Raw genomic sequence first — 237,797 nt, 5'->3', positions numbered from 1 at the left:
TCTTAAGCAAAGAAGGTCTGAGTTAGACATTTTTAATCAATATTATCTGTACACCCTACCAGTCAAACATATTACTTTTTCGTATAGGTGCCTCCTAAGTGTATTTTTTTTTTTTTTAATTTTGTACAAGACAGTAAATTACCATTAACCTTTTGTTCTACTTTTTTCTGCTCCAGCCCCTTATGAAACTGTACTCTATTTCTGTTCCCATAACCTCCCCTCTCTGAGTTAAAGCTTGAATTAGGGTTAAAGCTTTACCTTTTGTAAGCAATGAAATCAAGCTTATAAAGCGCGATGCTGACCTTTATGCGTAGCGTCATAGTCATAAATGAGATAACTGTCGTGCTGTTTCCTTACATGTCACATGGCTGTCCTTGGGGCCACACACCATCATACTATGAGTCAGCAAGACCAAGGGGAATGTGGTGTAACCACACATGTAATGATTAACCCTACAACAGACAGATAATATGTTTAATGTCTATCATAACAAGAAAAGCAGTGTCTAAAAACATCCTGTAACGCATATAACATTGTGTTGTTATCAGTATAAATTAGTCTGTGTTGTATGTTCTATAATCAGTCTATTGGAATTCATGTTTCTGCTGCATAATCTTTGTACAGTGGCTTTACAAAGAACATATTTTTCAGTCTTGCAGTTCTTATAATCTCTAATATATATGGTTTGAAAATGAATGGATAGTTCTATGTTTACACTTGACTTGACATTTTTATGGGAGATATGAGAGACTTCATGGCGCACAATTAATCATCACTGTAATAAATCAATGATCTGCTTGATTCGGTATCATGTTTGTTTCATTTACCATGTAGACACTCCTTTATACACCAAAAAGCAGTACTTTTTTGTTAAATATGGCTGGTAAAATTGACTTTTGAATAATTTTGCAAAAAGTATATAACTGTGTACGACACACATTGTTTAAAAAAAAAAAAAGAGCAGAACTTCTGCGCAGTAGCACAAAAAATAAAACCTCAAGCACACAAGGGAAGTTCATTGTCTTTTAGTCTCACTTTGATTTTAAGCTTTTTTTGGTTATGCTTGGCACACCTCCTGTTTAGAATAGGAAATGGAGAGAAAAGAGGGAAAGCGCACCCTTCCCCCCTTGTTTTTTTTTCCCTTTTTCTTTTTTTTCTTTTTTTTTTTGCTCTTTCAAGTAGAAGTTCAGTTGTTTGGTTCCACAGCTTTTTGTGAATGCATGGCTGCCTGACATGATTCTGATTTGATGTCAGTTGGTAAATGAGGGTCAGAGAGAACGAAGGCATGCAGAGTGAAAAGTGGAAACATAACAGGAAGAGGGGACTAATGATCTCCTCCTCCCCCTCCCTAAACCCATTCCCTTTTTTAGTGAGCTTTGCCTCTCTCACCATGTTGAGGAATACACGCGCTTGCCTTTTCTCTTTCTTTTTTTTTTTTTTCTCTCACTTGCAGTCGTCTGCCTGAGAGGTTGAACTTTAAACACATCTTAGTGTAAGGAGTGTCTGTCGAACAGCTGCAACACTGTATTTTCTCGATGATTTTGACTGCAACTGAAGAGCACTCCGGCGTGTATGTATATGCTTCCAATAAAATTCAGGGGGTGGATAAACAGTAGAGCATAAGTTCTGACTGAAAAGAATGAGATCAGTGCTCAAGTTTAGCATTAACCCATCAGCTTGTCATTAACCCACTGTAGACTTGTGTCTGTATAAAGAGGTGGCAAGTTTTGTTTTTTGCCTCAAAGCCTCATGGCTCAAAGTCCCTGTAGAGTCACATCCTGCAATTGTCTCTGGAGGGTGGGTGGATAGAGGAGAGCGTAAAAACGTCAAGAGCAACAGGACTGAGGGCGAGACTTTTTAGGTTTTTCAAGTCATCTGAGGTCGACAGAAGCCACCACTGAGAACCATGTCTGCTGCAGCTCTGGAGGAGTACTGTGGATCTGTGTTCTGGGTGAGTTCAACATTCAAGTTTCATATCATCAAAGACAGCCACAGTGGAATTAAAAAATCATTGTGGCGTCCTGTGAAATCAACAAGTTCTTAAAATCAAAATATTAAAAAGCTGTGAATTTGACTTAAACACTACAAATTATTTTAAATCTCTTGAAACGTCTTTTTAAACGGAAAAAAAAGTATATATGTTATTATTAGTGTCTTATTAAGCATTCGTGACTACAGTACCTAGTAATGTACAGCTCATTTTTCTGTTTAGACTGTGTAGATGATTTCATAATTATAACATGCCAACACAAAATATGCACTTAGTGATTCTTGTGTAATTATTTATAACAGACTCAAGGAAAAGTGAAACCTAAAAGCATATTCACATGAGCAGAAATCCACTTTATTTGACCTTTTATCACAGTTTTTCTTCTTGCTGTGTCAACCATAAAGACATGAGAATAAAAAACACTATAATTAATACTACAAAAAGACATGCAGTCTAGGGATGTGTAAAGTGATTCTGTTAAAATGTTGTGGGTTGTGCCTTTATGTGAAGGCAGTCACCATGTTTTTACCCCTGTACACAGTGAGCACCGTCAACGTGACTGGACAATAATGACATGACTCGACATGTTGGAAAACTGCAGCGTATGTTTATGAGCAGCGTCTTTGCTCCCATTTGAAAGAATTTATTACCTGATAAAGCATCAACATAATTACATAGAGGAATTTTTTTTTTTTTTTATCAATAATTAAGATAAGACCTTTCGATTTGACTTTTTCTGAGGTTTGTATTGTTAGAGAAAAATGTGAAATTGGGGTGAAATGGATGTTATCTCACAGACAACAAAAAACCTGAACTAATTACAACATTAATACAGTAAATTCTTTTAAGCTTTAAAGAAACAAAAAAAAAACAAACTTGAAGGTGTAACATTTTCTGTATAGTACCAGCATTGTTTCATAAAACCCTTCAGAGTTGCTTTCATCCCACATACATTTCTGCCCTTTAACACCCATCTCTTTGCTGCTTCCTTCTGAACTGGCTTTATGTCATGTGTTGCTTCGTTGACACAAGTGTACAGGGATTTAGGATTTAATCACATGTGAGTCTCTGTTGATTAAATTTCTAATCATGGAGCTATTGGTTGTCTGTGAGATGTAACACACTTCAGAGTACAACAAAAGTGTGTTTATGTGCCTTTTTAGGAGGCCAGCAACAATTTGTAAATATAGATGTTACCAGTACGTGATGTTTACATATGTGTACACATTGGGCTTTGTTGTAGAATGACTCATACCTCGACAGAGAGGACCCAGACCTCCCAGTATGTGTGGAGCAGACGGTGCTGGTCTGGATCCCCCTGACTCTTCTGTGGCTTTGCGCCCCGTGGCACCTGGTGACTCTCTGCAGAAGAACACAAGTGAACACCAAACACCTGTCCAAGCTTTACCTCTGCAAACAGGTAATGTACATAGCAACAACAATAAAGAATCCAGTGGTGACACAACATTTAATTATAATTTTAAATGGCTGTTTATGGTCCCTGTATACTCAAAAACAGAGTGCGCTTTAATCTTTTATATTCATGTGTAATGATGAGTGTGCCACGTCTCCTCCTTTTCACAGAAAATGTTTATTTGTGAAACTAAATGCTTTGAAGCGTAGAGAAGAGCTTTGGTTCCAATTTTCCATAATTACAGATCAAGGAGGATGTCGTTTTAATCATTTTAATTAAGTAATTGATTATGATGATGATTATGATTATTATTATGATTATTATTATCATTATTATTGTTATGATTTTAATTTTAATTTTGTGTAATACATACAAATCAAACAATTACCCGATTTTAGAATACCTTTTACATGACTCAAGGGTCTCTTTAATGAATAATCAAAGCCATCAAGGAAACAATTGAATTAAATTATGTTAAGTAATGATTAGTCACACAGTGTAATTTTCTGGCACAATAAAACACTTTGAGGGACTGTATCTCTTGGCTGGCCTAGGGGTGTCTAGATGCCCCCCACCCCCCACCCCGGAGGAGCTAGAGGGAAGGAAATCATGGATGGATGGATGGAAGGAATAAAGTATTTTGAATTTGATGCAGTATTATTTGTTTGTGTTTCTGTTCTTTCAGCTTGTGGTATCTCTGCTGTTCCTGACGGCCATAGCAGCCCTAGCCGTCACATTAGGAGAGGATTTTGGTCCGAACAATGACCAGCCTTCAACACAAAAGAACCCTGGGGTGTACTACGCAAACCCCGTCCTGTACGCTGTCTCATGGGTAAATACACCAAATTTGTGTCCACTCATTTGCTGTGGCTGGTGGATAATATGTATTGGAAGTTCTGCTGTGTCTCCTTCATTAGGTCCTGGTATTGCTGTGTCAGGAGGGGGTGAGGCGGACGGAAGGAGCGGTTGATTCTGCCACTCTCTTCACCTTTTGGATGCTTCAGGTTTTGTGTGATATCTTCCCTTTCCAGACCCTCCTAAGAGAGGCACTCAGGCAGGTATGAGCATCTTAATTAAAACTGGATGCAAACAGCTACAATCGAGAAAAAATTGCTATCATTAATTTGCTACTGCATTTTTGACCATAAGGGAGAGATCAGTGATGTCCCTCGTTTCTGCCTCTTCTACATCAAATTTGCACTGGAACTGTCTGCATGGATACTCTCCGCCATTGCTGACATATCACCAGACATAGAGGAGCGGGCGAAAAAGGTAATATAGTATCCAGACGAAAGGAATATGTGTTTCTAATTCTGCAACACATACACGTTAAGTTGGAATAATTTTGTTTTCAGACACATTCCTGTTTCGAATCCTTTTTATACACATCAGTAATCAGCAGTGATTACATACTGAGTCCCAGTTACACCCTATTCTATCAAGAATAAATCACATTGTCACAATCATTTCATGAGAAGAGGTAAAAATATTTCATTCCGCCTTCATGGGCAACAGTGTAATAGACACTTTCTTCAGAAAAACAACACATGCACAGTGCTAAGTTTATCCAAGTGTAGTGATGGTACTCTTATGTTAAGGACTCAAAGAAATGAAATGCAGAACACTTTTTTGAGATGAATGTGATCAAGCCTATATTCAGGACTGCTCCATACTGAGATTAGAACAGAGGTACAATTGATGCTTGTGCAAATATGAATAGAAATTGGTTATATCCCATCCACAGCAGCACAAAACTGCTTCCTTCAGGCTTGGAAGATTACACTCTAATGCACTCGCTACCTTGTGTTCCCCATTCTTAAAGGTGCGGAAGACTTTCATGACCAATTTTTCATCAAATCTGTAAAACCTCAGTCATAGCCTAAGTATCATGAATCTGTAAGGAAGCGAAGGCTCGCGCCGCCACCTGATAGCGGCAGCAGCAGCACAACCATATGATATTATATGGATGAAACAAACATGACGCAGAAATGGCTGAAACGTGGAAACGGCTGGAGGAATATGCATAGAGGGGAGGGAGCTCCTGCCGTTTCCTCTTCCTGTCTGTAGCAGCTGCTGCTGCAGACAGCGGCGCGAACCGACGTTTCCCACAATGCACGTTGCGACAAAAGTCCGAAGACGCCCGAGTTACCTCCCGGCTCTGTTTGTAAACAAATGGTTTGTTTATTGTGGCTGGTACTTCAAAATTGTTCACCATAATGCAAGAGATTCAGGTGAGTAATCACAGAAAGACTTACAGATTTGTGATACTTAGGCTATGACTGAGGTTTTACAGATTTGATGAAAAATTGGTCACAAAAGTCTCCCGCACCTTTAACCTTTAATATCCTAGATGAACTTATTTCATCAATAACATGTGCCCTGATTGTTCTTTTTTCATTTTGTCTACACAGAATCCTGAAGCAGGTGCAGCCTTTTTGAGTCGAATCACTTTCAACTGGATCAACAGGTTAATTAATATCTACATGCCAGTGGTGTAGTGGTCCCTGGAGAAGTGGGTATACTCTAAATTTTTGCCCCACCCCCCACCCCACCCCCGTTTTAGAAACAGTGACATGGAAGACTACTCTATTTAGTTTACTCAAAAATCCATCAGTAGTATTTGTTCACTATTATAAAATTATCATGACTTGATGACTTGACAGTTTGTAGGTGTTCTCTGAATGTGCGGTCATATTGCCAGTACCATACTTTCTGGACTATTGGCCACACCTGACTACAGGCCGCACCCACCCCGTCTCCATCGTCTCACCATTGATGCCAAGCTTATGTGCAGCAGCTCTATTTCCTTCTTCGACAACCAGATCGATCATTAGCCCGGGAAAACATAAATGAGCCGCATCATTTTTGAGCTGCGAGTCCACAGCGAGTGGAAAAAAGTAGCGGCTTACAGACCGGAAATTACGGTAGTTTAAAATAGTGACACATTCTGAAACCACCTTAAAACTTACCTCAGAATTATGTATTCCATGAAAGTAGGTTCTCTCAATGTGTCACTCATTTGACAGACGTTTATTCTGCCTTTCTTGTTCGCATTTACAATAATCACGCATCTTTCAACAAGACATCCAGTGACCTGTCAATCAACTGGGGTGGCACCGGTTCCAGAGGTGTCCCGTCAGGTTACAGAGGTGGCCAGCGCTAAGCAGAGCCCTGGCTCTGGCGCTAAGTTAGCCATATTTTCCTCTGCCTCTGACTGACTCATCATTCCTCATACCTAAAGTTAACCAATCTAATCAGTGAAGACATGGGCAATTTGACTCACATACTACTGAATGGTACACATCAGGGGGATTTAGAAGTGGGTATACCCAACGCTGACTGAAAAATAAGTGGGTATACTCTGTATACCACCGTATACCCTGGGCTACACCACTGCTACACGCACTGTATAAAGTATGATCAAGTTTTACGCTATGCTAACTTGCTAACATTTCATTTATTTATTTTCTTACACTTTTCAGTATGGTGTTTAATGGCTACAAACGCCCCCTGGTTCAGGACGACATGTGGGAGCTGAATGAGGTGGACAGCACAGCCTACCTAAACAACAACTTCCAATTTTTCATGCAGTCAGAATTGGCAGCAGCTCGAGTTCATCTCCAAAACTGGTTAAAGAAGAAAGAGGACAGGGACAGACAGAAAGCCCAGGAAGAGGCCCTTCAAAATGGCCTGTCCAATGGTTTGGGCAAAGGTGTCAGTCAGGATGTGCTGATGATGGTGGGTCTGCAAAAAAAGACACAAATACACATACACTTTGTCCTTCACCCCTTGCATTAATGATTGTCTCAGGGGTTTCCAATTCAGACTCAGTGTTGTTTGTGGTCTGTCAATGTGTTCTTACTGAACAATGTTTTCTTTAGGAGGAAAAGGGGAAGGATGAGGAACATAAAGACGAGAAGAAAAAGAAGAAGAAGAAGAAGGAAGAAAAAAAGAAGGAAGACGAAGACTATCCCAATTCATGGCTGATTTCTACCATTTATAAGACCTTTAAGGGCATTCTGCTTGAATCTGCCTTCTTCAAACTTCTGCAGGATTTATTAGCTTTTGTTAGTCCTCAACTATTGAAGTGAGTCAAATTCCCCATCAGGTGTTTCTTGCCCCTGGATAGAGAGCATAACCTGTTTGAAGCTTTATTTGATGATGCATGCTCATGAAGAAGAATTTAATATGAAAGGAAATAATAAGCGTGATGACACGTGTAATGACTTTTTCATCTTTTTTCAGATTGATGATTGCCTTTACTCAGGATAAAACCAGTTATTCCTGGGTAGGGTATCTATATGCTGTGCTTCTGCTAGTGGTGGCTCTTCTGCAGTCTCTCTTCCTGCAGCAGTACTTCCAGCGCTGCTTTGTCCTAGGGATGAAGGTTCGCACTGCCATTATGGCCGCTGTATACAAAAAGGTAAAGGCAAAAGGAACTATTTTTTCTCAAAAGACTGTACAAAAGAGGAACTTCAGTTACTGCTATACACGTCATGAGGCATAAATTGTCACTTTGTCAGGAAAAAATTATGTTCAATAGAACATACAGACACCTCCATAAGTATTGGACAATTACATAAGTTTTGCAATGTTGCTTCTGTACACCACCACGGGATTAATAATGACGCAATAAAAATGTGATTTAAGTGTAGATTTTCAGCTGGAATTCAAGGGGTTTAACAAAAAAAGAAATACAACCATTTTTTATATAATGTTCCTTCATTGCCTGAAGCTCCAAATACCTGTGGAAATGATTGTATGCAGATCTGTCATAACAGTATAAACACTATAGCAGGTAGAATATGCAGCACTAACAAAGACGATAAAATGCCAAGGACTGGAAGTCAATTTATTTTTGTCCTGAAATATAAGAAAACAGGAAAAGAGCCACTTTTCCAACACTGAAAGCAGAACTCAAAAAGCGCTAGTTTCATTTATGTTACTACTGTTTACATCTGTAAAAGAACTTACATTGGCAAGAGGTGAAACTTCATCTTGTACGATGGTAAAATTAGTGCCATGTAGGAGAGCTGTGGTCAAAATAGCACTGACGTCTTTGCTTTAAATTGCCCCCTGGGGGATGAATAAAGTGAATTGAATTGCATTGAATTGAAAAAGCTCTTTGACATTTGGTAACAATCGAACATTTAGTCCTCATAGTTCAAGTGTTGGAAGCAGGTACATTCTTCTTCAGACCACTTTCAATAGAGCACTAACTGCTGGAGACTGGGAACACCCACTACCCATAGTAGTTTAGCCCTTGTAAAGTTGCTCAAACACTAAGAACCTAATTATTCAAACACTAAGACCCTAACTCAGAAGGTCTGCGCATTTTGCTTGCTTCAACCAAATGTTGCTTCTAGCATAATATATTCTATCCACCTTTCAGTAGATATTTGGAAAGTCAGTTCATTGTAATGAGATAATAATAATAATAATAATAATAATAATAATAATAATAATAATAATAATAATAATAATAATAATAATGGATTAGATTTATATAGTGCTTTTCTATGAACACATACTCAAAGCACGTCCAGTGGATCCATTATCCCTTCACTCACACATTCACACTCACACTAGTGGTACGGCCCCTCCGACCACCACCAACCATTCATACACCAGTGTGAGTAGCAGCACTGGAGGCAAGGAGGGTGAAGTGTCTTGCCCTTGGACACAACAGCACATGACTAAGACAGAGTGGGATTCCAACCGCCAACCCTTTGGTTATTGGACGACCCGCTCTGCCTCCTGAGCCACAGCCAATCAACATTTTAACCACTTCACCTATCACTGATCATAAAGCTATGGCTGTGCAGTTTATATTTGGAGACAAGAATAAGAGCATGTTTGATAGTTTCTTAGTGTTTCATGGATCAAGTTATTTTTTCTTCTGATCGATAGCCATCTCCAGGAGCTCCCCGCTGCTCTTTTCATGAACAGGGTTTATGTTGTGGTTTCTGTCTCTACATCGTTTCTTTTCCTTTGCTTTATAATCTTCTCTTTAGGCCTTGGTGGTATCAAATGACACCCGTAAAGAGGCAACAGTTGGAGAAACAGTCAACCTGATGTCAGCAGATGCCCAGCGTTTCAATGACGTGACCAACTTCATCCACCTGCTCTGGTCCTGCCCTCTGCAGATTATCTTGTCCATAGTTTTCCTGTGGCTGGAGCTTGGTCCCTCTGTGCTGGCAGGACTGGTAGTCATGGTGTTAATGGTACCAATTAATGGACTGCTCGCGACGAAGGCTAGAAAGATTCAGGTCAGATGAAATACATACAGAATCATTTTTACAACTGGAGAACTTTTTGCAAGTTGCTCTCTGATTTTTTTTTTTTTTTTTTCAATCCAGAAATACTGTGTCTTTATGAAATGTAATATAGGTAATAAGTGATAATGGCACCTGTGATGTTAGAAGCTAAAAATAACAAATTTTAAATACATATTTAGATTCAGCAACAAGGAGTTAAACTGTTTCAGTGCTTAGGTCTTTATTTAAAACTTTTTTTCCCAAAAAAAACACACAAAACACAAAGAAAAGAAACATAGTATGGTGTTTCCTACCTAACCCTATGAGGTCAAAAAAAAAAAAAAAAAAAAAACACACAGTCATCAATGAACTGGTCTTCACATCACTTCAGCAACAATCGTATAATTACTATCCTCAATAGACTAACTTTTGATTTGTACTCTGATTATTCCTCTTTGCTCACTGATAATAAAAAAAAACAAAACAAAACAAAACAAAACAAAAAACACAAGAAATGCACATGACATTTATACCAGGCACAATACACAAAAATCCAAGAGTCAACCAAAAGAGCCCACTTCCTTTTCTCTTAATTAACCACTTCATGAGAAAATGGTGACATGCTAGGTTGTGTAACAGCTTTTTACAGAAAATGTCACTCCTTTATGAAAAGTACAGATAGACTTGCTGTGAGAAAAGTAATAGGCAACCTCCAGTAGCTGTAGAACCTGCATGCTGTTTTTAATCATGCACAAGGTAACTCATCAGTGGTCACTCCAAATCTTCACTTTTCTTTAACTCTACCTTCTCTGCTATCTGAACAAGAACATAACCACATATAAGAAGATATTGTAAATATTGGTATTATTGCTGATGAAGGATAATTAAATGTTGAGGCTGACAAGATAAAAAAAAAAAAAGGTTTTCTAAAGCACTGTTTCAGCATCCATACACTGCTAGTGCTAGTTTCAGGAATAAATAACAAGGTTGTGTAGCTGTGAGAACATGTAATTTAATTATAGTTATTCTCAGTTTCTTCGTTTTACTCCACATGTATTATATGTTTAATTTTAGCTCAAGAGTGACTTTATTTTCCTCTCTGTATTATTTCTTTTCAGATAGAAAATATGAAGTTCAAGGACAAGAGAATGAAAATCATGAATGAAGTGCTCAATGGAATCAAGGTGAGCTTTCTTATATCAGTCATAGCTAAGAATATTGACCATGTCTGATTCTTTTGGGGAAAAATAGTGCAGCTGGATCATTGTAGGTGGAGGCTCTCAGCTGATGAAAGGCTTGCAATCCTGTGGAAAAAGAGGAAACGCTAACCCACAGAGCTATTCTTCTGCATCCACCACCTGTGTTTTTCTTAAGTGTTGACTGGTGTGGATTTTTTCCCTCTTTTCTTTTATGTATTCTCTTCCCTTCTCCCCCCCCAACCTCCCTTTTTTTCTGCCTCTACCTATTTCAAATGATCAGATCCTCAAACTGTATGCATGGGAGCCCTCCTTTCAAGCTCAGGTAGAGGGAATTAGGGGACAAGAACTGACGGTCATGAAGAAGTTCGCCTACCTTACATCCGTCTCCACTTTTATATTCAGCTGTGCACCAGCTGTGGTGAGTTCCAAGAGTTGAGGTCTCAGGATAATAACAAGTAGGTCAAAAGCCGGAGAGCCTACTCAAATCTTTTTACTCTCTTTTTTCCAGGTTTCTTTGGCTACATTTGCAGTGTTCGTAGCAGTTAGTGAGGAGAACCTGTTGACAGCTGAGAAGGCTTTCACTTCCATCTCTCTCTTCAATATTCTCCGATTTCCGCTTGCGATGCTGCCCATGCTTATTGCCGCCATTGTGCAAGTAAGATAACACATGCACAGTATGATAAACATAGATTAAAATACCCCACCTAACATAGTGTTTGACTGTTTAGACGTCAGTGTCAAAGAAGCGCCTTGAGAAGTTTCTTGGAGGTGAAGAACTTGAAAGTGACATTGTGCAACATGACCCCACCTTTGGTATGTTTATGATTTTTTTTCTTTTTTTTTGTTCTGTATCTATATGGAGAAATAAACCGTTTTTTGCTGCAAGATCCATGGTTTATTGGTTCATTGGTCCACTCTCTTCACCTGTTACCATTGTTGTGTTTTTATCTGACAGACTCCGCTATTAGTATTCGTGACGGTTCCTTTGCTTGGGAAAAAGAAGCTGAGCCACTGCTGAATAAGTAAGAATGATGTGTTTAAAACAATACCACACATGTGCATGTTATGTCATACAGCTACAAAATACTTTCATCTGTTGTGTTTCACCGTACTTGTTTGTCAGCGTGTCCTTGGACATTAAACCTGGTCGGTTGGTTGCAGTAGTGGGAGCTGTTGGGTCAGGGAAATCTTCTCTCATATCAGCGCTCCTCGGAGAGATGCACAGAAAGAAAGGCTTCATCAACATTAAGGTGAGAGGCTTCATTCTGTCTGTATTTGGTCTATGTGTAACAATAATGTTTCACCCCTAAGTATTTTTTGAGTTTCCACTACAACACAAGTCAAACCAAGAGCCATTGTTCATTCAAACCTCAAAAGTGTTTCTTTTCTTTTCTTTTCTTTTCTTTTCTAGTCTTTTCTTTTCTACTCTTGTCTTATCCTGTTTTGTCTTTTCCTTTTCTTGATGCAGAATGCTTCATAAAATCCTTCCATAAGTTGAATAAATGCCCTCCTTGTTGTCTTTTTTCTTCAGGGTTCACTTGCCTTTGTGCCACAACAAGCCTGGATCCAAAATGCAACTTTGAGGGACAATATACTGTTTGGTTGTCCACATGAGACAGAGAGATTCCAGAAGACCATAGAGGCCTGTGCCCTAGTGCCTGACCTTGAGCTGCTGCCTGGAGGAGACCAAACAGAGATCGGAGAGAAAGCAAGTATTTTACTGAATTGTACTGAATGTACTGAATTATTTGCTATCGATAGTCGTGGAATATCTGTAGTTTGGGTATTCCATGTCAGCACATTATGAATGAGTATATTTTAAGTTATATTTCTTTTTGACCTGTCATTGAAATTATGAAACAGTCTATTCCTGAGGATGTTTTAATATTGGGCTCCTTTCCTTTCCTTTCCTTTCCTTTCTTTCATCCTCAGGGTATCAACCTCTCAGGAGGACAGAAACAGCGAGTGAGTTTGGCCCGGGCAGCCTATAGCGAGGCTGATATTTATTTATTGGATGATCCCTTGTCTGCTGTGGACTCTCATGTAGGAAAACATCTCTTTGATAAAGTGATTGGACCAAATGGAATACTCAAAGACAAGGTTTGTGAAAGCTTTACATTGGTGTGGACAATCAAAAACAAATGCTTCACCTTAACCAGATTTGAAAGGGGTCATATTTTGCTAAACCCACTTTTATTAGTCTTTGGTACATTTATTTGTGGATTTGGACCCTAATAGTTCAAAAAGTTTGAATTTGAACCCTCTAGGTGCTGCAATGCTATCTTTATATTTATTCCGGCAAAAATCAAGTGGACTTCTACAACCCGTTTAATTCCTGCTTAATTTGTTACATTTTATAGCTAGCTACGTCATGACATTTGCATGTATAAGGTCAAGACTTCCAACGAACATTTCTCCGAGTATGACTTCATTTTTTTTGTCAGCAGCAGTGGTTGTAGTAAAAACTGAAAATATATCCAAACTTCGAGCCGATTACCTAAAATGTTCACTTGTTGGGTGTATTAACAAACACAAGTGGCTGAACAGGACAGAGAGCACGGTCAAAACAACCTGGAGGGGGTGGGGCTTGAAGTGGCTCATTTGCATTTAAAGGGCCAGCGCTCAAATTGACCTTTCTCGCATCATTACTCAGAAAAAGGGTTGAAGATGGACCTGTGGAATTGAATTAATGAAGAATTCAGACCCAAGCATAGCATTTACAGTTTATGTAGACCACAGGGAAATGCATAATTCCATTTATAAAAGCAAAATATCACTCCTTTAAATATGATATAGTTTTCAATAGTATGTTCCCCAATTGCTGTCTGACATGCGTAGCTTTTGACATTTTCAACAAACCATATTCATTTCTATGTAAGTGATATAAATGGAAAAACTACCATGGATTTATAATCACTGTAGGCAGTGTGGGTGGCTGTTAAAGATGGAGTATACCAGGGGTGCCCAATCCTGGTGACGGTCATTATCAGGCTTCTGCAGAGCTTGATGATAGGCTTATCATATGAATCAGATGTGTTGCAAGAGGGATACATCTAAAACATGCAGGATAGTAGCTCTCAAGGACCAGGATTGGGCACCCCTGGAGTGTACTATAATATACAGTCGAGAGAAAAAGAAAGTAGAAAATAAAATTATTTTGACCCATGTTGTGCGTTAGAAGGGTGGCGTGTGAAAGGGTTTTTATTCAAGTAGTGTAAGTATGATTGGAAAAAATAAAATAAGGATGTATGATGAACAAAAACAAGTTACTTGAGGAATACTGAATGGTGAAATCAATTTATTGCAAAGATATAGAAAATAAAATCTCAGCTGGATCACTTTTGGCCCATGTGTTCCATCCAAGGGTTAACAGGTGGTATGAGGCTCATGTGCTGTGTTTGTTTTTTGGCACTGTGTATTATGGCTGAACATCTCCACTTTGGTCTCATTGTTGCATAAGTTTTTTGTTCAGATGCAATTTTGCAAACCTATGTTCTTTTTAGAGAAGAAAGATGCAATTTTCTGCAAGCAACCCTTCCAAAGAAATCAGAATAAGCTATAGATTATAAATTTTCTGTAATTGTAGTTATAAACATTAAAAGTTAACATACTAACTGGGGCTTGCAGAGTCTGGGAGAGTTTTTGCAATTTGTCTGAGCATTGCACAGTCTGATGTTGAGGAGAATATGCAGGGACATCCACTCCTGGGAAAATTGACAGCTGTGGAGAGAACAAGAACATGGCAAGAATCAGATGATTTTTTTATTATTATGTCCTGATATGCAAGACATAAAATTCAAAGAAGGGATAATTTCTGTTTCTCATGACTGTTGTGTCCAATTCCTCATTTAGAAGTTAACAATGATCTGATTTCAGATGAAGTTCATTGTTTCATTTTTTGCAGACTCGCGTTCTGGTGACCCATGGAGTGAGCTTCTTACCTTTTGTGGATGAAATAATAGTCTTGGTAGATGGAAAGGTTTCAGAAATTGGATCCTATAACAGCCTTCGTGCCAGCAGAGGAGCTTTTTCTGAGTTTCTTGACACATATGCCAAAGAACAAAGTAATCAGGACCAGTCAAAGAAAGGTAGCCATTTTATTTTTCATACTGCGTAATGGACCCATCAAGTAAAGCACTTCTGTAGCTGCAGTAGAAATCTTTTTGGCTCTCTTTTAATATTTACTATGCAATGTTTTGAACTTTCTCAAGCACAGTAAATAAGTTTTTTTCCATATTGTAAAATATAACCATCTTTTTGAAGATTATTCCCAGGACACTGAAGATGTAGAGCTGATCCCTGAGAGTCAGGACGCTCAGCCTGATTCCCCTCTTGAAGACACAGTGTCTGTTACTTTAAAAAGAGAAAACAGCATCCGACGCAGCCAGCGTGGCGGCAGGTAATACATTGCATAGCATATCATAACATAACATGATGTAGCACAACATAGCATAACATAACATAACATAAAATAACAGAACAGAACATGAGCGCTGAGAAGTGACAGAGGTATGTATATTAGTCTGAGAATAACTAAGGATACAAAATGTATTTTCCAAAAACCACAAGCTTTTTTCTCAAAAAAGCAAAATCATTTTGACAGTTTTCATTTTAAGAAAAAAATCATTGTTTTAAAAACATAATCCAGCTAATATTGAACTGCGGACTGAACTAGTAACAAGCTAAAACACTGGGTTGAATAATATCTGAGAAGAGGAATAAGCTTGTGTTTCTTTTTTTAAGAGTGAAGCCACTTGACCATCTTCTGAATATATTAAAATGTTTTTGCATAACATTTTTCTATTCTTTGTTGGTTGTTCCAGCGTGAGACTAAGAAAAAATAATTCTATAAAAAAGTCAGAAGATGCTGGTGAAACTAAAAAGGGCCAGAAGTTAATAGAAAAGGAGGCCATGGAAACAGGACAGGTAAATTTTTGTGTCTGCCTCATTACTTTTTAAATAGTACAAACACAAAAAACCTTTTCCTGAGTGGTCTTCTGTTCTCTGCATTGTCCAGGTCAAGTTCTCAGTCTACCTCCAGTACCTACGTGCCATGGGCTGGGGATACGCAGTCATAGTCTTCGTGATTTACTTCATCCAGAACATCGCTTTCATTGGTCAGAATCTGTGGCTGAGTGACTGGACCAATGATGCAGAGACGTACTTCAACGTGACTTACCCTGCCTGGAAACGTGATACCAGAGTCGGAGTCTTCGGAGCTCTAGGAGTAGCTCAGGGTAACTTTATCTCTCTCTCTCTCTCTGTCTCTCTCTCCTCTCTCTCTCCTCTCTCTCTCTTTCTTTACATTTTTGATCCACTCGTTCTCACATTCACATACTGGCGGTGGAAGCGTGGCTGCCAAATCACACCAAATGACCATCATCAAACATTCATACACCCATGTGAGTGACACTGGAAGCAAGGTGGGTGACCTCTGTTGCCTAAGGACACAATGGCACATGACTAGGACAGAGCTCTACCTCCTGAGCCGCAGCTGCCCTGTATACTATGTCATGAGTTTGTTTATCCATCCATCCATCCATCCTCTTTTGCTTATCCAGGTCCAGGTTGCGGGAGCATCAGCTTGAATAAAGAAACCCAGACTTCCTTCTCCCTGACCACCTCTTCTAGCTCCTCTAGGGGTGATTCCATGGCGCTCCCAGGCCACCCGACAGATATAATCTCTCCAGCTTGTCCTGGGTCTGACTCAGGGTATTCTCCTGGTTGGACATGCCCAGAACACCTCACCAGGGAGACATCCTGACCAGATGTCCAAACCACCTCAGCTGGCTGGAGGAGTATCAGCTCTACTCTAAGCCAAACTCCTCACTCTATCTCTAAGGGAGAACCCAGTCACCCTGCAGAGAAAACCCATTTCCACTGCTCGTGTCAGTGATCTTATCCTTTCGGTCACTACCCACAACTCATGACCATAAGTGACAGTTGGAACATAGATCGACCAGTAACTCGAGACACTTTTTGGCTTAGCTCTTTCTTCACCACAACAGACTGGTACAGCATCCGCATTATTGCAGATGCTGCCCTGATCTACCTGTCGATCTCATGTTCCATCCTTCCCTCAATCATGAACAAGACCCCAAGATACTTAAACTTCTCCACTTGGAGCAGCAACTCTTCTCCAACCCAGAGAGGGCACTCCATCCTTTTCTGACCGAGGACCATGGCCTCGGACTTGGAGGTGCTAATTTTCATCCCAGATGCTTCACATTTTGCAGTGAACTTTTCCAGTGCAAGCTGGAGGTCACAGCTTGATGAAACCAACAAGACCACATCATCTGCAAAAAGCAGAGATGCAACCCCAAGGTCACCAAACTGGACTCCCTCTTCCCCCTGGCTGCACCTAGAAATTCTGTCCATAAAGATTATGAACAGAATCTGTGACAAAGGCCAGTCCTAGCAGAGTCCAAACCACGATGGGAATGAATCCGACTTACTACCAGCAATGTGGACCAAGCTCTGGCTCCGGTCATGCAAGGACCTCATGGTCTGTAGCAGCAGGCCACAAACCCCATGCTCCTGCAACACCTCCCCACCCCCATCCCTACAGGAGACTCAGAGGGACATGGTTGAATGCCTTCTCCAAATCCATACAACACATGTGGATTGGATGGGCAAACTCCCATGTACCCTCTAGGAGCCTGTAGAGCAGTGGTTCCCAACCTTGATTGGCTAGTGACCCCATTTTAACATCACAAATTTTTGGCGACCCCAAACATTCAAAACTGAGACTTTTTTTTTTTGCTAAAATTAATTTGTTTTTGTTCATGTAATAGTTTGCTATACTATGTTGCAAATAAATGTTAATTTTAGATGACATTTAGTCTATATAATGTATATTATTATGGACGGAGGCAGAAAAGCCGGGTGTAGATTACTGCACAAAATGAGAATTTTATTTTCCTTGGTCAGGATATGTACAGTCAGTCCAGCTTGGATTTACAAGGCTGACAATTAATACTAAACAAACAATAACTCCAACTATGAATTATGAAAGAGCTGCAGCATCTGAAACCGACCACAATGAATATTTGACAGATAAACAGTACCACAGTGCTTCAGTTTTAGCTTCACAGTTTGTCATATCTTTTATGTGTTGTGATTGTCTCTGTCAACTCAGCATATATATTTTTATCAGTAAGTTGTTTATTTATTTATTTATTTTTAGCAATAACTAGAAATTTCAGGCGATCCCATTATAATTCCAGGCGACCCCATGTGGGGTCCCGACCCCAAGGTTGAAAAACACTGCTGTAGAGGGTAGAGCTGGTCCAATGTTCCACAACCAGGTCGAAAACCTCATTGTTCTCCCTGAATCCGAGGTTCTACTATCGGTCAGACTCTCCCCTTCAGTACTCTGGCACAGGCCCTCCCAGGGAGGCTGAGGAGTGTGATCCCCCAATCGTTGGAACACACCCTCTGGTCCCCCTTGTTGAAAAGGGGAACCACCACCGTTATGGACAATCTGTAACTCAGAAGTCCATTAACAGAACACAACTCGGGTTCAGATTGGGCAGGCTGTTCCTCCCAATCACATCCTTCCAAGTCTCACCGTCATTACCCACATGAGTGTTGAAGTTCCCCAGTACAACAATGGAGTCCCCGCAAGTTTGTTTGTATGGAATTAAGTAAGGGTCATTTCACTAACAGCAGTACTACATCATTTCCATATCATGTGGTTGCCAGGCAACAGATCATCTAGCCTCTAGACATGTAGAGCCGGTCTGTGAATGTCAGGTCAGACCTAGACATTTCTGAAATTCCCTAGGTTCCATTAACTTTTAGATTTCTCTTAGGAAGCAAATTAGCTGCCGTGCAGTCTCATCTTACCTTTCTTTTCCCTTTTCCAGGGTCATTATGAGTCCAGGTGATTCTGTTTCATTCAGCCATTCATTCTTTCAACCTTTTTTTCACTCACATCTACACCTACAGGTGATTTACTGTAGATTGGCCAAATAACCTATTGTGGTACATATCTTTGGAAAGTGGTTTTGATTCTGTTTTAAAATCCAAAATAATATATAATATAGTCTACTTAATGGGTAGTTTCCACTTAAATGTTTTAATTCCCAGTTATGTTTAGATGGTTTTTTGCATGTCAGTGCTTTTTCGCCTTCGATCTGTACATTTCCATTTTTAACACTCTCTGGAACATATTTGCTCTTCAACTTTCTATGATGTGATAACGTAAACACAGCCTTTCATCCTTCAGTCAGAATTACACTTTTTTCACACACATCTGTCAAAATAAAAGGTTGATTTCAAATAGCTAAGAATTAGAATAGATGGGATTTTCGATCCATTCAGAACAAATTCATGACCCACCAGTTTAGAACCTCGATATTAGGTTAACATTTTAGTCCTATTTTTAATATGTTCTTGAATGTCTCATTTTCTTCATCAGTTTTATCGTCTAATCTTTCTATACCAATATAGAAATGACCATATAGAATTATTTCTCTTATTAAAATCAAAATGTGCTCAGGGACACAAGTATTTTATCTAGAAGGCAAGAAAACTTAAAACTGTGTTATTGAAATGTAGAGGATTTTGTATATTAATTGGTGAACAGGAGATTCACTATTACCTCAGACATCAGAATAGAAACCTTGTGCTATAGATGTTCTGCTGAAACACAAGCTATTACCTTGCTAGTTTCAGAAAAATCTAAGTTAGTTCAGGTGAAGAGCTTCTTATCTAAAACTGTTTGCTGCTTTGACGTTTCAGTGTTGACTCGTTTGGTGAGCTGTGTTAGCGTCATTTCCCCAGTGATTCTAGGTTCATGTTGAACTCTTGATGCAGTTCATTCTCTGACTAGACATGTACGCATTTCCTGAAGGAAATATAATCTGTGTGCTTGCATCTTGTTGAATTTGTGGACTTGTGGCTAGGTACAATGGAAAAGCAAGAAACAGTACCAAAGAGGGACTGGGGTATAAGTAAAGTACTGTATATATTTGGATGAAAGTTATGTTGCTCTACATTGCATTTGTGTGTACTAGTTATTTATTACAAAAAATGTTTGCTATAACAGTGTAACAGCACAACAGGAAAGAGAGAAAATAAGGACCAGCCTAATTATTGACACTGTTTTTTAAAACCTAAATTTACAAATCACATAAGATTAACAGCAGAATTTATGATTTGCATGAACAATATTGAAAAGGTTTTTGTAATGTGTTACATTTCTCCCAAACACATACACAAGAAAATACAACTCATGGACAGAGGTCACAAATTGGGAAAGCAACAAAACAAACTGCACAAAAACCATGAAAAGGGGTCAAACCAAGAAAGGGCCCTTTTAGGTGTGGGTCTAATGTACACGGGTACAGGTGGGCAGGGTGAATATTATTTTCTCTTATTTTATCCTGTCACTTTTCTACGTTACTCTGAGTTTGCCAGTAGTGTGTGAACAGCGGGGTAGAGTTGGGATGGCAGATGTCATGTGAAGTGTCAGATCTTCACTTTTTTAGATCGGTGTTTAAAACTCTGTAGTCTCGTTTTCCTCGCTTAAAGTGAATAGGGTGGCGTGAATGTTTGGTTGCCAGGATGCGTGCACAGCTTTTAATGATGTTTACAGTAAAAGGGTCTTGCAAATACACTCTTTAGTAGACCATTTCTAAAGCAGAGATAATCAATTTTTCATTACTCTCACTAACTGGATTCAACAGCTCTTTTCCATCAGGTCCAACAATTCTTTTTATTCATTCATTCATTCAAGCTTTATTAAGGACACAAAAACTAGGTCCATAGAATAAAATAAAAAATATGCACAATAAAAAGAAATTGCATTAATCCATATATTACTGACACATAAAGGCTCGATCGCCAGTGAGACCACATTTTAGATGTAAACCTGGTAGAACTAATCCTGGGACCGACCAGGGCTTTTGATAAAGATGAGATTTGTTCCACTCTTGTCCTCTGATGTTAGATGACAAAAAAAAAGAAAAAAAAAAAAAAGCATGACATGGAATACCTGAAGGTTACAAAACCATTAGAAGCTGACCTTTAAGCCATCCTCTGATGATAAAAATAGCAAAACACCTGTGCTCTGATAGAGGTTTCTTTGCCAGAGAGTTCATTTTGCACAAAGCATTTGTTGTTTGTTTGTTTTTTGTCATTTCTTCTCACTGATGTTTTCTATTGTTTGTTGCAAATCTGCTATAAGTGTTAATCCTCTGCTTCTGCAATGAACAGTCAAGGAATATTTCTTTGGTGAATGAAGCCCCCAATATAACTGTAATACTACACAATCCTGTTTATGTATTCATGCTAAACATTCAGTAAATAAGCAGCAGAAATTAGTAAATTACTACAATGGTAAACAAAAACTTGCCTTGGTGTCAGTGGCCTTTAAATACTATAACAGATCACAGTTATGCAATTTATTTAAATGTCAGACTTTCCTTTTTAAAATATTGTGTGCCTCAGTCAGATCAATATGGATTACTTGGTGTTAATGATTTCACTTTGAGATTTATGGCAGTCATTTTGTAAAACTCCCTCTTTTTGTTTTCAGGTTTCTTTGTCTTCCTGGGTACATTCCTCTTAGCCAATGCTTCAGTTGCTGCATCTCGTATCCTACACTCAAGACTGCTTAATAACATACTGCGATCTCCCATGGTATTTTTTGACACAACACCCACTGGAAGAATAGTCAACCGTTTTGCAAAGGTAATATTTATCCCCTTGTCTCTGTCAATGTTAGATCAAGCCATGACCTCATGTAAATATCAATATTAGTTAAAATGTGAAGTATTAAAAGAAGGATAGGACAGACTTCAAGTGCGATAGATATTAATTTAATATAGAATTTGGTCCTGATAATCCCAGTGATAACCTCAGTCAGATATGTTAATTACAACAGTCTGCTGGACTGTGAACTTTAATTAATTTCACTGATCAAATGGAATGGTGTCATCTGTTCTGGCTACTGCATGTATTACGTGCATATTTCACGTCTAATGAAATATAAGGAGAGAACTGAGGACATCTGAGGACCAACTGCTATGACATCCAGCCCCCAAAATCTAATGTCCATAAATATACCTCAGCCAAGGAAGTTATGGGATCCTTCCTTGTCTGCCTACCTGCCTATCTCTCTGTGAGAAGGATTATGCAAAAATCTACAGCTGTGATTTTTACGAAATTTAGCAGAGGATTAGAACATGTGCCAAGAACAAACCCCATAAATGTTTGAATAGATCCGTAAAAAGCAGGAGCAGTTACAGTACATATTAGGACTGTAATAGTCAGTCTTATTAAAGTAAAATAAAGAAACCAGTGGCACAGTGGTTCTTCCTCTGACTCATGTTTCCAGTGTACATCCTTTTATTCATTGTTGATAATAATGTTGAACACAAAGAACAGTAGACTGTGGTGTTTACACTGTGAGCTCACAGGTACAAGTCATTCTGTGCCGAGCATGTAATAAGCAATGTGTTTAAAAGTAGGGGGATCTAATTACAGAAATGATGTAAAATTATTTATTCATGGAATTTTCATTAGCGTATAATCACCTGAAAATTAGAATCATGTTTTTGTTGCCTCACAGTGAATTATTTCTACCTACACATGGTCCCTTCAACAGATCTACTGTGCTCTACTGCCATGTTTCAACAGTAGCTCAGACCAAATTTCCTCTTCTCTCCTTTTATTCATTTGCTTTATGTGAGGCAGCTTTTAGCATTAAGGAGTGTTACATCTATTCTACTATTAGTTCTATATTTGAATGTAGAACAGAGTTATCTGTCTCTCAAAAAGTCCAAAATAGACAAACCAAACACTGGCTCTAACTAAAGCCTTTCACATTTATATGTTGCTGCTGCTGTAGGGGAGGGTGAGTCCAGGGCTATTCTGGTCCTTTCAGTTTGTAACTTCACTGCTACATGGTAGTAAATTTTACACATTGAACTTTTAAGTTTAGACTTCCTTTACTCTGGTTTCATAGGATATATTCACAGTGGATGAAGCCATTCCACAGTCCTTCCGCTCCTGGCTGCTTTGTCTGCTGGGTGTCCTGGGGACGCTGTTTGTCATCTGTCTGGCCACTCCTTTCTTCGCCATTATCATTATTCCTCTGGCTTTTATCTACTGGTTCGTACAGGTAAGTGGAGGAAGAATGTGCAGGAAAAATTTCAAAAAAAGAAGAGAAAAGTAACTGAATCCAATTGACTGTTCTGTATCGATCTCTCTCTACCTCTTTTTACAACTAGCGTTTCTATGTTGCCACTTCAAGGCAGCTGCGCCGGCTGGACTCGGTGTCTCGCTCTCCTATATACTCTCATTTCGGTGAGACGGTATCAGGACTGTCAGTGATAAGAGCATACGGTCATCAAGATAGGTTTCTCAAGCACAATGAAATAACCATTGATGAAAACCTCAAGACTGTCTACCCGTGGATCGTGTCCAACAGGTTATATACTAACTACCACTACATCTGGAATCACATAAGTCATCAGTAAATTTGACGACATCACAATGACAATCACATTTCGGTGTATTTTTGTGTGTTTTCACATTACAGATGGCTGGCCATTCGTCTGGAGTTTGTGGGAAACCTAGTGGTGTTTTTTGCGGCTCTGTTTGCCGTTATTTCCAGAGACAGTCTGAGCAGTGGCCTGGTTGGCCTTTCTATATCCTATGCCCTAAATGTCAGTGAATGACACTCTTCTACTCTCATTATACTTTCTGCTCAAAAGGGTGTTCTTATTGGCTGCAGTAAACACTCCCCTATCTCACTGATTTTTACAGGTAACCCAGACACTTAACTGGCTTGTAAGAATGACCTCAGAGCTGGAAACCAATATTGTTGCTGTGGAGAGAGTGAACGAATACACAGAGATTGAAAATGAGGTAAACTGAAGTAGCAGCTCATCTGTGCTTCCATAAATAACTTCGTCAGCATGGGGTCATTTATAACTGTAGCAGCAGAGCAAAGATTTCTCTCACATTTTTTTTTTGCCAATTGGATATGCTCAGTTACTGGCATTTACAGTAGTTGTTGAGGCATGACACACCATTTCTAATTCTCATTACATTAATGACTTTTTAGGTTTACCACTTTGGATTTAGTTGTACCTAAAGTACTGACACATTTTTTGTCCCGCATTAAATATGTTAAGAGTAAATTTTTTTCCAAGATCTGTGGTAAATTAGCATCTCAGAATCAGGTTGTTTTTTCAAGAAACAAAGTGAAACAAATGTGAAAATTCAGCACAGTTTACCGCCAAAATTCTACTAGGGGCAGCAACCATTTCAGTCCTTTTTCAGCTAGGTTCCATGTTTCTGTTGTTGTCTTTATGGAGCATATTGATGCTCTGCAACTTGGGTCAGTCATTTTTGTCGACCTTGATGCAGATAGGCACACATACCCTCTAAGATTGACATGTGCACCTTATAAAACCAAAATGTATTGACCAAAAACTCTCATTTGCAATTAGCTCAGTGTGCTAAGAGGTTGAAAATTGTGACAGATGGGCATGGATGCTTAACTATGGGGCCACAGCCAATAAATCTGCATCTGGACACAGACTATCCACATGCTGACTCAAACTGATTGCTTGATTGACTGACATCTTTATTTCGATCATGTAAATGACAATTTAAAAACAGAAATGCAAATAAATGATAATCAAGAGAATGAGAACAAAACAAAACAGTAACTTAACACTGCAACGTCTTACGCCTCAAAATTTACATGAGCGAAAAGGAGTAGGAAGAAGTATAAACTTATCTAATCCTACCCCTTCAAACCTTTCCATGCTTACTGAAAACAACACTCCCAAATTTATCAGCAGTTTTGAAACATGTACATTTAGTTGCTCATCCATATTACAACACATTTACCAACACATTGCAAAACTGATATCCAAATAACAAACAAGTACCTTATGGAGTTTATTTATTAATGTACCTCTGGAAAATCATTTCTTTATTTCTCTTTTTAAATACAGTCATACTGGCAATATGCTTTAGTTCTGCACTCAATCTATTCCACAGTTTAACTCCCCTAACAGTGATACAGAAGCTGTTCAATGCTGTACACACGCTTCTGACCTTTAGATTTAAATTTACAAGCATCATCATAGAACTTCTAATTCTAAAACCTCTTAGAAAGCCGTACTTACTCGTGCTGTTAAATAATTGGCAACAGTGTATGAATATGTAAATCATCTTTTCTTTTCCAGATCATAAATGTATAGATGATATGTTTTGGTTTTTTGTGTGTTGTGATTCTCGTGATATCTGCTCACACCATTTCTTTTTTTTTTTTTTTGTTTTGTTGATACAGGCTAAGTGGATAACTGACAAACGGCCACCGGAGAAGTGGCCTGAGGAAGGAAGGCTACAGTTTGATGATTACAAGGTTCGATACAGGCCTGAATTAGAGCTGGTGCTGCATGGAATCACCTGTGACATTAACAGCACTGAAAAGGTTTGTTTGTTTCCTGTATATATAACTGATGGGCACAACAAGCCTAGAAGATTTACTGAGAGTACAAAAAGACTGCACTCTTGAAATGATGTGTTTGGGGACTGACTGTGATCATCTCTGCTTATTTTAATAATTTTATGTTATCATAAATCCTTATACAGGGTAGGGAAGCAAAATTTACAATATTTTGAGGCAGGGATTGAAAGACAGTGTATGACCAATTAGTTTATTGAAAGTCATGAGAATTTATTTGCCACGAGAAAATTTACATCATAGAAAATGTTTTTATTCTATGTGTCCTCCTTCTTTCTCAATAACTTCCTTCACACGCTTCCTGAAACTTGCGCAAGTGTTCCTCAAATATTCGGGTGACAACTTCACCCATTCTTCTTTAATAGTATCTTCCAGACTTTCTCGTAATAGTTTTGCTCATAGTCATTCTCTTCTTTACATTATAAACAGTCTTTATGGACACTCCAACTCTTTTTGAAATCTCCTTTGGTGTGACGAGTGCATTCAGCAAATCACACACTCTTTGACATTTGCTTTCCTGATTACTCATATGGGCAAAAGTTTCTGAAAAGGTATGGATAATAGTGTTAGGTATGATTATGACATCAATATATGTTTGGTTTCAAAACAATTGATGTAGTGCCTGCTGAGAAAAAACAACTAAATGTTCATTGTAAATTTTGCTTCCCCACCCCGTACAATATGTATTTTCTATGTGTAGAGCATCCAGAGAAAGTAGAGCACAAAGGATACATAGAAAATAAAAGTGTTAGACATAATAATAATAATAATAATAATAATAATAATAATAATAATAATAATAATAATAATAATAATTCCTTATATGGTGTGTCAAGTACCTTTATTTATTTTATTGATTTGTATGTTTGTAAAAAATCAAAAGACGACACAGAACAAACACCATTTCTGCTGTTATTTGTGATATGTGTTATGACAGTTTCTAGTGGATGTAATATACAGGGTGTCCCATAAGTCTCCATACATAGGAGACATAATACATATGCTTCTAACATGTATTTCTTTATATTTCTTCTTTATAGTTCTTCAGCAGTGGAGGACACGCATTGAAATGTGTTTCCGACAAAATGGCAGTCATATAGAGCATATTATATAAATAAAAATGGTTTATGTCAAGAAACGTTTATTTTTCCTATGTATGGAGACTTATGGGACACCCTGTATAAGTCTACTGCAAGACATGCTTTTACAAGTGCAAAACTGAATATTATTAGTCATATTTTACATTTTTAAGCATTAAAATCTGAGTGAAGTTGAGGGACAATGATTGTAGGTGGTTACATCTACAGTCATGGAAAAAATTATTAGACCATCAAAAGTCATCAAAAACAATGGTTATACCAGGGGTCAGAAACCCTGGTCCTAGAGAGCCACTATCCTGCATGTTGTAGATGTTTCCCTCTTCCATCACACCTGATAGTCATTATCAGGCTTCTGCAGAGCTTGATGATAGGCTTATCATTTGAATCAGGTGTGTTGGAGGAGGGATACATCTAAAACATGCAGGATAGTGGCTCTCTAGGACCAGGGTTACTGACCCCTGGGTTATACAATCAAGTACTAACTCCTGTGTGTATCATGTGACTAAAACAGACAGAAAAGAAAACATGGAATGCCTAAAAGCACTGTTTTTGGCAGTACAATGCCATAGCTATTGATGTAAGAATTTAAGTGATTTTGGTTATTATCAAGAAAACCATGGAAAATGGATAGATATCAGCTTTAAAATTAAACTCTTACGAGCTGTTTTTGTTGTTATCATTATATTTGTTCAAACAAATGTATCCTTAGCTGTACCAGGCATTAAAATGAACAAGAAATTGAAGAAAACAAGGGTGGTTTCATAATTTTCTTCTGCGACTGTATATGAAAGACATGTCAGTCATTATGTCTCTGTCTCACCTCATCCAGATTGGTATAGTGGGTCGCACAGGAGCTGGAAAATCGAGCCTAACCAACTGCTTGTTTAGAATAATTGAAGCTGCTGAGGGTCGGATCATCATCGATGATATTGACATTTCCACAATAGGCCTGCATGATCTCAGAAACAGGCTCACAATCATACCACAGGTGTGCACAAAAACATTCAATGTTAACACTTTATTTCTATTGGTTTTTAATCATATGCTGACTTATCCAACCTTTGGGTGTAGGATCCTGTGTTGTTTTCTGGAACTCTGAGAATGAACCTGGATCCATTTGACAAATTCAGTGATGAGGAGATTTGGAGAGTACTGGAGCTCTCCCATCTGAAGGATTATGTATCTGGGCTGCAGGAGAAATTACAGCATGAAGTTGCAGAAGGAGGAGAGAACCTTAGGTGAGTCAGGCAAAAACACTGATACAGTGTTTATAATGGCCCCTCGAATACTTACCCCTTTTATTTCTTTGATCTTCTATCCACTTTTTCCTACTTATCCATGTGGCATAAGAACTAAATTCTATGAAACTCTGGGCTTTCGTAGCTCTACTACTTGAAATCCTGTTAAAAAAAAAAAACAAAAAAAAAAAAAACAACATCACAGATGTTTTCTGGGCCCAAGCCATTTAGAGATTTGTGCTACAGGCTTTCTGTTCTTCTCTGTAATTAACTGGAAGCCAGTGTAAAGCTTTTTAAACTGGAATAATGGGTTAGCCATGTACCCATCAAATGTTGGCCTCTATCCCAAAACCACCATTACAGAACTTTTAACATCATTATTGTGTAGATAATATTCTATAAATTCTGAACACAAACACTGAACAGACACTCATGTCCATAATACATGAACAGTAATACATTTTGTTATGTTTCCTCTGTACATCACCACAATGGACTTGAAATGAAGTGATTAAGATGTAATTGACATGTAGACTGCTACCTTCAACTCAACGAGTTTAACAAAAATATTAGATTAACTGTTAAGGAATTACAAACCTTTTAAACATGGTGCCTCTATTTCAAAGCTTTAAAATAATTGGACAACTGTCTCACAGGCAGCAACATGTCCAGATATGTCCTGTTCTTTAGTTATTCTATGACAAAATGATAGGTCTGGAGTTGATTCCACATGTTTAATTTACATTTTATAGCTTTTCACTCGAATTGTCAATATGAAGTCCAAAAAGGTGACAATGCAAGTGGAGGACAGACAGATGCTAAAAAATTAATTGTACGGTGCAAAGTAAACGGTAATGGTCATTATGATGAAGGTGCAAAATACATTTAAGTGCATAGCAGAAATAGATTTAAAAAAAACTGAATAAATCTATCAGTGACATAATGAAAACTTTAGGAGTGGTCAAATTAACAATTAAAAGGAAAGGCTCCTGGAAGAATATGTGGATGATTGCAGAAGTATTAGAAAACCTTTTTGCATGTTCCAGCCAAATTGAGAACACACTTGAGGAGGAAGACATGTCATTATTAAGGTGTACAATCAAGAGATTGACAGATGTAAACACAGAGGGTCAACAACAATGTGCCAACCACTAGTAACACTCAACAACAGGCAACAGGCAACGGGCCTGCGCAGTTCTGAAAAAAGATTGTGTGGACAGATGAAACCAAGATTAACTTATACTATTAATTTACGCTAGAATGCTGGTAAGATGAAAAGAACAGCTCATGGTCCAAAGCAGACCTCATCATGTGTCCAGCATGGTGGATCAGTATTATGACATGGACATGTTCAGCTGCCAGTAGAGCTGTCTCACTGCTGTTTATTGATGATGTAATGCTGATAAAAGGAACAGGATGAATTCTGAAGTATACAGTTTTTTTTCATGTCAGGCATCTGCTACAGCAGGGGTGCCCAAACCCTGGTCCTCGAGAGCTACTATCCTGAATGTTTTAGATGTATCCCTCTTCCAACATACCTGATTCAAATGATAAGCCTATCATCAAGCTCTGCAGAAGCCTGACAATGACCATCAGATGTGCTGTAAGAGGGAAATATCAAAATCATGCAGAATACAGGCCCTTGAGGACCGGAGATGGACATCCCTGATATAACATGCAGGATAGTAGCTCGCTAGGACCAGGGTTGGGCAGTGTCAGTTTGAGCTACAGTATATTTTTCTGTTTTGCGCCCGTTTGTGATATAAACTCATCACACTCTCTTCTCAGTGTTGGACAGAGGCAGCTTCTGTGTCTGGCACGTGCACTGCTGAGACAGTCTCGTATTTTAATTCTGGATGAAGCCACAGCCGCTGTAGACCTGGAGACGGATAATCTGATTCAGAATACCATCCGTAAAGAGTTTTCCCACTGCACAGTCCTCACCATTGCACATCGCCTGCACAGCATCATGGACAGCTCAAGGTGAGTCATGATTTTTTAATTAAGTGTCTCGCCTTACCCTTAACAATTGCAAATACATCTTCCCTCTTTTTTCCCACTTTTCTCTGCTTTGCGCCTGGCACAAACCAACAAAAGGCCTCCATATAGTATGATGTGAAAAGTTGTAACATTTACACAAAAACAAAAAGCAGAGATATGGAAATGATAAAAGGACTGCATTTGCAAAGCTGTTTTGTGTCTTAATGGTTCCCACAACATTTTAATAAAAGAACTGCATTTGCAAAGCTGTTTTCTATCTCAATGGCTCCTAGAACACTTTGTGAGTCACATTCATCCATTCAAACTCCTCCAACAGCAGCTGCCTAGAGCAAGACTGGTTTCAGCATCTTAAATAACACATTTAATTGTCTTTTTTTCCCCCATTTTATTGGTAAACTTATTTTGCCTGGCTCAAAAAGTCTCTACCTGGATGTCAGTCAGCAACAACTTATTTAAACACCCTAACTGATACAATGAGTAACCTCTTCTTTCTTAGACGGTCATGACAGATAGTCTTTGGAGTCATGGAAAAGATAGAGTACTGTATAGAGAAAAGAAAACTACTACAGAGAATGCAGAAATTACAAAAAAAAATTGGTGAATGACTGTCCAACATATCATTCAAATTTTAGTGGTGAACTGCGAGCTTTGAGGAAGAAACATGATTGAAAAAAACACTTGAGAGGTTAAATTAATTGAGTCAATGTTTGGCAGAAGAAAAAAAACTGTGTAGCCTTAAGAAAATCTCTTATCGGTGAAAAAAAAAAAGGCTTCAGATTACTAGGGGAAATAAAAACTGGACAGGGTTTCAATGGAAAAAGGCCATGTGGTCTAATTAGTCCAGTTTAATCCTGTTCCATAGCTCATCAGGGTGAGATGAGTGGTGGATGAAGTGATTACCCATCATGCCTAGTGCCTACAGTACAAGCCTGTGGGTGCAGTGTTATGATCTGGGATTTTTCAGTTGGTTAAGTCAAGGTTCATCAACATTATGCATCCAGAAAATCTGATCAACTGACTACCTCCTACGTCCTGCAATAACAATGCAATATTTATTCAGTATTTGTCAAAAATAAATGCACTATTTTTACATAGACCTGGTTCATAGGGATACATACTGTTTTTATAGGAAATACATACTGTAATAGATACGTTTTGTTTCATAAATATACATACTGTTATTCACAGTAATACTACACAGTAATAGTGCTAATATTGTTCATAGATGCACATACTGTTAATACTGTCAACTGCACCTATTCATATTTTATCCAGTTTTAATTTTTTTGTTTTTATCCTAATAAGCTCCATTCTTATGTCACTTTGTTAAATTTGTAAAAAAACAAAAAAAAAAAAAAAAAAACAACAAAACAAACAAACAATAATAATATTTTCTTATCTTAATTTTTAACTTTTGTAATGTTATATTTGCTCTATTTTTATGTCTGCAGCACTGGTGTTTGTAAATATTGCTGCACTGACTGGAGTTGTATTCCTAATAATAATAATAATAATAATAATGATAAAAATAAATAAATAAATGAAATAATAATAATAATAATAATAATAATAATAATAATAATAATAATAATACATTTTATTTGTATAGCGCTTTTCATATAACTAAAAGACACTTTACATACAGCAGATAAAAACAGAAACAGACTTATTAAAAACAGATTAAAAGCAGGTGCAAAAGGCAGGTATATGAATATAAAACACTTAAACAATAGATATTAAGATTAAACATTAAAACCAATCTTAAATAAATGAGTTTTTGAAAGGGATTTAAAGGTGTTGGGGTCGGAGCAGTGTCAGATTGAAGGTGGGAGGGAGTCCCAGAGGGTTGGAGCTGTGATGGAGAAAGCTCTGTCCCCCCAGATTCCTAATTTGGTTATACATACAATGACAATAAAGACTATTCCTTTCCTTTCCTTTCCATACCATACCTGAATATACTGAATGACCAGGTTATTGCATCTGTGGATCTGACAAGAAATGTCAGGATTCCTCAGGTTCAGATTATGACAGAGTGGTTCAGGGAGTGTGAGAAGTCATTTTCACTACTTGGGTTGGACACCACAGAGTCCACACCTTAACCCCACTGGGATGAGATGGAGATTTGACACAGTGGTCTGACTCTGCTATGGGCAATACAAGATACTGGCAAAAAGAAAAAAAAAATACAAAAACACTGCATCTCTGAATGGACATAAATGACACGCATTGAAATGACACAATGGTAAATTTGTGACATAATCACAGCTAAAAGTGGTTTGGGCAGTGTACATCCATTAGTCCCAAGTCGTTATGTGTTTACATGGTTTTGCTAATACTGTATTTCAGTGATTTTGTAATCTGCCATGAAATTGTTACCCACTTTAGGGAAAAAAAAAAAAGGAGGTCCTGTTGAAAGGTGTTTTGTGCCTCTTCTTTTATGAATCTCATAGCATTGACTGATTGTGCCTTTCTACATGATCCAAAATAGCCGCCTTCTCCTCTCCTCCTCTTTTCCCTTGGTTGAGTCATAAATTCCTTTGGATTGTATTATTACCTCCACCAAGGAACGGCGGAGGTTATGTTTTCATCGGGATTTGTCTATTTGTTTGTGTGTTAGCAAGATAACTGAAAAAGTTATGGAAGGATTTTGATGAAATTTTCAGGAAATGTTGATACTGGCACCAGGAACAAATGATTAAATTTTGGTGGTGATTGGGGGGGGGGGACTGATCTGCCTTGGCGGAGGTCTGCGCTCTCCAAGTGGTTTTTTAGTGTTATGTATGTTATTTTTGGCAATCTACTGGGAAATGCGCAAATTTTACCAATTCAATTTGAAAGTTGTTGTACACAGCAATTGCAATAAATGTGTAATAATTATTTCCAATGTTGCATCTATATGAGATATAACTTTTTCTATATGTTGCTTCCTCACAGGGTAATGGTGCTCGATGCTGGTAAAATAGTGGAATTTGACTCTCCAAGCAACCTGCTCATCAAACAAGGCCATTTCTATTCCATGGCAAAAGATGCTGGGATAACACAAGTGGAGGACACAGTTCTCTGATTTGCCAAATTTTGTTTTTGCTTGTTTTTTCCATTTGTTTTATTTCATTAATTTCTTCTATGGTTAGACTGTGAAAATTATATTTTCTTCTACATAAATAAGTATTGTAACGTTTGTATTTATAGGAAGAGATTTAAAGAAATGATATTCTTTGTACATAATTTTTTTGTATCTGAACAATGTGTACCTTGATTTTTAATGAATTGTTAAAATGTTGCATCCCCTGTGTTGAAACTTGTTTATGTCAGACCTATATGGGTGCGTCTATGAAACTGGGTTCATTTTGGTACCTGGCACTTTGCCAGCTTTTTTAGACCCAATAATAAAAAAGAAATTTAAACATATTTCCCCCCAGGATGTACCTAATGATGACCTCAGATAAATGCCAAAAAATTATACTCTTGCTCTGAGCCATCCCAAAATAAATGAATTTTTAATAAAATATTGGGGCCAAAAATAGGACCAAAATTGAGACAGGAAAAGCTCCCTAGGTGTCAGTGCATTTGATCTGGAAAACATGGCTTGAAATTGTCTTATATACCGCTATAAATAAAGACACTGTGTTAAATTTGATGATCCTAGTGGTTTTTCTAATTCAGACATGCATATTTTTCATGAGTCAACAATCTCACTCCAGGTTTCGTGTGTAACCCATTTTGTCCATTGGTGTTACATGTGGAACCTGCCTATTTAAACACATACTGTATAAATTGCGAGTAATTTTGCAGCAGCGGTCATTTTCTGCCTTGCATAATTAGTTCAATTCCCATAATGTACCTGTGAGAGAATAAAAAGATATTCGAAAAAATAGTAGTGCGTAATGTTCGTGTCCTTTTTGCCGTGTTGAATGCAGATTTTTGTATTTTAAAATATATATATATATATATATGTAAAAATGTATTAATCTCAAAAATACTTTCTCTTTTATCTCAGTATTTATTTTTAAAATAGACCCAAAGTTCTTCCAAACTTGCTTCATAACATTAGTCTACATCTTGTTTGAATGCTTAGCCCCTCTGTCCTGTTTTTACCAGTTTCATAGAAATACCCATGTGCAGTGTTAAGTCTAATGCTGAATGGGTTTTTCCCAAATGTTTTTGGTAAAGTAAGGAATATGTGTATAAATGCTAGTATTGCACTCATATCTGATTAACTGGGGGCAAAAAACCGAGTTTTATCCTTGCAGGATACAACCTTATTTACAGGGTTGGGTACAGTTGTAGCTGTAGCTCTCTCTGCTCAGTCTCATTGAAATTTACAGGTGTACAGGCTGATATTGCAATGGCAATTTGAATCATTGTCCAGCTATAGTTCAAAGTGACCAGGAAAAAAAATCTAGTTAAGGAATATGAAAAAAAAAAAAATCCAAGCAGTCATATTGCTTCTGTATTAGGACATAATTCAGCCACAGCACTTCAAGATGCTCCTTGTCAGACTTCTAAGATAAACCCTGACAATAAGCCCTACATATGAGCTATATTGGTGTGCAGGTTTTGTTTTGTTTTTTTATTTGTCTCCCAACAAGATTTTCTACGACGAGGTGTATTTGTTAAACCATGTAAAAATCAAGTTGCTCCGTGCCAGATTAGATTCAAAGATTAATCTGAAAATAATATTCTAAGGTTAAGCAGTTAGGGCTCAACAAATCAAGTCAATATCTGTCAAAATGTATGTACAGATCACTCCTTATCCACAATTCTGGAATAGCTTTGCTTCTGAAATAAGACCCACCAAAGCGCATTGTGTTCTTATTAGATTTCCCCAACGTGTTGAACACTTAAATCATTTTCAAATTAATTTTGGAATATAATTGGCTCTAATGAAAGGCTCAACACGTTGCAGTATGGAACTGAAATGATCTCTTACTGACAGGAGAAGCTCCTCCGTCAAAAATGTTTCAGTAATAATAAACCCTTTTATTTTAAGACACAACTAAAATGTTGAGGAAAATAAAGGTAAATACAAGTCTATGCATTTTCTTTCTGAGAAAAAGAAACAGAAATATACATGTACCAGTAATTGAAATGTTTACAGCATTTTTATGAGTAATTCAGCTGCGATCCGCTTTTTCGACACAGTGGAGGAGCTGTTTTGATTTATTGGGGGGGGGTGTCCATTCATGCTTGTCTCTGTGCATGCAGTGTGTGTGTGTGTGTGTGTGTGTGTGTGGGGGGGGGGGGGGGGGGGGGGGGGGGGGGGGGCAAGAGGGTGAATATCAGAGGGAGAGAGAGGAATGGAAAAGGAGAGAGCACAAAGCAGAAGCCAATGGTAAAACCAACAGCGGTGATTGTTGCTTGGGAGGAGAGCTGCAGGGTTGCATCTTTTATTTTATACTCCAGAGGGTAAGTCCATACATTAAAAATCTTCTTTTAATCTTTGCATTTTGGATTTTTGCTTCATTAATAGTTTAACAGGCTGCACAGCGTTTACATGATTCTACTTAGCCTTTAAGAAATATGTTGAATATAGTGAATGAATTGATGTGATTTCTGATTAGTCCATTTCTGGAGTAGCCTTTACATACTGTGCATGTGTTTTATTTGCATCTGTTTTGCTGCAGAAGCTTGAAAAATGAGCTTTATAGTGTGTGCAATAAGAATGCAACAGGTTTCTTCATTTGTATGTCCAGAGACCCTTTACTGGAACTGAAAAATGTATTTAAACCTTTCACTGTAACTGAGACTGACAGTCTATACATAAATTGTTCTACGTGTGAGTGTGAATGCATTTAAGTGCAACCTTTTTCAATTTAAATTAATACCTCTTGAGACCCAGCAATGCATTTTTGTCCTCTGTAGGTGGCAAGATTTCACAGATTTACTTCAATAAAAACACGGTCCTCTGTGAATGACATTCCATGAAAAAAATGTATCTGAAAAAAACTGTTGCATTATGCTGTTTCCAATCAATTATTTCATGTAAAAAAGACAAAACTTTTACTTTCCTGGGTCTTAGGAGGTTAAAGAATGTGTTTAGCAGTATGCAGTGCAATATTTTAATACTATTTTATGTCTCTGTGTAGTTTTCATCATGAACCTGTCAGAGCAGTTTTCATTCCTCTTCAGCTGTAACGTCAGCCCAAGTGAGACGCCACAGCTCGACATTAGTGTGACCAAAAGTGAACCGTTGACAATTGCTGTCCCTGTGACTATCTTCTACAGCATCATCTTCTTGTTTGGAGTAGGAACTGAAAAAATTTAACTGAAATTCATTTGAATTGAGAATAGAATCATTAGCCTATTTTCTCTCTGTAGTGAGTCACAGTACAGTTTGCTCTCTGCTGTAATTCCTCACAGGTCATGTTTAATGGTGTGAGTATGTTAACTCTCCTCTTGGATGCCCATATGAGAGTCAGCGCCATTCGATTCTACCTCCTCAGTCTGGTTACATCAGGTACACACACACCTTATGGATTGTTAAGATAAGATATGCCTTTATTAGTCCCACAAGGGGAAATTTCAGTTTTGTTTTGTTTTTTTTTTTTAAGATGAGATATGATATGTTAGTGATTGTTAGCAATGAATTTCAATAATTCCGTCAAAACAAAACCTTATAAATTAACTGTAAACATACAGTAGTCGCCATAATTGCAATCACAGAGATAAGATTAAATCTATATGCCTGCTTTTTCATTTTAATTTTCGTTCTGGCTTGTTTTCCAATGCTTTTGTACATATAAAAGCCAGATTAAGAGTAACATGTTACATTTTGCATAAATACTGTACATCACCACCATAGAAACTACTGATGACCTTTCACACTGACTTAATTAAAAGGACTTAAATGTCATCATTTACCTATACACTCATTAAACCATCAATTACGAGCCACTGTGCTTACCAAAAAAAAAAATGCTATTGCTCTAATTTCTATAGACAGCTACTTCATTTACATCAATTAAAATTAGCACATACTATATGGCCAATGAAATTCCAACCCTTAGTGTCAAACCTTTTTTCAGATATTCTGCAGCTGCTTACCATCCCAATTACACTGTACCGGTATTACTGGGAGAGTTATCCATGGCGTCTTGGCCAAGGAGTCTGCAAGGTCTACTTCATGATCCGCCAACTGTATTGTGCTACCACAAGCTGGGTCATCATGACTTTCACTGCTGAACGATACGCAGCTATTTGCCACACCATGTGGTCTGTGTCCAGCTTAAAGGTTAAGTGTTTGCTCTACATGAATACCATTTTCTTACACAGTACTGATTTTTTTGTGTTTCATGCACCAATGAAAAACGAAAGTGAAAACAAGCAATCATCAGTCACTCATAAGACTGAGGTGTTGTAGAGTCTAATGGCAGTGGGCATGAATGTTCTGTTATACCTGTCAGTCCTGGATGTCTGCATGGTCTGTATTTTAAACGTTACGTAAGTAAAAGCATGTACTCTCAGAAAAATGCACTTAAATCTGAAAACCAAACAGTAAAACAGCCCCTATAAATGTTTTATATAATAGGCCTATATGATGTCTTTAGATTAATTTACTACTATATTAATATATACTTAGCGCCATTAAAAAATGCACGGTCCAAACATGTGGTGTAATTACCAGAAAAAATGATTTGCTCAGGTGCCTATTTTGTATATGTTGCTCACGAGATCTACACCAAATAAGCGTATTAAGTTGATAACAGTTTGTCCACATTTCATCCTCTAATGACCAATGTTTCCCTTTTTAATATGAAGGTATCCCCAAACCAATTAATTTAATATATCTCCAAATATACATGTTATTCTGACCCATGCATTTTTATTAGCACTAAGTATATATTAAACTGCTGCAGATGTTTAATATTGAGGTTAATTTATTTCATTTACTGTTGGTAGTTTAATTTACATCTGTGCATCTTAAGATCATCATATGTTTGTTGCGTCACTGAAAGAAACTTGTGTCTCTTTTGTGTCAACTTTTCATGAGCTCATGTTGCATTTTCCAGTGAATTTCAGAGGCTTTTATATTAGATCTTATATTAGATTTGACTGTATGCTTAATACAGTGTCTACTTATAGTGATGGAAATCTTTTGATTGGTTTTAATATTGACTAAAATGTTGTGGCTTCTGCTCTCTCTCCTTTCCAACAGAAGTCTCGGCTGCCGTGCCTTGGATTAGTGTGGATCATTTCCTTGGTCTCTGCAGTACCTTTTGCTCTGGTTTATGACCATGCACGGGCCTGCATCCTTGACTACACTGCCGCCACTTATGAAGACGCTTTCCATGTCTCAACCATGTGTGAAATGGTGGAGCCAGACCCTGCACACATCTACAAAGGGGCCCTACTCTTGAGAGCTGGATTATTTTTCTTGGTAATGCCTCGGCCACAAATGCCCTACAGCTACGAACACCATGCAAACAATTTATGGATTATTTCGTATGACCTTCTCAAGGCAGCCTTATAAGAATGGAAAGTTCATAGACTGTTCCTAAATTTGTACCCAGGTGGATGATCATGTTGAAGATTTTCTACGAGTGCACTACGAAATCCCCTTTTGCAGGTAGCCCTAACGAATGCCTTAGGAACAACCTAAGAACAACACATGATGTTCATGGATTTTTTAAGATCAGGAGGCCATTCCAGAACCCCATGTTGCTACGGTGGCACAAGTAGATCACAAGAACAAATTACATTCTCTTTAGGGGCCCGTTATGGCATTCACGAGAACAGACGTGCAGAGATTTGCACAGCGTTCTTATAGTGGACGTAAGGTGTTTGTAATAGGTAGTAGTACGTCATTCGTGGAATTCTTAGAGGGGGTTATTTCTTCATTTGATGTCTTATTATGACTCCTAATTTTTATTATGTTTAACAGTGCAGGTCAGTGTTTTCCCTGCATATAATCTACAGGAATGTGTAATTCAGCACCATGGACAGCGCATGATCCTAAACACATAAAACACATACTGGTCTTTTAATCATTTGATTTGACATCACATTACTTCATATATCAATGTTCCTCAGACTTCTACCTCATTACTTTATTCTGTTACCTACGTAAAAATCACAGGAGGGTAGTAATGAGTCAGGTTTTAGGCTTGCAGAGTCTCGTACTGTCCGTAGAGGTGCCGCCTCTGTATCCATGGCTGCACCCACCAACGTCTCTGTCTTCTCTGCATCATCTTTTGCTGCTGCCTGATCAAAACAGCAGCCACAACAGCTTGATCTTCCTCTTCTTCATCTTGCAGCTGTAGCTGTGGAAGTGCCTAATCTAAATATTCTGAAAAAGCGTAAGATCTTCCTACCAAAGACTTGAGAGTGCTGTGAGTTGCACAGTGGTGCCATATGGCCACCTTATGATAAAAAAAATTGTGCAGTGGTTGTAGGTATGACATAGGAAGGTCCTAAGGCACCCTTACAAAGAACATGAGAACTCTGCATCATCGTACAACAGCAAACCATGTCATTTTCTCACAAAGGCCTCAAGTTGCTGTTGCGATTTGAACGGCAGCTGCACCAACTTTGTAAGATGGCTATAAGAAACTAATGCCCCCCCCCCCATGAATGCCTATGAACTCCAGATTTCGTAGGAACTGGGAGATTTGTGTGAACCCATCGTTCGTAAGGGCATTTGTGACCGAGGCATAAAACAAGTGGCACTCAATAGACGACCTGCATCAAATATTGTTACTAAGTCATTGTCTCCCCGATCAGGTTCCACTGGTCTCCATCTTTACACTCTACCTGCTCATTCTGCTCTATCTGAAGAGGAATGGGCATCAAAGAAGAAATATGGGTCTCACACGTCCTGTTCAAGGGGAAGGACGAGATGTCCAGTGCCATCAAAATGGAAAGTTACTTTTAAGTGAAAGGAGAGCCCTTAAACTTATGGGTGAGTTGGATAATTATTGTTATGTCCCGAAATCATGGCAGTGTAAATGTCATTGGTTTTTCTCTAATGAGGTCAAAGTATATGTTCACTTAAAACACAATGTGATTAGAATGCAACAATAGCTATGATGAGTTAAAATGTATTTCATTACCCCTGCTTTTGTCAGGACCTTGTCACAGTGTTTAGCAGATTTGGACTGATAAAGCAACATAATTACAAATTAGGTCCTATTGTTCCTTCAAAGGTCTGCACAGTCACAGCATTTTTATTATCTTAGCAGTACAAACATGCAAGTTGGATTCTATTCAGATGCACAAGAATCCATTCTGTAAGTATGCTATATGAACTTAAGAGGAACTCCATCTGATTTGATTTGAGAACAAAATTACATTAATGAGCAGATATAAAGTGATTAGTACATGTAATACTTAGTGGCATGTTGTGACATGCATAACCGATCCTTTCAGACATTAATAATAAAACCTTCCACCTGAGTCCTATGGTCTTGTCTGACACTCTTGCAGAGTGGTAGACAGGTGCCACATCAGTTCCAGGTTAAACCAGAAGAGCTCATTCTCCTGTCCAATTGACCACAAGTTGTCAATTTTTAATACTGGTAAATATATGGACAATAAATGGACAAGACAAACAGTATCTGACTCACATCCAAGTTATAAATGTTGACCCTCAAAGACCTAAACAAAAGTATCTACTTATTTTTAATTACCTCTGAACCACTAATCCTATCAATGCTGGTCAGCTTTTCATTAGCATCAGATGTGACCTATTTGGATATTCATAACGTCTGTAGTGAACATGGAAACACTCTCACCCTCCTCAACATTGATTCTCAAATAAAATCAATGTAGTTTGACAATAATAGTGGTTTTAGATGCTTATATGTTATATTCAGTTAATGGTACATTTTGTTGAAAAAGTCACTTTTGCCTCAGTTTTCTCAGTTATGGCATAATAACCTTCAAATTTACTTTTATGAACATGTACATGATCAGTTGATTAAATATGGAGGGGGGAAAAAAATACTTTTCTGCTGAACAATGCAGAGGTTAAAGTAAAAAAAATTGTGATACATCACTGAGAAAGGTTAATTGCAGAGAAAGGGTAAAAGGTTAAGTGTGAAGTTCAGTCTAATATGATAAGAAAAGTTGTCAAACATAAACTATCTCATGTGAATAAGCGTCTTTGAGTACTTAGAAAAGCGCTATATAAAACCAATGTATTATTATTATTATTATTATTATTATTATTATTATTATTATTATTATTAAGTTACAAGAGGTTTATTTTATTTTATCAGGAAAAAAGTTGTCAAGAATCAAAATCTCTTTTGCAAGAGACAGCAGCAGCAAAAGTTGCAGAAAATAGAAATCACAACCATACATCCACACTATAAATATACATAAAACACATAATAAAACCCAGTTATAAAACCATACATAAATCACTAAATTAAGAATATACCTATAAAACACCATCAATAATTCAAAAGATACTAAAAGTATACAACAATGTTCCTTAAAAGCATCTCAAAGCAGAATCTGATTCACTCAATTAGAAAAACAACTACTTCTAGACCAGTGGTTCTTAACCTTGTTGGAGGTACTGAACCCCACCACTTTCATATGCGCATTCACCGAACACTTCTTTATTAAAAAATAAAATATTATTTTTTTCAAATTCAAGACGCAGGTATATGTTTTACTGGTGCACAAAATGAACCGTGCATTAACATCACTGTGTTCAAAGAACAAAACCAATACAGTGCATGAACTCACAACAAATTACATACCTTTTCACAAAGACATGACCTTTTTTAATACTACCACACTGAAATGGTTTTAATTTTTAACCTTGTGATCACCTGCAGCCAGTGATGGCCAAGTGAGGCGTGTCATCACGAATCATATGTAGGCCGTCAGGTCAACCCGGTTTTCGTTTCATCTCACTCCGAACTTTCCGAACCATGCAATTTTGACATAAAAAAAAAAGATAATTGCATGTAGTGTATCAAAAAAAAGTTCTCGTTATACTCCTTCAGTATTTTTGTGATCATTGTTTTATTACGGCGCTAGCTTGGCTTTAGCGTAATACGATTTCTCCATCCGCAACGGTGCGTCAGTCGTCACATGATTGTAACTGACCAGTGCGGTGACCGAAAAATGTAAACAAACGCTACACATGGCTGCCTCCGTGGTTAACAGGAAGTAGCAAAAGTCATAACAACGATGTGGAAAATACTCAATTCATCGTCAGACGAGTGGAAGAGATTATAAACACTTCCGGATGTGTTGTAGTGCTATAAGCAACAACAATACACCGCGTATATTGGATGTCAATCAGAGAAAGTGTCCGAAGCCGTTTGTTTACATACACGGACCTAGCCTGACACACACACCCGACTAATGAGTCGAGTGTGTGTCTTGACCTCCGCCGAACCCCTGAGACTGACTCACCGAACCCCTAGGGTTCGATCGAACCCAGGTTAAGAACCACTGTTCTAGACGTATCCTTTTCTCATTAATTCAGAATAACTTTGAACTTTTATAATATTTACAGACTAGGTTGTTCCAGGCAGTGGGAGCAGAAAATATAAAAGCTTTCTTCCCCGGTTCTGTTCTGACTTTTGGAACATGTAGAGATAACAGTACCTGGGACCACGGTGTGATTTGTTGAGGGGGTTCAACCTCCTCTCTGGTTTTTACATCCCTACTTCTGCTCAATGAATTTCATCATCGGGGGGACAACCAACCAACTGAAATAACAGGCAGGTTGTGACTGAGTTTTCTTACACCTATACCGCTGACCTTACACAAAATTTTTACAACTTCTAACCTGTATCCACTAAAGACTTTAACTTGAGTAGCTTTTCAGTTGGTGACTTGAACTTCTACCCAAGTAATTTTTTTGGTAGGGTACCTGTACTTCTACTCAAGTGTGACTTTCCAGTACTTTATACAACACTACCAGAGACTGTAATATTAAAGTCATTCCAACAGATGTAGACCAGTAAGTATGATGGAAGCAGATCTAAAATACATTTACAAATAAAAGAATATCGGTGTTTCAGTCTACAAGTAAAAAGATCTGTCCATCCAACTCTAACGTATAAAAGACAATAATGGGTGTGAGCTTTGAGGCCTGTAATAAACTTCAGAGCACCGTGAAAAATTGTGATCTTGTTTCTCTGTGATCATTGTCAGGTGTGATTGTAGTTAGTGTACAAGGCCTGTATTAACCCATAAAGACCCACTGTTATTTTTAAAAATGAAATTTTCTCTATATTCAACCTTTCATAAGTGATTTATCACCATTTATTATAACATGAGGGCAGGTATTTTTTTTTACATTTTTCAGTGTAAATCATGTATTTTCCTATATTTAATTTACTAATCATGCAGATATTCATAAAAGCTCAGATTAAAGTTGAAGGTTATTTTATCAGAAACAGAAAACTGAAAAATGATTAATTGAACATAAACCAAGTATGTCCATCCACTGTCATTTATCAAACTCCAATCAATGTTGTAGAAGATGATAGTGTTTCCACGGTAACTACGGAGCCTCTGAACGTCTGAATGGGTCATATCTGATGACTATGAAATGATGAAAAACTGCCTTTTACACCAGTTATTTGCATGGATTGATAGGATAAGTGGATCAACAGGTATTAAACATTTTACGTCAGTAGATGGTTTTGGATGATGGTTGCTGTTTGGGTCTTTATGGGTTAAAATTATAAGTGGATAAAAACAGCAGGGTCACTTCATCGCATATTTGTTGTGCTCAGAATATCATCTGCATATTTTATGAACATTATGGTGTGAAATCATGTTTTGGAGGCTAAAGGGGTCAATATTTTCAGATCTGTCTGGTTTTCTAATAATTCTGGCCATCGCTGTATACATCTGCATCTCCGAAAGACAAAATAGCAGCTTTATCCTCTGTATCTTGCCTTTTAGGTGCAGTTGTGGTGGCCTTTTTTGTTTGCAATTTCCCAGACATTGCCTCGTCGCTGATGCAGGTCTATGTGATCGTGTGGTCCGACACCGTCCATTCCGTCTATACAGTCCTGAAGTCCTACCTGGCTCTTCCACTGTGGTACATCAACGGTGCTCTGGACCCTCTGCTCTTCTGTATCTCCTCCCATACGTTCCGTAGAGCGTGTTGGAGAACTCTGAGTAGGCTCAAGCCCCGCTGCTACTGGAAGCATGAGAGAATGTCTTGGATGCAGCGGAAGAGGTCTGGTGAAGAAGGGAGTACAACAGCTAGAGAGAGAGAACTGACGTTAAATGCCACAGAGAGAAAATGAGGGAAGAAAAGAAAAACATAGTCATCAACGAAATATATCAGAGATGGGGACAGTAATAATAGCACATTTCAACGGAGATGGAGCAACAATTACACTGAGAAATCCTGAAATACCCTTATGTTTCTAGGCCATTCCATCATTTTATTCTTACAGTGATGTGAATTCTGTAGAGTTTAAACATTAGTGGTTAAACATAGTTATCATCAAAACTATATTTACATACCATCTGTAGTTTTGCTATTGTTGAATACATTCATTTTGTCCTTTTTGAGACTCATTAACTATCTTGTAGTATTGTGATAGATTTGGAGAATTAATTCATGTCTTTATTCATATACTTTTTACTGTTTGATGTAATGTCTTTAAGGCTGTCTTTTTTAAATGTACTGGAAGCAAACTTGGACAGTGTGGTACAGTTGTGTGATACTATCTATGAAGTGATTTTAATATTAGTGTTGTTGGGGGAAAAAAAAAAAAAAAAAAAAGATTTAGGTGCTTTACTACACGGTCATGTGTCAATACTATTTTATTAACTTTTTTGAAATCTAAAACTAACATAGATGTCAGATATTTTTTATTATTACACTAAATTAGTCAGAAATCTAGTTTTTTGACAATTTGCACAAATGTGTGATGTACATTTTGGATTCTTGTTGTTTAATAACATATATGTCTATGTCTCATGATGCCTGAACATGCTTTATTTGTTCAATGAAAAAATGAGTTGCTGTTTATTAAAAAAATATATATCTATAACAATCATGTATTTTGTGGGTTATATAAATTAAGTACCCCCCATGACCCTAGAATGAATGAATGAATGTAAATTAAGTTTAGCAAGGAGAAAGATCTATGTTTTCAGAAACATTTTTGTGTTCTCGGTACGGCCCATAAGACACAGTACAATGAGTCAGCTCAGACTCACATTTATGCACTAAATATATATGTGATGATTCTCACCCTGCATCAGCTGGTTACCCATAGGTCTGAGTCAGTGTAATATTCTGATAGATAAAGTAGATATCCCATCCATTAAAAACAGTCTGAAATCAATTTTATTACTGCTATGTCTATCTATCCATCTAGCCAGTTTTGTAAGACATGCAGAATTGAATTGGGAACAGTATGTGGTATTTTCCATCTTTCAGTGCAGACAATAATTACCTCCGCCAAGGAACGGCAGAGGTTATGTTTTCATCTGGGTTTGTCTGTTAGCAAGATAACTCAAAAAGTTATGGATGGATTTTGATGAAATTTTCAGGAAATGTTGATACTGGCACGAGGAACAAGTGATTCAATTTTGGAGGTGATCGGGGGAGGGCGACTGATCTGCCTTGGCGGAGGTCTGCGCTCTCCGAGTACTTTTCTAGTTTTAAATGCAAAGCTCTCAGAGACTTGTGTTGTCATGATACTAAAATTTCTAACAGATAAATATTAATATTTAGTCCAATTTTGATACATTTCGAACATTAATGAGCACTAAAGCTATGAATGACTTTTGTCACCAATTTTTCATCAAACCTGTAAAACCCGAGTCATACTTGGGCATTTTTGGAAATTTGTCGCAACATGCACTGTGGGAAGCGGAGCTCCACGCAGCCACATTATGGCCACTGCGGCAACAAACACAGCAACAGCTTCATTGCCTCTTGCTACTGCAGCTGCGTGGAGCTCCACTTCCCACAATACATGGTGCAACAAATTTCCAAAAATCCATGACCAACTGGCTCTGTTTGTAAACAAATGGATTGTTTATGGTGGAGTACACTTGGAAATTGTTCACTGTGAGGGAAGAGATTCAGGTGCATAATCAGGGAAAGGCTTACAGATTCGTGATACTTAGGCTATGACTGTTTTACAGATTTGATGAAAAATTGGTGATGAAAGTCATATGCAGCTTTAATTACTGATCTTTAAGGGCTGTAAAAATAACTAAATTATCAAATTAACTAATCTTAGAAATTAAATAAATACTGTAGACAATGTGTATTTACAGTTCCAAATTCAGAGTTGATATTTATTGAAAAATCCAACCTTGTTGTTCCAGTCTAGTACCAACACACATGATCAATAAATCATGGGTCTTTTAAGGCTGCATAGGTGAAAGGCAGCGGATGGCTCTGTGTCTCAATTTAGATCAGCTGATATAATAATTGTTTGTAGTGTTTTTCTCATCTTTTGTTATGCCTGGTCATTAGCCCATTTTACCAGACATCTCTATGGGCCATAATGATCTATTTAACACATTAGATGGTTGCTAGGTGACTATTAAGCGATATTTCCTTTGTGCAACACATCATAATAGATAAGATGGATGCAGTGAAGATAAGATAGGCATATATGCCTATTTTTGTCTATGAGGGTAAGTACCTGTGTCATAAGGGAAAAACATGTTCCGTTACAAAGAGAATTATATATTACAGTCATAACAACCCTGTAAAAACAACAAGAAAAGCACTCAGACCTCCGCCAAGGAAGATCAGTGGGCCCCCGTGCCCCCCCCCATCCCCGATCACCACCAAAATTTAATCATTTCTTCCTTGTGCCAGTATCAACATTTCCTGAAAATTTCATGGAAATCCGTCCATAACTTTTTGAGTTATCTTGCTAACAAACAAACACACGCACGCACACAAAGCAAAGCGATCACAATACCTCCTGGTGGAGGCAATAAAGCTAAAAAAAAAAGGTGGTCGGGGACTTTTGCATGTACTGTATGTTTCACCAAACCTCGGAAATGGATGCTGGTGTGCAAATATGTTTGTCTATAGTTTGTACGCAAAATAAAAAGATGTTGCCAAAAAAAAACACTTTCAGTTTCCTTCAGTTGTGATGATGATTTCATGTATTTTTATGTTACATTGTAACAAAGAAACAGGATATTAAATATATGTGCTCATTACATCCATTTATAAACAACAAAGCTACAGGTGGTCACAAAAACTTGACAATGAATATTGGTAAATTAATGTGTTTTTGTCTGCAGCAATTATGAAAAAAAAAAAAAAAAAAAAACATTGCTAAAGAAAAATTCCCAGCTTTCTTCAGTTGTGGGGCACATATTATCTGTAATTTCATGATGAATATTAACAAAGCGCATTAGAATATAACACCACTGCGAAAAAAAAAAAAAAAAGGCAAAGTTGAAGGTGGCCCAACAGTTTTTCACAATACTGTATGCTTTGTAAAAACTTGTAAACGGATGTTGGCGAGTAAAATTGTTTTCAAATGCAGTGACAAGGGAAAAAAATAACTTCCTGCTTCTACCAGAGTCTTTGACATATATCAGAGTTGCAACACTTCCATAGACTCCTGCTGTAAAAAATGGCGGACAAAATATGAACCTACTTCCGGGTTCTGGAGGGGCCGATAGTTCCTACACTGAGTGTAATGCCGTTGAAACACATTAATTTCTATTGCAGCTGATCAAGTTAATAAGATATCATCATTTTTCAAATTATGGAGTGTATTTCCTGTATTAGCAGACATTTATGTTGTAAATTCTGTTTTCTTTAGTATGTGTTAGCATTTGTATAAATTTGTATCTTAAACAACTGTTATGTTAGATTTTCAGCTGTAGCCCTATAGTTAGTGAGCTTGATTTGGCCAGCTGTTGAGATTTAACCATAAATTATGGAGCTTTTAAGACAAGGTAACGTTATTAAAAATGTTGTTTTCAGTGGATTTTATTTTAGTTGTTCTGCTGAACCTGGTGGTGTTTGGTTAGAGAAGTAACAGATTAGAGAAGTAACAGAAAAGTGTCAAAATTATTTTTGTCATTCAACCGGCCCAAAATCCAGATTAACATGAGCCGGCCCATTGGGAATCCTCCTGACTCTCCTGATTAGCCACTCCACCAAGGTTATAATAGTTTGGGATTTTTCATTATAGTTTAGTTTTATTTAGTTTTGACTTTTTTTTTCTTTAATTCAGTTACTTTTAATTAGTTTTAGAGCAGGTTTGCTAGTTTTTATTAGTTTTTATTTTTCTCCTAAATGCTTAGTTTTAATTTAGTTTTAGTTTTTTAATTCTTTATCTTCTTCACCATCATATTCAGATAAATCCCATACAGGACTTTGCTGCTTTCTCCCAGCTTTAGTCTCCATGTTTCCAGGTAGAGTGGGGACCAGAAGACGACTCTAAACCACAAGTGACGACAACTGATGCACCGTTAAGATATCATATGGTGCTGCTAGCTAAAATTGCTAGAGCGAAATAAATCTATTTCATATCAATCCCACATTTACAGAGACGAAAACCAAGGGAATTTTATCCATAATTTTTATACGTTTTAGTTAGTTTTGTAAGCACACAATATAGTTTCAGTTAGTTATCGTTTTTTTTTCTTTTAATTATAGTTTTTATTTATTTCAGTTAACGAAAATGTTTTTTCAATTCTAGTTGTCATTTTGTTAGTTTTTGTTAACGATAATAACCTTGCACTCCACCATTGAAAACCACTCATGTAAGTAGCCTAACCAAGCTAACACTAACCTTACCCCCCCAAATTTAAGTTTTCGAAGCGATAAATGCACTCCGTTCAGTGTCAACCCCACAACTCAAATGTATAGCACACAAAACAGTACATACAGTAGTGACACAACGGTTGTGTGTGGTTTAGTTTCAGATTTACCATGTTCACGGCTGTTTCTTCCATTGAGTAACATGAGAACGCCTAGTTTGTTTGGACCTATTCAGGCTTACATGAACCACGTGATCACCGGAGCGGCGACATCAAAGCCCAAAGTAACTCTCTTTATAGGGTTCCGCTTCTACCAGTTAAGAGGGACGTATATTCTGGCCAATCAGACTGCGGGGGGCGGGACTAAAGGGAAAACAGCGGAAGATTCAAAACGAAGATGGCGGCTGAAAAAGATCCTCAAAACAATCACAAACTGGACAGACGGTACAGAATGTATTAATTCTGTAGTTAAATTGTCAAATTACCGATGCCATAGTGTATACGATTCTCGGTAGACTTTATAAATAACTCATCTTCATAATTCAGTCTTCACTTGTATCATATTTTCAGGCTGATTAGCGTTAGCGAAAGTTGCTAACTTAATTTAGCAATAGCTTGACATCTTAAATCCAGCTAACTTTAGATATTACAGTTTTTTTGCTTTTGCGTTGAAGTCAAACCATCTCCAGCGCCCTCAAAAGTGTTTTCTTTCTTTTGTAACAGGTCTACAAAATGCAGCGTTTTTAACTGTCAGGAAAAGTCAGACTCGAGCCAGCCAGTTATCTTCAACCCAGATTTCTTCGTGGAAAGGCTGAGACATGAGTATCCACAGGCCTTCGTGGATTTGGTGCTTAGTAATATCACTCGACTCATCGATCTACCAGGAGATGAGTTTTCTCAGCTCAGCGGAGAAGCTGAGCCAAGGGTGCCTTCTTCCAGCGGCTTTCTTCGTTCCTTCAACTTCCTGAAACGAAAAGGTTAGTTGGTGTCAAGTCTGCTCATACGTTTTTTGTATGAAGTGGCTACAGATAGGGAACTGCACACAAATACCCAGAGGCTAGGAGTATGGAAACATGACTACGGCGGTTAAACAGCTTTCCGCAGCTATGAGGAGTTTAATCGGGTTAGGGTTAGGGCAGTTCCGTATTTTTAGAAAAACGCATTCTCTGTACGGAATTTGTGCTTTATGATTATGAGTAGAAATCGTTCTTATTCATACGGAATTTACGGGACATCTGACACTAATCAGCCAATCAGAAGCCTGGCGTATTCCTAGCCATAGCCTTTTTTGTATTAGAAAAGGTGACTAAAACCGATTTCTAATAATTGTTCTATTTTGTCAAGTGATGGGGATTGTTTTAGGAAAATTCCTGGGAATATAATATACCCCATTCACTGCTTAATCAGTCTCATGCAGACTTTGACAAGCCAACACTGCAGGTTATGAAAAATGAGGAGTTGTGTCAGTCCCTTTACACCTCAAAACACTGATTATCTATTTAGATATATTCAGGTAGTCTTATACAACAATATTCATCTGAATCTTAAAGTTTAAGACTTTTTGTCGGAAGGAGCAACTAATTTTATGAGTGATCAGATATTTTTATTATCTTTTTATGAATGATCAGATGTTACAGTATTAACCTTATACATTTATTCTCCTTCCATGGTGTAAATCCACTTGAATTGAGGCTAAAGGTTAACTTGCGTATACACATAGACACACACACACACACACACACAGATTTCTAATGTGCCATTTGATGCCTTTCAGAAAAAGGAGTGATTTTTGGTGCAACCTTAACGGAGGAAGGAATAGCGCAGATCTATCAGCTCATTGAATACCTGAGTAAAAGTGAGTACTGCATATATTGTGTGCATACATAAGCAGTTTGGTGCTACACATTCCTAAAACTCTTGTGTCATGTAAACATTTTCATTGATTATTTGACCTATTTTCCAATACATTTGTTAATTTTGCTTGATGAATTGATTAAATGAGGTTGTTAAAGAGTTGGATTTGCTATGCATGAAAGCCAGCATCCTAACTCTAAATGTTTCTACTTTAACTTAGTTGGAGAGCAGTGAATTACCATTAGGTCATGGCTTATTTTTAGAAGGTAATGATGTCACTTGCTAAAAGTGGACACGGGGAGCAAATAGTCAATAATTCATCTGAAAGCACTTTGCTCCTGCAGTATCCCTCCTTCAATTTCATTCACTGCGTCATATGCCTCACTCCTCTGCCTTTGTCTTCCTGTGTGTCCTTCACATTGTATTCACTTGCCTTTCTCTACTTACCCTCCTCCTCTCCACCTTTCCATCATCCTGTCCCAGACCTTCACGTGGAGGGGTTATTCCGTGTACCAGGCCACAGCTTAAGGCAGACAGCCCTAAGAGAGATGCTAAACTCTGGGGCAGAGATTGATCTAGAAACAGGCGACTTCCACCCCAATGATGCAGCCACACTGCTTAAAGTCTTTCTAGGAGAACTGCCTGAGCCACTGCTGACTCACCGACACTATCATGCTCACCTAAAGATTGGAGGTACTGACCAACTCACACAAATGATGCATTAAACAAGAAAAATATTCAAATAAGTAAAACTAAGAGAATTATGATGAACTCTTACTCTTTTCTTATAATTTTCTTATTCTTTGTGTCTAGAGTTGAGTCGCTTTGACGAGAAGGGAAATAAGACAAACATGCCTGATAAGGAACGTCAGATAGAGGCATTTCAGCTGCTGTTCATGCTGCTCCCACCACCCAATCGCAGCCTGTTGAAGTTGCTGTTGGACTTGCTTTATCACACTGCTCGTAATCAACACGTTAACAAGATGTCTGCTCTCAATCTTGCTACAATGTTTGCACCACACATCATCTGGCCCAAAAATGTAAGGATCATTGTTGTTGTTGAGTACTGTTTTTCTGGAAATGGATTGGATGAAGTGATTACCCATCATGCCTAGTGTCTACAGTACAAGCCTGTGATCTGGGGTTGCTTCAGTTGTCAGGGCTAGATTCAGCAACTTTATGTATCCAAAAAATGAGCTCTGCTGACTGCCTGAATTTCCCATCAATGGATTTTTTCCCCTTCCTGATGGAAAGAGCATATTCCAATATGACAATACCAGGCTGCATCCGACTCAAATTGTTAGAGTGGTTCCAGGAGCATCAGGCATTATTTTTTACACAAGGATTGAACACCACAGAGCCTAGACACTCTCCCCACTGAGAATCTTTCAGATGTGATGGAGGGGATTTTACATTGTAGTTTAACTCGCTGCATCTCTGGATGGAAACAGATGTTGTGACATTTATTTTGACGTTCCTTAAGCATTGTGTGCCATAATTGATCTCATGGTGAATATGTCTAAGTTATTCTTTCCTGGCTGGTCAGCATATGTTACAACTTTTTGTTTACAAATGAATGCATTATAAAAACATTAATTTTAATTTAATTTGGAATACTTTATATTATCTTTTCAGGTAATGGCAAGTGACTTGCAGGGAAACATTGATAAACTGAATAATGGTGTAGCGTTCCTCATCAGGTACTCACAAAAGTTGTTCAAGGTAAGAAGCCTTACAGTCTGTTTCTTTAAAGGTTACCTTTATACTGTGTCTGCACAGTGACTTATTTTAAAACTCTAAATGATCAAATCTGATTTCTGTGTTCTTGGGGTCCTTGTTATGACAGAAGTAATAGTGATTCTATATACTGAATGTGTAATGTCATATTATGGTTTTCTGGTAATATATAAAAAAAGTCATACCGCATGCTGGTGCCTTATTCTAGTGATGTTTTCCTCTGGTTTTATGACTGTGGTGTTTTGTTTTTTTTTGTTTTTTTTTTTTTCTTTCATGGTGCCCCTTTTATGAGAAGTGGTCTTGTTGCCAACGCTACAAGAAACACAAATGGGGTCAAGACCGTGCCTAATTTACAAGTGAATAGGAAATAATAAGGCCATTTGCTTTTCATTGTGTGTGCAATCAACAATGCTAACTCATGTTTACCTGCATGTATTTCAGAATAAAAATATGTGGATGTTTTGCGTTTGTATGCTGTAAATGTTAGATTTGTAAGGCATGAGAACATTTTAATACAATAGGTATTTTGTTGACAGTGAGGTATGATTCCACAGTAGGCTGCACTAAATTGATTCTTCACAACAGCCTTGAAATGGAGGGTTTAATGTGTTTACTTTCATTGAAGGCTCCTGCATATATCAAAGAATATGCCCGCTTATACTTCACAGGATCAAAAACACTCCAGTCAAATGTGAGTAACTGTCTTTTGTATTTCTTAAAAAAAAATAGTACTAACCATCTCAGTTTGTTTTGAAAGCAATTTAAACCACTTACTGTAGATAGTGAACACTCCTGTTGATTAGTAAAAAGTGACTCGGCTAAACATGTTTTTTTTTTTTTGTGTGTGAATATGAATTTTATATAAAGTTGTCATTTTGGTCCACTCGCCATCTCAATATGTATTCAGGTGTTTTGTTTGACATTTGTAGGATGACCTGACACTCTGTGCTGGGGCTAAAAATGGACCTGTAGCTGGAGTCACAATTGACTCCCTTCCTTCTCCTATGAGAAAAATTGGAGGTGAGGTCAACAACACCTGTAGTATGAACTCCGATGAAACTCCCAGTTATACTGAAGCTGCTCTCAAAGAGCTGTTCCAGCAGGTCACCAACATGCCAGAGTCCGCCAAAAAGAAAAAACTCATCAAACAGGTATTAAAGGACAAATATATATGTACTTAGACTATTTACAACCCTGTGTCTGTGGTAAATGTTTTGTCTGTATTTGTTTCCAGTTTGAAAAGCAGCCTTTACTGACACCTTCAGCTGATTCTCGAACACCGTTCAGCAGGAGACACTGGCGTTCACGCTCTTTGGGTGGAATCATCAAGGTATGAGGACAGTCCTTCTGTCAAGTGATCACTTTTACTCATTCACCCAAAGGCACACTGTGTTTTTAAATCAGTACTGTACTATAGAGCAACGGCAAGATTAATAGTATGACACATTTGTTTATGATTCTTACTTATGGGGTAAGGCTACTGTCAAAATATTTGTGTGCATGAGATAGAAATGCATGCATACTGGTCTATAGTTGTGCAAAAAATCAAAAATTTGTAAACTCTTGAATGTGTTCAGTCATACATAAAATGTAGTGTGTGTATTTTATCCATCAGAATACAAATTAATAAGTTTTGACAACAAGAATTACAAACAACATGCAACTTTATGATTGCACTTTCTCCATTACGAATACAAACTAACCACCGTGACTCTACTGTCAAAAATGTCACCACTTCACAGGCATTATTTATTGAGCAGAGATGCATCGATTCCACAGATAGCGAACAATGTACAAATGGTTTGATTTTACCTGATCTCATTCTCTGACTTCACCAACCATCTCAAATTGATATATCTTCTGTCCAATAAATAAGGCCTGTGAAGTGGTGATGTATTTTTGACAGTAGTCACATTGGTGAATTCATATTTGTGATGGAGAAAGCACAATTGTGAAGTTGCATTACGTGTTTGTAATTCTTGATGTCAAAACTTTTTCAGTCCTATTCTGACAGATAAAAGGCACACAATACATTTTATGTACGATTGAACTCATTGAAGAGTTTACAAATATTTATTTTTTGTACAACTATAGACTAATATGCATGCATATCTGTCTTATGCACACAAATATTTTGACAGCAACCTTACCCCATACAGCTGTGTCTCTTAAATGATGCCCTTTCAAGCAGAGGGGTAATTTGATATTATTAATGCAGGACTCTTACTGGCTTAAGACATGCATTCAACACATAAGGTTACTTTTAATTCACATTAATAAGCACACAGCTGAGTTGAAGGAACACTTCACTTTTCCATAGTGGCATGGAACGATGTAACAGCACAGTTTCATTAGAGACACTGCAAGGAAACAGTTCATATACAGACTGACTGGTAACAAATATTTTCTTTTAAGCTGGCAAAGACTTTTAGGTTCATAAGGTCTCAAAGTTTAAGTAAACTGAAATGGGGGGGGGGGGGGCGGGGGGCACACCCTCCTCCTGCAGCTCTGTCCTCTCTGTTTTAAGCGTAGGCTGGTCATGCCACTGTGGAAAAGTGAAGACAGGTTGTCAAAACACCACTGAGCCAGTGCAGCAGAGCTCATTGACTCTTGACAGCAGATGGTCATTGCAGCAATTTATTCCCCACTTTCTTACTTTCTCTTCAAAAAGATGTGTAATTAGGCAAAAATTTCTCAGAGTTGACATCTTCTGAAAAAAGGAACAAGAGGAACATGAGTCTAGTTTAAACTTGCCCCACCAATGGGCATCATGCAGTAGAATGCCCTCTGATACCAAGAAAATATTGCGTTCTAAAGCGTTAAGGTAACCAGTTCTCCCAGTAACTGTTTTTCTTTCAAAATTCAGAGAAAGGTGTTGGGAAGCCAAATATTAACAGAGAAAGAAAACAGACTGCAAAATCCTCTGCCGCATGGTTCATTGGATGGCCAGAGAAGTGAAAACAAGATCTGTAAAGGCGTAAGTATGGCAACATATCACACGTCACATCATACATATTTTATGATATTGTTTAAGAAATTGCAGTCTGTTGTATCAAAACTTACTCAAGAAAACAACATCTGCATCAGGTGATTAGTTGCTAATGATAAACAGTGGATTGTGATGGAGATGTACAGGGAAGGAAGTATTCTGAAGTGGTTATTGTCTGAGAGAATGGCACATGTCCTCCTTTGATGGTGGTAAAGTAGTTTCCCCCCGTGGCTGTGCTGTGGTAGTTTTCCTTTTCTGCATGAGCCATCTGACTCTGGTTCACCACTCAACAATTCTTACACTGCTAATAATGCTTGATGTGTTTGGATGAAAGGACTAAAACTCCCCTAATCATTTTGTTCCTTTTTCCTATTTCTTACAGGATTGAACTGCCTGTAAGAGCTGGCTCCTCACTGCTACAGAATCATCAGTTGAATACATTGAGGCTGTTGAAGAATCCTCTTAGGTGTCCACAGTAGGAAACGATGTAATTCACTGAGCAGCTGTTTTGTTGTACATCTTTCTGTTCATTTTTCTCCAGCAAAAGAAGAATTTTATTGATTAGTTGACCACCGAAGAAAGTGCCAGCATTTTTTACCGAAATCTAGTCTTCTATTATTGGACTTTAGAGTTCAATGCAATCTAGTGCTCAGTCATTCATATTTCCTATGTTGTTAAATCTTACATCACTTTGTGATTGCAAATACTCATATATATATATATATATATATATATGTACACACCAGGAAATGAGCATTTCCCTTAACCACCACTTGAACCATTGACATTTAATTTTAAAGCCTCATATTTATTTTTTCCCTTAGTCTTCTGAATGTCTTGAAGTGACTGACATTAGATGTTTTGAAGGAAATGTGAAATACAAGGGTTTTTTTTATTTTATTCCAATCTTAAATTGACTGAGTTACAGTAAATACAGTAAGGTGACAGCAGCAAATACAGACTTTTATTGGAAATTTGAAGATGTGCCTTAGATGAATACATTTTAAGTTACTGTATGTTACATTTATTATTTAACATAAGATGCTTTTTTTATGAACGACCCAAATAGCTTTAAGAATATGCAATTTTTTCTATGATTTATCAATCAATTGGCATTCGTTGTCAGTAAAATTATAGAAAAGGAAGAATACAAAGCAAAAGTCTCGATGTCCAGCCCAGATTATTATATATATTTATACATATGTTCTTTGTCTTACTTTAGCTCAAGTCTTGAGTAACACTGTGATGCTTTAAACTACTGTTATTCTAAACTACATGTTTTTTGCTTTATGTATTCTAGTATTTCTCAGGCGAGTTTTGATTCTTATGCAACATTGTATACATGCATCTGCATCTTTCTAGTTCCTCAGCTTTTTAGTGCAATTTTGATATATGATTTTATGGCCTTTTTTATTTAAATGGATAGTTCTTTACAAATGAAAATGAGTTTATTGCTGTCTTCATTTGTGGTTGTTAACCCAGTGATTTTTAGACCACTACCACTGTAAATACCTCCTTGTGTTTTTTTCAGTCTTTCAGGAGCAGTATGTTTTTCAGTGGCCTCTGTCAAAGCTGTTACAATTTAAGCATCTTCTACTGCTGCTCAGTCAACATAACAGACTGTGTTGACTGATGATACTTGATGTGACTGTGAAGCTATGCAACCCTCTGCAATTAAAACACATCAAGCAGCACTGCTCTTGAGATTTGTCTTTTCATGTCATTCAATCGTTGTTTACCCTGCACTTCTCAAACAAATCAATCAATCTGAAAGAGCTTTTCAAATGACTAATGAAAGATAACACAAGCAACAATACAATTAAACAACTTAAACAAACACTTGGACCACAGTAGAATGTTGACATAATAAAATGATAACTAAATTAATTCAGTTAATAATCCCCTTTATAAAATGATAAAACTATTAAGCCAGACTGAATATGTACAAAAAAATATCCAGACAGAAAATGATGGATTCTGGTTGAACAATTGAATTTTGCTGGCAATTTTTTTTATTCCTTTAAACTGCAAAAAGAGGACCCAGAAGATCTGAGGGCCTTTCTGTTTCTTAAACCAGAGACATATTTGAGAAACAATCTTGTGTAAAAGCATTAAATAGCCAAGAGGTTGCCTTGTAATACCTTTAAAATAATTGTAGACTGTCCTGATAACAGGGTATTTGATATTGATTTTTGTTGGTTCCTTCCCGGTCTCGTGTTGTGGAATTGTCATTGTCTGCAGCAACATGAGTCTGTTCTAATTGTGGCCACAAGGTGACACTGTTGAGCTGCAAATAGTTATAGCACCCGATACACTGTGTACCCCTATACATGCAGTTTATACAGCGCTAGCAGTTAGGGCTTCTCCATTTCAAAGAAGTCTTTCTATAACGGGTTCTATAAATCATGTGTTATGGTTTCTGTACATAAGTCACCTTGTAATATTTTGTTTCAGCTGTAATACTATAAATTCACCCTTTTTCCAAACATGAAAACTATGCAAACTGTCATAAACTTGTAAAAGTCTCTGTTCATTACATCAAATAAGTGACAGTGGACAAACTGAAATGCATGTTTTTAAGTCAATTTCAGTCTAAATTACAGTAAATCTGAAATTTCAAACCTGTAAAAATATAATCAATTATAAAAAAGACCAATCAAGAAGATCAAATGCAATAATGATTTTCAGAAAAAGTTTTTTTTTTTTTTTTAAAGAGTCGGAGGGTGAGTGGGTAGATGTAAAGTGGATGCAGCTTTCCACAATAGCAGGAATGTCTCAGTGTGTCATTATGGTGTCCATGTCGATGCATGTTTGGGATTGTAAGTATATGTTGTAAACATCTGTTTGAATGGTCCTGCTTTTTCTCATGTTCTGTAAATATACAACAGACAGACAGCGTCCATGATAGGAATGGTATTGTTTTACAGGCAAAGCTCCAGAGGGGTTTAATTTAGCATTCCTGCTACGGAGCATGATGACTGTAAAATGACTCAGACATACTGTAATCAACTATACATTATCTAGTGTGCACACAAAACCGCAAACATAATATATGATGCAGCTGTGAGTTTCCTTTAAATGTATTCACTAAAATGACTTTCAGAAGGAGCTAATTCTGTCTTGAACTATTTACTACTGAGTGAAATACTTCTCCAGAGCTCACAAAAAGAAACAACGCTAAAGTGCTCCTTTTGTAATTTTTTTTTGCAATCTTTTCACCGTTTAGGAAATGCACAGCTCTTTTGAGCGTGGAATAAACTACACTATTCAGGTTTATATCCTGTTTATCTGTGTTTATTATCATGCTCATACATTTTAAGCAACAGTTCCATTTTTCTGTTCAGGAACATGCACCTGCCAGTAGGAACTTGATGACAACTTACTGCATTTCTAACTTTGGTTATGAGCTGAAGGAAAAGTGCAAATCCATACTTACTCATGACCATTGTTATGTAATTATTGTTGAAATACATTGTTTTATAAATTATACAGATTATCATTTAGATATATGTGTAATATACTTCAGTTTTCTTAATCTGTTTACTATGTTATTTACAGTATTAGGACTCTAAACAGAAGTAACTTTAACATTAAGGAAGCAAAAGTCATGTGTTATGTTGTATAAATGTGAGATGAGGTGGGATTTAATACGTTTTCTTCTTCCCACTCCTTTTTGAGCAATACATATTGAATTTATTTTATTACTAGTGTACATGGCAATTGCTATATTGTCTTGATCACCTTCATTTATTAATGTATTTGCTCTGATATTAGTTCCGTGTACACGTAAAAATGTTTTCTTTTTTCTTCTGCTCAAAACAAATGAATGACAGAATCCCACATTAACTGCAGTGAGTTTCTTATTTTTTTACCATGTTATTGCCTATGTTAATTCTTTTATTTAATCGTAATTGTAAATTGCTGCTATGTCCTCCCACTGTTTTTAGAGCAGCCAAATAATTCCTGTTGTGCATTTGTGTGCATTCTTATTATGACTATGAGAGCAGAGGGATGTTACCACCCACCCCCCCATTACCACTAAAGACCACTGTCTCCTCTTTAATTAGGCGTTCATGGAAGAAAGATCTACACTGCACTGACACTTTTACTGGGGCAGATGGAGCAGGATATGTGTGCGTACACCTGCAAACGCACATGTTTGGTCACGGCTTGTCAGAGCACACAGATACTGTACAGACGCTCACATGCGTCAGAGTGCTTTTTCCACACTTCTTTCTTTTTTGTTTTAACTGCCTTTGTCACATAAAGAGAATTGACTTCTTAGGTCCATGTGGTCGCGCTGATGTTTATGTTTGGGAATGGGCTCCATTGCAAAGTAAAGCCCACTGCAGAATTAGACCAGAGATGAAGCAGGTGGGTCTGTTAATATCACTCTACAATTGTTTGAAGTGCACAAATCAATGCAATAAAGAAAAGAGACAGACCTGATATTAAGTACTTTTTGACTAATTGTGATTCAAGGCAAGTTTATTTGTATAGCACATTTCAGCAACAAGGCAATTCAAGGTGCTTCACACAGGACATTGAAATCCAATGACAGGGAAAAAGAAACATTTAAAACATTCTAAAAGAAACATGTAAAAGGTGATTAAAAACAGCAAGTAAGAAAACAACACATAAAATCCAAAAATATAAAAACACACACATATTAAAGTAAGAGTTGCAGTGCAGAGTTTCGAAAGAGAATATAAAATTTAAAAAGTAAAAAGCCTTTTAGTCAAAGGCAGCAGTGAACAGGTGAGTCTTTAACCTTGACTTAAAAGAACTCAGACTCTCAGCAGACCTGATATTTTCTGGTAGTTTGTTCCAGATATAAGGAGCATAGAAACTGATTATTATTAATTAAGAGACATTGATTGTATGCAGATTAACCTGTGTATAATATAAATCAGCAGATGTCTGTTAATCTATACACTGGTAGCCTAATTCATCATTTCTGATTAATGCTGAATCAGGTGCTTTGTGCAAAATAAAACCTACATGATAAAACATACCTTATTATAAGTTATAGGTTTTGTTGCATTGACAGCTGAGTCAGCATTAATCAGGAGGGATTCGTTAAGAGACTAATCTGCACATTCACAGATATCTACGATTGAATCATTATGCCTCTTTCTTGTTAATCCATTACATTTCTTGTACACTTTAAAGATTCAGTCACTTTTTGTTTTACTGTGTTGATAATGGTCAACAATACACTTTGGACTTAAATGTAGGGTTCTTTTCCGGGCTACATCCAGTGGTCTGATTTCCAGTTCCACAAACTACAAATAAATATGCAACTGAAAAAAAAAATATCCCAATGGCTTCAATTACACTGTCAACAGCGAATAGACTCTAATATAGCCGCTGTTTTAATTAAACGTCAGCCTTTTCAAAATAATGTTTATTTGAAATTCCTTTTAAGTGAATAATATCCAGCAGCCGCAGCTTATCATTTAATTTTCCCTTCCTAACACTGTCCAATTTATGTGTTTAGGCTTCGCTTCAAGGCATGCATGATCCTGGCATTAACAGAGGGATAGTATGTCCCATAAATCCAAATAACAGAGCAGGTATGCTTGTGTGTGGCTCTTTTGTCTTTTCATTTGTATACATTAAGATATAATCTCTGTTTCTGGGATGTTCTTAAAATATATTGTTGACTTAGTGTTTTTGGCTGCGGTTTGCTTTTCCAGCAGTTCATGAATATTTGCATGTTGTGTGACCCCCCCCCCCCCCCCCCTTGTGCTTTCCCGTTGAATCTGTCTGTATGACCACACATGATCTACATGTTAAAACCCACACTTACAGATTCTTATTCCGCCTTTTTGTCTCTAAGGACTAAGGTGTTGATTCCTTTCTTCCCCCAGTGGTTTTTCCTTCGTTACATGTACACATTCACACACACAGAGCCCCATCTCCACACAGCAGCTCCCATCAGGCAGGGGTTACACGGTGTCATGCAGGTTAGATCTCTCTCTGGGGGTTCGCCTGGAGGCAAACCTGAGAGAAAAGCAGTGGACTGAGTGAATAAGAAGAAAGATACTTGGAGTAGATTTGGATTATGAATAGAATCAAGGGAATGAAAGAGGGATCTCCAGAATGAGAGTGAGTTCAGGCAGGGTTCTGGGTTGGGGGGTGTGTTGTGTGAGGAGGGAGAGGAGTGGGGGGGAGGAGAGGAGGGGTAGGGGTGGAGTCGGGGGCTCTGCTATTTGTAGATCCTTGTGATGGATGACTGGTGTGTGTGTGTGTGTGTGTGTGTAAGACAGAGAGAGAGAGAGAGAGAGAGAGAGAGAGAAAGAGACTGGCTTTTTTTCCTTCATGCTCCTTCCCTATTCCCTCTCTCTTCAGGCGAGCAGAGCAGAGCGGGACTGAGTAAGAGGAGGACAGACGTGTGCAGACCAGAGCACAGCAACTCCACAAAGACAAGACAGGAGAGGAGTTTGCAAGAAGAAAATAAGAAAAGAAAACAGCAGTGTTTTGTTTTTTCTTTTGTTTTTACATCAGCAAACTGTAGTGGATATCAAACAAATACACCAGAAGAACAAAAAGAATTGGAACAACCAGAGGGATTGGCTTTGCTTCACAGCTAAGAGGAGAACACTAAAGTAGAATTTTTTTATTTTATTTTTAAGAATTTTGTACCCTTTGTCATTTTAAATTAATCCAAAGGATATAAAGCAAGAGAAGGAGGACTCACAGAGAAGTAGGGCTGCAGTGGTGAATATGCCGGTTAGAGGTAGCTGTTTTGGGGCAGGCATGGGCAGGCTGACTGGACAGCCTCTCTGGATGTTGGTGGTGATGCTCTTTGCCCTTCTCATGGGTGATGCCAGTGCCTGTCCAGCCCTGTGTACCTGCAGCGGCACCACAGTGGACTGCCATGGACTGGGTCTCAAATCCATGCCAAGGAATATCCCCCGCAACACTGAAAGACTGTGAGTACCATCTGTACTCTAGTTCCTTATGTGCGTGTTGATAAAGAAACTCTCTGACTGTGTGTGTTTGCATTATCCTCATTTTGTCCTCACTCTTTTACATTATAGTGGTGGCACATGACTTTGCTCAGACTGAGAGAGAACAATTGCCCTGCATGTAAAGCTGTGTGTCCAAGTGTCAGTCAGTCAGTCAGTCAGTGGCATTCCAGTCAGGTATAAATAGGCATGAGGGACTGGAAAGAGCCAGAGCAGATGTGTGCTTTTCACATGTGTCTGTAATTTATTTACCTGTTTGTTTATGCATAGTGTGTGTGCTTTACTTTTTTCTGAACTCTGGAAGCAAATTGTCTCATTTAGTCTTCAACTGAGCTAAATGCTACCAAAAATACTTACCAGTAAAGTTTGACTTAAAGTTTAGATTTCATTTTATTTGTGAAATGGAACCAGATTGTCTTCCTGGTGTGTGGTTACCTTAGATTCTGTAATGTTTGGGGACACATTTCCTCTACTCATATCATGTGCAGCGCAGTGCCACTCTTAATCCCTTCTTCCCCCCTTCTCCCACTTTTCACTTTCTTCTACTCCTGGGCCAAAGTCTACCCTCTCCCCCTCTCATGCCCCTGGACGCTCACTCCACAAATTGTTAAATCATGTAGAAAATTAAGCAAATCTGCTACTTAAGTGAGTCTTGCACGAGGATCACGTAGCTGTCTTGTAAAATGAGGGATGGGAGATAGAGGGAGAAGTGAAGCAGACGCTGGTTTTCAGAGCAGAGTTTCTCTGTCTTTTCTGACATTCCTTTGAAATATTCATCAGTAAATCAGAAGTGAGGAGAAGTGCAAGGGGAAATAGATTGTTCTATTTCAGCTTTTAGAATATCAGCCCTGAATAAAACATGTGGTGGGAACGGAGGAGAGAAAGCCTATGTCAGAGGCAGCGTTGGCATAGTGGGAGCTGGCTGCATATTTTATGCTTTTCATATTTAATTTCTAAGAACACCTTTTTTTTCTGCGGCCCGCATGTTTCCGGGTCGCTTATGCGCACATGCTGGTTCAACATTGAAACTGGGAGGAAACATGGTCATTTTGTGGTTTCCCTTGTACATGAATGGCTATTCACACTGGAAATAAACCCCGGCCTTCCAGTCAAGAGCATTTTTGTGTTAAAAGTTATTTGTGCATTCATAGTTCATGTTCAGTAAATGATCTTATCATTGTCGCATCTCTGGAAGTTTCCAAGCACTTCTACAACACTCTGGACTCTGCCTTTTATGCATAAAGTGCATAAAGGTCATGTGTAATTTATTTGTGTTGCTACTTTGTGTGTGTGTGGTTTTGCATATATTAGCTGCATGTGTGTAGGTCATGTAAAAGATGTAGTCTCAGCGGAGAGAGTACCATTTAACAGCAGCCTCTTTTACAGGCTGATATACAGTGTGATTTATCAAGGTGATTGTGCTAGTCAACATAGCTCACCTTGCCCCACACAGTGGTCCCATGTGCATAGCTAGATTTATGTGTATGAGTTTGGAAAACTGTATATTTATGTGACTATAATTGTATAACCTCTACCGGGGTCAAACATGAGTAATGCGTCCAGGAAAGATTTTCTAAAATGTTTCCAGAGGTTGGTGGTATTATATCTAGTGGAAATGGTAAACTCAACTTCAGATTGTTTTTCTGCAAAACAAAATACAAAGATAAGTGTATTCAGATGAGGAAAGGCAGCCAAAAAAATATGTTACTGCCAGTATGGCTTACTTTACATGTATATATATGTCTCAGTAAGCATAAGTTTGTTTGTGCTAATGTATACAATATGATGTCTTTGGGAGTGAGCGTGTAATAGAAGAAGGGAGTTGGTTTTGGAGTAAAATGTGTGTTTTTGGGGCGGGGTGTATGACCGAGGGTGTTGAGACAGACAGCAGAATCCCATTTGCACTTGTCAGTATGGGTTTGGATCAGGTCTGACCCCTTGTGCTCCTCAGACTGAAGTCTGTAATGAGACCGTAAGCTCCACGTGTTAAAATCACACCCTGCCTCGTACGGGCCACCAGCCACTCCCTCCCCCTCTTCCACCTCTCCTCATCCATCCTTTCTCTTATTTCTCTGTCTGTTTTCCTTGTCTCACAGTCTTTCCTTTGTACATCAACTGTGCTAATAATACCTCAGCCTGGTAATCACATTTATGCAATCACAGTAAAACATCTAGAAGTCTGATTAAAAGCAGGTTGTCAGAATTGTGCTTGGACAGGTATTAAACAAACCTGCAGCTTTTCTCTCTCCTCATATTAGCCCTGCTGTTCAGGAAGTGTTTCATATGCAAAAGAGATGATTTGCAGAGGAGGAGGAGCTCCTTCGTCTAATTGCAAAAAGGCAAAAAACATGAATATCTTTGTGCCAGAAAATACCCTGCACTGAGATTTGGGGGCATGTTGGTGGAGCTCCTCCAGAATAAGGGATGTGGAAGCTGCACACCATATGTTATGTGTGTGTTTCTGTTTTTCTGCGTGCCTGTACAAATGAAATGTGATGTTTGTTCATAAACTTGAGCATGTTCCACCATGTGTGTAAGTGCATGCATGCAATGAAAAATATAATTGCAGATACAAATATGAATTCTGATAGCCATGTTTATGTATTTGGGGGTTGGAGGTGGGGGATGTGTATGCATGTGCCAGGGAATTCCTGGCATGTTTTTGGCATTGGCACATAGCTGATATAACTGACAGCTCACTGGCCACCTGATCCATAATTTACCCAGACAAGACTGAACACAGCCTGCCCACTACCTGCCAAATCTTGCTGCAGGACTAAAGTGGAAAGAGGCAGATGGGAAAAGAAAAGATGTTGTGTGAGTGGTGAATTTGGGAGGATCGAGAACAGATGAGAAGTTACTTCCAGGGATTATTATAACTCAGACAATAACCACTAATAAAGGGTGGATGAGAGAAAAGAAGTGTAGGCTAATGAATGAACAGGTTATTTATTATTAACAGCAAAATAGGGCTCATCCTGAAGCTACTTCATTCAGGTTCTTCTCCAGTCTATTACTGTATATCCATCCTCATAGCTGGTAATCCCGCGAGGAGTGATAATGCTTGGAATGAAGATCATTCAGAGAATGTTTATGCTCAGTGAAGGATTGTGAAATTACAGGCCTGGGACCCAGTCAGTTCAATTTACGGCCTGCACCACACAGCTGCTACTTAAGTGAACACCATCATTTTCTGTATATTGTTTGAGTTTTTGAGTCTTCTGCTTGATGAAATATGAAGGAACATACTGTAGGTTTGATTTCTGGATGGTTTGTGCTTCGAGTCACTTTTTTACACTATGCATACATGGTTTGACCAGCTTGTTGCTTGTTGCTTGTCTTAGCAGAGTGATGACAGGCTGCTTGGCTTCAAAGAGAGCTCTCGTGAGTCTAAATCTACCCCAAACTGCGAGCCAGCTCTCTTGATAAGCATAGCTAGTTTATGCCTCATAGGAGTTTAGAAATGACCCAGTCAGTGGGGTGTGTATGTCAAAGGAGGCCTCTACTAAATCTTGCACTTTTTTCCTTGCTTGTGTTCATGTATGATATGCTAATCTATGGTGCGTTGCGTGTGCATGTGTATATGTGTGTGTGCGTGCATGGCTGTATCTCAGCAGACCATGAAAATTGAATTTGAAGAATCCACCTAGATCACCTTTCATCTCTTAGAAGTCCGTCTTTCCTTTTAGCCCTCCTGGATAGCCAGTGAGAGGCCGGCAGTCGAAAAGCAGAGGGGGTGGGCTGTGTGAGTGTCTGTTAAAGTGCACATCGCTGAACATTCTCCTGATGCTGTAGATGTGCCTTAGTAATCCAAATTTCACGCTAGTCATGATGCTTTTTATGTGATACAAGTTTCAGTGGAATTTACAGGCACCATTCCATCTGCCCATTTATTATATTTATGCTTTGTTCAGTGCAACAGCAGTGTTTTGATCTTATCAAGCCAGTCAATCATTAGTCTCATTAAAAACTGTAAAAAAAAAAAAAAAAAAAAAAAAAAGCAAAAGATGAAAAGGTTTAACTGTTGCATCCAGTTGTGTAATAAAGAGATTGAATCAATACGTTAGTTCATAGATTATAGTTGTTTATTAATTATATTTCAGTTGATAAATTGAGTATTTTTATCAGCTCTACCTAGTTTTTGAGGGGTGCATGTCTGCTAGCATAAGAGCTAATGTCAGCAGAGATGTCAGTATCAATAATATCAGTGTTCTCAGCAGGGGAGAGATACAGATAGCGCAACGCTTTATTCTTCAGGATCAACAGACAGATCCAAGTGCACATGCTGCATCCATCATATTACCAGTCGTTGGCGCACACATCTGTCAGGCAACAGTCTTCTCAGTCCTCTTTGTGGAATAACTAAAATATAATAGATGTGGTATAGCAGATGTTTTATCCACATGATACACTTTACAAAGTACACATTCATAAATGCCTTCATGAGGGACTCAAAACCACAACAGAACCTCAACGTCCGTCATTGTACAAACTACAGATACAGTGTAAACCATGAAAGACACTTCTGTCTCTTCTACTACAGCCCTGTGTGTGTTCGTTCTTCACTATGTGTCAACAACATACGCTGGAACAGATGTTTAATTGATTAACTTTGACCTGAGAATGTCATAAGTTATCTGTGTTTGATCAGAAAGTGTTGAAGCTACTTTCCTCCCTTGTCTCACTCTCTGACTTCCTTTTCCCAGTCACTCATGCTATCGCTGGAGTTTTTGCTTACAACAGCAGCTGCTGCATGAAAAAAATCAAGGCTGTCAAGGCTGGAGCTGCAGAGTGAAGGCTGGCTAAAAAGAGATTAAGAGCTTGGATTCAGACCCCCGACTTTTACCTGTAGCGGTTTATATGGGGGGTTGACTATGTGTGTGCCATGCTTGTGTGGGATCTGCTTGATGTTTACCTTTCCTATCAGTAATCTTGCTCCTGAGGCCTGACTGAGCAGAATGAAAACTGTAAATAGCCCATAAGGATCCCAGGAGTCGGGAAAACACTCACAGACCTAGTCTGTAAGCAGTGCACACACTCCGACTCACACACTCAGAACTTACTGATGCACACACACTAAAAATGAACAGTTAAGGGCCTTAACTGCTTGTCTGAAAGCCACATTTCAATGGAGAGGGAATGTTTTGTTCAAGCTGAGCAGAAATCTGACCTCTTAGTGTGGATAGAAGTGTTCCAGTCGGGTTTAAGAGTGTGTTATTTTGGTCATGGTGGTCTGCCTTCACCCTCTCTCTGCCTCTGTCTCTCTCTCTTTCTTTGACTTTCTGTCTCTCTTTCTTTGAGTAGGAGGTGGTTGTGAGCCCAGATGATACCGCCTGGTTCTGGAGCTTGTTGGACCAACTATATAGGTCACTTTTTCCTCATTGTCTACCAGCCGTCTAGGCCTTATCTCTCCACTGACGTTTCTCAGACAGCCCGTCAGCTATTCACAGCTCCCTGGCTACTCGCAACACTTCACCACACTGCTCCACACCGTCGCTTTTAGGCAGCTAACAACACTGTCAGGAGCTCTCTCTTCTTCATGTCTCTGTGTGACTTTATGTTTTGTTTTTTTTTTTCCTCTCTCCTCCTGCATGTTTCACGGCTGTCATGTCCATATGTTGCAGAATATGGTGGCTGGGAAAGAGATCGAAAATTTGATTCTTCTGCAGTTCCTCAACCTGTTTAGTTCATTCATTAGAGAGAGTGCTTGCTGGTTCAGTCACATAGCATTATCGGTGTGCGATTGTGGTTAATGAGCATCCACGCTTTGGCTGTACATGACCTCAGGCTTTTGATCATCAGCTTGTTTCCACAGTGAGGAGTTTGGACAACACACTGCCACTGATCCTCAATCAGCTGGCTTCTACCTTCCCTGCCATGCTAAAGCTGTTCAAGACAAATGGTCCTGCGGTGCACACAGCAGCTATACAGACTGAATGCACTGTAAAAATACCCACTTCAGTGAGCTGTTTCCATCTGCAGTTAATAATAAAGGTGCATATTAATCTTGTGATTCATTCATTTGAAACAGCAATGAGTGAGTTTTCCATCTTTTGCTTTAATTTCCAGGTGAATTTCCTGCACATTAACTTTTGCATACAGCAGGAGCAACAGTGGAGAAATTAGTTAATATATTGATGTACTTTAAGGAGTCATATGTTGGCGTTTTAGTGTTTTTGGTTGTGTAACTGTATGCTGAGAATAAAGCAGCAGCAAAGGCAGGAAATAGCAAGAAAGAAAGCGACATTTTAATGGAGACTTAAGTGGTTTGAAAACTTTAAATAATCGGCCTTATCATCCCTCAAGACACACATTCATTATTTTGACTTTTTGCTGGTATGCGCCGTCCCACTGCGTCTACATTTATTGCCGTTCTGCAGTGTTTCTGCATAAATTGATAATTTTGGTGAACAGCTGTACAGCCAACAGTAGTTTCTCTTGTGATCATTATGTTCATTTGTTATAGGCCAGGCTCCAACAGAACACCATCGCCTCTCCCACAGGTGTATTTGTGTATAGGCTGTAAGTGTGCTTGTATTCCTTGATGGAGTATATTTATATTTCCTTTGTGTATGTGTGTAAAAACAGAACACATGGGGATATTTGTATCTGCAAGAGCATATGCAGACCTCAGAGTGTTTGCTTATCCTCCCTCTAGTCTTGGGGTTTCATTTCATGTAATGTTGCTCAATTCAAACCAGGTCCCCTTCGGCAGAGGGACCCCAGCAGCTGGCAGAAATAAACATAATGAGTTTTTCAGCATTGTAGCAGGGCTGTGAGTCCTTTGAATTATAGAGATGTGGAGAGGTGGAGCATGGCGGGCCGTGGGTCCACCCAAGGGAAGGTGCTTTAGGAAGTGCTCACAAGCATCAATCAACTGGACGGAAGATGAAAAAGGATTAGATAGTGATGTGATAAATCCACTTGCTCTGTAGGAAGTGTGTCAGCACTGGGAATCCTCGCAGAGTTTCCAGTGGATGGAATGGATTTGACTAAAGCAGTTGGAGGTGGAAATCTTCGCTGTAGGAACTGGGAATGATACCTAATAATTTTCAGCCTCTAAAGTAATACTGCAGTACAGTAATGTGAAAACCCGGGCAAAGTCAGTACAACAAAACATCTGTGCTTGAAAGAAGTAAATGTGCCTTTGCTGCCGTGCCAAAAGCCATTGCATAGCTTCCTTTGATTGTAAAACAAAGAGAATGCCAGTGACTGATATTCAGTCTAATAAATAGCAGATTTTACTTTGAGATAGTTGACGCAACATAACACTGTCATAATAAAGATTATTTAGACATGAAGCATCACAGTCTCCAGACTCTAAGAAACAATACATGTCTAGACTCTATTTTCTCCAATGTCTTTAAATAGTGTAGGTTCATCTAGTTTTACTCTGCTGAACAGTGTCAATTACGATGCCATTTAGTCTTCCTCATCATAAGCTGATGGAAAATGCAGCTACATTCTGCCAACCATAGAACTGGAGGATCCTCACAGATAGAGGCAGTGGTTTAGTATGTTACTCCAGACACAGAATCAGCCTTTTGGTCAACAGAGGGGTCAAACCTCAAGAATTGAAGCAATTCCAGTTCAATTCTGAATGGCAACATTGCACCTTTTGCAAAATGCTTAACACAGTGTTTTTCAACCTTGGGGTCAGGACCCCACGTGGGGTCAGGACCCCACGTGGGGTCGCCTTAAATTTCTAGTAATTGATTTAAAAAAAAAAAAAAATTACTAATAAAAAATATGTGGTGAGTTGACAGAGATAACCACAACACATAAAAGACATGACAAACTCTGAAGCTGAAACTGAAGCACTGTGGTACTGTTTATCTGTCAAATGTTCATTGTGGTCAGTTTCAGATGCGGCAGCTCTTTCATAATTCATAGTTTGAGTTATTGTTGGTTCAGTATTAATTCACAGCCTTGCAAATACAAGCTGGATTGACTGTACATATCCTCACTTTGTGCAGTAATCTCAACCTGGCTTTTCTGCCTCCGTCCATAATAACATACATTATATAGACTAAATGTTGTCTAAAATTAACGTTACTTTGCAACTTAGTAGCAAACTATTACATGATCAAAAACAAATTAATTTTAGCCAAAAAAAAAAAAAAAAAGTCTCCGTTTTGAATGTCTGGGGTCACCAGAAATTTGTGATGTTAAAATGGGGTCACGAGCCAAAAAAGTTTGGGAACCACTGGCTTAACAGGTATCACTTTGGCAGGACTACTGAGGAGTTTTGCATTTTAGTGCAAAGAACAAGTGTAAGAAAGATCCAGCAACAGTAAATTAGTCCACTCACTCAACGAACAAAGCACAAGCTGTGATGTCGGAAAACTACTTTCATTAGTCAACTCCGGAGTACACACACAAGTCTGGCATGTGTATTATTACAGGTTAAAGCAGGACCTCTTTTCTGAAGGAGTAAAGTGTGGTTTTACTTGTTTATGTGTGTCATTTTTCCACAGATTCCCCCTTCTTCCCCTCTTTAACTATCTCTCCCCTTTTTCCCCTCCTCTATCTCTTGTTTTTAACATCCTCTGGGTGTCATCAACAGTGACCACCCTGAAGATAAGACATTCACAATCCAGAAGTGTGTGTGTGGGTGGATGTGTGTGCCTATCTGCGTAAGCACCTGTAATGAGCACCACATGTGTGTGTATCGGAGCCCAGGCTAATGAAGCCCAGTCCATTATTTATTTCCCGTGGCCCTGTCGTTTGGCCTGTCGATGCACCTGTGTATACACGCACACATACACTCACATGGACACACACACACCATCTGTCTATAATGACTGTTCTCTTTCGTACTGCATAGCGCTACAGTCCCTGGAGTAGTTATTAGACGAGAGAAGGAGAGAGTGACTTGGCTGTGCTTTGGGGCAGGGGGTTGGGGGCGGAGGGGGGTCAGGGTAGGGTGGACCCATAATGCTTAGAAAGTGCAGTAGCAAAGTGAAGCACTGCATATTTTGATTTCTTTCAGAGCTGGATTGTTTGTATGGTTTGCACACGTTTCCTGCTGTCTTCTCCTTTTGTCATGAGAATACAATCTGCTACTGGAATAAAGTCTACCAAAGTCTGCAGCAAAATGGAAAAATACAAACCTTTCCTCTGTCAGCACAGCTTACCTACACATCAATCAGTCAAGAGCTGCTGTTATGGTTAGTAATCGCCTGATCAGCCGAAAGACAGTGGTCAGAACTTCTCTTTTTCGGCCTTTTGTCTCCGCCTTGTTTTGAAGCGATGGCCAGCTCTCAGCAGGGAGTCTGCTCTCATTATATACACAGCACTTAGCTTTCTGGCCTTGTGGCCCTACCCAAATCCCCTTCGCTGGCTCCTGCTAATCCACACGAACAGTGGAAGGACGTGGCAGACAGAGAGAAGGGGGTGGGTGAGGTGGGGGTTGTGGATCGTAGTGGGTGAGGGCTGGAATAGAAAGACAAACAGGCAGCTCAAATGTGGCTTTTATTTTAATAGAATGTTTAATATCTCCCTGTGGAATTTGTGAAAACCTTTTCTTTTACTCAGGCTTTCAAATACAGTGATCTCTGTTACATTAAACATGCAAATTCACATCCAAAGCCTTTTACAGTTCATAAAAGCCGCAGTTAGGGGTCAGGGTTATTACAGACTCAAACTAAAACTCGAGTGGTAACAAAAACAGTTTTATTGAGATAAGAGTAGGAATGGCAGTTCTCAAAAACACCAAAATTAATCATACATTTAGTAAAATTGCAAATAAAATAAACATTTTCATTTCGCTTCAATATCAGTGAGCCATTGAGTAGAAAATGACTTTACTGTATGTGATATCCAATTGTATTTAGTGTCATGCATTCTTTTATTCTACTAGTTTTGGCTTTTCATCAAAGATTTTCATCCAAATATGTGAAAAACGACCCAGTGAAAATGAAATAAAAAACTAAATTAATCTAGTCAAATCCTCATGAAAATAAAACAAATGATCTAATTATACTGAAATCCAAAACCAAAGAGCAGGACTGAATAAAAATGATGGAGTTGGGCTAGTGTGAGAGTGTGTATGTGCGGAATGTGCTTGTGTGTGTTGCATACCTCCAGATAAGATTTTACTTGGGTATCAGTAGACAAAGATGCCTCTTTGTCACCGTCTGCTCTTTTAGTCTTCAGGCTGAACAGGTCCAGAGGGAGCATACAGATAAATTATTCATACATGTTTGCGTGTCTTTCTTTGCAGGGAGCTGAATGGGAATAATCTCACACGCATCACCAAGAGTGACTTTGCTGGACTCAAGTACCTCAGAGTTCTGTAAGTACTCACCCTTACATTGATGGAATGTTTGTATGTGTCTCTGTGGTGCATGTAGGTATTCATTTGATATTCATTCATGCATACATGTGGTGTATCTAAATTACTCACAACTCACAAATTGCACAGACTTGCCAGAAATATTCATATTAGCATAGACTCAGTGAAGTGGAGCCTCTGTGGAGAGTCCTATTCCACAGTACATTAAGCTACTGCTACTTGTGATGTAATGTACCTCTCTCTTTCTGTATTTGCTCTGTTGTAGTAGCACTTATTGTCTCTTAGACACACATGCACACACTCACTTACCCTATGTTCCCACACATCAACATGTAATGTGTACACAAGCGCCAGTCCTTAATAGGCTCTCAGCACAGTTAACACATTCAGGTGAAGTCATTGACTCCCTCTGTGTTGAAATTAAACAGCACTTCTGACTTCAGGTAATAAAGCAGTTGTAAAAGTGTCTATTTATGTGCATGTGCACTTGCAAGCACTGCCATAGGTGTTAAAAACACTGCCGAAGGGGAAGCTATGTAGGGCTGAACATGTTTTAAATGTAACACGAGCTGCACATAATTCCTACTACCCTGCAAAGCCCGACTATTTTCTAGCCTCTTCGTTACTCACCCATCCCCCTGTCCTTCCCTTCTTTTCTAAACCCCACTTTACATGTTCCCACCGCTCCTTGTCCCCTCGCGTCCACCTACTAGACCCACATGGGGGTTAAATGCCTTCATGTCACCAGCTTGTCACAAGTGAGTAAAAAGGAAACAAGTTCTTGCAGGGCTACTGAAGACAGAACTTCCTTACTTTAAAGCCACTGGTATGCGACCCATACCTCACACATTATTTTTTTTTAAAAATTAATTAATTAATAATGATTTTTAAATAAATAAATAAGTAAATAAATAATAATAATAATAATAATAATAATAGCAATGTATTAATAACCCATAAAGACCCAAACAGCCACCTTTGACCAAAAGCATCTACTGATCAAAACTGTTTACTCACTGTTGATCTACTAATCCTTTCAATACATGTAAATAACTGGTGTAAAATGCCATTTGTTCTTTTCACGGTCATCAGATGTGACCCATTTGGACGTCAGAGGCTCCATAGTTACCATGGAAACACCGTCATCTTCTACAACATTGATTCACCAGTAAACCCATGGCGTTGGATCAATGACAGTGAATGGAGACACTTGTTTTCTTTTCAGTTATCGATATATTTGCTAAAAAAAGTCAGTTTTTCTTCAGTTTTCTCTGTTTCAGACGTAATAACCTTCAACTTTAATCTAAGCTTTTATGAACATCTACAAGATCAGTAAATTTGACATAAGAAAATACTTGATCTTCACGGAATATTTGCAACATACAGAGGATGATATTACAATAAATGGTGATAAATCATATAAGAAAGATTAAATGGAGGGGAAAAATGGGTCTTTATGGGATAATAAGTAACAGTGGGAAGAAAACAATGAAACCAAACAAATGGTAAATTTTCAATGACATTAAAAAATACTGATGAAAAGTTTAATTTGATATTAATAAAAGTAAATAAACATAATAAAATATTATAAGCAATAGGTAGACAAAATGCACACAGCTTGCTTTCTGAAATATTAGCTAAATATTTACATGTTGTATGACTACTGTGGCCAGACATGTCAAAGAGGAAGAAAAAGAATAAACAATATATCTGTCTATTTCAATTAGGGTGTGACCTCTGTAAGGCTGCAGCATTAAGACTGACAGCATGTTGACCTCTGACCCCGCTGACCCCGGGGCAACCCTCAGAAGGAGCCAAACAGAAACAGAAGTTTATCTTTACAGTCAGCTGTCATGTAACCTGTCTGTCTAAAATCAACACAGCTGATTTACCTCCTTTCGTCTGGTGCTGGGTAATCGGCTCGTCTGACTTTGCAGTGTGTGTTAGTGTTGGAGAGAGATAGAGAAAAAGAGGAAATAGAACAATAGAGGAACAATCAGGAAAAAGATCAGAGGAATTGAAGTCCACATGCCTTCATAGTATCAGTAAAGACACAAAAAGTTTTCTCTATTCAAAAGTAGTCATCATGATTTTTTTTTTGTAACTTTCATCTAAATTCATGAGAAAGAGATCGGAGGTGAATTGCACTTTTCTTTCTATGTTTATGGAGTGCGCACAGTGATTAGCATTTATATTTGATGGAGAGCAAGCCCAGACTGCTGAGTTGCAGCGTGGCGTGGCCTCACAGGAGACATGAGAGGTTGCCTTCAACACAGAACAGTTGTATACGTAATGAAGGAAAGCTCTTGTTGCTTCTAAATCCGCTGGACGCTTTTCTCTCCTTCCTGACCTTGTGTTATTGTAACACTTCCAAAACCATCCAAGCTTCTTTTTTGTACGTTAGCTTTGGCAGTATAAGTGAGGAAAGGATGTGTTCCTGCTTGTATGCATGTTTGTGTGCATGCACTGTACGTGTGTGTGCATTCGTGTTTGTTTGTATATAAATAATAGCCTTGATGTGCTGCCTGCAACTCTGATACTATCCAACTATGCCATCCAGCAGGCACAGATACACACACAGCCTGCTTTCCGTAATTCTGCCGATTGTAAAAAACCTGCAGACCACCTCAGTTTCCCCTCTCGCACACTCTGATCCCCTTACCTTTCGTCTTGTATCCGCCCAGCCACTACACCCACAGGACCACACCAGAGCCCGGACCCACACTTTCTGATCCACCTTGGAAAACTTTCCTGGCTGCTATTCTGGCTTCTTTTGCCAAGATTCCACACTGTGCCCTCAGTCCATAGCGCTGCCCTCGGTCTGTGTGTGTGTGAGTGTGAGAGAGAGAGAGAGAGAGAGAGAGAGAGAGAGAGAGAGAGAGAGAGGTGTTGAATATACTGCACCAAGCTTGAATACACTCACTGCATGAAGGTTCACCACTAAAACCTCGCAGCCCCTGTTACTTTGTTCAAGCCAAAGTGACCGTCTATGGACTCGTAAAAAAGTCAAAGCCTCAGTGTGTCACACAGTTTCTAAGGCTCTCTGTCTATATCTTTACTTTCCTCTCTCTGCAGGCAGCTGATGGAGAATCAGATTACTGTGATTGAGCGTGGGGCTTTTGATGACATGAAGGAGCTGGAAAGACTGTGAGTACCTCCCGGTGTTGTCTGCAGACAGTGTTTGGAAGTTTACTTTTGAAATATAATAAAACAGTAGGTTATTAGTTTACTGTCATCTCATAATGTTATGTAATACAACAATTTCCATGACTTGCCACATTTGATTAGTTTCTAATTATTCTCCCAACTTAACAGTACTCAACAGGGATTTCTGTCAAAGTTTAAAAACAACCTCATTTGACTTATATTTAGATTTACATGGACATCCCAGTAAGATTATTACACTCAAATATAACTCGCATTATACGGAAATACAAGATAAGAGATAAAGATAAATCTTTATTGTCATTACACAGGCATACTTTGCGCAATAGTACAAAAAAAAAAAAGTTGCAGTACTCTTCCATGTTGGTGCAAAAACAAAGGCATACAATAATCACAATATGTACAATATAAAATAAATGCAGAGAAATAGCGTACAGTGTATATTGCTCATTGTATATGGGCCACTGAAATACAACACAAAGCAAAGTAACATTGCAATTCAATTTCTTTCACTCCTTAACACTGTAGATATAGTAGGCAGAATAGAAATAACACATTTTAAATTCTTTGTTTTAAAACTTCCCATGAACACCACCTCTCTTTTATTTCTTCAATGGGTTAAATTTAACGCGACTAACAGGAGGAACTGAACATAAATGGGGATTTCAGTATAAAGCGCTTCCCTGTCATTCCATTGTGGTTGGATGGTGAGGAGAGGGTATAGCGTGGGCTGGGAGTATTTTTTTTATTACCTCTGCCTGACAGGAATGCCCTCAGTGGGATATGTGGGCTTAAGAGGCCTCCCCCACCGCAGACCCTGGCTCATCTGGACAGCACCAGGACTCCTCGATACCTTGTAAACCACGTGGGAAAACACATAGACAAACACAGTCAACCACACCTCACCCAGCTCATTAGCAAATCAATAGTGCTACCCGCATGGAAACCTGCAGAGCAGATGACTTTATGGACACATGCCGTCATGCATACACAGTGGTTAACTTATAAAAGACTTTCCCCTGATCTGAAACCCACATTAACAATTTACATTACCAAACTCGAGGCCATGCACTGCTCGCCTTCCCTCCTCCTCCTCCATTTTCAGCAGATCCCAAACATTGGGCAGACATATCCTTGTGCCAGACCAATGTGGAAATTAAGCGGCTCGTTTCTCTAATGTTTAAAAGCCACTAACCCACCAGCAGGTACAGTTTAGTGTGAACGGCGCGGCAGCAGACCATTAATGCCCATTATGCACTAAATCTCCACCTCAGCTGGCCAAGTGTTCTTCTCAGTGTATACAGTGAGTGGCACAGATCCCAACATCTGTCTGAATGTGTCTGAAGGCAGGGCAGTAGCCTCGCTTTCAGATTCACAACCTTCCTTTGCCCCAGCCTCAGCTTTCACTACCATGAGCCTCCAACAGGCCATTCAGAGAGAAGAGAGTTGTGGTTTCCAACAGATCAGCAACAGTCTGTTCCTCATTGACTTAATTGTTGTATTTGCATAAAGCCTGCCAGTCTTGGACGTTAGTTGTTTGACATGGAGTCTGTTGCCAACCACCATTCCTGTCAGTGCTTCATTGGCCTCAAATAGTCTCATCCATTTCATCTATTTTTCTTTAGAAACATCTTGTTTTGATAGTTTATAGATAAAATCTGTTCATGTTCAGCTGTAATTCACTTGTTTAAAAGGGAATGTTGCTATTCTGTTTCTCTGGGAAAGTCAGAAAAGCAGTGAATTCACCTCAGTGAAGCATTGTAATTTAACTGTGCAGAGATAATTTACGACGCTGTCTCCGACTAGCAGTTTAATTCCCCTGAACTTTCAGTTGGATATTTATGTGACATTCAGAGCACCACTGAAACACAATAGCCTGTGGCTAAGCCTATTCTACGGCAGCTAGCAGAAATTATTCACAGCCTACACACTCAAGGGCACGCATGCATAGACACACACACAAAATCACTGGTTGATCATATGTTTTCCCTGCTGCAGGCGGCTGAACCGTAATCAACTGCAGCAGCTTCCTGAGCTGCTCTTTCAGAAGAACCCTGCCCTGTCTCGACTGTAAGTACAATCACTTATTTATTTTTCATTTCAAAAAAGCACACACTCACGTCTTTTTTGCTTTTTTTTGTCTAATTTTGTCACTAAATGTTGTTATGAGATCTTACACGCTGCACAGTATGGTTTCAATAAGTGTAATAATGGCTGGATTTGGTTTAGTGCAACGTAAACACAATTACTGAACAATGAATTGCACTGGAGGGAATTTCATAAGGTTTCATTACAAAGAGAAGTCTGTGTATCTTGTGATTCCCACCGTACTTCCTGTGTGTGACACAAAGTAATCCTGATGAAAAATAATTTGAGTTCCTTGCACATCGTTGGGCCTTTACGCCAAGTCATTTCCAGCTTCTTGTGGTCCTCCACCTATGAAAGAATGCACTGGTGTAGGGACACATAAGACTTTAAACTCTGTTCCAGAGAAAAGGATGTCTGTGTTACTTAATGAGATCATTTTATGTCACTGGAGAAGTCCCTCAAGCTCAACCTGCCAGTGGACTCGTATACCTCCATCGTATGAATGAAATGTGTCGTCAAAGTTTTCATTCAGTTTCCATTTGTAAGGCCAACTGCATACTGCCATACACCCACATGTCCTTACAGTTATGCGCCCCATGCAGCGAGACAGTCCCACAGTAATGTTAAATTTTATTCCCGTCTGCAAAAGGCTTAGGGTTTTTTTTTCTTTTATTTAGGATAATCAGTGTCCTTTTTGCTAGCTGATCTTTTCAGCTCTCATCATTTCAGTTCAGATTACCTGGAGCATCTGGGAATAATGAAACAGTGGGACATGGAAAAATAATTTCTCTGCCTTCAATACTTATAGTGGTACTACTAACCTATGATCCTGCCCCAGCCTTCCATCTGTCTGTCTCGACCTTGATGTTTAACACCATCTTGAATCTATCTGTCACTTCTCGCAACTATCTCCCCATGTCATCTATCATAATGCCAAAGCCAATCTGGAGCACTTTGGGGCAAAGCCTCATCCTTTGGGGCAAAGCTGGCCTTCTTGTGGATTGCTAACACTGAGCAGCGCTGAGGTGTCTGTCTAGCTAGAACAGACACAGAGCAGACCGAGGCCTTCCAGACCAGCGGATGGCCTTGAACAAGCATGATTAGTCCATCTGGAGCAGTGGGCTCTGCCAACAGCCAGAGGATTGTGCTAACACAGCTCCCCTGTTTCATCCAATCTAACTTCACGCTCATTATTCTAAACCTAGCACTGGCTTTTCTGCCACGTTCTGGAGAATGAAACTTTGTTTAACATTGCTTAATCGATTCGCTATGTGTCTGTGTATACACTCATTTGTTCTTTATCCTTGGCTGGATAAAAGAGAACCATAATGGACCTTGAAGCATTTCAGGTGTGGAAGTGCTGCACATTCTTTAGTGGTAAAACAAATGTACAAAACAGTACCACAATGAAAATTGAAAATAATGCAATCTGTATGGTGCCTGTGGTTGACTGACAGTTCCTATTTTATGAAAGACCTCTAGTGCTTGTTAAAATTTGGTCTAGTAGTACTGGGTTCAGGAACAGCAGTAGGAGACAAAGGTTTTTCTTAATGTGTTTCTTAACTCCTGAGCAGTGTGTCTGGGCCACACGGTGGGTTCTGGTTCCAGTCTGATGCGGTTAGGTTACAGCCCCGTCTCGCTCCCGCCAGCAGCTTTTAATGGACTTAAAAGGTTCTCAGCTCCCAAAGGACGACTTTCACTGCTATTTCATGTGTGTTCGTCTGAGGAAGACGTAGTGAGAGACAGTGAGAAAAAGAATCTATGCTCGCATATGTATTTCATATGCAATCACAGAGAGTTGATGTGTGTGTCGTTCGCTCAAAGTGCACACCGGGGCTTGTTAGGGTCTGCCTTTATGATCCTAACAAGAGAGGTTAATGTGAAAGCCCGCTGCCCTCAGGTGGAGCAGTAACCCAGATGGTTTCTCTTCTCTCGGACGGAGGATTAATTGCCCCCCTCCCCTTTTTCTACACTTTTTACAGTCATCCTCTCCGTCTCCCGTACTCCCCTCTTTTTCTCCTCTTTGCTCATTCTGGGCTCGAGGAAAAGCTTGTATAACAAAGTGGCTATTTGTTTTAGATATCCTGCTGAGAGGACAAACAGAAACAAGGACGTTGGGGATAGAGGTGGGAGGGAGAGCAGATGAGATCTTTGCTCTCATTAAAATTTTGAGGAAAAGCAAGCCGGGTTAATAAAAGGCTGCTGGGTAAATAAGTAGAGGATTTGAGTTTTGTGGTGAGTTTTTTCGCACTTGATTTCCATGGAGTCATTAACCTAATGAGGATTCACCATAAAAGCAAAGGAGATGGAGAATTAATGCAAGTGTTTTTATTTTTAGATCTTTTCTTATTTGCGATAGCTACCACAGCTCAAACATAAACCGGTTGAGAAAAGCACATTCCTATTAATTTGACTGATGTGTATAGTTTATGTTTGAGCACAATGAGTGTTTTTTATTGTACTTCTCCATGAAAAAAAAAAGCACTCGCTCAATCGGTGCTCTGCTTTGTGTTTTGAAAGCCTACGTCTTTATCTACACCCCTTTCCTCTGTCTCTTTCTTTGCCTGAGAGATACCAGAGACACTGATGCATGAGGGGCAGAGGAGAGATAATTGGAATTGATTAGAGATGATTAGAGATAGTTAGAGTTAGTTAAAGCTGCCTGTGATGGATGGCACCGACAAGAAGGCATGGGAACGGCGTCGCAGAGGTGAGAGGCAAGGCGCGCAACATCAGTGAACAATAACAGTGAAAATAGAGTTGCATTCATCACTGTTAACGACCTGTTGCCCCCAGCCCACCTCCCCTGACTTCTCCTCATCCTACTTCCACTGCAGTTCAGATCTGTAATCTACTCATCCGTGTCTGTAATTAGTGTCTTTTCACAGTGGGAGAGCATGTAGGAAGGAAGGACCGCAGGATAGAGAAAAGTAGCGATAGGTGAATAAGTTGGAGGACTACACACAGTTAGCCTGATAGCTGGCCCCGAAAAATAGCATCTGCTCTGGGCTCAGGATAAGGAGGGGGGGTTGGGGGGTTGGGGGAGGAAAAGGGGTATTATGCAGTTTTTGATTACTGTGTTGCTTGTTTCTGCCACAAACAAATACCAGCAACAACACAGGCTTGTTTGAAGGGGTGTTGCTTTCATTAATGACTAACGTGTGGTGCTATGTGATGGGGTGAGGGGACGGTTAGAAGAGGTTTTCCCTTGTGTAGCTCCCCGGGAGGTATGTGAAAAAAGGCGGAGGGGGGAAAGGTGTGGCTCTACCTGAACTACAGGGGAGCCAAGGAAACCCTGGCGGAGATCGGAAAGGGGGCGTGCCTCGTCTTTCCTTAAGGTCCTTTTTTCATCTGTCATTTTAGCGTTAATGCTTGACGACGGGTATCCCGATATACACAAACCCATAACAGTGGCTGAGTGACACACATATACACAAAGGCCCATGTGCACTCGCAAGAGAGAGAAAAAAGAGAAAATGTAAATAACACTAATTAGACACAAACAGGCACAGAATAACACTATAATTACATCTCTGTGTGCTAATGTGTGGATGGCAGGCATACACCCGGGATTACGTTCTTTATATGGCGTTGACTGTAGATAAAAGAGCAGTTTCAACTTTGTGTTGAAGCGGAGCTGCCTGTTCTGTGTTTGTGTTGGAGGGATGCTGTGTTTTGTGTTTGTTGATCGCTTGATGCTTAGGGAACGGTAGCTCAGTGCGAGAAGAAAGAATTATTTAGGGGAAGGAGATCTAGAATAAATAATGTGCTCTATCATTAAACCCATAAATCGTCACTCTGTCACCATATTCCCTTTTTGTTTTTGACTCTGTTGCTATTCAGCGCATGGTTATTTTCGCTTTTTATTTGTTATAGATTGCTGTCGATTGGCTTATGAATTCGCTTTTTGTCTTTTCTGAGCTGCAGAGCAAGCAAATTAACTCCCGCGACTTTTGACTTTTTTTGTATAACTGTATGGAAGACTAATGTGTGTGTTTTTTTCTTTCCTTGTGACCATTTTAAAGTGTTTGTATAATACTGTGCTGTGTGTGTCTGTGAATGCATGTGTGCCTGGCAGGCTGTTAATGGTCCAAGCTGGTCTTGTCATTTCCTTTTCTTTGTCTCTGCTGATGAATGACCTGCCTCGAAGTGCTAGGTCTCTCTCTCCCTCGCTCAGAGGACCATTTGGGCCCCTACTTGGCAGCAGTCCCCATGGCAACCCATCTCCATCATGTGGTTTCTGTGCCATCAGTGGCAGACATCCTGATTTCTTCACTGTGGTTTGTCTGACACTGAGTAAACACTGACTTTAGTGGGTATAACTAACTTTAGACTTGGAGAAAGCATAATATCTGCATACAGCAGAGAAACCCACTACTAAAAGCAACAACTCAACCGAAAGACGAAAACAACCGTATTTTATATTATTTACCAGTTTATATGTTGTACAGATGCTGATTTTGTTCAATGTATCCAGGTTTTGACATATCTGACGTCTTGGAAATTGAAAAAATTAAACAACAGTATCTCTTTCCAGTCTTGTTATGATCCACAGAATACACTGTTTCCATTATTATATAAGACTAACAGGGAAATAAGTCAATTTAGACTAATTTGGAACATTTCTTTCTTTTAACAACAGGGCTTTCCAAACCTGAGCGCTGAAACCATAACTGTTCTCATGACTTTGTGGAAAAAGTCAAGAAAAAAGGACTGTTTGTTTGAAGTTCATAGACATGTTAACATACCGTCATCTTCCTAAAATAATTGAATTGGCAACTTTTTTTGTCTAAACCGTCAAATACTCAATTTCCTGGTTACATTTTTTTTTTGGGGGGGGGGGGGTGTCTCTAAAAATCAGAAAAATTACTCAGGCAATTATTTTAGGAAGGTAATGGTATATTATTGGGTGAATGGGCTCTAACTTTGAGGTGCAGTGCTAAAGTTTGACGTTTTGCAGAAACTTAAAATACCTGACCTGGCAGCTAACTGAACATATAGGGCATGCCTTAACTCCTTGCCCCTGCCCCTCTTCCTGGCCCTGTCCTTGTCAGCTGGTAAAAGTGGCTTTTATGGCTTGTCGCTGTTTTCTTTACGAGTCGGACCGTGTGTGAGAGAGAAATGCAGACCAAACCATGTGAGGAGAGCGGAAGCCAAAAGGGGGTAATTTAAAAACCACTCCGCCATCTGAAATATTCACAACCCCAGCACAAGGGGAGCGAGAGAGAAAGAAAAGAAGAGAAGGGGAAAAGAACGACAGAAGAAGAAAGTAGAAGAAAAGAGAGAGGAGCAGACAGAGGTGCAAAAGAGAAGTGACAGAAGACAGAGAAAAACAGTGGTGTTTATATTTACTAATGATTTTGTGTCCTTCCTCATGAATAATTGAACAGAAGGATTGGGGCTTGTTAAATATTCACACTAAAGCGCTGGGACATCAGTGCTGTTTTGTGTGTCTGTCCAGTGTCTGGTACACACTGCTCTACATTCACATACCAGCTCCGATGCTCCAGATATTCGCACAAGCAAACGGCAGCCGCGCACACACATACACACACTCAGTATTCTGCAACGACTGCCCAATCATACACATGTGCGCCACCTTGTGTGTGTGTGTGCGTGCATGTATACCCTCACACTGGGGACTGGCCTGGTCATTATGAATTGATACAGCATGAATAAGACATCACAGTGTGGTCTAGATCCGTCATGAGTATACACACACAGGGATTTCACTCGTAGAACTGCTGAAGGAGGCCTCCTCCTCCTCCTCCTCCTCCTCCTCACTGCGCCGCTGCCGACAGTTTGCCTCTGTGACGGCAGACTTTACTTGGTCCAGATTAAAACTGACATACAGGAGAAAAGGCTGCCCTCATGTCCTCACACACAGACACATACACACTCTCCTTGAAAACTCCGAGCAAGGGCTTGTGGAATGCTGCAGTCCCAGCCAGGAATAACAACCCATATAGTTGGGTTGTCCTGCTTGCTTGTGTGTGTGTGTATGAACACATGCTTCATGGACATGTGTGTGTGCATAAAAGCAACATGGAGTATGAATGCAGCTATCAGAATGACAGAATGAGAAATCCAGCCCATTCATCACAGTCCTAATAGAGTGCAATCTCCCTGCGATAGGTGTTTCCCTCACTCATTGCATCTGTCCATCTCGTTACAGCTTGGTTGAAGATCTGGGGTTTCGATCAACACTATCTGCTCTGGATCATCATGTGAGAGTGTCGTGTGTGAGGAGCTTAGCAGGAAGAACATAGTATCTGTGTGTAATCTCTAGTTATGAGCTGTTAGGGTCTGGTCTTAAGACTCTGGAGTATAGCGTTGGAAGTAACCCAAGCAGACCCAAACACAGCCTCTCCTCCCTTGGCGAGGAGGGGAGGGGGGGATCAAAACCCTGCCGACATCCTCCGAAGCAGGAAAAAGCAGGAAGCTACCCACACGTGTACAGTAAATGATTGTCAGTGCCCTACCCTCTGGCCTCGTGCTTGGCCTCTGATTCCCAGATTTAAGAAGAACAAACAAACAAACTGCAGGGCAAATTATGCCTCCACACACACATGCAATCACACAAATGCCACCGCACACATTTTTTGCCCACCTCCTGCCGATTTGCTACTGTAGAAACCGATGCTTTGTGGGGTTTGGACTTGGTCTGTTTACCTTTTCTGAGTGAGCGGAAGACGCACAGAGATAGATGGAGTCAGGATGTGAATGGTTCAAAAACAGCCTTATATTTTGTAAGAGAGACCTGATCCAGTTCTTGGGAAAAGTGTGGTGTAATGGATGGAAAGAAATCTTTGGATTTTTAGTTTTGTGTGTGTATGTAATTATAGGCTTTAGATGCATCCCTTTATCCTCTGGAAGCACAGTCTTAGGTTGAACTCCTTCCTCTTCCCTGTGGCTATAGTTCTGTGTCTATAAGTGTGCCTGAACTCTCCACTGTCTCCTCTCTGTCTGTGGTGTTCAGGTCCATTCTTAGGTCTTTGAACCTACTACACCTCCAGGCTTTTTGTTCATGAGACTCCACAGACGGCAGAGCTGCTGTCACATTAGTCTTGCATAGCCATACCTATCTCCATACTTCATTTGCGCTGAGCTAGCACTGGCAATAGGTATGGCAACCTTCACTATCATTCCTCAACAGGGAAAAAATGAATCACTTTGAATGAATAACTTGTGTCAGGCAGTGCAAAGTACAGGATGCAGCAACAGTTCAGCTGCAAAAATAGCGTTGGGGGGACTTTTTGTGGTGGAGCCTTAAATGAAAATATGTCTTCATCAAAACTTGCTATGTTCAGTATTTAGTTTGTTGTTCTTTCACGTAGCGAAATATGCTCTGAAAGAGAGGAGAATGATTGCCCTGCTATGGGGCAACTAGAACTGTTGCCCAGTGGCAGGGCTGTTCCATCAGTGTGCATCCTGTGAGCCCAGACTACTAGAACTTAACAACTTACATCGAAAACCTGGTGATGGACAATTATCTATCTTTTAGGAACATAAATTTTGAGGGTTTTTTATATTCACAAGGACGCCTCCTGTTTATTGGATGAACCAGCAGTAAATCAACAGTCTATCTGCATCTCAACTGTTATATTAACAAATTAAATGTATTCATTTCACATTGTCACAAGCACATTATTTTGTTGATCTTTTTACAATTAGTTTGTCTGGTATTTCTTACAAAATCAGCTTATGTTACACTTACCTGTTAAGAATCAGCAAACTCTATCCACACTACACCAAATAAATAGAAACAGGATCTCTGTAAATTAATTACCGTGTACGTAATAAACACCGCTCTGTGGTTGTTTCTTACTGATTCCACCCTTCTTGCATTTTATTGACTCAGCCAAATCACTGTCGCGGTATTACTTTAATTAATTTGTTCACTCATACTGGGTAGTTACAGGCACATTCTACAGTGGAAGAAGACAGAGGACATGCAAATAAAACTTACACATGCAACTTTTTCAGATTTTAAATATGAAACCCAACAAGAACTTTTTTTCCCCTCTGTATCCCTGCACCACACTCCCCTGCCATCCTACTTTTCAGTAAACAAAAGACACTTGTCTGCCTAGGTAAGTGAACTGCCCACATTCCACTAAAACAGCATACTGAGCCATGCAAGGGTTGGTGAGCACAGCGAAGAGGAAAAGCTGAATTCCAGTACAGATGTCTATCTGTTTCCAATATTGTCTGTCTCCTATACTCTCCTGCTGATATCACAGCAGGAAGCAGTGATCTCATTAGCCCAGAGTGTGTTTGTCAGTACCTACTATGGTGATATTTTTTGGTGCGATGCAGTATGTTTTTCAGTACCGGCACAGCTTTTCCTTCTCAGCTTTGCACACCATAACAGGAAGCCGCTGGGGATGGAATTGATTCCCCTTCCCTGCTGTTTGAGCTACACATTCACACACACCTGCCCCACCCAAACAAAGCTTCGGAAATGAGTGTGAGACTGTGTGTGTGTGTGTGTGTGTGTGTGTTTACCTGTTGTGCATTATAACTGGAGCAGGACCTGCAGTCACACCAATCTGACACCTCAGAGGGAGTGAAGAGGAGGGAAGTATTGAATATTGATTGAGAAGTAGGGAGTCTGAGACAGATAGGAGGCACAGTTGGAAAGCAAAGCGGATGAAAGAGAGGAAAGCAGTGAAAGAGAAAGGAAGGTGGGGTAGGAGAGGAATATAAAGCACATTTTGAAATCATTTCATCTTATAGGTATTTTGTTTTGAGCATATTTATTATTTATACAGTCCCAAAAGTTGATTTTTTTTTTTCCCCCTGTAACTTTAAATTGTTTTTTCAATTCTTTTAAAATCTTGCCTCCAAAATCCAATGTAGCGCTGCAATTCAATCAAATAAATAGATGGAGAGTGAGATGAGTGGATAGAATTCAAGAGCAAGAGGGGGAACTGAGAGTGACAGCAATAAATAGTGTGTGGTAGCAATAAATAGTATGGGGCTGGAGTAAGTGGTGTTGGCAGAAGAAAGAGAGGCAGTGAGAAGAAAGATTGGCCTCATCTGTAGACTTTGAAAGGAATCTCATCTCTTCTCATCTATGTGGCCGTGCTGGGAGACAGAGTGAGCGAGGGAGCCGGGGGCACCTGCAGTGGAGCATTAGCCAAAAGCCCCATTATCACTTCAAAGCCGGACTCTGCTGGAGGAGGCTGGGGTGACACACTGGGGCCCTACGGAGGATGAAACACCGAACAGAGATAGGAGCAGAGGCACCCCCCTCCCTTTGCCATCTTTCCCCCTCTACCCTTTATCATCCCCCCCTGGCCCTTTAACTGTACCTCACTTCCTCCCTACCTTGTCCTACCTTCCTTATCGCTTCCCATTCCTCCCACTCTATTACTTCCTCTCTTGTGTCTTATCTGCACCTTTAACACCTGGCTGCCTGGATGGCAAACCCTGTATGAGATGGCTTTCTGTACTCTACTTCGTCTCCCCTGGTCAAATTTCTTCATCCTCTCTGGCTTATAAAGGGCCTGGGGACAGGAGGCCCCGATGAGCTCCAGGCTGTGGTAATGAGCTTGCAGTCTCTTTCATGTAGAGATCAAGCTGATGGCTGGAGGGGATGTTGTTGGTGCTGGTATTAATGGAGTGGATATTACCAGCACTGGATTGTGGCGCGAGGTTGACCGGTAGTTTATTTTTTTTAAATATAGCATTCCCATCTCGAAAAAACACAGTCAGAAATGGAAATTCTTTGATGTTGTTAGCTCTTTAACATCTGGATTCATCATGGAGCTTATGTTTAGGGTTAGGGTTAAAACAGAAAGACTGTAAAGTCAAATGTATGTTTTCAAGTCAAACGTATGCTTCTTTTTTAATTTTCTTTTTAATTGTGTTTGTATTAATCTGTTTGCTTTTTAATGTGGCCCATGAGTCTGAAATAAAGCTTATCTATCAATCTATTGCCGCGTTTCCACTATGTGGAACTGGCTCGACTCGACTCAACTCGGCTTGACTTGACTCGGGTACCAGGTCCTATTTCTGGAGACCGTTTCCATTATAGGATTCTACCAACTTTACAGTACCTGGACATCATAGCAATGTGGCGTGTTACTTCTGTGTCGTCTGCTCAGAGAGTTGCTGATAAACTCGCTCGTTGCATGTTGTCTCATCAAGCTCATGCTGAATTTTTACGTCTGAACCTCCTCAACAAACCATGGTGTAGTTTTGCGGGTTGTCATCATATGGATTAACCTATCGTGCTATATTTACTGTCAACTTCCGCATCTGTTTTTTGTAAAACGGTGGATCACAGAGACAACTGTCTGACCAATCAGTGGTCTGCAGTGTTTACATATCACCTTTTAGTATCTGGTCCCCAGTCCTGGAACCTCGGCGGAGGTGATACCAAAAAACTAGTACCGGGTACCAGATTCCAGGTCCTTTTTCGTAATGGAAACGCAAAAAGGTCGAGTCGAGTCAAGTTGAGCCAATACCACGTAGTGGAAACGTGGCCTATCTATCTGTCTGTCTGTCTGTCTGTCTGTCTGTCTGTCTGTCTGTCTGTCTGTCTATTTATCTATCTATCTATCTATCTATCTATCTATCTATCTATCTATCTATCTATCTATCTATCTATCCATCCATCCATCCATCCATCCATCCATCCATCCATCCATCCATCCATCCATCCATCCATCCATCCATCCATCCATCCATCCATGTCTAACCTACAGCTAAAATACAACTAAAACATTGCTCAGATGTAACACTTACCCTTAAACAGGCTTCCGGTGTTAGAGAATGAAAAAATAGAGCTACTGATTGAACTGTGACCTTTGCATTCACATCAGTAATAACAATAATAACATAACACTCCTACCTATTGTTTTCCCTCCAAGACCATCTGCACCATCTATCTCTAATTGTGGCTTGCATTCTGAGGAAGGAGTAAGTCAACCCAACTAAGCTTGAAGATGCAGACTTTTCCCATGAATGCCTCCACCAGACACCAAGATGCACAATCCTGTCAAGCAAGGGGCAAATCATTATAGTCTGTGTAAGTTATAGCATTCCTCTGTCCAATACATTATCCCCGAGACCTTTTCTGATATTTACAGGCCACACAAGGTCAGATGTTTTAAGCAGCACTATGGTATAAGGCCAGAAATCAATGGCAGTCATGCAACATTTTTTTTTCTCTGCTTTCTCCCCGAGTGTGTCAACACTTCATAAATTTTGCCATCTGAATAAGTCGCATCCAGGGACAAAGAAAGAATGAGAGAGGGGTATTTGAACAAAGACTGATGCTCTTTAGTTATATCCTGCCTTTCCAACTCTTTTAAATCCTCCTGAGCCAATCTATGCATATGTGTGTGCACGATGGTTAATCCCGTAACGCCTAGCCACGCACCATTATTGCTCCCTCCCCCTGACACCTTCATTAGACCCCCAGACGAGGATTATGTCTGACTTATTGTGTTGGTCACTTGACTAGACCCATTACACTGTGTGTGGTTATGGGCCTGCAACTGAGCATTATTCTTTATTACTGGACCATTGGTGAGTTATTCAAATACATTCATTATTTTAGTCTTAAGTTTGAGGAAAAAAAGAAAACATTATGCTTATCAAAATTCCTCAAAATCCACAATATAATGCACACAAGGCTCAGTTACTACATTTTTTGGCATCTTTCCCATTTCTGTGGCTGTGTTTAGGCCTGCTCTTAAGGTAATCTATATTAATGAAGGTAAAAAGGCAAGAAAAAAGGGGACATTTTGTGGGTATGTACACAGAGCAGAGAGGATATGCCCAGGTTCCACTTCATAAAGTTGTTGTAAAAGAGCAGAGGCCATTCATGACTAACAAAGGGTTTTCACATGAACAAGTTAACAGACTGGTGCCCGACAGCCCCCCTCGCCACCACACACACTTCCTCAACATTTTACTCATTTTATTTCCTCTCCCAGCTTCCTCTCATTCATCCCGTCCACTTGCTTAGCTCTCTCCCAGTTAATTGGTAAAACATCTTTGCATGTTTAGTGCAAGGGAGTGTCAATTTTGCAAACAAAAGAAACATCTTTCAGGAGTTGTTCTTACTGCCAGAAGCTTTGGCAGGAGATAACGGCAGCAGCCTCATCAAAGGTGGATGTGTGATAAATATCTCAATCAAATCATTACAGCGCAAGGCAGTTATCTGGGCAGGTTTGACTTTTCATTCCTTCGTCTTTTAATAGTATAGCTCCTAATAGTTTCTATGGAGACTGAATTGGCTGAGTGTTGTTGTGCTGCGTTTGGGCCCTCGGCAATCTCACCCTCATTCAACCCTCTTACCTGTGTTTCTGGATATAGAAAGCTGAAAGATAGTGATAAATGTCTGTTAACACACACACTCTTCCAAGCACAGAAATTTAGGGCTATAATAAGTCAAAGCATTGGAATGCAATGATCGAGTTAGTTAAAAGTTTCCTTGACTTATCTTAGGGAGAAGTTGTCATAACAGTGTCAGTTCTAAGTTAGTCTGTTTAGAATAACAGAGACATTTCTGAAGTTTGACAGATGTCTGTATTGTCGAGAATGGAACAGTATATTACATAACATTTTACTGTTCTCTATGTTGCCTTTCTGAGTTTCCTCCTAGGTTTGCTTCATCTTTTTGTGCTGATATGGATTTGATTGACCTAAAAATGTAGAAGTCAAATAGTTTTTTTTCCCCCTGTGTTGTCACTGTGAGCTGAGTTGACCAGTAAGGTTAGAGAAGCACAGCCTTGTTTCCCAGGCAGGCAACCTCTTTGTGACGCGGTTAAAGATGTGTTCTAACACCATTCCCATCACCCCTCATCCCCTCCTCTCCCCTTTTGCTCCCATCCCTCCATTTCTCCCTCCATCTCCAGAGAATAGCCTGCCCTTTGCTCAAGCCATTCCGTCTCCTTGGAGCTCATTGTTCCCTGGTTGCTAGGAGATCGTTGGGGCCTCATTTGGTCACCTTGGATACTGGGGGGAGCCAGGGTATTTGGTATGGGGTCAGGGCTGACAGAGGTGATGTGAAGGTGTGTGTGACTACATTTGCGCACACACGGGATTGTTAGCTGTCAATGTATGCATGTGTGTGTGGGAGCCTGTGTGTGTGTTTGGTTAAGGGTCAGGCGTGACAGGGCTTTTACAATAGGGAAGGGTGTGACAAACCCCTCCTTCCCCATTTATCAGCCTATTCAGTCACCCACTCCTCTGCTCCGAGCCAGGCTGGGCCAGGAGGCAGCCGAGCTGTCACTCAACAAGGAGGGGGAGGGGCCGAAATGGGATCCCAGAAAACATAATTAATGTGTAACACAAGAGCTGCAGTATCCCTCCAAATAGGAAATTAAAGAAACAAGCAGCCACTGTAATGGCAATTACACAGAGCTGAATAGACCAGTGCCTTTGAGTTGTCAATACAGTTTCAGGCACACCTGCTCTCTCTGCCTCTCTCTCTCTCTCTTTCCATCTATACTGTGTGTTTCACTCATTCTGTAAAACACACACCAGGGGACACCCTCTTTGTCAACCTCCCCACTGAATTCCTATCCTGAATTGTCAAAGCTGGCTGTAGCTGGGAGGCCTTGAAGAGCCCTGGAGTGGCTTTCATAAACCTCAACCAACATGCACACACATACACACGCACACACACGCACACACACTTACATGTACACGCACACAACCTTTACTATTGTTGCCAAAGCTGAGGCACTTACCAAGAGAGTAAGTGGTGAAATGAGCAAAACGGAGATGAACATTTTTAGAAAATGAGCTCTTATTCAAATGAGACCCATTCTCAACTCTCTTCCCCTCTCTCTCTCCCTCGTCTTCTTTTTCTCTATCTCTGTCCTTCTTTCTCTCCGTCTCTCATTCTTTCCCTTTGTGCCTCGACAATATGCCCCACAAAGTCCGTGTGACTGGGTGATTAGGCTGCAAAGGCCTGTTCTCTGATATCATTAGGTTCTGCATTGCATCCCTCAGGCCCTAGAGCAAAACCAGCAATGAGTGTTTTACCCTAAATTAAGCTTCATTAAAGATGACTCACTGTCACTGTGTAAGATGCCTGTGAGTCATCAATTCGTATTGTGAGGACTTTGACCAACTTTTCAACAAATACAACAGGCCGGCTTTTGTTTTCCTTGCTTGTCTGTCACTCTCCCCTTTATGACTTCCTCCTCTTTCCTGGGTGTGCTGACATTACAAGACGGAGTATCACAGCTGTCTAAATTTGAAGAATGTGAGTAACAACAAACTAGCATCTAGCATGGAATTTGCACTGTGCTGCAAAAAGCTCTGTGGTTGCTATATAGAAAAAGTATTCCCTCGGGAATTGGTTTTCTTCCTGCAGTGTCTGCATGTGTGTGTTCCAAAACCAACCCGTGGAGCTAAAATTGTTGCAGATTTACAGCTAAACTGCTACCTTGTGTTCTCATCACTCATAATGAGTCGGGAGGAATGCTGTGTCCTCACCTGAGCTGTAACTGATAGCAGATATAAAAAAAAAGGATCTGACATGCCCACACAGAAGGAAAAGAAGGGGGAAAAAAAAGCCTGGCACTAGAAAGGGCATACCTGTGCTTAGAGGCAGGGTGTGTCTGGCCTCGCAGGGTTCACCGCTCTGACAAAACCGCAGTGGTAATGCAGCAGAAAATGACTCAAAAAACTGGCACATAAACTTGGACTCAGTATGACATCGGTAGAGTCAGATTAGCTTCTTTTCAGACCTCACGCAGTTTCCGGAAGAGTCATTAAGGAATCATTGAGTGAAGAGCCAAAGAGATTCATATTCATGGAATTCATCAAAACAAGTTATTGAAAGCATTCATTTAGTGGGTCGGCAGAATTCATCCGTTGGACTTCATTGATGTGGTGTTGACCCCGGACCACAGTGTGCACTGCTGTCAGTGTGGCTTTGTTGGTGGAGCAGTAACCTTTCTTTGTGCCCGTGTTTGGGCCAGTAACCTTGCTTTGTGTCGCTGTGTGTATCAGGGTGTAGTGTGACTCCCCTTCTCCATAAATCACTGTCAGATTCCAATAGTACAAAACAAAGCCCCTGCCTGACGCTTGGATAATGGGGTTGTTGATGTGTGTATGTGTGTGTACCCATATGTGCATGTGTGTCAAGCCTGTAGCCTTTCATTTACCAATCAGTGCCGAACAGAGTTTATGAAAATTCATTGAGTGTGAGATGAGCTTTTTTCTTCAGATGAATATTGCACGAAACGCAGCATTGGGTGACAAAACACTCCATCGATTTCAAGGAAGGAAGAAGGGAGGGATTGAGGGTGGGGGGAGGAAAGGGTGAGGGAATGAGGTTGATCGCTGGTGCGTGATGGAATAAACTGCAGAATTTCTGTCACTGCTTGCGCGTGTGCGACTGTGTACGTCTGTCCCACACAGGGGGCTGATAAATAAATGATGTCTGAAATGAGAGCAGCTCTCCATAGACTCCACTTCATGAAAAGTGCTTGTTTACAACTGCACATACACACACACACACATACAAACCCACGCGCACACATCTATAGAAGGCTTGGATTTCAACAATCAATTTTCTGACTCAAGTCCATCTTCATTGGACTGGTCTGATACAGATGAATACAATTAAGAGGTTGATTTTTTTAACATGTGTTTTTCCTGTAGTTAAGCATTAACCCCATTAGTTACCTCTGTAATAAAGAAAGCACTTGTCGGTCATTATGGATAAAAAGTATATTAATGTAACTGTTTCAGCTCAATTTTTGTTCTCAACTCTTAATGTAAATTGATATTTTTAATAATGCACCCCTGTACAATTTAATATTCCCTGAGATTCGTTTACATCTCCAAGCACTGATATTCTAATAGAAATATCCCTCGATGTTCCACTCAAACTCAATCAGAAATCGAATCAACTTGGGACCTTTTGACACCGAACTGAATGAATCCATAACCAATGACAGCTGATGAATATGCTGTTGCTTCCCTTTTCTCCAACATGTCTGTGTTGTGAATTTCTTAGTGTGTGTTCCTAGTCTCATGCCACTGTCGCATTACACTCTGCATTCCATCCGTGTTGATGGTGAAGGGATGGGAAGCATTACTGTGCAGGCCAAACCAAACACACACGCACACACATGCATATAAACACCTACCTTGTGAGAGAAGCTGGAGAGTATTAGTGAGCTCAGCAGAGCAAACATAGTGATAAAGGCAGGATTTGGGCAGATTCTAATGAGAGGAAGCGGCAGAGCAGGGAAAGGATTTACCCCTGATATTCCCGCAGGCCCAGGCACGACAGAATCCTTGAGTTTTGTAACCAAACAGTGTGTGGCGCTGACTCACGGTTCCTGTGTTTGCTCTGCGGGCTGTCCTAACATATCATTACTTCTCTCAGGAAAGGCAGCTTCTCCTCAGGAGACATAGCTTGCCTACCTTTCAGACAAAACCTGACCTTTTACTTTCTCTCAACGGTAAATGAACCAGTGCCATTCTAGATGAGCTGTGAGTGGAAATGAGAGGCGGAGACGGCGGTAGTGTGTGTGGTAGCGGTGGAGTGATTATGAGGGAGCGAGGGATTCATGGGTGTCAAGGAGAGGGCAGTTGTCGCACAGAGGATTCCCACAGTTTCATTGTTTTTGGAAGATTTTCAAACATCCCATTTCTAGGCAACTGAAGCAAAGGTCAAAATGGAGGAAGGAAGAGGAGAACAAGAGTGGAGGGAGACGGAAAGAGAGCAAGAAATGGGTTGATGGTAGGGGATACTGCTGTGGAATGCTGCAGTGGTTTTAATTACAGACAGAGGAATAGTCTTTTTAAATATTTACAGTACAGATGATCTCTATGGCTGTGTGTGTTTGCGGGCATCAGGCTTTGTGTGTGTATATGCATTACCATGTGAGAACCCTTGTGTGTATGCACATGTGGTGTGTATACAGTAAAGCCTGTGTGGGGGGTACGTAGATGATGTGTGATAAACCTATGGAATTTCATCTGTTTTCAGGCAGATTTCAGATGATGTGGTTGAAATGTATGAGAAATGAGAAATTAGCAGCTAAAGGCAGAACAATAAGCATATGATTAGGCAGGTTTTGATCCAAGTGTATAACAATTTTAACCCAATTTTCAGAAAATCAAAAAAGAAAATATGAGTAGAGTTGTAGCCGGCACTGTTAAGCACACAGTTCCCATGAAGTCATAATAATTTTGTTTTCAGACACATCCCTCTTTTTATTCCTGTTTTCACATATCAGTATTCACCTTTGACTAGGTACAGTGATCTATCAAGAGTATATCACATTGTCACAATCATTTCATGAGAAAAAATAACAAATATTTTATTCCACCTTGATGGACAACCGTGTCTTTGAAGCTAGTTCTTTGAGATAAGGACTGTGGGTGTAATTTTAACTGCTGAGGGCTAAAAGTTGAATTAGTATTAGTCATCAAGATCCTGTTCTGTCCTGTCAAAAAGATTGTGCCTGTTGTTTTAGTTATCATTAGACACTTTTACACAGAGATCCTGGAAAAATAGTGAGATGTTGATCCCACCTTTTTACCACCATTGACTGATTTCCACAGCCAAGTCAAAGGAGTAACAGAGGTGAGACAGGCTGGACTTTTACACAGCCGACCTACGTTCTGAAATCAAAGGGGCGATGACGCAGCGTAGCGTATAGTGACATATAACTTGCGCATCAGAAATACCCCGAGAGTAGCGGTGTTGCTAACCTGTCCAGAGTCAGCCTGTCTTTCACCGTTCCACAAATGTTAAGATAAGATAAGGTAAAATATGCCTTTATATGTCCCACAATGGGAAATTCCAGAAAAAATGAGGAATGCTTCACAGTTTGGCATGTCATCTTTATGCAAGTGGCCATGCTAATCTACTCTGTATCATTGTCATTTAAGTACATGTGTTAGCGTACATGTGTTAGCATGGATAGAGTCCTCTGCCCAAAGTGACAACAGTTCCTGGATCTCAGCGTTGTCTCCCCAGTTTGGTTTCTTTCTGGTTGCGTTGATATGTTTGTTTACTCTACACTGCCCATGCTCATTTTTAAATCCCCCTGGAGCTGGGGGTCACACACATAATACATTATCAGAAGTGACACCTTGGTTGCGGAACAAAAGGTGTTCCTTTTACTAGGGATGGGAATCGGGAACCGGTTCTCAGTGGCTCGATTCCTTGGAATCATTTGCCTGCGTGCTTAACGATTCTGCTTATTGATTCTGCCTTCGTTGTGCATGCACGATGATGTCACATGTACACTGCATTGTTTTGATCAGAACGTAGCCAACATGGCGCTGAGGCAGAAACGGTCTAAAAAGATGACACCAGGTCCACTTACTTGGAACACTTGCAAAGCTTCCATGTCTTCAAAAGGGTGGAATCCCTCCAATTTCCTCAAACATTTGTCCACAGCATGTGAATCATTTACAGGAATGTCACGTATTTGATATGCTACTTAGTGGAGTCTTGTGAACGTAGCGGCAGAGTGAACACCGGGCCGGTTCCGGTGTGGGCAACAAACGTCGTAACTCCTCAAATACAAGTTTCCGAAGGTAAGAAGGGAAAGGGAATGAGATGCACAACAACGGGAGACAAGCTGAGCCGAGTCGAACCAGTTCCACATACTTGAAATGCGGCAATAGAGGAATTAGTAAAGCGTCTTTAGTTTCACTTTCACTGTACGTCATGTGTGCCCCCCCCCGAACCGGGCTGGCGTCATCTGTTCTTATTATTTGTACATACTGTATATGTTGTATTTTCTGTGCAGAGATGGAAATATAAAAGACAGTTAATGCAAACACACCCATTTGCACTCTTTTATTCCCTCACCCAATGAGAATCGATAACAGAATCGATAAGGAATCAGATCGATAAGCAATATCGATAATGGAATCGTTAAATTCTTAACGATTCTCATCCCTACCTTTTACATAGCATTTTGGAATCATGATTCCACCTTTATCATGACTCTGTTACTACCTCCAGAGGCATTACAGAGCTGTGACAGAGGTGGGACCACCTGATCCCACCATTTGGTTTACACCGACGTCGTTCTGGAATAAAGGCGAAATATTCCCTGAACAGAAATGCTGTGTAAAACAAGCTATTATCTTAGTATGACCTAAAATACATACACGTTCTGTGATGAAAGGTATGTTTAAAGTGGAAGTGACTGAAGAGCTGATTGATATAACCATAGATATCTGAAAAAAGATGAAGCTTACTATAGCTTTGGCCCCTGAATTGCAGGTAAATGTCTGAAAATTCTTGCTTTTTCAATCTCCTCCACTTTGTCAGACATTTCCCATCTAATTTGGCATTCATGTTTATGTCTTCAGTTAATTTAAGAAACACTGCAGACTCCTCCAAAAATGTAGACACACATTTAATTCCACTTAATCATCTATTATTCACTAAATCTGTTTCCAATACTCACACAACACATGAAATTTCCCACCTCACCGAAGCATGAAACTGTGAAATTTAAGTTTTTTTTCCCCTAATTTTCTGTAATTCCGCTCAGTTTCAGAGCAAACTGTGAAAACCGATTGCTTATTCTGTCTTAACTCTACAAAACTCCCAGACAGATTACAATAAAGACTCTCTTTTCAGTCACTTCCTACATGGACAGGCCATCAAGAATCAGGCCAAAGCAGTAAAAATCATGATGGAGTGGGAGTTAAAATGAGACAAGAGAGACAGCAGTCGGAGACAAGGAGTCGTTTGAAGGTGCTAAGTGCTAAAACTTGACAATGTAGGTCATATTGTGAGAGACGAGCATGAACAGCTCTCATGTTTTTTCGCTCTCTGGTCGACTTCATCTGTCTGACTGACGTGAAGGTGCAAAAAGATAGCAGGGCTGCAATCTTCCGATCATTAAACACAGAAGTGCAGGATGTTAATGGGAGGTGGAGATGTGACTGCTGTCTGCAAGCACTAAGCTCTAGGAAGTCAGGATGCCGGTGTTAAGTGAAGCAATATCCTCCTTGCATTAGTCTGCTTGTGAGAGGGGGAAACTCCTCATAAATGGATACTATCATGAGTGGTCAGTCTCTGTGTCTTTTAGCGTATTGTTGTTGTTTTTAGAGCAATGCCAAGGCCAGACCAGACACAGATACAGAATGGTAAATCGGGTGTAGTTTCGAGTCTGTGCGGCATTCAGCAGGCTCACATTGATCTGTCATTGACAGAGTTAATGAGCGTGGACATGAGGCACAAAGTCTCGCCACAAAGACATCAAAGTGCCGCCTCCATGACTGGCCCGCTGTGAGACTGGCCTTCAGGCAGACACCCAGGCTGCCGTAACCCCTGACTCCCCGGGTGGGGAGAAGAGTGAGGGGAGGGGGAGAGGGGTTGGAGGTGGATGGGATCTTGGCACCATGTGTAAGGAGTTTGTATGTCTCCATCCTTTCTTGCCCTGTCTTCTATGTCTGTGGCTCACACACCCAAAACACATTTGCACACACATTTCGGATGCATGTTTGGCATGTGTTTGCGGTTCTTAGCAGGGTTAATGAGAGGGAAGCGGCAACTTTTGAGCAGCAAACAAGATTCCTAAACTCGGTACTGCCTCTGCTTACCACCTGCTGCTTGGGAACCTGCTGGTTACACACACACACACACACATGCATGCATGCACAAAATTCATGCTACTAGGTAACCCAATGACTATCTGCCTTTTTATTCCACTGTGTCAATAGTAAATAAGAGAAGGGGAAAAGCAAAATCCAAGAGTAAATATTAGCTTATGCAGACAAAGACATTCCAGACAGGGTTGTCACTCTCACTCGCTCATCCTTAAGATCCCATTCTCCTCCTCCTCCTCCTCTTCCTCTCCTTTCCTTCATCTCTCCAGCTTCCCCACCTCCTCCCTCACACAACCATTCCAATTCCTATCTTTATTTCCTCCCAAGGTCTTTCTTTTCAAGTTTACACTAAGGCATCTACGCAATCTTTTACACTTTGTTGACATCCCATCTGATTTGTAAAGGCAGAATGGGATTTTTCTGCGTGTTTACTGTATGCATGTTTCCGTGGGAGTTTGCAGCAATTGCCCAGCATGCATTTAACTGCTCTAGAATAACTACATCCTGTTTAATCGTCAAGCAGCAAACCTCAAATTAAGTCAAACCGCAGTGGAGTTCATAATGGTCAAAGCTGGAAATAGTATTAGTCACAATTTTTTTTTTGTGTGACTAATAGTGTTGCTGAGTAATACATTGAAATATTGCCTCTTTATTGCTTAAAAAGTAACCTTGAGTGGTGAAAATTCAATATTGTAAAGTTACCTTGTATTTGCTTTGACCTTATCTTCATGACCTTTCTAAGTTGTAACTCTCATACATGCTTTCTTTCACACATTTGTAAATAAAATCACTGTGGCTGTTATAGTAGTTGCTGAATTTTTATGTGACTTTGTACAGTCGGATAAAAGTCCATGTTGTTTCTAAGATTCAGAAGACTTCGGTGGATTTGCCGGGTTGCTTCAAATGCGCATTGCTACGGGAGAAAACATGTTCTCTGTGTTCATAGTTCAGACTTTGTTTTGAGACACACATACACAACCTTCTCCCTGGTTTTCAGTAGTCCCCCTCCTGCTCCTGGTCCGGGTCTACCTCCCTCTGCGGCCTCTGGGGGTTCAGATGTCATCCTCATCCTTGTCAGAGGAGTCTAATGGATCGGTCACGCTCAGAGCCCTCCCAGCCTCAGTCACAGAGCCAGGGTCAAAGGTCATGGCTAGGGTGAGATAGAACCTCGAGGAGAGGACATCCGTTTGGCTGTTCCCAGCCGCGTGTGTGTATTTGTATCTCAGTGTATATGTGAATGTGTATATTTTCTTAGTAAACATCTTTTCTGTATAACTGTCTTAAGGTGCTTGCTTAGGGTACAATTTACACATAGCAGCAAAGTATACCAATGAAAATAAATACTAAAGTTCAGATACAGGATATAGCATTGTCAGGTAACCGTACGAATGCGAACATACACGCACCAACATACACACTCCCGGTGTCTGGCAAATCCATCATAGCCTCTTGGGGCCTCCTGTTCATTCTAGAGGTCAGAGTTGAAAATAGTAGAGAGGACGCTATACATTCAGCACAGTGTGTGTGTGTGTGTGTGTGTGTAGGTTATAGATCTGTGCACAGCCGCAGTGTTGATTAGGTCTGGACCAGTGTGTGTGTGTGGGGGGGTGATCTATTGCTATCACAAGAAACACAAACCAAATGTATGTCTGGCAACAAGGAAAGTCAACACATATGATGATATATGACTTGAAGCTCTGAGGGTCAGCTGCACTTTTTCTTAAACCTCAGAAAAGTTGATGGCCTGTCTTGTATTTTTTTTTTTCCAGAGGGTTTTCTTTTTGTCAGACTCCTTTTTCTTTTTAAGCAGATATGTTGTTGAAGAATCACAGCAGGCATCATTAATACAAAGCAGATTTCATTCTGCCACTGCAAATTTCTTTTGTTTCCCCTATTTGACTTGGGCGATGTTATATTGCCAGCCTATTGTGAGCTGTCCTTCTCTGCATCTTTATTATCCTTTGTTTCTCCGCCACCTCCCCTCTCTTCTCCCCCTCTGCCTCTTCTCCCACATCCTTCTGACTTTTTCTCTCCCTCTTTGCTCGGTGGTGAGTTTTAATTTCATGCCCTCTGCTCTGGCAGCGAGTCCTCTTGTGAGTGCCAGGATGGCTTTGTGAGATGTAGCTTCCTTAGGGGCTACCAGTCTCTATAACACATACACACATGCATGCCACAAATATGCATGCCCTCAGCCCCAGGCTATGCATCGGCATCCATGCAGAACTTATGGCAATAAAACGATCCAGAAGTTGCTTTCAAGAACACACAAAAACACATGCTGTCAAAGGCGTGATTACACAAGCAAGCACACTAGGATGTTGGTTTAATGGGAAAGAATGGACCTAATTCAGTGTTCACACATACTGAACAAAAGCCACTGTATTCTCTCTTATCCATCATCGCTGTCATTGTTTCAGTCATTTATCTGAAGTTATTGGCCTCATCTGGCCAGCGACACTGTGCTAACTGTACTGGCATCCATTCATTACTCAGTCTACACAGATGACTTACAGCCCTGGGGAGTAATCAGTCTTATGCTAATGCTTGTGAATGATGATGGATCTAAGTATTTCAACATGCATGGTGTTGGATTCACTCTGTCAGAACTAGGATAGGCTTTCCTTTCAGGTTCAGTTTTTGACAAAATGTTGTGTTAGGATGAATTATGAATAATACACATTTGAAGTGCTTAAAATATGTTAATGATTAAAGCTCAAGTGTGCAACCAAGGTAGACAAAGAGACTTTAGCATCAGTCTGTGGGAGTGTGTGTGTGTGTGTGTTGGTGTGTGTGTGTGTGTGTGTGTGTGCATGTGTGTGTGTTCGGCCCTTGTGGTAATAATCCATGCCTAGGGCTGCACCTCTACGAGGGTTCATTAACCCTGAAAGCCCAGTCTTCTCAGGCCTCATCTTTATCTCTAGAGCATTGCAGATCACATCTGCTGCTGCACCATATAATACCAGGGTAGTTACTCATTAATGAACACACCTTCAGGCCATATGTGACACAGACAAAATATTTTAAGGAATGCAAGTGGGTAATGTTGTATTCTAAACACATTTAGGTAGAGCCTGAGTGAAATATTTGGGAGAAGTTGGAGGTGAATAATGGAAAACAATTCTCAGTAGCTACATTTTTTTCTTTACCTGCAGAGGATAGTAAATATGTGCTCTGATATTCCAAATGCATATATGTTCAATGTCGCTGAATAAAATTTAATTTGTTTTAGTCAAAACACTGAAAAATGAAAACACTCCAGTGTAATGTATCTTTCCAGAAACAGTGTCATGGTTAGTCAAGATAATCCACAGACCTCACTGTGAACAATTTTTATTGGAACTCTATTCAACCAAAGAAGTAGTTCCAATAAAAACTGTTCACAGTGAGGTCTGCCATAAAACCATGAAGAAATAAATGTAAAAGTCTTGGTCATGTTAGCAGATCATCTATATCTCTGAGCTGAAACTGTTGTCTTTGTGTGTCATTACATAGCGGTTGTAAGATTCGCTTCACTCGCTCCTCTGCCTACATTGTATGTGGGCTGTCAGTGTGGGAGGATGAGGGTATTCCAGAGCGCTGTGGAGGACAGAGTAAACATCCAGAGCAGTCACTGATGGCCATTGTTAAGCTCTTTTTCTCAGGACGACTCCCACCCACTGCAGCACAGCTGGGACCAACTCCATTGTCCTCTCTTTCCTCTGCCAGCCTCAGTACGTCTCTCACAAACAGAACACACACATACAACGTGCATGCTTGCAAATGCACACACATGCACACTACCCTCAAGGCTCAAGGCAATTCCAGCTGGGTACCTTTTGTCTCCTAGCAACCAGCACCTCTGCAGTTTCAGGCCTTGCCCCTCTAGTTTGGACGGAGAACCCATCCCGCCATTTGGCTTATACACACACAGACATACACACACACACACACACACACACACATACACATGTGTGCAATGGGATAGAGTTTGGTTTTGACTTGCTGCCTTAATGAAATTGATTCTGAAAAGTATTGGGCCGTTACCTCTTGTGGAATGACTTTCTTTATGCAGTGAAGTTAATGAAGAGCACAGACAGAAAAAGAAGCAGAAATTGAAAGGCCAGAGGGTTTGATTCGCTTTCATTACTTCTTTTACTTGTAGTCCCAGTTTTCTCAGGTGCCAAAACCATGAAACCCCACAATAAAGTCAGAATCAGTGAGATTCAGTGAATCAGTGAATAAGAAGGCAGTGATACATGTGGAAACATGGTACGACAAAAGTGTATAATATTACAGATAGAAAAAAGGTTAACCAAAGATTTGTGAAGACTCAAACTAAACACATAATAAATAAAATAAAATTAAGACAGAACAAATAATTACATCCTAAACATAATAAATTATAATCCAATACACACCGAATGCTCTGTGATCACATAAAATACACTATTTGTTAAGTTTTTTTTTTTTTTGTATGTGTTGTGTGTTAGTTTGACTGACACCAGGGTAAGTGTAGCAGTAGGCAGCCTCATGTAATATTCATAGAAGATTTCCATAGTCTCAAAGACCCTGCAGTTATTTATTCATAGCTTCATGAATGCCTTTACTGACCCCTGATATGTACACACACCTGTCACCAGAAGGAAGCATTCCTTCTAAAAAACCTGTACACGACTAAAACACGCAGCTGTCAGCTGGCCAAAAGTTACCCTTCACCTTATGTAATACGCTGTCTGGGATGAGAAGTGCAGTCTGGCTGAAGAGATGAAGATACGAAGTTTCTAAAATAATCCTAAGGATAAAAGAGTGAAAACTAAAGCCAAATATTATTTCTGAATACTTTCCTGTTCTGGACATCATCTGCTGTTTTTTTTCTTGAATACACACATAGCAATGTACCGGCATCATAATCTGATGTGATGTGCACCTCCTTAAAATCACTATGTGCCAGAGTTTCATGGAAGAACTGTGATTTGTCATCTTTAACTGCTTTGCTCTAATGCTGGTAGGGTTTATCGTAGTGAAGGCATGAGGGAAACAGAAGGAAAGTTGAAGGAAATTATTAGAATCTGTCCTCAAATAACATATCTGCACTGCAAAACTTTTACCTTCCGTTAAAAAACATAAAATAAAAAAACATAATCTTGATAATGATGATGTGATGTTTATTATAGGAATATGGAGTTAATAGTGAATGAGAGAAGTTGTTTCAGTCTTTTCTTCTCATTCATTCAGTGCTTAATCATTTATTTCCCTAGTACAACTTTTACCCAATCAATAATTTTATTAAATCACAATAGTTCTTGATAATCTATGACATGTCCACATACAGCACTGTGCAAAAGTCCTCAGCCAACATCAGGTTTGTTGGTTTAGTAAAGTTCCAATGACACACATATGCATTTCACAGTCTCTGTATTAAGATCCAAACTGGACATATGGGAAGTATGTACAGCAGAAAAAACTAAAGTTTCAGGGAAAAAAACAGATCCATAAGTCAAAGCTGTAGTATTTAGTGTTACCTCCCTTCACCCTTAACATGTCTTAAACCCTTTGGCTCTGGAAATGTGAGATTTATTCCATTAATCTTTTGATATTTAAGACCAGGTTTCATTCAACATGTCAGATGTTTCTAAATGTTTGTGCTACTTCATGTCATGGGGTCAAAGGTCACACTCAATCGTGACTTTAACCTTTACAACCCATTTAGTTCAGTTTTTGTGTGGTTCTTTCAAAGCCGCACACATGTTTTCTGTATTCTCTTGTAGTATCTGAAGAAGAAAATGAGAAGTAAATATGTTTGCTCATTTCAACCCCACAAAAACAATAAAGCTAAAGGTGAAATAAACTTTTGCACAGTGTTTTAGGTGTTCTAATAGCAGGTGAAATCTGTGGAACACTGTACAACACCACATACAAGTGTTATTTCACCTTCTGTTTCTATCTTCACCTACCTCCCAGACACCTATAGTGTGTAATTTGTTAAGCCCTGAGAGCACTGATACGGCGATGAGAAGCCTGACTTTCTGCTGATTACATTGCTGTCTTGCTGCACTAAGATAAAGTGTGTGTGGGAGTGAAAGTACTATATGTATGTGCATACATGCCTCAGAGGGTATGTTTGTGTGAATGTGAATGTGTCCTGAGATAAGGTGATACATGCCTGCGGTGATTTGTTGACTTGATGTCAACCACAATGCACCTGCCTCATACATCACAGTGAGCAGAAGGCAGTGTGGGTAACCAAGGGAAGAGCCTGCAGCCTTTATTGTTCCATCACTTCACCTCTCTTTACTCTACCATGGGACAAGTAAATCTCCCACTCAGAACAATTTGATCGTAAGGTTTTCACAGCGAAATTCTGCAGCTATGTGTTTTATAATGTACAGATAAGCAGAAAGGAGTGGCTTTATTTAACAATAATCTGATGGGAGTTTTTTGTCTTTAAAAAAGTTTCTCTGTTCAGTCTGTATCTGGCTTTTTTAAAGTCATGTTCTTCTGTGCCACATTTCAAGTTTTTCTTTCAGAGGAATTTGGACACGGGGATGAAAGGCTGGCTTAGACCTCTCCTCTCCTCCGATCCAGTCTGATTCGATACTTTTCATAAATTATTGGGACTGCAAGCGCTTAAAGTAATGACTGTGAGGTTTCACTCTTGATTAGGTTGAGTCGGGAGAATAGAGGGGGCTACGAATGAATTCCACACAGAGTGGAAGACAGATAAAAAGACTACATGATCTATCCAAGGGTTCATATGGTCAGCATTTATCAATTCTCCTCTTTACATTTCATTCTTTTTTTTTCTCCCTGGAATTTTCTCACTCTGTGTCTTGATGCAACTCTGCACCTCTACGAACTGCATGGAGTCGATTAAGTGTCTTGAACTGTGTTCACTTTATGTGTTGATTGAAATAGCTTCTGACTGTGTGTGTCTTAGTGACAGTCCTCTGATCTGGTATCAGCTGCCTGTGGTTAGGTGTGGTGGATCTGTCATCACAGTGGCTCAATAACACTGACCTCAGACCAGCGCTTCCAGGAAAAGCTGTCATCTGATCCTAGGGATCAGTTTTCCACTTAGGTAGCCAGCCGTTCAGAAAGAGGCATCTTTAACCAGTTTAGTGAGACCACACAGTGTGTATGTGTGAGTGTGTTTGACTGTGTCTGTTGTGACTGAGAACAAGCAGCCACCCAGATTGGCTTTGTTGTCCTTCTAAATTGCCGTCTCCTTCCCTTGCACTCCTGTCTCGACCTAGTGTAAAACATTAGTTCAATCTGTAAAATGATTTCCAGGCTATTCTCAGAGATGGAGATCATTATTTCTAGCTCGGTGTAAGCCTGCTGGCTAAAAGGGGATAGGTAATGGCAGTGATAATGGACCTGTTGAGAGGTATGTTTTCCCTCACTCTCCCTTCCCTCCGTTCAGTTCTTCTCACACTTTTCCCCTATTGTCCAGCAGGTAGACAGCATGATAGATGAATGGGGTTTGGCTGTGTCCGTGTGCAAAGCCATGGTATCGTACACCCCACTGTCAGTTGATAGCGCCTGTAAGCATTTGTCATGATTGATGCTGCTAAGCCCTGCTCCATCACTCAGCTTGACTGCCAATGAAAGGGCTGGACACTCTGAGAAACACAAGTAGACATAATGGTAGGGGGAAATTAGGGTGAATCGAGAGCTGGAAGGAAGGATAGATTTTCTCCCCTCTTTCTTCACTATGTTAACTCTTTCATTTGCTTCACGGGTGGCAGCAGAGTGCACAGCCAAATGTATGTGCTCATATGGGATTTTTAAGCCTACAAATACACACAGACATCATGAATCATTTACAGTGAAAGACGAGATGTGGGCAACAGTAAAACTAGTTATTTCTGGATTCTCAGTGTGTGTTTGTGTGCATGTGCGGGCGTGTGCATGTGTATCTGTCTGTCAGCTCTCATGTGGAGTTGATAAGTTCCACTGACATTGTGTTTTCTCTTGGTGGTTGTTGAGTGTTCCAGTCTGGGAGCGCTGTGTGTTTCTCATTGGTTGTTGAGCTGTAGATGATTAGAGTGGAGTCCATCCATGAAATCCCCTTTAGGTCCCATCGAAGAGGAGACAGTTTGTGGATGTGTGTGTATTATGAGAGCGAGAGACAGAGGGTGTTATGCTAGCCATGTTTTTCAACATCAGAATCAATCTCAAACCCTCTCCAGATGCGTCCTCTTTTCTACTCTTTCAGCATTTAGAGACAGAGAAGCCATTACAGGGTTAAAAATATAAATGAGCGCTCGGCTATGACTGTCCGTGGGGTCTGTTGGAAATGAGATAATGCTGCTTGATGACTTATTTCCTGAAGTCTGTATAAATAAATAGAGAAAGCTAACTGCAAAAGAGCCGAGACTATATAGTGAAGTGACATGCAGTTTTACTTAGTACCTTCATATTGCAGACATTTTCCCCAGCTGTTTGTACAAGTTTTGGTGCACTTGTGTTGACATTAGTTTTCAAAAGGGAAAAAATAATAAAGCAGATGTACAAAAACAAACAGATACTACTGAATTTCTGCATCCTGTATTAGTTCAGTGTTTGTTTTTCATTAGGTTTCTTTGTAGAGCCTATATTTAGTCCCAAAAAACAGAGACAGGGAGGAGGAGAGAGACATTTTCTCTTGGGTTTTCATGTGAGAGTACTCCTAAAACAGCCTGTTTATTCCTCTCTTTATGAAAGCAGTTTCTCCTTCCCCCGCTTATCAAGTCCTCCTCCCACTGAGCTCCATCCAGCTCTCGCTTCCCCTCTCATCTCCACCACAAAGGGACTACGCAAAACACCTCACACACTCTGCGTGCTTGCATTCGCTTTATGCATGCGTGCATGATAATTTGTGTGAACATGAATGAGGGATTTATTTTTAAGACTGTGATTTGACCCTCCAGATGATAATGGTAATCATGATGATGATAGATCTGGTGGTGTCTGGCTGCCTTGTCCAGATTGCATTTGCTCCTAAGTGGAAGCCCTTTGCATGCTGGGTAAGACAGGAGAGAGAGAAAGTGAGGGAGACATGACTAGGAGGCATGTTTATCATTTATTTTGGTGAGAAGCAGTGAAATCTAAAGGTGTGGAGGGAGACGGATGAGGAAGGGGGGGGGTCGGGGTGGGACGGAAGATACTCTTGACCGCACACAGAAACGCTCAATCACTCTCTCCGGGCCACACAGATACGCTCATATACACGCCTGTGTTTTGGCAAGCACCCAAAGGCCCTGCAGCCACGATCCATACTCCTTCTCACCTCATTCTCTGTACGTTATAACCCACTCTTAACACCTTCCCTCTTTTTTCATCTGCCTGACACTGTGAGGTTTGTTCTCTTTTACAGCCTCTGCATCTCAGCCAAATATATGTCGACACAAAGCCAGATAACACAGAAAGGCATTTTAATTATTTGTTTATTTTTGTCACATTTAATAAGTGATTCTTCGCGTCTACAAGATGGATGACGCAGAGAATTTAAGTGGTTTTAACCCATAAAGACCCAAACAGCCACTGACGAACTAAACCATTTACTGATCTAAAATGTTTAATACCTGTTGGTCAATACAAGGAAATAATTGGTGTAAAATACAGTTTGTCATCTTTTCATGGTCATCAGATATGACCCATTTGGAGGTTCAGAGGGTCCGAAGTGAACATGGAGACACCGTCATGTTCTACAACACCATTCACCAGTAAAACCAATGGAGTTGGATCGATGACAGTGAATGGACACACAGGGTTTAAGTTCAGTTATTGATAGATTTGTTGAAAAAGTCACTTTTTCTTCAGTTTTCTCAACTTTAATCTGACGTTTTATGAACATCTACATAACCAGTGAATTAAATATAGGAAAATACCTGAGGTTCACTGAAAAAATGCAAAATACAGAGAATAATATTATAATAAATGGTGATAAATCACTTCAAGAGAAAAAAAATCAATTTGGGAACTGACGCAAAAGTAGCTCTGGGTCTTTACGGGTTAATCAGGCTTATGAATGTAGACATGGCATTTGAGTTTTTTTTTCCTTAATTTGCTGTTAAAAAGGCTTTTTTTAATGCAATAAGTCCTTTAACTACAGATATCTTGTGGTTAAATCTTCATTGTGTGGGTGTGTTGAGGCTTGATTGTTCTTTCTTTTTAATTGTTTTGGGATTTTACCCATTAAATATACAGACTTGAATGGTGGTGCTTTCAAGTCTTAAGTTACATCTTGAGAATTTTTACACTCCTCACGTCTTTTTTTCTGATTCTGCATATCTGACAATCAGAGCATGGGGTCGCACAAACCAAATATTTTCTGTCGCTGATTGAATTTTTTACAAAACAATTACAGAGAGAAGTGAAGGCCATCCATCATTTTGATAGATTAAAACGCTGAAGGCGATCTATCATGACGAAAATGAATATGAAGTGTAATAATAGGTTATGACAGAATTTTGACAACCCTGTCTGTCAATATGACAAGGAAGTCTCCGGCAACCTCTGCGACTGAGGAGTGCTTTTAGAAATGGAGCACAAAGATGGCTTCGTAGATTGGTTCACTGCCAAAACTTTTTATTTTCACTGACTCACAGCAATTCAGAAATCATTCCACTGACACTAATTAAGACTAAATGTGAATGTGGACTTTAACAATTTGAACATGCCCAAGGATGTTTGTTTATCAGAATGTTTAGTTTCGTTATGATGATGTGTTTCGAGTCATCTGTTGGTGCACTTCCAGGATGGGCAACTTCTTTGTGAAGGCCCACGGGTTGTGTGTGTAGTTGTTTATGTGTGAGTGTCTACTTCTGGCCTTTTACCGTGAAGGGAGGAAGAAAGTAGTTAGCATTTAGTGGCAGCACACTGCCATTCTTTTAACAGCCCTCACACACCTCATTAACTCTGTTAATGAGTAAGTAATCAGACACATTCCCTCTCTCTCCTCTCCCTGTCTTTTTTCCCCCCTTTAAATGGGAGAGTAAAATTAAGAGCATTTTGCAAGAATAAACATTTTCTTATCATGCAATCTAGTCGAGGGATAAAAAAACAAACAACCCATTTTACATTCACACACTTAAATACCTGTTCTCACACTGGTATACAAGTGCCGTACAAGCACCACTTTGCAGGATCAGCAGTTATTTATCAGGTTGAAATCACATTCATGACTAACAGAGGCTAAATTGTTCATTCAGTCTTTTATTCTGTTTTTGGATGCTTTGAATTCATAAATGTAAAACGCATTGAGAAATGAAGTGGTGAAATAAAAGTGAGAGGTTGTGAAAGCAGCAACAAAAAGACTTGGGCCATATCCATGCTACTGTGGAGAGCGCCGTTTATGCGGGTTGAAAAAATTCCATTCATCACATTCAGGTCATTTACTAAATGGTTTTCTTCCACATTAAAATGTAGAGGGGAAAAAAGAGATGCTCAGAATCTGCATACCACTTTTGCCAAAAGTGTTACTCCAGGAAATTTGAAAAGTATGCCAGTATTTTTGGAGAAGCATAGTTTTCTTAATTCATACTGTAGTGGATAGTTAGATTTTACATGCTTTTGGATTCATATTAACTTCTTAAATTATGCCGTTTTTTATTTGTTTAGCAGAGATCTCCAATCTTAGATAAAAGGAGGTACCAGTGAATAGACGGCCACTGGAGGAAAGAGTGTATTGCACAGTGTCAACAGAAAACCCTTTAAAATCAAGGCATGAGAACATCAGATCGTCCTGTCTGATTTATGATCCCCTGTGTCAACCGCTGTTGTCAACCAGCTGTGGAGGCAGAAGTTATGAAACTGTTGTATATGAAAGAGGCAATTGTTTGCCTTTGTATGTAGGCATGTGTATGCTTGTGTCCATGTGCATGTTTTCATTCGTGTATTAGACCTTGCACATTAGTTACCCACAGACTCCGACGCTGTGGAGCCTGAAGCCCCGAGGGTCTTAACTAGAAGAGACTGTCTGTCCCTGAGGTGATGGAGCCCCTGCATCTACCTTTTTTTTTGCTGACAGAAATAAAGATTAAAGATTTAGAAGCTGCGATTCTCATAAACATAAAAATCTATGCTAATCCTTCAACGCTGCTTTCTTGATTGGTAGGATTAGCATCCCATTGGTTATTTACCAACAGTAAGTATTTGTGTCACGGTGAAGAGAGTTGGAGTTGTGTACAGTATTAGCGCAGTATGCTAAGATAGAGATCAGAGGTTAATGATGTGAATCAGACAGGAACCAGACATTACCTTGAATGTGCGGCTAATCTCCAGACCAGGCGCCTTGAGCTATGTCTGATAACACTGCTAATTATACCAGATATAGAGTTTGCAGAGATTGTTGTAAACAAGCATATCGGTGGCTTAGTTTTGTTGTTAGAGCTCTTTACACTGACTAAATGATACTATTGTTTGAGGTCTGGTCTAAGTGGGACCTTAGAAGTCCTGACCGCAGCGTATTAGAGAATGCAGTTCATATGGCAAGGACACACCTGAAAACATATGTGTTGCCTCATCATTAAGACAACAATGGGAATGAACTGTGAGCAACGTCACCTAAGGAGAGCCGGGCTACACTAATGAACTAACTGCCCACCTTGAGGTATGTAGTGCATTAAGGTAAATCCATACCAGGTCTGAGCTGTTTGAAAAGTCACTCTCGCTCACTCAGGCACACACCTGTAATGAAAAGGAACTGTAGGTCATGCTGTGTGCAGGAAATAGGGAAAACAAAGAGTTGCGGGTCTGACATCATTACAGCACTTCGTGAAATGCCTGGAGGCCGCGGCCGTGCCTCAGGTTAGGCTGCGTACATAACATTGTAATGAGGAATGGAAGGAGTCTGGGCAGTGGAGAGAGCGGTGTGGCTCTGACGGTTTCCATGAAGCCTTTAGGTTGCAACAGAACTGTGGAAGTGGAATAACGTCTGGTGATTATGACCTGTGTTATTGGCTCTGTTACTTAACTCCGTCTGCTCTCGGATTCAACTGTTTTTTATAAATGTATGACCCACCATGCCAAGAACTAGTGGTCAACAAATTACCAGTTCGACCGAAAATCCCATCCAGTACTTGGCATTTTTACCCATAACGCAATTAATATTTGTTTATTTTGTTTTCTATATCCTGCCATTTCTTTGGCTCTCTGTCCGAACCCACCACCCTGTTTTCTCCAACATAGTCTGTTGCTGAGTTGGGGCTAATTTAGACTAATTTTAGGTATTTGCATGCTTATTTTTTGTGCTTTTCAAGTAACTTAGAAACTCAAATAATAAGAAACACAGCTGGGAGCTCTCTGCAATTTGTAAACTTTTGATTAACCCATAAAGAGCCAAAATTCCACCATCTACTGATCTAAAATGTTTAATATCTGTTGATCTACTAACCCTATCAATACATAAATGGAGTAAAATGCAGTTTGTTCTTTTCATGGTCATCAGATATGACCCATTTGGACGTTCAGAGGCTCCGAAGTGAACGTGCAACATTGATTCACCAGTAAAACCCATGAAGTTGGATCAGTGACAGTGGATGGACACACTTTTTTTATCTTCAGTTTAGGGATGTAACGATTACCGGTATAATGATAAACCGCGGTAAAATTCCCGATGGTTAGTATTACCGTTTAAATTCTAATTATCATGATAACCGTGTTTGATTACTGCAGTTTGAAAGAGAGAGAGAGAGAGACTATCTATCTATCTATCTATCTATGAAAAAGAAATTAAAACAACTCAAACTTGATATGGAAAATGGTCAAACAATGGACATAAGGTGCCATCTTTAATGCATGTTTGATTGTTTACGTGTTAATATTTGAATGTTTCTGCCAACAGAAAGTACGTTGTGCCCAATTTTTTATTTGTTTTTTGTTGTTGTTGTTTTTTTTCAAAATACAACTTGGTTAAATTATTTTAGTGTGTGTATAAGTACTTTTTGAACATTTTGAGCACATTTCAACAATACGGCGATAATAATGGTAACTGTGATAATTTTGGTCACAATAACCATGATATGAAATTTCCATATCGTTACATCCCTAGTTCAGTTAATGATATATTTGCTTAAAAAGTCACTTTTTCTTCAGTTTTCTTTGTTTTTCATACAATAAACCTCAAGTTTAATCTGAGCTTTTATGAATATTTACATAATCAGTAAATTAAATAATGGAAATGACCTGATTTTGACTGAAAAAATGCAAAATACAGAGGATAATATTGCAATAAATGGGGATAAATCTCTAAAGAAAGGTTAAATAAAGAGAAGAATTCATTTGGGAAAGGACACAAGTAGTGCTGGGTCTTTATGGGTTAAACCTATGGTAAAACAGACCATTTTAGCAAATTCTTGTCTTTTTCTAAAACTGGACGCAAGATTCTCATCTATGTTGAAATTATATTATTCCAAATATCTGTATCTTATATTACCAATAATCAGTATCTGTGTTGTGCCTGAAAATAATGTTTTGATCCACCCCTTAAGAGGAAGAATAGTCCAGTTTAGCAAAACACAACAAAGAAAAATGAGCCTTTTCCTATTTCTATATCCTCCCACTGATTCCAGTTCTTGTAAACTCCAGACTTAGTTTTTTGTATATGTTGAGGCGGCTTCAAGTGATCCGCTTTGACGGTATTTGCCGGGGGGCTCTAACGTTAGATTTATGGTCATGACTTAGTGATGAAGACCGTGGTGGCCAATGTCCCTTCATTGTGGTGACTGTTCTCACATACTTACGTCTGCTTTTTAAGGGATCAGTGCCTCCCTGATAATGTGCTCCCAAACTAATCAAAAATGTCAAATATCTCGGAGCCGACGCAGTCAGGGCTGCACTTAGAAAATACCAGTGAGGGGCAACCACAGACTATGTAAAATACAGCATGGTCTCCCACAGAAATGTCCTGTTTGCCATTTTAAGAATGTGTAAATGCAGAAATGTAGCGTTTCTAAATTTAATTTTGCTCTGGCTCCCGTAGGAGTTCGAACCCGTCGATAAATCCTTAAAGCACACAGAAGACAGCAGTCTCCAAACCATGACCGCTGTGATTATTCTGTTAGATGTGACAGGGGAGAAAAAGAACCAAGCAGAGGGAGAAATGCAATATAAGTAAATGAGAAAAAGCCTGTGTTTCTGGCACAATAGATAGCACCATTTTGGGTCGTCAAGGGACTTTTTTTTTGGACGCACATTGTCCCAGAGCAGACCTACAGTTATAAAGCGACCTCCCACGACCTCAGCATCTAATCCAATCAAACATTATAAGTGTGTGCGTATAGATCATTCCAGCCAATCATATTATACCGTGCTAACAGGATTATGGGGGTTTTAGTGTGCGGATTCTACCCTAGAGCTTTAATTTTACGACTTACACTCATCGTATTGTGTCCATATTGTCACAGCCTTCCTGTTTCATCCTGAACTCCAACTTCTCATGCCTGTCTCCATCTCTGCCTCTCTTTGCCTTTCTTCATCTCCTCACACCTAGTTTAGCCTCTGGCGCTCCAGCAATGCCTTCCCATCACAGCAGTCTGCTATCATTTCTTATTGTAACCCGGCAGCGAACACACATATTCACCACACGCCTCCCAGATGTCTGAGGGGAGAAGTCATTAGTAGTGTCTGCAGTACAGCACTCTACAGCATCTCCTCCTGTGTTAGTGTGTTTGTTACAGGAAGGTAAGGAGAAGGTGAGAGGACTAATTAGTTATCAGATAGAGTGCAGGGCCAGGTAAGCCAAAAAACACATTCCTCTCGCATGGAGCCGCCTTGATAAGAGGCACCAATATAGCCCGGGTGCCAGACTGACTCAGCTTTCAACTCTGCACTCGGGCTGTGTTGCCAAGAGAACAACAAAGGAGCTGGAGGGAGGACGACTGTTCTGGCTCCAATGTGCAATAGCAAGGAGACATGAGGCAGGTTTGATGTTTGAGATATCGTCCCGCAAAATATGTTACACTCAGGAAAAATGCGCGTTGTAGTTGTGTAACTGATTAAATTACCTTTCGACTGTGTTAATATTGTGATCACAGCTGATACAATGTGGGGCTGATGAGAAAATTCAACTCAAAGACCACCTTAGGTGTAAAGCTGTCACAGTAATGAAAGGTTACTTGATTAATTGTCATTTTATACCACCCATAATGTATACGCTTAACAATGGCTCAGTTATACATATACAGTGCACCCACTGAAGAAGTACTGCCATTTAGAAAAGCACTCGAGGAGCGCAGACCTCCACCAAGGCAGATCAGTCACGCCCCCCCATCACCACCAAAATGTAATAATTTGTTCCTTTTGTTCCTTGTGCCAGAATCAACATTTCCTGAAAATTTCATCAAACCCCCCCCCCCCCCCCCCCCCCCCCCCCCCCGATCACCACCAAAATGTAATCATTTGTTGCTCGTGCCTGTATCAACATTTCCTGAAAATTTCATCTAAATCCATCCGTAACTTTTGGAGTTATCTTGCTAACAGACAGTCGAAACAAAAATCCCCCCCCGATCACCACGAAAATTTTAATCATTTGTTCCTTGTGCCAGTATCAACATTTCCTGAAAATTTCACAAAAATCTTATATATAACTTTTTGAGTTATTTTGCTAACAGACAGACAGACAAACCCCGATGAAAACATAACCTCTGCCATTTCACATGGCAGAAGTAACTAGAAAAGCACTCAGAGAGCACAGACCTCCGCCAAGGCAGATCAGCCCCCCTACCCCGATCACCACCAAAATTTTATCATTTGTTCCTTGTGCCAGTATCAACATTTCCTGAAAATTTCATCAAAATCCATCCATAACTTTTTGAGTTATCTTGCTAACAGATGGACAGACAAACCCTGATAAAAACATAACGTCTGTCGTTACACTTGACGGAGGTTAAAAAAAATCCTTTTAGCCTTGACAAACAAAAATTGCACGTAGCACATTTCATATAAATATCTAAAACAAGCAAAGCATGTTATTAAACTAAAGAAATTAACGATGCTATCAGAAGTTAAGAGCCTCAAGATGAAGAGGACACAGCAGCATAATGAAGCATTATTGAAATGGACCACAATTATGTTGAAATGATGATGGAAATGTGACGTTTCTGATTTTCTCATCAAGCTGCTTTTATTTAGGTGAATGGACATGATTTGCACAATTATGCAAAATAATTGCAGGTAGCTTGAATAATTGCAATAGGGTAATTACCTAATAATTGTGACAGGCCTATTCAGATGATGAAATTAGAATGTGTCATTAGTTGGAATACTAGCCACTTATACGTGTTTTATTTGCACATCTGAACATGTACATCACATTTCTGCAGCTTGAGAAACAGACAGAGGCAGTGTGTGGTTTATTGGAATATGATTCAACTAAGATAAATGAGCAGCTTCTGTGTAGGTTTATCCAGCGCAGGTGTATTAAAGACGCTCTTTTTATGACCATGTCCATATAGTGTCACGATATTTTAGATACACACTATTTTTTAATACTGCGAACGACAAGATACAACAAGTTTCAGTCGAATGCAATTACTTGGAGCACAGATTCATGCAAACAAATGGATCATTTCATTTTGGTCAAAGTTCAACATTTGCCTTGTTTTTGCTATTTTCAAACAACAGAAAAACAAGCACGCACATTCCATCTTTAATTGTGGCGTGCTAGCAGTGGCCTTCAAAGAGCACTTTTAATTTCTGCTCCCCCATAAAGGCACAACCAGCCATTCATTAGATAGATTGCACAACACAACTTCTGTGGTGTGTTTTCCTCTTGCCTTTTTGTATCCCATCGAAACAATGTCTGCCCAAACGTCTTCCAAGTTGAAATCTGGAGGTGGTGACCCAATGGGGAACAGTATGTGAGAATGTGGAGGTCTCGGTGACTCATTTTAACATTATCCCATGGTGTTTTTATAAGTGGTGCAGCTCGAGAATGCGTGTTGTGGTGTTCATGCAGATTAAGTAAGTTAAAGTCATCAAAGTCTTATGCTGCTGAATTTTTTTCCCCTGTAGTTTTATTGATTCGGGGGGGGGCTTCAGCCTCTCTATGGGCGACCATAAGTGCTCTGTTTACGTCTGTCCGAGCTGTGGGAGCCCTTCATGTGTGCGAGTATGTGCGTGTATCCAACAGGAGCCTCTCTGGCAGGGCTCTACAGTCTCCTGACGCTGTGTACGTATGTGTAAAAGAGGGGCAGAGCCTTTCTGAATGAGGTTAGCTCACCATTTAAACAACAAACAAAAGATGCTGCTAATTAAAACTATGGCTACTTGTGTTTCCCTCACTTTCTTTGCCTCCTTTCCTCTCTGACCCTCCCCTCTGCTCTGTCAGCCTCTTACTTTCCACACACATGCACTTTTCAAATGCTTAATTTGTACCCACCGTTAAGCATCGGACACACACACACACCCACAGAGCTTAATACTAAAAGATAATGTTCTTTGTGCGGCAGCTTTTCTAATGAATCCTCCCCCACAGGCTCAGTGAGGACCTCTTATTGGTCACTGCTGTTGTTTAGGTCTGTGTGCAGGCAGCGAGTTGGACACCTCACACCTCACACAGGCATGGCAGAGAAAACAAATTGTGGCATGAGTGAACACTGAATAATAAAGCCAATATAAAATAACTACTCCACTGTGGGTTGAGCTCTCCATGCAGTACCACACCTCAGGGTTTTGGCACACATAAGAGAGGAAAAAAATATCCCCCCTTTATTTTCTGTTCTGCACCGATGAGTGTGGTAAAAGAAGGAATGACGCTGAATAGAGTGCTGTTTGAAAAGCATGCTGTCCACACTCAGAGTCAAACATATAAAAGAAATAGTTGAAACGCATTAATACTGCTTCTTCAACATTTGCTTCCCTGATAAAACAAATCAAATCAAACCAAACCAAGCTATTCTCAGGTGTGTTGTGATATGTAACTAACACTTGCCTACTTTTTTTTTTTTTTTCTGCAGAGATCTGAGTGAGAACTACATCCAGTCCATCCCCAGAAAAGCTTTCAGAGGAGCTACAGACATCAAGAACCTGTGAGTACATCATTCCCTCTTCAAGTCTTCAACAAACACATGTTTACTGTATGATAATCAAAGATGGAAAATGTACACACATTCTTTGCTCAAGTACAGATACTTTTGTTTATTTTTTTATTCATGTACTCAGGGTATAAAAGCTGAACCTGTTAATTTACAGCAAAGACCATTAAAGCATTGTAACTTGAAATATAATTAATAAATGTATAGAAAAATGTTTAAGGAAATGGTTAATTCACTTTTGTCAGCAACAGAACTCAAATCATGACGATGTCTTTTCACTGTTTCCCCTTCTTTAATGTTCTTATCTTTGTCATGCATGATATGCAATGACAGATGATCTAATTTATTCATTTAACCTTTATTTAACCAGGAAAGAAACATTCAGACTAAAAATCATTTACAGCAGCAGCACAGTTAACCAGGTTAGACAAAGGGTAGCAACCAGACATATATATATCGGCTAAAATTTGCTTAGAGGTCTTATTTATGTCTTTGTGCATAAGAAATCAATATAAGTGAATCCCCAAAGGAACTTTGTGTTGGTAAATGCAAGTTATGCAAATTTACAGGATTTCAATTCTGTTCAACATGTTGATGGTCATATGAACTATGTTTTCAGCTCAAAAATGTCCAATTTCATCACAATTAATGCTATATTTTCATGTCACAAATGGCCAAGTTATATTTGAACTGAATTTACCTGAAAAACAAATATTCTATTCTTTTAGATTCCCCAATTTTTCTTACAAAATTATATACTACATATCACGTTTTATTTTTACAGGTTGCAATATGGAGTATGGTGCTGATCCATCCTGCTTATGTTACTCCAATACATACATTAAGGATGTCACACATCACTTTTTAAATCAATAGTTTTCTAATAATAAGCATTTTTATAAAGAAATAACAATTCTATATTGTTATTTACTCTTTAGTATGATGATAAACGATACAATAAATAATTCTGATCCTAGTTTTTGCACAGGGATCATTTGTGGAAACGGTGACATGGCTGCTGAGCATCAGTATGATGGGATCTGGAACAACCATCCACTGCCACATTTTGTGTTTTTGTGTCAGCTGTTATTGTTTTAGATCCACACTACTAACATTTATGAATAAGAGGAGAATTAGCAATAGTAAGTCTATAAGTTTATTACTAATAAAGTACTGGTACTGACCAGATCATCATGGGTAATGTCACGTCCGTCCACCAGCAAAAGTTTTCACATACACGTGCTATTCCAAATCCAATATTTCTGAAAATATAGCTTCCACTGTCAAATAATATCAGTAGTCTGTGCACAAATGTATTAGCATTATTTCAACACAGTTCTATGCATTTCTTACAACTTTTTTTTTTTTGACAAAAATGGCCACTCATTTGACCCCTTAAGTAAATTTTCGCTGATATACAAACGTCATTTAAAATACAAGGCAAATCAAAAACAATGTGTGCAAAGAGAGTAGTTAGAGTATTAAATTAGTTTGGCAGGACGTCTACAACCAGTGTTTAATAGGACCAGCTCTTTAAGTTTCAGGTTATTTTGTAACTGATTCCAAGCAGAAAGAGCAGCAGATTTAAAGGTTTTACACAGAGATCTTGTACAGTGATGGAAAATAAAAAGAAGTAATAATTCCCTGCAAATGCATTAAAATTAAATGTAAGAAAATTAAAATGTAAGATGAAGTGTTAGAATGTAGATAGTCAAAAGTGAAAAGTGAAAACTCTACTTCAGTACAGTAACAATAATTACTGTTACTTCTCACCTCTTATGATAGTTCCACACCTTTGTAAGGATGGCATTAATATTTGTTTTATTTAAAGAACTAAATAAATTGTGATTATAAAGAAAAACAAATGACTCTTAAAATGCCCACTGTAAGTGGAAACCACTGTGTTCCACCTACAGAACATTCAGTTTAATTCCAACAGTCAGACCTTTGTTTATCTTGCTGAGTTAATGGTCCTCAGTTAGATTGAAGTGTTGTGAGCACGTTAGCTCAGTAGATGCTGAGTGGATTATATATCACTGTGATTGATCGGCCAACTACCTCACACACATGGATCCCTTGTAGCTACTGTGATTTAGTTCCTCTCTAGGGCATATGCATATTCACATGCAGGCACGCAGATTTACGAGGCATGCTGGTGCGGATAAACAATCAGCAATGTCATTCTTCCCACTCTCAGGGTTACAAGAGCTGAGATGACTTGCCCAGTATCGATTTACTATAGTCCATCAGTGTAGTATTTACTGTATCGATGATTACAACTACCCCACGGGGAGATGGAAAGATTGTGAGTGTAACAAAGCCTCTCGCTCTTTTCTCTGTGTTCCGCAGTCAGCTGGATAAAAACCACATCAGCTGCATTGAGGATGGAGCTTTCAGAGCTCTGAGAGGCCTGGAAGTGCTGTAAGTATCCAGTGTGATGCTATTCAAGCAACCCCACCTTGTTTCATTCCATTAAAGCACTTAGTTAAATAAAGATGATAATAACCATAACTAATATATACACATAGCGCAGGCCTTTAATTAGAGTGGCTTTGGTAATTATGCCAAAATACCCCCAGTGGGCCTCGTGAGGGGGCCTGCATCTTGGAAACCAAGCTCCATTAACTCATTGTTCCACACAGTTGACAGCAGCATTCCCCTCCATCACATTAACTCTACCCCACCCACCCACTCCTCCATCTACACCCCATCCAGCCCTGGGCGGGCCATCTGACAAGGGGGCTCCTACCATCTTGATCAAAAATCCCATTCAAGTCAGCATTCCACGCTGGTCGCATTGGTGTTATGCCATTTTTTTTAAGCATTCAATTAATCATTCCTTGTCAAAAATCACAATCATAGGCCTCTATTAAATCTCTCCACCTGAAACAATGCAGACTAACAGTGCAGTCTGGGGGACAAAGGGACTTTGACAGCCTAGTTATTTTTATGGTAAAAGACTGTGCTGTGCATGTGTGTTATGTGGGGAATGGGAGACAAAAAGGCCATTAAAGGCTGCTTTCATAGTGCGGATGGATAGCAGATGTAGTGATAGGGTTGTCATAATGGTGTAAGAGGGGACGGGGTTATTTTGATAGGGTCTGGGTGTATAGTTTTTATGGGGGAGGAGGACAGGTTGTGTTGAAATATGGTAAAAGGTTATTAGGCTGATTGAAATGACCTGATTCCTTTACTGCAGCTGATGCCCAAGGTTTGACGGATGTGTGTGTGAGTGTGTGTGTGTGTGTGTGTGTGTGTTACATGTCAGCAGAACTACAAGTAGGGATGCCTGTGATCATGCCCTTGTATGTGCCTGTATATTTGCATGCATGACTATATGTATGCGTGGGAGGTGTGAGGGCTTCCCATCTGCGTGGAGAGAGGTGTTATACTCCCAGTGGGATGCCACAAAGAGAGATGGTGACAAAAGAGAGGGAATAGATCTTAAAAGGTTGAGCAACATGCAGAACTCTTTTAGGCGTATACATTTTGAGAGTATGCGGTGACAGTTTGACTTTTTCCACAGAACTCTGAACAACAACAACATTAGCAGCATCCCCGTCTCCAGCTTCAACCACATGCCCAAACTACGAACCTTGTAAGTAACACCTTTCCCATCACAGTGCCCTGCCTTCCTGAAGTATTTTTTTTTTATTTTTTTTTAGCAAAGCAAAATATAGCTGTGATCCAGATGCATATAGGCAGAGCAGATGCACACAGCAGAGGAACAAGCGTGGTCCCATGTGATTTCAATAGCAGTAGATAGATTCTGTCATTCCAGGCGGTCTTGGGAGGCTGCCATAACCACAGAGCACCACAGAAGGGTCTGTAGCAATGCCAGGGGCCATTATCCTCCCCATCTAAAACACACACAACAACAACTGGCCCAGATAGACACAAATAGCCCCCGAAGCCTATTGTGTATTGTGCTTCGTGTGTGATTACTAAATCTGAAATTATGTACAAATTAAAACAATTATGCCTGCAGAAACTCTTGGAGCCGTGACTCCACTGTTCTTGTGGTGGCTTTTTGGGCTTCCTTGCGCCCAGTGGGGTTGTATTATAGAGCTTTTCTGTTTGTGCGTACTATATGTGTCAGCACACACGGGTTTGCAAGTTAGTCTATGTGCTTCAGAGGTCCACCACACCACAGCAAGAGTTATTCTGGACCGGCACAGCATTCCACGAATGCTGTGTTTGGAGTATTGGGTTTAGAAAAGTCCTCTTTAGAGTTCTTCCTTTAGAATATGCCCTTTACAATCATCCATGTAGCATATCATTAAGAGTGTTTTGCCACAGGGGTTGGATGTGATGAGCTCTAGGAAAAAATAAACACTTTTTATGCTGTTTGCGTCTTCAGCTAGTGTCAAATTAGATAGCAGTGTGTACCAGTGAGTCAGGTTTTTTTTTTTGTTTTTATCTTCCCTCTGACAGCCGTCTCCACTCCAACAATCTCAACTGCGACTGTCATCTAGCCTGGTTGGCTCAGTGGCTGAGACAGAGGCCAACTATTGGTCTGTTCACCCAGTGTACAGCCCCGCCTGAGCTCAGAGGGCTGAATGTGGCCGAGGTACAGAAACACGAATTCTCCTGCTCAGGTAAGACATGTACTCTGTTGAATCAGATTAGTCATATTTGGTGTTTATCTTTAGGGCTGTACATGAGTCGAATTTGATTATGCTGGTGTGTGAACATTCAGCTATTACTTTCCTTTGTCCTGTATTTCTTTTTTTCTTTTTTTTTTATCTCTGCCAACCAGAAAATCCATTGGTTTCAGTGATGATTTTGACCACATTAAATGCAACAGAAACATGGGTATGTGTATGAAACTGGGTTCATTTTGGTATCTGACACTTTGCCAACTTTATAGACCCAGTAATAAAAGAGAAATTTAGACATATTTCCCCCCAGGATGTACCTGATGATGACCTCAGATAAATGCAAAAAAAAAATGTATACTCTTGCTCTGAGCCATCCCAAAATTAATGAATTCAGAATAAAATATTGGAGCCAAAAATAGGACTGAAATTGGGACATGAAAAGCTACCTAGGTGTCAGTGCATTTGATCTGGAAAACATGGCTTTAAATGGACTTATATAAACAATAAATAAAGACACTGTGTTAAATTTGTTGATCCTACTGGTTTTTCTAATCCAGACATGGGTTTTTTTCATGAATTGGCAGTCTCATTCCAGGTTTTCCGTATAACCCATTGTGTCCACTCGTGTTACATGCGGAGCATGCCCATTTAAACACAAATAAATTGTGAGTGATTTTGCAACAGCGGTCATTTTTGTGAAACACTCTGCCTTGCATATTTAGTTCGATTCCCAAAATGTACCTGTGAGAGAATAAAAAGATATTTTTAAAAAATAGTAGCACGTAATTTTCGTGTCCAGTTTACTGGGTTACACGTGGATTTTTGTATAAAAATAATATAAAAAAATATAAAATGTGTTTTATCTGAAAAATTGTTTATCTTTTATCTCAGTAAAGACTTTTTTTTTTTTTTTTTTTTAATAAACCCAAAGTGCTTCCAAACTTGCTCCATAACATTAGCCTACATCTGGTTTGACTTTTTAGCCCCATGTCCTGTTTTTAGGGACCAGTTTCATAGAAGCACCCATATACAAGTATGCTGACGAACACTTAAAAAGTAGAAGACAAGACATACCACCCTTTCAGCTGTGCCTCATTGGACCTGACTTCAGTCAATGGAGAAAGACAATGATGTTTGTCAATTCAAAATATAGTTTTATGAGTCAAGAAAGTCAGAGTTTGTGGTAAAGATAGAAAGAAACATGTAGTTTTGTGTGAAATGTCTCAGTGGACTGCATCTTTCATTGCACACCAAAATAGTCATTACTTTGGCATATTTCACCTAGTTCTTAGGAGAAAACTATTAAAAGAGCTGAAACTCAACACATGTCTGGTCATGTTGTTGTCATGACTCATGTGTTCAGTGACTCTGACCAGTGGAAAGAGAAAGTTATGATGATGTTTCCTCAGGCATGACCCTCAGGTGGATAGTCTTTCTATTTACATATTTTCACAGTCTGATAGTTTAGCAGTTTTACAACAAACCAATATTGACTTGTGGAATTATCTTTTAAACTGACAAACGTCATATGTATTAATGATAGCATAATTCCAAAGGGGGCAAAAGATTTCTGTATCTTGTAAAAAAATAAATAAATAAATGAAACTCATAAGGTTCATCAGGAAGAAAATGGAGTTTACCTCTCTACAGGACTTAACTAAGATTTAATTCATATAGATCTGAGCAAAAAATTCAATCTCTGTTTCTTTTTTTGGTTTTTTTTTTTCAGCATTATTGACAATTGACAATTTTTAAAGTTTTTTTTTTTTTACTTATTTGTTTGTTTTTATGAAAATATATGAATATAAAAATAGTTCTGTTTTTAAATACCAAGACCATGTATGTACTGGATCAAACACCATTTGGAAAGGCTGTCCACATGTACTGTTCATGACAAAAAAAAAAAAAATTGTTCAGTTGAGTATGGCAAGTATAGGCAGTCACAGTAGATGAAAGCAAACAGGTGGCATTGCATATTATTTATTGAGCAGAAACAGCCTCTAGAGGAAGCACTAGCACTTTCCCAGTTACACGTGTGGCAAAAAAGAAAGAAATGCAATCTTTGACTTTCCCTATATACGTTGTTTACTACTGTATTATTCAGTCAGTGTAATTTTTGTTTTTACATCATCTCAACAAGGGACAACATGACAGCCTTTCTGGCGCACCACTGAGAGTTTGTGTTATAGTGAAAAGAGCCTGTTTTAGCTCTTAGATTTTCTCTTTCCTCCACTCCCGCTGTGTCTCCATGTCAGCTTATTCACCTGGCAGCCACCTGACAGCTCCGTTGGCCCCAGGCAACCCCATGGCACTCCTCCTCTGGCCCTTTTATGTGTCTCCAGCTGACAGAGGTTGGCTGCTTCGCCAGGAAAATGCCCCATATAAATATAAATTTATATATATAGTGTGTGTATATATATATATAAAACACACAGCTGGAGCAGAGGCTTCCCCCACACTGACAGTGGTATCCCTCTGTTGTTGCCATTATCCCCGGCTTCTCGTGTCCTTGTGTTCGGATTATTATGGCTTTGAACTGTCTGATTCTCTATTATTATGTGTGTAACATGAGGGTGTGGCGTGACGTGCACTGAGGTTATCGTATCAGGACAATGGAAAAACAGCATGAGAACCTCCACTCCCCACAAGGCCATCTCATTGTAACACCAGCTGTGAGGGGTGTTTGTGTCTGCGTTTGTTGGAGTGTGTGTCCCTCTCTTTCTCTTTCTTTCTCTCTCTCTCCACGGATTGTGATTTTTACACAGCCATACGGCGTGACAGCACAGATCATTAACTATTCATCGCCCAGGGAAAGACACTCAAAGCGTGGGAGTGTAGCGATTCCAGATATGAAGGAGGAGCAGGGGGGTGTCAAAAAGCGTAAGGGTCCTGGAAGAGTATAGATGCAAGAGGGTAAGGTTTTGAGGTGTCGCCGGTCATGCCACTAGTGTACCGAATTATTTTAAAGAAAAGAATAATAAAAATGAATGTCACTTCGGGGGCATGAAAAACAGGATAAACACAAAAATTGTATTTGTGTATTTCAGCCTCTGTGTGCACAGATACATGAACGCGTGCACACAAACACATACTCCGAGTTTTGTCTTGAGTGGATGACTGACCAGAAGTTGAACTCCCAGTGAAGGCCTCATTAGGGATTGGCTCACTGGCACTCACACATAGACACACACGTTTTTTCTGTTTTCAATGTTCAGCGCTCTGTTTGTATGTGCGAATGTAGTAACATAGTGTGCTATGACCAGGCCAGGCCACCTGCGGGGGATTTGGGGTGGGGTGGTGCTGTTTTGGAATAAAAGAAAAAAGAGAGAAGAGAGGCATGCTGTTGTGAAAGGCAGAAAAATGAAAAATGGGAGTATGATATGTTTTCACGTTTTGTAAACTTTAATGAAATTCTGCACCGTGACTCACTCACCATCATTCCCAGTTTTTGTCTGGAAAACTTCACGAAATTATAAATTTGTCAGTAAAGTCATTAATTGCCTCACATTAAATAATAATATTAGATTTCCCAGCTTTGATGAATAATCCAAAACTACTCTGAATCTATGATTGATGATCATTTGTTGTCAGAAAAAGTGATTTTTGTGTATTTATATATGAGTTAAAAATAACATATGTGGCACAATATTTTTATTTAACCACCAAACCAAGTTTTATTTAAGACCTAAACACACACATGAAGGGTTTGTACTTCTATCCTACCACCAACCTATTTTCAGCTAGTTTAAATCTACTTTTACCTCTGATGGGATTTTTATAAGCAAAACATTTACAAGTAGACCCTGTTTGCTCCCCTGTCCATTTGCACAAGACCTAACTAAAGCTTTTGAAGTTTTGACTGTAATATATGTTATTATTGCCAATATGGGTTTATTTGAAATAAAATTAATGGCTTTTCTACTGAAGTACTGTTCCTAAGATATAATAAATGAAGTAAAAATATTATTTTAAAAATGAGGAATGAGTAATAAATTGCTGGAGGGGTGGAATAAAACACAGCTCTTGTGGGAAACAGGGAAGAAATGACTGTTTTGTATTAAAAAAAAAAAGAGAGGGAAGCAATCTAGTGAACCCAGCTGTTGTGGTGAAGGGAATGGGAAAAAGAGACAAATGGGAGGAAGCCAGTGATAACATATTTGGAAATGATGAGAGAAATGAGGTGGAGTAGGGTTAAAAGACAAAAAGGACAGGAGGTAATGGGCTGCACTGACAGTCACTGGCAGTAATGTGGAAGTGGAGAGGCTGGAAATGAGAAAGGTAAGAGGAGTAAGAGAGCAGAAAAAACAGCTGGAGGAGGGGAGCGGTGGAGAGAGGAGGACGCAAATGAAACAAGGGAAATGGGACGAGAAGGGAAAGAGATAATGGGGAAAACAGCGGTGGGAAGAGCAGGGGACGAGCACACATCAAACAGCTTCACCTCAACTCTACCTGTCAGTTAGCTGTCGTTGTTAAGACCACTCCAGCTGTGCTTTGCACTCTTCCTGATCTCAGGCCTGTCAAATATGCCATGTTAGATCAGAAGGGAGTTCTTCTCTGCCCCACACCTGATCTCAGATCTGTCAAACCTCTGCCATTCCAGATCACAGGACCTCAGATCACACGAGCTGAGCAACTGTGAGAATGTTACGAGTTGATTCATGCTCTCAATGTTCTCTCAGTTCATTTCAGTTCTTGTGGGTAGTTGAATAATGGTCAGATTCTTAACGCTGGGTTTAACCCATAAAGACCCAGAGCTACTATTGTGTCAGAACCTATATGCATTTTTTTCTGAAGTGATATATCAACATTTATCATATTATAATACTCTCCATTTTGCATTTTTTCAGTGAAAATCAGGTATTTTCTTATATTCATTTTACTAATCATGTACTTTAATCTTCATGCTGAGATTCCATTTGAGGGTTATCATACCAAAAACACAGAAAACTTAAGAAAAAGTGACTTTTGCACTAAAATGTATCATTAACTGATCATAAACCCAGTGTGTCCATCCACTGTCATTGATCAAATTCCATGGATTTTACTAGTGAGTCAATGTTGTAGAAGATGACGGTGTTTCCACGTTCACTACGGAGCCGAACTGGATCATATCTGATGACCATGAAATTATGACAAACTGTATTTTGCACCAATTATTTACATGTATTGATAGGATTATTGGCTCTAAAGTTATTAAATATTATTAGATCAGAAGATGCTTTTGGTCGCTGGTGTATATTTGGGTCTTTATGGGTTAAACATTGCTTTGTAAGTAAACCTCTCAATGGCTAGAGCCTGTAATTCCACAGTAAAGAGTAATATTTGGTAATAAGCTTTAATTTTAGAGAGTGGATTTCTTTTAGCACTGTGCTTTTTCCAACTTTACCCATCACTGACTATCTCCCTTTCCCTGATTCTCTATCCCCCATCACTCTGGCTTGCCAACATTTCCGCACAAGCTGAGCGATAGATAGGAAAGTAATCAAATATTCATGGTTTGAAACTCAGATTAGTAATGCTGTGTAAATGAGGCCATTTAAAAGTCTGTTTTATTCATTTTATCTGGGTTAGGCTTACATACACACACATACACACCAAACATGCCGTACTTGCAGTGCAAGCACCCGCTCCTCACCACTTCGTTGACAGTGCCAGAGCTATTTGAACAGGTATCTAGAGACAGCGTGATGGGTTGTGTGCTCTGTATGCAAATTGAAAAGTTGTGTTTGAGAACAAATGGAAGTGCAGAGGTGGGGGTTGTAAAGCTGAATGTGCAGAAAGGTATGAATTCCACCCAGAGAACGCAGACTCAGGAGGAAAATTTGCAGAGAGATCAATGGATGTTATTGGGAGGCCTTCAATAGTGACTCCAACTCTATTATTCATGTCTTTCTTAGTCTCTCAATAAACTTTCATGCCTTTGATAGATAACCCAGTTTCTTGCCTATTGATTCTCAAGGATGTACGACTTTACGATAAAGTCAAGAGCAATATATGTCATTTCCTTTTCCCAGTGTCAAAACATCCTTGGGACTGCTGTCATTTTCAATTTAGTTTAAAAAGCGCCAGGAGTCGATAACATAAACACCAATGAGATATGCACGCAAACTCTAAAATCACAATTTCAGGTATATTACATCAACCTGTAGGAGCCACACGTGTCCCCCGTTTTTCTGGTTTTCTCCTTATGTAACATTGTGATATTTATCTGTCTGTCTGTCTCTACTCCAGGTCACCAGGAGTCTTCCAACCTGCAGCCGTGCAGCACAGGAGGAGGTTCATGCCCTGCCATGTGCACATGCAGCAACAATATTGTGGACTGCAGAGGGAAGGGTCTCACCGCAATCCCAGCCAACCTGCCCGACAGCATGGCTGAGATGTGAGCAAATACCTACTCCGTTTAGCATGCATTTGAAAGATCCATAGCTAAGATCCATCCTGTAAGAATATAGAGGTTTGACCAGTTACTTCTATAAACTACAGTGATGTTATGAATGAATGAATGAATGAATGAATGAATATTTTTATTTCAGTTATGTACAAAAACACATACATATAAAAAAAAAAAACATAAAATTAACACAATTGGTAACTGAAAAAGGAAGAAGCTGAACACAGAGGCTTATTTCTGCTTCTCCTACTCCCATCCTTACTCCAACATCACACCTGAAGTTGCAGCAAATAAAACATGAATACAAATTAGTCTACATTCAGTTTCTTGAGTCACTTAAAGCGAGCTACACAATTTCACTTCATCCTTCAATTTGTTCCATAATTTGACACCAGTAACAGAGACAGTGATATTTAACGTTTGTTCTTGCTTTACATGTTTCAAACACAAACATCCCTCTTAAATTATAATGTCCTTCTCTTAACTTAAAAGTTTTCTGAATACAAAGATGAAGAGTTTTGCTTTTAGCACGAAACATAATTTCCAATGTTTTTAAATACACAATATCAAAATATTTTAACATACCAGATCCTACAACAATATACCATATATATATATATATATATATATATATATATATATATATATATATATATATATATATATATATATATATATATATATATAATGCACATGATACCTGACTCAAAACCTTTGAAGCAGCTGTAAATGATGATCACAAAGCACACAACGAATCTTTGCCAAATGATATAAGTCTACGGTCATTTTTTCTGAAAGAAGTCCAAGAAAACAATACAATTGTTAGGAGGGAGTTACAGCCTTAGATTGCAAAACTCCACAGGCAATTGTTTTAACCGCATACTGCTGGCTGAAGTTGTGCTATCAATATAGCTGAGAACCGTAAGCAAAAGCAAAATAAGGTTGTGTTTTTCATTTTGTTTAAGGTTTAGAATCTTCTGTCTTCTTGTGCAACTTGTGTCCTTGGCAGCAGAAGCAGAGAAATGCAAGCATACTCAAAGCTGCATTGTTCTTTGAATCAACACTGCAAGGCATTCTGAACATTAAATGTGTGTTTCCATATGTATCTGCCTGTGTACGCTCATGAAGGGCTTTAACTAGACCGAGAGGATTTGTGCATGAATGTTTTATGTGCACATGATGTCGCAGCTTGCTTTTCTCACCATGCATCACCTGAGACATTTATCTGTTTGAGAGACACATGCAGAGTGAGAGTAGACCGTAGACTCAGACTACACGCTCTTATCGGCTCAGATGGCTGTGAACCACATGCAGGGGTTTGCTAACATCCCTCCCTCGCTTTATCAGTCCTCCAACATCTGTCTGGGCATTAACTGTTTACGGCCCACATGCCTACTGTAATTCCTGGGAATGCAAAGCTGGAATTTTCATGGCATTACTTTTACTCTCTTTATCAGTGACTTAATGCCGAAGAAGTCTGCGTGGCAGTGGTTCAGAGGCACCGTGATTTATGCATGGGGAGAAAAAAGGGAGAATGAAGGGAGAGCGATAGCGGTCGCATTGCATGTTCTTTCGAGGAGCATGTGTGTAGTTAGGAGGACACAGCAAGTTTCTAGGTCTCCTCCTCCCTATGGGGTCTGTTTATAAATACTCAGCTTTCATGGAAGTCACAGATCCCATGTTCCCCAACAACCCTGACCCATTTCTACTGCGGTGGTGTGCTAAATTTCCTAGTATGGACATGCAGTTCACACCTTGGTACATTCTTACCCAGATGAATGACCACACATGAAATATTGTATATCGTTTAAAAGACGTCATCAGGTCTGTCCTCGACCAAAGATTTTCCAGCTCAATTAGACGCTGTTAATTCAACTGATTAATCGATTAGTCATCACATGTTTATCATTAATTATTCATCTATTTATTGATTTTTGTGCCATTGGAATTCCATTGCTGAGACAAAATGTTATGTCATGTCATTAACGCTGTGGTTCATTGCAAAGAAATACAGAGCTGTAATAAACAGCGAGTAGTTATATAAATATATTTTACAAGCACGCATTAACGTTGACAAAATGAGTGAATATTTTGTTAATTTATTTCAACACAGTAAAATATAAGCACGCACATTAGGATAAGCACACAGCAACTGAGATAATTTAGCTTCCCTGGACTGAATGAACACTTGGATATGCCTAATAGTGCATATTTATGGGAGCTATTAAAAGTTAGAACAAGCGGCCACGCTGAATGACTAATGTTAGGCTCTTAACATGTTTGTTTGAAAAGTTTGCATTTCATCTTCTCTAGGCCATCTTTACCATCTTAGTATGATCCCACATTTTGGATTCCCTCCCAGACATGTGCAGTCAATTAATAATCAGCCATATACATGTTTATCTTTAGTCTTCATGTGGAGTTTGATATGTACTTTTTTTAATCTGTGAACTATGTGGAAACAAAAGTTAGATGTACAAGACTAGGGTTTGATGGAATATTAGAGATGTTACCCTTCTTCTTGAGTGGATTTTAGGGTGTAAATAGAGTTCCGTCTTAGGTTTTGTTATACTTTATGGTTTGTATACTCCTCGGTGTACTCTCCTAGATGTTTTTAGGTGGACTCTGATGTGATCTATGAGCCCAATAACCAGCAGGCAGCTCAAACGGCAGAACGGGGAGAAAGAAGATAGCCCTAGCATGCACAGGTTTTATAGACAGCAGGTTCTCTCTGGACAGCAGATGAGTTAAGGCATTTAAAAGTCTACGTGCCCTTCACATCTAATTGGTACTTAACTTTGACCTGATAATAAACCACTATGCTCTGATTCATCTTTTACAAGACCTGGGTGAAACACAGACTCCTCCTGTCCTGCCCACAAGAGTCTCACAGGTTTTTGTCCCACAGTGCCTTTTCTTTCAGTGTTTCCCCTTCTCTCTAATACAGTCACGTCTCTTTATTTCACCCCATCATTTCTCCCTCTCACTTGGCTTTCCAATTCACCAGAGGCGGATACGAGGAGGCGGATCAGCAGTGAAAATATAATAATTGAAAGGGAGGATTCCGCTCCGTAATTTAGTACCGCAGGTTTGATCTGTTCTTGAAGTTCATTATAAAATCAGTTTCAATTACAACAAGGCGGACTGCTGGGTATCAAGGCCAGCCTAATGCCTTGTTAATGAGGCACTCGGAAACTCACACACACACAAACACACACATCCTGCTCTCATTACGTACAAATCGGAGAACTGCAACCTCCCTGCCCTGTTCTCCCCTAATGAATGCCAGTGTTGTGTTTATGGCTGCGGGGATGTGAGCTGGTTTCTGTACTCCTCTTGTGAGACCAGGCCCAGTTAGCCTAAACACTACCACAACAGATTATGCACTATAGTCTCTGTCTGCAATGACTGAACCGTGCCATAAAAATCTCCCCCCGCCTTTCATCCGCCGCTGCGGTCCTGCCATCCATTTCTGACTCACGCACGCACTGGGTGAATACCCAAAGGCGTAATGTGTTTCCCCTTAATGAAAACCATGCACAAACTCTAATGAAAAGGATGAAGAGCATTGATTGGGCTGACACAAACACCAGCTTACAGACACACATACACATGTTCAGTCAGATAAATTGGATTGGATCCACTGATCGAAGGGGATCCTGAAAGATTGTTTCTTTCCTGTTACACTAATTGATCGGAGCACCTCCTTTGTTGATGTGACAGATTTAGTTGTTAGCACAAATCAATGTGTGAGGAGTGATAACACAAGAGCTGCAAAGTTGTCAGACTCATTGTGTGCTCTTGTCTTGCTTAGAAGAATTTGTCAACCGACACTCACCGGTGTACCACAGCATGTAGGCATGCACGTAGGCAACCAGCACAGAAACACATGCAAACAGCATGTAGAGTGCCAGACTGGTTTGGACCAGTCAGACAGACTGGTTGATGAGAGAAGGCGCTAAAGCCACTTGGCCCACTACTCTGCCGCATGGTGAGGGCAGAGCAACCGCAACGCTGTCACTCCGCTGTAAATCCACAGACACATTGGGACAGTCAGACAAAAACAGACGGAGAGAGCATGTCCACCACAGGAATCTGTGGTCTGGAATCACTGCTATCCGAAGAATTTCAATTGCGCTCCTCTATCGCTGCATAAATGAAGGCCACTGTTTCGAGGAGGAAATATACTTCATTGAAAAATTTGGCAACTCAAAACTGTTAAGTGGCTGTGGTTTGTGTCTAACAAAACATTTACCCCCCATGAACAGACATACACATAGCAGGAGGCCTCAGTAGCATGTAGTTAATCTGAAGTGTCTGTAACAGAATAAGTAAATCATACTGAAATGGTCCTGCCTCACATAATCACATACTTAAGGGATGGAGGGAGATGTCTATCAACAACATTCTGTTTGCCAAGGAATTTTGCAGATTTGTACATATTTCTCATTTTCCTGTGGTGTTAAATAGTACTTTAATGATCTTTAGATTCCTTCACTCGCCCAGTCGTAGCCACTGACCAACCACACCTAGTACAGGCCCACGTCTCTGTTCTGCAGCCAGTTCCTTTGCTGGATTTCGGCAACGCAGGACAACCAGACAGTCCCACAGCTGGCTCCCTCCGGGCCCTGCTAAGCCTTGTTATGGACAGTTTTAAAAGCTGTGAACTGACCTGCAGATAAACAGCCCTCTGCCGGCTACACCAGGGAATTAGTCTGGGACTGAGCTCGGTCCCAAGTAGCAGTCGGCCTGAGACGCACAGACACGCATGCCCACACTAATGGGGTTTAGTGATGTCTGTTTCCCTAAGACCATCTGAGACTGATTAGGGGTTGAGACTGTTCTGTGCTAAATGACCAAGTGTATGTTTGTGTGTGTCTGTATGCTAAGATTTTGTCAGAGCTTTTTCTTGTCAACTTCAGCTTCAGCAGCTCTTAGGCTCAGCAGGAAAAAGTAAACTAAAAGAAGTCATATTTCATTTCGCTGCGAGGGTTTCGGCAGACACTTTGCAGACACCCATAGGACAAAGACAATTTCTACAAGAACAAGTCAGATCATTATTGATTTCCAGGATCTCAAATGAGAACATAAGTGCTGGAAACAGTAAATGTTGTGCCATGAAGAAATATGACTTTTAGCTGAGGGCCTTAACACCCTCCCACAAACCAAGACAGTGCCTTTTCCCCCTCCAGTCCTTTTCCACAGCACTTTAGTACTCTGACTGTTTATTGGTTCTGAGGATGTTATGACTCCAATATGCCTGGACCTATTACAGCTGTGGAATAGATCACCGCTAATATAATCAGGCCAAGCACCAAAGGTCAAAGGTCAGGGGGGGTTTCTCAGTATAGTTGCCATGGAGAAGTCTATTGTTTGGTTAACTGATGGTATCTCCTCTCCTCTCCTCTCCTCCTTTTCTCTTCTCTTTTTTCTCTTCTCCAGACGTCTGGAGCAGAATGGGATTAAGTCCGTCCCTCCCGGAGCCTTCTCTCCGTACAAGAAGCTGCGTAGGATGTAAGTACAACAGTGCAATCACCTTAAGGCTAAGTAATACAGATGAGAACAAGAAGTTGAGGGCTGGAAAAAGAACTGACTGTGAATTGGCAGTCTTCTCAGTCCACAGCCAAGCAGCATGAAGTATTTATTTTGTCTGCGTCTAACAAAAAAAACAAAAAAAAAACATTCTTGTTCTGTGACTTGGGGTGGCATGGAAAGCAAGCACTCAATGATACATGTGCATAATAACAGTTCTCATCTTTTGTTGCTGCACACTGGTATTCCCCTGGCTGGTGTTGTCCAGGCTGAATGTGTGTTGTGCCTGCGTGGGCAAACTGTAAACTGCGGCAGACATGATGAGGGGATGGAGAATGTGCTGGAATGAGGGCTGAGGCTTCGTTTCTCTTTGGGAGTGAACACTGACAGGCTGGTAGTTGAGACAGAGTGGTTTTTCTACCCGTTTAGCCAGCTGTCCGCTCACCCAGCCAGCGTGCACGGGTCAGCCAAACCTATAACTCCCAACACCAACGGCCCCGACCAACATAGAAGCAGCGAGACGGAGCAAAACCTTAAGGTCAAAGAGTTTCTCTGCATTTCTTACAGGATTCCACTCTTGTTTATCATCCAGCTCCGAAAAAAGTTTGAAGTTCATTTGAGGTGAATATGGAGCAGTCAGCAGGGACGTGCAGTGCATTAATTTTGTCTAAGTGACAGACAAAGACTTCATTTTATTGCATCATATCAGTTAAATTTAACAAATGGCAACATATAAAACTCCATAAAAAGTTCACTGAAGCAGCTGCTAGCTCATTAAAGTTCCTCTGACTTTGACTTGTGGGAAAATTTATAGTTTTGTTTAAAAAAGAGTGAGAGATGTCACTTTTTGGTCTTTTTTTTCTTACTCATGTACTGTAGAGTAAACTATATTGGTATATTTATTAAGGGTTACCTAAATAAAAGGCATACTTGTTGTTTTAAAAAATCAATGCGGTCAGACTCTGATACTGGCTTTTGTGAGAATCATAGAAAAGATTTAGATTTTTTTTTTTTCATCACCGAATTAACAAAGTACAGCGATGGAAAAAAAAGTTTTTAAACATTTATGATTGATTACATTAAGAATCACTCTTAAGTCACTGAACTCTACCAGGTATTGTGTCATTCTCCAAACCCACATGATCCTTTCTGCACATGCTCTGTTCTTTTGAGGTCAAAACTGGATGTTTCAACAAGATAATGAAATACACGCAAGGCATAACATGTTGAAATTGTCAAGAATTTAAATTTGGTATTTTTTTCTTGTTAACAGTAAACAAAAAAAATTTGCATTTGTTTGTGGCTGTACCCTTTGAAACACAAAAGAGATTTTCCCACAAATATTTCATGATAATATATGAGATTGTGTAAAAATTTTAAGGGTGTCCAAAAACCTTTTTCCTACTACTGTATCACCATAGTTACACTAGTTAAAAAAAAAAAAAAGAAACTGAAGAAGCAATCTTGCTCTGACTTAGCATGACCCCAAGGGATTATCAGTATTAACCCATAAAGACCCAAACATTCACCACTGACAAAATCCATCTACTGATGTAACTGTTAAATACCTGTTGATCAAAACATATAAATAATTGGTGTAAAAGGCAGTTTGTCATCTTTCTGTGGTCATCAGATCAGTGACAGTGGATGGATACACTTGGTTTATGTTCAGTTAATCATATACACTCAACAAAAATATAAACGCACCACTTTTGTTTTTGCTCCCATTTTTCATGAGCTGAACTCAAAGATCTAAAACTTTTTCTGTGTACACACAAGGTTTATTTCTCTCAAATATTGTTCACAAATCTGTCTAAATTTGTGTTAGTGAACACTTCTTCTTTGCTGAGATAATCCATCCACCTCACAGGTGTGGCATATCAAGATGCTGATTAGACAGCATGATTTTTGCACAGGTGTGCCTTAGGCTGGCCACAATAAAAGGCCACTCCAAAATGTGCAGTTTTATCACACAGCACGATACCACAGATGTCACAAGTTTTGAGGGAATATGCAATTGGCATGCTGACTTCAGGAATCTCCACCAGAGCTTTTGCCTGTGAATCGAATGTTCATTTCTCTACCATAAACCATCTCCAAAGCTGTTTCAGAGAATTCATGAAGAAGACTGTGCGAGGAAAATGGTGGTCACACCAAATACTGACTGGTTTTCTGACCCCCCTGGACCACCCAATACAGTAAAACTGCACATTTTAGAGTGGCCTTTTATTGTGGCCAGCCTAAGTCACACCTGTGCAATAATCCTGCTATCTAATCAGCATCTTGATATGCCACACCTGTGAGGTGGATGGATTATCTCAGCAAAGGACAAAGGAGAAGTGTTCACTAACACAGATTTAGACAAATTTATGAACAATATTTGAGAGAAATAGGCCTTTTGTGTACATAGAAAAAGTTTTAGATCTTTGAGTTCAGCTCATGAAAAATGGGAGCAAAAACAAAAGTGGTGCGTTTATATTTTTGTTGAGTGTATTTGCTGAAAAAGTCCCTTTTTCTTCAGTTTTCTCTGTTTTTGATATAATAACCCTCAACTTTAATCTGAACTTTTATGAACATCTACATTAATAGTAAATTAAATATAGAAAAATACATGAATTACAGTGAATAATGCAAAAATACAGAGGATAATAGTGTAATAAATGGTGATAAATCAGTTAAATAAAGGTTAAATAGACAGAAAAAATTCATTTGGGAACTGCCACAAAAGTAGCACTGGGTCTTTTTGGGTTAATGTGTAAAACATAAATGGAAAACAGCTTGAAAACTGAGGACTTTTGTTTAGATTTTTTTATTGTTACCAAAAAAATAATCAAACTCCTTTTAGGAATAGACATGCAAATTTGTGCTTTTTCATTAAAAATTCAAACAGGATAGATTTTACGGTAGTGTGACATGCTGCCCTCTCCCAAACTGACACGGCCTGCTACTGTTACTGCTGATTCTGCATTTAGCAACAACAATCCATGGCTGCATGTCTGTGTTGACCCTCTCGGCCTCTGTTGATTCAGCTGGCTGTTTGCCCTCACTGGCCCAGTCTGTCCTGTGTCCAACGCTGTCATTACACAGCATGTGTAGACAGCGCTCATACATCATCTTGAATATGGTCACTGTCCTGGATCGAGTCAGATTTTTTTTTTTCAATCATGATTATGTAGTGGCAGCTTTCTGGCATATTATGTATGTAAAGTAGTTAAGTACTTTAGGTCAGAAAAAGTTTTAAATAGGCTTTTATGCAAGCATCTGGGTATTTGTTTGTTTATTTATGGTGTGTGCAGTTATGTGTGCAATGCCTCCCTTGACCCTGAGTATCCCCTTGTCCCAGTATATGAAACCACACACATTCTCTCTCACCTTGTCCCAGTTTGGATGACCTACACATGAACCGTTTCTCAAGACACGGATGCAGTAACAGCGCCTGCACACCGACACATACACAAACACACCAGTGTCTGAGTTTACTGACACACACCGCTGCAGATGTTGGCTCCTTCGCCACGTTTTCTTTTCCAGGAAACCTCAGTCCTTTGCAGGAAGACGAATGGGTACTTATTTAACTGTTACCCCCAAATGAGAAAATATCCCTCTTCTTCACCACATGATGATTTTCCTTCAAAGGTATCCAGTCGACTGGAGTTCAGTCCACATACTCCATTAACTCTCTCTTCATCTGTCTTTCTCTCTTTCTGCCTTTTACTGTTGCATTCACTTGCACAGAAAAACACAGTAACACATAGACACACAGGCTTAGTGGTTATCCTGTGGGGAGAGGCCTGTGGATCCTATTAACAACGCCAATGTTCAGAGGCAGTCTACTGTATTTCGCTTTGGTTTTTGGCTCTGTACACCATTTTAACTTGCACACAGACACAAGCACACACCTTGATGCAACACAGGGCCAGTTGATAGGCCGCAAGTAATACAAGTAAATGTTTAGATTGGCTCTGAAGCTCTGAAACTCCGTCCGTCCGCTTCATTTCATCAAATCCCTTGAAGGTGCGCACCATCAAATACAGGAGAGACATGGAATCGAACCAATTCACACAACATTTACCCCAAAAACTTTACAACCCAAAGTCCCCCCCACTGGTAATACCCAGATAACACACGGGTCAGGGACTTATGCGTTGAGTTTTTCCAACATTTTCAACATCCTCCATCACTTTTATTGACTCTTTGGCCTTCTTCCATAACCACAGAGACCTGAGCAACAACCAGATCTCAGAGATAGCTCCCGATGCCTTTCAGGGTCTGCGCTCCCTCAACTCCCTGTAAGTGTCCGGGACTGAGTTTGTGTACATAAATATCCTCTCCGTTGTCATATTCCATGTGTAAATCATGTCTGTGTTGTGATTTTCCAGTGTGCTGTATGGAAATAAGATCACCGACCTGCCCAAGGGGGTGTTTGACGGCCTGTACGCCCTGCAACTGCTGTAAGTAGAACACACACGCTCTGCTGATACTCTGCAGACATATACAGAATACCAAAAACCCTTTACTCCCACTCAGTGAAGGAGTCATAACCTTCAGATAAACTTTGTACCTGAGCATACTTTTCTAGATGGAATGTATAATGAATGAATGCATAAAGAAACAGTGACAATCTGCATCTGCTCCTTCTTCTCCTCCACTCCTTCATCTTTCTCTATTTTCCTCCCTTTTTATATTGTTTTATTTTTTTATTTTCTCAGGTTGCTGAATGCCAATAAGATCCACTGCGTTCGTGCCAACGCCTTCCAGGACCTGCAGAATCTCTCGCTGCTATCGCTGTACGACAACAAGATCCAAACCCTCGCCAAGGGCACCTTCACTTCACTAAGAGCAATACAGACCCTGTGAGTCAAACACACACACACATATATATACTGCTGCGCACACTCCTGACACTATAAAACATGAGCCAACACAGAAGTTGTTTACTCCCAGGTCTGTGTAATAACACAGGAATGGAATCATGAGGTGGAGAGGAGAATAAATCTATCATCTCCACAAACACACGGACACACATGGTTTCGACGGCCAGATTGAGATCAGACACAGCACACACCCACTGTTTTCACCACAGTTACTGACACACCACCCATCATGGCTAAATAAATATCCCCCTTTATCTATTTTAATAAGAAATCTGAGCAACTCTATCAGTACAGACCCCACACCATGGGTTCTGAAACTCACTGCTATGTTGAACATTTTCAGCGTTATCGTGCAAAAAGCTGTATTGTAAACACTCAGATAACACACCTGTTGCAGAGGATGGATATTGCTGCACAAACCCACATTCACACACACACACACACACACACACTCTGCGGTGGGTTTCAGGGTCTCAGTCAAAAACAAGCCTGTTGTTTTGTCCGCATCCTGAAGAAGGAGTAAAAATACATATAGCACCTTCCCCCTGGTATGCGGCCATTCAAAGCCCCAGAATAATCCACGTCTGCGTCTCATCTGCAAATGTGATCAAAAATAAGTTTTTATTCCCTGATGAAAACTCTGTGAAGATGAAATGCATAGACTCTGGTGTCTGTGAAGTTAAAAAAAAGCCGTTTATTTTTGCATCCGATTGCCTCAGACTTGTTTCTGGCTGTTGCATTTCACATTTTGAGTACCAATTATCAGCATTTTGACTGTCTTTTTTACTCTTTTACTTGAAAAAAACATTTTATAATATAAATAAAACCTGTGATAGATTTTCTGGTGTCAAGTTATATGCTTTTTTTCCAGTTCATTAGGGACACATAACTAAAAATGCCACAATCTCCACCTTTATTTTAGCCTTTATATTAACAGAGTTCACTCGAAATACAAAATTTATTGTGTTTAATTGGTATGCATTGCCAGCTACACTTACAGTCACGTAGTATACGGAAGTATAACTTATTTAATCCCATCCCTTCTCCACACAACAGTCTATCTTTTTGCTTCCTGTCAGCATAATGTATGAAAAATCAATTCCCTTTTCATCTTTTGTAAATAGTTAACTTCACTTATTATTTTCACATACACATACATATATTAACATACCAGAAAAATAAATAAATAAATAAATATATACATCCTTGAAGGCAACTCAAAATGAATACACAATAAAGTAAACAATTAAATAAGACTAATTTTTATGTAATTATAACTGAAACATATGGCATTAAAGAGTTTCAGCTCATCACGTCAATGGTCAGATTAGTAGTTATTGTTCTTTTACTAATAATTAACTTTAATCAGATCAATACAGCCTCAGTTTACACATATCTGGTTACATTTCCTTCTACACAAACTACCATGGATTGTTTTTTTTTTTTTTTTTTAAATCTCCTTTACAAGTACCCCATACCACATGCAGAGGTAGATGTATGGTCACAGAAAAAATTATTAGACCATCAAAAGTCATCAAAAACAATGGTTATGCAATCAAGTACTAACTCCTGTGTGTATCATGTGACTAAAACAGACAGAAAAAAAAAACATGGAATGCCTAAAAGCACTGTTTTTAGCAGTACAATGCCATAGATATTGATGTAAGAACTGAAGTGATATTGGTTATTATGGTTTGGTTATCAAGAAAACCATGGAAAATGACTAGATATCAGCTCTGAAATTAAACTATCATGAGCTATTTTTGTTGTTATCATTATATTTGTCCAAACAAATGTACCTTTAGTTGTACCAGGCATTAAAATGAACAAGAAATTGACGAAAACAAATGTGGTCTAATAACTTTTTCCTCAACTGTATATCGGTGTTTCATCCTTTTCTTCAGGCTCAAAATGAAGATAAAGCTGCTGATTTTCAACCAAATAAGAATTGTCTGCATAAATAAGTCTCTAATGTGACATAACAGAGCTGCAATCTCATACTGTCCATGAAAATATGATCAGTTCATCCCGCTGTCGTTTGACCTTTTTGACCTTTTCTTTCCTGTCTTTTCCTACCTACCTCTTATCCCCTCCCCTCCTCAGTCACCTGGCCCAGAACCCTTTTATTTGTGACTGTAATCTGAAGTGGCTGGCCGACTACCTGCGCTCCAACCCCATCGAGACCAGCGGCGCTCGCTGTGCCAGCCCTCGCCGTCTCGCAAACAAACGCATCGGACAGATCAAGAGCAAGAAATTCCGCTGCTCCGGTAGGATGGAGCGGCCTCATGTCACTGTGTCCACGCCTCTCTCTCTGTCTCTCTCTCTTCTGTCTCTCAGACAGGCTTTGTTGTTTTTATTCCACTTGTCTCTCACTGCTCTATTCTCTGTCTTTCCGCTTGGAGTGGATTTTTATCTCTGCATTGTTCCCTCGACCTCCTACCACGTTTAATGAGTGATCATTCCTGGCAAAAAGGTTTTATTCAGCCTATCATTTGCTGTGCTGGTGCTACTTAATCAATATCTCCCCAGACGAACTTGGGGCCAAGGAGAGAGGGATCGTTCGCTGTTTCTCCATTCCCCTCCACATTACCACATTGTGAGTCTGGTTTCACATTCAAACCGCAGTGAGCTGAGATCACCAGTCAAGGCTGGTATAAGGGCTAGAGTTTCTGTATGTGCCCACCATTCCTCTGCCCTCTGCCAGTCTCTGCCCCACCTCCCTCCCAGCCATCTCCTCTCCATCTCCCCTCACCGGCTCATCCAGCTCAGGTTTCCTTTATCCCTCCTCGTCCCCTCACTCCTCTGCATTGCATTATGCAGGCCTCACCCTGTGTTTATGCACTGTGTGGCTCTCTGCACTTCTGAGGTTTCACACTTCTTTATAGCCTCACTTGTTTGGCCAGATCTTTCATTTTTCCTCTTTTTTTTCCATTTTTGTTCTTTTCTTTCTTCCTTTCTTTTTTCTCACTGTCTCCTCATGTCATTCTTCCTTAGCAACAGCCAAATATTTACCAGTTCCTCTACACTGCCACATCTAGAGGCTACTCTGTTTAACTGTCATACACCTTGAGTCATGTGCGTCATATATAGCACTATATATGACTGTTCTGGAGCATAGCAAGACCACTGCTATGCGGACCACGATGGTCTCACTGACATCCGTCCCTCTTTCTTTTCTCCATCACAGCCAAAGAGCAGTACTTCATCCCAGGTGAGTCCCTTGTAAACACCTACCATTCTTTCTTTCGTTAATTATTCACCCTCAACCATGTAGTGGCATCATTTTTTCCATGACTTACATAAGTCCACAAATTAAAAGGTAATTACTTGTAATTACACACTGGGTCTCAAACTAAATTCCCATTAGACTAATAACATAGGTCCATTACATAAAGATGGCCTAAAGCACGGGTGTCAAGCATATGGCCCATGGGCCAAAACCAGCCTGCCAAAGGTTTAAGTTGGACCTGTGGGATGAATTTGTAAAATGCAAAACTTACACTTAGGATATTTACCATCATTATAGTCCAGATTCCACATTCAGCCCAGTTTGATCTAAAGGAGGTCGGACCGGTAAAATGCTAAAATTACTGTATGAAAATGTTTGCATTTATAAACTATTCTTTCACAAAACAGTGAATAACTTGAAGCAAATATGAATGACCTGCAATTAAATGCAATTTAACAATATCCTGCATGTTATGAAATATATTTGCATTTTTGTTCATGTTATTCATATTTTTTAAACTATAGTTTGTTGATGTAATTGTTTTCATAATGTAATTTTACTTTTTTCACTCTAAAACATAGAGAAAAGTTAGGAGTCGACATTATTTATATATTATTATGTTATTATTTTACTGGTCCAGCCCCTTCAGATCATATTGGGAGGATGTGGCCCCTGAACTAAAATGAGTTTGACACCCCTGACCTAAAATACACATCCAATATTGTCTGTCGTGCTTACTGTTTGACTCCATTTATGGTTATATCTTTTATTTTTTCAGTCCCATTTGCGTATTCTTCTTTCAATTTGACCACACATTCACAAAAAAATCCTCAAACCCCAAACTACTGAAGACCCACTTTGTAATAAACCAGAATTATCTTTTAATATAGATAATGATAAGATGAAGTTCAGAGGAAATGGTCTGCACAGAGTAAACATTGGGCTTTTAGGCTAAAATTGGTTGAAGACTTCACGCTTCTGATGACATGTCTGTATGTGAGACCAGCAAATTGGACCCATGAGTGTCTGTAAGTAAGTGTGCATTTTAATGAATTATATGTGTGAGTGCGTCTGTTTCTCCTCAGCTCTGTTTTTCCAACAGTCTCAACAGATATAGGCAAAGGGAAGTCGCTCTTTGCTTTGGCATCGACACAGACAGTCACTCACCGAGAGGGGCAGAAAAGGAGGGAGTTAGGAAAGGACAGAGGGGAAGGAAAGTGTGTCCTTTCTATCAGTAAAAGCTAAAGAAAATAAAGCCCACCAGAGGACCCAGATTCCTATCAGCGGATGTTTCCGGACCTCTTAACAAGAGCACTTCCAAGAAAATAACTAGGAGGAGCAGTGATGTGTGTCGAACTCTGCGTGCGTCGTGTGATTCAGTGTCTATGCATGTGTATGTGTGCGTAAATTAATGTCTTTGGCTGATAAGCTCAGATAACACACTACACTGACTTAGAGAACAAATGGGAGTACTATGTAAGCAGAAGGAAGATCAAAGCCAAATGTGATTAATGAGAATTTCAGCCTCCCTGAATGATAACAATGAAAACCACCACAATACACACACTTGTACTCACACACACACAATCACTAACAGCACGGGAATTCCATAATACATTGATAATGAGCAACCAAGCTGCAGGGAATTATGAGAACTTCTACAACTCCATATGTATGAGTCATGTTGCGCCTCAGAGAGGAAAAACCTCATCCCTCTCCTCTGTGCTTTCTCCACTTTTGTTAAATCTGCTGACAGTAAAAGTGTCGCCACCATGCACTTGTGACGGTGACGATGACTCAGGCTCACGAATCTCCCCCGGCTCCTCTACATCCTCAGGATCAAAGCGTCGTGATGTACTTTCTTTTCCTCTGTAGCAGGAAATGCCTTTTCCTGTTGTCTGGCCAAGAGAGGGAAAGTTCTTTAATGACCTGCATTACTGTGTCTATCTGCACCCTGCGCTCTGAGAGATGACACAGCTCCAGAAAAAGCCAAAGCCAGAGGAAGTTATTTCTGTGATTCACTTTTTCAATGCCTGAACATCTAATAACGTCCACAAAGAGGCTTTGGGGTTAGGTTATGGTTTCAATTGGTTTCCCTTTAGTTGGACAGGTTTTTCATACTCAGCTGTAGGATTTTGTCCTGGTTATTTGAGGTTTTCCTGTTCGAGATTGTGGTCTGGGTGCCCCACGGTGTCCCGATGATGTCATCTCTAAACCTCAGTCAGAGGTGCAGCGATGTGCGCATGCAAAAGGGAACAGGACACAAAATGTTATCCTAACAAAAGTGCCAGGCTGTTCTTTCTAAATGGAACATGTGCACACTCAGAAGCTGTCCACGCACACATACACATCTATGCGCAGACACTGAGACACAATACACACGTCCGGAGACACCCACACACTGTTCTAAGTGGCTCCCAGTGCTGCTCCATTATTGAGAAGCCATGATGTAACTGGCAGCACGCTTTTTGGCACGTAACGTCTATTCATAGGCTGAGGAGGTGCAGGAAGCCGTCCCACACTCCCCACACTCCCCCTACTCCCCACGCTGCCTCATTCTTGCTTTTCCTCTCAGGACAGACGTCTTTGCACCCTTCCACCGCCACTCATCTTCAATTTCTCTTTCATCTCTCTCTCTCCTCCTTCCACATCTTCTGTCTCGCATGCGTTTACATCCCTCATGCCCTTCTGTTTCCACTTCCTCCCTCTCCTCCCCTTTGACTCCACCTGTCCACACACCCTTCAATGCATCATTTCAACCTCCTCCCCTCAGCCGTCCTCTCTCTCTCTTAGGTGCTCCACTTCACTGAAGCTGGCTGCCCAAATCCTCTTTGGCATCCCTATCTCAATCTCCCCTGCTACTGTTCTTTACAGCCCACTGCTTCCACTCTATCACTCCTCTAAAATAACTCGCCCTCGCCCCCAGCATTCATCTCCCTGCCATGGTAGGTGAGCTGAAGGATGTTCTTTAGGGCACCTAAGGTTAAAGATTAGTTAGGTCACAACAAGACAAACTAGTGACAGATGTGGAAGGACATGGCTGCGTGACTGGGACCACCCTGGGAAAGTGCAGCGCTTGTGTTAGAGCCAACAGCGTGGAAGATTTTAGTAGTAGTTTAATGAGTGTATGTTTGGTTGTTCTTTGTTAAAGGTACAGAGGACACTCGACTGAACAATGCCTGTAACAGTGATCCAGTCTGTCCTCCCAAGTGTCGCTGTGAGTCCAACGTCGTGGACTGCTCCAATCTGAAGCTGACCAAGATCCCTGAACACATCCCAGCATCCACCACAGAGCTGTAAGCACTCACAGAGCATATTTTATAGAAATTAAGACAGAAAGAAAGAGTAGACGGAGATGAACCAAACTGATTAAGAACTTCTTGACTAAATTAGGAGACCACAAACACCACAGTCCTGTAATTCAATTCAGCTTCATATCCTACACCAGTGGTTCCCAACCTTTTTCGGCTCATGATCCCATTTTAACATTACAAATTTCTGGCAACCCCAGACAGTCAAAATGGAGACTTTTTTTTTTTTTTTTTTGATGAAATTAATGCTATATTATGTTGCAAATAAATGCTAATTTCAGATGACATTTAGTCTATATAATGTATATTATTATGGACAGAGGCAGAAAAGCCAGGTGTAGATTACTGCACAAAGTGAGAATTTTATTTTCCTTGGTCAGGATATTTACAGTCAGTCCAGCTTGTATTTAAAGGCTGCAAATTAATACTGAACAAACAATAACTCAAACTATGAATTATGAAAGAGCTGCAGCATCTGAAACTGACCACAATGAACATTTGAAAGATAAAGAGTACCACAGTGCTTCAGTTTCAGCTTCAGAGTTTGTCATGTCTTTTATGTTTTGGGATTGTCTCTGTCAACTCACTATATGTTTTTTATTTGTAAGTTTTTGTTTTTATTTTAATCAATTACTAGAAATTTCAGGCGACCCCATGTGAGATTCCGACCCCAAGATTGAAAACACTGTCCTACAGAGTTAGAAAAAGTGAAGCAAAAACCTTTTTATCAGTGTGCTCTAAAATGTAATGTATTATCCCTGGTACATGTCCTAAGGTCCAATACTTTCTATGTTATCCAGCCAACAAACAAAGCAACAACCTCCTCGGTGGAGGTAAATATATCTAAAATGACCTCAGTCCTCAGTTATCCTTCTTTTATTTTAATCTTTATTTAATCAGTGAGTCTCGGTAAGATTAGAATCTCTTCTCCAAGCGAGGCCTGAGAACATGGAATAGAAATAGCAAAGAATAAATGAAAACTGTTACATGAATTATTAAAAACTCCAGATAATACAGTTTGAAGTGGAATGGAGGTCTTTAGTTTGAAGGTGGTTTGCAGTTCATTTAATGAGAAAGGTGTGTGTTACGTTAAACCAGTTTTACTGAGTTGTCTAGATTCAATGAGGGGAAACGTGAGGTAGTTTAGAAGATTCAGTAGACCTTTGTAAATGAATAGATGGCTATTTTTTAGGCTGTATTTAAAAAGAAGTAATATTTAAGTATGTACATTTTAATCTTGACAATGAATGAATGAATATTTTCAACTTTTTTTTTGTCTAGCCGCCTCAACAACAATGAGATCACCACTCTGGAGGCGACAGGAGTTTTTAAGAACCTCTCCCAGTTGAAGAAAATGTGAGTGAACTTTTTACTTTACTTTCTAACTCTATCATCCAAGAATTGATCTCAAAATTACATGTTATATTTATTCTCTCCCGTCATTTCTTTTCCACAGTAACCTTAGCAACAACAAAATGACAGAGATCGAGGACGGTGCGTTTGAAGGCGCATCTTCTGTCAATGAGCTTCACCTCACAGCCAATCAGATCGACTCTGTCCGAAGCGGGATGTTCCGTGGCCTTGAAGGGCTCCGTATGCTGTGAGTATTGCAGCCGCAGGCATGTCGGTTTTCTAAATCTCACCATATTTGTACATTTTTGAGCTGATCTGTTTCAACTGTTTCTATTTCAGGATGCTGAGGAACAACAAGATCAGCTGCGTCCACAATGACAGTTTCACGGGGCTGCATAATGTCCGTCTGCTGTCTCTGTATGACAATCAGCTGACAACCATCACCCCTGGGGCTTTTGACACCCTGCAGACCCTCTCCACCCTGTAAGCATATCATTATCAGTGACAGAAGATAGGACGGGTCAGACCCTTTACTTGAAAATAGTCACTAAAGTTTTCCATTCAAAGCTCACTTATGTGCTTGCAGTTGATGCATTTTGCAGTAAAATGAATATATGATGTTTTTTCGGTTGCTGCTGCATTAATGTGTATATTACATTTTACTGCCTTAAGGTTGAGCTCATTTGTAATCCACTGTAAATGCTATATATTCTATAAAATCATCACCACTTATCTCTTAAAAGTTGACTTTTCAGGAGTTTAGAGAAACAAACCTGTTTTCACCTTCATGACGATGCATTTTCCAATGAATCCAAAAACATTTTTAAAAACTTTATTTGGCTTAATACATGGAGAGACACATTTGGGAGATGCATCATTTTCATTTGACAAGAGGGTAAAGAAAGATTTGAACCTGTAACTGAATAAAATATAGAGCGGAATTATAAAGTTGCATAAAATGTAAATACTCAAGCCCTGTATTTGAATAAAATTAGAGAAAACATTCACCACTGCTCATTATATTTTATTATATTACCTCATGTATATTTGCACTATATGCACAAGTCTCCCATGTTCTGTTTACCGCTTAGGGTCACACTATTTGTACAGTTTTGTGAAAATTCTTATTCTTTATTCTCTATTCTCTATTTTTATACATATACTTATTCTAAAACTGAGAGCTAAGGTCAAGCTGGAGTCAAATTCCTTGCTTTTGCGCACAAACTTGGCCAATTATGCTGATTCTGATTATTATATTTCTTAAATTTCATCTAATTTGTTGTACCTCTCTCCTTCTTTTTTCCCAGTAACCTCCTGGCTAACTCCTTCAACTGTGACTGCCGTCTGGCCTGGCTTGGTGATTGGCTGAGGAGCCGGAAAATCGTGACCGGCAACCCTCGCTGCCAGCGTCCAGCATTCCTGAAAGAGATTCCTCTGCAGGATGTGGCGCTGCCTGACTTCCGCTGTGAGGAGGGTAAGTTTTGCCAACATGTCTTATGCCCTTGCTTCTGATGGGATTATATATTAAGTTCCAATGAAGTTGTCTGTCTTTTCTAAAGGAGATAAACAGACTCATTACAGTAGATGGCCGCTGCTGAAACTAACCTGTCTGACGGAGACTGATGAAGATTTTAACATTGCTTTCTCGACCTCAATACATAATGTACCAGAGCTGCATAAAGTGTCTGAGATCATCTTAAATAATGGCTGCTATTGTCCCACTCTTTTGTTTAGTGAATAGATTGCCACTCAGCAGTTCCTAAGCTGCCGGTCGATGCCGGGCTGAGTGGGGCTATTGAGCTGTTTGCCTTATTGACCAGTCAGCCTATTTGCACCTGAATGAATGTTAGACTTGTCTTCAGGCCTCAGGCAGCCTCCTTTCTTTCTTGTAGTTGGTCGATATTACATTGGCGAGGCTCTTCTCTCTCTGTCCTCTATTACTTTTCACATTTTTCACTTCCTGTCTTTTCATTGTCTTGATGCCTCACCATCAGCTTGAAGGATTGTTCTGTTTTGTACAGTCTTATCTTTATGTTTTTTCCCTGCAACAATAATCTTTTGCCTATTGTCCATGTGTTTATTACTCTCTTGCTCATACGCTCCAGGACGGGCGGAGAGGATTAAGTGTGTCCTCATTCCTACGTTCTTCACCTCTGTGGTATCTGACTCTCCTTTATCTGCTCTTTTTCCCAGGCCAAGAGGAGTCAAGCTGTGTGCCTAGACCACAGTGCCCCAGTGAATGTACTTGTTTGGAGACTGTGGTGCGCTGCAGTAACAAGCACCTCCACACACTGCCCAAAGGCATCCCCAGAAATGTGACTGAACTGTGAGTTCCTTGGCATTACTCATGCTAATTGCATCCGTTTCTTATCCTTTTAAGGTATTATCTGGTATTTGTCTGGAATTGTTGGAGGCAGGTCTGGAAATGAAACCAAAGGAGACAATGGGGGTGATTCAAAAAGGCAGTAAATATATAAGAGTCAGTAAAAACAGTGCAGGCAAAAAAAATAAAAAAATACAGATCTCATCATTTGTGGAAGAGAGAAAAGGGAAGAAGTCAATAAACCCTGCAGTTATTCTCTCAGACATTCTTCTTCTGTGCTCGCTGTAGCCCTCAGGGCTAGCACTGATGTCACTCTCACAGTGAGAGCCAAGGATCTCTGTGAGTGTGTGTTTGTGTGTCTGTGTGTGCATAGTTGTATGAGGGCCAAAAGGCTGTCCACAGGAGCACAGGGGAGCAAGAGGACATTTTAATGAGCAGTTTTCAATGGAAAGGGGAGGGAATGGAATAGGTCTGGAGCTTTCCAATACTGCTCCAAGTGGTTCAGACCTACTTACTCACACACACACACACACAAACACACAAACACACACGTAAATGCACACACATGCTGTGTGAGCCTTAAGGCCTGTCATTGTCCCAGCAGGTGTGACCAGGTGTGCTCTTCTGTTCTGGGCTTTCATCTAGTCATCTGGAGAGTTTTGCTACTCCATCATTATCCCAAGTGGCCTCTGCACCGTCATTACCTATCATTACCTCTGAACCCAAAGGCCCCCCAACTAACCAGCAGCCCCCCTTGGCCCTTCCCACTCTGAGCACCGTCTAAAACAATAGCGGGAGAAAGCCCCCACAGGTCCCCTCGGAGGGACCTAGCCCGAAATCAGTCATTTATCAGGGTGACAGCACTTTGTGTTAGCAATCAGCAGGGTGGATGCATCCCCGCAGGCGTGATGTCAACTGCGGCGGCTCGAACATACATCAGTATGTTCCATGAGCACTTGCCACGTTTATATGTATGTACCTCAATCTGTTAAAAAGAAGCAAGAGGGGTCACAGTCAGACATCAGAGCTAAAGAGGAAATTCACAAAAAACACTGAATGTAAAATGTCCTCCTCATCAGTTCTTGTAAAACAGTTACATAAACTTACAGCTGTTTGCAGTTGAAAGAAAAATATGACTGTGGTTTAAAAACAAAAAAATAGTATTTAATTCTTGGACACATATTATCATTAGAACCATAAAACATTTTTTTATTCACTCATAAAGTCCACTTTAGTTGCTTCATAATCTTTTTTTCTATGCAATCTTCAGCAGCAAAATTACAACTAGTATTGCAACATCAAAATTTACTAGCTGAGGGGAAATGTACGATACAGTTGAACGCTTCAGAACATAGATGCATTGTATTATGGTGAGATTTTTTCCAGCTGCTCTAATAAAAAAAAAGGAACTTTCAATGTCAAAATGAATGAAAATGTGAGGTCTGCATCAGGATACATATGTGATCTGATTTCTCTCTGTTTTCAGGTATCTAGATGGAAACCAATTCAGTGTTGTGCCAAAGGAGCTGTCTACCTTCAAATACCTCCAGCTGGTGTAAGTCTTCATTCTCCTGTGACCTCTTTCTCTTTGTACAGATCAATACAGCTGACTAATAATCCTGGAATTTCTTTTCAGAGACCTTAGCAACAACAAGATCAACTCTCTGACCAACTCGTCGTTCGCTAACATGAGCCAGCTCACCACTCTGTAAGTCCTGAACTGCCCCGGCCCCTCAGACCCAAGAGCCAGTATTTCATTCTAGTGGTGACAGTAGGATGGAAACAGCTGAATTACATATACATTCATGTGTAATTATTTTTACATTGCAGAATCCTGAGCTACAACTCCCTGCGTTGTATCCCCAAAATGGCCTTTAGTGGACTGCACTCCCTCCGACTGCTGTGAGTTGGTTTCTATATGTTAAATGCATGTATGTAGGTTAGCATAGTTGTTATCAGTGTTGTGCAAGTTACTTCCAAACTGTAATGCATTACAGATTACTTGTTACTGTTATTTAAAAGTAATTCCTTATTTTACAATTTTACTGTCTCAGAATTGTAATGCATTACATGACTCATGTATTACTTTTGAAAGTGGTGGGTGCACAGTAGAACCCTACCTCCCCCAAAAATCAAATAATGATGAATAATTTGCACCCTGAAGTACGGTCTACAATGTTCGATTCCCAACAGGAACACTTGCATTTTTTTCAACATTTTACAAGTTCAAACAGAGGGCGTAGCACTGAGGACGCTGGTAAATAATGCTGCGTTACAGGCAACCCATAACTCATGTTTTTCCAACCTTCTACCTGTGAAAATGCACTGGAATGGCAGTCAGACCCGTGACTTCCCACCCGTGAACTTGTACTAGATCGATGTACTCCCAGTTCTCAGTTCTGACATCATGTAGCAATGGCAGCCCCCATGGATGTGGTGTTTATTCAAATTGTTTATTAAAACAAGCTATCACTCTGACATTATTAATCTGCAAATATTCTGCATAATAAGCAGCTGCTCTAGTGTTAGCTAGTTTTCAGTTCAATGAGTGCAAGAATAAATTAATACCAAATACGTATCCAAATATACAAATACCATAACATGAAAGGTAGAACAGCTTTTCTTGCTTTATGCGCCATTTTTCCTCCTCTGTTTCCCTCAAATAAGCAAAGCGCAAACACCTTTGGTGATAGAAATGATTGTAAATGAGCATAAAGTACGGTCCACCATGCTGGTTTGTTTACATCTAGTTACAACAATTCCTTGCGCTCAGGCAGTTTGGCGTGACTTGCCTGGAACATTACAAAGTCGTGAGTCGTGATTTTAAGTCGTGACTTACAGGCTCAAAAAACAGCCTGGAATGCAGCATGAACCCGCAATTGATGCAGAATTCTAACTAGTCATAGAAACGTTAGCTTACCTTGTCATTGCTGATCACAGGGATCATGCTAATGCTAACTAGCATCTTGAAAGTAGAGTTAGGGTTTGAAATGCGCATACGTCCATGTGGACAATGTACCGTCTTCTGCCATCTTCACCCATTGGCTGAACACTAGTGATGTGCAGATCGATACTGAAATATCGATATCTTCGATACCAGATCTTTACACTCTAGAACTGATTCACGAATCAAAATATTGATACTTCTGTCATTTGAGGTAATGTACGTCAGGAACACAGTGCAAAGTAGCTAAACTAATGGGATCTGGTCCAAATGATATGCAGTTGGTGGGAACTACTTCTTCTTCCGCCTGGGTAAGTGTGTACTGCGTCACGCTTCTCAGTCAGTCTCTCCCAGCCCTAAGGAAACTAACAGTGAGATACCTGGGAATGACCTCCACTTCTGTACCAGCAGAGGCAGTCTTTTCAAAGGCAGGAGAGGTTCAGAGCAAAAGACAGAATAAACTAAGGGGGAAAACCAGAAATATGCTAATGTTCCTTAACAAAAACTTGTGAATGAGGGAAAGTGTCAATGTTGGATGCTTTTGTTGTTTTGTTGTTCAGTATTTTCATGCTTCATGTTAACACGTTCATGCAACATGAATTAATATGCAGGTTTAAATTTTTATAATAGTTCTTAATAATTAAACAATAATTACTCTCATGCCTTGTGTTCTTTATGAAGTTATGATTTCAAATACAGTTTTTTTTTTTTAGACTAGCGGCATTGTACCCGTGGTGCCATTGTGTGTGAAAAGTACCTATACATTACTGTAAATGATAGCTTTTAAATGATAGTCCACCAGCAAATATCAGTTGGCACTTGATCTGTCTATATCTGTTGAAAAATAAACATACATTGCTTACTCAAGTGTCAGCATCGCATGGCAAGCAGAATAGGGACAAAATATCAGCAGAGATTGGCCTGTTTACAACGGTAAAGGTGTTGGCAACCAGTTTATGAAAATCTCATGTTCGATAGCATGATAAGTATGCATTGTGCAGGTAATAATTTGACCCAACATGTGAGGCATGAAGGGAAGAGCATGTATTTGTTTGGCCTGTCAAGCATGGTTAAATTCAAACAGCGGTAGTGAACTGCAGCCTTCACATTGTAGCATCGTCCGCTAGCAGTAGAAATTTCATGAACAGCAGCATAACCACGTCTGAAAATGGAGTATGGCGGCAGGGATGAAGAATTCAAAGTAGAGAGAGGCTAAAATTGTCCAGCATATCTCACAACATTTGAATATGGACATAAAATTGTGCCTAGTAGATAGTCAGGTAATGTTTCTATTCATTTGGCGAGTTTGGCGGCGATCGGGCCTGTGAAGGCTGATGAAAATCCATACAAACGCCCTCCTGTGCTGCAACATCGATTGATCGAACACAGAACGTCCATTATATAGTAGGATTTTCCAGACATTAAATGTATTTGTACAAAGTATTGGTATCAGTATTGGCGATATCAGCCTGAATTTCACTCTGTATCGGTTCGGAAAGGAAATCTGTGGTATCAAACATCACTACTGACCACCAACAGGAAATAGAACTTTCGTGTCGCATTTTGATTCTGATTTGGTCTCACGGTATTGCTATTTTTTGTTACCTCCGCCAAGGAGGTTATGTTTTTGCCAGGGTTTGTTTGTTTGTTTGTCTGTCCGTTAGTGTGCAACATAACTCAAAAAGTTATGGACAGATTTGGATGAAATTTTCAGGGTTTGTTGGAAATGGGATAAGGAAGAAATGATTAAATTTTGGTGGTGATCGGGGGTGGGGGGGCCCACGGGGGGGGCCACTGATCGTTAATGTGCAACATAACTCAAAAAGTTATGGACAGATTTGGATGAAATTTTCAGGGTTTGTTGGAAATGGGATAAGGAAGAAATGATTACATTTTGGTGGTGATCGGGGGGGGGGGGGGGGGGGGGGGGGCCACGGGGGGGCCACTGATCAGCCTTGGCGGAGGTCTGCGCTCTCCAAGTGCTTCTAGTTTGTTTGTCTGTTTGTTTGTCTGTCTGTTAGTGTGCAACATAACTCAAAAAGTTATGGACAGATTTTGATGAAATTTTCAGGGTTTGTTGGAAATGGGATAAGGAAGAAATGATTAAATTTTGGTGGTGATCGGGGGTGGGGGGGCCCACGGGGGGGCCCATTTCCAACAAACCCTGAAAATTTCATCAAAATCTGAGTTATGTTGCACACTAACGGACAGACAAACAGACAGACAGACAAACAAACAAACCCTGGCAAAAACATAACCTCCTTGGCGTGGGGGGGCCCCCGGGGGGGGGCCACTGATCAGCCTTGGCAGAGGTCTGCGCTCTCCGAGTGCTTCTAGTTGTGTTTTTTTTCATTTGACCAATTAAATTATGGACAAAAATTGTGTTGTAACGCAAGCACTATTGAACATGAACCAGGTAAAATATTACCAAAAATTGATTAGTAATGCCTTACACTACTGCGTTACAGCGAAAAGTAATCTGTTGCTGTAATGCATTACATATGTAACATATTACTCCCAACCCTGGTCGCAACATTGCTTCCTCTATAAGTGGAACATAATGCCAGTTGTGTAATCGCCCTCTCAAGTGACATCTTACTTTGTTGTCAGTTAGTTTCCAGGCAGTGCGGAAAACAGAAACTTCATTGGAAATAAGTGAAGTTATTTTTAACAAACTGTTCTAAAACAAGATAAGACCCAACAGCAGACTAAATGAGTTATTAAGGTGGATATTTTTGCAACTTGCACTGACTACAGAGACAGTGCGGCAGATGCTTAGAATCTTTGATTGGCTCCAGAGGACTGGAACAGTTATGACAGCTTACGAACACACACATGCACCCACAACCTCTGACCTATTTTCTGGGTTTAAGTGGTAGCAACGGTGGCTGCGGTGTTGTTCCAGCTCCGCTACCTTGTCTTCAGACATCTGCCTCCTCTGCCTGTTCACCTCTAAATGCCCTAAGCTCATCACTGCTTTACCGTCAGGGCCAAACGCGCACCCCCACAATCCACTGTACAAAATCACTCTGACACTGATTACCAGAGAATGTGCGCCCCGCTAACCGTAATGGTTTTGAATCGGCCTCCAGGTTTTTATGAAGTTATGAAGTCTTTGATTGTGTACTTTTGGTGACCATGGGCTCCCTGTGGATGAATTGGTCTGCGAAGTAACTGGGATGTAGAATGTAAATGCGTTGGACAGATAGATGACGAAACCCAACCAGCCTTTGGACGATCATCCAAAGATACAGCAGCTGTACGAGTCGCACTTTAACTCAAACGTACAGCCTGGTTCTGTGAGGGAGAAACAGAGACCAGGCCCGGCAGCAGTTTTATAATATTATGTCTGCCACTATGTGTGTGTGTGTGTGTGTGTGTGTGTGTGTGTGTGTGTGTATGTGTGTGTGTGTATGTGTGTGTGTGTGTGCATCAGCATTTAGACTATATGTTTGTCTTCAACTGGCTCGGTGCCCGTTAGCATGCGTGTGGGAGTCGACTTATCAGCCTTCCATGTGTGCTCATAGCAGGCACACTTTTTACTACTGACAACAAAGCTTCAACAAAGCCTCTTTTTACGGCAGGATTCGACTAAAGACCCCGATCATTACGAGACACAAAGCGTAAGAGCCCTTTTAGCGTGGAATGAGAGTGAAGCTCGGTCATCATTAGCTGATGCCTGGGCGCGCTGCTTTGATCTCTAACGAAGCTGCGTCCGTTATTTCTGCTCTTACTCACTCACGCCACCTTCACTTCTCCCCCAGCGCCCCCCCCCCCCCCACACACACACACACACACACACACACACCAAACAGGCTTAGAAGTATATACAAGCTCAGACTCACATACAGGCACAGACTGTCTGGACTACCTTATTGTCTCAGTCCAAATGAAGCAGAAAACTTTGATGTCTTTACTGCTGTTCTGATCAATCATACGCCTCCCATTAAATGTCAGTCGGTGCCATGTTTTTTGTGGGGGGTGAAACATACTAATGCGACAATGAGCCTCACTTAATAGTTTTCAACTTTAAGACTCCACACAAGGTTCAAAGTTCAAAGATGGCAAACTTCATAGAAACCACAGCGAGCTGCCGAATCTGCTTGAAAGTGGTATAAGAGTATGTATTCACACACACCAAGGTGCCAAAGCCTTTATAAAGCTGCACCTTTGGCTTTACACAGCAGTAAAGAGGAGAGGAATCATTAACGCTCAAGGCTTCAAACGGTCCAGGGGTTTGAGCCTGGCATGGATGTGGTAGGGTTTGGTGTGAGTGTGTGCGTGGGTGTGTGTATATGATGGTTGTGGTTTGAGCAGAGAGAATTAATAAGCTGCTAATTGGCCTGCTGGGTATTAGGTGTGAGGTGAGTGAGCGGAGACAGCGCCAGGGCGTGGCCGTCAGGGTTTGGGTGGGAAGCCGTGAGAAAAGAAAGTGATATGAAACAGCGTGATGAAGGAGAAAGAACAGCCAAAAAAAGAAAGTAGAGTCTGTACTGCAGTTATTGTTATTTTGACATTTTCATTCTTAGTTTTTAACCCTATAACGCCAAACGCATCATATTTGATACATGAGTTTTGAAACCCTCTACATCAGTGTGTCCCAACCACTGTGCCGTGGCACATAAGTGTGCCATGAGAAATCATCAGGTGTGCCGTGGAAGATTATCCACTTTCACCTGATTGGTACTCTAAGCCAGTGGTTCTCAAATGGGGATACGCGTACCCCTAAGGGTACGTGAAGGCACTCCAGGGGGTACGTGAGATTTTAAAATATATTTAAAAAGTAGCATCCATGCAAAAATCCTTTAAAAATAATTATTAAATTATAAAATATTTCAGGAAAATATATAAGTTCATAAAATTAATTTTATATTCAGTACGCTATTCAATTTCATAATCCTAAAAACCCAGAGTCTCCCCCATACTAGAATGGTTCGACCCAACCTGTCATATGTCACCTAGCATCACCTGTCAATCACTTGAAAACTCAAACAATGGAGTCGCAGTTTTAATTTAAGTTTCACTTTTATTGTTTACTTTAGTTGTTCATGTATTAACAGCAAATATGTGATTTAAAGAACCTGAAAAACACAGGAATAAAGCAATGCACGACAGTGAATTTGATTGATTGAGAAGTTAAAGCTGCCATATTAACCCTTTCATGCATGAATTATGAGAACCTTAGTCAAAATTTTGTGTGTTTTTTCCTCCTCAGACATGAAAAAAACAAAGCGATCAACTTTTTTTTTTTTTCATGGAGTTACAGAAATGTCCACTCACCTACACCATGGATTTAATTTTTAAAGCAAAGAAAGATGTATTTAAAACCCAATATCATAAAGTGATATAAAACAAAGGAATCAAAACATTTTTAATGCAGCTAATCTGATGTTTTCTCACATTTTAACATATTCTAATGCTAGTTATTAATCACTTCATGGAGATGATATACTGGAGTGCTGTGGAACACACCCCCACGTAAATACCTCCCACCTCTGCACCAACCCCGCTCCCCCGCTCCGACAACAAATTTATGGATACTTTTTTATGTAGGACCCACAATGTTGACCTTTCACAGGGCCAACATTTGCTAGCGGCACCCCAGATAATACATATTTATAAAAAACCTTTTTGTTTAAAAAAAACCCTGTTAATTTCAGTCTAATAACAATTAACAATTGATTTACACTAAATTGTGTTATTGCATGTTACTGGTTTATCAAGAACAGCAAAGGTACAGTAATGGTATGAATTGCAGTGTATGGGATGATGCATTATCATCTACTGTGTTGGCTGATATGAAACTAAAACAATAAAATCCATAAATATACAAGAGAGCACCTTTGAACAGCTGTCCACTGGAGTGACCAGTATGCATGAAAGGGTTAAATTCATTCTAGAGTACCATGATAAACTGTGGAAGAAAAAGAAGCTGAGACCGTTCATCTTGTTTTTGAAACCTGATATTTTTATTCCAGTTAACAACAGTCTTTTTTTCATCGACAGTCTTCTGTTAGCGATAATACCCCTTGGTCTGCAGTGAATTTAAATCAGATTTTGACAGCCTAAAGATAAGTTGACATGTAAGATGGAGTGATGTAATGATATTCAGCTGTAGAAAACAAATGTATGCAGACAGACAGACAGAGCAGAGACAGACAGGGAGAATGCTTGTAGGAGAACAGATCAGGTTTCTTCCTGGAGACTCCCTGGCTCCTTTTCCCCCGTGAGAGCCCTGGCTGGTTGGCACACTGCTGCTGGCTTTGTGCCCTCTGTATCCCGACTACCCCAACCCAACTACTCACTCTACACTAATAAGCATTCTCCTCTGCGCACAGGCCAATTAACTTGTTGTCTCAAATGGGTACATTGTGCATTTTCCCTTTCATACTTCAGCAGATTCCGTATTCGTACGCTCACTCTCTTTCCTCTTTTCTCCTGACTCTTCTGCTGCTTAGTGGTAATTCACTGATCAAAGAAAGTACAACGCAGGGTTTCAAAGTCTGTTTATACATCAGTTGTCTTCATCCAGGCATAGGGAGCACTCATGTCATGTGGTAGCGCTGTGGGCCAAAGCTGTTAGTATGTGGTCAGCTGAGGGTAGGAGGTGGTAATGACCCGGCGGATTACAGCAGCCATCACTCATCCAGTCATTAAGCCACGCTAGCTTGTCACTCTATGTCCTACCAGAGGACAGCGAAGACATAAACTCCTATAAAGAACTGTTTATATGAAGCCAAGTACTGCAAAATACTTGGATATGCTTGTATTTTTATTGACCAGGGTTAAAAATATATTAGCAATTTCAATGAAACGCTCATGAGAATCACAAAAACAAGACAACGAAACCTTCAAGGAAAATAACTGGATATGCACGCATTTATATTGATCGAAAAAAAAAAAAAAAACCATCAGCAGTTCCAGTGGTTTGAGTTGTTTTAACTGAAATACACATGGAAATCACAAAAACAAGACAATGAAACTTTCAGAGAAAATACATCTACGTTTACATTTATGCATTTGGCAGATGTTTTTTTCCAAAGTGACTTGCAGGGAAAAAACAAAATGAAAAGAAAAATACAAGAATAGGTTAATGATGTAAAACAGCTGTACAGTCAAAACAGTGTCGTACAGAAGAATGAAAAAGTAAAATGATAGACTGAAATACAAGAATAGATTAAAAAGACATAAAAACAGCTGTACAATTAAAAACAGTGAAATGAAAATATCAAGTAAAACAACAGAATAAACATAATAATACATTTGTAATTACAAAATAACTGGATATGCCTGCATTTATATTGACCGGAGTTATTATAGATGAAAAAACATACTAGAAATGGCAAAGGTTTGGGTTTTTTCCACTGAAATACCCATGAAAATGAAAGTCACAAAACCTAGCCAATGAAACCTTCAGAGACAATACATTTACATTTACATTTATGTATTTGGCAGATGCTTTTTCCATGGTGAGTTACAGGGGAAAAACCAAAAATAAAATAATAATGCAAGAATAGATTAAAGATATAAAACAGCTGTACAGTCAAAACAGTGTCGTACAGAAGAATAAAAAAGTAAAATGATAGACTAAAATACAAGAATAGATTAAAAAGACATAAAAACAGCTGTACAATTAAAAACAGTGAAATGAAAACACCATGTAAAACAACAGAATAAACATAATAATACATTTGTAATTACAAGATAACTGGATATGCCTGCATTTATATTGACCGGGGTTACTATAGATGAAAAAAATACTAGGAATGGCAAAGGTTTTGGTTTTTTAACTGAAATACCTGTGAAAATCACAAAAACTAGCCAATGAAACCTTCAGAGAAAATACATTTACATTTACGCGTTTGGCAGATGCTTTTTTTCCAAAGTGACTTAAAACCAAGAAGAAAACAAAAATACAAGAATAGATTAAAGATATAAAACAGCTGTACAATTAAAACAGTGTCGTACAGAAGAATAAAAAAGTAAAACGATAGACTAAAATACAAGAATAGATTAAAAAGACATAAAAACAGCTGTACAATTAAAAACAGTGAAATGAAAACACCATGTAAAACAACAGAATAAACATAATAATACATTTATAATTACAAAATAACTGGATATGCCTGCATTTATATTGACCGGGGTTATTATAGATGAAAAAAAGATTAGTAATGGCAAAGGTTCGGGTTTTTTAACTGAAATACCTGTGAAAATGAAAATCACAAAAAATAGCCAATGAAACCTTCAGAGAACAATGCAACGCTTATAAAAATGGAATACAATTGTGGAAAAATGAGCTTCACTTTTGTTTTCCCCCACAGTTAATGGACCGTCATAAATTGGGAATAAAATGGGTCCTTTAATAAACATTGTTTTGTAAATCATATTTAATGTCACAGGTTCTTCTGATGCTCATATAAATCAAGGTTTTCCTCATAACTCATGAAAACAGAATAAAAAATGGAATAAAGCTATTAGTTACAGTATTTGGAAATGAAACCAAAAACTATTAACTATACTGGAAAAAAAACAACTGAAAGTGATGGGATTATTAAAAGCTAATGAACATTTTAAAGGTATGCCACGTCTGACGTTCATACTGATGTTTTTTACTGTCCTGTTGGTGGTGTAATTCTTTTACCCCCCTCTCGCCGTATACCCTCGTCGGCCCTGCCAGCCAGACGCGCATAGTAACTCAACACCAGCCTTTTCCAGACTTACAAAACCTCACATCCTTGCCAGCTGCACAAGGCTCAACCAGAAGTACAAACCACCCACGAACCATTCAGAACGCCAACACTGGGAGATATTTCCCACAGCTTCCTCTTATTCTTGGTTTTGGTTGCACTAAAACAAAGTACAGTTGTTGTTTTCACATGCTTCCCAAAAATGTTCATGTGTCATATTTTCTCCTTATTCTCCATCACCCCTTAGGTCTCTCCATGGCAACGAAATCTCTGAACTTCCGGACGGCATCTTCAACGATGTGTCTTCACTTTCCCACTTGTGAGTAGTCACGCACATGCATCTTTTTTTCCTCTATTAACCCTTTCATGCATAGTGGTCACTACAGTGGACAGCTATTCTACAGCTGTTCTCTTGTATATTCATGGATTTTGTTGTTTTACTTGCATATCAGCCAACACAGTGGACACTTATTGGTCAAAACACAGTAATGTCCCGTCAGAGAGTGAACTTTAATTAATTGCCATTCGAACATTTATTTCAATATAAAGTAGTTTCTTGTTTTGGATAATCCCCTATGGTCCAACTAAAGCAAAAATGAATTTAAAACTAAAAATATGGGTCAATTAGCAACACTAATCTGTCAGATTGTCTCTAAAATGTCCCGTCAGAGAGATTTTGAATACTGTGTTTTCACCCTTAAACACTGTAATTCATAGCATTACTGTAATTTTCCTGTTCTCGATAAACCTGATCTGCAGTAACATGTTTGAGTGTAAATGAACTACTAATTGTTATTAGACTGTAATAAACGCTTTTTTTTCTCAAAAAGTTGTTTTTTTGGTTGTATATTATCTGAGTGAGTAATAACTAGTATTACAGTATGTTAAAAATGTGAGAAAACATCCAATTAGCAGCATTTAAAAAAAATGTATTTCATGGTTTCAGACAGTAAAAGCATGTTTCTTTGCTTCAAAAATTAAACGTATAAGTGTCCAGCTGAGTGGATATTTTTGTAACTCCATGAAAAATAGGTTCATAAAAAAAATTTCAATGACATTGTTTGTTTTTTTTTTTCATGCATAAAGAGGAATAAAAACACACAGGAAAAAAAATCTTGAATAAGGTTCTGTTAATTCATGCATGAAAGGGTTAATTCACTAAATACAAACAGAATATACACAATCCTCACTGCTAATTAACAAAACAGGTGAGTTATGGCATTTTTAACAAATCTTATTCAACCCTTTGCCAGTGTACTAATATGCCTGTTGCAATTACCATATAATCGCAGTTATTTGAGCTAAACGCAACAATTTTTCATTATTATCATAGTTGTCTCCATTCACCTGTATAAAAATAGCTGGATGAAAATAACAGGAATGTCATATTTCATCATTATTTCCACATCATTTTCACTGTTTAAGAGATTCACTCACTTCATGAAGTTATCTTAATGGGTAACTTCTGTTGATACCCGTGATCGAGCCTGTTTATATGACCATAAAGGTCCAATATCTGGGAGTAATCGGATAATTGGAATAGAATAGAATAGAATAGAATAGAATAGAATAGAATAGAATAGAATAGAATAGAATAGAATAGAATAGAATAGTCTTTATTTGCCATTTGCACAGATACATCGCAGTATAGGTACATTGGAATTCTTGTTTGTTTCCCTGAATCCAAAGAAAAAAAAGACAAGAACAAAAACAGAAACAAAACAGAAACACAGCTAAACCATAAAAAAACAGTCATTGCACAAACACAAATACACACTTGTAAAATAGAGTACTGTATCAGAAGAAAAAATAAATAATAATAATAATAATAATAAAAGTACTGGAAGGTAAAAACAAGTTATTGTGCATTTGAATTAAAGAGATCTAACGCATTTACATGCACTTACGAAATGCGATAATTGAAAAACCCAGGTTTAGATGCTCCAGTCCTTTATCGGATTACTTTTGGAGTTTGTACTTACGGTATGTCATGATAGTAGATTTAAACTTCCTGTTGTCTTCGCTCACATTTGACTACGTAACTTCCGTTCTCTACTATTTTCTAATTGTGTTTACACATGCGCAGACGTAAAAGAACAAAATAAATCAGATTAACCTGTATACATGCAGGAAGACTTCGGAGTATTGGGGAGAAGTCTGGGTATTTTAATCTGATTTCTCATATTCAGATTACTGCAGTTATCAGATTATTCTGTTTACATCATCACTTGAATAATCTGATTACTCCAGAAACTGGATAATGATCAGTGTATTGGCATGCATGTAAAGGAGCTCATTGTCAGTAATTTCTTGTGAATTTTGACAATATTTAAGGGCTTTGTGTTTTTAAGTAAAATACCTCCTGAATAGAAGTAGTGAAACTTGAGTTTGAGTCACTTTTAAAGAAAAATTGAGTCAAAAATGCTGCAGTTTTGGGTCAAAGTGTGACATTTTGAGAATTAATGAGAGAATGTTTGTCTCAGAGCTTTGAGATCTACAACAAAACACTGTCTTCACATTAGAATATATTCACTTTACAGGTTCTTTCTAGTGGAACATTTATACCAGGGGTCTCAAACTCATTTTAGTTCAGGGGCCACATTCAGCAAAATTTGATCTGCAGTGGGTCGGACCAGTGAAATATTAAAATAATAATATATTTAAAAAAATGTCAACTCCAAACTTTCTTCTATGTTTTACAGCAAAAAAAGTAAAATTATACAATGAAAAGGTTCACATCTACCAACTATCGTTTAAAACAATGTGAATGACATGAACAAACTGAAATTTCTTAAGAAAACTAAGTGCAATTTTAACAATATTATGTCTCAGTTTATCATTTACAATATGTAAATTACAACTTACAGATCACAGTGGATCAACAAATACACAAAATATTTAATAACAGGCAGAATGTTGTTAAAATTACACTTCAGACATTTCAAAATGTTCATATTTGTTGAGGTTATTCGTGTTTTTGTGAAATGTTAGTTTGTTTTAGTGTAAATACAGTAAAATGACATGAAAATGTTTATATTTATAAAGGGAAAAATTTGGATTTGTGAGTATTTACTGGTTATTATGATCGTATTTTACTGATCCGACCACCTGGAGATTAAATTGGTCTGTTTGTGGATCCTGAACTAAAATGATTCATATCTTCAGTGTAATTTTTACATTTCACAAATTCATCCCAGGGCCCAGACTGGACCTTTAAGCGGGCTGGATTTGGCCCCCAGGCCGCATGTTTGACACTTGTGATTTATACATTTATTGTATAACTGTACATAAACTGTTATATATGTGTATTTACACTTTTATATTCCCTGAAAACGTCAGCGAATCAGAACTTTTGTCATTTATTTTCCAATTCACCTTATTAAAGTATGCAAGATTGAGCAGATTTAATCTCTGAGGCACATCATTTCTGAAAAAAAATGTAGATCAGTGTAATTTATGTCAGATATGTCCTTTGCAAAACTTAAAGGGCAAACTGAAATGCAATTTTTATTCATGTGGTTCAGTGTTCAGTGCCAATAAACAGCTCTTCCTCCTCTTCATCAGGTGTTTTGCATGTGCATAAATAATCTATTCTTAGGCTTATATAATACCGGTCGTATAAAACAAAAAAACAAGTCATTAATCGCTCGTCAGGTATTCATATGACAATGAATCATCAACTAAAATTTCATTATCGTGACAGCCACAGTCATAAACACTTTTACTATCCTTCAGTTGACACCCACACATCTCAAAATACCACTAGTGGCTTATATGATACTATCTGCACACATGTACACACATTTGTACACACTCTGAGGCGCAGAGGGGGTCTGAACACACTACCAGACAGTGTGGGTCACAGTGGCCTGTCTGTAGTCATCTCTGGTGGGCTCCCCGTGAGTCGACCCTTCCCTTCACCGGCTGCAGTCCTGCGGTTAAAGCAACACACAGACCCCTCTACTGACGCATCTGCCTGTGACATCTGTAAAACACACGCAGGAATTCTTCACGGTCTGTGGACTTTAGTGTTTGTTTTGTTTATTTATGTCTGTAATTTTGTGCGCGTCCATCGGGTGTGCGGTTTGTAGCTGTTGTGGGGTTGTGTGATGAATTCTGAACATGTGTAAAACTGAAAATAAGTGTGCAGTGTGAAGTGTGCCCCCTGCCATCTACTCAAAATATTCACATCGCCTCTCGACAGCGGCTGATCAATACACCTATCAATGTCAGACTAGGGGAGGAGTGGAGGAAGGTGGGGTTTAGATAAATAAACAAAGGCATTTTATGGAGAGTGGTGCAGGAGTCAAGGCTGCATGATGAAGGGAGGGATGATGGGGAGCCATTGATCCTCAGTCACAGTCAAGTGGCTTTCATGTTAGCAGATGTCAGGTGTCAGCTATTGGCCCGGCCTGAAAGATGAGCCTGTGTTCCAGCGTAATGGAACAGCATCGATTTAGGAGTGTTTGTGCATCCAGCAAGAGGACAGAGCGCCATTGATTCACGACCACCATGACAGAAGTGGTTAAGGGTGCCTTCTGTTCACACGTTTACCTATAATTAAGAAACTCTCATCCAGATGAGATATGGCACAAAGTGGCATTGAGGATTAAACTTTAAACACCTTTTTTTGTTGTTGTTGTTTTCAGAGAAGAACTGCTTTCCTTGTGTAACATAGAGTTAAGTTGCTTATCTGAGGGTAGAGAGACTCCTGCTGGTAATAAATTGAACTACACTTTACTGTGGTTTAATTGGCTACAACAGTTAATGACACATATAGTCACGGAAACAACTATTAGACCAGAGGTGTCAAACATGCGGCCTGGGGGCCAAATCTGGCCTGCCAAAGGGTCCAATCTGGCCCGTGGGATGAATTAGTGAAAAGCAAAAATGACGCTGAAGATATTAATCAATTGTGTAAAAATTATTTTATTTCAGGTTCCATACGTACACATATAAACCAATTAGATCTCAGTTGGGTCAGACCAGAAAAATACTGTCACAATAACCTATAAATAATAACAACTGCGGATTTTATCTTTGTTTTAGTGTAAAAAAGTAAAATTACATGAAAATGTTTACATTAACAAATAATCCTTTTACAAAAAATGTGAATAGCCTGAAGAAATATGAACAACATGAAATGTCTTGAGAAAAGTAAAAGCAATTTTATCAATATTCTGCCTGTTACTAAATGTTTTGTGTATTTGTAATTGTAATGTAAGTTGTAATGCACATGTGTAAATGATAAACTGACAAACTGAGGCAGAATATTGTTAAAATTGCACTTGTTTTTCTTAAGACATTTCAAGTTGTTGACGTTATTCAGATTTTTAAGGAAACGTTGTAGATATAAATATTACCATAATGTAATTTTACTTTTTTCACTGGCTAAAATTACACATATTTTTCTTAAGAAATTTCATTTTTTTCAGGTTATTCACATCTTTTTTGTTTGGATAGTTTATAAAAGTAAGTATTTTCATAATTTAATGGGGGCTTTTTTGCACTAAAACAAAGACAAAATTTGGAGTTGTCATTATTTCTAGGTTATTATGTTTATTATTTTACTGGTCCGGCCCACTGGAGATCATATTGGGGTGAATGTGGCCCCTGAAAGAAAATGGGTTTGACAGCCCTGTATTAGACCATCAAAAGTCATCTAAAACAATGGTTATGTAATCAAGTACAAACTCCAGTGTGTATCATGTGACTAAAACAGACAGAAAAGAAAACATGGAATGCCTAAAAGCACTGTTTTTGGCAGTACAGTGCCAAAGCTATTGATGTAAGAACTGAAGTGATTTTGGTTATTATCAAGAAGGAGGAAGTATAACTGATTTAATCCCATCCCTTCTCCACGCAACAGTCTATCTTTTTGCTTCCTGTCAACATAATATATGACAAATCAATTCCTTTTTATCTTTTGTAAATACTTAACTTCACTTATTATTTTCACATACACATACATATACTAACATACCAGAAAAATAAATAAATAAATAAATATATACATGCATATATCCTTGAAGGCAACTCAAAATGAATACACAATAAAGTAAACAATTAAGTAAGACTAGTTTTTATGTAATTATAACTGAAACATATGGCATTAAAGAGTTTCAGCTCATCACGTCAATAGTCAGATTAGTAGTTATTGTCCTTTTACTAATAATTAACTTTAATCAGATCAATACAGCCTCAGTTTACACATATCTGGTTAAATTTCCTTCAACACAAACTAACATGGATTGGTATTTTTATTAAATTTCCGTTACAAGTACCTCATACCACATGTTGAGATAGACGTACAGTCAGGGAAAAAATTATTAGACCATCAAAGGTCATCAAAAACAATGGTTATGCAATCAAGTACTAACTCCTGTGTGTATCATGTGACTTAAACAGACAGAAAAGAAAACATGGAATGCCTAAAAGCACTGTTTTTGCCATAGATATTGATGTAAGAACTGAAGTGATTTTGGTTATCATTAAGAAAAACACAGAAAATGGTTAGATATCAGCTCTGAAATTAAACACTTATGTGCTATTTTTATTGTTATCATTATATTTGTCCAAACAAATGTACCATTAGTTGTACCAGGCATTAAAATGAACAAGAAATTGAAGAAAACATGGGTGGTCTAATAATTTTTTCCGTGTAGGAGTGTCATACAGAGATAGAACATTGAGCTGAAGAATTAAATGAATGAATGAATTGGCTAGTGATAAAATGTGTCACAACCTATTATGATAAATGACACATTAAAGTGCTCCAGAGATGCTCCAGTGTACAAATCATTCTCTGGATATGAAGGGAATATTAGGGTTTGAAACTGGTGAACAAACACTAAAAGCAAAGCACTTGAACTTTACTTGAATAATTCCACACATTTTATTGACATCCATTTTTTTTTTTTTTTTTTTTTTTTTTTTGACAGATTGATTGGTGTGTAATCAATACAAGCTACTCAGCAGTACTTAACCCATAAAGACCCAGTGCTACTTTTGTGGCAGTTCCCAAATTAATTTTTCTCTCTATTTTAACTGTTTTAGGTGATTTATCACAATTTATTATAATATTATGCCCTGTATTGTATTTTTTTCCAGTCAAAACCATGTATTTTCCTATATTTAATTGACTGATCATGTAGATGTTCATGAAAGCTCAGAGTAAATTCAAAGGTTATTATATTAAAACAATGAAAACTGAAGAAAAATAGTGACTTTTTCAGCAAAAGATGTCATTACCTGAACTTACAATAAGCATCTCCATCCGCTGTCATTGATCCAACTCCATGGGTTTTACTGGTGAATCAATGTTGTAGAAGATGACGGTGTTGCCACGTTCACTCCGGAGCCTCTGAATGTCCAAATGGGTCATATCTGATGACCATGAAACAATGAAAAACTGCATTTTACACCAATTATTTACACGTATTGATAGGATTAGTGGATCAGCAGGTATGAAACAGTTTAGACCAGTAGATGGTTCTGGATGTTTGGGTCTTTATGGGTTAAAATACTTTAAATAGGTCCACTAAAACCAGCAGAATCAATATTCTGTTCACACTTTAATGCATCCATAGATACAACCAGTAAAACAATACATGTTTAACCCTTTTATGTATAGTGGTCACTACAGTGGACAGCTATTCTACATCTGTTCTCTTGTATATTCATGGGTTTTGTTGTTTTAGTTTCATATCAGCCAACACAGTGGACACTTATGCACCATCTCATACACTGACATTCATACCATTACTGTAACTTTGCTGTTCTAGATAAACCTGATCTGCAGTGATATGTTTAGTGTAAATCAATTGCTAATTGTTATTAGACTGTAATTAACAGGTTTTGTTTTTGTTTTTTTTTAAACAAAAAGGTTTTTTTTTGCATATTATCTCCATGAAGTGAATAATAACTAGTATTAGAGTATTTTAAAATGTGAGAAAACATCATATTAGCTGCATTGAAAAATGTATTGCATAGTTTTCCATATCACTTTCTGATATTAGGTTTTAAATAAATGTTTCTTTGCTTCAAAAATTAAATGCATGGTGTCCGGCTGAGTGGATATTTTTGTAACTTCTTAAAAAAAAAAACTCGATCACATTGTTTTTTCATGACTAAAGAGGAATAAAAACACTCCGGAAAAATATCTTGACTCAGGTTCTCATACTTCATGCATGAAAGGGTTAATAGAGTATTAACTGCTACTTTTACTTGCAACTTTTCCTACATTGTGCTATTATTGCTTTTTCTAATAATACCCTGAGTACTTCTTCCACACATACAGTTCATTCTTTTTCACTGCACTAACTACTGTCATGACTCTGTCTCTTCAGGGCGATTGGTGCTAACCCGTTGTACTGTGACTGCCGCCTTCGCTGGCTCTCTGACTGGGTGAAGACCGGCTACAAAGAGCCCGGTATCGCCCGCTGTGCTGGTCCACAGGGCATGGACGGAAAACTGCTGCTAACCACACCTGCGAAGAAGTTTGAATGTAGAGGTGAGTTATAGAGATGATTCACAACAACAGATACAGTGGTGGAAAAAATTATTAGACCACCCTTGTTTTCTTCACTTTCTTGTTCATTTTAATGCCTGGTACAACTAAAGGTACATTTGTTTGGACAAATATAATGATAACAACAAAAATAGCTCATAAGAGTTTAGTTTTAGAGCTGATATCTATCCATTTTCCATGGTTTTCTTCATAATAACCAAAATCACTTCAGTTCTTACATCAATAGCTATGGCATTGTACTGACAAAAACAGTGCTTTTAGGGATTCCATGTTTTCTTTTCTGTCTGTTTTAGTCACATGATACACACAGGAGTTAGTACTTGATTGCATAACCATTGTTTTTGATGACTTTTGATGGCCTAATCATTTTTTTTCCATGACTGTACGTCTACCTCTGCATGTGGTATGGGGCACTTGTAAAAATTATTTAATAAAAATATCAATCCATGTTAGTTTGTGTAGAAGGAAATATAACCAGATATGGGTACAAACTGAGGCTGTATTGGTCAGATTGAAGTAAATTATTAGTAAAAGGACAGTAACTACAAACAATAACAGTAAAACCCATGGTGTTGGATCAACAACAGTGGATGGAGACATTTGGTTTATGGTCAGTTATTGATAAATTTTGTTGAAAAAGTCACTTTTTTTTTTCATTTTTCTGTGTCTGATATTGTGGCAATTACCTTTAATCTGAGCTTTTATGAACAGCTACATGATCAGTAAATTAAATATGGGAAAATACCTGATTTTTATTGAAGAAACACATAATACAGAGGATAATATTATAATAAATGGTGATAAATGACTTAAGAAAGGTTAAAAAGAGGGGAAAATCCATTTAGGAACTACCACAAAAGTAACACTGGGTCTTTATGGGTTAGTTGCTGTTTTATGAGATTTATTCTTAGTTTCAGTGGGTCTTATTCACTTTAATTCACTTTTTTTGTGTGTATTGTTCTTCTACCTGGAATGAAATTTGCTATATATTGTGCTAAAGTTTTGGTTGTTTGCTTTTGTCTGAATATTTTACGTTTAGATTTTTGTGCATCTGAGACTAATTTTGTAGAAAACAGAAAAAAAAGGTGAGAGGGAGAGAGAAATAAAAGTTGACCACGTGTCATTAATTCATTTAATCATGTATTTATTTAAAACCTTAGAAAACACAATGAAGGACACCCTGATTTATGAAAAAATATATAAAAATAAACACGGACATAATGTGATCCACATACAAATAAAAAAAAAAGTGAAAACGCTGGCTGTATGACTTTAAATTTGACAATGCTACATAATGTTAAAAGCTAAACAAGAACAGTCAAGTTTAGAGAAAAAGGAGCAACTGCAACCAATAAAATACAGTCAACTCCTTCTGTCCTTCTTTTACATAGATGATGTGGACACTTTAGTTCTGGCCAAGTGTAACCCGTGTCTGTCCAGTCCATGTATGAACCAGGGCATCTGCCACAGTGACCTGGTGGAGATCTACAGGTGCAGCTGTCCTCCAGGATTTAAGGTAAGATCCATACATTCCCCCTGTGTCAAATGTGTTATTGACGCTATTTCACTTCTTTGATCGTCATATGTGTCCTGTATCTCAGGGTAAGAACTGTGAGACGGCTCTGAACGCCTGTGTGAGTAACCCATGTGGCAACGGAGGAACCTGCCAAGTCAGTGAGGAAGAGGAGGGAGTCTACAGGTGAGCAAGTCCAACTCTGAAATCAACACAACAGTGAAGAAACATCGATGTTCAATCAATCAGTCGCTAACATTTTATTTATATACTGTCATATCATACCAAAAGTTATCTCATGACACCAGATTTAGAGCTGATCTAAACCAGACTCTTAAGCCAATTTACAGAAACCCAACAGAGTCCTCCAGGAGAAAATACTTGGTGGCAGTAGTGAGTAAAAACCTCCGTTAACAGGCAGAAACCCGGAACAGACCCCAACTCCTGGAGGATGGTCATCTGACATGACCAGCTGGGGTTAAAAAGAGAGGGTTAAACGGAGGGGGGGGGGCACATGGATGGACAGCAAACTGCACTACAACTGTTGAACATAATGTGCTGCACACTTTTAATACACCACAGCCAAATATAGTGTAAGATTCTGTTGAAAGTTACTGCCCTCACTGCAAAAATCCAAATTTTACCAAGTGTATTTTTCTCATTTCTAGTCAAAATAGCTCATCACACTTACAATAAGACGTAATCACCTCAAGAGTAACTTTTCAGTGAGATATAAGAACTTATTTTTAGACAACAGATCTTGAAAATCTTATTTCAAGAAATCTTACCAAAATAATTTTCTTTTTTTCTATTGGCAAATTTTTGTTGCTTGAGTTAAGCTAAAAAAAAAATCTTGAAACAAGCAAAAAATCTGCCAATGGAACCAGTGAATATGATCTTGTGTGATGATGTGACGTGTGATGAGATATTTTGACCAGAAATGAGAAAAACACACTTGGTAAGATTTAGATTTTTGCCGTGCTATAATTTAGATTCGATTGTCTTTGTGTAAAACTTATAACATACATATTTATATTTGAAAGTACTCAGATATTATAACTACACAAGGCCATTGGACCTTGAAAACCTAAGTCAAAGTCACCTATTTTCATTAGGCCTCTGCTCCATGACAAGATGCATCCACAGTATAATTTCAGTGCAGATATCTCGATGCATTCTTCAGAAATTGCGATTATGTCATCGAATGGGCAGACAGACGGACAGACAGATGACAAAATGACCACAATACCCTTGTATATTCTACATATTTGACACTGGACTAGAGCTGCAACCGATTAATCGACTAGGTGCTTGAAGTCAATGCGAAAAGTCCCGATTCGATTAATCGACTCGAATTGATTGAAGGGAGATATTCTATTGCAGTTTTCCTGAATTGAAGCTTCTTTGTGCGTCACAATAAGCGTCCGTGTGAAACACAACAGTGGAACCAATGTTTCACAGCAGAGAAATGAAGGAAACAAAGCTTTGATTCAGGAGAATTGTGGCTGAAGGATTTTTTTTTTGATCACTTTGAGTCGATTAATCGGTTGCAGCTCTACACTGGACTCACTTTTTTTTGTTTGTGTGTGTGCCATTTTTTTTTTTTTTACAGTACAGGGTGGGGAAGCAAAATTTACAATATTTTGAGGCAGGGATTGAAAGACAGTGTATGACCAATTAGTTTATTGAAAGTCATGAGAATTTATTTGCCACAAGAAAATTGACATAATAGAAAATGTTTTTATTCTATGTGTCCTCCTTCTTTCTCAGTAACTTCCTTCACACGCTTCCTGAAACTTGCGCAAGTGTTCCTCAAATATTTGGGTGACAACTTCTCCCATTCTTCTTTAATAGTATCTTCCAGACTTTCTCGTAATAGTTTTGCTCATAGTCATTCTCTTCTTTCCATTATAAACAGTCTTTATGGACACTCCAACTATTTTTGAAATCTCCTTTGGTGTGACGAGTGCATTCAGCAAATCACACACTCTTTGACGTTTGCTTTCCTGATTACTCATATGGGCAAAAGTTTCTGAAAAGGTATGGATAATAGTGTTAGGTATGATTATGACATCAATATATGTTTGGTTTCAAAACAATTGACGTAGTGCCTGCTGAGAAAAAACAACTAAATGTTCATTGTAAATTTTTCTTCCCCACCCTGTAGATATGTTTAAAAAAAAAAAACTTTTTTATGGCCATTTTTTACTTGACTTTTTTTTACATTTACATTGTCTTTTTTACTTAACTGCTTTATATTTTTATTCTTGAATATATAATTGCTGTGTGTATTGTACTTTAGCACCTTACAGAATGTAAAACCAAATTTCATTGGACTCTATAAAGGTATTTTGCAATGACAGTAAAGCTTTTTCAGTTCTATTCTGTAGTGTAATTACCAATAGCTAGAACAACTGTCCATAAGTGTTACTACCACTACTCCAAATACAAGTACTAACAGTGGATATAAAACTACTGCACCTGTTAGTACAAATAATAGAAACCTCTACCATCTATGTAACTGTATAATAAACACTATCACAACTCTATGAATGAATGAATAATGATGATGGAGACAGGAGAGCAGCAGGACCATCATGTTAATACGATGATGATAATGAGTGTGTCTGTGTGTTTTTCCAAGTTGTGTGTGTCCGCTGGGCTTCGAGGGCCCCACGTGCCAAATCAACATTGACGACTGCGAAGACAACGATTGTGAAAATGGGGCAACTTGCATCGACGGAGTCAACAACTACACTTGTTTTTGTCCCCCCTACTACACCGGTTAGTACTCTGACATTAATCTGCTACATCACAGGTATCAAACATATGGTCCATGGGCCAAAACCGGCTCACCAAAGGTTCCAGTCCGGCCCGTGGGATGAATTTAAAAATTGCACTGAAGATATTAACGGTCAAAGGTGTTGAACTTGTTTTAATTCAAGGGCCACATACAAACCAGTATGAGTACAATGAATACGACAGACTGTCTTTTTGGCTTAACCCTTTCGTCCATGAATTATGAGAACCTAAGTCAATATATTTTTCTATTATTTTTGTTTCCTCATTTAGGCATGAAAAAAAACTATGCAATTGAATTTTTTTTCACAAAGTTACAAAAATATCCACTCAGTTGGTCACCATGCGTTTAATTTTTGAAGCAAAGAAACATGTATTTAAAACCCATCATCAGAAAGTGATATACTGTGTGAAAAATATGAAATAAAAACATTTTTAATGCCACTAATGCCTTTATTTCACATTTTAACATACTCCAATACTAGTTGTTACTCATTTCATGGAGATAATATGCAAAAAAAAAACTTTTTGTTCAAGAAAACTGTTAATTACAGTCTAATAACAATTAACAATTGATTCACACTCAAACATGTTACTGAAGATCAGGTTTATCTAGAACAGCAAAGTTACAGTAATGGTATGAATCGCAGTGTTTGGGATGATGCTTAAGTGTCCACTGTTTTGGCTGATATGAAACTAAAACAACAAAATTCATGAATATACAAGAGAACAGGTGTAGAATAACTGTCCACTGTACTGACTACTATGCACAAAAGGGTTAAAGTGAAAAAAAAAAAGTCACACTATGAAAATATATACACTTACAAACCATCTTTTAACAATAAAATCTGAATAACGAACAAATATGAGCCTGGAATGTCTACAGAAAATTATGTGCAATTTTCACAATATTCTGTCTGTTATTAAATGTTTGCGTTACATTGTGTGTAATGCACATGTATAAATGATAAGATGAGGCATAATATTGTTAAAACTGCACTTATTTTTCTTGTGAAATTTCAGTTTTTTCAGGCTGTTCGTGGTTTTTTTTGTTAAAGGGTAGTTTATAAATGTTAATATTTTCAGAATTTAATGGGTTTTTTTTTAATTGCGCTCAAACAAAGAGAATAAATTTGCATTATTTATAGATTATTATGCTATTATTTTACTGGTCTGGCCTGCTTGAGATCACATTGGGCCTAATGTTTGACACCGCTGCTCTGTATCATCTAGTTCTATGTGGTTCTGGGTTTTTTTTGTATGGAGTTGTTAAAATCTTTCTGTTTGTGTATAGGGGAGATGTGTGAGGAAATGGAGGATGTGTGTGCCCCTGGAAGAAGCCCCTGCCAACATCAGTCTACCTGCCTCATCACATCCTCCGGGCCCAAGTGAGTGTGTGCGACAGGCTGACACCACCTTATGACTGTCAGTGTCATATTAGGATGAGGGATGTAATGATATGAAAGTTTCATATCACGCTTAGTGTGACCAAAATTATCACGGTTACCATTATTATCGCGGTATTGCTGAAATTGTGCTCAAAACGTTCAAAAAGTACTAATACACACGGTGAAATATTTTAACCAAGTTGTATTTTGAAAAAACAAACAAACAAAAAAAACCAAATAAAATAATTGGCATAATGTACCTTCTGTTGGCAGAAACATTCAAATATTAACCCTTAGTGGTCTGAGTCTATTTTTTTGGAAGTGTATTGCATTCACACAAAAAATAAAATTCGGCTCTGTTTTTCCGAATTAATGAGATACTGTTTTCTGAAAAAATAAAAATTCGGCTCTGTTTTTATGAGATAATTATCTCGTTGATTCAGAAAAACAGGGCAGAATTTTTTTTTTTGTGTGAATGCAATACGCGTCCGTATAATTTGTCCGTTTTTCAGTCCTTTTGATTTTGCCTTTATATACTATATAAACAAATATTTACTATACCCATGTTTGGGATCTGTTTTTTCAGCACAACTTCATCTATATCATTTGTCTATTATTTTTTTCACTTTAACCTACTATAAAAACACAAAAGGACAAAAAACACAAAAAAATATATAAAATCCGATTTGAAATATATATATAATTTATTGCATAAATAACACAAAGATGCTTAACGAACCTTTTCAAAGACTTTAAAAGTGAACATTGGTTCCAAATATTAGGTATAGAAAATCAAAATGGCAATAAATTAAAACTATACTCAAATATTTGACATAAAAGCAGATCTTTACATAGGCGTTTTCTCCGGAAAAGTGCAGTAATCAAACACAGTTATCATGATAATTAGAATTTAAACGGTAATACTAACCGTCTGTAATTTTACCGCGGTTTATCATTATACCGGTAATCGTTCCATCTCTAATTAGGATGCACTTCTGTCTGTCTTCAGTGTGCTTTCACTGCTGTGTTTGTGCATTGCAGGTGTGTGTGCTCTCCTGGTTATGTTGGCGATGACTGCAGCGTAGACTATAACGACTGTCAAGAGCATCGCTGTCAGAACGGAGCTCAGTGTGTGGATGAGCTGAACGGATACGCCTGCGTCTGCCCTGAGGGATACAGGTGAGAAAAGAACCGCAAGTTAAGCGTACCCTGGCTAATCCAAATCTGCTTTTCTAACATAATAACACCACTTTTTCATACCATGTCTCTGTAGCGGTCAGTTGTGTGAAGTTTCCCCATCACCGATGTCTCTGTGTGAGTTGGCGGATTGCCAGAACAACGCCCCCTGTGTGGAGCGAGGTGGGCGGGCGCTCTGCCAGTGTCCTCCAGAGTTCGGGGGCCCACGCTGTGAAAAGCTTGTCAGCGTTAACTTCATTGACAGAGACTCGTATTTACTGCTGTCTGATCTCAAGAACTGGCCCCAAGCGAACATCACCCTCCAGGTATAACTCAGTGTGATTGCATGTAAATGTACAGTAGTGGGAAAAAAAAAGTTTTCAGACACCCGTAACCTTGTAAAGCCTGAACCATTAAATCATTGACAGAAAATTCCAGGTCTTTGAAACTGGAGCCTTTAGTGGTCCTTCTGAACAACCCAAAAAATGTTTTTTCAAATATCAATTTCCATGTATGAGTTTCAATTTTGTATCATATTTGATACATCAGGTCTCAGTTCTCAAATATTATTATTTTTGAACAAACAAAAAAATAATTTAACACAAACATGTCTAACAAATTGGTAATTCCTTTTCAAGACTGGCAAAGTTCTGCCTCCTTCCTCATTAATGACAATCTTGTAGTGTCACTGGAAAGGCCTCTGGTGATCAAATCCCTCCCCCCTGGTGGATTATCTGTGTATTGCATGTATCTAATTGTATACACCAGGTTTGTCAAGAAAAAAAATATCACACTGATCATGTAGAGCAGTGTTTCCAAACCTTTTTGAGCCGTGGCACATATTTTACAATAGAAAAATCACAAGGCACATCGGGTCTCAATGCTCAAATATTCCTTTGAACAAACAAAAACATAATATAACACAAACATGTCTAACAAATTGGTAATTCCTTTTCAAAATTGTCAAAGTTCTGCCTCTTGACAGTCTTGTAATGTCATTGGAAAGGCCTCTAGTGAATGAATTCCTCCCCCTGGTGGATTATCTGTGCATTGCATGTATCTAAATGTACACATCAGGTTTAAAAAAAAAAAAAAAAAAAAAAATATATATATATATATATATATATATATATATATATATATATATATATATATATATATCATGCTGATCATGTAGAGGGCTTCAAAACTCATGTATCAAATATGATACGATCAGCGTTATAGGCTTCAATTTCTCAAAAATCTCAAATATTATCATGAAATATGTGCAGAAAAATCGTTTTTGTGTTTCAAAATGTGTGGCTGCATCAGACACAAACAAAGGCATTTTTTTGTTTGTTTATAGTTCACAAAAAAATAGCAAAAGTAAATTTTTGACAGTTTCAATATGTCATGTCCTGGGTGTCTTTCATTATCTTGGTGAAACATTCAGTTTTGACCTCAATGGAACGGAGCATGTGCAGAAGGGAACATGTGAGTTTGGAGGATGGAGCAATAATTGGCAGAGTTCAATGACTGAAGAGTGGTTCTCCATGCAATATATGCATTATGTGAAATATTAGTTGTAATGTGTATAATAAAATACAGAGTAATAGAAGTATTAAGGTGTATTTAAGCACAGTACTTGCACAGATGCATAGGGTGATTTCCACATCTACATTTGACTAAAACTCTATGTCTTTGTATGGTTTGTAGGTATCAACAGATGAAGATAATGGTATCCTGTTGTATAATGGAGACAATGATCATATCGCTGTGGAGCTCTTCCAGGGTCATGTCAAAGTCAGCTATGACCCCGGCAGTCAGCCAGGACACGCCATCTACAGGTACGGAGTCACATGACTTAAAAGCTAAAGTTTACCACCAGACTGATTCCTGATGAAAAGGTAAAACTATATTCTTGCATCTTTTTTACTAATATACTTTCCCTCTGTTTTTTTTTGTTCCATAGTACTGAGACTATCAACGATGGTCAGTTCCACACAGTGGAGCTGGTGACCTACGACCAGATGGTGAACCTGTCTATTGATGGGGGTCTCCCTACCACAATGGACAGCTTTGGGGCAGTGCGGCCCCTCAACGGGGAGGCTCCACTATACGTGGGGGGTAGGGGCCCTCTCCAGAACACACCTCCCTCCTCTGCAGGCACTCTTTACTACTACACTACTGTCAATCACCACCCCTCCCCTTCGCTTTGTCACCACCGCAACCAACCCCTCCCCTTAAACATGCAACCCCTCAACCCAGTTTTACCTCCACCCAAACCCAAACCCCACTCACCCTCAGTCATGACTGTGTTTATCAGGACACACACATTAGTATCCAATGAACAGATTTCTGCAGACAATCCACAAACACAGAATTTTACAAATTTATTTTGAATAAGTGATTTTCAGTGACAGATAAAACCCCACTCTTAAAAATCATGGCAAAAATACAACACATACCTGACTCCGTGTCAGTAGATCTGTCTTAACAGCTTCTTTCCAGTGAGTAAAGAGTATCCTCTAGTGGTTTCCCTAAGAACTACAACACTTAGCACCCCTGAATCTGTCATACACAGTCTTCACGCATTCATATTTTCATGGTTTATGCATGTGAAAACTTCTACTTTATAAATTTGCATGTGTTATTTAGCCACTCTTAAAATACATATAGTTGTTGTTCTAAATGTCAGTTTACTCATGAGTGGCCCAGTGTTGGTTCAGTGTTGTGACGTACTGTGTCGTGCAGTATTTTCTGTCTTCCACTACATGAAACACCTCCCCATACCTGTCTGCCTTCTGCTGTTCTGCTCCTCTGCTCTTTTTAAGGATGTTGGGTCTTAAAGTGCATATTTCAAAGTATTTTTTTTTAATCTTTATTTTACTATTTTTTTTATAATACAGCTTTGGGAAAAAAACAGACCACTATGCATTTGTATGTTTTCCAGTAAATGTTAAGAATACTGTTACTTACCTCAGAAATGACTGTCAACTTTTCTCCAAATTACAAATGAAAATGTCATTTACAGCATTAATGTCAACTGACAGCTGGTCTGAGTGAACAAAACATTTTATATATTTTCAGACCTTAAATAAGAGGCTCATATTCACTTTTAAAAACTTTCTCCATCAGTCTTTCATGAAGTAGTTTGGTGCTTTTTGTATCTCCTGCAACAAAAATGCAAGTTTATTTTTTTCTGATGCTTCGTGAACATTCATCCTCCTCTCGATCACATTTAAGAGGTTTCCAGTGAGGCTCAGGTGTAAATTTGTCGAATGATCTCTTTGTGTTGTTCATATTTACATATGCACTATTGGGACACACATGCTTAAAAATGCTTTCCTCCATTACACTCATAAAAGCCCTGTGTTAGCTGTCTGTTCGTGACCCATAATGCACTTCTTCACACCTATAAACAATATGTCCCCTCCTGTCCACCTCCAGGCATGCCCGTGGACGTCCATTCAGGCACTTTCCGCCTCTGGCAGATCCAGAACGGCTCCAGTTTCCATGGTTGCATCCAGAACTTGTACATCAATAATGAGCTGCAGGACTTCACCAAAACCCAAATGAAACCTGGCGTCGTACCGGGCTGCGAGCCATGCAAAAAGATCTACTGCATACACGGCATCTGCCAGCCTGACGGCGCCCAGGGACCGGTGTGTCACTGCCAGCCGGGCTGGAGTGGACCGCACTGTGACCAGCCTGCTACCAACCCCTGCCAGGGCAGCAAGTACGTTTTCACCCCCTGCTCATATCACATTCATCATTTGCACTTGGAGCCAATGCATTTAGCAATAGTACAAAACTGATGGCATGTCTTTTTGCTCTAGTTTACAAATAAAACTCATTGATTTAGACTGTTTTCCTTCCTTTTTTTTATAGTCCTTGGCTCAAGAAAACTCTTTGTAATCTATTTATTTTTCCTTCAACTGTACTGTTGTTGTTTGTGGAGTTTTAAAGCATTTTTAGAAATAAATATACATACTTTACACATTGAGATACTTCTATGCATTTGAGTTTCATACATTAACCCATAAAGACCCAGTGCTACTTTTGTGTCGGTTCCCAAATCAATTTTTCTCTCAATGTAACCTTTCTAAAGTGATTTATCATCATTCATTTTAATATTATCCTTTGTATTTTGTGTTTTTTCAGTGTAAATCGTGTATTTTACTATATTTAATTCACTGATAATGTAGATGTTCATGAAAAATCAGGTTAGAATTTAGGGTTATTGTATCAGAAACAGAGAAAACCGAAAGAAAATTTGACTTTTTCCTTCAAATCTATCATTAACTAAAGATGAACCCAGTGTTTCCATCCACTGTCATTGATCCATCTACATAGGTTTTACTGGTGAATCAGTGTTGTGGAAGATGACAGTGTTTCCATGTTCGCTACGGAGCCTCTGAATGTCCAAATGGATCATATCTGATGACCATGAAAAGATGACAAACTGCACTTCACCTGCATTATTTCAACATATTGATAGGATTAATGGTTCAGAAGTTATGAAACATTTTAGATCAGTAGATAGTTTTGGTTGCCAGTACCTGTTTGGGTCTTTATGGGTTAATGATGAAATAGTCACAGTCTGCTTTGACCTGCAGATGGAAAAACCAAAAAGCAAAAGTGTTTTTCATTTGTGCTATTGGTTTTTTACTTTATATGTGCTTGATTCATGCAAAAAAATCTATACATTTCAATAAGAGTTGGGCAAGAATTGTTTGATTTTGCAAGACTTGTATAATGTTTTGGTGTAATGTTTTGCAAAACTAGCATATATATTCAAAGATACTACCTCAGAAAATAAATCTATAACCCAAGAGACCGATAGATGTTCACCAAGCATGAAAGTGGCCCATATTTATTATCTGATGTCTGTCTTAGGTGTGTCCATGGAAAGTGTATCCCTCTGGACACTCAGTCGTACCGCTGTGAGTGTGAGGAGGGGTACCGAGGCGCCCTGTGTAATCAACAGGGGGAGCTGTTCAACCCCTGCCGCCGCCTGTCCTGCAAACACGGCCGCTGTCAGATCTCAGACACAGGAGACGCCTACTGTCACTGTGAAAGTGGCTACACTGGGGAGCTGTGTGATGCAGGTAGGTCTGATCAGTACGAGCACACACAAACAACTCCAAATGTTAACCTTGTGTTGTCTTAACACGGGTGTCAAACATGCAGCCCGGGGCCCAAAACCGGCCTGCCAAAGGTTCCCATCTGGCCAGTGGGATGAATTTGCAAAGTGCAAGTTAGGGCATCAAACTCAAAAATAATATCATAATAACCTATAAAGAATGACAACTCCAAATTGTTTTAGTGCAAGAAATAACATTCAGTCATGAAAATGTTTACATTTACAAACTATCCAAATAAAAAGGATGTTAATAACCTGAAAAAAACGGAATTTGTTAAGAAATATAAGTGCAATTTTAACAATTTTCTGTCTGTTACTAAATGTTTTGTGAATATGTGTAAATGATAAGTCGAGGCATAATACTGATAAAATTGTACTTATATTTCTTAACAAATTCGTTTTTTTTCTGGTTATTCACATCCTTTTGTTTGGATAGTTTGTAAATGTAAATATTGGCATAATGGAACATTATTTTTTGCACAAAAACAATATGAAGTTATCATTAATTATTGGTTATCATGCTATTATTTTACTGGTCTGGCCCACTTCAGATTAACTTGGGCTGAATGTGGCCCCCAGAAGAAAATGAGTTTGACACCCCTGTCTTAACATGATGTATATTCCCCATGTTTTGAGGGTCATAAATTACCCTAAAAATAAGGAACATATTTTTTTGCACATGAAGAATCAACCTGTCCTTTATGATAAACCTTGCGCATATGTGAGTTTGACTGCATTTAATCAGTGAACATTATTTTTATTGTAACACACCTATCATTATTGTCTGCATTACTGAAGATATTTCTTATTATTTCTATTGTTAATGGTACTTTACACTTCTTGCAGAGCCAAATAATGTGCGGAAAGTAGTTAATAGAAAGGAAACAATAGTCTCTTACTGTTTTGGCAACATAATGATAGTGAGTTATATCACTGTACAAATAAATCAAATACAAAATCTATTCTTACATTTTTAACCATTTTTGTCTGTGAACATGAGTAGAACAATGAGGACAAGATGCTCCATGTTCATCACAAAGTTTTATTTTTATCTTAAATGAATGAAAATCACATTAAATTAGTATCACACATAATTTTGGTCTTGTATGTGCATCTTTGTGGTTTTTGTCATGTGTAAATAATTGTGTAACTGTTACACTATTTTTGTATGAGGTGCTGTACCTCTTTCAAAGGTCATGTTTGACTTTTTCTAATGTAGGGGTCACTCCAGGAAAAGTCATCAAGTTGAAAAAAATCATTTAGAGCCGTGGTTCTCAGCTGGTTGAGCTTCACGATCCACTATCACCCCTCAATAACAAGCGGCGACCCAAATTGATAAAAGTTAAACTTCTCTAATTTCATTCATTTGTTCATTTGTCTTCTGAACCCCCTTTATCCTTGATCTTATATGTGCAAATGTCGTGATGTAACTAGTTATAGACATAACAAATTAAGAAGGAATCAAAATGGGTTGTTGAAATCCATTCCATTTTTGCCAAAATGAATATAAAGATAGCTTTGTAGTACCTGGAGGGTTCAAATTCAAACTTTTGGAACTATTACAGTCCCCAAATATACAAATAAATGTACCAAAGACTAATAAATGTGGGTTTAGCAACTAGTCCTTCTTAAAATTACTTTTTTCCCCGGCAAAAGGCCCACTGAAAATGGTTTCATGACCCACTTTTGGATCATGACCCAGCAGTTGAGAATCACTGATTTTAGAGCAGTGGTTTCCAACCTTTTTTGGTTCATAACCCCATTTTAACATCACAAATTCATGGTGACCTCAGACATTCAAAACTGAGACTTTTTTTTGGCTAAAATTAACTTGTTTTTGATCATGTTTAATCTACTATGTTGCAAATTAATGTTAATTTTAGACACATTTAGGCTATATAATGCATATTATTATGGATGGAGGCAGAAAAGCCAGGTGTAGATTACTGCACAAAGGGAGAATTCTGTTTTCCTTGGGTAATAGAATATGTACAGTCAGTCCAGCTTGGATTTACAAGGCTGACAATTAATACTGAACAAACAAGAACTCAAACTATGAATTATGAAAGAGCTGCAGCATCTGAAACCGACCACAATGAACATTTGAAAGATAAAAAGTACCACAGTGCTTCAGTTTCAGCTTCAGAGTTTGTCATGTCTTTTATGTATTGGGATTGTCTCTGTCAACCCACCATATATTTTCTTAATCAGTAAGTTTTTTTTTTTTTTTTTTTTTAAATTACTAGAAATTTCATTGAATTCCAGGCAACCCCACATGAGGTCCCGACCCCAAGGTTGAAAACCACTGTTTTAGAGGGTTTTCTCTACTGATACACATGCTTGTCCCAGAAGACAACAGTAATTTATGATTATGATTATGATGATGATTATGTAACTGCCCTGTCTTCTATTCGTAATGACGCTCTTCTTCCGTCTTCTTCAGAGTCTGAGTGCCGAGGGGAGCCGGTGCGAGACTTCTACCAGGTGCAGCGTGGTTACGCCATCTGCCAGACAACACGCATGGTGTCCTGGGTGGAGTGCACCGGCGCCTGCGACACGGGAGCCTGCTGCGCCAGCCAGCGGATGAAACGCCGGAAATACACCTTCGAATGCAGCGATGGAACCTCCTTCACCGAGGAGGTGGAAAAGACCATCAAGTGCGGCTGTGTAGGCTGCATGTAGCATCATTCACTCGCATCCCCTGCCACTGCTGCTAAGCAGAAGATAGAAAGAAAGAAAGGAAGGAAGAAAGAGTGAGGACTGGAGGAAAGTGAGGGAGGAAAAGAAAGAAAGAGAGAGAGATTATAAAGAATATATATAAAACCTCTATCTATATATTATGGACAACAATGTTTGTAAAATAGGACATTTCCTCCCCTTCTAAGGGTGTGTGACCTACAGTAACACAGAGAAACCAACATCATGAGCAACAATGTAGAAGTGAGAACAACCGCAACAAAACCATTGTATCTGCAACATTGTTTCAAGGGGTCCAGAGATTTCAAAGGTGTTGCATTCAGAGTGAGGCATCCCGCCAACACAGTTTACCCAGTGTGAATTCCCCATCCATCTGTGAGGCCTCTGACAGCCAAACCACCATCTACCATCTTTACTTCGTGGAGGCAGTGAGGACAGTGGGAAGAGAGGTAAAGACAGGGAAAAAGAGAGAAACGCGAGGAGACGAAGCGAGCTGGACTGGTTGACTTGGCAAAGCTATCTTGAGTTGAGCTTGGCGGGGTTACCTGGACTGGGCTGGATACAGTTTGGGTTTGAGGTACAGTTGTTGATTTGGAGTAGCAATTTCTCTGCCACGATACAGTCATCCATCCACATATGCACATGTAGAAGTCAAAGAAAGAGAGGTAGGGTTAGAGCGGCACATAACGCAGTGCAGATGTCGAGGCTTCGAGGCCAGGCGGTCTGGTGTCACAGTTGTTTTGCTGTGAGGTACCGTAACATAGAAACTCCATGAAAATAGACTGCACTGATTAGCAGCACTGAAAACAACAGTCATACACCTGTCTGAAGTACATGATCACACATGCATGGCATACCGTATATCCACACACACGGTCTTCGCTTCAGTTTGAGTGAGACGGCTGGTGTGATAACTATCTATTCTGTTCATACAGCAAACCAGTCTGGCGCTGGCAGTGCCCAGTGGTTGTCAGTCCCCCAGCATGCATTGCCTCAGGGTCAGGGTGATTTGCATACTCCCACCCCTTTTGAGCAGGAGTTCCGTCCTGCTCCTCTTGATGCCTGCAGTATTATAACTTGTGCAAACTGTTGCATGTGAGGAGAAGTTTGCCAACAAATATGTAGAGCTTCTTAGTATCATTATAAATATTATTACAAAACAAAGGGTTGCAGAATCATTTTCTGATTTTTTTGTTTTGTTATGTCTAATTTCTCATATTGATTTGTTTTTATTTTGTTATATTTTGTTCCATGATGTAACCTAACTCCTTTAGCCCCTCAACCCTCCCCGACCACCCTTTATATAGAAATGCCTAACAGATTCTAATATATATATATATTTGTATTTCATTTTGGTATAGTATTTTTCTATGTTAAAGAGTACGTCTGTTTCTGGAAGCTTTGGGACTGGTGGAATGGCATTCAGTTTGTTCCCTAGGTGTTTTTATTTGTTGATCTCACTTGTTCCAACAAGGTAATTAAATACATTAATTGGCCAAAAAAATACAGCAGCTGGTTGGCCTTGTTGTATAGGTGCAGTATTGGTCTAGAAATATGTTAAATATTGTATATGTTGTCTTCCATGTGAATATTACATCTAATTCATGAGAGTCTGTGCTTGTTTTGTTCCTTTATTTATTTTATCTAAAGGCGTTTTCATGTAGAAAGTGAAAGGCGTAAATGTTCCTGACTTTCGGATATTTTCAAAAATTTCAAAAAGATGAAAAAATGTAAAATAATCAATAAAATAGCATAAAAAATCTGTAAGGTATTTGTAACATGACTTAATAGCAAGTTACAACAGTGTTTTTCCTCTTTTTCCGGCTTCAGACATTCCTCGTTTGCTGCAGGAGCCGGAAAGGTCCGAGTAAAAGACGGGACGTTAAGAGATTGAAGAGAATGTCCCGAAATCAGATTTACCTTGTAATTACCATACCACACTTAAAGGGTCCTGGTTGTTTTTTCATGTTCATTATGTTGAAGTGCTTGGTTGTATTTCTATCATTTTAATTTGTGAGATGTTTGCCATAGAGAGAAATACTTTTGAGGTGTTTTTAGTTCAACAGAGTTAAAGTAGTCAAGCTCAACTGATCATAAGCTGCTGTCAAGCCAGAAGAAATAGGATGACGTTGCCTCTGTGGACACTAATCATATTAAGGTATACCCTCATCCTAGATCTGTTTAAATAGGCAAGTGTGTAAAAGCATTGTTCGCCTACTACTGACAGATAATACATGGAGAACAAAAAGAAAAAAAAAAAAAAAAAAAAGTCTGGACATTTTAACGTCTGTCAGTTCTGGCTGGCTGCCCACATAAAAAAGAAGAAATGGTGCCAATTACATTGAACACAACAGTCATACCTGAATGTATAAATGTGTATAGATAAATATGACCTATGCTTATTCATGAAGTGGTAACTTTTAGCTGTTATTTAGTTTCTAATGTAAGATATAGAAAATCACATACTGTTTTTAAGTGACGGTCCATCGGGAAGGCTTAAAAAGGCGTTGTTTTCCCTGAAGACTGCGATTGTGTTTATCCATTTTGCTGATCTAAATGTTGAAAAAGTCTCTTTATCGTGTGAAAGGCTGCAGATCCCAGATCTGGGCTCAGTACAATGCCACATCACAGAGCTCCTGTTCATATTGCTACCCATGTTAACTTTGTTTTCCATGCTGTTGATGTGATCCAGTGGTGTACAATAACATTAAAAAGAAGATCTCATCAAAGGATACTGATGAACAGTCACTGTAATTCTTAGGCTGTGTGCCTCGTAAAGGTGCATATTTAGTCGAATGTGGCTTTCTTTTCATGTCTCCTTTCCTTCTTTTTGCACTGATCTGTACTGGACAGGTGCATTCAACTTCCTGGTAGACATCTTAGTGGTGCTTGTGCTATATTGAGATGTAATTCAGTTATCTGGTCCGACGGCCAGAGACACAGATTTTCCATCCTATGAACTCTATATACATAAATATGTTATTGTGAACAAACACAATGTCTCTGTTGTATTGAACTGGTGCAAAAACAAAGAAATACTCCTGTTTGGATTTTTGTCTGTTGACTTTTTTTGTTACAGGATTGATGGTGGGATTGAACTGAAAAACTCCCAATAATGCTGAATGTATGTAGTGCCACCGACAAAATGTTTACCAAACCTCCACTCTTTTCATTAATTAAACTTAATTGTGTGTGCTTTTAAGAATGTCTTGTTTTCATTTAATATCGTCTAAGTCGGATGTGTTGAGCCGCATTATGTAATAAATTCCCATTATGTAATAAAAGTTCAAAATGTCACGTCATCTTGTAATAAAACCGCATTATGTAATAAACTGACACATTTTGTAATAAACTACCTCAATGCATTATGTAGTAATTTTTTTCGCATTGTGTAGTAAGTTATTACAATTTGAGAAATTTATTACAAAATGCACTTGACACATTTTTTTTTTTCAGGAAAATGTAATGTGCTAAATTAATCTTTAAACTGTGCGGTTAAAGTTCTGATTACATTACCTGTAGCTCCTGTGACTAATTTCTTTAAATTGCTCTGAAATTATATTAATTTGGATTGCTATTACATAATAAACCATGTTATTACTTTTTTTTTTTTTTTTTTATAAAAAAGTGTCAAGTGCATTTTGTAATAAATTTCTCAAATTGTAATAACTTACTATATAATGTGAAAAAATTTACTGTATAATGCGTTGACGTAGTTTATTACAAAATGCATCAGCTTATTACATAATGCGGCTTTATTACAAGATGACGTGACATTCTTATTACATTTTGAACTTTTATTACATAATGGGAATTTATTACATAATGCGACTCAACAGGGTGTCAAACTCATTTTAGTTCAGGGGACATATTCAGCTAAATTTGATCTGAAATGGGCCGGACCAGTGAAAAAATAACAAAATAATATATAAATAATGTCAACTGCAAACTTTTCTCTATGTTTTAGAGTGAAAAAAGTAAAATTGCATTATGAAGATGTTAACATCTATAAACTATCCTCTCAAACAATGTGAATAATATGAACAAACTGAAAAAAATGTGTAATTTTAACAATATTATGTTTCAGTTTGTCATTTATGGATGTACATTATGACTTACAGATCACAGTGGATCTACAAATACACAAAACATTTAGTAACAGCTGGAATATTATTAAAATCACACCTACTGAACTACACTAAACATAATACAATAAACCCATAAATAATGAAAACTACAAATATTCTTTGTGAAAAATTATGTGGAAAAAATCTAAGTGAAAAAAAATAACATTACACTAAAAATATTTACATTTACAAAACTATACTTTCACAATAAAATGCAAATAAATATATAAATAAAAACAAAGATGAACAACTTGAAATGTGCAATTTGACCAATATTCTGCCTGTTACGAAATGTTTGGTGCATTTATGGATCCACTGTGATCTGCAGTTGTGTTAATAATAAGAGATGTAATATTATAGAAATTGTTCAAATTTTAGTTCCAAACTCCAAAATTTTAACAATATTCTGCCTGTTACCAAATGTTTATGTAACATTGTGTGTAAATGTACATGCATAAATAATAAGTCGAGGCCTAATATTGTTAAAATTGCACTAATTTTTCAAATGAAATTTCTGTTTTTTCATGTTATTCACATCTTTTTTGTAAAATATAAATATTTTCATCATTTATTGGGGTTTTTTGTGTTAAAACAAAAAGAAAAACTTGGATTTGTTATTATTTATAGGTTATTAAGTCATTATTTTACTGGTCCGGCCTGCTTGAGATCAAATTGGGCTAAATATGGCCCCTGAACTGAAATGAGTTTGACACCCCTGTTTTAGAGTGAAAAAAGTAAAATTACATTATGAAGATGTTTACATCTACAAATTATCCTCTCAAACAATGTGAATAATATGAACTAAAACTGAAAAAAGTGTGTGATTTTAATAATATTATGCTTCAGTTTGTCATTTACGCATGTACATTATAACTTACAGATCACAGTGGATCTATAAACACACAAAACATTTAGTAACAGCTGGAATATTATTAAAATTGCACCTACTTCTCTTAAGACATTTCAGGTTGTTCATATTTGTTCAGGTTATTCAGATATTTTTGCAATATTATTCTTTGTTTTAGTGTAAATACATGAAAACATTTACATTTACAAAGAGAAAAATTTGGATTTGTGAGTATTTATAGGTTATTATGACCATCTGAGATTGAACTGGTCTGAATGTGGAACCTGAACTAAAATGATTGTTAATTTCTTAGTGTAATTTTTGCATTTCACAAATTCATCCTGAGGGCCAGACTGGACCCTTTGGTGGGCCGGATTTGGCCCCCAGACCACATGTTTGACACCTGTGGTCTAAGTACAAGAATAATTAGAAGAAGAAAACTTAACCCTTTCATGCATTAATTATAAGAAGCTTAATCAAGATAATTTTTTTCCTGGGTGTTTTTAATTCCTCTTTAGGCATAAAAAAACAACAACAATGTGATTGAATTTTTTTTTTTTTTTTTTTTTTTCTTATGAACCTATTTTTCGTGGAGTTACAAAAATATCCACTCAGCTGGACACCATACATTTAATTTTAGAAACAAAGAAACATCTAATTACTGATATACTGCATAAAAACTATGAAATAAAAACATTAATGCTGCCAATTGGATGTTTTCTCATATTTTAACATACCTGCATGGAGATAATTTGCAAAAAAACAACCTTTTTGTTAAAAAAAAAAAAAAAACGAAACAGTTAAGATAAGATAAGATAAGATAAGATAAGATAAGATAAGATAAGCCTGGGGATGTAAGGATTACCAGTATAATGATAAACTGCGCTAAAATTGCAGACGGTTAATATTACCGTTTAAATTCTAATTATCATGATAACCATGTTTGATTACTGCACTTTTAGGGGAAAAAACGCCTGTGTAAAGATCTGCTTTTATGTCAAATATTTGAGTATAGTTTTAATTTATTATGATTTAGATTTTCTATACCTAATATTTGGAACCAATATTCACTTTTAAAGTCTTTGAACAGGTTCGTTAGGCATCTTTGTGTTATTTATGCAATAAAGTATATACATTTTTCAAATCTGATTTTATATATTTTTTTATGTTTTCTGGCGTTTTGTGTTGATTTAGTCGATTAAAGTGAAAAAATAATAGACAGATGATACAGATGAAGTTGTGCTGAAAAAAAAAGATACCAAACATGGGTATAATAAACATTTCTGTATATAGTATATGAAGGTAAAATCAAAAGTACTTAAAAACGACCAAAATAGGCTCAGACCACAAAAGGGTTAATATTTGAATGTTTCTGCTAACAGAAGGTATAATGTGCCTATTATTTTATTTGTTTGTTTGTTTGTTTGTTTTTTAAATACAACTTGGTTAAATAATTTCAGTACTTTTTGAACATTTTGAGCACAGTTTCAATAATATCGTGATAATAATGATAACCGTGATAATTTTGGTCCCAATAACCGTGATATTAAATTTTCATAGCGTTACATCTCTAGATCCGCTTTTATTAGACCCACAGGTGGAGATTTCAGGTTTACAGCAGAAAAGTCAGAGCACACAAGAGCAAAGAAAGTGAAAAAGCAACAAAGTTATGTACACTATTTACAACTAAGCACATGCTGCTCATGCCACAGGTTTATTGCACAGTTTGCTGCATTTGTTTATTGTACAGATGTTGCACAGAATTTTGCACAGAACACTTAATTACAGACTAATAACAATTAGCAATTTTTTACACTCAAAATTGTAACTGCAGATTAGATTTATACAGAACAGCACATTTACAGCAAGGGTGTGAATTTAAGAGAATGAGATAATGCATAAGTGTCCACTGTGTCGGCTGATATGGAAATAAAACAAATAAAACCCAAGAATATACATCACTGAAGTGACCACTGTGCATGAAAGGGTTAAATAAAGACACCACAGAGGCCGAGAAAGCATTTTAGTCCACTTCCTCCTGAGGTAACTTTGGTATTCTCATACTGGGGTGATTAACCCCTAACCCTAGCCCAAACCTAAACCCTAACCCTAGCCCTAACCCAAACCCTAACCCTAACACTAACCTAACCCTAACCCTAGCCCTAACCCTAGCCCAAACCCTAACCCTAGCCCAAACCTTAACCCTAACCCAAGCCCTAACCCTAGCCTAACCCTAACCCTAACCCTAACCTAACCCTAGCCCAAACCCTAACCCTAGCCCAAACCTTAACCCTAACCCAAGCCCTAACCCTAACCCTAACCCTAGCCTAACCCTAACACTAACCTAACCCTAACCCTAGCCCTAATCCTAACCCTAACCCAAACCTTAACCCTAACCCTAGTCCTAACCCTAACCCTAGCCCTAACCCTAACCCTAGCCCAAACCAAAACCCTAACACTAACCCTAGCCCAAACCTTAACCCTAGCCCTAACCCCTAACCCTAACCCCTAACCCCTCCTAACCCCTAACCTAACCCCTAACCCTAGCCCTAACCCTAACCCTAACCCTAGCCCTAACCCTAACCCTAACCCTAGCCCTAACTCTAACCCAAGCCCTAGCCCTAACCCTGATATGGAAATAAAACAAATAAAACCCATGAATACACAAGTGAAAAGCTGTCGACTGAAGTGACCACTGTGCATGAAAGGGTTAAATAAAGACAAAACAGAGGCCGAGAAAGCATTTTAGTCCACCTCCTCCTGAGGAAACTTTGATATTCTCATACTGGGGTGATTAACCCCTAACCCTAGCCCGAACCCTAACCCTAACCCTAGCCCGAACCCTAACACTAGCCCTAACCCGAACCCTAGCCCTAGCCTTAACCCTAACCCTGGCCCTAACCCTAACTCAAGCCCTAACCCTAACCCTAGCCCTAACCCTAACCCTAGCCCTAACCCTAGCCTTAGCCTTAACCCTAACCCTAGCTCTAACCCTAACCCTAGCCCAAACCTTACCCTAGCGCTAACCCTAACCCTAACCTTAACCCTAGCCTTAACCCTAACCCTAGCCCTAGCCTTAACCCTAACCCTAGCCCTAACCCTAACCCTAGCCCAAACCTTAACTCTAACCCAAACCCTAACCCTAGCCCAAACCTTAACTCTAACCCAAACCCTAGCCCAAACCTTAACCCTAACCCTAGCCCTAACCTAACCCCAGCCCTAACCCTAACCTATCCCTAACCCTAGCCCTAACCCTAGCCCTAACCCTAACCCAAGCCCTAACCCTAGCCCTAACCCTAGCCTTAACCCTAGCCCTAACCCTAATCCTAACCCTAGCCCTAACCCCAACCCTAACCCTAGCCCAAACCTTAACCCTAACCCTAGCCCTAACCCTAGCCCAAACCTTAGCCCTAACCCTAACCTATCCCTAACCCTATCCCTAACACAAGCCCTAACCCTAACCCTAGCCTGAACCCTAACCCTAGCCCTAACCCTAATCCTTGCCTTAACCGTAACACTAACTCTAACCCTAACACTAACCCTAGCCCTAACCCTAGCCTTAACCCTAACCCTAGCCTTAACCCTAGCCCTAACCCTAGCCCTAAACCCTAACCCTAGCCCTAACCCAAACCCTCACCCTAACCCTTGCCCTAGCCTTAACCCTAACCCTAGCCCAAACCTTACCCTAGCCTTAACCCTATGGTAACCCCCCTAACACTATGGTAACCCCCCCCCAACCCTACCCCTAGCCTCTAAGCCCCTAACCCTGACACATACTGAAATTGTAAAAACACATAAGAAACAATAATAAACATGTAATAAACATGTCATTAACACTTAATATGTTAATAACCCTAACCCTTGTAATAATGAGTAATAAATAATGAAAATATAATAAACGTGTTATAAATGTGTTATAAACATGTAAAAAGCATGGTATTAACATATTATAAACATGTAATAATCATGTTACAAAATTTAACATGTCAATGACCCTAACCCTTGTAATAATGTATATCATATAATAAAAATGTAATAAACGTGCTATTAATGTGTAATAAACATGTAATAAACATGTTATTAATGTGTTTTAAACAAGTAATAACCCTGTAACATATTAATGACCCTAACCCTTGTAGTAGTGTATAACATATAATTAAAATGTAATAAACATGTTATGAACCTTTAAATACCTTGAAATAAAACAATAAACATAATTAACGTGTAACAAACATGTAATTAACATTTACCCTTTAAATAACCCAAAACCAAACCCTAACCCTAACCCTAATCCTAGCCCTAATCCGAACCCTAACTCTACCTCTAACTCCAGCCCTAACCCTAGCCTTAACCCCAACCCTAGCTTTAACCCTAACCCTAGCCTTAACCCTAGCTTTAACCCTAATCCTTATCCTAGCCATAACCCTAGCCCTAACCCAAACCTTACCCTTGCCTTAACCCTAACCCTATCCTTAACCCTAACCCTAGCCTTAACCCTAATCCTAGCCATAACCCTAACCCTAGCCTTAACCCTAACACTAACACTAACTCTTGCCTTAACCCCAACCCTAGCCCTAACCCTTGCCTTAACCCTAACCCTAGCCCTAACCCTAGCCTTAACCCTTACCCTTGCCTTAACCCTAACCCTAGCCCTAACCCAAACCTTACTCTAGCCTGAACCCTAACCCTAGCCCTAGCCTAACCTAGCCCTAACCCCTTATCCAAACCCTTACTCTGCCTCTAACTCTACCCCTAACCCTAGCCTTAACCCTAGCCCTAACCCTAGCCCTATCCGTAACCCTAGCCTTAACCCTAATCCTAGCCATAACCCTCACCCTAGCCTTGCCTTAACCCTAGCCTTAACCCTAACCCTAGCTTTAACCCTAGCCCTAACGTTAGGGTTAGGGTTAAGGCTGGGGTTAACCCTAGCCTTAACCCTAACCCCAGCCCTAACCCTAGCCCTAGCCCTAACCTTAAACCTAGCCCTTACCTTAACCCTAGCCCTAACCCTAGCCTTAACCCAAGCCCTAACCCTATAGCCCAACCCTAGACTTAACCCTAACCCTAACCCTTGCCTTAACCCTAACCCTAACCCTAGCCCTGACCCTAATCCTATAGCCCTAACCCTAGCCCTAAACCTAACCCTAGCCCTAACCCTAGCCCTAATCCTACCCCTAACCCCAGCCCTAACCCTGCCCCTGCTCCTAACCCTAACCCTACCCTTAACCCTAACCTCTAAGCCCCGAACCCTGACGCATACTTACATTGTAAAAACACAGGATATAATAATAAACATGTAATAAACATGTCATTAACACTTGATATGTTTATAACCCTAAGCCTTGTAATACTGTGTAACATATAATAAAAATGTAATAAACATGTTATAAATATGTTATGAACATGTAAAAAACATGTTATTAACATATTATAAAGATGTAATAACCATGTTATTAAATATTACATCAGGTGTGTCAAACATGCGGCCTGGGGGCCAAATGCGGCCCGGCAAAGGGTCCAGTTCGGCCCCTGGGATGTTTCTACCAAGTGCAAAATTCCACAGTCTTGAATTGAATTAAGCAAAAAAAAATTATCTTGAATTAAGGAAAAAATCTTGAATTAAGCCAAAAAAAAAAATCTTCAATTAAGTAAGAAAATCCTCAATTAAGCAAAAAAAAGTCAAATTTAGCACAAAAAAAAAAATCTTGAATTAAGCCAAAAAAAAAAAAAAAAAATCTTCAATTAAGTAAAAAAAAATCTTCAATTAGGCCAAAAAAAATCTAGAATTAACAATTTATTTTTTTTAAATTTGTTTTAGTGCAAAAAATAACATTAAATTATGAAAATATTTACTTTTACAAACTATCCTGTAACACTAAAATGTGAATAACCTGAACAAATACAAAGAACCTGAAATGTCTAAAGAAAATTACGCACAATTTTACTAATTTTTCTGCCTGTTCCTCAGTGTTTAGTGTCTTTGTAGATCTGATCCATAATGCACATGTAGAAATGAGAAGTTGAGGAATAATATTATTAAAATTGCAAAAAATTTTCTTACATTTTTAAATTTAAATTTCAGTTTTTTCTTTTTTTATTTTGGATAGTTTATAAAAGTAAGTATTTTCATAATTTAATGTTGTGTTGTTTTTTTTTTACACTAAAACAAAGTTAAAATTTTGGAGTTGTCATTATTTATAGGTTATTATGTTATTATTTTTCTGGTCCGGCCCACTGCAGGTCAAATTTAGCTGAATATGGCCCCTGAACTAAAATGAGTTTGACACCCCTGCTATAGAAGATGACAGTGTTTCCATGTTCACTATGGAGCCTCTGAACATCCAAATGGGTCATATCTGATGACAAACTGCCTTTTACACCCATTATTTACATGAATTGATAGAATTAGTGGCTCAACAGGTAATATTCATTTGACATCAATGGATGATTTCAGTCGCTGGTGGTTGTTTGGGTCTTTAAGGGTTAAATCTGGTAACAGTATGTGGTCATTTTTTTGTGTGACGGTGGTTGTGGTGGATCTCTTCACCTTGTTTTTTGACAGGGCCAAGGTCATGGAAAGCCATCTGCCGACCCATCTGTGTCACAGTTGGCATTTCCTGTAAAGCTGTGGACTCTCACCCATAAGCTGTACGGCTGGTCATGGCAGGTCTCGGTCACATGAAACGCTTTCGTTGTCATGCCAAGGCATTTCACAAAGCCTTCTGATCTGGCAACTCACACTGAAACTACGCTCTGCAACATGCCTGACTGCCAGAACAGTTAGGTCTAAAGGTAAAGTCTAGTGTAGATCTGTGCTTTAGTTAATATGCTCGAAACAACGTCTAAACCAGGGGTGTCAAACTCATTTTAGTTCAGGGGCCATATTCAGCTAAGTTTGATCTGAAGTGGGCCGGACCAGAAAAATAATAACATAATAACCTATAAATAATGACAACTCCAAATTTTTGTCGTTGTTTTAGTGTAAAAAAAAAAAAAAAAAAAAAATTAAATTATGAAAATGCTTACTTTTATAAACTATCCAAAAGAAAAAAAGAAAAAACTGAAATTTAAATTAAAAAATGGAAGAAAATGTGCAATTTTAATAATATTATTCCTCAACTTCTCATTTCTACATGTGCATTATGGATCAGATCTACAAAGACACTAAACACTGAGGAACAGGCAGAAAAATTGTTAAAATTGTGCGTAATTTTCTTTAGACATTTCAGGTTGTTCATATTTATTCAGGTTATTCACATTTTAGTGTTACAGGATAGTTTGTAAATGTAAATATTTTCAGAATTTAATGTTATTTGTTGCAATAAAACAAAGAAAAAAATTAAGTTGTTCATTCTAGATTTTTTTTTTTTTTGGCTTAATTCAAGATTTTTTTTACTTATTTGAAGATTTTTATTTTTATTTTTTTGCTTAATTCAAGATTTTTTATACTTAATTGAAATTTTTTTTTTTTTGGCTTAATTCAAGATTTTTTTTTAACTTAATTGAAGATTTTTGTTTTGCCTTCATTCAAAATTTTTTGCTAAATTTCATGTTTTTTTTGCTTAATTGAAGATTTTTTTACTTAGTTGAAGATTTTTTTTGGCTTAATTGAAGACTTTTTTTTACTTAAAGATTTTTTTTGGCTTAATTCAAGATTTTTTCCTTAATTCAAGCTAATTTTTTTTTTTTTTTTTTTTTTTTTTTTTGCTTAATTCAAGTCAAGACTGTGGAATTTTTGCACTTGGCAAAAACATCCAAGGGTCCGAACTGGACCCTTTGGCATTTAGCCCCTGAGCCGCATGTTTGACACCCCTGGTCTAAAGTTAAAGACAAGTACAGAAGCATACGTACATGTTTATATAATCTCTAAAAGACAACTGCCAAAACTGTCTTCAGTGATAGTGGCGAGAAAATAAATCACTCAACTCTCTAAACATGCACATGACACATTTAAAGTTGGTGATGCGTACAACGTATAAAAGTACAAAGACAGAAACATCTTGCAGAGTGCTTTTTCAATGTTGTACATGTTATCACTGTGTGTGTTTGTGGTTCTCACAAGATAGAAACTCCACAAAGTTAAAGAGAGTAGGGGAGGGGATTCGAAGAAAAACTGTGAAAAAATATCTTGCAATAACATAAATAAAAATGAAACACAGGAAAGAACCAGCCGAGACCCCAAATATAAAATTCAAACATCTTTATATCAACTCCAGCAAAAATACAAAGTTTTTAACATGAAGATGCATCATTCTTGGGATTACCACAAATAAAGCAGTTATTTCTTTCAAATATACAAAATCAAAATCTTTAAATAGCAACTGTAAAGAATAAACATGTTCAAGTCTGATATTTGGTGGGCTGTTTTTGGGTTTGCTAAATCCATTATAGCCTACATGGAGTTCTTAAATAACAATAAAAACATGACAGACATGTTTTGCATTTACAGATGAATTACTCTAAAGAGAAATGACCATAAAAGAAAAAAAAAAAACAAAAAACGGAACACCGTGCTAAAAACGGTATGGTAATGTAAGCTACTACTGTAAAGTAAAGAAACTTCACATTATGAGAACATCTGCCCAACAGTTAATGACAATTAAAATAATAACATAAGAATAAAACTGCAACATACATTGATACACCACTCAGAAGTATGACTAGACTACCCCAAAAACTGTATATCCAATTTGTGAATAATTAACTGAAGGGATTCATCTGCCCGGTTGGTGATTTTAATGCTAAAGAGGCCGTACATCACCCACATTCACCAACCACACTTATCAGGTCGTTTTTGTTCAGAAATATCATCACTGTTGCAAACCACTTCCTTTTTTTTTTTTTTTTTTCTTTGTCAGTACAGCTCTTTGACAGGCACTAAATGTGCATGCATAGTCTTGGATGGGTTAGTATTTCCAATGATAATGGTTCAGATGGTCTCTATGAAGGCATTGCAAGAGTTGATCAAATCAATCTGTAAGTGTCTCCACATCACCAGGACCTAACACATGCAAAACAGGACAAACACTCAGGGTGTAGTCACTATCATGAGCAAAGAACAATTAGCATAATAATGATGAGAGGACTGCAAAGGTACATCAACTGAGCCAGGACAACTTAACAAAATACATGCTTTTGTGTTGAAATATAGAGCTTGAAATATTGTTTTGTTTTTTTTTAACAACTCAAAATCATATTTTTAATACCTAATACAACCATAATAACAAGAATTTTATGTTAATGCTCTGGGAAACTGGTAATATAAAAATACAGCCGATGCAAGAGTAGATCGGGAAATCAGAATGCTAGTCAAAATAAATTTACATGACGCACGAGGCACAATCTGTGTGGAACAAAAACAAAAAACAATTTGGACACACTGCAAAGGAAACAAACTGCCTCTCCAGTAATAGCAAGCTGTTATAACTAGAGGACAAGAATTTTCACATTTATCAACACATTCTGTAACTTAACATTTCATAAATAAGGCACCTACCCACAACAGTCACATATTCACAATGTTGTGATTGGAAGACCGGCTGGAGAAACAAATTGCCTACTTACTAGAAGTAAAGATCTTATTCCAAACTAATCTCTGCTTTGATATTCTCTCCAAAGCGCTGATATTCTGTTATTCAAATGCAGGACATGCTGTTTTTTAAAACAATTATATACAAACTGGGGGAAATAAAAGAACAAAACATGGTGGTAAATTATTCAAATGTCTCCTTGGAAATGGCATCAAAACACTACACTTGTAATCCCGATTTTTAAAATTTAGTTTCACTACTGTAATCTCCAGCCGTGTCGCAGAGTGAAACATAAAGCCAAACAGCACACTACACATAGGACTTCACATTTGCATTTCCATACTGAAGCTTTACAAAAGCATCAATCAACATCAAATCCCTGTTCCTTCTTCATGTATCTGCTGACTGAGAATCTGTCTTCAATAAAGAGTTTGGTGAAGAATAGAAAATAGATACTTCTGCTCCTTCTAAATAAGTTCCAGGTAAAACAAAATCTCCTAAATAAAGATGGTCTGTGTTTGCAGGTTTACTTGGACGTCCTGGTGCGTTTCGCTGGGGTTTCTAAAAGCTCCTGAGCTCTCTTTGTTGCACTACGTGGTAATGATGCTGCCTGGCTTCTCTTGGCAGGGGATTTTAACGCCCCGCTTCTTGTCACTGTGGGTTCCTCAGCTCGTGCGACTGCTTTAGGAGTCGCCAAGGACTTTGCAGTCCTTTTCGAGCCAGAAGTGGGTCTTGCACTTGAAGGCATCGTTGCCTCCATTTTTCTCTGGGACCTTGTTAATACCTGGTCAGGTAAGTTTGAAACCTTGACATCAGTACACTGCTGTGGCGTTTCAACTGCATTATCAATACTTTTATTATGAACGACTGTTGATGGTGGTTCCTTTGATTGGACTTTTCCAGCATTTACTTTAGTAGAAGTCGGTTTTTCCTCCTCCGCTTTCTCTGTTTCAACCTTTTTCTCACCCTTGCTTTTAGACGTGTCAGCGTTAGACTCAGGTGCTTTAGGAGACCCTAGTCGCTGGGAAACTCTCTTTGGCGATTCTTTTTTTACCTGATCTTTCAATGGTCGACTGTTGTTCTGAGTCTTGGTGGCCTTCTCCTTAACTGATTGTTTTGTATTTTTTTTCACAACTAATGTTTTCTTTTTTTCCGGTTTTGTTGGAGATTCTTTAATTTGCTTAGTGACACGTAGGGATGATTTCTGTGGCTTCAGAGATGGTTTTAGATTTGCCTTGGACACAGCCTTTGTAGTGGTGAGTGTTTTCATCTTAGTGGCTTTTGTTTTTGATTTGTCTTTGAGTCTATCATTGGCTTGCTGAACCTGCATCTTCTCTCTAATGTTCGAGTATTTCCTTAAGATCCTTGCACTAGCTGGATTCTTTGACTTACCTGAAGTTTTCTGAGATTCACTCATCAGCACACAGGTTTTGGCTGAGGAGATTGACTTTGTCGGACCTGTACTAGCATTAGAAATCTCTTTCTTCTCTTTCCCTTTGACTGCATTGGCCTCTTGCTCCAGTGCTCTGGCAATCAGTTTCTGACTCTTGGGGTTGCTCTTCACAGGCGAGGCAATGGCAAACTTTTTCAAATGTTTCTTTAAGCGCTCTGCTTGTAAGCTTGGAAAGACCCCCTGGGAAGTCCCTGATGTACTAGACGAGCTGTGAAAACATAACTGAGTTTCTGATGGAAGACGCGTGTTCACCTTCTTGACAATGACAAGGGATTTTGTTTCAGTTGATTCAAGGAACCAGCGACATATACTGGTAAGATCAAACCCTTTCATGAAGAGCATTTGCACCGGTGAATATTTCTGATGGTCTGAAGACTTTGGTTTTCGTGTCCTGCGCTTACTTTTCCATATAGCTGCCTGTCTGTCTGCTTTGTTTTTGTATTTTGGGGCTGGTTGACCCTCCTTGTCCATCTGCACCCAGCCTTTCTGCATTTTATCATACTTAATGTTCAGATTTGTAATTATGTGTTGGTTTTCTTCTCCAGTGAGAGACTGATAGAATTTGTTAGCAGTTTGTTTTGGTGGTTCTGATCTTGGTGTGTTGACAGGGATGGCTGAGCTGTGGGGCTGCACGGAAGCAACTGGTGCTGGAGAGGGCTTCGTCTGAGCTTTAGTTGGTCTCTCAGGCTTCATTCTAATAGGGGAAGCCACATCACCCTGTCTTCCACCTGAACTAGGACTACTGGTTGAAGGTGCAGCCTGTCTCTGTGATCTCAAAGCTAACTTCCTGTCTTCAACTGGTGGTGACTGACAGAGAGATTGCTGGGACAGTTCAGCCTTGCTGCTCTCACTCCTTAACGGCATTCTGGTAGGTTTTTCAGATGTGGAAGACTTACTACCATCTCCACTTACAGACTTGTCTCCTAATGATGCTACATTTGCCATCTGCTGCACGGACAAATTGCTTGCTTCAGCCTCCTTGTGGAGAACCCGTTTAACTCTTCCTGGCACAATCGGTGTGTTCACTTCAGTCTTTAAAGAACTCTGATTTTCCAAGGGCACATCACTGCTAATTTGGGCTTTCTCAGTCTTACTAACATCTGTTATAACCTTTCCTGACCTTAGTTTCTGCTTGGCCTGGAGTCTACTTTCTATCTCACTTTTTTGTACTTCATTAAATTTCTCTGCTTGTTGTGTTTTTTCAGTGTTTGAGTCCACAGTTGTCTCCTGAACTGAGCTCGGTTGGGACTCTTCTGCAGTAACGGGAGGCGTAGGAGGACGAGGCGATGAGCTGACTAACGGAGGAGAAGAAACAGGAAGTGGGGGAGATGATGAAGGAAGGGAGGGGACCTGCTCTGTGGATGGAAGATCACTGGCAACAGAAGGTTTTGGAGATGAAATGGAAATGTTTGAAGTGAGTGGCGCTACTAGAGTTTCAGGTTTCTGACTGGCTGATCTAAGACTGCGTTTGGTCTCTGTGTTCAGTGAATCGACTGACTGTTCAAGGGTGTTTTCCTGTTGTTTTTTGACTCTTTTTTGTTTGGTCCTTGAGGGAACTTTTGATGCTGGGCTTGATGGTGTGTCAGAGGATGGTTCTGTCACAGGTGGATTTACGGGACTACTCACGGGTGTGTTTGTTTGAGGTACACATTTTTCCAAATTACTAGATTCCACTCCTGATTCCACAGATGTTGCTTTGAGTACATTCTGACGGGATTTCTCTGGGGTCTTATGGGGCGATATGCTACTAGATGACCTACGACGGAGACTTCTGTCAGATGCTGATACAGGTCTACCGTTAACATAGCCCACGATGACTGCCTCTGTTTGTCTCATTCGCTTGGGCAGTGAAATTACAGTGCCTTTCTTTCTACGCCAAGGGAGTAATTCTTTTGAGAGTGCATCCATGGTCATTGCGGACACATCATAATCACCACCATCATCATCATCATCATCATCATTATTTTCAGGATCTACGGACTCAAGAGTGTGATCTGTCTCTGACGTTTTAACTTCTTGCTCTTTAACCTTCTCTTCTACTGCTGAATCTGTGGTTCTGGACTCTTCTATCTCTCCTAAGTTGTCAGGTTTCATAATTGTCTCTGACTGTACTTCAACTCCCTGAGGTTGCTCATCTTGTACATTCTCCCTTTCGTTTTTCCCTGTCTCTTCTTCAACTTCATGCACCGGTGATGGGTTGTCAATTTGTTGGGGCACAGGCACATTATCATTTTTCTCTAATGGAAGTTGGGGTTCGACTTCTGCTATATTATTATCCCCTAAGGGCTCTGACATTGTTTCCCCTAAGGGTTTTGATACAGTTTCTGATACTACTTGCTCAACACTTTCTTTTGTGGCATCTTGAGACTCGGTCATGTCTTTTTCTTCCTCATTAATAGAAGTCGGAGCAACACTTTCCTCTTTTTCCACTGCCTTCCCTGACTCTGAAGTTGTATGCTCTAAAATCACATCAGGTTCTATGTTTTCTGCTGGAGAGCTTATTGGAGATGGAGGACCAGGCTGCCCTTTACTCTGACTCTGATCTGTCTGACTAGTTTCAACTATAACGTCTGCTTCACTCACTGCTGTTTCTACCATATCTCCCGTTCCTGGTAACACACTCTCATCAGACTCCTCTGTGGATGTTTGCTGATTCACCGCCTCCCTACATTCTACAGCGAACGGCATATCCACAGGGGGTACGCCTTCGGGTTTGGAGAGTATTTGTTTTGGGGTAACCGATGTGATGAACTCCGGCATTGGATTAGGACAGTTACCTCTCCCTGCTAATGTACGGACAGTTTTTAACTCCCATGTTTCCTCTGCATACATATGTCCTCTGGTGCTCTTTCTGGCATTGCGACGTGGGAGCATGTTACGGTGCTTTTCCTTTAAACACTCTGTAATGGGTTTGTCAATATAAACAATGTCACAGTGGCCAAGATCTGGGTCAATGATTCCTCTACCAGTAGAGTCCCTGTTCCGAAGATCAGAGGATGCCTTGATGGTCTTTCTGGCAGTCCGGGGAGAGTCTGAAGGAATGCTCACATGAAAGGCGTACAGTTTTGCTGGTGTATCTTTGGCATGTCCTATAGTCTCTCTCTGCCTGACTTGATGTGTATGACTAGCCTGATTGTGTCTTTTCAAAGAGGAGCTGAGTCTGGCACTGTGCATCTCTGTTTTAGTGGATGAAGTTGAGTTACCCTGTCTGTCCTCCAAAGTGTTGGAGTGAGACGAAAGAGAAGTAGTGAGCACGCATGACAACTTGTTGCCAGCGGTGACATTGCTGGTCTTCATTATTTTCATCTTCAGAGGTGCATGATCACCATGACGGTTGTTCTCTACATCTGCTGGATTCGTAGTGGGAGAGACCAAAGCCTGGATCGTCCCTGATCTGGTTTGGGGAAGATTCAAAGCAGGAACGGATGTTTTCGGTGAAATCACAGCCTGGTCTGGTGTTCTTTTTATTGCGCGACTGGGATTTGAGTTTGATATATCCTGGATTTCTGATTTAGAAGTCGATTCACTGGGAAAACTTTGCTCAGCGCATGACCTGTCAGGAGTAACTGCACTGGATTTTGCTGTTGGAAAAGCAGTTCCCAGGATCCCAGAGGTAGGATTAGAGGCTGAAGAAGCAGTGGAGGATGCTAGTGCTTTAACCTCCGTTTGCAAGAAACCAATGGCATCTACGATCTGTCTTTGATGGTGCAGGCAGAGTTTAGCCATGAACTGCTCCAGCGTAGAGGTGGACTGCAGATCTTTTGCCTTTGTGACCCGCAGGTCTGTAGACTCGCTAAGGAAAAAAAACAGAAAAAGTTATAAGTACAAGAAGAAGCAACATATAATGAAATAGATCTTGAAATGAACTGAATGTTAGAATAATCTGAAAAAAATCAGGTACAGTGCTTTGTTTGTCATTGCATATTTATTAGAAGAATAAGTGATTTTAAACATGATTTTTCATCCAGTGAGCTTGACTAATTACAGTGTTACAACCAATAGATTCTTCTTTTTTTACACAGTGGTGCTTTTTGTTACAGTATACATCAATAAAATTTCACACATGCACAAGACATTTAATAATTGCAGCTCACTTTGATTAAAACAAGTAAACCACAAGTTTCTGAAAGGGCATACCTATTAGAGGAAAATATAGAATACATCATTTTTGTCAGGTTTTCATGTATTTAATTAATGACTAGTGCAAAAAATGACAAGTACAAGTGCTGAACAACGTAGAACAAATTATCATAAAAATAGCATCATGAAAATGCAAGCGTGATTTTGCTTAAATTCATTATCTAATAGCAGTGAGGGTTTCTGTTTCCATGCAAATCTAAATTATTCTGTTAGATGGGGGCCCACATTTCTGTATTTTTGGCTAAAGTTGTGTCAGTGAGGTAGAAGTATTATAAAACTCTCAGATACCTTTGAACACATCACATTATGCCAAAAAATATATTCATTTTATAGTCACTCTTAAAGTTCATTTTCTTTGCAAAAAAAGTGTCATTCCCAAACTATACTGTGGTCTTTCAACAATAAACAGACGAATGAGACCACTTCGGGGTTCCTGAGTTGACTATTGTAACAAATAAAATGTTACAATGGCTTTGTGAGTATTAACAGGTATGAGGTGCTGGTAAATGAAAGATAAATATGTATCCAGAGCAAAATATATTACTTTTGTTTTGGGAGAAGTTTGCTTGAAAAATGTCTGATAAAATAACTACAACGTCTGTATACAACTATAAATAACAGTGGATTGACAAATACCATGCTACCAATGTCTGTATATTAACACAGTAAAGCTGACATCTTTAACTTTGCACATGTTCTCACCTTTTAGCTACAGCAATATGGTGGAACTTCTAGTGTAAAGCTTGCTTATTAATGTCAGTGTTGTCTGTGTGGGGGCTATCCGGCAAAGTGAAATGTTCATACAAAAGCAGGTAACTGTGATAAATGTGAAATTCCTATCGACTCTGAAATTACATAAATATAAGAATAGATGCACAGAATTTATTTTAAAATCAAGATGTTACATCCTTTGCAGTAGGTGATGTGAATGTAGTTAATGCATGTAGGCGAGAGTCTTATGATTAGGTTTAGTGAAATCTTCAGGAATCCATTTTAGGACAGTACATTAAGCATTTTGTTACATTAACGACGGTATGATGTATCTGTGCTGTTCGAGGCACTGTGAATTGAAGATAAATTGAAAATTAAATACCCCATCTTAGAACCTCACACCTGCACTGAGATTATAATGACATTCATTGTGTAGCAAAGTACAAAAATAATAAGACACTGAAAAAAGTACTTGTATCTTTTTGGCTCCAAACACAGAATGCCAAAATATGAAATTTGTAAAGATTCAAAAATAATTTTAAGACATTAAAAATAACTTTTTTTCTGCAACTGGAAAACAACCCATTTTTTTGCTAAGTTTGTTAATGTCATATCCCTGCTGACAAGATCTAAGGTTTTTAAGAGGAGTACCTGGATAGAACATGGAGACCGTTTCATCCCTGAGGGTTTTGCTTTCCATTTTACTTAGCATTACGGTAAGAACTGACAGAAATTACATACCTTTATCGTCCAAAGAAATAAAATAACTGGTATAATGAATAGAAACAAACCAAATGACAATTCAGTTCCACAACACTTCACAAACCCACAAACATGGATGTATCAACCCATCCACAATATTCATCTGTATTATACATTAGGGATATAAACAGGCAGGCAGTTACGGACTATGAGGGCATATTATCATACATTTTCATTTAACCGGGTTTCCAGCTAGTTTAGTTATACTTCAGGTTCACAGTTACTTGACAGTAAAACACACCAGTATTTCCAATAAAACATCTTCAAAGATAAACTTCACCATATCAGCTAAGTTCCCACTGAAACATTTGCTTAAGTTCAGTCATGCAAAGTACACCCAGTGTCATTCCTTTATACAGTTAATTTAAAATACACAAAACCTGTACATATTTTTTCCATCAACATGGATCTCTGTAGTTATGACAAAAACCACACCATTTGCATTAGCGCAGTTTTGTCAGTTCTCAAAGTTTTTTTGACTTTGTCAAAGTTGCCAACTTGTCTGACATCTAAAATGTTGTCTTCACATCTATCATGTAAGTTAAATACACCATTTAAGCATCATATACTTGTGTGTACATTGTATAAACACCTGTGAATAACTTAAAATTAAAGCCATTTACATTCATGGTTATTTTAGTGATAATAAAACCATTAATCAATAAATACTCCTCAATAAATAGACCCACTACATCTACAAATAGAAGGATCATCTGTGTGTTAGGTATGAAGGGGGTCAAACTCATCCATTTTTCAAAGTACTGCAAAGTAAGTGATCAGTGATGCTTTTGTTACTAGCTGTCCTGAAAATAAGAATGCACCTTCAGCATCGTACAAGTTGTCTGTTTGGTACATGGGAAAAGCTACATGCAACCGCTTTGATGACTACTCTGCAAAACAGGTCTTGAGGTAGTTGATCATTGGATCTGCTACAGACTGTGAGGAAAGCATCAAGGGTTTTACCTGCTGGTAAGCTGAGTCTGTACACTTATACTTCAGATGTATTTCTTACAATGAGATAATTGTTATTTAAAAAAACAAAACAAAAAAACCCTTAACTGAACGATTGTCATTTTAATGACTGATGAGTTTACCGGAGAATAGATTTCACTGTAACACGTAGTGGAAATATCTGTCTTGCTTTAGTATTTTCAACCCAGGTAATCTCAAAGTAATTCTACATACTCAGTGAATAAACAAAAACATACAATTTAACAAAAAAAAGGTTAACGGTTGCAAACAGTGAACAATGTTAGCTATCCATCTAACAATGTTGTACTGCTGTTTAAGTGCTATTTACATATACAGTAGGTGTGCACGTCCCTGAACTATATTATACAGCTGAATAGACACTTGCCTAAAATATTTAAAATTTTAAGAGAATTTGTATGTGTTATGACTGCAAAAGTAATAACCAAGTTTACATCTTAAAATGAAGGACTGATTAAAACTTCCATGTTATCCAAGAATCATTTTGTACATCTAAAAGGCTGTAAATATATATATATATATATATATGTATATAGAAATCATTTGAACCGAGATTCGCAAGAGTTTGTATATCAACCTGATAAAGAATGATGGGTCATGATCCCATATTCTGGAATGTCCTGAGGTATAAGTGATAATGCACAATGAGGTGTCCTGATAGAGCAAACCGAGGGATTAGGCAGAGTGAGAGCACCTCGTGAAATTAACAACTGTAGTCTACATCCACGCAGTTACAAAAATATGCCAGTCTGAGCTCAACAATAAAGGCCGACTTGAAATCCAACCTAAGTCAAGTCTGAAATGGAGCGTTACCTAAAACCATACACTACAGGCAGAAAAGAAATATTTTTAAAGAAAAGAAAAATACATTACATAGTTTTATCGATTTTTGATAAATTAGTGAGTCTGCACTGAGGTATGACTGTAGCACTACCTGGCAAGTTAGCAAACTTACCCAGAGAGCTGATAGCACAGTGAGTCTGAAAGTTAAGCTTCATCTACTACAATTGCTTGATGCAGTTGTGTTAGTGTTTGTTAAATAATGGCTTTTGGGTATAGTGTTGTTGCTGTTAAGGAAAGCTCAGCTTACAGTGTTTCTTCAGACATCCACATGTGCCTGATCTTATTTTTTGTTTTCCAAAAGTAAAAGTTTCCAAAAAAAAAAAAAAAAACGGATAAAAAAAAACAAAACAAAAAAAAAAAACTGTCAGCTTTAGCATTATTTGTAAATGTGAAAAACTAGAATACAAAAGCAACACAACTGAAGTATAGGGCCGAGCAAACTTTGAAGGTACTCTGAACTTAAATCACAAGTTAGTAACTGTTAGTTTTGGAAAACAGGCAAGCAAGCTGTATATAGTGTGATGTTTGGATATGTGTAATGTATCTGCATTATTGTGATGACAGACTGAAAAACAGTAAGTCTCCCTTTCTCCTCTCTTCAAGAACAACATCTCAAAGGCAATTGCTGAAATCTGAAAGACTGCTGAAATCGCATAAAACTGAAATGCTTAAAAAACGGCACTGGCACTGAAATGCTACTGATGTACTGGTAGAGTAAAGCAGGCCATACATACTTGTCTATAAGACAACCTGAAATGTTACTTCAAAGTGGTATTTATGAAGTTTTGCTTCCTGCTGGAAGTGAATTACTATGATGGCAATGCTCTAAGTATACCTATGACTGAGGTATAGTTGTGAGCAGTTATTGTTTATTAATTGACTGACAAGTACTGCATCCCAATACAACTTTATCCTGAGATGTAGTGAAGGCATTGCAAAATCACCATTATAGTATATACTGAAAAACTTCATTGATAATGTGTTATACCTGTGTAAAGAAGGCTTAGTTTGGAACCGTGTACTGTATTAGAATACCACATCAACAGACTATGACAATAATTGATGAATGTTTAAACTTTAAATAATCATAATTTATCTAGTGTGTCCATTACAGTTGCATCTGAAAAACAGTTGCAGGGACTTTTGACTGCGCAATAAATTAAGATAAAAAAAATTCAACTGTATTTGCAAGACATGCATCCAGTTGAATTAAGTATAAGTATACTAAGTATAAGAATATTCAGTTTAAACATGAGACTGAGTCCTCTTTACAATACTGAAAGAAGACACTAAGTGGCGCCACTTCCTAAGACATGTTTTTGGCTCTGGTTGTAAAGAACATATTTTGAGACAGGAGTGTTCAAATTCTAAACATAAATTCAATATTACCTCTAACTATTAAGCTATTGAAGGTTAATTAAATAAGATGTGAATAAATAGGATTACTTGATTTATATTTTACACCTAACTATTAAATATGGTCGGGCAAATGCAAATTTTTTCTGGTTAAAAAGAAAACGTATGGGTATTGCACTGAGTTTCAGTGTTCCTTCACTCATTTGGCGAGGGGCTTGCATCATGCAAATCATTCTCTATGGATGAACACTCGCTTTTCTCAGACAAACTGCGCTGGGACTTTGGGGGTTCCTTCCCCTCAGAGAACACTGAAACACCCTGCTCCTCTACCTGGCTGAGCAGCTTCAGTTTCTTTTTTGGAGGATTTTTCAAGGTGCCAAGTCGTTCTTTAACTTTGTATTCCAGGGTGCTATGTGGAATGCCATAGACTGATTGGGCTTTAGACACACTCATTTTTCCACCCATCACCACTACAATAGCTTCTTCCAGCAGCTCAGTGTTGTATTGTCGGTATCGTCCACGTTTCTTCCTCGGCTGTTTGTTGCCCAAGTCTGACTCTGAATCTAAGGGGAAGCTTCCCCCTAACACTTGGCGGTCAGTGTCATAAGGCCAGTATTCCTTTTCTAAACCTGGTCCATCAACATTTCCACTGTGCTTTTTCTGATTCTGCCTGGGCAAAATGGAACGAAGCTTCTTTCCCAAGCCATTCTCACATTGTGAGCCTGAATACTCAGTGGTCAAAGAATCCCAAGGCTGGTCTGACACAGAGCCTACAACTCGCACCTGAGGAATCTTGAGATCAAAAGCTGTTGAATTACAAAAGGAGAGGCTGTGGTCTCTGCAGTTTTCCTCAAAGCTTCCTTTACTATAGGCCAATGACTTTGAGAGAAGTCCAGCAGCCTCCAACAGCCTTGGTATGTCTTTAAGGTGCTCATTTGCTTCACTGTTGGCTTTGAGTTTAAGGAGGGCCCCAAAATGAGTTTTAGAATTCCAGGAAGGCGATCCATTTCTGTTGAGCTCCGTGGGTCTGGAGCTGTTGCTATGGCTGAGAGGTGACTCTGCGTCGCTCTCCAAACCAACCTCCTCTTTGATGTGCAGAGAGTAAGAAAGAGATGAAGAAGGCTTATAATGGGTGGAGTGGCCGATATTCTCCCTCCTCCTCCCATCCTGTAGGCTCCTCATTAACAGCCCGACTTGTCCGTCCGCTCTCAAGGATCGCCTGATTGGATGGAAGGAAATTGGGTGTAAGCAGAGCTTGCACAGTGCCTTTTTCTCTTTTCTAAACGAGGATGGGTTAGGGTGGGGAGGATGTTGGCCACTCCTTTATTATATGACCTTGCTTTGGTAACATCACTATCTGTTCAAATAAGTGACTGTGGTTGCATGTGTGTGTCTTCAGAACAAAAAAGGCTCAAGTTAGGCAAATTTTTATTTGCTGCTTTGATGATTTTTGCACAAATTTTGCATCAACACAAAGAAAGAAAACAAAGGGAAAAGGGCAAATGAACAAAAAATAAACGAAAGCAAAGAAAAGGCATTTAGTTGAGTTCATAAAGGTCTTTGTGTTTCCGTGGCTCAAAAAGCATAGCCAGAAGGAGGAGGACAGGATACTTGTCCATTGCTGTAAGGCAGCTTGGAATGTAGCTGTTAAGCAGGGCAAGATTGCAAAATGACGTGTAGCTCTTGACATTTTGTGTGTGACGTTACCACTGAACAAGCGCAGCAATAAAAGAGTAAGCCAGCAGAGGGTTGTTCTGTGCATCAAATTCATTACTTGAGTATGAATAAGTGTAGGATAAACATCTGATTACTCTTGAATAAATGTAACTACTGCTTATCCAACACTTAAATAATGTAAAATGATCATTTAAATGCTTTTAGATTGTTAATCGAACCTAAACATGCATGCAGTAGATAATTAAATGTAAAGTGACTTGATCATTACTTTTGTGCCATCAGCTCTCACAGATCTGCACTAGAGAATTCAAGCTACCACTGCTTGTAAAATTCAAATCTGGGCAAATTCCCATCCAGAAGATTATTATATAGATTGATCATTTACGAGGCTTTGCACACATGAAAAGCAAACAAAAAGAAATTGTAAATATTAATATGATGATACTTCCTCAAATGTTTCATGGGAAAAATAAATATTTTTACCATTCTTTATGAAAAAAATAATAAAACATACATTTCCAGGCCATAATATGGGTGGTTATAATCTACAGAACAGTAACATACAGGTAATGTTAATATTTGGATGTTATAAAAACCAAATGCAATCTTTTTATGGAGATCATGATACTGTGTTTGACATCTCTACCATTTAATCTAAATATTCTAATCCTAAAAAAACTTTCTTTAGTCTTAAAGCAGCAGTTTTTTTTAGGATGGTCTATAGTAGGTTATGATGACAGTATGTATTTATGGAAAAAGATGCACTACTGTAGACCACCAAGACAAAAAAATTAAACTTATCTTACCCTTTGACCGTGGATGTGGCCGGAGAGAGGCAAGGACTGCGGACTGGAATGTTGCTGCTATTACGATTCTTTTTTATGGATAAGTCAAGGACTCCATCTGTAAGTGACATTACGAACCAATATTACATTCAACTTTAGCTATTTCAACAGCATTCGCCTACATCGGAATAAGATGCTTCATTATTTCTAAATTAACACTACCTTGCTCAGTGGGCTCTGCCAGTGGCTTCTTGATGGTGAGGTCAAGAGGAGCTTCCTGGTCAGCCATGAGGAGCTTGCTGAGGACAGGGTTCTGGTTGTGTGCAGACACAGCCAGAGTGGCAGCAGGGCTGGTAGAAGGAGGAGCCCCAGAAAGCGACTGTGAGGGAGGCAAGCTTTGGTCAGAGTGATCTGAGCAACTGTCCTGAGAGGGGCTGGTTTTTGAGGTATATTCAGCAGCAAACTGTCGGATCATTCTCTGAAGTATCTCTCGCGCCACTACTGGAACGTGAGGGTCTGAGAAATTTGGCACATCTGAAAGTAAGAAATAGGGATGTAAAACCTGCTTATCATTTGAGAGCTATTATGTAAAACTTTACTCAGTACAATGTAGTATGCCACTTTAATTTGGTAATGAGGGTAAAAACAATAAAACTGTAGTGCAAGATACCCATGAAACAGCAAGACTCACCTTTTCTACGAAGGACTGCACTGAGAAATTCCTCAGCTTGTCTTTCTAGTCTGCTGAGTGTGGTCTGATCTTTGACCAGGAGAGGTTTGGGTGTATCTTCAAGTCCCTCGTTGCTTAAGTTAATTAAATGTTCCTGTCAAATGACAAAAATACTTAACCAGCATGGAATGGTTTATACATTGATAACATCATTATTTTACTGATGAATAAGTATATAAGTAAATAAATAAACCTAGAAATAAACAGAAAAAAACTCAAGAAATATTTGTACGAATGTTAACACAGTATGAGGAATAACAGAAATGAAACTCTACCTTCACTTTGTCTCTTCTCAAACAGCAGAATACACAGTTTTCATCAAATGACCAATCAGATACAGCGTCAGGTTCACAGTCTATGAAGCAAAAGCAGAGAGCAGAAGAACATCAGAAGTGGAAAATGCAATTTTCTCTCATAGTTTTTCTTTGATTATCTTAAAATGTTTTAAAAAAAATACAGAAATCATACAGATCTGCGTATCCTGCATATAGTACATGTGAATAACCTTGCTTCAGCAATGAATGAGAAGGCCATAATAATTTACGGGTCTTCAACTGTTTCAGCAAAACTGGTAGAATCAGCCTGAATGCCTACTGAATTTTAACAGCCTCCTTTATCATCTGTGACTGTAGACATCACAGTCTTTTATGCCCCTCTCACAAATGTATTAAAAACAAATAAAGCCACTATTGTTTCAGTAAAATCCTGCATCATCAAAATGTCTGTAGGACACTGAGGACTTTAAGTCTGGCCCCACGCCATCCAAAACACCAACTTTGTGGAGCACAAGGCATCTTCTCTTCTGCTGAGAAGGAGAGGAGCTGTCTTGTAGAGAGGAGTGAATGAAGGGGGGGTACCAGATGGTACAATGCAGCAGCATTATCATAATGAGCAAACAACAGATTACATATACTCAAATGAGAAGAACAACTTATTGATAATATTCATACATTTCCCTGTTAGATTGACAATGATAGAGAATATTATGTACTGTAAAATACTCACCCTTAAATAATTTTAGGTCTTCTATGAGTTCTTCACCAAACAGACCTTCAAGAATGCTCTCAAAACCTGCAGACACAAGAAATTCAATAAATATTTAGGAATGTCAAACTCAACATATGCAGTGAATATTCCCAAATTTGCTGAGATTTACTCCATATTAAGTCAGGTTAGAAGAATAACAAGGAACTCAAAACGCATCACCTTAGTCCCCAAATAAATGCAAAAAAACAAAAAAAAGAAATGGCCAACGACTGGTCTAATGTACATCACTGGCATTTTATGTGATATCTTACTCAAATAACAGGGCTAGCCTATGCATTTCAATTTCATCTTGACAACTCCACTAAATTGCCCTCTGTTTCTGTTAAAACACATATTATCAGCTTTCAACACAGGTTTTTAGTTCATAGTAAATACATGCGCTCTATCCTGTTGCCAAGCAACTGGAGCACCTAGAGTCGGGAGTGACTGTATGTTGTAACATTAAAAAGAAAAAAGCAAGAAACAAATCCAATAGGTGATAATACCAAAGTATCCTCTAAAATGCCCTGCATATATCTTGTAAAAAATAAAATAAAAATCACTGATTGAAATTGTAGTAAACCAAACATATACTGAATGATTGCATGTAAGAAACTTATTAAAACATGACCAGACTACTGGAAAAAAAATCTTTCCTGCACTACTGACGACATGATATTATCCTTCAGTCCCAGCTGTTTGAAGGACATAGTGTGTTCGGCTAAAGAGGAGTTCACTTAACAGTGCATTAACACAATATGTCTGTTCAGTGCCATAGGGTCAATCCAAAAACCACTACATGCATTAAATCAAGCGCTAAAGAGGTCAGGGGTAACATCTGTTCACTGAACTGGATCTTAAATGAGCAAACACACAACGACAAAAAAATATAAAGCCATTCTGGTGAGAAAAACAACAATTACTAGAAGTCATGTTAAATGTATCTTTAGTATTAAATGTTCAAATATTGACAATTCAATAACAAATCATAATTACAAGTTAAGTTAGCCAAATGTGTTGAAACAGTCAAATGACAATATATTACAAAGGCCTACTTACAGTACGTCTTCACAGATGAGAACAAGTGAGAAAATGACAAGCTCTTACAATCGACTGTCTTCCTAAACTCACAGTGAATTCAAATCAAAAGCTGTCAGCTGTTAAAATGCCCTCTTTCTGCCTTCCTACAAATTCCAATTCATCAGCCAAACATAAAGAGGGAGGGGGTGTGAAGTGCTGAAACACAGGCTTGCCTATAGCTACAGCATTTAGTCTGTTTCTGGGTTAGTGCACAGGACTTCAGCTGAAGCTATCCAATCCTATTTCTGAAATATTTCAGAGGCAGGAGGAGAAAAGTAGGTCATCCACTTTCGTTTGACAGAGCAGCGCCATGACATCAAACTACTCTTCAGGAATTCAGTTTAGGGCATTTAACAATGTGTCACGCTGTAAACCATGACTTTAAGGAAAAATGTACACTTTCATGCTGGCAAAACATTGTGAGATCCAGGAGAAAATGAAGAAATCTTCAAAAACCTCTTCTGGATACAATCATTTCAGGTCCGGCAATTTAATTTAGATGTAAACACAAGAGCAGAACAAGTAGCGTACATGTGCTATGGATAAAATATTGATGTCATGTATAGCTGCATGCAGGCTCTATAAAATAAATGAGAATAAATGCAGGGGATGATGGTCACATTTGAAATGCATTAAAAAAAAAAACACTAAAAGATGATTATAGTGTGTGCCCAGCACTTTATGCATTGGCACTGTTTTATACATATTTGGAGAAAGAAAAAAACAGTAATACTCAGCTTTTACGGTATATTTAGTAATTGCCTGTTTAGAGGAACATTCACTAATTAACTACAGTGAAGACAGAATTAGGCCATCACTGAGATACTACTATACATATCTGGTTAAAAGTATAGAGATGAGATACAATAACAAGCTCAGGGTATTGAGATACAAAATGATAATGAGAGAATGAAAGGAAGAGAGCTGGGTATTAAGTGCTAGTGGGCTTAATCTTATAATACTGACACTTATCAAGGGGTATTTAAAAAAAAAAAAAGACATACATTACAAAGATATGAGGTTATCAAGACTGGAAATCTTATCCACTGCCAAAACAGGGAGAATAAAACACATGCACAAAAACACTCAAGTGAATGGTCCCTATAAGAAGATTTAGTCTATTGCAGACAGTAACACTAAGTGCATCACTAAATAATGAAAAGGAAAGATCATACAAGAGTTCTTTGCTTAAACGCAAAATGACAGTTGTTGAGGAGACGAAACATTTTAACAAAAGCAAAGGGAGATTAACAATTTTTACTTGAATTACAAATATTTTAGCATTTTGTTTAATAAGTATCATCAATCCTACACAGAAACTTGTACAAATATTTTACAAATTAATGGATAGTTTGCAATTAATAACATGTTTTGAGAATGTTTCAAGCCAAGGAATATATTTTATGTGTAATCATAAAGTCTAGTTCAGATGTGCATCGAAATCAGTACAGAAATATATGCAGTTTTTCTCTTACTCAGATTTGCTTAATATTCTTAGGAAATTAGCAGAGAGACCATTAAATGCTTTTTCTTTCAGCATCCCTACGGAAAAATTGGAAATATTTGGAATTACCCCAATAGCCATAAGCCCAGAGTGTGGGACAAAGATAATTTCTGTATGTTTATCACAGCAAGCAGGTAAGCATGTGAACCATTCTTAATATAACATATAGCCGAGAGCCACTTGAACAGTTCTGAGTTAAAGGGCATGTCTGTAACTGACAATGCTGTCCATACAGGAAACATGCCAAGAGATGAGAAATTCCCCTTGCACAAGTGAGATTTTTAGACCTATTTGGACTGCTTAAATTCCAGCCTAAATTTCAGCAACACTTTCATTTTTTACAACCTGCAAAATGGAAAACAATTCAGCACAGTTATTTTAAATACATATTTTAACTTACCATTTTGTAAATTACACTACTACCATAAAATTCTCCAAATAACATTACTAACAACAGGGCTAATGGCATAAGGTGATGTAAAACAGGCATTACCATATTTAGTTATAAATGACAAAAGTAAGTATCAGCGACAAACCTTGGCCATGAACTAGTCGATAATACATTTTGTAGGTGGCCTTTTCATGGAGCTTACGTCCGTTCATAATGACCGACAACTCTGCCCAATCTGCCTTAGCTTTCTTCTGACCTACATCCTGAACCAATCACAGAAGGGAAGAGAGAAAAGATTTGGATTGTGTGACACCCTTGTCCTTCCCCCTGGCACTTAGAAAGAGAAATCCCACAGATCTAGGATCAGCTTAACCATCGTTAATCCATACCTACATGCATGTGCATCACAGTGAGCAGAACCTAATGAATATAAAACTCTGAGTGGTGTCGAGGAAACACATCAGCTCACGGTTGATTTTGAAAAACAAGTAAGTGACTCTGGCAACAACTTCACTACTTGGGAGGAAGTAATGTCAATGTTCTGCCTGTTATTTCAAAGTTGCATAGTGTTTCAATATTATTATTCCTCTAGAGAAATATCACTTCTGTCAAAAGGTCCAAAAAATTCCAAACCACTAATGCTGATTTATCTACGAAGATAAGTAAAAGAACTTCTAGCACCAGTAACAATCAAGTGCAGCTCCAGCCTACAGATACTCCTTCCAGTGTACCTACATACAATACATTAAAGACGCATCTCTTAACACGTGTATGCGTGTATGATGAATTGGCTCCAACAGCCTCGCATCACAATCACTGTCAAACTTCCAACTCCTTAAAGCATCACTTGAAGCATCATAAAAGTGTAATTAAAACACTCACAGTTTGACTGCAGTGCTTTTCCAGTGGATGACCCACCCTTCCCTTCCCTCTGCTGCTCGAATGCTGAGGTTGTACAGCGCTGCATCAACCCCCACTCAACCCATCCCCCACTGTTACTGTACACATACATGAGGAGTGACCACAATCTCACAGAATAAAAGCTTTCCTAAGCTCAAATTCAAGCACTAAAATCTTACTGAGGTTGGGATATTTTGCTACAGACTTCATATTACAAGCGTATTCATATGTATACACACATGTTCATCTTTGTAACCCCTTCCTTACCAAATTACACTTTTATTAGCTCAATGCTCAGTCTAACACAGGATGTAGTCGCCTATAGCATATACTATATATAGATGTACGATAGAGCTGAGGACTGAGGGCTAGTGCAAAAATGACAAATTTGTACAAATTAGTACAGGACATGAGTATTTTGATTCCTGCTTAGCCTGCCACAAAAAAGAGTGTGTCATAAAAGTACTATAATAGTGCTTTAGCTGTCAATGTGAAACACAGAACTGAAAAAATGATGGGTCAAGCTTTGACAGGAAATCGAGGCTTTAAATGTCATTTGGCTACTACAAATTGTGTTCTTTACAACAACTAGCCTATATATAGTAATTGGATTAGGCAATACAGCGGGCAATACAGTAGGCAACATCTACAGTGGAAAAAAAAACCCATGAATACTTAACATGATATGATGCAAACTGGCAGTCAAATGGTGTAATGCTGTATGAGACAGCAACTATGAGATCACCATAATTTTAGGCAAATACGAAAGAAACAGATGCATGCACACAGAAACACAAATGTGCATTTTAGATAAAATCATTAGGTATTCTAGTCAGGGTTTGTAAAATGTGAACAAACCTCAGTGAGCTCTTTTTGTAAATTGGGAAAAAGTAGGCCAAGAGCCAAATGGAGGAAGCGGGTTGGAACAGAAACTGGGCCATGACAATTGTTTTAAAACTGTGCAACGCAATTTGCATGACATCAATATCCGTTTGAACAAACCCTTAAATCCTACTCACGCCCCTGTCATTACAACTATGAATAACTGAAATTCCAAGGATTTTTGTTGAAATCCTAATTTTTCCAAATCCAGTCAGAACACACATTTTCAGCCACACAGTTTGCATCTGTAGGCTGATGGTCCATGAACACATGTATGGGGAAAACATACAGACAATTGTTGCTGCTGTTCTGTGGAACAATTGCCCTTGTCTCTGCCGTGTAGTTTTACTGCTCACATTAAATACACAAAGACAAAATGTCCATTTCAGCATCAGCAGGGTGGTGGTGGCGTGCAGCCCTCTCCACTAAAAAGCCAAACAAAAGTATGTTGTTGTTGTCATAGACAGATTATGCCATTCTGCAGCCAGCAGACTGACACTGTTGTCATGTACTCTGCAGCTTTACAACTACAGACAAAACACAAGGGACATTTGTCAATCATAAAGGGTTAACTGACCGACTGAACCGTTCTGGGTCTAGAGCTAGTGACCAGTCAAAAAGCTATTATCTTCTCTCCATTTTGTAATGATAAGCACACAGTCCACCATGTACAGTAGTAGGAAGAATACATTTAATCCCAAAATGACGCCTCACCTAATACACAAATCAACACTGAAAGACCATGCTGAATTATAGATTACATGGGTAATACCATTGTTCATTTTTGCATTTATGACCACATTTTTCCAATAAAAAAATGACATTAACTGTGATCAAACTGATCTCTGATTCCTACATCAGACTCAAATGTATAACAAGCCCACCTGCTGCACTTGCTCTTTCCAATTATAAGTCAGCATCTGACCTGCTCAGAATGTGCCAAAAGCTGACCATTATCAAACATACCATACCACAGACCTCAAAACATGACATTACTTCCAGACTGGGTATTCCTGCTTCTGACAATCATATGGTTACTCCTCCGATTCAGGACAGGGCTTTGGCACACAAAACAGTACGTGCCTTTCACATAAAGTGCGGACCGATACACAGCTGCCATTTTAAATGAGACTGACTGAAGGTGGGATTTTGACATCATCGTCATTAAGTATTGATATGCATCTGAAATGAACTACATTTTAAATTCTCTTATATTTTATCCTATTCGCTCATATTTTTTAGTAAAATATAGTGCAAAAGGTAGCACAGGCCACTCTGAAAGAAATGCTGACAAATTGTGTGTATAGGTTTTATCCTTGATCAATACCTGCACGTCTATCAAATTATATCTCATGTATTAGTATCCTTAAATAAGACTTGATATAAACCTCACATAGAGGGGTGTCTTTTACATTTCTTATAATATATAACTTCTTTAAAGAGACATCCTATGTATGTAGTATTATTATGCCTGTGTAGCCTGACTTCCACTAAATATAGTATCTGTTCCACATTTTATGGTTTTGTGTTAATCTGTAATAGTGTATGCAAGACCTTTGTTCCCTGAAAACAAGTTTCTTGCACATTATGTAAATATTTTATTCTTTTTTCAAAATGAATTTCTTCTAAAATTTATTTTGTATATTATGCATATATTTTGTACAATAAACCGATTACATGATACACCAGCAAGGGATTTTGGGTAGTTAAGATGGCTTCTCTGACTATGTTTTTGTAGAGGTGTGAAGAGGATCAATATTACTGAAAACATCGCAGCTGAAATTAAGTACAACAGTGCCAGGGGAGCTACACTGGTGTGCTGACTTTTTTCACCCCCTTATTCTACATTTGCAAGTCTATCAAACCAACATCAAGCCTTATTGCCAATACTGTATATAATATAAGGGTTTTTCTTAAAGCTCATGTGGCAATATTTTGAGGCAGAATAATGATTGGAGTGACAAATTTTTGCACTTCTCATAAAATGCAGGCTTTATACAACCAAGCAACAAAATTGTGTTGGTGTTATTTGACAATATATTTTGTGGAATTTTAAGTTTGTGTCGGCACTATCGCAATTCTGACAACAGCCAGAAAGAACCCAAAACAAATATACCCCAAGGGCAATATAAACCTTGTCTCTGTTCATACCTATAAATACCTGACAGCTGCAGTGTTTCCAATTAACCTAACCATGTAGACTGTGATACCCTGAGTTTTAAAGGAGTGATATTTTGCTTTTTTTAAATGGGATTATGCATTTTAAAACATTTCCCTATGGTCTACATAAACTGTAAATGCTATTGGTCTGAATTCTTCATTAATTAAACACCACAGGCCCCTCTTCAACTCTATTTCTGAGTAATGACAGTAGAAAGGTCGTTTTGAGCACTGGCCCTTTAAATGCAAATGAGCCACTTCCTACCCCACCCCGCCCCACCCCCTCCAGGTTCTTGGCTGGGCTGCTCTGTCCCGTTCAGCCACTTGCATTTGTTAATACAACCAAAAATTTAATCTTTTAAGTAACTGGCTCGAATTTTGGACATATTTTCAGTATGGACTACAACCACTGCTGCTGACAAACAATTAGGCCTATGTCGTACTTGGAGAAATGTTCGTCGGAAGTCTTGACCTTATATGTGCAAATGTCGTGATGTAACTAGTTATGGACGTAACAAATTAAACAGGAATTAAAACGGGTTGTAGAAATCCACTCGATTTTTGCCAAAATCAATATAAAGATAGCTTTGTAGCACCCGGAGGGTTCAAATTCAAACCTCTGGAACTATTAGGGTCCCCAAATACACAAATAAATGTACCAAAGACTAATAAAAGTGGGTTAAGCAAAATATGACCCCTTTAAATGAAACAAAAACTTCTCTATAGTGTGTTTTACACTTTTGCCTTGGAAGAGAATCTGTGTAAATCTGACTTACTGCACATTAGAGTCCAGAAGCTGGACCAGCTGCTCATAGGTTAACTGTAATTGTCCATCATTTCTCCATTCATAATTTCTTCTTTAGCAACAAATTATCATACTACACAAAATCTGCATGTAAACATAGACTAACCAAATACATTTAGTTCTGACAGACACTAAAGAAACACTACGAAACAGATCTGACTGAAGTTGCAAGGCATGAATGCTAAAATATATAATATAATATATTCATATAACAACATGAATGCTAAAATACATAATATAATGCTCTCTGTTCCAATCACACAGGTACTTGGCCCCATTGAAATGATTGTTTGTCGAGTAGGTCAGATTATAGAAAAGATATTTAAAGACACATTTGTACAATTCCTCTGAAAAATAGACACAAATTAGGGTTGATCACGATCGAGCAACATCCAGTCTATTTGACAGTAAATGGTACAGACAGCATGCATCTCTCCATCAACGTCAGCTGATCAGTCTATGTGATGGCGCACACTACTGCTGCCATGTTACAGCCTCCCCTGAAGAAAAGCAGCTTTAAAATCCCCTACTGTTTTAAGCCCTTTTGTCAAAAATCTGTTAAACTCTTGATGTATGTGAACCAACCAAAGAAAATATTTCCATGAATTACCATCGAACATTTCTCTCAGGATTTCATATTGCCCGCACACAAATACACTTTAAGTATTAACCATTTTAATTGACCAGTCTCAAAATACCTAGGTTAGTTTGTTAACCAATTTCTTATTCTCACTTGAAGAAGAGCAAAGACATATAAAACCCAAGTGTTTTTGTAATACACACCCAACGCATTGTATACATGCAAACAAACCAGCAGATGATGTCAGGTGGTACAGTCAACGTGAGATGATCAGTGTTGCCTCTCAGTTTTGTTGTATTTGCTATTCACAAGGTGTTAGGAAAGAAAACCAAGTAAGGGTAATGCAGATATAATAAAGGAACTTTAGTCACTGCTTTCACTGTGCCCTTGATACAGTTGCTATTGTAGTCTGTTCATATAGTCCAACACTCTAACAATAGAAGAAGCTTCTCTCTTTCTTTAACTGGTTTCCAGTGTCATACTTTGACAATACGTCAATAAGTATTAAGGTTGAGGTCAAGTCAAATATACATGTGGTTCTTCACTACAAACAGGAGTCTGCATTGGTCTTTATTCATAGATGTGTATCACACGGGCAAAATAGAGAACAACTCAATGCCCTCACAACAGCACAGAGAGAAGATCAAGAGGAAAAGTTTGTTGTTTTGGCAAAAAAAAAGGGACCAAGGATATGGAATATAGCACAAAGTTACAGTAAGGAACGCTGGAAACACCTGGACAGACATGAGTAGATGACAAAAAGTACATTACACAAATCCTAACACACCCTGGAAACCACATGAATGTTCGACACTAAGACTACACATTATGTAAAACAGAAAAAGACAGATAAGATGATGTGTATGTGCCACCCACAAAGAGGAGTGGTGCCTTTGTTCCATTGTATATTATGTTTGCTGCCCGTATTTCTGTTATAGAATAGCACATTAAATCGAGGAGTAGTTAAATTCTGGTCGTAAATTCTCCAACCCAGAGCACTTTAGAGCTATTGCTATAATAAAAGAATCTAGTACTGGGTTAGCGCATCTGAGAGTCTGTACTTTAGTGTAGTTGTACAGTCAAATAAAACTAATAGCTGTTGAGACATTTTACTTAAAACACCAAATGTCAACCTAATTTGGGTACAAGAGAAAAAGAAGGAATGCCAAAGTCTTTATGAAGTCCTTTTCATGAAGGCCTATTCATGATGTTGACATATTTTTCAAGAACAAGAAAAACACTGATGTGGTTTTGGCAATGGAGAAAAAGTCCAAGGTTGTTAAGAGTTTAACACCTAAACACAACAGATATATGCACTAGAATCCATGTAAATTCATTAAAAAAAAACCTACAAAGACATTTCACAAAGGCCAAAAATATTGAGTTAATGTTATTTGTGGGCTGATCAATCAGCCAACACACAAACCAACAAACGAGCATAGCATTGGCGAAACTACTACAACTAGGCTAATCATCTCCCAATAAACAACGGTAAAAGAAAAGGAAGTGCACAAATGTAAATATATCATTTGAACATGCAAAATGCCCATTGAAACTCGTCTGTGTCGTGTGTTAACAGAAAGATACCAGAGTTATTTATATGTATTGATATATTTATTGATTCAGAAGTTATTGGATATTTTCGATCAGTAGGTGCTTTTTGGTCTTTGGGGGTTAATTAACGACAAGTTTTAAGTAAATTAGCATGGATTCCCACGCTGTTACACAAACATCGACACGCATTAGTCAAAACGTATGGTGCATTTAAGCTAGCTGTTTATTTGACTAGAGCAAAACATTAACTATTTATGGAGGAAGTTTATTAGCATAGCATCGAAAATAGGAACTCCTACAGCAAAGGGGTCTCAGTCACTTCCTCATCGCAGTAGTGCGCGCCTACAAGGGGTGATTTGAGAAAGGCTGTGAATGTTAGCGTTAACTGAAAACATTCACCAGGAGCATACATCGCCCTCCCCCATTGAAAATACAGTATCATCGTACGGGCACGCGCATTTTTGCAAACGGAGCCTGCAGTTTTAGCCGACGCAACGCCTAATTCCTGTTTGACACTCCCTTTAAAACAAGCACGGTGCCCTTTAAACAAACTAACGTAACGCCAATACATAACTTAACTCCGCATTTAGGACCGAAGAACAACGAGGAAACACGAAAAGTTCAGCATTGTCATAAACTGATACGTTTCACTGAGGGCTCGAGCTACGCGTTACCGTTGAGAAGGAAACAGTTGAGGACAAAAAAGTCGCTCGGAGATGCCCCGACTGAGTCCGGTAATAGCTGGTTATTTACACCGCTAGCGGTCACCCACAGACGAAATTCAAGCTGGAAGTTTGAACTGCGTGTAATTTGCTTTGTCCTTACCTACACAGTGAATGAGTTTGTGTCGCCACGAGTCAAGTTCCTGGCGAAAGCCGCGCCTGTCGATTGTGCATTGCTGCCTTTTGCACAGACTCGCCATTTTCTTCCTCTCTGGGCGCGTTCACGTTCGGAAGAGGAAACGCTTTGGCTCTTGTGAACGCGCGTCCGAATTTACTCCAGAAGGAAATGTTCACAGGTCTCACGCTGAGTTCTGATGTAATGAAGAAAATAAATCCAAATAACGGATAACACACAAAAACAACATTAACCCATTGATGCATGAATTAGAAGAACCTTAGTCAAGATTTTTTTTTCCTGAGTGTTTTTATTCCTCTTTAGGCATGAAAACAACAATGTGATTAATTTTTTTAATGAACTTTTTTTTTTTTTTTTTTTTTAAGGAGTTACACAAATGTCCACTCAGCTGGACATCTTGCATTTAATTTTTGAAGCAAAGACACTAATATTTAAAACGCAATATCAGAAAATTATATGAAAATAAAAGCATTTTTAATACAGCTAATCTGATGTTTTCTCACATTTTAACATACTCTAATACTAGTTATTACTCACTTCATGGAAATAATATGCAAAAAAAACAAACAAACACCTTTTTGTTTAATAAAACTGTTAATTACTATCTAATAACAACTACCAATTGATTTACACTCAAACATGTTACTGCAGATCAGGTTTATCAAGAACAGTAAAGTTGGTATGAATTGCAGTGTATGGGATGATGCATAAGTGTCCACTGTGTTGGCTGATATGCAACTAAAACAACAAAACCCATGAATATAAGGGAGAGCAGCTGGAGAATAGCTGTCCAATGTAATGACCACTATGCATGAAAGGGTTAAGATCAACTATCTTTCCCTTAATAAGTAACACATGGTTTTGGTTTGTTATTTTCAGTGTATATTAAGTCTGAATAATGTGAATGAAGTAGCTGTTGTGTAGTAAAAAGTCCTTATAACTGTGTCTTTGCTTTTATTTCATTGTAAATTATTTCTGAGTTTAGTTGTTGGGTTTCATACTTATTGTTCTCATTTGCAGACCATACACTTAACGACTCAATATTATACCATTTATTGTAAATTTTTGTGAATGTTTGAGGAAATGATCGTTGGGCAAATTAACAACTGTGAATCTTACAATAACCTACTGACTACAGTCTGTAAAGTACAACAGGTATTACTGTATTACTCTATAAAGTACAACAGGTATTACTCTATTAGTACTTGCCTGCTACTATGATCAAAACTGATAACACTACTACTGCTACTACTACAACTACAGCTACCCCCTTGGAGTTTACATTTTTAGATATACTTTGTATTAATATATATATTTGTTTATCTTGTATGCTGCATGTCATTTTTGTTTTGTTTTATTTTCTGGTACAAAAATACACGTCACTGTACACTGTACTATATATAGCTGCATGCGATCTTATCTTACTACTACTTCTACTAATATAACAAAAACAACACAAACAACCATAATAGTAATAATAATATTAACCCTTTCATGTATAGTGGTCACTACAGACAGCTATTCTACAACTGTTCTCTTATATATTCATAGGTTTTGTTGTTTTAGTTCCATATCAGCCAACACAGTGGACACTAGTGCATCATCCCATACACTGCAATTCATACCATTACTGCAGCTTTGCTGTTCTTGATAAACCTGATCTGCAGTAACATGTTTGAATGTAAATCAGTTGCTTGTTATTGTTATTAGACTGTAATTTACTTTTTTTTTTTAAACAAGAAATTTTGTTTTGTTTTGTTTTGTTTTTGTAAAATATCTACATGAAATGAGTAGTGACTAGTATTAGTGTATGTTAAACTGTGAGAAAACATCAGATTAGCACCATTAAAAATGTTTTTATCACATAGTTTTCACACAATATATCAATAAATACATGCTTCTTTGTGTCCAGCTGAGTGGACATTTTTGCAACTTGCAAATAGGTTCATAAGAAAATATTCAATTGCATTGGATAATTTTTTCCATGTCTAAAGAGTAATAAAAACAGTCAAAATGTTGATCAAGGTTCACATAATTCATGCATGAAAGGGTTAATGACAATGATAATAATATAAACAATAGTAATAATAATAGTCATGATAATTTGACATATAAACTCTATAATAAACCCACTGCTGCTGTAGTACCAGTGCATGAAGCAGCCTCACAAACATCCTTTATAGTCTTTTTAAATATGTCTTCCTCTGCTGTGAGATGTAACACCCTATAGGCCAATCAGAGAAAGTTTTCAATGAAAGCCAACAACAGTCATGCAATCAAATAGCGCGGCTGTGAGGCTGCAATGCGTGGATGTATCGCAATGATGCTGATCTTATGTTGCCTTCACGTGCTGTCGTAATTATAGCAACTCCAATTTGAACACCACCTTGACTTGAACACAAAACCACAGGTAAACATACCAGACAGGGGATACGAGTGTGTATGTGTGTGTGAGTAGCTTTCACTATCATACATGAACCGATTATTTTATGTGAATGAGTTTTGCTCAAAGGAGACATTTTATTTAATTACAGATAAGCAATAATAAACTGAAATTTTAGTTTCCTGGTTTAAAATAAAGTAGTAGTCTCTGTGAAACACCAGCTTGAATCAGGTTTTCTCATAATACGTGACAAAAGCAGAGGACGCTTTTACCCTTTAATATTTAAAGTTCAGATATTGGAGCTTACAGGAGGTACTTGAACGCGACATACGTTTCTCAGCCGGTGTTTTCATATTTTTACGCCCTCTGCTCTTTCAACAGTGGTTTCCATGCTTCAGAGACGACAAACATAGTACACAGGTAAGCCAAATGATAGTATTAATATCGCGGTCGCTTTTCGTTTATTGATGTGTTGCTAAGGGTAACAGTCGATTTGCATAAGCTTCTTATTTAAAGCGACATTTAGCAACACAGGCTGCACTGATCGACACGTATTGACAGCTTTTTCTCAACCTGGACATTTTAATAACGTCCATCCGTCACATGGAGTTCAGTCTCTTTGGCTGATTCATTATTTAGTGGCGAAGGCATGAGTAAATTTACACCTCACTGCCATTCTGCAACACACAGTCTAGTGAAAACAGCCATACATCATTATAAAATGGCCAGAGTGAGATTTATGTCTACATTCATGCATGTCACGTTTTTTCAGTTTGTCCCCTTTTAAAGCGTTTCACCTGCTCTAACTCTGCTTTTAATCCATCAAAAAACAAGGAACACATTTAATGCATTAACACTTACAGCAGGGGTGTCAAACTCATGTTAGTTCAGTTTCACATTCAGCTAAATTTGATCTGAAGTGGCCCAAACCAGTAAAATAATAACTTAATAATAAATAAATAATGTCATCTCCGAAATTTTTTCAATGATCTAGAGTGAAAAAAGTTAATTTACATTAGGAAAAGATTTACATCTACAAACTATCCTTTCAAAAGATGGGAATAACATGAGCAAACTGAAAAAAATAAGTGTAATTTTAACAATATTCTGCCACAGTTTATCATTTATACATGTACATTATAACTTACAGATCACAGTGGATCAACAATTACGCAAAACATTTAAAATAACAGACAGAATCTTGTTAAAATTGTACTTACTTCTCTTAAGACATTTCAGGTTATTCACATTTTTTGCAAAATTATTCTTTGTTTTAGTGGAAATACATGAAAATATTTACATTTACAAACAGAAACATTTGGAGAGTTTATCATTTACACATGTACATTATAACTTACAGATCACAGTGGATCTACAAAACACAAAAAACATTTCGTAACAGGCAGAATATTGGTAAAATTTGATCTGAAGTGGCCCGAACCAGTAAAATAATAACATAATAATAAATAAATAATGTCATCTCCAAAATTTTCTCTATGTTCTAAAGTGAAAAAAGTTAATTTGCATTAGGAAAAAGTTTACATCTACAAACTATCCTTTCAAAAGATGTGAATAACATGAACAAACTGAAAAAAATAAGTGTAATTTTAACAATATTCTGCCACAGTTTATCATTTTACATATGTACATTATAACGTACAGATCACAGTGGATCAACAAGTGCACAAAACATTTAAAATAACAGACAGAATCTTGTTAAAATTGTACTTACTTCTCTTAAGACATTTCAGGTTATTCATATTTATTCAGGTTATTCACATTTTTTGCAAAATTATTCTTTGTTTTAGTGGAAATACATGAAAATATTTACATTTACAAAGAGAAAAATGTGGAGAGTTTATCATTTACACATGTACATTATAACTTACAGATCACAGTGGATCTACAAAACACAAACAACATTTAGTAACAGGCAGAATATTGGTAAAATTGTACTGACTTCTCTAAAGATATTTCAGGTTTTTCACATTTTTTTTCCCCAAAATTATACTTTGTTTTAGTGCAAATTCATGAAAATACTTACATTTACATAGAGAAAAATTTGGAGTTGTCATTATTTATATGTTATTATGATAGTATTTTACTGGTCTGAACTACTTAAGATTGAATTGGTCTGAATGTGGAACCTGAACTAAAAGGACTGCTAATATTTTAGTATAATTTTTGCATTTCACAAATTCATCCCAAGGGCTGGACTGGACCGTTTGGCGTGCCGGATTTGGCCCCCGGGCCACATGTTTGACACCTGTGACTTACAGGATCAGGTGTTAACTTTTCCTTTTTCTGTGATTCCACCACGTTTTAACTTTAACTTACATTGTATATAAACATTAGTAAATGTATTGGTATTTCCCATTAAATAAAGCCAGACATGAACATTGCCAACAACCACAATAATCCCATTAGGGAAAATTCTCTCTGGGCTCGCTTGTGGCTTGTCTCTACAATAAGTCCAAAGGTCATTACAAATACATGTGGAGTTGCATGCATCACCCACATAGTAGAACTTTCCTGTCCTGTAGAAATGCAGAACAGTTTTGGCTCTTTTCATCCTGTGTTTTTTCTGTTATAGAGGTGACATGACTCTGACCAGAGGATCTTTCACCTATGCCAGTGGCGAAGAGTACCATGGCGAATGGAAAGAAGGCAAGATGATCCTTATTGTTAGAATTAAATGAAATTTATGCCTTAGCTGCATCATTTTAACTGCAGCAGAGAGAGGAGACAGGCTTTCACTCTATACTAGAAAGTGTTATTCACAAGGTATAGGGAAAGAAAAGCAAGTAAGGGTAATACAGATATAGTCAAGGGAATTTAGCCACTGCTTTCACTGTGCACTTGATACAGATGCTTATAGTTAAACACTGTAATAATAGAAGAAGCTCTACACTGTGCAATAAGTTCCTATATACAGTTGCGGAAAAAATTATTAGACGATCAAAAGTCATCAAAAACAATGGTTAAGCAATCAAGTACTAACTCCTGTGTGTGTTATGTGCCTAAAACAGCCAGAAAAGAAAACATGGAATGTCTAAAAGCACTGTTTTTGTCAGTACGATGTCATAGCTATTGATGTAAGAACTGAAGTGATTTTGGTTATTATCAAGAAAAGCATGGAAAATGGCTAGATATCAGCTCTGAAATTAAACTCTTATGAGCTATTGTTGTTATCATTATATTTGTCCAAACAAATGTACCTTTACTTGTACCAGGCATTAAAATGAACAAGAAAATAAGGGTGGTCTAATAGTTTTTTTCTGCAACTGTATGTCCCCAACAAGACTAGTCTCTAAAACAAGCGTGTGTTACACAGGAATATAAACTGAATCTGATCATTAAACTTATATTAACCTGCAAGTTAAAAAAAAATGTAGATTCTTTTACAAAAATACAATTTGATAATTGTAGATGGACTACAAAGCTCTCATCTCGTGTGGTAACAGTTTTGGAAACACAAATATTTCCACACTTTTAGTTCAAATCGACACTATTATATTTCTAGTTTTACATGCTTTCTCACTCATAAATTTTAAGAGCACACACATTGGGGTTTATGTCATATTTCCACACCATTTTCTACATGTTACAGTGCAATTTTGTCTTAATCTCAACTGTCATGGACACACCAACCAGAACAAATCTAAATACTAGAGTAGCAAACTCCCGTGGTTTTCTCTTCATGATTCTTCATGCATGTACTGTATGCTTCCTGCTGAACAGAAGGCTGTTTCTAAAAAGAGAATTACCCTCCTGAAATTTTACCTGTAGAAAAGATTATGTGGGTATGCTGCTTAACTGTCTGACACTCCGACAGGGATGGGAGCGACGTTCAAGCTCAAGCTATTTAGTCAAATCCCAATTAGGTAGCATTGGCAACCATTACAGACAGAGCCAGATTTATCAGCTGTGGCTTTGTCAAATCTTATGGATTAGACTTTGGACTTGTTTGGACCTGGGTAATCTTAACGGGTGCTCTGTCAAACACTCAGAATCAATCAGAATACTCAGGGTGTTGGCGCATTATTTTGATTAGTGTATTCCTGCACTTATTAAAGGCCATTCAGTCCACTTTTCCATCACTGCGAGTGAGTGTATAATCAATATTTAGTATTTCTCTAGTGATAACACGGAAGGTATACGTGCTCTGATGTGATTGTAAGCTGCAGCAGTGGATCATGGGAGAGAAATTGAAGTGCATTCCACAGTTTGGATCTTAAAATAGGAATAACTGCTAAAAGTCTGCTGGATTAAAGAGCTGTAATTCTCACTACTCAGGGGGCAGATGGGACTCCTAATTCAGTAGTAAACCTTTAGCTGACAGAGCAGGGGAAAAATACTTAGATCTGAGCATGTACTGACTCATGTGACATATGTAGGGCTCTATATTTCCCAGTGAATATAAAACTCCGGATTGAGGCGGATTGTATGTTTTAGCATTCATTTGGTTGTGGTTTACAGGGATGTGTTGCACACTTATACAGAAAAGTAATCTGTAAGAGGATGACCTCTCATGGATTACACATGGTGACCCTCATATAGATAACTGCACTGGCCAATAGGATCAAAATCTTTACCTATTTACAATTTGCTTTGATAGTATCTTTTACTATGACAGCATCTAAACTCTTCTCACATATTTTGGATTTCCACCAGGCAGTAAACTGAACCGATACCAACAGGTGATAAGAAAAAACTGCAGGTTAGTTTGAGAGACTGATCACCATTACTGTGTCATTAATGCACAAGACAGAACAGAACAAAATAGGGATCAATTTTATTTATTTATTTATTTATTTATTTATTACTAGGGATGATAATTATTAATAATCAGAGGATGACCCATAACTGATGTTTAGAACCAGCCACATTTGCACTAAAATTAAAGTCTTTTTGTCAATTTTTAGAAAAACCCTAACACAGAACTTTGTTGAATTGCCTTTAAGATGAGTGTTAAACCCACTAATGAACACATTAATGATATTTAAAAGGTTTTTCAGAGTCAATAGGCTATGACTTTAAATGTAGAACCAAAGATAGAGATGGCGATTTAAAGGGGTCATATTTTGCTAAACCCACGTTTATTAGTCGTACATTTATTTATGTATTTGGACCCTAATAGTTCAAAAAGTTTGAAACTGAACACTCCAAGTCCTGCAAAGCTATCTTTATATTCACTTTGGCAAAAATCGAGTGGATTTCTACAATCCTGCTTAATTTGTTATGTTTATAACTAGTTACATCACGTCATTTGCACATATAAGGTGTGCAAATGCTCCGAGTACAACATAATTGTTTGTCAGCAGCAGTGGTTGTAGTAAAAACTGAAATTATGTCCAAACTTTGAGATGATTACCTAAAATGTTCAGTTGTTGGTTGTATTAATGAACACAAGTGGTTGAATGGGACAGAGCAGCACAGTCAACAACCTGAAGGGAGTGGGGTGTGAGGGCCAGCGCTCAAAACAACCTTTCTGGTGTCATTACTCAGAAATAGAGCTGAAGATGGACCTGTGGAGGTGAATTTATGAAGAATTCAGACCCAAGCATAGCATTTACAGTTTATGTAGACCACAGGGAAATGTTTTAAAATGCATAATTCCATTTAAAAAAAAAAAAAAAAAAAAAGTTAAATATCACTCCTTTAAATTAATTAATTTTATTGGATATTAGATTCTTTTAAATATAGCTGATATCAATGATTGCAGAAATGTTAGACCAATAATCATTCATGACCAATAATAGTTAAATCCATAGACAATCCCACCTCCTTTAAGACACAGTTTCTAACTTCTGCTATATTTTTTATATCATATTCAATTTTTATACATCACTAAGAGACAGCCACATATTTAGAATCAAGAACAGCAGAACTTTGTTGTTTTTTATTGGGCCTGTTTGCATCACAATGCAACAGCAGTTTTATTTAGCATTACTGTGGTTGACCAGCTACACTGAGGGGGTGTTACATCTGCAAAGAAAAGCAAAATAACTGATACTAAAAGACAGTCAGGTCGAGCTGATATTGTGTGGTAAAACATCACCATTACTTGGATTTGTTTTAAATTTCATTCATCATTCGACTGTGTGTGTGGGGGGGGGGTTCCAGGTCGGAGACATGGTGTAGGTCAGCTCAAGTTCCAGGATGGGACCTGTTACAGCGGTCAGTTTGAGAACGGACTCTTCCACGGCTCTGGAGCGCTGATCTTTACAGATGGATCCAGGTGTGTAAAACAACAGGAAGGAGATTAACTCAAACTTCAATCAGCTGTGCATTAAGTACTACATCTGCTCTGTTTTTATCATTTCAGGTATGAAGGTGAATTTGCACAGGGAAAGTTCCAAGGTACAGGGGTTTTCAGTCGATTCGACGGGATGAAGTTTGAAGGAGAGTTCAAAGACGGTCGTGTAGAGGGTTATGGTAAGTCTGTCACACCACTGTCACATATCAATATCTTCTCTTTGGTTGTTCACTGTGTTCTGTGTCTATGCCTCCAGGGCTATTGACTTTCCCAGATGGAGCTCATGGTGTCCCACGAAACGAGGGGCTGTTTCAAAACCACAAGCTCCAGAAGAGAGAGAAGTGTCCAGGAGTGGTCCAGCGGGCACAAGCCTCGGCCTCCACCGCCCGCAGTCTGGCACTTTGACCGTTTCAAGCCACGTCATAGTTCCAGCACCTTCTAGGAGGGCCTCAGGGATGTGTACCTGCATACTCACATCCAGCTCTCTTTCCTTTTTCTGCATCACTTTATATTCTTTTTTGCTGCAAATACCTTGTTTAGCCTTCACAGTGGCTTGGAATGCACACACAATTTGACCAAACAAAGCATTTCTGTATGACTGTTTTGGAATGCACAATACCATAAAGCACACCTTTAATGTCAGATGTTTTTGCAACATCTGCCGCTGTTTTTCTATTATTCTAAATCTTTCACTCATTAACAGTGACTTTGAGTTTTTTCTCTAGAGTAGAATTGGAAAGCCTCTTGGTACCATATAATTGCACATCTGGTACTGCAAAGATTTTTTTTCTGCATTAGACGAAGAGGTATAATATTGTAAGACTATGTGGCAAGTAGACACTAATTAGACTTCTTCACCTTTGAAAAATGCTGCAGTCCATCATACTCGATACTCAGCAGTGCTGCTAATTATCATTCAACGAATACATTTTGTCACTGGTGTTTTTTTCTTTTAGAATAGCAGTATTCACATTTGCCTTAAAGACATTTTGGTACATAAATCTGGTTCAAGGGTGTCCATCTGAAAATCAGAGGAGATGAGGCGCAGTGCCCTCTCTTTCCCCTCTGCATCATTTGCCCCAAAGTGTCTGTCATCCTAATGAAATTGAGGTCTGAAGAATGTCTTGATTCAAAGAAACATGTCTCTAAGCTGGCGTTGAGTTTCAGCTCTCATCACTCACACGTCCAGCAGATTTCCTTTCTCCAATAAAGCCCCCACTCCCAGTGGAAATAAGCGGAGAGAAGATTTCACTCTACTGGATGATTCTCATATGTTTTCCACAAATAATCTACAAGACCTGGCTCCCTGGACATTCTGAAAGTTGATGAATTAAAAAAGCATAATCAAATGCATTGTGTTGTGAAAGAGATCTTAATTGAGGCAGCTGAATGAAAGACTTCTGAAGTAACGTATATATTTAAGAGGATGTAATCCAATTGTGAGTAAAAGTGTATGGCTTTTTGTTGTTATTAATAGTGTTTGTTCTGACTCATTAACCACATTGAAGCATAACTGAATAGTCATTAGAGGGACATACTATTAAGTAGTTTAAAATCATGTGGTAGTGTGTTTTTGGATATTTTATTAGCCCTGATAACCTGTCACAGACATTCTGTGATAACTCATTAATTCAGTGTACTTGAACTGCTAATAAGCCTTACAAAATATTTGTAGATGTGCTTGTCTAGGGTTGCAAACATTGAACAACCAAAGACAATCAAGTGATTCTATAAACACAATATTTCTTACAGCTCAACAGTTCAGACAAATCAATAATGATGATTCCGTGCAGGGCTTTGATGCACAAGACAAACAAAAGGATGGAGAATTAAGCAGGGAATTGATATGAAAATCTGTTGTAAATACTCCTCAATTTTTTGCAGTTGCTGATTTGTATCATTTGTATTCTGTAAAGAGAAAAAAAAAACAATCCTTAGTATCATAAGACCATAATATTTGGGATAGTTGGTTGCAAAGCACAAACAGAAAAATATCAGATAAAGTAAAGCAGTATTGCATGCTTCTCTGAATCACCATCTACAAGGTAAAGTGTGTAATACGCTGTATTTCAAACTGCATAATAATATTCTTCCTTTTCTGTATACCATAGACTATGCCTTTTCAAGCCTTATTTGCCTATGCCCATCTGCCTGAGTGAAATGACATACTATAATTCCACTTTCATTTTCAACTGGAAACAAGTGGTGCTTTCAAAGTGTGCCTGTCCAGACTTTCACCTGCCTGGAAAATATCATTGCCATGGTTACCTTTTTTCCAGTAACAATATAATGTTGCTTTGAGTGCTCTTAGAGAGAGCTACTGCACAGTATCCTCTCATTCTATTGAAATAGGGGTATGTATCATATAGGTGGTAAACAGTGAACATGTTTAATAAAACCTTGTGTTGAAAAAGAAATGTGTTACTCATTGGGATTCACAGCAATCGACTTAGGCACAGTAACATGACTAAGTAGCTCATCTTCACACGCTTATGCTGCCACTCTTTGTGTTCAAACAGAGGCTGAATGTGTGACAGTTGCAGCTGTAGGAAGCAGTTTAACAGTTTCAAGGATAAACAGGTTTCTCTGGTTTTTTTGGCTGCTATACATCATGAAAGTGAAGGCTCTGGTTTCCATCCCATCCCCCTTCTTGTTCTGCACCACCACAGCCCTCAGCAACATCACAGCTCTGCAGCATAATGGGTATACTTCACAGGGAACTGAAAACAGAAAACCTAAGCTAAAAAAAAACATGCATAATTTAGATTTAAGTTCAAATATTGGTTTTTCTTTCTGGAGATAAACTATATGTCGATACTCTCCTATCTTTGTGAAAAAACAACAAATTTTACAAAGTATTTACGCCACTGTATTCTAGTCAGTACAGTATGTGTGTCCAATAAGTCCCTGATTGTTACCACAATCTTTCTTGGAACAGGAAATATGGTGTGACTGATAATATATCTGCTGAGCTGCCTAGAACAAATTTATCGGCATGTAACAGAGGACTGTAGCTGCATGTATGGCAAGACAACATTTATATGAGCAAGACAGGAATAGCACAATATTTGTTGAACAAACTGCATTTAACTGTACTGCATAGAGAGCAGAGGAGCACGTTGGTGGTTTTCCCAGTGTGAATAAGCAGCCTCCCTCAGGAACATTTTAGCCACTGATGATAGAAGGAAAATATGTCCACTGAGCTCCCTTTGAATCCCCGACTTTAACAGCGGCATACCAGCCATCTCTGCTATGGTCTGCTGACGTCTCGAACACAGCGCTACTGTGTGCTCTGGCCTCCTCTGTCACGTCTATAAAACAAGCACCACGAGATGTATATTTAAACACAGATTCTGTCAAGCACTTTCATATGGAACTTACAGGGGAATCAGGGCTGCAGTATTGGGAGCGTCTGTTAAAATGGATTTCACTGCAGATGACAGAACAGATTCCCTCAAATGTAATTTCTTTTTATTCAATGTGAATGATATTGATTAGATTAGACGTATCAGACATGGACATAACAGCAGGATTGGAACAACAGCATACGTTAATGCACAAGTAGTAGATGCACTCAGTGCTTGTGGCAAAATGCTTATTTACAGAAAATTTAGGGGGAAAAGACAAACAAGAAAAAGCAAAATGGAAACACAATATAGGAAAAATTCAAGCAAATACAGATAATAAAAGAATTGCAGTATAATCTGTATTCATTAGTATTTTTACTGTTTTTTAAGAGAGGCACAACATCTTGAATCAAACAAGAAAAAGCAAAATGGAAACACAATATAGGAAAAATTCAAGCAAATACAGATAATAAAAGAACTACAGTATAATAAGTAGCTATTGTTCAGCTGGGTTTCTGTAAATTGGCTTGAAAATCTGGCTTCGACCAGCTCTGTATGTAAAGTGTCATGAGATACCTTGATATTTGATCATCTTACACGTTCATATTTAGTTTTCTCTAACACTTTCATTCTAATTTGTTTCCCAGAAAAAAAAAAGATATGAATACAAGCAAATGGAAAGGAATTGTTGTTTCACTTATGCAGAAATATTGTATTTTTTTTTCTTTTGGTTTTCAAAATTCTATAACTGTGTTACATCTTTAACTCAATGTACATTAATAGCAGCTGCTGATTTTTGAAACACATGTTCATTCACTCTGCGTTCTGCATTTTTCAGTGAAAATCAAGTATTTTCATGTAAATGTTCAGAAAAGTTAAGTAAGCTCCAAGAGTTAGCTAAGAGTAAATTCAATGGTTATTAAATTAAAACAGTGAAAACTGGGGAAAATTTGAGGTTTTCAGTAAAATATACCATTAATCTAATATAAAAACAAGTTTCTACAACCACTGTCATTGTCAAACTGCATAGCTTTTATTGGTGGATCAATGCTACAGAAGATGACAGTGTTTCTGTGTTCACTATGGAGCATCTGAGCTTCCAAATCTGATAACCATGAAAACTGCCTTTTACCTTAACCCTTCCATGCATAGTGATCACCACAGTGGACAGCTATTCTACAGCTATTGTCTTGTATATTCATGGGTTTTGTTGTTTTAGTTCCATATCAGCCAACATAGTGGACTCTTATGCAACAGTCCAAACACTGCAATTCATACCATTACTGTAACTTTGCTGTTCTTGATAAACTTGATCTGCAGTAACATGTTGTAGTGTAAATCAATTACTAATTGTTATTAGACTGTAATTAACAGTTTTCTGTAATTTTTTTTTTTTTTTTTTTGCATATCCTCCTGAAACCCAGCAATGCATTTTGTCCTCTGTAGGGGACAAAAGTTTTACAGTTTTACTTTAAAAATGCTGTAAAAAATGCTGCAAAGGACATTCCATTAAAAAATCAATCAATAAATAAAAATAATTTTAAAATTATATCTAAAAAAAACCTGTTGCATAATGCAGTTTCCAATCAAGACAATTTGTTAATGTAAAAAAGCTAAAACTGTTAATTTCCTGGGTCTCAGGAGGATAATATCTCCATGAAATGAGTAATAACTAGTATTAGAATATGATAAAATGTGTGAAAATGTCAGATTAGTGGCATTAAAAATGTTTTTATTTCATAGTTTTCACACAGTATATCACTTTCTGATGAGTTTTAAATACATGTTTCTTAGCTTCAAAAATGAAACGCATGGTATCCAGCTGAGTGGATACTTTTGTAACTCCACGAAAAATAGATTAAAAAAAGAAAAAAATTCAATTGCCTTGTTTTTTTTCATGCCTAAAAAGGAATAAAAACACTCAAGAAAAAAATATTGACTAAGGTTCTCTTAATTCATGCATGAAAGGGTTAATTATTTCAATGTATTGATAGAATTAGTAGTTAAAAATGTATTAAACATTTTAGATCCGTAGATGCTAAAGATTTTGACATGTACTGCAGTGACATGATCAAATATAAACACAAAGGCAGCCTGACGAAAGGGATGCAAACCCAATTTTTCCTCCTCCTTTTACTTTCTGCAGCATTAACATTGCCTGAAAAAGTAGGAAATAGGGATAGAAATAAAACTATGCAAATGTGCAAGTTCATAGAAAATTTGTTTACCCCTTCTTCCTGATGTGCATTTTGTTGCAACTAATCCTCTCCCAATAAAAATGGCAAAAGGCAAGGCCAGGTTTCCACCCTGTTTTTCCCACAGTGAAATGAGCAAACACACAGAACATGACTAACACAAATGTAAATTTAATGGTCATTCAAACATGCAAATCATTCACTGTAACTCCTCTGTGTTGTGTGTAAACAGGCGGATACACTTTGGACTTTGCAAATCCGGAAACTATGGAAAATTAGAGAGGCCTTTAACATTTCTGAGTAAATACATAAGTAACTGATTTATTTTAAGATTTTAAGAGTGTAACAATCTGTTTTGACAGTGGCTGTAAGTGAATATGTTACTCA

The 237,797-nt window shown here is 38.6% G+C and overlaps 7 protein-coding genes, 1 long non-coding RNA gene and 1 other non-coding gene across 16 annotated transcripts in view; 5 read left to right on the top strand and 4 right to left on the bottom strand.

Annotated features, from left to right (window-relative positions):
* Positions 1-1,387: 1,387 nt before the first annotated feature.
* Positions 1,388-33,135, top strand: abcc2 (ATP binding cassette subfamily C member 2). The gene is made up of 32 exons (XM_030155272.1): positions 1,388-1,951; positions 3,234-3,410; positions 4,090-4,236; positions 4,322-4,462; positions 4,554-4,676; positions 5,816-5,871; positions 6,887-7,142; positions 7,286-7,491; positions 7,650-7,827; positions 9,419-9,673; positions 10,780-10,845; positions 11,141-11,278; positions 11,369-11,515; positions 11,589-11,673; positions 11,816-11,882; positions 11,984-12,110; positions 12,392-12,568; positions 12,793-12,960; positions 14,765-14,948; positions 15,124-15,259; positions 15,684-15,786; positions 15,878-16,097; positions 21,404-21,558; positions 22,835-22,990; positions 23,100-23,299; positions 23,411-23,537; positions 23,638-23,739; positions 25,178-25,321; positions 27,284-27,442; positions 27,526-27,692; positions 29,481-29,675; positions 32,628-33,135. The coding sequence occupies exons 1-32, from the start codon at positions 1,907-1,909 to the stop codon at positions 32,755-32,757; spliced, it is 4,737 nt and encodes a 1,578-aa protein (XP_030011132.1). The 5' UTR covers positions 1,388-1,906; the 3' UTR covers positions 32,758-33,135.
* Positions 32,708-34,139, bottom strand: LOC115433785 (uncharacterized). Its single transcript, XR_003937422.1, has 2 exons — positions 33,806-34,139; positions 32,708-33,007 (listed from the first exon to the last, which is right to left on the bottom strand). It is a non-coding gene; the product is annotated as an uncharacterized LOC115433785 (long non-coding RNA).
* An 888-nt stretch (positions 34,140-35,027) lies between these two features.
* On the top strand, positions 35,028-43,921 carry LOC115434594 (pyrokinin-1 receptor-like). Its single transcript, XM_030156630.1, has 7 exons — positions 35,028-35,099; positions 35,780-35,937; positions 36,054-36,150; positions 36,719-36,924; positions 37,849-38,070; positions 39,414-39,591; positions 43,572-43,921. Exons 2-7 carry the CDS (start codon positions 35,788-35,790, stop codon positions 43,919-43,921), a joined length of 1,203 nt encoding a protein of 400 aa, XP_030012490.1. The 5' UTR covers positions 35,028-35,099; positions 35,780-35,787.
* A 4,840-nt stretch (positions 43,922-48,761) lies between these two features.
* On the top strand, positions 48,762-56,657 carry LOC115433739 (rho GTPase-activating protein 19-like). The gene is made up of 11 exons (XM_030155203.1): positions 48,762-48,827; positions 49,107-49,360; positions 50,158-50,238; positions 50,721-50,930; positions 51,051-51,277; positions 51,873-51,959; positions 52,600-52,665; positions 52,904-53,125; positions 53,209-53,304; positions 54,841-54,951; positions 55,346-56,657. Exons 1-11 carry the CDS (start codon positions 48,781-48,783, stop codon positions 55,349-55,351), a joined length of 1,407 nt encoding a protein of 468 aa, XP_030011063.1. The 5' UTR covers positions 48,762-48,780; the 3' UTR covers positions 55,352-56,657.
* A 4,661-nt stretch (positions 56,658-61,318) lies between these two features.
* slit1a (slit homolog 1a (Drosophila)) lies at positions 61,319-186,737 on the top strand. 3 transcript variants are annotated; one of them, XM_030155982.1, is made up of 37 exons: positions 61,319-61,901; positions 72,163-72,234; positions 75,310-75,381; positions 77,398-77,469; positions 116,982-117,053; positions 119,409-119,480; positions 120,586-120,657; positions 121,494-121,657; positions 127,892-128,039; positions 133,494-133,565; positions 137,801-137,872; positions 137,963-138,034; positions 138,293-138,436; positions 140,561-140,724; positions 141,645-141,668; positions 144,838-144,982; positions 146,279-146,353; positions 146,454-146,597; positions 146,690-146,833; positions 147,658-147,824; positions 148,544-148,676; positions 150,160-150,228; positions 150,310-150,381; positions 150,504-150,575; positions 160,555-160,626; positions 168,656-168,819; positions 170,229-170,353; positions 170,439-170,536; positions 172,995-173,134; positions 174,444-174,537; positions 175,579-175,716; positions 175,811-176,039; positions 177,409-177,539; positions 177,665-177,858; positions 179,143-179,431; positions 180,592-180,803; positions 183,282-186,737. In XM_030155982.1, exons 1-37 carry the CDS (start codon positions 61,693-61,695, stop codon positions 183,518-183,520), a joined length of 4,647 nt encoding a protein of 1,548 aa, XP_030011842.1. In that variant the 5' UTR covers positions 61,319-61,692; the 3' UTR covers positions 183,521-186,737. The 3 variants fall into 3 exon arrangements, with proteins under 3 accessions (XP_030011842.1, XP_030011843.1, XP_030011844.1); XM_030155983.1 differs by having other exon boundaries at positions 61,320-61,901; positions 177,665-177,819; XM_030155984.1 differs by lacking the exon at positions 141,645-141,668 and having other exon boundaries at positions 61,320-61,901; positions 177,665-177,819.
* Positions 95,290-95,392, bottom strand: LOC115434798 (U6 spliceosomal RNA). Its single transcript, XR_003937596.1, has one exon. It is a non-coding gene; the product is annotated as a U6 spliceosomal RNA (small nuclear RNA).
* A 9,957-nt stretch (positions 186,738-196,694) lies between the features above and the next one.
* On the bottom strand, positions 196,695-223,309 carry LOC115434180 (proteoglycan 4). Of its 2 annotated transcripts, XM_030155949.1 has the most exons (8): positions 215,881-215,907; positions 215,633-215,750; positions 212,492-212,557; positions 211,762-211,841; positions 211,448-211,580; positions 210,979-211,290; positions 210,778-210,874; positions 196,695-203,285 (listed from the first exon to the last, which is right to left on the bottom strand). In XM_030155949.1, the coding sequence occupies exons 1-8, from the start codon at positions 215,890-215,892 to the stop codon at positions 198,566-198,568; spliced, it is 5,538 nt and encodes a 1,845-aa protein (XP_030011809.1). In that variant the 5' UTR covers positions 215,893-215,907; the 3' UTR covers positions 196,695-198,565. The 2 variants fall into 2 exon arrangements, with proteins under 2 accessions (XP_030011809.1, XP_030011810.1); XM_030155950.1 differs by lacking the exons at positions 215,633-215,750; positions 215,881-215,907 and adding an exon at positions 223,194-223,309.
* morn4 (MORN repeat containing 4) lies at positions 222,928-233,787 on the top strand. Of its 3 annotated transcripts, none has more exons than XM_030155956.1 (6): positions 222,928-223,102; positions 225,991-226,029; positions 228,203-228,276; positions 231,736-231,850; positions 231,938-232,047; positions 232,125-233,787. In XM_030155956.1, the coding sequence occupies exons 3-6, from the start codon at positions 228,210-228,212 to the stop codon at positions 232,271-232,273; spliced, it is 441 nt and encodes a 146-aa protein (XP_030011816.1). In that variant the 5' UTR covers positions 222,928-223,102; positions 225,991-226,029; positions 228,203-228,209; the 3' UTR covers positions 232,274-233,787. The 3 variants fall into 3 exon arrangements, with proteins under 3 accessions (XP_030011816.1, XP_030011815.1, XP_030011814.1); XM_030155955.1 differs by lacking the exon at positions 222,928-223,102 and adding an exon at positions 225,372-225,636; XM_030155954.1 differs by lacking the exon at positions 222,928-223,102 and having other exon boundaries at positions 225,755-226,029.
* Positions 233,788-235,066: 1,279 nt separating this feature from the next.
* ankrd2 (ankyrin repeat domain 2 (stretch responsive muscle)) overlaps positions 235,067-237,797 on the bottom strand; it is a 15,311-nt gene continuing 12,580 nt past the window's right edge. For 2 of the 3 annotated variants that reach the window (XM_030155952.1, XM_030155953.1), the window contains exon 7: positions 237,450-237,797. This exon is cut by the window's right edge and continues 585 nt beyond it. Coding sequence is in view for 1 of the 3 variants with exons in the window: in XM_030155951.1 (XP_030011811.1) it covers positions 235,174-235,179 (6 nt within the window). In the remaining 2 variants the exon portion in view is untranslated. Of the gene's footprint in view, positions 235,180-237,449 lie in introns of those variants that run through there. The other variant, XM_030155951.1, reaches the window with a different exon arrangement.

The sequence above is a fragment of the Sphaeramia orbicularis genome, chromosome 15 (genome assembly GCF_902148855.1).
Source record: "Sphaeramia orbicularis chromosome 15, fSphaOr1.1, whole genome shotgun sequence".
NCBI classification, from domain to species: domain Eukaryota; kingdom Metazoa; phylum Chordata; class Actinopteri; order Kurtiformes; family Apogonidae; genus Sphaeramia; species Sphaeramia orbicularis.
This window is presented reverse-complemented; position numbering and strand designations above follow the sequence as displayed.

What these genes read in the sequence shown, in the direction of transcription:
- abcc2 (XM_030155272.1), top strand. Translation starts at nt 1,907, where the DNA reads ATGTCTGCTGCAGCTCTGGAGGAGTACTGTGGATCTGTGTTCTGG. An exon ending in TGGCCGCTGTATACAAAAAG is followed by an intron (nt 7,828 to 9,418) that starts GTAAAGGCAAAA and finishes TCTTCTCTTTAG; the next exon opens with GCCTTGGTGGTATCAAATGA. An exon ending in CTATATCCTATGCCCTAAAT is followed by an intron (nt 23,538 to 23,637) that starts GTCAGTGAATGA and finishes TGATTTTTACAG; the next exon opens with GTAACCCAGACACTTAACTG.
- LOC115434594 (XM_030156630.1), top strand. Translation starts at nt 35,788, where the DNA reads ATGAACCTGTCAGAGCAGTTTTCATTCCTCTTCAGCTGTAACGTCAGC. An exon ending in GCATCATCTTCTTGTTTGGA is followed by an intron (nt 35,938 to 36,053) that starts GTAGGAACTGAA and finishes AATTCCTCACAG; the next exon opens with GTCATGTTTAATGGTGTGAG. An exon ending in CCTCAGTCTGGTTACATCAG is followed by an intron (nt 36,151 to 36,718) that starts GTACACACACAC and finishes ACCTTTTTTCAG; the next exon opens with ATATTCTGCAGCTGCTTACC.
- LOC115433739 (XM_030155203.1), top strand. Translation starts at nt 48,781, where the DNA reads ATGGCGGCTGAAAAAGATCCTCAAAACAATCACAAACTGGACAGACG. An exon ending in CATTGAATACCTGAGTAAAA is followed by an intron (nt 50,239 to 50,720) that starts GTGAGTACTGCA and finishes ATCCTGTCCCAG; the next exon opens with ACCTTCACGTGGAGGGGTTA. An exon ending in CTTTGGGTGGAATCATCAAG is followed by an intron (nt 53,305 to 54,840) that starts GTATGAGGACAG and finishes TTCAAAATTCAG; the next exon opens with AGAAAGGTGTTGGGAAGCCA.
- slit1a (XM_030155982.1), top strand. Translation starts at nt 61,693, where the DNA reads ATGCCGGTTAGAGGTAGCTGTTTTGGGGCAGGCATGGGCAGGCTGACT. An exon ending in ACACGAATTCTCCTGCTCAG is followed by an intron (nt 121,658 to 127,891) that starts GTAAGACATGTA and finishes TCTCTACTCCAG; the next exon opens with GTCACCAGGAGTCTTCCAAC. An exon ending in CTAAGAGCAATACAGACCCT is followed by an intron (nt 138,437 to 140,560) that starts GTGAGTCAAACA and finishes TCCCCTCCTCAG; the next exon opens with TCACCTGGCCCAGAACCCTT.
- LOC115434180 (XM_030155949.1), bottom strand. An exon ending in TCGACTAGTTCATGGCCAAG is followed by an intron (nt 212,558 to 215,632) that starts GTTTGTCGCTGA and finishes TTGTGTCTGCAG; the next exon opens with GTTTTGAGAGCATTCTTGAA. An exon ending in GCCACATCCACGGTCAAAGG is followed by an intron (nt 203,286 to 210,777) that starts GTAAGATAAGTT and finishes TTTTTTCCTTAG; the next exon opens with CGAGTCTACAGACCTGCGGG.
- morn4 (XM_030155956.1), top strand. Translation starts at nt 228,210, where the DNA reads ATGACTCTGACCAGAGGATCTTTCACCTATGCCAGTGGCGAAGAGTAC. An exon ending in CCATGGCGAATGGAAAGAAG is followed by an intron (nt 228,277 to 231,735) that starts GCAAGATGATCC and finishes GGGGGGTTCCAG; the next exon opens with GTCGGAGACATGGTGTAGGT. An exon ending in ATCTTTACAGATGGATCCAG is followed by an intron (nt 231,851 to 231,937) that starts GTGTGTAAAACA and finishes TTATCATTTCAG; the next exon opens with GTATGAAGGTGAATTTGCAC.